Source organism: Vulpes lagopus, chromosome 3 (assembly GCF_018345385.1).
Source record: "Vulpes lagopus strain Blue_001 chromosome 3, ASM1834538v1, whole genome shotgun sequence".
NCBI lineage: Eukaryota > Metazoa > Chordata > Mammalia > Carnivora > Canidae > Vulpes > Vulpes lagopus.
In genome coordinates, this window is record NC_054826.1 from 82,466,589 (window position 1) to 82,754,946 (window position 288,358).

The 288,358-nt window shown below is 41.3% G+C and overlaps 1 protein-coding gene and 2 long non-coding RNA genes across 10 annotated transcripts; 1 reads left to right on the forward strand and 2 right to left on the reverse strand.

Moving 5' to 3' along the window:
* Positions 1-10,336: 10,336 nt before the first annotated feature.
* Positions 10,337-150,994, reverse strand: LOC121486904. 7 transcript variants are annotated; one of them, XR_005986766.1, is made up of 5 exons: positions 150,859-150,994; positions 148,695-148,737; positions 46,398-46,469; positions 28,840-29,128; positions 10,337-10,566 (listed from the first exon to the last, which is right to left on the reverse strand). It is a non-coding gene; the product is annotated as an uncharacterized LOC121486904 (long non-coding RNA). The 7 variants fall into 7 exon arrangements; XR_005986764.1 differs by lacking the exon at positions 10,337-10,566 and adding an exon at positions 24,042-25,266; XR_005986760.1 differs by lacking the exon at positions 10,337-10,566 and having other exon boundaries at positions 28,063-29,128.
* Positions 150,995-151,136: 142 nt separating this feature from the next.
* Positions 151,137-193,814, forward strand: KCNK1 (potassium two pore domain channel subfamily K member 1). Its single transcript, XM_041750092.1, has 3 exons — positions 151,137-151,540; positions 189,525-189,920; positions 192,845-193,814. Exons 1-3 carry the CDS (start codon positions 151,186-151,188, stop codon positions 193,102-193,104), a joined length of 1,011 nt encoding a protein of 336 aa, XP_041606026.1. The 5' UTR covers positions 151,137-151,185; the 3' UTR covers positions 193,105-193,814.
* Positions 193,815-234,192: 40,378 nt separating this feature from the next.
* On the reverse strand, positions 234,193-256,718 carry LOC121487953. 2 transcript variants are annotated; one of them, XR_005986947.1, is made up of 4 exons: positions 256,465-256,718; positions 251,076-251,226; positions 234,810-234,924; positions 234,207-234,255 (listed from the first exon to the last, which is right to left on the reverse strand). It is a non-coding gene; the product is annotated as an uncharacterized LOC121487953 (long non-coding RNA). The 2 variants fall into 2 exon arrangements; XR_005986948.1 differs by lacking the exon at positions 234,810-234,924 and having other exon boundaries at positions 234,193-234,255.
* Positions 256,719-288,358: the final 31,640 nt, after the last annotated feature.

Consider the following 288,358-nt stretch of genomic DNA (forward strand, 5'->3'; position numbering starts at 1 on the left):
ACAAACAATCCAATCATGAAATGGGCAAAAGATATGAACAGAAATTTCACCAAAGAAAACATACACATGGCCAACAAGCACATTAGAAAACGCTCTGCATCACTTGCCATCAGGGAAATGCAAATCAAATCCACAATGAGATACCACCTCACACCAGTGAGAATGGGGAAAATCAACAAGACAGGAAACAACAAATATTAGAGAGGATGTGGAGAAAGGGGTGCCCTCTTGCACTGTTGGTGGGAATGTGAACTGGTGCAGCCACTCTGGAAAACTGTATAGAGGTTCCTCAAAGGGTTAAAAATAGAGCTACCCTGCGACCCAGCAATTGCACTGCTGGGGATTTACCCCAAAGATACAGATGCAGTGAAATGCCGGGACACCTGCACCCCGATGTTTATAGCAGCAATGTCCACAATAGCCAAACTGTGGAAGGAGCCTCGGTGTCCATCAAAAGATGAATGGATAAAGATGTAGTCTATGTATACAATGGAATATTCCTCAGCCATTAGAAACAATGAATACCCACCATTTGCTTCAATGTGGATGGAGCTGGAGGGTGTTATGCTGAGTGAAATAAGTCAATCGGAGAAGGACAAACATTATATGGTCTCATTCATTTGGGGAATATGAAAAATAGTGAAAGGGAATAAACAGAAAAGGAGAGAAAATGAGTGGGAAATATCAGAGAGGGAGACAGAACATGAGAGACTCCTAACTCTGGGAAATGAACAAGGGGTAGTGGAAGGGGAGGTGGGTGGGGGGTTGGGGTGACTGGGTGACGGGCACTGAGGGGGCCACTTGATGGGATGAGCACTGGGTGTTATACTATATGTTGGCAAATCGAACTCCAATAAAAAATTATACAAAAAAAAATCCATCACCATCACAGAGAGGCCTGTCTGATGCTGCTGTTCTGGGATATTGCCCATGTTTAAACAAGAGTGAGTCTGGAGTGTGGGCCAGCTGGCAACACCTCCTAGACCTGGGCCAGAGGACGAGGCTGGCCTCCACTGTCAGGACTACTTTTCTCCTCTTACCACGGTAAAGTAATGTTAAACATTTCCCTCAAAAACATGCAGAGCCCTTGAAGCTTCTTCAGACTTCAACCTGAAGCCATATGCTGAGCTTTTTGTTGCTTGCTTAATGGACTGAGTTGCGTACACTGTGCAGACTCATGGAATTACTGCTTCTAACATTGGAATCTGTATTTCTGGTGCTATCAGTTTGAAACTGCATGGCCGTGATGAATATTTTTCTTTTATAAATGAGCACATTGTGGACAGCTCATCCTTCATCTAGCCTTTGTCTGTATCATAACTCTTGGCGATCTTTGAAGACCAAACTGCATTTAACTAAGGTTCTCAGCCCATTAATGGGAAATGTGGTTTTCTGATATGCAATTTATATTCTCCTTACAGAAGGAATCTTTGAGAGTTAATGCAGCTGTAAGTTTCCTGCTGAACAGCTAAATGTGTACATAAGAGCCTCCAGGTATCTGGGATGTTGTTCTTTTGAAATTTCACTACGTTATATTCTGAATACTTTGATTTGGATAATTGCTAGAATTCTCATTCTTTAGATGAAATATTTAAAATCTTCCCATTGTCATTAATGGATAGAGTTCTCTACATTTTTTTTAATGAGGAAATCATGGTCTTGCACATTTTGTTCAGTTCCCTGGGGGAAAACATGGCAATTGGAAATATATTTCAGAAATTGCTGCTCTGAACAAAATTTCAAAAGTCTGTGTCAGATCCTGTTTCAAATCTGATATGAAAATCATTTTTATTATCATGTCTAATCTATAGGTTCAGCATGTTTCTTTCAATTATTTGGAAGCAAAAGATAAATTTTCTTGAGGGGCTAGAATTTGATAATATGCAATGTAATGGAAAAGAGAAGCTATGTGTGTGACTTATTTTCAATAAATTGTGTATTGTTGGATGCTTTCCAGAACTTTTGTTGAAATCCTATGAATATCCTTATTCCTAGCATATTGCTCAGGTGAAGTTCAAATGGAGATAATTCTCATTTTTTGGTGCCTAGGTAAGTAGAAAGCCACTTTATTCTTTCCTACAGCTTACCATTTCAACCCACTCTGCCAACTCATTTTCCTGCCCTGGATGGGATCCCATGCCAATCGGATGCTTTCACAAGTGTTTCATGTATTAAAATGCCCATCTGAAATTTCTGGTCAATGTACCTGTTGGTCGTTCCCTCGATCAGCACTGTGTCAGTTGGGAGATCCGCATGGCTTCCTCCTCTTGCCCCAGCCCTGCATACTTCTCCCCCACTCCTCTCCTGGCCCCGCAGAACTGGCCAGTGGGGAAAGAGGGAGGGGGATTTTATGTTTGGGACCATTTTTAATTAGTATTGGTTGCCTGGTTGACACAGCAGTGTTTAAAGCTGACCTGCTCATAGTGGGAGGCTCTGGTGGCTTCCTCTGAGATGGCATTGCTGGGGACCTTTGATGGCAGTCAGTTGGCACCAGAGAAGCCTCCATTGACTGACCACCACAGCCTGTCCCTGACTTCCAGCTGTCATACTCCAACTCTCCAGGAGTCCATTTGGAAAGTCTCTTTCGAGATGCCTCTGGAAGGTTCCATGTATAGGTTTCCTATCTAGCCCATGGGAACATGATACTTTGTCCCTTCATACTACATAGGTGTGTCCCTTCCCAGTGTAGCTTTGTGTTCTTGCTCTGTGTCCAGGCCCACTGTTCTGGCGAGGCTCCTCTCCTTTGGGGTTTAGGTGAGATAAGTACTAGTTCTGGTTCCCGCAGTCCCAGATGCCAAAGATGCATGTCAAGCCCTCCAAATGATTCCTTTGAAGCCCTCCTCATTTAAAATGGGGGGCATCACCACCCCAACCTCAACAGAAGACAGGCAACAAAGACAAACAGAACACACTCAACTCTAAGAAGCTTCACTCCCTAAACTCTTCACTTCAACCATCTCCAGGTTTCCACGTATGAAGTCATTCCTTGGCAATTGCTGGACCAATTATCTGCCACTTACCTTGGTTCTCAGCCTTTGGACCCCAGCCAAGCCTGAGACAAAGAGAAACATCCTATTTAACTTTCAGAAATGTATTTTGAAGTCAAGGCATCTTGAGAACCCAGAGATGAGCAGATCTATTAATTCTCTTATACCCCTCAAATGCCCCATTTAAGGATCTGGGGCAACATGGCATGGGAGGAGCATCTAGATTTCATATCTCTTCTACCCCTCACTAGTCATAGTCCAGTTCACATTTCTCCAATTACTCTTTGCCTGGCTTTATGGAACTTCATCCCACACATGGATGTCTTAGTATTTAGCAAAGATTCAAGGGATTCTGTAGCTCTTTTCTTTTTTCTTGCACAGTTCCTGCCTCCTTAGCATCATGCCATTTAACTTCCTGCCATCAGCCTCCACGAACTCCTTTCTTCATCTCTGAAACTCAGCCAGACCACCATGCTGTGCTTGGGATCTACCTTTCTGTTCCACGAGTCTTGGATGTGTCTCCAGGCAAAACCACAAGGACTCACAGACTCTCTTAATTTGTTTCCCTTTTCTCAGCCCAATATAACCTACTGGTCAATGTCTGAAAACAGGAGTTTCATGTTTTAGACAACTTCAAGTGTATGGCAGGGTAAGTTAGGTTCCTGTTATCCCATCATGGTTGGAAGCACAGCAGTGTGTGTGTGTGTGTGTGTGTGTGTGTGTGTGTGTGTGTGATTTTTTTACATAAGTGATTTCCAAATATTTAGCTATTCAAGGTCTGCTCATTCTTTTGTGTTCTCATAATATTTTCCATATTTCAAAGCATCTAATTCTTTCAAGATTCCTATTTTTGAACCTCGCTGTCTTTGACTTCAACTTAATATATTTTAAAGATTTTATTTATTTAAAGAGACACAGAGAAAGAGGCAGAGACATAGGCAGAGGGAGAAGCAGGGGAGTCTGATCAGGACTCAATCCCAGAAACCAGGGATCCTGACCTAAGCCCAAGGCAGACGCTCAACCACTGAGCCACCCAAGTGCCTCGACTTCAACTTAATTTTAATTACTCAAAGCTGAATTAAAGACACTTTAGGCTTATACTTTCGTATTCTACATGTATGGCATCTGTATTATTTTAACATATTCATTATGGGTCACCCTGTTTTTAATCTCTTTTCTTCTTCAGTGCCAAACTTTAAGGCCAGCGATTCTTTATGTGCAACTTAATGTGCAGATAAATCACCAGGGATCTTATTAAAATGCAAATCCAATTCAGTAGGTCTATGGTGGATTCTGGAATTCTGCTTTTTAACTAGCTCCCAGGTGAAGGCAATGCTGCTCTTCTGGGGACCAGATTGTGAGTAGCAAGATTTGGGTCATTCTCTAATTGCCAATGAAATTACTCTTTAAACATATGAGAAATTCACCCAGAATGTCAAACTTCCATTTTCTACTTGGTGAATATGGCAAAGTTTGGAAGAAATAAAATTCAAGATACAAAACTTTTTTAATTTTTAAATTTACTCACAAAAATTGATTTCAGAATCTGTCTTAGCAATTTATCTCACTACCAATTCCCATGTTTATCCTCCATACTTCCCATGTTGTACCACACAAATTTTTTATTTATTCACTGAACAAATATTTATTAAACAATATACATTATTGAGGATAGAATAATAATATCTTTCCAGTCATCATTACTCATTGCACATATGAATGTCAATGAATAAAAGATCTGAAAGGATTTTCAAACAATAGCATCCCAAACAAATACAGCTGACTCTGGAGCAACATGGTTTTGAACTGTGCTGGGTTCACTTACACATGTTTTGTTTTTTTTTTTCAATAAATACAGTGCAGTATTATAAACGCATTTTTTATTCCTTATGATTTTTTAATAGCATTTTCCTTTCTCTAGCTTACTTTATTATAATAATACAGTATGGAATACGTATCACACATAAAATGTGTGTTAATCAACTATTTATGTTATCAGCAAGGCTTCCAGTCAACAACACTAGGCTATTAGTAGTTAAGTCTTGGGGAGTCAAAAGTTATAGCTGGATTTTCCACTACATGGTGGGGGTTTCAGGTCGGTGGTCCTAACCCATGCATTGGGCAAGGGTAAACTGTTTTCTTTAATTTGAAGTGAAAGTGAATTGCCTTGTTAAAGACACTTCATCCTAACTACCATGACATATTACTTGGATTCTTAACCTAGTTAAAAAGACTTTCCACTAAAAAATGTTCTCTATTTAATCTCACTTACCTTTAATTATATAATAATATTCCTATCTAAAAGCACACAATACAGATTTTTATCAGATAGTATGTAGCCATTCTGAAACAATGCTTAAGAGATGCTAGTGATTGGAACAGACCCCATTCACACCAACTGCTCTAAATGACCTTTTCCTTCATATAAAAATGTGTGTGTGTGTGTGTGTGTGTGTGTGTGTGTGTGTGTGTGTGTAAGTACCAGGATAGAAAAATATCAAGAAAAATCAGCTCCTGGATGTTTCCTTTAGTATTTTTCATACTATCAGGTACTGCTTGTGTAAAACTCTTTGGGGATCCATCAGACAATTAAAAAACCAAAAGTTTTCTCTTTTGAAAAAAGTGCTTCCAATTTTATTTTTAAATGTAGCTTCCTAGAAAAGGAAGGTTCTTTATCCAAAGAACCGAAGGCCAAGTAAACTCTTCTCGGCCATTTTTCCAATTAGAAGAATGAAGGAGGGAGGTGTGTTTCCTTCATATGCCATTGTTGGTATAGAAGGGGATAAATGGGAGGTAGGACAGCCCTTATTTTTGGTCTGCTCTTCGTAAAATAATTTATGAATATGCCTTCCTTATTTATCAAATAGAGAAAGCAAAAGTTTCTTGTTGCTCAAAAACCATTCACTACAGTTTGCATCAATAATCCTTTGCTCATACAGAGCAGCCACAGCTCTGTGTTTTTTGGTCCCTAGCAATGAAGAGTGCATATCAAGGTACTAATAACTTCTGAATGCCACCATGTCTACAAAGCTGTCTCTGCCATACATGTCACATTGAATCTTTACACCATAGGGAGGAGTCACAGGGTGACTGGATAACGGCTATCATCTTTAAAATTTTTTTGAAAGCCTGTTTCAGCACACAAATTCAAAAAAGATAATGTTCTGACCAATAAACTTAGACTTTTGACATTCTGGATCACAAGTTGTAAAAACTCTTGAGTGCATGCATTTCAGAAAATAACTCATTTTTATATTGCTACCTTAACTGTTAGTTTTAGGAAACATACAAATGTGTCTGCCTGTATGAAATGTCATGAGGTACCTGTGAGTTGTGTCTCCAGGTAGCAGACAATGAGCTTCCTCTGCCTTCATAAGAGCAGCATCTGATGGCAGCTGGTCAAATCATTATCAGTGTGTCTAGACTAGGATTTTTCCAGTTCATTGAAAGTGATTGCAAGAAGAACCAGAAAAGGTATTAATGAGCTGGGACACCCACCTGTGGGAGGGAGGAATCCAAAACACCTGATGTTTGTTAGAAGACTACCAATCCAAAACACATGGTGTGTAACTGTATAGAATGCTTTCCAGAAATCCTTACTTGATGGGCGCATATTGGCCTTTAAAAAAATTAGAATAGAATAGAATAGAATAGAATAGAATAGAATAGAATAGAATAGAATAGAATAGACCGGGGGCACCTGGGTGGCTCAGTTGGTTAAGCTTCTACCTTTGGCTCAGATCATGATCTCAGGATCCTGGGATCTAGCCCCATGTAAGGCTCCCCACTCAGGGGGGGAGACTGCTACTTCCTCTCTCTCTGCAGCTCCCCTACTAGTGCTCTCTCTCTGACAAATAAATAAGATCTTTAAAAAGAAAGGATGATTTCATGCAGTTAGTATTTTATCATGAAGGCATTTCAGGGTTATATAAATGCATTATGTATCACATCATAAAGTAAAATATATTCTATAGGTTTTGTCAAATAATTTTTTTCAGTACTAGTGTAGAGAATAATGTGTGACATATATGTGGTATAAATAAGGTTAAACTAGTATTAATTATTATTATAACTACATTTATTAAGTCCTTACTACTTATGAGGCACACAGCACAAATAATATGCATATTCTAAACACTTCATATAAATTTTCTCATAATTCTTTCTAAGATTCCACTGGAGGGACACCTGGGTGGCTCAAATTTTCAAGGATTTGAGATCCCATTCTTTATGTCATAGCCATTCCAGAAGACTGGTGACTTCATAAAGAATACTAGGACTTTTAAGCTCTTATATCATAATCGCAAAATGGGATATTTAAACAAAAGTGATACATGAAATCCCAATACAAAGTTTGATAATAAATATCGGTGATCCTGACCATCTCATATCCATTAGGATTAGTATTATAACAAGCAAACAAAAAAGAAAAAAAAAGCCACTACCACCAAAGAAACCCAGAAAATAATAAACATTGGTGAGAATAAGGAGATATTGACACACTCGTGCACTGCTGGTGGGAATGTAGAATGGCACCAATGGAAAACAGAATGGTGGTGACTTAAAAAATTATAAATAGAATTATGATATGATCCATCAATTAATTCCACTTCTAGGTACACACCCAATAGAATTGAAAAAGAATGGAAAGCAAGGACTCAAAAAGATATTTGTACATGCATGTTTATAGCAATATCATTCACAATAGCCAAGAGGTAGAAGTGACCCAAACATGAATTGACAGGTGAAAGGATAAGTTACTCTGCTTTGAAAAGGAATGAAATTCTGACAGATTCCACATGAATCAATCTGGAGGACAGGATGCTAAGTGAAATAAGCCAGTCACAGAAAGACAAAGACTGTATGATTCCATTTACTTGAGGTCCCTAGGTTAGTCAAATTCAATTCCCCCCAGAGGCTGAGGAGTTAGTTTTTAAGGAGTATAGAGTTTCTGTTTGGGGTGATGAGTCTTGAAAATGGATGGGGGTTAATCATTGCACAGTGAATATACTTAAAACCACTAAATTCTATACTTCAAAAAGGTTAAGATGGTAAATTTCACATAACATAGAGATTTACCACCATTAAAAACAAAATAAAGCAAAACTCATACCCTAAAACTTCAACCCTGACTTCTCAGTTCCCAATAAAAATTTTCCTCTTTAAGCATATTAGTATAAGCAAAGTATTCCCTTTATCAAAAGCTTCAGGGCAGCCCCGTAGCTCAGCGGTTTAGTGCCACCTTCAGCCCAGGGCGTGATCCTGGAGACCCGGGATCAAGTCCCACGTGGGGCTCCCTGCGTGGAGCCTGCTTCTCCCTCTGCCTGTGTCTCTGTCTCTGTCCTGTGTCTCTCATGAAGAAATAAATAAAATCTTAAAAAAAAAAGCTTCATAAAGTCCCCAATGGCTAAGACACTTAGGACACAGGGGGCTCTTCCAGAATCAATCATAACAGAAGAAATGAGTTCTGGGACTCTCTCCGCGACATAGCTTTCCCACTGCCAAGTGTGATTACCAACCTTCAGAGTTAGCTCTTTAAACACCAATACTATTTTCCTCCAGCTTTTTTTTTTAAGATTTTATTTATTTATTCATGAGGGACACACAGAGAGAGGCAGAGACATAGGCAGAGGGAGAAGCAGGCTCCTTGCAGGGAGACCAATGTGGGACTTGATCCCAGGACCCCAGGATCACACACTGAGCCGGAGGCAGGCGCTCAACCTCTAAGCCACCCAGGTGTCCCTTCCTCCAGCTTCTTGATTGTTTCCAGAAAAACAAACCTATATACTAAGGTTGAGGTTGTCTCTATTTTTTCCCGACTCAGTGTTGTTTGTGGAAAAGGAAAGCAGCCTGAGCAAGCTTGCCTCTATCCCTTAAGCGGAATCTTAAAAGAAACGGGACTTTTCATTGCACCTTCCTATATAAAGAGATCTGGTGTAATAAATAATGAAGCTGGTAAGTAAATAAAGATTCTGTCAAGTTGTCTACTTCCTATTACATTGGTGTACATACTGTTACAATAATGACTATTCGCTGTGTCTATAACTATTCATACCTTTAATAAATCTGATGACTTGAAATTTCCTGTGGATTGATAAAAAAATTAAAAATGAATTTTAAAAAACACTAAAAAGGAATAAAAAGGAAGCTTGGTGTAGTACTCCTGTCCTTGTTTGCTTTTTAAAATCTGACGTATATTCAGTTCATTTCAAGGATTATAAGAATTCACAAGAATCTTAAGTGTATAATCAATTAAAAATTTTAAAATGCACTAAGTAAGTAAGTAAGTAAGTAATCCTTTGGCATGTTTTTGGAGGGTGGTGGAGAGGGGGAAAGATGTTGTCAAGCTGAACAAATTCTGACAATTTCAGGATTTCCAGAATAATTAACATTCCTTCTATAGAGCTTAGGAGCTAAACCTTGATTACATTTTTAAAAAATACTCAAATTTTACAGAGTTTTAATTTATTAAATTGACCCTAGTGATCCTCATTACCTTTTTGTTGTTGTTTAGACTGTACAGCTGGATGGAGCAGGGAAGTGAGAATCAGGATAATTGCTCTACCACAGATTCTCAACCATGAGTGATTCCTACATCACAAGGCACTAGGAGACCTTCTAGTAGACATTTACCAAAACACCTCAGACATGTTACTGTTTTGATGAGCTGAAAGGACCTCAGGAAGGTGAACAATGATTCCTTTTCTCCTGCATGTCCATTCAGACCTTGAGAAGCATTCAGCTGAATAGCATGGGCCGAGGGGAGGATGTATAATCCAGGGAAAGGGCGGTTAGTTGGACATGCAAACACACATAATAGTAAGTTTAGGAAAAATTGGTACAACAGTGGATGAGAATAAAAGAAGCAAGGTATGAATGAATATTATTTACAAAAAATGGGCAAAGGAACAGCATCACTGGCATTGAGTTAGGAGGGTGGCCAGGAGAGAAGGGAAGGAGGCTATCTCAAATTCCCCACTGAAGATACAGTAAGAGTGGCCCATACCTTCCACCCTTTATAAATGAAATCATTTTCAGTCTCCACTGTACTGGGATAACAAGGCTAAAGGGAAATGAGCCTATGAGCTAGCTCCGGTGAACTGGCCTGGCCTCAACTGGGGGTGTTCACAGACAAAGTAATTATCTCTTGCTTTTGCTTTTTTTTTTTTTTTAAGATTTATTTATTTATTTATTTATTTATTTATTTATTTATTTATTTATGATAGACATAGAGAGAGAGAGGCAGAGATGCAGGAGGAGGGAGAAGCAGGCTCCATGCCGGGAGCCCGATGCGCCACTCGATCCCGGGACTCCAGGATCGCGCCCCCTGGGCCAAAGGCAGGCGCCAAACCGCTGAGCCACCCAGGGATCCCTTATCTCTTGCTTTTATTTCTTCTTCTGTACCTGTCCCCTTCTGTATCTCTACCTATGTGATTCTGTACAGGTGCCTGCAGGCTGACATCATCAGATCCTCCTGGCATACTGACGGCCTCTGGGACTGGGATGGCCAGGTGACCTAATCCAGACCAATGGAAATGAGACTTGCTGGCGTCCCAGGAAGAGAGATGCCTTCTTTTTCCTGTTGGATTTGAAAATAAAGTCAGTGTAGGAGCTGGAACTTCTGAAACTAGCTACTACTCCTATGTACAAGCAGACTGAAGCCTTGTGGAAGGCAGAGCCAAGGAATGAATACAACAGAGGCCTGATTTTTTTTTTCTATACAGATGGAATCCAATCACATCCAGCCATTTGTTTCCTCTGTTTTAAATTTCTGTTATTTTTATTATTTTATATATTTATGATAGTCACACACAGAGAGAGAGAGAGAGAGGCAGAGACACAGGCAGAGGGAGAAGCAGGCTCCATGCACCAGGAGCCCGACGTGGGATTCGATCCCGCGTCTCCAGGATCGCGCCCTGGGCCAAAGGCAGGCGCCAAACCGCTGCACCACCCAGGGATCCCCAGAAGCCTGATTATATCATCCGAGCTCTTGAATCTAGCCATGTCCAAAGTTAGCTCTACTTCCAGCATTTTCAGTCCGTGCAAGCAAATATATTTCCCTTTTACTTAAGCCACACTGAGTGGGTTTTATTCTGGCATATGCCAATAAATCTCCAAGGCTGTATTTGATGAAATGGGATGAACAGAGAACCAAACTGGACAGAGAAAACAGAACATACACAAGAGTATCCGATGCTCATGTTTGTAACTTAGGTCAGATGTCCGAATGTGACAAATTTCAAATTATTCTCTTTGGGGAAAAAAACATTCTCAGACTATCCCATTAGCTATAGCAGGAGTTTAAAAGTGAGTCTAGATTATTCAAAGAACAGTAGACAGTAAGATTAATTGGTAAAGAGATTCTTCAGGTCTGGAGTAAAATGTTCGACCATGTTCCATGTGGATTATTTGATAAGATTTTATGAAGTCATCTTTCTTATGAACTTTCTCACCTGTACAGGCAGGCTTCAGGGTTGCTCCCCTACAATAAAGAACTTTCACACTTCTACAAATTCTTGGGATTAATTTTCTCCATGGGAGCAATAGCCACAGAGACAGAGTTGGGATCTGTGATCTCTGGATCTGCTTCAGGGATGAATTTCAATAGAACGCTCAGGCTTCGGTTTTAAGTTATATTTAATTAAATAAGTAATACATTTAACTTAATTAACTAACATCTGATGAAAATGACCACATAAGACACAGCCTGGAGGAGACTGATACTTTGTTGATTCTCCTTTCCTGTTCGGAGACTGAATACAATTGGGAATTTTAACGGCTCACTTGTTACTGTAGTAGTCATTTTGCAAATGAATGGTAAAGACTTTCATATTTCACTTAAAAGGAATGAATTTAGGGCACTTTCATCCCCTCAAGGTAGCAGAATTACTCATTTTGGAACAGCAGAGATCTTTAGTGTCCTCAGAGCTAGCTCGCCACCCCTGTGCTGCACACATCTGCTTGATGCACAGGCCCTGTTCCTTATGATCTTACCCCTGCAACCCCTTCTATTAGCCAGGTCTTCCCTTCTGTATTCAGTTTCTACCTATTAGATCCATGACAGTTAATTTTTCTCATCAACTTGATAGAGCCTCAGGGTGCCAAGATATTTGATCAAATATTATCCTGGTATTTCTGTGAGGGTAGTTTTATATGTGACCCATAGGCATCAGTAAACTGAATAAAGCAGAAGCCCTGCCCCCAGCCGTCCACCCCTGCTATGTGAGTGGGCCCTGGTCCAACCCGTTGAAGGCCTGAATAGAACCAAAGGCTGACCCTTATCCCAAGTCACAGGGATCCTGCTGCCTGCACACCTGGCTTGGGCTGGAGCAGCGGGTTTCTCTAGTCTTTGGACCCCACTGGACACATGGGCTCTTCCTGGGTCTCCAGCCTACCTGCTCTACACTGGAACTTACCTCATCAGCTCTCCTGAGTCTCAGGCCTTCAGACCCCGACCTGCAATTAACTGCACACCTATCCTCCAGATCTCCATCGTGCCAGCTACAGACTTTGGGACTTATCAGCTTCCATAATCCTGTGAGCAAATTCCCTCCAATAAATCCCTGCCTTCTAATGTTTCTCTCTCTGTATCTATACTTCTATGCATATATCGTCTTAGTTCTGTGTCTCTGAAGAACCCGCATTCAGGGTCCTTCTTGATCGTAAGGGGAAAAAAAGAAGAAAAGAAAATTATTTGAGTGAATCTTGCTGCCTCTTAGAAAAGGAAAATAAATGCATTATTTTATTTGACCCCATGCCACATCTAGCAATCATATTTATTCTCTTCTCTTTTGCTCTGTCTCAGGTGTCAAGGGTCTGTAGCCACACTCCCACTTCTAAATTGCTGGGATTCGGATCCCTTACAAATCTGTCTTCTCCAAGCTCCACAGAAACTGTAGCCTTGAAGGGAATCAATGGCCTCTTGATTACACAGGTCTGTATCCCTTTTCAGAATTTATCCTTTCAGCCTCCTCTATGCTAACACAGCTGATAAAATGTTCCTTTAAAATTACAAAAGTTTCACTTTATACAAGTTGAAATGTTTTGAACAATGCAAAGTAGGAAAAGACCTCACCCATTATCATAATACTCAGAGATATAATCACTGCTGGTATTTTGGATCATATTTTCCCAATAGTTTTCCCATTTTTACACATTATTTTATTTTATTTTTAAAGTTTTCGAAGTTTCTTTTTTTTTAAGATTTTATTTACCCATTCATTAGAGACAGAGAGAGAGAGAGAGAGAGAGAGAGAGAGAGAAGCAATGACACAGGCAGAGGGAGAAGCAGGCTCCATGAAGGGAGCCTGATGCGGGACTCGGACCTGGGTCTCCAGGATCACGACCTGAGCTGAAGGCGGCATTAAACCGCCAGCCACCGGGGCTGCCCACACATTGTTTTAAATCCAAATTGGGACACATAACATATGATTTGATCACCTGGTCTTTCATATTAAATATACTATGGCCATTTTCCCAGTACTAAATACTTTTCTGCAACAACTTTTTTTCATGCCAGCAAGTCTGATCACCACGCATATTCTATACACTGTATTATTACAAGAAAGTAAGCTAGATAAAAGAAAATGCTACTAAGGAAATCATAAAGAAGAGAAAATCCATTTACATGACTATATCATATTTATTTTTCATCTTATTTTATTTTTCCTTTCCTTTCTCTGGTGTTCCTCTGTTTTGATTCTTAAATTTCACTTATGAGTGAGATCATATGGTTTTTGCCTTTCCCTGACTGACTTATTTTGCTTAGCATAATACCCTCTAGATCCAACCACATCATTGCAAATAACAAGATTTCATTCTTTTTCATGCCTGAGTAGTATTCCATTGTGTATATATACCACACCTTCTTTATCCATTCATCTGTCGATGGACATTTGGCTCTTTCCATAGTTTGGCTATTGTGGACATTACTGCTATGAACATTGAGGGGCAGGTGTCCCTTCGAATCACCATGTTTGTATCCTTTGGATAAATACCTAGTAGTGCAATTCCTGGGTTGTAGGGTAGCTCTATTTTTAACTTTTTGAGGAACCTCCATAATATTTTCCAGAGTAGCTGCACCAGTGTGCATTATTTTTTAAGATCCACATTTAAGTGGACTCAAACAGTTCAAACCCACATTGTTCAGAGTCAACTGTCTTTTTTTTTTAATTTACTTTGAAATTTCTAATAATTCATGACCCCTGAATTATTTATAAGTATGTAGGTTAGTTTCCAAATTTTTGGAATTTCTCATCATCTCTCTGTATAGCAAAAGGTCAATAAATCAATTGATGTACTGATCAACAATTAGTCAATAGATACCTAGTTTGATTTCATTGAGGTCAGAGAATACAGTCTGTATAATTTCAATTCCTTTACATTTCTTGAAGCTTCTCTTATGGCTCAGGATGTGAGATACACACACACACACACACACACACACACACACACACACACACTGGTTTATGTGTCAGGGGCACTTGAAAAGAATGTGTATTCTGTTGTTGGTTGGAATGTTCTATAAATGTCAAATAGATCCTGTTCGCTGATGGTTTTGTTGAGTTCTGCTATATTATTGCTGATTTACTGTGTTGTCTTTCTATCGATAACAGAGAGAAGGGCACTGTAGTGTTTAACTATGACTGTAGATGTGTCTGTTTTTCCTTTTGTTTCTATCAGTGTTCCCTTCACATATTTTATAGTTCTGTTACTTGGTGCATCCACTTTTAAGGCTGCTATATCTTCTCAGTGCATTGACCCTTTTATCATTACATAACACCCCCCACAGCGGGGGGGGGGGGAATTTCTTTGCTTGGAAGTCTATTTTATCTGATATTTACAAAGCCACTCTGCTTTGCTTTGATTTATGCTTTCATGATAGATCTTCTTTTTCATCCTTTTACGTTCAACCTGCCTACATCATTATATTTGAAGTAAGTTTCTTCAGTTGGGCACATAGTATCATGGTTTATAATCCTCTGTGCCAATGTGTCTTCAAATGTTGTAAGTAAAATAAAGAGCAGGAAGGTCTATTGTATTTATCATTTGCTTACCATGTTCTTTCTATCTTCTTGATGTTCCTGATGTAGGGCACAGTATTTTCTGTGGTGTTTGGCTGGTTATTGGTTTTTGGTTTGTTTGGGGTTTTTTTGTAGAGAGGGAGTGGGGGGGAGACAGAGGGAGAGAGAGAACCCCAAGCAGATTCCATGCTCAGCACAGAACCCAACTTGGGGCTCGATCTTACAACCTTGAAATCATGACCTAAGAGGAAACCAAGAGTTGGATGCCTAACCAACTGAGCCATGAAGGCCCCCCTTGGCTGGTTATTGTTAAAAATGTTCTGGCTTGCTAGCCTCCATTCCTTCTTTTATCATTTCCTTTCTGCTTTGGGAAGCTCCTTTAGCTCTTGTCCCAGGATAGGTTGACTGGGCACATTCTCTGACTTTTCTTTCATTTGAGAACATTTTGACTTTCCTTTCATTAATAAAAGGATATTTTCACTGGATACAGGTTCTTCTGTGTCAGCACTTGCAAAAGATTGGATCACTTCCTTCTGACTTCCAGATACTCGATGAGAAATTGGCTATTTCTGAGTTGTTTTCCTTCTTAGGTAAGGTGTTGTTTTCTCTGATCACTTTTAAGATTTTGTATCTTTGTTCTCAGAAGTTTCATTACAATATGTCTTGACTTGTATTTGTCTGGGTTCATCCTGTTCCTGTTTGCTCAGCTTCTGGCACCTATAGGCTCGTGTCTTACACTAAATTTGGGAGGTTTTCAGCCATTATTTCCCTGAATATTTTTTCACCCTCTTTCTTCTGTTCCAAATGCCAGTGGCATGGGTGTTAGGTCTTTTGTTATCAAGTACATCCATGCAATTTCATTGTCCAGTAATATTCTGGAACAAAATTTCCTCACATTCAATAGAATATCAAAACCCAAATTTTAACTGAGAACCAAGGTAATATAGTATTTCCTTGCCTCACTTCACAGTAGTTCCTTTCTGTAATTACTGAATTATACTATATATTTTTTGTTATTAGCAAAAGACTGTCAGAGGCCAAATACAGATTGCTAGCAATCTATACTCACTCAACAAACACCAGTGAGCATGTATTGTTGCCCAGGCTCCCACTGGCTCTTGGTGGAATGAGAATGGCCCTTGTTTGTCAATGCTGAGCACAGCCTCACCAGATCATCTGAAAAACCTTTTACTAGATCATTTTAAATAGCCTGAAATCTACTATCAGCATTTTCCCAGATAGATAAAGCATTTACTAGTTGCTAAGATCCACTTATTTGGGAATCACTGGGCTTTTGAAAGCAAAAAACAAATGTAGCAAATGGCCGTGGGCCAGCCTAAGTTTCTGTGTCTTAGAAGCTAAACCCACCAGAGTGAGAAATAACTAAAGAAATGCATTTATCATTCTGGACCAATTAATCCCCTTATCCCAAAGCAACCGTCCAATTTCAGGCCATGCCACTTTTTTTAAGATTTTATTTATTTATGAGAGAGAGAGAGAGAGGCAGAGACAGGCAGAGGGAGAAGCAGGCTCCATGCAGGGAGCCCGATGCAGGATTCAATCCCAGGATCCCAGGATCATGACCTGAGCCAAAGGCAGATGCCCAACCACTGAGCCACCCAGGTGCCCCCAGGCTATGCCACTTAAAATAAAGATCAATTCACTTGCTAAAATCACGCACTACAGTACAGTCGGCTCAATGGTTTAGGGTAGGGCACTGGTTTTCCATATAACATCGCTTTTTGTTTTTTGTTTGTTTGTTTGTTTTTTTTATTTATTTATGATAGTCACAGAGAGAGAGAGAGAGAGGCAGAGACACAGGCTGAGGAAGAAGCAGGCTCCATGCACCGGGAGCCTGATGTGGGATTCGATCCCGGGTCTCCAGGATCGCGCCCTGGGCCAAAGGCAGGCGCCAAACCGTTGCGCCACCCAGGGATCCCTAACATCGCTTTTTGAAACCAGAAAACATGACTCCACTCTGTTTAACGCACCTTCAACAAATCAAAATTCGTAAGATGGATAAAAATCAAGTGTGTGGCTCCTTAGCTTAACAAAAATAAGCCTCAGTTACTTAAAATAGTGAAACGTTTTTTTAAAAAATTACCTTAAAGAGGGGATCCCTGGGTGGCTCAGCGGTTTAGTGCCTGCCTTTGGCCCAGGGCATGATCCTGGAGTCCCGGGATCGAGTCCCGCGTCGGGCTCCCTGCATGGAGCCTGCTTCTCCCTCCTCCTGTGTCTCTGCCTCTCTCTCTCTCTCTCTCATGAATAAATAAATAAATAAAAAGTAAATAAATAAAAAATTACCTTAAAGAGGTTAACCCCTTGGTAGAAAAAGTGCTGGGAGTCAGAGAAGTTACTGTCAAGGAAAAGTCACTCACCAGGAGATAACACAGGTCTGAAATGCTAATACAATGGCCACTATACAAGGACACAATAAAGTGCTCATAGTGATAAAGTAATACCATGAACCCTCCTAAAACAATATTATCCTATATCCCTTTGGTCAAAAACCTGTCAGTGGCTCTCTTCAGGCACAGAATTTGGTGGGGGCTCCTTCACTGCCAGGGGCACCTAATGTTTCGAGACTGTCTCCTGCTGACTTCTCATTCTCCAGCTCTGGGATTTGTGGCTCCCTCTACCTGCAGTGTGGTTTCTCGGCTGTGGTAACTGTGTAGGTTCTTACCTCTGCCTGAACTGCCCTTCTTACCTTTCTTTCCTCCATCCCCTGCCTCTGTCTCTTCCCCTTTCTCCTGCCCAAACATGCCTTGTCCTTCCAGTGAACACATCCCTCGAGATCGAACTTAAGGATTCACTTCTCTACAAAGCTTTACCTTTCTTCTCACATCTGATCCATTATTATAACTGGGATTGAGAGGCTGTCTCTTAGCAGATGCTTAGCAAATGTTGAACAAATATAAAAAGATACACAACCCAATTAACTGAGGTGATTGTACAAACTCTCATACTCTGAATTTAAAATTCTCATAACGAGTTATTTTAATATGAAATGTAATTTAGAGCTTTCAATCAAAAGTAATGAGATAAATGTAATCTAATACTATGTTCTCGGTACTTGTTTAAATTTTCCACACCAAACCCCTTTAAATGTTTTCTGTCGTTGATTGGGGAAGTCAGGATACTGAGACTTTTGTGATTTACTGAAATGCCCTGAACCTATGGCTTTCTCAAAACTAACTAAGGCAGGTATCCCTGGGTGGCTCAGCGGTTTAGCGCCTGCCTTCGGCCCAGGGCGCGATCCTGGAGACCTGGGATTGAGTCCCATGTTGGGCTCCCTGCATGGAGCCTGCTTCTCCCTCTGCCTGTGTCTCTGCCTCTCTCTGTCTCTCTTGAATAAATAAATAAAATCTTTAAAAAGAAAACTAAGGCATACTTTTTTTCTTTATCTTCTTCTTCTTTTTTTTTTTTTTTAACCATTAATTGCTTAAATCTGGACCTGTGTGAGCTTGGAACCTTTCCAGGTATATCAACCATCTGACTGGACTGTGTCCATTTCCAGACTCTTACAGTGATTGAAGAGAATGTAAAATGTGATCACTTTCCAATGGTTTCAAATTGAGCTGAATCAAGAAGGATGATGGTCTTTTCTCGACCTTGGTGCCTGTGGGTAATTCATAATATGCTTGGTTGGTGATGACCCAATGTTCTCTCACCAGAAAAAAAAAAGACAAATGGTATTGATTTTTTAAAAATCACGTAAAACAGAAGATGAGGGAGAAAATGAAGATATACAGGTAGGGATGCTATAGATCTTACTACTCACCTAAATTTATGCTTGGAAAGTGGCTAGGTCAATAGCATGATCCTATACTGGAGCAAATCAGCAAAGCTATCACTTCAGATTTATAGTATTTAAAAGCATCTTGGTTAACTCACACTTCAACCAGATGCAAGTAAAGCTCCCTCTACTATATATGCCTTTGACATTTCCAGAGCACTTTTATGTTACAGACGGTGCCCTGTCACTGTTTTAGTTTGCTAAACTGTAAATGTGGGGAGGTCAGAAATTTGTTCATTCTGGTATCTACAGCAACCAGCATAGTGTTTGGCATATGATAGGTCTTCAGTAAATATTTTGAAATTACTTGGTGTATATGAAATCTCATTGGTTTGTCTCGCTCACTCACTGTGGTATCTCTAACACCTGAATCAAAATCAACAATGTTGGGAATTACAAATAGATTAGAGATGGCCCTCTCTACTTGTCTGTCACTTTGGAAGTGAGCCACAGTACTATGGGCCTAACACAGTGCCTGACTTCCATTACCTACTCACTATGTGTGCTTTTTCTAGTCAGCTTTGCAAAACAAAATGAAGTGTTCAGGTAGAGGAAAAAAAAAAAAATACCTTCCCTCATTAGCATACTACAGACCTTCAGAAGAAATATGGCCATCATCAAGCAAATAGAAGAGTTTTCACCTAATAAACATATGCTTATCAGAGCTTTGAAATGCTTATTGATTTGTGATGTTTCTGATAATAGAGTGGTAGAAAGCCTGAGAAACCACCCATGCCTCCCTCGAATTATCCAAAGGAGAAAATGGAGCCTCACAAGATTTAAGCAACTGGCCATGGAGACAAAGGTGTGTTGGTGGCTGAGCAGAAGAGGAAATTGAGACCCCCCATCCCCTACTCTGGAGCCTTTTCCATTATACTAGATTGCCCTAATAAAAATTTGTACTTATTAGAAGGAAAATACTAGATTTTCCACTTGTCATTTGTAAATAATTGTCATCTAGAGATTCCCCCCACCCCCCAAAAAACAACCCCATTATTTCTAAATTTAAAAAAAGTTGTTTGGTGAGGGAAAGTTGAAGAAGATAGCTGTATGAGCAGCATCTATTGAATTTTATAATTCCTCATGTGTTTACAGACTTTAATATGAACTTGCAGTTGCAGGTTTATTGTTGGAGCTGCAGGAGACTCTGACATGCCGGGTGTCTGCTGGGACTCTAAATCCTTACTTGTCTTTAAAGATCCACAGGAGGGTCAGGGGTGCAAGAATTGTGTGAGAGCACAGAGCTTCATCTACGGTAGGACAGGAATGGTCCTCAAGGATCAGCAGCCGCTGGCAGGGGAAAGCTGGCCCCAAGGCAGAGAAAGCAGCATGTCTGAAATTATGCCTTGTGGAGGCAGAGGCCAGTGATCAACTAGTATAGTTTGCAGAAGGAAATACTGGAGTTGGATTTCCAGTTTACCACTTCCTTGTTTATCTTGGGCAACATTTAACATTGTGAAAGTTGGGGATCCCTGGGTGGCTCAGCGGTTTAGCGTCTGCCTTTGGCCCAGGGCGCGATCCTGGAGTCCCGGGATCGAGTCCTACGTCAGGCTCCTGGCATAGGCCTGCTTCTCCCTCCTCCTGTGTCTCTGTCTCTCTCTATGTCTATCATAAATAAATAAATCTTTAAAAAAATAAAATTGTCAAAGTTTTCATTCCCTAACTTGTAAATGGGTGTGACAGTCACAACGCATATGAAGTATTTATCACAGTCCCTAGCACTTGGTGAGAATAAATTATTGAATGTCCTTAGCTGTAAAATATTCCGTAGGCATAGAAATTTCTAGGGACAAATCTACTCAGTGAAGCCAGGCTCCATTCAGCAGCTACTAATAGAGCTGTGCCTGAGAGAATGCAGAGGAAGGAGTCTTGGACACTCTGACCTCCTACATCCTGATCCCTCAGCCAGCCCTGAGTACACAGCTGGTGACTCAAGACGACCACCAACGCCACACTTTTTTCTTCCACAAAACTCTGCTGTTCATCTCTGTCACCTAGAGGACAGATTCAGCTCCTTGGTTTACCATCCTGGCAGGTCTCTTTCATGCCTGAGTAGAGCTCAATGTGTACCTGATCTTCCAGGAGCCCTCCTTCAGCTCATAGAAATAAGAAGGTATCATTCCTTTGTTCAATTCTGGTTTTTCTGCACCTGCATTTTCCATGCGCCCTCCCTGGCTGGAAAGCATGGCTGTCTTTTAAGCTCAGCTCATTTTACTATAGTTGACATTTCTTCTTTGTTTTTAAGATTTTATTTATTTATTCATGAGACACACACACACACACACACAGAGAGAGAGAGAGAGAGAAAGAGAGAGAGAGTCAGAGGCACAGGCAGAGGGAGAAGCAGGCTCCACGCAGGGAGCCCGATGTGGGACTCGATCCTGGGTCTCCAGGATCAGGCCCTGAGCTGAAGGCGGCGCTACACTGCTGAGCTATCTGCGCTACTCGACATTTCTTCTTTTAAATGGTTGGATTCCACCCACTGCCTGCCAAGCAGAAGTGGGGAAGTGCACATCTCCCCAGGGAGGCAGAAGCTCTTCCAGCAGCTCCCAAGCCTGGAGAACATCACAGAGCCCTGCCTTTCCCTCCCGGGTACCAGTGCCTAACATGGAGTGAAAAGGAGGAAGTAACTTGGTGTCCTACTTCTTAGAACTCTAAACAAAGGAAAGATGACTGAGAGCTAAGTATTCTTGGAAAAGGCATAAATGAGTCATACTTAAATCTGGAGGAGTATTCCGTGAATCCCAAGAATGTCCAGGTACTTCAAGAGGCAAAAGGGAACAAATAGCTAAGTCTTCCCAAGGCTTCAAGGGCAACAGTCTTGGGACCGGCTTTGGTCACAACGTAAATTGTGTGAAGCCTATTTTATGTGTTTTGTTTTGTTTTGTTTTTTCTCTTTCTGACTGGGCATCTTGTCTCAGTGAGCCTGTGAACACACCCTGGGCAGATCTCTGTTCCCAGAGAAAGACAGCTAATAAATGAGTGTATGCAGTCTTTTGATTTCAGACTAAGTCATGCTTAGCTTTATCGTTTTGAAGAGAGATTTGGATTTTAAAAGGTGATTATTAGAGAGAACATGCTTCATGCAAAGGAAAGCGCTCAGGTGGCATTTCTGGCCACAGTGAGGGTGGGCTGTGGTGGGGTGGCCCCTCCAGGAACCCCCTCCTTTCCTCAGGTAGTGGGTGCTCGTTGTCCAGTCTCAGCAGTACAGGTTGCTCTGTTTTTGTAAAGTAGCTAAAGCTTTCTCAGCACTCTGCTCCCTTCACAGTCACAGACAGAGCAGATCAGAGGAACGGAGGTGTTCCCGCCCTTAGGTGGCAAAACCAGGCCACCGCCCTTAGATGTCGCTGTTGGACTCATTTTTAATCTGGTTTCCCTTTAAATGCAAGGTGTCCTGTGCTTCTGGAAGGCAAGGTTTCACTGCAGGGAATGGGGCCTTTTGTCCTCGGAGGCTCGGAGGTCTCTTTTCTCTCAAAGTGCTGCAGAATGTGTGTCTCTCTCTCTTTTTATTTATTCATGAGCGACACAGAGAGAGGCAGAGACGCAGGCAGATGGAGAAGCAGGCTCCATGCAGGAAGCCCAACGTGGGACTCGATCCAGGGACTCCAGGTCACGCCCTGGGCCGAAGGCTGCGCTCAACCCGCTGGGCCACCCGGGCGTCCCTGCAGAACGTTTCTTCGGGGAAGACTTTACAGGAGGCTGGTGTGAGCTGGTGATGGAGGTGGGAATGAGATTTTCTTTCTGTTCCTGCCTCCTTGACTTAGAATGAGCTTGGGGCTGGCTGAATTGCATTCTGCCAAGACATGACTCCTTCCCTTTTCCCCCTGAATAACTCTTAATTGTCCTTTGGTACAGTGCTCAAAGTACGCTGCTGCCCTGGGACCGCTTGGGGACACGATAGGGAGCTTGTGCCAGAATGTAAGTTGGCAGAAGCACTGAGCCCAAGGTTCAGTTGAGTTCTTTCCCTTTCTTAGCAAGGCTTCCTTGCTCAAGGGAGCCTTGTGTTGATTTACCTTCTGACACTCCTTTTCCGGTCACATATTGGCTCTTGGGTAGGTCTGCCTTAGTACAAGACTGATACATCCTCTTCCAGAAACTTCCCATGATTCCTACATGCCCACCTTATCTCCCACCAGGGTCCGAACACCCAGTGAACTCTCCCCTCAATCTTCTGCCTTCCCAAAGTAGTTTACAAGCATCTTTAAATACCCGGGCCTTGACACACATAATATGTGTTTAGGAAATACCTGTTGAAGGAGTAAATGAATTATTATTATTATTATTATATTTCTCTTTCATAGAGTTACCAACTTGGGTAAGAATTTTTAATTACCATTCTAGGTGGCTTTGGTTATTATACCCCCCATCTTCCTATTATGTGAGGTTGTAAGTAGGATTTTAGAGATAGACCAGATTTAATCCTTCAAATAAATTCCCCTTTCCACAAATATCACACAGGAACTGGAACTCGATTCAATCCCGTTCGCTCAGATGTGAGCCACCCATTTATTACCATCATCTGAAGTTGTAAATATGGTAGAGCGTGGTGCTCAGGATGTTTAAATCACACATCCAAGTTCTTGGCTCACTCTCTCCGCCTGTTTCCACTCTGGAATCTTCTCGCAGTCTTGCTTCTGCCTTCTCCCCACTCAGCGATTCTTTGCCAGGATTGTGGGAGTAGAGAAGGTCCAGCAGAAGTCTCAGTCTCTGCTGCAGCTCCCAGGATGCTCCTTCTTTCTTACTGAAGCCCAGGTTTCCTTGAACAAATAACTGGAGTCTCCTGTGTCATGAGACACAGGGACATACCTGCAACTTGCCAGAAGGGGCCATTTAGGTAGCGTGTTTGATTTTCCCCATGCTTTGCCTCTTTTGCTCATCATAAAACTTCCCACCTAGAGCTCCAAGTTTGCGAATAGCAATGTCCTCACTACTGACTGCATCAAAGCCATGTCTTTCTACCAAAAATAAATGCATGAAAGAAATGGAAAACCACCCAAGGGGTTAGGGGATGGAGATAAAGGAAAGCTGGTTCAATCAATCGTCTGAGTTGTCACCTTTTGACACAAATCTGTTTGCTCATTTCTTTCTCCAATTTGTGTATTCATCCCACATTTAGGGCATCTGTGTGTGTGTGTGTGTGTGTGTGTGTGTGTGTGTTTCAAGTAAACATTCCAGGTGCAGCTGTAAACTTTTTAAATAGAGCCTCCCTAACCCTCACCTGGCTGACACCTACACATCTGAGATTGAAATAACCAGAAGAATCCTTGAGACAGGTGCTGGCTGGGTGGTATCTGACTCCACATGACACAACAAGGTCAATTAGCTTAAACTTCTATCTGCTGTTCCTGGGAGGAAGCTTTCTTTTTTTTTTAAATTTTTTTAAAGCTTTTATTTATTTATTTATGATAGTCACAAAGAGAGAGAGAGAGGCAGAGACACAGACAGAGGGAGAAGCAGGCTCCATGCACCGGGAGCCTGACGTGGGATTCGATCCCGGGTCTCCAGGATCGCGCCCTGGGCCAAAGGCAGGCGCCAAACCGCTGCGCCACCCAGGGATCCCCGGAGGAAGCTTTCTTTGGAATCAGCCTTTCCACCAGAAAGATCCCAGATTAAAAGCAAAAATATCACTTGGTTGTCGGCAGCCTGTGAATGGTTGGCAGAGGAGGTTTTCATTAGAAATAATTATACAAATCTGACATTTGCAAAGTGTCTTTAGAATTTATCAAGCACTTTCATTTTCCTCATCTCTCTTGATCCTTCAAAACAACACATGCTTTATTCAGTTTCAAGAAGGAAGAATTTGAGACTCAGATTTTAGGTCTTTTGTCCTAAATTATACAGACCCCATGCCACGTATTCTGATCCCAGTTCTGGCATCTCCCCTGTGTTCGGCCTCCAAAAGCTCCCGTGAGCTAAGAAGGAGTGAATGCTCTATTCATGACAGAGTACTACAACCTGTTTCTCCTATCCCCAGTCAGTCAGGATGGGTTGCAGGAAAGTGGCTTCCTCAGTCTTCAAGGGCAGAGTCTGCGATCCCATGCCCACTGGTGGCCTCTGCTGCGCCGGCTCCTCCCACTGCCTCATCAGCTCTCTGGATGTAGGTCTGAGCACCTGCACTGGGTCAAGTCAAGTCCACAGCTGCACCATCTGTGGAGCCTTCCCCTCCCTCCAACCTCAAAGATAATGCAATGTGACAAAGAGCTACTTCCACTTGTCACTTGCCTCTAGGCCACAAGATGACTTTAATGGTTGGAGTAAGGATGGAGTAGAGGCAGTGGGGACCTAACAATTGGAAGAAACGACATCCCTTTCATTTATAAACGACATCCGTTTGCTGTAATTGCTGACAGAACTCTGTATTAGTGGCTGAAATCTTCTTTGAATTAAACGAATAGATCTTGAAATGTCCATTAACCTTATCAGTTGAAGGTAATTATTTCCCTTGGAGCTGTAAGGCAAGCTGAAAAATATTACGTTTTTACATGAAAAAACTTGGCTGAAAATGTCTACTGAAAATTCGACCTAATCTCACAGAATTTGCTTGCAAAGTTTTCAGGATGAAGGAAACTTAATTATAATTAACATCTGAAAATTGCTTGTCATTGTACTTGCCTGAGCTATGCCGATATGTCTAATGTCTAAAATCTGAACATTTAATATGCATTTACTGAAAATGGACTTAGATAAAATCTTTTGTTTCCTTTTATGCTTAAATCATTCAGACCCCAACCCTAGGAAGATTTCAAAGTTAGTTTTAGGTGGAAGTTAGACCAGCTCCCCCCCCCCCCCCAAGAGGGCAGTGGAGACAAAAATAAGACTCCCCTTCCTGGGCTCTTGGGCCTCAGGACTTGGCAAGGATTCACAGGCTCTGTGTGAAGCAGGGCAGGACTAAGAAACCAAAACAGGTGGAGATGGAAAAGAAAATGGGAGGATAAGAGAGAAAATTAGAGGCCCTGGACCATGAACTGAGCTGTCACTGCAGACAGGAGGTTGCCCATGCCAGCTATAAGCAGTGGGCCTCCCACTGCTGACCACAGGGCACCTGTGAACCCACACCCACCTGCCGCCAAAGCCATGGAGGCCTCACAAGTGTGGGCCTGCAGCCTGTCATACCCCACCAGGGGGCAGTGTGATCAATAATGAAGAGAGGAGAACCAGCTCCAGGTAGAAGTTTCCAGGGCACCTAACCAGGATCCCCTGGGAGTGCCACACAGCAATCAAAAAGAACCAGCAAGGGGCACCTGGGTGGCTCAGTGGGTTAAGGGTCTGCCTTCAGCTCAGGTCATGATCTCAGGGTCCTGGGATAGAGCCCCCGTGTCTGGCTTCCTGCTCAGTGGGGAGTCTGCTTCTTCCTCTCCCTCTGCCTCCCCACTGCTTGTGCTCTTTCACTCTGTGTGCCAAATATATAAAGAAAAAAAAATAACAAGCAAATCTCTCCAGATGTGGAATTTTATTCATGAGAGACAGGTGAGCATATTAATCATGTGTTCATAATAGCCATGTATTATTCAACTTTTTAAATGAAAAATACACATCTAGATGGAGTTCCCCCGATACTCCACACGGTGGCCCTCCATCCCTTGGCAACTTTGCCAAACCCTGCCTTCAGCTTGACAGCTTGGAAATTTAATTTTAAAAAAAAATTAAATTTAAATTCAGTATAGTTAACATACAGCCTATTATAGGTTTCAGAGGTAGAATTTAGGGATTCATCAGTTGCATATTGGAAATTTAATTTTGTCACTTTTTCCCCTAGAAGCAAGACACATATTAACTAAGCTCAAATACTGATATTGAAAAGCCAAAAGCCAATTAGTTCATTTGAAAATTATTATTACAGAACCAGTACATCCACATTTACACAACCAGTGGAATTTCCAAGCATCGAGTGGGAAGCCTGCTGGAGTGGAACTCTGGATGAGGTCAGAACAATGCAAGCTGAGGGAGCCAGGATCCCAGGGCAACCAGCTGAGCTGGCTAAGCATCCCCCTCCTGCTGGGGGAGGCTGTGGCCTGGCTGATGGGACCAAAGCACCTCAGAGCGGCGCCCTATGCAGGAGAGAGACTTGTAACCGAGTGGAATTAGTGAATTAGGTCCTGTTTATTCTGGGATCCAAAGTGAGGGTAAACCCAGGTTACTGGTCTCAAGGGGATAGAGCTGCAGTGGGGGAAAAGAAATTCTTTTTATAACCTTCTTTTGCAACTGTGGTTTCAAATACATAACTGAATTCCTTTCCTGACTTTAGCAGCTACTACCATGTCAATGGCAAAGCTCCGTACACAGTGATGTCTTCCTCCCTCCACCTCTGGTTGACACCCATGCAGCATCTGGTGTCTACCTGTGGCTCAAGAGTACATGTGGCTGAACCAATGATTGCTCACACTTGTCATTTAATTACTGAGAGAGGATAGAGGGGCACTATGTAGCGTCCTGTCTGGGCCTCAGGGTTCATTAGGATATTCTCTTTGAGTCCCAGAAGAAACAATGAAATAAATAAAGGGGAGGAGGTAGGGGAGAAATCTGAGTTACAAAGTATTACCAAGAGAACTGGGAGGCAGGGAGTAGGGTCCACACTCTTTTCTCAACAGAAGAGGCCTCCATGTCCTCATTGACATGAGTCCTGATTTTGCCCATTTACCTAATACACGGATTTAATTAAATTTCATTGACTTGCTTGCTGGTCCAGAGGCTAGGTGACAGCCACAAGTGCATGTCGGTACTCACATTCATGGTCTTGACTCAAGAAAGATAAACATTAATTACGATCGCTAGACCTCATCGAACTACTCAAAGGCTGAGTTCAAAAATGAACTTGCCTCAAGTGGTTGGAAGTATTTTTTAAAGAAGTACATAGAGGATTATATTGCCTTTCACTGCAAAATTCACTTACATTCAACAGCTCCTTTCCCCCATCACTGAAGAAATGCAGAGGAAAACCCTCTCCTTATCCCTTGACTCTGTTCTAAATGTCTTTCTTTGAACTCATCATCCTTTGATTATTTTTTTTGGGGGGGGGTCTTCTCTTTTAAGTGTAACAGAATTTTCAAGATCTATTTGTGTCCCTTTAAACTTCATCCTTACAGAAGAAAAGTGCTGAATAATTTTTTTAAGTCGATTACAGCAGAAAATAAAATAAAATAAAATCTTGAGGGGTGCCTCAGTTGCTCAATGGTTGAGCATCTGCCTTTGGCTCAGGGCGTGATCCTGGAGTTCCGCACGCAGTTCCAGGATCCAGTCTTACATCAGACTCCCCACAGGGAGCCTGCTTCTCCCTCTGCCTATGCCTCTGCCTCTCTCTGTGTCTCTCATGAATAAATGAATAAAATCTTTATTTATTTTTTGAATAAAATCTTTAAAATAAAATCCTGAATGACATAAGGACTCTAGGCTAGGAAATGGCTCATTCTTAATTCTCGGGTGTTTTAAAGCGGGCTCTCTTTGGTAGTGTATGTACCAGAAGTTCCCTTCATCTCAAACTCTTCTTTGTTATGGTAAAGAGCATCACAAGTGCTCACAGAAGGGATATCAGGAAGTCTGTGACTGGCAGAGGAACCCACAGACAAGGGTTAGGTGTAAATGTGGGGCTGGGAGTTGGGGTTCCTACTGAGTAGGACACGGGGAATGGCCATGGAGGAGATGAAGGAGGAGCGTGGGAGGAGAGGACAGTGAGTCAACACAGACCACAAGCAAGTCAAGCAGGTTAGGCCTTGGACTGGTGAGCAGACAAAAGCAACGTTTTTGTTCTCTTGGCCAGCTAGCCTGGGAGGGGGCTGGAGTTGCCTGTGGCTAGAGGCCTGGGGGAGTTTTCAGCTGGGCTCAGCAGTGAGGAAGGTGGGGAATCTAGGCCACTAAGGGTCACAGGGAACCAGAGCCTCAAGGGCCAGACAGCTTGCAGAGCTGTTGGCCTACAACCTGCAGGTCCTGGAAGCACAGAGGAGTCTGGCTGGGGTGTCTGCTTGTGAACATGCTGGTGGTGCGGAGGACAGTGGCTGAGCCCACCCTGGCCCATCAGCAGCCCCAGGTCACATCTTACTGGACTCTTTCCTCCTCTTCTCCAAAGGCCAGAGCTGCCTCCTGATGAAGGAAGGCTTCTCCCGAGGGGCGAAAGTGGACCTCCTTGTGGTGGTGGATTAGGAGCGATCACAAATGCTTTGCCTCTCCCACCATGAACGATGAAACCTTGGAACACACCTCTTCAGTCTGGGTGGACTTGGTGACTCGCTGTGACTGAAAGGACACAGCAGAAGTGATGCTAAGGGTGTCTTTCGCTCTCCACGCCTGTGAAGTTAGTTGTTGCCATCTGCCGGTCCAGCCTGGCCTCCCTGAGGAAGAGAAGCTATATGCAGAGAGAAGCCCATCCCAGCTGAGGGCCCACATGAGCAAAGGGGAGGATCAGTGCCTGCTGTTTTCAGCCACTAAATTCTGGGGTGGTTTGTTACATAGCAGTGGATACCCGATACTCTAAGGATCTGAATAGCCTTTTCAGTTTGTGGCCTGGCTGTTGCCACAAACTCTACTACTTCTCCCACCTTCACGTGTCCTTACTGTCTCCCCAGGGGCACCACCACCACGTTGAGACCCTCATCCTCATGGTCTCCCACACAGAGCCCTGTAGCAGCCTCACAACTCACTTTTCACCTCCAAACCAGGCTACCCCCCTCACCACTCCTGGGGTGAGAAACCCCCCTCAACACCCCCTGTACCCGCTGTTCCTCAGCATACACCCCCCATCCATGGACCCAGCAGCTTTTGCTAAAAGGGCCAGTTTTATGGCTCTTGTTCCAGCACTTGGCACATGGTAAGCGTTCAACACAAACTTGCTGGCCACAGGTTGACTCTCACTGCCAGGCCTGCAGTGATAAGAGGGATCTGCATGGCCTACATTTTTTCCAGAGGCTTTGTTTATAGATTGTCATCTGTTCACGAAATGCAAGGAAACAGAGACATTACCACTTTTTGCTTGCTCTGTTAGCATACTTCATCTGACAGCAGGAATTGCTGTGTGAAAAATAGAGCAAGAAGACATTTTCTTTTCTTTTCTTTCTTTTTTTATTCATGAGAGACTCAGAGAGAGAGATGCAGAGACACAGGCAGAGAGAGAAGCAGGCTCCATGCAGGGAGCCCGATATGGGACTCGATACTGGACTCCAGGATCATGCCCTGGGCCGAAGGCAGGCGCTCAACTGCTGAGCCAACCAGGGATCCCAAGAAGAGATTTTCAACATTAAGTCCCTGGGGCTCTCTTGGGTCAGCAGTGAGCCGCTGGTTATTTGGGTCTGAGGCTTGTCCCTCAGGAGTTAGCTCACTGCCCTTTAGAGCCCCCCTCCCCCTGGCCCAAGCCCCAGGGCCACAAAGTGTGAGGACAATGAGCTACCAGAAGGCCCTGGTGGCCAGAGAGACGGTTGTGTCCACTTAAATGCCAGGTGAAACTTGCAAAGAAAAGTCTGTCTGCAAGCCATGTGAGACCTGGCTTCTCTTGTACAGTAAGTCAGTGGGGCGTGGGGGGCAGATTTCCCATAAGTTTTGCTTCATTGTCTGAATCACATATATCTTTCTGTTGCTTTTTCCCATTCCTTTTCTTCTAATCTCTCTCCTGACCTCTTCTCCTCAATCTCTGGCACTCCTCTGATTCCTCTGCCTGACTTCTGCCATTTCTTACTTTTCTCCTCAGTGTACAATGCCCAGAGAACAGGATTTCATTTAAAAACAACAGCAACAACAAATAATAAAAACCCATGGGCCAAACAGATTAATTGGTAAAAATAAATATTTCTGGTGTTCATTTTTTTATTCCTTGCTAACTTTTATGCTGTTCCTTGAATAATTTATGCTTTTGTTCTTTTGTCCAAACTTTGGAATTTTCTAGGGGCTTGTTGCTAAATTGGGGAAGATTCACCACAGGGTGGTTTTCCTCATTTTGGCATTGTTTTGCTTTCTGATGTTTTTTGGTGTGCCTCTGGTAATATTTTCATGAATTTTTATCTTTGGAGCAAAAATAAATTGGTTGAAAAGGCATGTTTCCAACCACTAGTTCAAGCTCTGATAACTCATGTGGACCTTGGTGACTCTGTGACAACTCAGTGAATTTGTCTGCTTTCAAATTAATTTTGCCGTTTAAAAAATTCTTTTTAACCCTCAACTTTATCTTTTATTCAATGATGTATCAAGCTAAAGGAAGGAACGCTATAAAGTAGTTAGCTGCCTCTGTCCTATGTACATCTCCTCTCTGAAAGCTTCCCTGACATCCTTGAGGTTCGATGGGCTCTCCATTGCCATCACCACATCACCACAAAGGCACTCAAGACACACTATACATTTGCTTATTTCAACGTCCGTGTCCATCTACAGATGCTTTCTTTCTCTCTCTCTTTCTCTCTCTCTTTTATAAAGAGAGAGAGAGCACATCCACATGATTGGGAGGAGGGCCGGAGGGAGAGGGAGAATCCTAAGCAGGCCCCACGCCCAGCATGGAGCCAGACTCAGAGCTCCATCCCACAACCCTGAGATCACAACCTGAGCCAAAATCAAGAGTCAGATGCTTATAGATGGTCTATCTTTAATTTAGAAAATCTTTCTCTGTTCCTCACATATAGTTGGAATTCAATAAATGTCTGTTGAAGAATGAAATGAACATCTGTAAAATTATTCCTCTCTGTGCATAATAATAATATTCCTTGATATACTCACCACATATTCATTTTGGACCAGACACCTTTGCAGGTACATTATCTTCAAAGTGATGCTACTAGAAAATACTGCCCTAGAATTTCCATTTTGTAGATGAGGAAACTGAGTCTCAGAACAAGCAACTTATTCAAAGTCACCCATTTAGCAAGTGGCGGGGTTGGGATTGGAACCCAGGTCTGTATGGATTTAAAATCCTTTTGCTCCTTGATCCTTATGCTCTTTTCTCCTTAGAGATACACAAGAGCCAATCAGAAATACTCTCTGAAACAACTATTTTTGCCCTATTTGTGTTTTCTGAACAGTGGCTTAATGAAAAGAAGGCTGGATTTCATGAAAACTTGGGTTTGTGCCCTGGTTGTGATACTAACCAGCTAAAGAGGGTGATGTTTGGCATGTCACTTTACTTCTTAACGTGCAATTTCTTTTTCTGTGAATTTTGGATAATGATACTGGTTATTTCATCAAGTTTTATGATGATAGATAAAATTAGACAATGTGTATAATGATGCTTTCTAAAAGTATTAAGTAAAATTAAGCTTTGTCTAAATATTTTCCCTCTGTATTTAGCAGAATTTCTTTTAACTGTTTGCCTAGCTTAATAGTAGAAAAGAAACAAAAGAGTTTAGATCTGTGTCTGGTCTAGAATTATTATAAAGAGAAGCAGTTGTTGGTGCAGTACCTGGTAGGTGCTCAAAAAAAAAAAAAAATAAGGTAGCTCAAAGAATTATATCCTTTCTTGATCTGGATTGTAATAAAGGTATATCCAGGAATTTTAATTTCTTGAGTGTATTAGCCAAAATTAGCTCACCCCTTTTGGTATGAGAGCTTGTCCTTTAAGAACTTAAGGAATCCAGGACCCTTGTGAGAGGGGGTGAGCTCCTGCCAGATTTTTGAGTGTCAAAGTCAGGTAGATAGTGGGCAGGGAAGCCCTGAAGTGTGTCCAATGAATGACAGGAAAGTAAAATAAGGTGCCAGATGTAAAACGATCCCAAGGAAAGAGGGAGTCAAGATGCACATTAACCATGTCTTTTACTTTCTGTTTTCCGATGCATTTCCTTGCTGATACTGGAAAGACTGTCCCTCCCAGGGTCAGCCAATTCCTAAAGATAAATAAATCACCTTTCAGATATAAACTAACCAGTCTGAGGCCCATGCACCAACTACTTTCCTTTTTTAGGCTCTCACATTCTGAGCCACTGTCCCCTTGCCCTAATCACCCAGGGCCAGCTACCAGACAGCTAGGAACAGCCTCCATGCCCTACAGCCCTGAAATTATTCAAACCAGCGAGTCCTAAATCTGCTTACCCTGCTGCACCTGTTCCTTCCCACAGAAACCACAGGTAAAGGCTCATGCCCACAGCCCTCTCTTGTCTTCTGCCTCCCGACTGACTCTGGTGCTTCCCTGTGTAACTCCTCCCCATGGCATGGACTCCTCCCACATGGCATGGCCTATCCTCTCCTCCCGGGAACTGCAACAAACACTCTTTTCAATGGCAGCAGTCTCCTGATCCATTGGCCTTACTCTACCTCAAATTTTCTATAATAATATGCTATGTTTTAAAGCATCCTGATGGCCTGGGTTTAAGACCAGGGCTTAAGGGTTGGTTTAGGTGCAGTCTAGCAGGCCAGAGGTATTGAGGATCTACTGGACTCCATCCCTGGGCTTGGCAGTCATGCTTTGGAGAACATTGTGTGTCAGTGTGAATACACCTATGTGTGTAAGTGTGAACTAAGAGAGAGTACCTTGGCTCCCTGTTGTACTATCCCACTGCCCCCACACCCCCAGGACCATCCCATGGATGCCACCATTCCTCCCACTTGAGTTAATCAGAAGACCAACCATATTTCGACCAAACCTCCCTGGGGTTTGGAGCAGGAAGGAGGGAGTCTTAGGAGAAGAGTATCAGGCCTCCTCCTCCTCCTTCTTCTTTTTTAAAAGACTTATTTATTTTAGAAAGAGAACCAGCCTGCGAGAGGGGAAAGGCAGAAAGAGACAGACAAACAGACAGAATTCTCAAGCAGACTCCATGCTGAGTGCAGAGCCTGATGCAGGGCTTGATCCCACAACCCTGAGATCATGACCTGAACCAAACCAAGAGTTGGTTGCCTAACTGACTGAGCCACCCCTGCGCCCCCAGGCATCCTTTTAATAAGGTGCATATGCTTAAGCAATGGATTACTAAGATGCATTGTGACCATAGTTATAGCAGTCACACAGATCCGGGTGTTGTTCCCCGTCACTGCAGGCAGAGTATGGCTGTCATAGCAGTAATCAGAAGCCGGGGCCCCTGGGGAAAGCTGAGGGCTGCGCAGGGTTTGCGGGCCAATTGACAGAGAATGTGCATACCATCACTCCTCCCTACCCAGAGTCCCTCCTCTGTACCTCTCTCTGCCCGGATTTTATAAACATGCAATTTCTCTCTCTAAATAATTGCAGACTCTCTGCTATAAATCCCAGTGGCAGTCACTCCAGATCGTTTATCTTGCTCACAGCGTTCTTCCAATTATGGGAGAAACCTGTTCCCTGCTTCCTTTTTTATTATTGAACTTATTTATCTGTTGGCTGGAGGTGGATAATGGACAATGTTTTAAGAGGAACAATGGATTCAGAGAGAATGTGAACACCGCAGACCTGGCACAGATCTCTGGCCTTCATATGGATGTGTTTAAAGCCACTATGAAGAAGCAGAGTCATCTTGTTAAAAACCAGGTGATGTAAATGGAGCAGGAACCATAACCCATACCTCTGTGGCTCATTTCAGTAATCAAAAGAATGATTAATTAGATTTTGAGATGAAGGACAAGATAAAATGCTTGTTAACCCCTTGATTTGGTGTTTTGCTAATTGTTTCATTTTTGTAAATAGCTCTCAGGCTGTCCATCAAAGCCACAGGCTCTCTTCCTTCCCTACCCTGGGAAGCATAGAAAGTAACAGTGGCATGGGACAGGCATATTGAAGTGGTTTGTTAGAAGGAACTTCAGCTTGATCTGTGTTGCTTAACATGCACATTTATGGTGCCCCTGGGTAGCTCAGTCAGTTAAGTGTCTGCCTTCGGCTCAGGTCATGATCCCGGGGTCCTGGGATTGAGCCCTGCATTGGGCTCCCTGCTCAACAGGAGTCTGCTTCTCCCTCTCCCTCTGCTCCTAACACCCCCGCCCCTGTTCATGTTCTCTCTCTCTCAAATAAATAAATTCTTAAAAAAAACCTTATAACATGTACATTAACTTTTATTTTTTTATTTACTTAGAGGCGGAGAGAGAGAGGGGCAGGCGGAGAGGCAGAGACACAGGAAGAGGGGAAGCAGGCTCCATGCAGGGAGCCCGATGTGGGACTTGATCCTGGGTCTCCAGGATCACACCCGAGGCTGCAGGCGGTGCTAAACCACTGCGCCACCGGGGCTGCCCCTAACATGTACATTTAGACACATATATTAGTTGTACAATCTTAATGTAGGAGGTAGAGAAAAGGCAGCTTTGAAGGGAACAGAGAAGAACTAGATCAGAGAGAGCCAGAGAGCAGGCAATGCTGAGAGTGAACTTCCAGGAGAGGATCCCAACAAGTGCTAAAAGCAAGATAGGAGTAGGCATGTGGTTCTCCCCGAGGTTCTCAGTTTGGACAGTCATGGGTTCACCAGTGACTTTAGCAAGAATTGTCTCCATGGAAGGTTGGAGCAAAGTCACATTGCAGTGAGTGGAGGAGCAAAAAGTGAGTTGAGTGAGTAGAGATAGCAAATATAGACTATGCTTCCTTTCTGGAAGGTTCCCCCTGGTGGGAAGGAATAACATAAAAGGAGTGTCTGGGAAGACATACCATTTTGCAAAGGTGCTAGAAGTCAGATATCCTGTGGAGGAGACTGTGGAGAAGTAGGTGCAGCAAAGAGGGGGTTAATTGGTAGAATAATGTCCTGGATGAAGCCAGCAGGCTGCTCACTGGCTCTGGAGGGGCAAGCTTTCTTGACAAAGAGAGAAGGAAGGGGGTAGGGTAGTAGAAAGATCTTTTTTCTCAGGGTACAGAGTAGAAAGTTGAAAGGATCCTTTTTTCTTTTCTTTTCTTTTTTTTTTGTTTTTTTGTTTTTTTTGTTTTTTTGGTAATGTAAAACAAGGCAAGATTTTCTGCAGAAAGACTGTCCAGTGGTGGGGAGAGTATTTGAATATTTATATCAAGACTCACTATTAAGACTTCCTACTTTATCAATATATACAGGAGTTTGGTGAGCTTCAAAACTTCTTGCTTGTTAATTAGGGTAATTCAAGTTCATTGATGAATTAATGAATGCTCATCCTGTCTTAGGTAGCAGCTAAGTGTCAAGAATACAAAGATGTATAAGATGCTGCTGAAATTTTTTCTGATTATAAAATAAATACATGATCATTAAAGAGTACTTAAAAAAATAGAAAGCTACAGAGAGAAAAAAGTACCCTGATGTTTTTATTCCAATATTTTTAATGCACATACATTTTTTTCTCAAGTGAGGACAACATTATACTTAGAAACTTCTATCCAAATTTTCCCTCCATGTCATTAACTAGTTTAAGAAATTCCATTTTAATTTCTAGATAATTAAGCATCTTATAAATGCACCATAATTTATGTAGTAAGCATGATCTTAACATTAAAGAAATAAATCCCATTTAAATGCAAATTTAGAGACTAATGTTCTAATACTCCATGGAAAATAGGAGTTAGAAATTGGGGTAGAAATAAATAAATAAATCAGCTTGTCAGCCAATAAGTATTAGTCCTACATTACACACTAACATGTCTTCATATTTTTCCTGCTATCTTGGATCTAAAGTAAAAGTAGTTTCTTCCAGTCCATTACAAATCACAATCTTTCTGTTGTCCTGTTGACTGCTGTAGACAAAGCATTTGAAAAGAAAAATGCAGCTTTACTCACAAAGTCCTTGTAGGAACAATACCCATCCATGTGAAGGAGGGATGGCTATAAAATTTATGAGGTCTAGGGCAAAATAAAAATGTAGGATCCTTCAGTCAAAAAACAACAGGGAAGAAGTGCCACTAGATGTAGTAAAATCATATAATCTCATATAACCTCATAAAATATAATCTCATATAATCTCTCTCAAGTCATCCTGGTATGTTTTTATTTGCTATTTAATATCATTCCAAGTAATAAAAATTAATTTTAAGTTATTAGCATGAATTTTACCCTTCATCTTTATGTTGCACACTGCCAGTTTCAAATGCAAATGTAAGCATTTAACTCCTATGCAAAATCACCAAAATTATACAATTCACAATTTGTAGCTTATATATATACATATGTATTTTGTTTTTCCCAGAACAGTGGGGACAATGCATGAAACTCACCGAACTGTTTTCTCTTTCACTTCTTGGGAAGCATACTTTCTACCAACACTCTGCATCACTTACTAATGAATGAATTAGGACAAAAATGAAAAAGGACTATATTTGCCCCCACTCTCCCTTCCCTTCTCTTTCATTTTTGGCATGAGTGGTTGGCTCATACAGGGGTCACTTGGGTCTCTTAGAATGCCATTGTATTCTTTCCATGTTCAAAGTGAGTTGTGTGATTTGAACAGAAAGCATGGCCTCCTGTGGCTTACTTACTGTGTTGAGTATAAACATAACATCCTTCCCTTGTACTCACTTTGAGTCTCTCTGAGCTCCTACACGTCACAGATCCACCAGAATTCTGCGCTTATGGGGGCATCGTGAGGGCTGTATGTGCATAAGGTGATGGAGAATGCAGGCAGACACACACATTTCCTGCTTACACACATGCTCCATTGTCTCAAAGACTTCCCCCACAAATACCAATGGAAATAAAAAGTTAAGAGTTTCTAGATGGTGCCAGACAGCTGAGCCATTAAAGCATGCATGGGTAGCTGTCCAGGCTGCACACCCATAAAGCCAGGCCTGATATTAAGGCATGGACCCTGGCAGGGGTATCTTGGTCATGTTTGTGCTCTGGACTAGAAGCAGATTTCCTGTGAAGCCTATAAATCTTAAGCTTAAGACTCTCCCTTGCCCAGGCTGATAATTCTTGGGAGCTGTTGGGAGCCCTAGAATGTTCTAGGTGCAAAGGAAAAGCCAAGTTGCAATGAGAAAGCACTTCTCTGTAAGAATTTCTGGTAAACCAAAAGAGATCTCAGAAGAAAGAGGACTGAATTCTCCAGGCTCTGTAATGTGTTATGAACTTTATGCATTTTTTAAAAATTCATTTTTGTACTTAATTTTGTAATTGTTTTCTTAGGAGGTGGCCCAAATGACATTAGCTTCAGGTTCCCCCAATACCAAGGTCAATGGCTGTGCTGAACTCAGTAGGGAAGATAACAATTGGCTAATGTGTTTGTTCTCATACTATGAATCACAAAAGCCCTGAGCTTTATTAACCTGACACCTGCTGCGCTTGCCCTCTGGACACAAAACAATATTTGAATCACATCCAAGAAATATCTGCTCTTCTCCACTCAGGGCACTATTCAATTCTACTGGAGATGTACCTTTGTCACCATTGCCTGTCTTCATTCCTGTAATGATCTTATCACTGTTTACCTCAATACACACACTATGTTTTTAAGATTGTTCTCGAATGCTCTAGGGCTATAATTAGCTATTTTCCAGGGAAAGGAGACTTCAGATCCCTTATCTTTAGAAAATCCAAAATCCTTTGCTAGAACAACCTAAGCAATTCAATAAATTTCTGAAAATGCACCTGAAGTGTTGAAAGCAAAAGTATGGCCTTTGCTGGGTAAATAGTGACTTTCATTCCATAGTGAGTCAACCACTTCGGACCTATTGAACTTGAAAAACGAGATCTGGGTGGGGCTTGTCAGGAAACTGACAGGGATGGAAGGTTGGCCACCCAGAGGGCAGGAGTACAGTGGGTGTGGTGAACGTCAAGAACGGTTGGGAAATTTGTTGCGTCAAATATTAGAGATACAGAGAGATAACGCGTTGCGTTTTGATTTTTTTTAGATCTGACTGCTTGCGGTCAGCTGGCCCGGGATCCAGAGACAACATGTAGGCTCTGCTAAGAGTCACAGTGGGAGACGGCTCTAGACATCAGGGCTCCAGCACATCTGTCTTTCAAGGAGAGGCATGAACATGAGGAACAGCATACCTGGAGGGGCATGAGCAGGGGAGAATCTGAGCAGAATGAGCAAGGAAGGGATCTTCCAGCCAGGGCCGTTCTGGGGGCAGAAAGAAGCAGAGACAGGCAGATGTAGCTGAGGGCAAAGGGACCTCAGACACAAGATTGATCGGTCCCTGCAGACACAAGATTCCTGGTTCTCAGCAACCTAGCAGTTGGAAGGGAGCCACAGTGCTCCCAGTCTGGGAGAATGACAATACTCCTAATCTCACCGGGTAGAACACAGATGGCACAGAGGTGGGGATGGCCCGGGGCACTAGGAGGGACACTTGCAGATCCCTCAGAGAGGCCTGTGGAACACAATGGTTGGGGGATGAGCGTGAGCATGGGCAGAACCACATGGAAATCATCAATAGGGTTAAAAATGTGCTGTATAAGTAGTTATTGCACCTGTATTAATAGTATTCGTCACAACGACCCTCGCTTCAAGGTTGGCAGAGTTACTGCCTTGCCCCTAACTTTGAATTTTGCCATATGACCTGCTTTGGCCAATGAGATGTTAGTGAGCGGGGCTCCAACAGAGTTAAAATATGCTTGTGTCTTTGGACTTGGTTCACGTGCTATGGTGACTCACCTTGAGTAGACTGTGTCCCAAGCACCCACCTGCCCTCAGCCCGCAACTGAGAATGGGACATAGGAAGCAGACCCACATGCCTGGTGCTGCCAGTCCAAGAAGTATGAGAGGCATGTGGAGCAAACCTAAACCCCTCGGAGCCCAGAGCCTGCAGTCCAACCAATCCACCGATCTGAAACTGTGAAAGCGTATTATGGTTTTTTCAGAAAGTGAGTTTTGAGACTTTTTTTATGCATCACTTTGGCAATAATTGCTAATACCAAAAATGAGGTGTTGCCATAACAAGAACCTCAAATTTGTGGAATTAGTTTTGTAACAAGTGGCCAAGACCAAGGAAACTATTATAGGAAGCCAAACAAACAGTAACCCACATTCTGGAGTGGGAAAGCATTTGATCAAATTACTTTGTGATAATTTGGAAAATAGGAAATGTCCCTATAGAACTTTTGATCTTGGGTGAGGAGGTTCGCAAGAATATTGAAAGCAGGAACTGGTTGCTACTAGATGCACACGGTAAGGCCCTACCAGAAGAGGAATCGTGTTCAGAAAATAGCTTGCCAGTTGCAAATAGAACTGCAGGAGATTTTAGGTGAGTCTGGAATTGTGGGGCAGATTGTAAAATGAAACAGTTTCTCACAAAATTAAGGCTGGGCCATCATAATAGCGCCTCAGGGCAAAGACCAAATCTAGGGTGCTACTAACGTGACACAGCATTGGAGGAAAAAGCACCTCAAGGGTCTGCCTGAGATGAGGTTCTCTTTGGTAAGACATTTAAAAGGATTAAAGTGACAGCCTGTAGGCCCCTTCAGTGGAACAAATGGAAACACAGAAAGAGTGGGAAAATTGTGCATGTGATTCCACAGAAGTACCCATAATTAAGTCTGGAAAGAGGCATCTCTTGCAAGGCATGATGGGTGTGCCTTTTGCCACACGCAGTTGACTGGAATCCCTTTCACAGAAAACCCACATTTTCAGAGAGCTATGCTGGCAAAAACCCTGCCAAAAGGGTTTTGCCCTTTGCCCCTGGGCAAAAAAGAGACTGAGACTGGTAGAGATATAAAATGACCTCTTATTCCCCAACTTTCGACAGGCAGCGTGCTAACTTTGCGTGTCGACTTGACTGGGTCACGAGGTGTACAGACGGACATTTGGTCAAACATTACTCTGAGTGTCTCTGTGATCCTTTTTCCGGATGAGATTAGCATTGAATCAGTAAGCTCACTAAAGCAGACTTTCCCCATCCCATACCCCCCACCCCACCGCCACCCGTGAGTGGGCCTCTTCCAATCTGTTGAAGCCCTGAATGGAACAAAAAGCTTGATCTTCCACCAGTAAAGGAAACTCTTCCTGCCTGTTGCCTTCAAGCTGGGACATCTAAGACATTAGGGTTTTTCCTGCCTTCACACTTGGACTGAAACATTGGCTCTTCCTGGGTCTCAAGCCTGCCAACATTTGAAATGGAGCCGCACTGTTTGCTGTCCTGGTTCTCCAGCTCGCTGACTGCAGATCTTAGGACTTCTCAGCCTCCATAGTCATGCAGGCCAATTCCTTATAAAAAATCTCTCTGTCTTTATCTACACAGGTATATATATATATATATATATATATAATACATATAATATTTAATCATTACAGATAGTCTAGGAGACAGATACTCTTCCACATGCATGATGCCACCCCATGCCGCGTATGTGTAATGCACACGTACCATCACTTCTGTCTCTCTCGAGTGCTTTAGCTAATACAGGCAGAGGCTGAGAAACAGCTCACTGTCAACCAGGGCAAAGTCTCCAGCGCCCTCTTCAGAGATGGACAAGGTGTTCGATAGAAACAAACAGAAGCTCAGAGGGCAGAACCACGAACCATGGAGTCCCTGCTACAGCTCCGGGCAGCATCAGCCTAGTTGGACCCTAGAATCTCGGGGAGCCGGTGATCTTCTTCCACTCTCTAGCCTTCAAAGGGGCCTGTTGATTGTAGGGATCGTCCTGTCCCATCACAGTATATTGCATGTGTGCAGGTATGTACCTGAACTTGATGAGAATCAGATGCGGCAGCAGATGCTGAGATTGGATGAAATGTTTGTGGTGTGTGTCCATGACACAGGTGAGGGTATTTTGAATGTGAGGGTGTGTGTGAATAACTGGGGCCGATGGCAGTAAATCACACCATTGACCGGAATTCTTCACTCTGTAGTAGTAGTAATGTGGAAATCCACACACTTGCCATTACCCCGACCTCTAGCTGAGTAGATTCACTTCCCTGCACTTCGGGTTTGGATGTGATTCTGTCACTTGCTGTTCCAGTGAGGCATCAGTGGGAAAGATGTGAGCAGAAACTTGAAATGTGCTGTCTTGGTTTGACTTCTACTCTGGCTCTCCAGGGAAGAGTGTTCCCAGAGTGTACTCTTCAGCTGCACCCTCAGCCTGGGCCCCGGGATGCAGGACGTGGAGCAGATCCTATGTCCTGGGTGGCTGCTGCTTGAAGAAGTTTCAGATGCTGAGGGAACAGACCGGAGCCCAGAAAAGCTTGGAACCCCAAGCCAGGGGCTAGCCCAGCCCAACCCCTGCCCAGTGAACACAAGAATGAACTGGGGCTGTTTGAAGCCACTACATTTGGAGGAATTTGTTATGCTGCATTATTGTGACAATAGGTGAATAAAAACAAGTAACATCCAGATATCAGATCAAGGCTTTTGTTGTTGTTGTTGTTTTGTTTTGACTAGTGGCTTTAATTTTGGCTTGGGTAGCATTTTATTTTATTTTACTTTAAGATTTTATTTATTCAGGGATGCCTGAGTGGCTCAGCGGTTAAGCGTCTGCATTTGGCTCAGGGAGTGATCCTGGAGCCCCGGATCGAGTCCCACATCAGGCTCCCTCCAGGGAAACTGTTCCTCCCTCTGCCTATGTCTCTGCCTCTCTCTGTGTGTCTCTCATGAATGAATAAATTTAAAAGAAGATTTTATTTATTCATCCATGAGAGACACACACAGAGAGAGGGAGAGACATATATAGGCAGAGGGAGGAACAGGTTCCCTGGAGGGAGCCTGATCTGGGACGCAATCCCAGGACCCCAGATCACAACCACTGAACCACCCAGCTGCCACTTGGGTGGCGTTATTATAGAGATCTAACACTTTGGAACTGTGGCCCAGAAGATTATACAAGCATCTGGAACGTCTGGGTTTTGGAATTCCTAGAAGCAGACAGCAGTATCAGTCTCAAACCAGAAACACTAGTGAAAGCGCCCCCAACCCCAGACTGAGCTGCCCCTTCCCTGCTCCCCTGATCCTGCACTGGCTCCCCATCCCTGCCCAGCAGCCTCAGTATTTGGTACAGAGGGTGGAACATGGAACCCAGACAAAAGCTGAGAGCAAGGAGCCTGAAGTGCCTCCCACTGTAAGGTGTGGGGTCTGCGAGCTCAGGCTGGCAGGACATTTTTGACATCAGAGCCTTGATTTAGCCAGCCTTTTATCTTCATTTTCCTGCGGATTTTCCTAGCACCTTGTTTTTATTTTCTGGATACAGTATCTTCTTATTAGATCTCTGGCTACTCATTATAATTTGTTTCAGTTTTCTTCTTTTTGCAATCCTGCCTGTCTCGTCCAAGTTACTTTGCATATGCTGATGTTTGAGGTTTTCTCCTTTAGGTGTGAGACTTTCTCCAAATGTTCATGGTCCTTAAGTGTCCATTCCTATTCATGGGCAAGTCACGAGAAGCTGACCGGGAGGCCCAGGTATGTGTGGGGGCTTCTCCACTGGCGGGCTTTCTATGGGAGGACAGGCACGAGCGGGAGCTAGCACTGGGGGCTGAATCACAGTAGGTGGGCACTTTCTCCCCACAAGGGACAACTCGGCACATTCTGGCTGTACTCACTGGGGAGCAGGCTGGGAGGAAGGCATGAGGTTCTCTCGGGGCAGCACGGAGATGCTCACTGAACCTCTCTGTGTTCTGCCTATGGCTTCATCTGCATCCCTCTCTACCGAGCATCAGAGTCCTTGGTGTCTCCAGTATAGTTCTCCTAGAAAGTCAGCTCTCTGGGACACCTGGGTGGCTCAGCGGTTGAGCCTCTGCCTTCGGCTCAGGGCATGATCCCAGAGTCCCGGGATCGAGTCCCACATCGGGCCCTCCTTCTGTTTCTGCTTCTGCTGGGAGCCTGCTTCTCTCTCTGCCTGTGTCTCTGTCTCTTTCTTTGTGTCTCTCATGAATAAATAAATAAAGTCTTAAAAAAAGGGGGGGGGTAAGAAAGTCAGCTCTCATCCCTTGCAGAGAAGAAGGAGGACTCTTTAAGGTGGGGGCTTGGAGATGGCCAACAGCTTGTAAGGTCAAGTCCTTTGTTTCCAGCCTCTTGTCCCCTGCATGGCCCCTCTAGTTGATGAGCACTGTGGGTTCACTTCCTCTCTCTCAGCGGACCTCCCTCTGGAAGGATTGCCATGCCATACTCCACCTCCAATCATCCATGCTTCTTTTGGATTCCAAAGCTGAGTGCAGCTCTTGCCTAGACTTTTGTTACCTCTCCCGTTCTTGTTGCTCTTTGGGGATAATAACCCTAGAAAGTTCTGCACACTTCATTTTAACAGGGTTTTGGTAGAGAAAGGAGAAAAACATTTGTGGCCCATTTGCCATATTGAGCCGAAGTCAGTTTTCAACTTTCCATATATTCTGTGAAATTCCTAGCGCAATGCTATACATAAAAATAGCCACTTAGAATAAACTTGTCCATGAATGCAGGCATGAAAAAGTGAATATATTCCTATAGGTAAACATGCATTTGTGTGTGTGTGTGTGTGTGTGTGTGTGTGTGTGTGGGTAGGGATGTATATTTGTGTGAAGGTGTATCTCTTAAGATTGCCTGGTCTCCCCAGGCCATGCACATTTATGGGAAAATCACAATGACTGCAAACTTTCATCTGTTCAAATAACTCATTCTTTTTCTTTTCTTCTTTTTTTTTTAAAGTTATTTCTATACCCAATGCAGGGGTCAAACTTAACAATCCCGAGATCAAGAGTCACATGCTCTAGCAGCTGAGCCAGCCAAGTGCCCCTAAACTCCCTCATTTTCGAAGTGACGCCTAGTTACCTGTTTTCAGGATTTCAGGGTTACATTTGCTATGCCTCCGGAAACCACACTGCCTCCTGCAGCCTCGAGATGAAGCATGCAGGTTGTTGGTCCTCCCTGTCTGCTGTCCATGAATGCACTTGACAATTTCTCATCACGCCCCTGTGCATGGTGATGTGAAAAAGAAAACAACAGGCCTCAAGTGGGGTCAGTAAACCAAGACTGAATAGTTAATCTAACTGAATAGTTGCAACTCTCCAGGAATGTAACCTTTCACCAGACAACAGGGGATTTCTGGTCAATACTAGGAAATTTACTCATAGACTCCTTTCACTCCCCTTAGAAGGGCAACCCTGCCTAAACAAGGCACTCTGCTAATTAATTCCTTTCCTCTTTTTTTTTTTTAGACAGCTTCTCTCTGCCTTTAAAAGCCTTTCTTAGTTCAGTAGAGCTCCCCTCTACTTGCTAGATGGGATACTGCCCAAATCATGAATCATCTAATAAATCATCTAATAAAGCCAATTAGGTCTTCACATTTACTCATTGAATTTTGTTTTTTAACAGTTTCAGTTAAAAAAGGCCAAGAGAATGAACTCACGAAGCTTGCCAACAGCCAGTCCTTGGGATACTGGACCACTTCTGGATTCTAGGTAGGAAGAAATGCCCTCTTCCCATCTCCCTGCCATTCCTGATGTCATACAGGCCCCAGAGCACCTCTGCTGATGCCTGGCATCTTAAACACACTATATAAGAAAGTAGCTCCCTCCATCTCTGTCTTGCCCAGAATTTCCAAGAATCTTCCATGAAAACAGCTGGCTCACCTTATTGGCTTGTGTCTTCTGATATAGATGCTGAAACTCAGTCCAAAGGGAGAAGGAAACATATGCCATGGGTCTCCTCTCCTCCACTGTCCTTGTTCCTCGTCCCCAGAGACTCCCTTTTACTAATTCTTCCCTCTTCCTGGTTGCAAACAGATGTGGTACTTAGCAGGGCGGGTTGTTCCTACTAGGAGAACTGATCCTGCAGGCCAGCCAGTCACAATGACTTGAAGCGCGTGTGTGTTTATTTGTGTATGCATAAGCACAAATATTTCTTTCTAAATGTATTTATGTTTGGAATTAGGGAGGGTGGGGCTAAAGGGATAAAGACTCACTTTTGTTCTTTTTGAGCTATCCTCTTAGAATGTTGGGTAGTTCGGTAAATATTCCAGATAACTGTTCCATTGCCTAGTTAAAACTTTCCCATAAGGGTAAATAAAGAACATGACATAACCAAAGCAAGTGCATACTACATTATTATGCACTGTTATATTGTTTGGATTGGCCATCTCATGATCCTGCTGTGGGCGTATGGTCTAGCTTCCCTTTAGTGATGACATCGTAGGGTCTAAGTCTTACTAAAGCTTAGATCAGACTGAAAGAGAAATAAGAAAGCAGAAAGTAAGTAGGTATAATTTTCAGTGAACTGAAAGACTCAAGCAAGCAAATATTGATTTCAATGCTTGGTACACAAATGAGTATATTGATCCCACCTTTTTGTTGAAAGTGCCCAGTTTCATTATCTACTCAATTGCAGACTATAATTTAGGAGTGGACAGTCTGATTAAATGAGCCAGTGCAAGTCTAATGACTTAGTTTTAAGATCCCACAGTGTGCTCTACTTTTGAAAAATCTAATATTCTTAAGGCTCCAGAAGGAAAAGGAAACTTCATTGATTCTTTCAATGATGACGTATTATGACATTACCAGCAATCAGAATTCGGCTTCATTAGGGGAAAATTGAAATAAAGATGTCCCTGGGAGGCATTTTGTATTCAAAACTGCTTCGCTTCTTCCTGCTGCTTTCCACAGCCAGGACTCTGGTATACCAGAGAGGGAAATGAGAAAAGTTGCTTGAACTGCCTCAGGTTGCCTTTTGTGATATGTTGTATCAGCTGTAGGGATAAAGTGTCCCTGGTATCAGCTGTAGGGATAAAGTGTCCCTGGAAACAACCATTTAGCAGGAAACTAGTCTATGCTAGGCACGCAAGAAAACTGACTTCAACATTTCAGGTGAGAAAAGTCTATGAAGGAATAAGCAATCAATCATCTGTGTATCTCTTCACTCTTTTTCATGGCTACAAAGGCATCACTTACACATCAGTGGCAATTTCATTTCAGGAGTCAGGGGCATGCAACGGTGGCCTCATTTGGCAGTGGGAGGTGACACTGCAGAGAGAGTAAAAAAATCAGGTTCAGATGCAAGTAAAAGAATTTCAGAAGATCTCCGTGCTAAGGACGACTCCCAGCTAGGCAGTTATCAGGATCCTTGCATGAATCTTTCATGGGCCAAGGCTTTTCCTGCACATACCAGGTGGCTTTCTCTGGGCCAGTACAGGATGCCAGGATCCCAGCCCCCAGGGTGGCAGCTCACTCCCCCTTGCTAGGAGCAGATGAGCAGCATATGGCCTTGTGCTTCTCAAGGACAGAGCATGGGGCTTTTCCCAGCCGTTTGGGAAAATACATTTGGATGAAAAAGAGAAGGTTTTAGAATAAAACCAAAAAGATTAAGCTCTTCTACCCAGGCTATTTGCCTGCCTGGACAGAGCGGGAAACATTGAGCTGAACATTAATGTGGTGACGATTGGCTTGGCAGGAAACTCAAAGCAGATTCTCACTGCATGCCTTAAACCCCAGGGTGCCCAGAAGTAAGAGAACAAAAAAAGATAGTTCTTTTTTTTTTTCTTCCAGATATAAAGTTCTCATTCTCCACGCATACAACAAAAATAATAAACACTTTCAAGTAGGCTACCTCTTCAGCCTTTTAAAATATGACTCCCAAGAAGATGCATTAGTTAAAATGTATTGTTAAGAATAAAAATAATGTAAAGAAGATTAATGATCTTTGGGAAGAGAATAACAGGTGGATAAAGAACATGTATCCAGAATTTAGTACAGCTAAATTTATATAACTGCTCCACACAGCCCAAGCTGATGACAGTGAGCCAAGTCCTTTATTTTTATTTTTAAAAATATTTTATTTATTTATTCATGAGACAGAGAGAGAGAGAGAGAGAGAGAGGCAGAGACACAGGCAGAGGTAGAAGCAGGCTCCATGCAGGGAGCCCAATGTGGGACTTGATCCCAGGACCTGCAGGATCACGCCCTGAGCTGAAGGCAGATGCTCAACCACTGAGCCACTCAGGTGCCCCGAGCCAAGTCCTTTAAAAGAGACCTTGCCATTTGGGTCAATACAGATGGACTTTTGAGAGCTATGTGAAGTAAGTCAGAGCAAGACAAATACCGTTTGATCTCACTTGTATGTGGTATCTAAAAAAACAAAAACAAACAACCTTGCAGATACAGAGAACAGATGGGTGGTTGCCAGAGGTTGGGGGTTGGGGACAAAATGGTGAAAGGAGTCAAATATAGAAACTCCCAGGTATAAAATAAGTGAGTCCTGGGGATGTAATGTACAGCACACTGACTATAGTTTATAATACTGTGTTGCATATCTGAAAGTTGTAAGAGAGAAGATCCTTTTTTCTTTTAAGAGAGATCTTAAAAGTTCTCATGACAAGAAAAAAATTTTCTAAGTATGTGTTGTGATGCATGTTACCCAGACTTATTGTGGTGCTCATTTTGCAATATATACAAATATTGAGTCACCATGTTGTTCACCTGAGATTAATGGTATATGTCAATTTTATCTCTTTTTTAAATATATTTTATTGGTGTCAATTTTATCTCAATAAAAAAATACACATGGTCCGTTATATTGTTTAAACACTTTGAAATAATATTAATATGGTATATTCCATTTGAGTTCAGTGCCAAAGATACAAATGTTTCTCTATCCTGAAAAATAAATGTGCTCATAAAAACAGATAATAGCATCTATATAATCTATTAATTTTCCTCTTGCCATGGTTGTTAGGAAACCCAAAGAAAATGAATAAAGCAAAATCCACTTACTCTTGGCTTCTAATACAAATTATCCTTTTCCACCCCTCACTTACATAATTCTTGAGTTTTTAAAATATTATATCAACAACCAAGCTTTTAAGTGCATTTTATTGTGAATTTACCAAAATCTTATCAACTGAGATAGAACAGACATTATGAATAATATGCTCAGTGAACAACTTTAGAGCATCTCATTTTGAAATTCTGGAAATTGCAAGGACACAATGACAGTAAAAGTAAAAATAATTTTTTTCAAAAAAGAGACCTGGCAACTGAGGTCCTAAGAGGATCATGGATAAAGTGCTATGTCGTTAGGATCAAATGGATTTTAAAGCAATCCAGTAAGAAACATAGCTGTATTTAGAATAAAAAGGTTCTTCAATCTATTCTCACCTGTGTTAGATAGTTAGCAGCCTGAGTGCTGGGACCCCGGGCTAGACCAGGACATGGCCTCTGCATGTATCTGCTAATGCTTGTTGAATACTGACCTGGCCAAAGATCCCGTGTTTGCTCTTCTTGGAATCCATTCAGGCTTAGAGTCCTCCTTTTGTGAGATAGGGTTGGGCCAGGCGTGGAAAGCAGGTGATTAGTGTAGCCTTACTGAATACCTTCTCTGGGGGCTCAGAGATCCATGGTGCCCTGCTGCCCCGCCAGCAAGCCCTCCCCTTTCCCCCCACCCCCACCCCCCACTGTTCTCTGTTCTAATTGTTGGGAAGTTGTCCAGCTTGTAGAATCAAAATTTCACTTCTTTTAGCTTTCTAAAGCAATCCCATGGAGCCAGTCTGTTCCCCTCTCACAACAGCTCATTGGGGCTGACCATGCCTGGATTGTTTTTCATGCGAACTTGTTTCCAATTCATTGACCTTCAAATATACCTTCTCTGACTGAATCATAGTGAGTGAAAGTTTCTCTTAAAAATCTAGCCTTAAAATGGGAAAGATTACACCTAGGGTTTATGAGCCCAGAATATCAATCTATCTTCCTACTTTCTGTCCCTTGGATATATCTTTTTTAAATTTTTGTTCTTTAGCTTGTTGATATAGTGGAATACATTGATTGTCTTTTATTTTATTTTATTTTATTATTTTATTTTATTTTATTTATTTTATTCTTACCTGCTTGTACAAAGTACTAATTTTTTTGTTTATTTTTTAGTATAGCTGACACATAAGGTTACAGTAGTTTCAGGTGTGCAACGCAGTAATTCAAATTCTCTATACATTATTGGCTTCAGTCTTCGTCTTGTGATTATTTGGGCTTTTGACTGTAGCACTTAAACATTGGAAATGTCCAATCAAACACTGATGCATCTAAAAATGTATTAACTTTGTTTTGCCATCTGTCAAAAACAAAAATGGTAAAGGGCACAGGACTAAGAAAGGAGTCTAGAGAAGCTTTGCTAGAGACTTCTGACAGGTGATAAGGTGGCATTAAACAACATCTCTGACGGTTGTTTAACCTCCTGGTTTATCTAAGTGACACAGCTATCCCTGTTTACCTATCAATTTCTTACCCATAGGGATAACCAGGGCTTTTCGCCAAATGGTCTATCAAAATTGAGTCACAATAGCTTTGATCTACCTCTAGTTTACCCTAACCCTAATGGCAAAAAAATACAGGTATTTTAAAACATCTTGTTCATTGAATCCATATTAGAATCCAGGAAACATTTCTTTTCCAATGGGTCACAGCCTGTTTATTTAAACACCTACCCTAAAGTTTTCCCAGAGATTGATGTCAGCCTTAAAAGTCTTTAATCTGGTCATTCTCCACATTTAGACAATGACATTTGTCTATCAGATGCACTAAGTTTCTCTTATAGTTATCTCTCCTTATTTGCACTGTCCTTATCCTAGTCCTGTTTTTCATTATCTTGCATGGAATTTGCCACAAACTTTGTATAAACAAGTTTGTGCATGACATTTTGGCTGTAAATATGTCAGAAAAGTATTTTCTTTAAGCTTGCTTTTGATTTTTGCTACAGAGACACTGCTATCATGCTACTGCACCAAGTATTAAAATCATGCTGAGATTTTTATAATGCCTGGAGGAAATGAAGTAAGATTTTTGGGTAAGAAAGAATTTTTAAAAATCCCAATAGGTTGGGGCACCTGGCTGGCTCAGTCAGTGTAACATGCAATTCTTGATCTCAGGGTGCTTAGTTTGAGCCCTGTGTTGGGTATAGAAATTACTTAAAAATAAAATCTTTTAAAAAACCCCCAGCAGGTTTACTTATGTCTCAGTTATGCTGAAAATAATTAACAGTAAGAACAATCATTATCTTCCATCCCTGCCATATTTTATAACCTCTTTCAGTCATCTAAACATTTTCACATTTTGCATGAACAATAAGACAATTTGATAACAGTGGTATGATCTTCTTTTGCGTTAAAGGCAAAAAAACCAGAATGCCAGAAAATTTCCTCCTGTGAGCAAACACAGTCAAATTTTTGCCCTCTTAGAAATTTGTTTCAATTCAGCTACTTAGCAGCCTTGTTCTTTATTTAGTTTCCAGGATGGTAAACATGCAGTATCCTTGGCTTCTCTTCTAAGTAAAGAGAAATCGATTTACAATACAGAACTGAAAATATATAAAAGTAGGTATTTTTTGGTTCAAAGGACTTGTTTCACTGTCTTCCTTTACTTAAAGCTTTTCTCCTGTTTAAAAATGAGGCACATTTACAATTCTGTTTTTCTCCCCCTTTTCAGAAAGGGTGTTCAAGTAATTCTGTTTCCATATTTTTCTTATTCCCTACATACCGTAAATATGATCTTCATCATATTATTCCTTGTACAAAAATACTTATGTTGACTTTCAATTTACTTTATCTTTTACCTTGGTGGAATACAAGGATAATGCATGGCAAATTCAGGAAGAATGTACTTTATTATTCTCAAAGGTAGACACCTTTTATTGGTTCCTGATTGTATCCATTTTCAACATTGTATTATTGACTGTAAATCCTAGACACGGGGATGCCTGGGTGGCTCAGTGGCTGAGCATCTGCCTTTCGCTCAGGTTGTGATCCCGGGGTCCAGAGATCAAGTCCTGTATCAGGCTCTCTGCACGGAATCTGCATCTCCCTCTGCCTATGTCTCTGCCTCTCTGTGTCTCTCATGAATAAATAAATAAACTCTTCTTTAAAAAATACTAAATAAGGGGGGATCCCTGGGTGGCTCAGCGGTTTAACTCCTGCCTTCGGCCCAGGGCATGATCCTGGAGACCAGGGATGGAGTCCCGCGTCGGGCTCCCGGCATGGAGCCTGCTTCTCCCTCTGCCTGTGTCTCTGCCTCTCTCTCTCTCTATGTCTATCATGAATAAATAAATAAGATCTCTTAAAAAAAAACTTAAAAAAATACTAGATAAGGCCCCCAGGGTAGTGTCTATATGGAAGAATTTGTTATTAATGAGTGAACCTATACTCCGTATTGAAACTATCAATATCAAGCTAAAAAATAAAAAGACCTATAAAGACAGGGTCATGTCAAGGAGACACAGAAGCCAACTGAGGAGCTCCCAATGGCTGAAGCTGGGACAATTTAGTGACAAAAATAAGTAAGGTAAAGGAGTATTGGATTACAACCCAGCATATAAATTAAATATCTGTGAGTGCATTCTAACATAAATAAATGATCTAATAAATTAATAAATGGGGAAAAATGAACACATTTCTTGTACAGAAAAATTTTAGTAGTTCATGTAGGTACTCAGCCTCTTCAAGGAGGTAGAGCAAAAATCCCCACCCCTTCAGTATGAGCACCGCTTCAGTGCATAGTGACATCCTTCCAAAAGGGACAGCATGGAAAAGGGTAAAGAGTAACTTTATGGTGGGAAAACACCCATAACCCCAGTCTAATCATGACAAAACATCATATAAATGCTAATAGAAGGGCATTCTTCAGTACCCCTGACCAACACTCCTTAACATTGTTAGGGTCATCAAAAACAAGGGAAGTCTAAGAAACCACAGCCAAGAGGAGCCTAAGAGAACATGACAGCTAAACATACTGTGATGTCCTGGATGGGATCCTGGAATAGGAGAGAGACATTAGGTAAAAACTAAGGAAATATGAATAAATATGGACTTTAGTTCATAATAATATATCAATATTGGTTTGTTAATTATAAAACTTAAATTTAAAACACTATCAACACTGGGTGGTGTACTATATGTTGGCAAATTTAACTTAAATAAAAATTTAAAAAAGACTTGGATATAAAGGAAACCAGAAAAAAAAAAGAAAAACTGTCAACATCACGCATGTGTGTAACATATCTTAACAGACACAAGTCACCCAGCTCACTTCTCCAAGAAGCTAATACCAACCCCTCACGAGTGAGACTTGCAGACTAGCCTCTGCTTTGGTCTCATATTTATCCCTGTCCATGTGTCCTACGCTCTTCTCAGTCCACTTTCTCTTGGGAAGTCCTCTCCTTGCCTTGAATCTTCAAGTATCCAAAGATGGTTCTAATTGTTGAGTTTTCAGAGATCAGTGTGTATTGGCTTCCATTTGCCACTGTAACAAATTACCACAAACTTTGTGGCTTAAAGCAATGGAAATTTACTGTCTTAAGATTACAGAAGTCAGAAGTTCAAAATGGGTCTCACTGGTCTAAAATGAAGGTGTGCAAACACTGAGGTCCCTCCTGGAGGTACCAGGACAGAATCAATTCTCTTGCCTTTTCCAGCTTCTAGAAGTTGCCTGCATTCCCTGGTTCACAGCCTCCTCTCATCTTAAAGCCAGCAGTGGCCAATCGGGTCTTTCTCATGATGTCATCCTCTTTTTGGCCCTTCTGCCTCCTTCTTCCCCATTGGAGGACCCTGTGTACATTGGGTCCAGCAGGATGCTACAAGGTGATCTCTTCATGTTGACAGTTGATTACCAGCTTAATTCTATCTGCAGCCTTCCTCCTTTGCCCCCTGCCATGTAACATGACATATCCACAGGTTCTGGGGATTAGAACATTGGCCATCTTTGGGGCCGTGGGCGTTATTCTGTCTACTACAATCAATTTCGTTGGAAGGTTTTGTATACTTCCAACATGCTCTAAAGAAACCAGACTTATATTTCTGTGGTCTATTAATATTTTCACTTAAATGGATTTCTTTTCTAAGTACTTTCAGATTTTATTTTTCTCTGCATCTCCCTGCCAGCCTTTCCTACTTACTTTAGTGAGGATCATTTAAACTTTTTTTTTTTTTTTTTGGCAGGCAGGGTTTAAATTCTGCTTGGAGTCTGAGGTGCAAATCATTATGTTTCACTGGGCAGCACCAATGCTTGGAAGACAAGCCTGACAATGCTGAAAGAAAAGTAAATAGAAAATCTGGCTAGCTTGATATCTATTAAAATAATCAAATCTATTATTAAAAATATGTCTGGGCAAGGCCTTTTGCTATGATTACTTGTACAAAAAGGTTGATTGGAAGCAAAATGACTGGAAGCTGATTATGTTTTTGAGGAACTGTATGCCCGAAGAAACCCAAGCTTATCCATTAAAGGCCTGTTAATGATCAACCCCGAGATCTCCTAACCCAAATCTGCACCTGCAGGAAGTAAGTTACTAAACTGTGCAGCCCAGGGGAGAGGAGCCTCCAGTGCCCACCTACGTGACAGACATGGAAAAAGGTGAAGGAAGGTTTTTGGGTGACATTTTACTCCATGAAGAGTAAACCAGAAGCCACAGAGAGCAGTGCCCGAGGGAGTGGGGGCCAAGGAGTGGACTGTGAAGAGACCCCTACCAGCTTATCCAACATGCCTTCTTCCTGAGAGAACCCTAATTTATTCATAGCAGTGGTATCCTTCCAAAGGATTATATTTTCCATCTTCCTTTATAATTAGTGTGCATGGGACCCAGGACTGGCCAATGAGATATAAATAGAAATTGCTGGGTAGATTTTTTTTTGAAGTGAAAGCTCTTTAAAAGAGCTATGGACAGTGAGTTGGGTCCTTTTTTCTGCTGCCCCCACATCCTCTTATCTCCTACATCATGACAGCCCAGCACTCCCCTGAGTTTTGAGAAGGATGCTGAGAATGGAAGACAGCTAAGAAGCCCAAAGCAGGAGGACAGAAGGCTCCTCAATCTCTGAAGCTCAGAGCCCCCACTCCTCCCCTGTACTACCTCCCTCTGGCATCCCCCTGGCCTTCTCGTATGTGGAAGGAATTCCAGCCATCTTGTGTTCTACAGCTTTTCTCCTATTGTCTGCTCTTAGCTTTGGAGTGTGACTGTAAAATGTATACTCACTTTCTTTATGAAAGCCATCAACTTCCTCCAAGCCTGCATGTTATTCATCTTATGGTGAGCAAAGTCAACCTGACAAACCAAGCAGTTTGCTAAAAACTTCTTACCTATAGCAAATTACAAGGCAGTTCACTTTTAAAAGCCCAAATGCTTTCTACGATTCTTTTGGAGATATAACTGTTGCCCCAAATGTGTCTTTCTCTTCTGTATAAAGTCCTCTGTGTAGCACTAGAGGGATGCGTTTGGGTTGCATTATGTTTAGCTCAGAGTTGCCATTCAAAACCTTAGAAAAACTGGGGTGCCTGAGTGGCTCAGTGGGTTAAATGTCTGCCTTCGGCTCAGGTCATGATCTCAGGGTCCTGGGGCCAAGCCCCACTTTGGGATCCCTGCTCAGTGGGGAGTCTGCTTTTCCCTCTCCCTTTGCTGCTCTCTCTGCTTATGTTTTCTGTGAGTGTGTATCAAATATATAAATAAAATATTTTAAAAACTTAGAAAATATCCTGATGATGAAAACCTCCCTGTAGATGACTTTGACTCTTGAACATTCCCTAGATCTTTTTTTTTTTTAAGATTTTATTTATTTATTGAGACAGAGAGAGGCAGAGACACAGGCAGAGGGAGAAGCAGGCTCCTCACGGGGAGCCCGACATGGGACTCGATCCTGGGTCTCCAGGATCACACCCCCGGCTGCAGGCGGCGCTAAACCACTGCACCATCAGGGCTGCCCACATTCCCTATGTCTGTCATGGAGTTTTCTTTTCTTACTTTATTTGGCAGGACTGTGGTTTTAGTTGGAGCCAAACGGGCATTTGGTTCAGGGAGAATGTCTAAATGACATTCTGTGAATGAGGAATGCCTTTGGCTGTGATGAGCAGGAAATCTAACAAGTGAGACTGTTTCTTGTTGGAAGTCTAGAAGCAGGAAGTTCAGGCTCCTGCTGCTGCTCCAGGTTGTCACTGGGGACACAGGTGCCTTCTGGTTGCTGTTGCTCTTCCTAGCGTGTGGCATTTATCCTCCTCATTGTATGATAGACATTCCATCTCTGAGCACCATGTCCAAACTCCAGGCAGAAAAAGATGCGAAAATCAAAGGTCAATGCACTTTCTCCTATCCAGACGTTAATCCAGGAAAGAAAGAAAGCAAGCTCTCTCTATGTCTATCTGTCCTTATATTTCTACCCCAACTGTGCCACATGACCACACCTACCTGGGAGGAGAGCAGGGAAGATAAGTGTTTTTATTTCAGAACATTCACCCCAAAAGAACTGGGTTCTGTTTTCTCTCAGACAGCGAGAAGGCAGAGTAGAAATTGAGTATGTAACCAGAGTACCTGCCCCACAGGATAACTATGTTCTCTTAATCCAACGAGTCTCTGTTGAAGGTATAAAAGTCTCCAGAGGGAAAAGCATGTAAAGACCAGGACAATACAACATTTTCAAGCTAAGTAACATTGCAGTAGGTGAAGTCACTTTTTCCAGCTGTAAACAGTGTTCTTCCTCGTACAGACTGTCCTTTTCTGTGACGCCATCGATCTGAACTGTCAGAGGTACAAATGCGCGAGAAAGTCACAGGGTACTTCAGCAGAGCAAGTGATGAGAACTCTTAGCAATGCCCCCTGCTCGGTGCTAAGAGCAGGGTGAGAAATCAAGGTTGGTGATTTTAAGGAGCCACTTTAAAAAAGAATAAGGTGTTGGGAGCTCACTATAATTCAGAGCCTCAAGGAGGCTGTTAGTGCTGTAGACTAAGGACTTGAATAAAGAATTCTTTCTTGGGACACACCTGTCGTCGTCTCGTCCTGGCCCAAGGAGAATGCTCTACCATTCATTGGTGAGCTCGTGGGCAGTGGATATTTCTGAATAATTATTGGAAACAACTTCTCTTTATTTAACAATCACCTACAGAGGGCCTTCAGTGGTGCTTTAGACAAGATTGTCCAAATGTAGTCTTCAAGCATCTCCCCAGTACAGATGTCTACAGAGGTGAACATTCCTTTACTAATGAGTGAATTGATGACATCTTACTTGTCTTTTTTCTCTTTTTAAAATTCAATGAAAACCTTTTTATTTTAAGAAAATATTGATTAAGTCTACTTAAAAAGTGAGTCGTTTGCAAGATGCCTGAGTGGCTCAGTCAGTTAAGTATTTGACTCTTGATTGCAGCTCAGGTCATGATCTCAGGGTCATGGGATCGAGTCCTGTATCAGCGTCCTTGCTCAGTGCAGAGTCTGCTGGAGGTTCTTTCTGTGCTCCTTTCCCTCTATTCCTCCCCTCCTGCCCCTCCTTCTGCTTATGCTCAATAAATTAAATAAATAAATAAATAAATAAAATCTTTAAAAAAAAGTTAGTCATTTGCCAGTGAAAAGTACTGCTCTCAGACCTGAGAGAGGCTCCCACCCCAGTCCTCCTATTTAAGAGGGTCCCACTCGGTTCTCCTCCAGCTAGACCCCTCACCATGGGTCAAGGAGTCCGTGAAGCCAGTGACTGCCTCCCATGTGGCTACACTCTAAGGTCCCAGGACCCTGGAGTTCCCTGGATCAACAGCCCCAGCCCACTTTCACACCTTCCTGGAACTCTTCTGAGGCCATCTTTCCAAGCACTTGAGGGAAATTTGAAGTACAGCTCCCTATGAGGTCAGAACTTGGAGAAAGAGCTGGACAATGACACCAGGGTACAAAGCCATCTGGCTCTGGACAGAAAAGGTGATAAAAGAGAAGGGAGGTGGGCAGAGCCAGGGGTCAGCTCTCCGGGTGTCCTTGCATTCTAGAACAACATTCCACAAGTCCAAGAATTTTTCATTTGACCCTGGCCTACCAGGTCATTGTGAAGATCTATATGTCAAGGTAGAACATGCTTTACTTAATGGCTTAATAATTTCATTTCTAACTTTCCAGTAATTTAGACAAACAATGTGCATATCTTCATCTTTACTCTCCCTGCAGGGTCCTCTCCTCTCCTCTGGTTAAAGTCACATATTTTGAAAATTTAAATTGTTTTATTAGATTCTTTTGAAAGCAGCATTCTGTTCAATGAAGTAGTATACACAGATCCTCATTTTAAACATTCCTTTGAACAACACTTCTTTATCTGCACGTCTGGAGTAGGGTACCCACATGAATTGTTTTCCAGAATGTGACAAAGCGTAATTTGAAGGTGAAGAAACAAAGTGCATTAAAAACCTTCTTGAAAGGAATGTACAGAAGTTGACATGAAATCCTGTTCTCTGTTCTAACACAACTGTAGCCTTTTAAATTTTGTTTATAAATTATTCCCTTTTCATTTCTTGAAAGAGTGTCAGTGAATACATGATTTTACCCATTTTAAAGATAGAATCGAGCCCCCAAAGAAAGCCCCAAACACTGTTCTACTTCCAACAGCATGGTGACCTGGGTCACAGAGCCAGAATCAGGAAGTGAAGTAGTACGAAACATCTCTAGGCAAACCTGGCTTTCCATGTGCAGCCTGGGGCTTCCCAGAGCTATTCCTCTGCCTGTCGTGGCTTTTGCATTCTGGGGTGATCTAGATTCCATGGCACTCAGGTCTAGGGCTGTTTTAGCAGCATGCGGTGCTGAGACCCGAGTGGAGGTGCATAGCGTTGGGACACCAGTCTTTGCTGAAATGGATCACTTCTCCCTAATTACATTTTGACCAAGTACGTATAAATGAGTTTCATCACCCTGGACATCACTCATGTCTGTCAGTACCGTATTCTCAAAACTGGCATAGCTGCCGTGTGACTAAGCATACCGTCAGGCTCTCCAGATTTGACACCACTCTGGAGGCCATTATGTGAATTCTATTTTGTGCAATATTCATAACATTCCCGTTGCCAGCACTTTTCATCTGGGGCCTTGGCAACTCACCACAGAGACAGAGCCAAAGGGAAGGTGCCTGTGTGAAGAAGGCAGGTGCTCTGTGTGTGTCACTGTATGTGCGTGTTTTAACTGCTTTCCAAAGCCGTTAGGTTATTTACTATCTTGAATTAGTTACACCACCTCCCACCCATTAACTAAATATGTACAGCGCTCATTGAATAAATAATTAAAGTCTTAGGTCTTCATTTCTGTTTCCCACAGACTTTCAATTGTGTACTAGGGTGGAAGCTGTATTTTTCCTAAGAGTTGTAATGAAACAGGCTTTAAGAATCTGCACTGCTTAGCCTGTATATTTGTAGGTCTTAGCCTCCCAATCACCCTGGCCTCCATACTCCGCTTAAGAGGCTCTTCCCGACCATCCAATTTAAATTATCCTTCTCGGGGCACCGGGGTGGCTCAGTGGTGGAGTGTCTGCCTTTGGCTCAGGTCGCGATCCCCAGATCCTGGGATCAAGTTCTGCATCAGGCTTCCTGCAGGGAGCCTGCTTCTCCCTCTGCCTCTGTCTCTGCCTCTCTCTGTGTCTCTAATGAATAAATAAATAAAAATTTTAAAAATAAACTAAAATAAATAAGTTATCCTTCTCATGGAGCACCTGGGTGGCTCAGTCAGCTAAGCATCTGACTTGATTTCAGCTCAAGTCATGATCTTAGGGTTGTGAGCCCTTTGTTGGGTTCAGTGCTGGGTGTGGAGCCTCCTTAGGATCCTCCCACTCCCTCTCCCTCTCCCCCCTTCCCCCACAAACTTGCTCTTTCTCTCTTTCTCCAAAAAAAATTAATAAATAAAAGTAAATTATTTTTTTAATTTCATACTGCCCTGTTCTGTTATCTCCCTGATATTTACCAAAGTAAAAAATTACATGGTATATTTATTTGTGTGTTATTTGCTGTTTTCCCATACCATGAAATTCAAACACTTTAGTTATGAATTTCTGTTGTGAAGAATATGTTTCTCATATGACTTTAAAAAATATAACAGTTTTATTAAGATACAATTCACATATCATATAATTGATCCACTTACAGTATATAATTCAATATTTTTTAGTATTTAGTATTCACAGAGTTGTGCAACCATCACTACAATTAGTTTTTGGACATTTTTCTCACCTCAAAAGAAAGCATGTATTAGCAGTTACTCCTCATTTCTGCCCAACCACTCCGCACCACTCCCCATGCCCAACTCCTGGCGTTCCTAGCCGACCATTCATCTACTTTCTGTCTCCCCAAATTGGCCTGTTCTGGGCATGTCCACAAATAGAATCAAATACTATGTGGCTTTTTGTGACTTAGCGTAGCATTTTCAAGAGTTATCCATATTGGAACAAGTGTCAGTACTTGATTACATTGTGGAGATGTATCACATTTTATTTATACATTCATCAGGTGATGGATAATTGGGATGTTTCTACTTTGGGGCTATTATGGGCAACACTGCTATGAACTGTCATATACCAGTTTTTGTATGGATGTCTGTTTTTATTTCTCTTTACTATATACCTAAGAATGGAATTGCCGGGTTATATGGTAATTCTAGTATGTTTAACCATTTGAGAAACTCCTTTAGAAAGCAGCCATATCCATCTTGTATCTCCACCATCAGTGTGCAAGAGTTACAATTTTCCTCCTCACCAACCTTTTTGATTATAGCATCCTAATGGGTGTGAAATAATAAATATCTCATGATTTTGACTTGCACCTGTCTGATGGTTAATGATGTTGAGTATTCATGCCAGTTATTGCCCATTTGTAGATCTCCTTTGAAGAAACATCTCTCAGATCCTTTGCACATTTTTAAATTGGATTATTTGTCTATTTATTATTGAATTCTGTGAGCTCTTTATATATTTTATATATACATCCCTTATCATATTTTTGATTTGCAAATATTTTCTCCCATTCTGTGAATATTTCTTATTTTCCTGATGATGTTCTTTGAAGCACGAAAATTTTTAATTTTGATGAAGTCAAATTATCTATTTTTTATTTTGTGCCTTGTGCTTTTGGTGTGGTATAAGAAGGCTTTGCTTAATCCAAGATCATAAAGGTTTATTCCTATATTTTCTTCTAAGAGTTTTATGGTTGTAGCTCTTACATTTAGGTCCATGATTCATTTTAAGTTAATTTTTGTGTATAGTATAAGGGTCGTATATCTTTTTTTTAATCAATGAATTCCCAGTGCCTACAATACTACCTAGAGCATGATAGATACTTCATAAATGCTTCCTGAATGAAAGATTCCATGATGAAAAAAATAGTCGACATAAAGAGATCTTAATAGATGTACTTGAAGGAATGCTGTATCAATATGCCCACTTTCTGAAGTATTCAAATAAAGTAATGGATAAGTAATTAAGTTACTTTAAAATGACATAGAATTAAAAAAAAAAAAAGGTATCTCTCTCCAGGAGTCTTGGTTGTGGGCTAAGGAGAAAGGAGACTTCACAAACTTCAGTGCTGTCAGTGGAGCAGTGAGGAAAGACAAAGCTCCTGCAGGTTATAATGTATAAAACGAGTCCTGATAATTTTCGTGTAAATCAGCAAAAATCATTTTTGGTCTAGCAAGTAGATCTTTCTGACCACTTAACTTCTTTCATATTGCCTTTGTATGGAAAGTAATAATGTGTAATAATAAAACAACTTCACTTATGAAACATTTTCACATATGGCCTATAGGTAAGATTTAGAAATAGCTGATTCATTCATGCAATCACTCAGCTACTATTTTTGACCTGGTGTGATTTGAATCCTAAAAGCATATATGTACTTAAAATTGGATTTGGGTCTTAGTTTGCAAACATGAAACAAAATGACTACTTATACTTTAAGGTTTTCAAGTTAAAACCATTTCTTTTGTGAAAGTAATATATAACATTTGGAAAATCCAGAGAAGTATTGAAAATTAAAAATTACCTTTGGTTCCACCCCCCATAAGTTTGCAACTGGAGGAAGTTTCAGGCCTGTTGCTGTGTATTTTTTTTCACATTATTGCAAATCATAGGACTGGCCCTACATTGTAAGTATTTATTTTCATTTTTTCAAAAAAGATTTTATTCATTTATTCATGAGAGACAGAGAGAAAGAGAGGCAGAGACATAGGCAGAGGGAGAAGCAGGCTCCACGCAGGGAGCCTGATGTGGGACTTGATCCCGGGACTCTAGGATCATGCTCTGGGCCAAAGGCAGGTGCTAAACTGCTGAGCCACCCAGGCAGCCTGTAAATATTTATTTTCCAAATATTTTATTATGAAAGTTTCCAAGATACAGAAAAGTTGATGGAATTGTATAATGGTTGCCCATTTACCCTCAGGCTCAGTTCAAAGATATTTTATATGTTTTTAAAAATCTATTTATTTATTTATTTATTTATTTATGATAGTCACACACAGAGTGAGAGAGAGAGGCAGAGATACAGGCAGAGGGAGAAGCAGGCTCCATGCATTGGGAGCCCGACGTGGGATTCGATCCCGGGTCTCCAGGATCGCACCCTGGGCCAAAGGCAGGCGCTAAACCGCTGTGCCACCCAGGGATCCCTAAAAATCTTTTTTCTAAATATATTATTTATGTTTTTTTAACCAGGATCGAAATCAGTTTCAAGTATTACATTTGTTTATTACCTCTTTCAGCCTTCTTTAATCTAGAATGTTTCTGAGCCTTCATTTCTTTCATGACACAAGTTTTTGTTATCTTTATTAAAATATATATTATGTATATATAATTAAATTGATGTATACATTTTGATGAATTTTGACAAATATGTATACTTATACAACCACTACCAGAATCAAGATATAGAACATTTCCATCACCCAAAGATATTCTCTTGTGATAATTCCCAGTCAACTCCCCACCTCAACTCTCCACCCCAGGCGACCACTGATCTTCTTGCTATCTTTTCTACAACTTTCATTAAATGAAATAATCCAGTATGAACTCTTCTACGCCTGAAATTTTTTCCCTTCAGCATTATGTTATTGTTATGATACCAGAAAATTTTCCTCTCACCGCCATGTATTATTCCATTGTGTAGATATATCACAGTTTCCACAATTGTGCATTTATTCACCTACTAATGGACATTTGGGTTGTTTCCTGTTTGGGGCTATGAAGAATAGAATTTCTGTGAACAATTGTGTTTAACTCTTTTTTTTTTAATTTTTTATTTATTATTTATGATAGTCACACAGAGAGAGAGAGGCAGAGACACAGGCACAGGCAGAGGAAGAAGCAGGCTCCATGCACCAGGAGCCCGACGTGGGATTCGATCCCAGGTTTCCAGGATTGCGCCCCGGGCCAAAGGCAGGCGCCAAACCGCCGCGCCACCCAGGGATCCCTATAACTCTTTATAAGGACACAATTTCATCTTTCCTGGGTAAAGCTTGGCCAAAAAGGGAATTTCTGGGGTTTATGGTATGTGTACTTTGAAGAAATTGCCAAATTGCTTTCCCAAGTGGTTGTACGCATTATAGCAGGAATTCCCAGTTGCATTTATGAGAATTCTAGATGCTGCATCCATGCCAACAATTGTTCTCTTCAAGCTTTAAATTGTAATCATTCTAATAGTTGTGTAGTGATATTGCCTTATAATTTTATTTATATTTCCCTGATGACTAATGCTGTTGAATGTATTTTCAGATATTTATTGCTTATTGGTATACACCTTTCTGGGAAGTTCCTTCAAATATTTTGCCTATTTTTAAGTGGATTGTTTGTCTTTTTGTTATTGATTTGTGTGGGGCCTTTATATATTCTGGATCCAAGTTTTTGGTTAGTACCTGCATTAAAAATAATTTCTCCCAGTGTATGGCTTGCTTTTTTCTTAATGATGTTTTTAGAAGAGCAGGTGTCTTAAATTTTAATAACATCCATTTTTGACTTGTTTTCTTTTATTTTTAATGCTTTTTGAACTATTTTAGACATCTTTGTGATGAAGATTTTTCTGCTATGTTTTCTTCTAGAAGTTGTAGAGATTTGTGTTTACATGTAGGGATATGATCCATTTTGCACACAATCTTTGAGGCATTTTTGCTGTGGTAGAATATATATAATATAAAATATTACATCTTCAACACTTTAAGTGTACAATTCAGTGGCATTAATTGTGTTTAAAATGTTGTGTAATCAACACCACTATTTCCAAAATCTTTCATCATCCCAAACAGAAACTCTGTAACCATTAAACTGAAACTCCTCATTCCCCTCCCCCACCCCCTGTAATCACCAGTCTTTCTGTTTCTGTCCTTATGACTTTGCCTATTCCAGGTATTTCATATAAGTAGGATCATGCGATATCTGTCTTTTGTGTGGCTTATTTTACATGGCATAATACTTTCAATGTCAGACAAATTGTGGCAACTACCAAAACTTCATTCCTTTTTATGGAGTAATATCCCTTGTATGTATGTACCACATTTTGTTGATGTATTCATTTGCTGACAAACACTTGATTTGATTCTACATTTGTACTCTTATGAATAAGTCTGCAATGAACATGGATGTACAAGTATCTGTTTTCAGTGCTTTGGGGTCCAAGTGAGATTGCCAGGTCAGGTGGTAATTCTGCTTGACTTTTTGAGGAACTACCAAACTGTTTTCCATAATGGCTGCATCATTTTCTATTCCTGCTAGTGATGTACAATAATTACATTTTCTCCAAATTCTCACTCACACTTGTTATTTTCCACTTTTAAAGAATTATTATTCTAGTAATGAGAGGCATGAAGTAGTATCTCACAGTTTTTATTTGCATTTCCCTAATGACTGAAGATGCTGAGAATCTTTTCATGCACTTATTGGCCATTTGTATATGTTCTCTGGAGAAATGTCTATTCAAATCATTTGCCCATTTTAAAACTGGGTTGTTTATCTTTTTGTTGTTGAGTCGTAATATATGATTTGCAAATTTTTCCTTCCAACCTGTAGAATATTTTCGTTCTCTTGATAAAGTCCTTTAAAAAAGTTTTTAATGAAACCCAATTTATCTATTTTCTTTGATTTCCTCTGTTTTTGCTGTTATATCTAGAATCCAACCCAAAAGCACAAAGAATTGGCTTTATATTTTCCTCTAAGAGTTTTGTGGTTTTAGCCTTTATAGTTTAAGTCATTGATCCATTGTGAGTTAATTCTTTTTTAAAGATTTTATTTTTATTTATTTTTATTTAGACAAGGAGAGAGAGTGCACATGCAGGAATAGCAGCAGGGAACCTGATGCAGGGCTCCATCCCAGGATCCTGGGATCATGACCTGAGCTGAAGGCAGATGCTTAACCAACTGAGCCACCCAGGTAGCCCTTGAGTTAATTTTTGTATATGGTGTGAGGTAAGGGTCCAGCCTCATTCTTATTCATGTGAAAATCAAGTTGTTCCAGTGCCATTTGTTGAAAAGACTGCTCTTTCCTCATTGAATGGATTTGGCACCCTGTCAAACATTAATTGACCATAGATGTATGGGTTTACTTCTGGACTTTCCATTCTATTCCATTGGTCTGTCAGTGACACGTTGTTTTGATTAGTATAGATTTGATATAAGCTTTGGAATCAAGAAGTCTAAGTCCTCTAACTTTGTTCTTCTTTAAGATTCTTTTGGTTTCTCAGGGACCATTGAAATTCCACATTAATTTGAGGTTTGGCTTTTCTCTTCCTTCTAAAAGGACTATTGAAATTTTGCTAGGGAATGAGTTGAACTGTAGGTTCCTTTGGGTGTTATTGATATTTTAACAATAGTAAGCCTTCCTACTTATAAATGTTGGAATGTCTCTCATTTATTTAGATTTTCTTTAATTACCTTCAGCAACGTTTTGGAGTTTTCAGTACATAAGTCTTTCACCTCTTATTTAAATTTATTCCTAGATATATATTCTTTTAGACACTCCCATAAATAGAATTGTTTTCTTAATTTTCTTTTTGGATTGTTCATTGTAGGTGTATAGAAACCTAAGTCATTTTTGAGTGTTAATCTTGTACTTTGTAACTGTGCTGAATTCATTATTGCTTCCAGTAGTTTTCCTTGTGATTATTTGGGGTTGTCTGTATGTAAGAGCATATTACCTGTGAATAGAGATAGTTTTCTGTCTTCCTTTCCAATTTGGGTGTTTTCTTTTTCTTGTCTAATAGCTCCAACTAGAACTTTCAGCACAATGTTGAATAGCAATGATGAGTGAAGGCATCCTTGTCTTATTTCTGATCTGAGAGGGAAAGTTTTCAGTTTTTCACCATTTGGTATGATGTTTCCTTATGATATTTCACCACAGTGCTCTTTATCACATTAAAGAAGTCTTCTTGTGTCCCTAGATTTCCGAAAGTTTTTATCAGAAAAGAATGGTAATTTTTTTCAAAAGTCTTGACTTTGTTAATTGAGATGATCATGTGGTTTCTTACTTTGTAATCAATGCCATATATTACATTGATTGATTTTTCCATTTTTAACCATGATTGCATTCATAGGATAAATCCAACTTGGTCATAGTGCATAATCCTTTTAATATGCTATTGAATTCAACTTCCTGGAATTGTGTTGAGGATTTTTGCATCATGTATTCATTCATAAGGGATATTGGTCTGTAATGCTCTCTTCTTGTGATGTCTTTATCTTGTGATGTTTTGATATTATGGTAATGCTGACCTCATAAAATGAATTGGGAAATGATCCTTCCTCTTCTATTATTTGGAAAGTTTGGAGGGATTGCTATTAGTTCTTTTTCAAATGTTTGGTGGAATTCACCAGTGAAGCCATCTGGTTCTAGTTTTTTCCTTATTGGAAGGTTCTATTACTGATCAGCTCTGTTTACTTGGTATATGTTTGTTGAGATTTTCTATTTTTTCTTGAGTCAGTTTACATAATTTGGGTGATTAGGTCCTTTTCCTTCGTTTAGGTAGTTAGAATGTATTCATGTATTACATATTTCCTCTTATTATTATCATTTTTTCAAAGTCAACATTCATTTAGAATTAATTCCATTTCTCCTCAGAGTAAAATGAAGTTCTCTACATTTTCATTAAAATATTAATGTTTTTCCTGTAAGTAAGGTTTACCAGCTCAATTCATTTACATCCAGAATTTTTATAACGACAGGAATCTCTATCCTTCACTGAATCATCCATTACTCTTTTACATTTTAGAATAATGAGTTTTCAGAAGGAAAATAACAACTAGTAGTTATTTACAGAGCACTGCTACAATTAATTGGCTATTTGGCACCACTATCTTCTTCAGGACAACACGGGGATACTTGTTCTTACTACCAGGATCCATTTTATTGTATTGACTGTGGTGATAGCTGTAAATTGAAACATGTCTCACGGTGTCTGCTCTAATTAAAAGCAATATAAAATGCTATCGAATTCCCTGATCCAAAATATTTGACTCATCAAGAGTTTTCTCACATCAGTTAATGGGTTCATTCACTAAACTCTTTAAATTAAATCCTTTATCAGCATTACATGTGAGCAAAGATACAAAATCCTCATCTGTACAACACATAAAAATTCACAGAAATGCAAAGAGAGTGATTTCCTCTAAGTATTACATAATAGAATTTCTGAAAAACTTCAACTTCCACTTAAGCTAAGGGCAGCCTAGAGAGGGGACATTGCCCACCAAACACTAGGTTCTCTTAATGCTCTCCTGTCGATGGCCTAAGTGTCTGTCAACAACCAGTAAGCTGTAAAATAATGCCAATGATACCATTTCCATTCACAGTTCCATTATTTATACAAATACTTGTTCTGTTTAGGATATTCTAGAACAAGTTATGCAGTAAACTACTTCTCAACTTCAACTGAAAATTTCTCAGGGAGAGGGTGGGAAGTATGTTGGGGATAGTGGGGATAGCTCAATTTGGTCCATCTCTTTTCTAAAAGTTTTAAAACAAACTGTGTGTCTGTGTGAGCACATATACATACAAAGAAACCAAAATGCATACAGTAAGTTGTATAACATTGTTAAGACTTTGACCAGTGGTACTACAAGAAAACTGTCAATCAGAATACGGATAAATAGCCACTCCTAAACCCATGCAGATTGGATGAATGTTAACCATGATGTGTGTGTGTGTGTGTGTGTGTGTGTGTGTACACATGTACTTGTATGTGTGTCGGATGTGAATGTGCCAACTATATGTGGCTTGCTTGAGTAATATGAGAAAGAAATGAAAGAGCAGAGGCTAAGAGGAGAGGGGAAAGAGATGGAAGAAGGTGAGAGACATAGCATTCATCCAAGTTTGGAGCTGTGCAGGTTGCAGGGTGCTGTGTACCATGCTGATTACAGTGACTTACACACTTTTAAAATATCTTTTAGTTTTTTAAAGCTCTCAGCTTTCCAAGTGCTTTATCTTATTTTATCCTCATAATCAAAAATAACAAATACTCTGACTTTATAGCTTCAGTAGAGAACTAGAAAGATGAAATTTGAAAGTTGTCTTTTAATTCTCAAGTTGGAAATGTTTCTCTTTTACATGTGGCTAGGAGAAAAATGTGTTTCCCAGACTCTGGGTTGAGACTCTTGCCCTTGAATCCTGCGAATCTGGCCTCCCAGACAAGGAATCTGAAGTGACCCTGCCACAGTAAATTTGTCTGGACAGTGGAGACTTTGCTTCTTCTGCCAGCCATGGCGAGCTCTGTCCTTGGATTATTCCTCACAGTCTGATTTTCCTGCTCTTCTAGATGTTGGCTCTGTTCCTGACCTTGGTGCCAGCTCAGCTTTTGCCACTCTTCCCAAGGATACAGTCTTAGTGCCTATTTCTAGCTTTATTGTTCCCGTTTCATCCAGCCGTTCAATGAGTCTTGTCTCCCTATATGACTGAAGATGAGCACACGGTTCTCACGTTTAGCATGATCATTCCTTTGTGTGTCTTTTGCCAGTTAAGAAAGCAAAGCTTCATGTGACTCATTTTTCTCAGATCTCTTCAGTCTGTGTAAATGCAGGATTGCATATACAGTGAGAGCCACTACTGATATTGCCTGCACTTCAAAGACCTGCCTCCATTCCCATCTTTTTCATGAGGCCTCAGAGAGTTCTCACTTAGGCTTTCACATGATGTCTGCTCATTTTTTCTCTCTTCATCTGAACTCTGCTCAGTCTCCTTTTGGCAATTTGCCTACAGCCAGTATGGTGCATCAACTATTACCAATTTCATGAGGATGGCCATGTCTGGTCAATGGTGAGGGCACTGCCATGCATGCCAAAGGCGCTGTGCCCTTCCTCCACTTCTACTAAAGCTTTCTATGCCCTTTCTAACCACTTTTGTTACCTCTTGATACTTTCAAAGCTGTTTCAACAGTTGCCAATTCTTAAGGCCCTGATCTCTGCCTCTGCCTTTAGAGTGCTTCTGGATGTATCTCTCTGACGCTGCTGCTAATGTGCCAGGGCACTTGAGGTACTAGAGCTTGGCCATATTCTATAGAGGCCCCATTGAGCCAAATACTTCTGGTATTATAGCAAAATCCCTTTCCTCCACTTTAACCTCTATTAAGCAACTATCTGAACCTTAGACAATGGGAATATATTAGTTCACATGTGACCAGAAAATCTACTATATGGTTTTAGAGTCTTTAGCGACTTGACAATGTTAGAATCAATCTCTCCCCATTCTCTCTCTTCCCCTTTTACCCTCTCCACCACCCCTTCCTTGGTCTTTATTTATCTTTGACCCTTTCAAAACCTTGCATCTCTCTCTCTTAGCCTCATTCCCTTGTAACTATGAAGAGATTGCCTTCAAGGGTGAGTGTGATGAGTTTGATGAGAAACTGCCTCAGAGCAACCCATATTTATACCATTCCAACTTAGCCATCTCAGAGGAGACAAAGCACTTCTCTTGCAACCTACATACACAAAATTTTACCAAAGACAAAATTTGTCCCAGTTTGAGTCAGGTTGGATCAATCACTGCAGCTGGGAGATAAGACACAGAGACTGCAAGCATCATTAAGTCATTATAAAAGATAATGTGGGGCAATTCTGCACAGAGAGAAAACACTGCTAACAGAAGAAGGGAATAAGGAACACTGGACAGGAAAAAAAAGCAGTAAATGCTTAGTTGAAAAACAAATGTCTTACAAAGTTTTGTTGAGAAAACCTAAATTTTTAAAAATTTATTCATTTGAAAGAGAGAGAGTGAGAGAATGATGGGTGGGAAATGTAGAGGGAGAGGAAGAAGAAGAATTACCACCAAGCAGGGAGCCCAATGCGGGCTCAATCCCAGGACCTTGGGATCATGACCTGAGCCAAAGGTAGACACTTAACTGACTGGGCCACCCAGACATCCCAAGAAAAATCTTAATTTTTTTGGCCACACATCTCTGCCTAGAAGAATTCAGAGATGAATCCATGGAGGTAGGTCAGAGCAATGGCTTATAGGCAGACATACTCCACATTTGCCCATGCCCTATCATGACCAGGGCTCTAATACTAGGCATAGCTGTGTGCCAGCATTCTTTCCCTGGATGAGTTCTTTCTTAGCAGACTCTTCAATCTTCCAAGTCATAAACTCTTGGTGGGCTGGTTTATTGACATAAACCCAATGTCAGAACTATAAGCATGCTCAGTGTGTCTAAGTCCTAAAATGAGTAATCCTTAGGACTCTGGAAGGTATGTAATGCCTTGTCTTTTTTTTAAGATTTTATTTTATTTATTTATTCATGAGAGACACACAGAGAGAGAGGCAGGGACACAGGCAGAGGGAGAAGCAGGCTCCATGTAGAGAGCCTGATATGGGATTCAATCCTGGGACCAGGATCACACCCTGAGCGGAAGGCAAAAGCTCAACCACTGAGCCACCCAGGCATCCCTGTCCTGTTTTTTCCGTAATAATAGGAGGGAATTACAACCTCTCCTTCTACCAATGTCTAGGATTCGCACAGCGATTCATTACTTGGAACTTCTGTAAAGTGTCTTAAGGTCTTTAAAATGATAATGATGCAAATAGAAAATATCTAATTAATACATGTTATATGATTTTTTGGCTCAGTTACAGAAATTTATGAATGTTTCCAGTTTTTTGTGCAATGCTACATTTTACAGAAAGGCCACGGACAGAAATTTTGATTCTCTAAATCAAGGCAGTGATATTTCTGGGCTCATTTCAAATAACCCATACCAAAAGCAAGATCACAGATTAGAGGACATTTACACATTGTTTCTACTATTATACCAAGCCCTAAACATATTTTGCTAGAAGAAAAGATTGTATCTAGATTGTTCCCCTTTTTTTTCTAGATCCCACATTATCAAAATTTAAGCAAAAAGAAAAAATGTTCCGAACTGACCTATGGAAATACAATTATAGTGTGCTTTTTATAGCTCAGTAAAGAGAGTAATAGATGTTGAGGATCCAGCTTTTAAGGCCTGACTTTGGTTTCTTTTGTCTATAAGCACAACTCAGGCATGGCAAGTATTGATTCTAAAATGTCTATGTCTGGCTTCAGTGTTTCTTTGATGTCTTGGTTGTACAATCCATTGTCTCCTACATCTCATCATAATAGAACTGTGGAAGAGAATTCTGAATTCTTCCCTCTCTAAATATGCCCTCTCCCCCAACCAAGTTTTCTCTGTCGGTTGTTAAGATATCTCTCAGCTTTGACCCCAAACTTCTAGCAACTATTTTATGATGCTTGAGCTGGGACTCCACCAACCCCCTTCCTGCTCTGGGAGCCTCTTTCCTTTAGGCTCTGCCAGTGAGGGTGCTAAAGGGAGACTTCCACCTGCAGGGGGCTGGGGAAGGGGACCCTTCCTGCTTCTGGTCTGCCATCTCTTCTTGTCCGGGCTTCCTCTTGTCGCTGTGACCCTGACAGTGCTGTTTCACTGAGCCGCTGTTCATTCCAACACCAGCAGTAATTCCAGCCTGAGGTTTTTCCAGATGTCATTGTACCTTGATAGAAAGGCCAGCAGCACCATCCACCTGTCTCCTCCTTCTCAAAGGTCTAGCTCCTCACTCTTCAGGGCTCTTCCTCTAAGCTGAAAGATGATAGCAAAATGCAGCTCCCCTTCCTATCTTACTGTTGGCTCTACAGGCCAGGCTGCTAAGCATCATCATTCCCACCACTTTGCCCAGCCCTGCGAGTGGTACCTGTTTCCCGTGGGCACAACCCCAGTGATACTTTAGTGCTCATTTTGCCTTTTCAGTTATTTAGTACCTAGGGCTTTTTAAAATACTAAAATGTTAATATTAAGTTACCTCTGTTAAAATAACCGGTACAGGGATCCCTGGGTGGCTCAGTGGTTTAGCACCTGCCTTTGGCCCAGGGCATGATCCTGGAGTCCCTGGACCTGAGATCAGGTTCTGCATTGGGCTCCCTGCATGAAGCATGCTTCTCCCTCTGCCTATGTCTCTGCCTCTGTGTGTGTGTGTGTGTGTGTGTGTGTGTGTGTCTCATGAATAAATTAATAAAATCTTTAAAAAAAATAACCGGTACAATTTCTTTCTTCTAAAGGGATAAAAACTGAAATATCTCCTATCTTGCTTAAAGGAATCGCACCCACATGTTGATGGGAACCAAACACTGAAGTCACTAATTTCTCTCTCCCTACATAGCACACAGCAAATCCATTAGCAAATTCTCAACGATCTATCTTCAAAACATATCCTGAATTGGACCACTTCTCCTCACCTCTGTGTCTACCACCTTTATGTAAGATGCTATCATTTTTTGCCTGAATTACTACTAGCCCCCAGCCAATTATCTGAATCTGCCCCTGGCCTCTGTGTATCAGCCCCTGGATGTCTTACCTCAGCCAGACTGATCTCTTGAAACCTAAAATCAGATGATGTCACTCTTCTGTTCTCAACTCTCTGATTGCCCCTGTCTGTGCTTTATTTTTTTTAAAAAAAAGGTTTTATATTTATTTATTCATGAGAGACACACAGAGAGAAGCAGACACAGGCAGAGGGAGAAGCAGGCTCCCTGTGGGGAACCAGATGCGGGACTGGATCCCAGGACCCCGGGATCACAACCTGAGCCAAAGGCAGATGCTCAACCACTGAGCCACCCAGGTGCCCCTGCTTGTGCTTTTAAAAGATCCAGACTCTTTGCCCAGGCCTTTAGGGCCTTTCAGGATCTGTCCCCATACCCTCTCTGACTTCCTGTCTTACCACATCTCTACCTGCTCACTCTACCACAGCCCCTCGGGCCACTCTTTGAACATGCCGAATTCCCCCACCTCAAGACCTGCACTCACTATTCCTTCTTCTCCAAATACTCATCTCCAGAATCTCCGTATGGTTTATTTCTTTGCAAGAGTTGGGACTTGGTGCAATGCCACTTTTTCAGAGGAGCCTCCCCCCTGGCCAGCCTGTCTAAATAGGAAACCTCCTCCCTATCTTCACCCACAGCACATGAAAGCAGAAATATTTCCTGACTTACTCATTGCTCCCAGCATAGAAATAGCTATCACTGATGTGCCAAGGACAGCCTGAACCACTTTAAGTGTATTAGCTGAGTTATTTTTCATAGCAACTCAATTAAGTAGTTATGTTACCATTCCTACCTTAAGATGAGAAAGTGGAGGCAGAGAGGTGAATATCTTTCACAAGGTCACACAGCTTGAAATCAGGAGAGCCAGGATTCAAATACAGAAGCTCTGGTCCTAGAGCCCAAGCTGTTGATGTCTACAGCATTCTACCTCCTATTGCATTAGGAATTCAATAGATATTTTTTAAATTATAAATTAATAGCTAAACCTATAGCTTTTAGAGTTGCTAAGTCCTGGGCTGAATCTTGGTTCATTCACTCACTATATAAGTGAGTTCCTGATTTTTAATCCCACTTCTACCATTTACCTAGAGGTGAGCTGTTGGGTCAATTAATTTTCCTCTCTGAGCTACAATTATTTGTAAAATAGAGTAGGGCAATACACCTCTGACAAATGAATAAACAAACAACAAACAAAAAGTAGAAACAGACCTGGAACTACAGAGAGCAGACTGGTGGTTGCCAGAGGGGAGGAGGTAGAAGAGTGAACAAAATTGATGACGGGGAGTAGAAGGTACCGGCTTCCAGTTGCAGAATGAATAAGTCATGGGAATAAAAGGTACAGCATAGGGAATATAATCAATAGTATTGTTTTTTTTCTGTTTTGTTTTTAGAGAGAGAAGAGTGTGTGAGAAGGGAGAGGGGTAGAAGAAAAGAGAGAGAGAATCCTCAAGTAGACTCCCCTTGAGTGTAGAGCCAGATACAGGGCTCGATCTCACAAACCTGAGATCATGACCTGAGCTGAAATCAAGAGCTGGACACTAAACTGACTGAGTCACCCAAGTGCCCCATCAATATTATTGTAATAATGTTGTATGGTTAGAGATGGTAGCCACACCTGTGGGGAGCATGGCATAACATAGAGACTCGTCAAAGCACTATGTTGTACATCTGAAACTAATGTAACATTATGTATCAATTGTACTTCAATTTTTTTAAAAGAATAATATTTGCTTCAGAGGGCCATTGTGCTGACATGTGTTATTGCAGGGTAAGTGCCTAGTGCAGAGCTAGAGATGGAAGTAAAGACTAGTTACTATTACCTATACATAAACTCCTCAGGAGAATTTTCAGAACTTTAAAGTCTATTATAAAATAACATCAGTCTAATCTATATACATTTATAATTCTGTTCTCTATATAGTTCTTTTGGTTACAAATAACCGAAACTGACTCTAGGTAGTTCAACAGGCAAAAATAGAGGTTACTGGTGTATATCACCAAATTCAGGGAAGAAGTGAAGAACTGAGCCTTGATGGGAAGAGCTACAGCAAGAGATGTTCTAGAGAGCTCTGTTTGTGGACTTTTCTTCTATAGCAGGGCTATTAGCATGACTCAGCTCCAGAGACCACAATTTGTGTGCACCTCTCATAAATTTCTAAGTTTCTAAGAGATAGAACTTGATGGACTCTGTTCAAGTAGAACCAGAGATCCAAAGTTAACATAAGAAGGCACAAGTGCTGCCAATCCACTCATGGGTGTCAGGGACAACTCCTTTAAAAAAAAAAAGATTTTATTTATTTATTCACAAGAGACACAGAGAGGAAGAGACATAGGCAGAAGGAGAAGCAGGCTCCATGCAGGGAGCCCATGTGGGATTCGATTCTGGATCCCAGGATCACGCCCTGAGCGAAAGGCAGATGCTCAACCTCTGAGCCACTCAGGCATCCCATGGGACAACTTCTAATAGGGAGAATTGCTGCAAGCCAAGGAGCCATCCCAGGATTTTTCTCTTGAATTATATGTGTTGGCTACCCACTCCCCCATTTATGTTTACTCACACATATTAAAAGATGGCTTTATCTAACATAATCTCGTTATCACACATAAAATCTCAAGTTTGCACATTACTTCCCTAACCAAAGACAACTCTAAGTCACATTCAGCTACTGCCTTGAGATTCAATAATGTCATTGAGATCCTGTGTTCCTGGGCTAGAATGTCAGTTTGACCTAAGTTCCTCTGCTAGTTCACTGTGATTTTGTCTCAGATCACAATAACCCTGGAAACCATGGGTACATTTAACCACTACCATAAAATGGTAAAGAATAGCTACAGGCTTCCAGTTACAGAATGAATAAGTCATGGGAATAAAAGTATAGTGTAGGGAATATAGTAAATCATAATTTGTTTAATAAAATGGTGGTAGTAGTTATTCATTCCTCAGATACTTCACTAGCAAGCAAAGGTATAGTGGCGGAGGCCATTAGTGTTCATTTCTTGAGTTGGGCAAGAGGTCATAGCAGGTGTTGATGATTTCCTCCTCTTCCATTCAGTTCATGTTGCCATTATTCCTTACCCAGAACCAAGAACAATAACCAAGACAAGGTTCATAGTTGCTTTCCCTCGGACTTACTTCCACTGCAAAGCAAGGATATACATGAAATAAGCAATAGAATAAAAATTCGAGGCTCTCCTTTACCTCTACAGTAATCTCATGGAGGCATACCTGAAATTTGGCAATCTAGATTTTGAATGTAGAGAGAGAGTCAGCCATGTTACATGATAAACCTAGTTTTATACTCAGAATTATATATCAGCAACTGGAAATGATTTTTAGTTTAATATTAAATGATAAACATGAAATATTAATATGATAATAGGTGCACAACACTAGAACTATCTTCCTTTATCTGGTCGGAGGACAAGCCTGGGGGTTTTCCACTAATGTCCATGGCAGGGCTTTCTATAAATAGTTCTAGCCTTAGGCTGTTTGACCTTGGTCAACACCTCACTAGTTCACTTTCTTTGAGCATTAGGTTAACCCAAACCTTCAGTTCTGAGAGACCTGAGACTTTGATGATGCAGCTTGAGTGTCAAGTGGTTTTCCATGACCTGCCATGTAAATGCAAGAATTTCTTCCAGTTTCAACCACCCTTGCCCAGCATGGTAGTAACATCACCAATACTGACTATAGTGACTAATGATCAAAGGAAGCAGGCAGAGTCTGGAGAGACCAGAGCTCACCCACCCCCATACTATTTTTTTTCTAGTTTCCTTAGTCATATTAGTCACTTTTAATGATGCAGTAGTAGTCTTAACTTTCCATTCATCAAAACCTTGAGTATGAGTATTCCTTCTTTAGTACTAATACCCCCAGATCAAGAGAATTCAGTCACATGGGAATTCAGAACAAAAATTTTGAGAGTGAGTCATTAGGCAAAATGGTGAGAGGCTTCACTTCCATTTCGGTGTTTTGTTCTGAGATCTGTATTCTCTGGCAGTTAATAAGATGGCAGCATGTATTTCCGGCTGGTTAGAGCCCAGAGTGCATCTTGCAAGAAGTGCCAAAACATACTGTGGCACTGTTGGTCAATTTGCATTGGCTCTTGAACAACACAGAGGTGAGGGGTGCCAAACCCTCATGCAGTCAAAAAAACCTCTGACTTCTCAAAACTACTTACTAATAGCTTACTCTCGACCAGAGCCTTACTGATAACAACGAGCCTATTAACACATATTTTGTATGTCCTATGTATTCCATACCATATTCTTACAATAAAGAGTGCTAGAGAAAACGTTATTAAGAATATCATAAGGAAGATAAAATGCACTTACAGTATTGTACATTATTTGTTGGGAAAAATCCATGCATATGTAAGTGGACCTGTGCAGTTCAAACCCATGTAATTCAGAGGTCAACTGTGTATAGAGTCATATGATCGCCACCGTGATCCAAATATAGAACATTTTTATCACCTCTAAAAATTCCTTTATTCCCTTGCTTTCCTCTGTTTTTGAAGGCAAGATAACAGATTCAACATTAATCTTGGCCCTCTCGATGATGGAAGGTTTCCAGCATAATTATTTTTCTTGCCACCAGAAAACTGCCTGGTCCCTGGAGCCATGTCAGGAATTCAGGGCAGGTTATTACTGGCAAAGCAGACAAATTAGAAAAAGCAATGGCTACTGACTTGTTAATGGTAGGTCCCCTTTCTGAGGCCAAGCAGGTCTTCTCTTTTAACTACCATTACCTTTTTACCCAGGAGACCATTGCTCAAGTTTGGGGCTGGCTGGGGAAGTGATGCTGATGGCCATACGATGGGTCACTTAGTTCATCTATGTATCAGTAGCAGTCTCTTCGTGGAAGGCCTTCTGCTGAATATTTAAAAGGAACAGGACAGCCTGGGTGGCTCAGCGGTTTGGCGCTGCCTTCGGCCCACGGCATACTCCTGGAGACCCAGGATCGAGTCCCACGTCAGGCTTCCTGTATGGGGCCTGCTTCTCTCTCTGCCTGTGTCTCTTGCCTGTGTGTGTGTGTGTGTGTGTGTGTCTCATGAATAAATAAATTTAAAAATAAATAAATAAATAAATAAATAAATAAATAAATAAATGGAACACAAGTAAGTGTTAGTGAAATAATGAGAAGACACGTTATTGGGCAAATAGTCAAATAGTCTTTGGGAAGCCCTTGATATTGGACTATCTTAAAATTTATCATTTAAAGGGAAAGCTGTTATTCTTTTCCACTCCCAAAAACATACTCTTAATATATAAAACATTTTTTGATGTTTTCTTAATAACCTGAGACCTCTATGGTGTGTCTCTGGGATAATAATGTAGAACACTTTGCAAGTATTATTTCCACTTATAACTATCTTGTGTGTTTCTACTGCTTAAAAATATTTAAGGGTACTTCTGAATCATGAATTCATAATGTATTGGATTTTAAACTGTATATTAAATCATCCATTGTATATAGGAGGCCATATGCATTGTGGGCAAATTCTTAATATTCTTAACTCAGGATTAAGCCAAAAATCATGATTTTCTTTGGCATGATTCTTGTTTTAAAACCACTCAAATGAAATATGAGTAACATAAAAAAAAGCTATACATCCAATGTAGATAATTTGATGAGTTTGATTCATTTAATTTTTTTGTGTCCTTTCTGAATTTATAGTCCTGTGGTTCTTAGAAAAGTTTTTTTTTTCACTTGTGTTCTTATGGCAGTTTCCAACATTGTTTTATTGTTGTGGATTTGGAGATTATGAGATTTTTTTCCACCTCTAATGTACTGGAAGGAGTAGTAGAGTTAGAAAGTTTGTAACCATTAGGATATTGACAGATTTGGGCAAGAATCCTCAATCAATGTTAAAAGTGTTAAAAATACAATAAAATAAAATAAAATTTACCATTTAAGGACAGAGTCAATGTCCCACATGAAGTTGCTGACCTAGGCACCAGCCTGGAACTTGGATAGGCAAAGTAAGAATGGAAATTGGCAGACCTAAAACTATCAGCCACTATGTAAAGCTTTTCCTGGTGCACACTCATTAATCATTCCATGTCTTATCTTGTACACAGGTAGATAACTTGGCATGGTCATCTTATTATGCAAGTGTATCCCAAATTTGAGTGAGGCCTTTTCTCTTGAGTGTGGGGCACATCTTCCTGACTCTTTACACAGGGAGTAATTTTGAATTGCATCCTTGATGTTATGTCCTAGAGGTCCTGAGTTCCATTCTACTCCCCAAGTGACTGTTGTTATTTGAATAGGCAATTAATTTGGTGGGACTTGAAGCCTGAAGCTAAGTCCAGTGTATTCTCAGTTCTGTTCTTTTGTCTCCAGTTGAGGGACTTCAAGCCTGCCCTTTGAATATGTCTTCAGAGGTCAACTAGAGACTTAAGCAAATTATATCTATTTCTGCCCTTTCTGCCCCTTGCTTTCCAGAATTGTCTCCTTACATCCAGTAAATAAGATGTCAGCCTAAAAACCACAGGACATGGGAAGCTAACTGCCATTTTTTCCTTCAAGGAGCAGGCTTCCCTCTAGACTATCCCTACTCTCCCTGCTCTTGTGTGCTCCCCAGAGCATTTGGATAGTCATTCTATGTTCTACTTAGTGCTGATAATGTTCATCGCTGGGAGTAAGAGGTGAGTTGGCCATACAGTCAGTGCCACTGACTACTTCGGTTTTAATCTCATCTTGTCACTTATTACTTGTGTGAACTTGGGCAAGTTTTTTAAATGTATTTCATCTTAGTTTCTTTGTCTATAAAATGGAAAATAATATTATCCATGTTAATACTTTGAGTTCCTGAAAGAATAAATGTGTATAATATATCTAGAGTGTTTGGGAATCTTGCTATTATATATCTGGGAGTGTTATTTTTGTGCCATTTTGAAATTTCTCCCAACACTTTTAGTCATTTCCTCAATGAATAATTATTGTGATTCTTTTGAAATTTCCAGGCAACTTGTCATCTAGGATAGCAGTAGATGAAATTCACTGATAAATTTTCATAAATGTAGTAAATCCCCAAGTCACAAATCACCATTCTCATTTCAGATGATGTTTCTCCAGTCACTCAAGCACTATATTACATTGTATCTTATTTCCAATGTCCCAAATACTGTGATTAATAACTACTTCATGAACAGTTAGAATTGAATTTATAGTTTTTTGCAAGTTGCTCTCAAACATTTATTACAATTCCCTATCATTAAGTTAAAAAATAATGTTAGAGTCGGCCTTTTTACTCTTTATAGTCCCTTGTTGGAAAAAATATTTACTGACTGCCTGCTATTTCCAAGAACAAAAATTAAAAGATGGAATTGTCTACAAAAAACCTTGTGATATTTTTGTTGGTGTTCAAAGCATTTATTTTATAAATTTATCTTATTTAGATCAGGAAAACAAATGCCTATAATAATGTGTAAATGCGATTGTATAACAGTTCATTAGCATTCCCTACAGCATTTAGCAAAAATCTTTGAGGCCAGAAAAATAAATCATGTATTCCCGAAGGTGTGTATAAAAGAATAACCCTTTGTTTCTGTTAGGATTTGGAGCCAAGAAATAAAGAACCTGACAACAAGGGCTTAAACAATTTAGGCATATTTTTCTCATGCAATGACAACCCAGATGTAGGTAGTGTGGGACAGGTGCAGCCTCCCAGGCTTGTCAACATAGACCTAGCTCCTTAGTGAATGGATTCCCCCATTCTGATTTTTATTCTGCTGTTTATAAGACAGATGCTGCTACACTTCCTGAGGTGGTATTTGCATTCCAAGAAAAGAAAGGACAGCAAATGAAAGTACGGGGGTTGTGCCAGCTGAATTGATCCCATTTTATCAGAAAAACAAGGGCTCACAGGACAGCCACCCTCCTGGGCAACTCAACTTAGATTTCATTGGCAAGAAGTGGGTCATAATGCAAGGCAGTCTGGCACAGTGAGTACTGGGGCTGCGTACAGGACCACCCTGAAGAGAACTGGGATTCTGTTAGTGACAATGAAGAGAAAGACGTATGGATATTGAGAAGGTCAGAACTTTCCAGCCAAGGGCAGGTGAAATTATGGGAGCATACGAAGGCTTTCCAAGGAAGCCATAGAGATCATTTTCCAGTTTTTCAACCTCCATTTATACAGTCTGTTCTAAAAGTGAGCTGCCTATACAAGCATCTGAAGTTAAGACATCATACCAGTCATCTCTAACCACCACTGCTTTTATTTTTTTTTAAATTTTATTTATTTATTCGAGACAGAGAGAGAGAGAGAGAGAGAGAGAGAGAGAGGCAGAGACACAGGCAGAGGGAGAAGCAGGCTCCATGCAGGGAGCCGGATGTGGGACTCAGTCCCAGGACTCCAGGATCACGCCCTGAGCCCAAGGCAGGCACTAAACTGCTGAGCCACCCAGGGATCCCCACCACTACTGCTTTTAAAACTGAACTCTTCCAGGGCACCTGGGTGGCTCAGTCAGTTGAGCATCCAATTCTTGATTTTGGCTTAGGTCATGATCTTAAGGATCATGAAATCAAGCCCCGAATGGGGCTCCACACTGAGCATGGCGCCTGCTTGGGGATTCTCTCTCTCCCTCTCCCTTTGCCCTCCCCTCCTCCCCTCTTCATACTCTCTCAATCTCTCAAATAAATGAATAAATAAATTAAACTGACCTCCTCCTACTTTGTAAAAGACTAAATAGATTGATCACTTTGCTACTTTTGGCATTCAAACCCAGAAAAGGAATATTTTTTCTAAGTAGTGATACTGTTTAACAAACTATTTCCATCTACTTATATACGTGTTTTTTAGTATTTACACATAAAACATGAAAGATAGGAATAAAACTGATGGTGAACACTGTCTCACACTAGTAATATATAATATTTACCCATGAAACATGAACAATATGAAAGAAAAGCCCTATCCAGCTCATTAAAAAGACATTGCTCTTTTAAAAATATTTTATTTGTTTATTTATTTGAGAGAGAGTGCATGCATGAGTGGAGGGAGGGGCAGAGAGAAAGGGAGAGAGAATCTCAGGCCAACTCCATGCTGAGCACAGAGCCAAATGGGGGGCTCCATTTTACAACCCTGAGATCATGAACTGAGCTGAAAACAAGAGTAGGATGCTTAACTGACTGAGCCACCAGGTGCCCTTAAAAATTTTTCTAACAAAAATTTATATTTTCCACTTAGTAATTATCAAAATACATAAATAATTGTTTTATTTTGGTTGTTATTATCCTACTAATATTTATAAGTATAATTGAATACAGAAGAAAGTATTTTTAACAGTTGGATCCTGGGGTCAGCAACTTTTAAAAAATACATATATATATTTATGTGTGTTGTAGGATATCAAATTGCTCTGGCATTTAGAATTCAATGGATATGTGATATTTATATTCCTTTGGGTATAATGAAAATAATCATCTTATGCTATTATTTTTTTCTCTAAATCCCATATAACACCATATAAATATATCATGACAAATTTATTATTTATATAAAATATTTTCAAAATATATTTAAAACTCTAAACTAACATACTTTACAATTTTAATTTGATTTGATTTTTCAAATTTAATTTGAAAATTTTTTATGTCATTCTGTTTTTTCCCCCACGAGCATTTAACATACACATTTTTACAAATGGACATTGTAAATACGATAGAAGATACATTTAAATTAACAATTTACACCAGCTAGAGTCTTATGGGTGGCTGTGATTAGAATAGTCCTTTAGGATTCAACCTGAGTCTTAAATTGAATTAGCTGCATGATGTAAACCTCTGAGGAAGAAATTTCTTCCAAGGGTAGAGGAGTCATGGCCTAAAGGCAAATGGCTGCAGGGAAACGCTAGCACCACCTGCTGATCCCTCATAAAGATGAATGTGGGAGACAGAGCAGCTCCAAGCAATCTGGAAATCCTGTATTTTACACATTTAGGCAGGTGAAGACTTTTATTTACATGCTTTATTCTATCCCATACACAGTAATGTGTCAGACACTATAAATAGTAGGGGAAATGCAGAGATAGGTAAATTTCTATTATGGTAGAAATATCCTTTTTTTTTTTTTTTTTAGAATAAAGGTCTACATAACCCTTACATTTAATTAATTTATTTTTAAGATTTTATTTATTTATTTGACAGAGAGAGCATGTGTACAAGCAAGGGGAGGGGCAGAGGGAGAGGGAGAAGCAGGCTCCCTGCTGAGCAGGGAGCCCTTGAGGGTCCTGGGATCATGACCTGAGCAGAAGGTAGACACTTAACCAACTGACTGTGCCACCCAGGCACCCCACAGTAGAAATACTTTACTCATTTTTGCCATGATGTGCAAAGATGAGGTGTGTCTAATAATCTTTAAACTATGGCTACCTTATATATTCTGTGTCATTTGATACTTAAGAAAGGGTCTTCCATAAAAATGATAATGAAAAATGAAAAAAGTGATGGCTTGACCAGAGCAAAGAAAAATCCTGCAATACCCAATGGGAGAGACAATAGCTTCCATGAAGTGCTGCTCATGGGGTCAAGTGCAGCATAACTTTTAGCCATATTGTATCATACTCTGTGCTAAGGACATATTTTAGGAAAGAGAACAAAGCAGCTCTGATAGTTAGTAGCTGGTAGCTGGCCTCCGAGCTGAGCCAGAGTGTTCTCCTGCGGATCATAAACAATTTCACAGACCACGAACATCAGATGAGGTCACTATGTCCAAGACTCCTCCATAATCATGCCTGAGGAAAGATGAAAGCAAGACACAATGCAAGCCACTAAAATGACCAAACTGCTGTCTTTGGGTTCACAGGAGTGACTGTAGCTCCTTTCCCAATTACAGCTTTAGCCTTGGCCCTCCGCCTTCTGGATAAAAAAAATTCAAGCTACCCAGTCATGGAATCATCCCTGCTTTCTGACAGCAACCAGTCCAGAGCAACTGTCCACTTTCTTAGATTTTCTCCAAAACCACTCAGCATGAACTTAAATCCTTAAAAAAAAAAAAAAAGACCCTCCTGAGATGTTACCACCCTCTTCCTGGGATGTCCTGTGGTGTCTCAGAGTTCCCCATGGCATGTATCTCTCCTTAGTTATTATTTATTGCCTCCATTATTACCACTGAGGCAAATAATAAGCCCAGTTCTGGCTAAGGTGTGTACCATGTGGTCTGGCTGGGGGGTGGGTGTGTGGGCGGGAATGAACAATATACAAATTTATTAAATTTTCCCAATGACCCCTTGAGGGGATTACTGCTTTCATCCCCGTTTCACAGACGGTAAAACAGAAAGGTGGAGTATATTGGCCAAAGTGACCCAACCTGAGAATGGCTCAGCTAGAATTTTAATCTTGGTAGTCTGGAACCTGCGTCTATACCCTTTATTGTTGCTAGGTTGCCCCTCAGTGAGAAAGAAAAGGAGGAATTCATAACATGTCAACTGCAGAATGAACAATCTGCAAAAGGAATTAGAGAAGAAAAGTTGATGGAATTTTTCTAAGGAGAGAAAGCCAAGAAAAGCTACTTTGTTGTTGTTGTTGTTGTTGTTTAAGAAAGTCTCTGAATGGGCATTGAAGGTTGCTTTTGGAGCTGGTCCTTCCAGGGTAGTTTTAAGACAGGAGTCAGGAAGACTATGACTCCAACTACAGATCCCTACCTCCCTAGACTGGTATGCCAAGAGAAGGAGAAAAAAATAATAATGTCTTGTTTATGTATAATCCACCTAGTAGGGATATACCTGAGACAAGAATGATAATGGAGAGAAATTTCTACATAGCTACTTTTGATGGCTGCGTGGTAGAGACCTCCTGCTCTACTTCTATTTGGGGTTTTTAGGACTACTGTGGCACCACATGAGATGCCGGTATGTATCTGTTGGGGAGAGGACATGATTTACATCCTTCTCCTCTCCCTTCCTTCAAACCCCAAATTGATTTTACCAACTCTAGAGATCTCAGTGCAATTTTATGAATACCTGTTCCCCATCTGCTCCCACCAGTTAGAGTAAAGGTAGGCTCCATTTATGTTACAATCTTTTGGGTGGATTGAACATTTTGGCATGCCATTATATCAATAAATTTTAATGGAGTCATCATTGTGGGAAAGTTCTAGAAAGAGGATAGTTGAAAATAAGTTTCTGTTGGAGCACCTAGGTGGCTTACAAGGTTAAGTGTCTGCCTTTGGCTCAGGTCATGATCCCAGGGTCCTGGGATGGAGCCCCACATCAGGCTCCCTGATCACCAGGGAGTCTGCTTCTCCCTCTCTATCTGCCCTTCCCCCCACTCTGGCTCTCTCAAATATAAAAATAAAATCTTTTTTAAAAATAAGGTTCTGTTTCCAAGATGGCATAGACAAAGCTTTCCATATTCCTTCCAATAATTACAATGAAAAATTCTGGATATTACATAGAAAAAAGCAGAAGCAGACTTTGAAAGGTGGAGAGAGGCAGACTGGCTAAAAGACTTTGGGGCATGAAGACAACACAGTGATGAGTTCCTTGGGTTTCCTTTGTTTCAAATCTAAGTCTGGGTGCTGAAGAAGCCAACAACATAGAAACATCAACAGGCATAGAGTTTTTTAAAACAGGAGAAGAAAAGAAAAAAGTCCTTTAAAATGCCTGGTCTCTCTGGCCAAAGAGAAAACTCTCAGAAATAACCACTCTACTGCAACATGCCCCACCATCCTCGACCACACACACCTGTACATAAATCCATGGCTTCATCCCACATATGCCAGCAAAAGCTGAGTGAGGTGTCTAGGCTTCCACTCTCCCAAGAATATAACAAATCACTACAAACTCCCATGGGGCTGTGTCAGGGAAGGCAGAGATTTTTGTCCCCACCAAGCAAGAAGAAAGCTGCTCTCCCCACAGCATTAGTAAAAACCATATGAGCAATCTGGACTTCTACTAGTGGACTTACCTGGACCCAACAGAAACAAGAGCTTCTGTTCTTCACCCTCTCAAGTATCAGTAGAATGGAAGATTGGGAATCTGGACTTCTACTGCAATTTCAAAGGGATGAGGCTACATATACCCCAGCCCCTACCTTTGCCACAGTGGTGTGACAGGAAGCTAGCTAAGCCAGAAGATATGAATAAGATGGTCTTCTAATATCCCAAATGTCTATGTTTCAGCTGAAAAATCACCTGTCTTTCCTGAAGCCAAAAAGATCTTAAGCTGAGTTAAAGAGATAACCAACAGATACCAATTCCTAGATGACAGAGTTGCTAAAATTATCTGACAGATTTTAAAGCATCCATCATAAGAATATTTCACAAGCCATTTCAGACATGCTTTTATTTAAAGTATTTTATTTATTTATTTGAGAAAGAGAGAGAGAGAGAAAGAGAGAGCGCATGAGCGGGGGGGGGGGGGGGGGTGGGAGCGGAGGGAGAGGGCAAAGCAAGCTCTCCACTGAGCAGGGAACCCAATGCAGGACTCAATCCCAGGACCCTGGTATCATGAACTGAGCTGAAGGCAGACACTCAACCCACCAAGGTGCCCCAGACATGCTTCAAAAAAATATGAAAAAATAGAAAATTTCAGCAAAGAAACAGGATATGAAGAGCCAAATGGAAACTTTAGAACTAAAAAATACAATAAATAGAATAAAAACTCAGTGAATGGACTCACTCAAAAGCCATTGAATGAAGGAGAGATCACCTTTTCAAGAAACAATTGTGCAAGAATTGCATATCTACAGGCAAAAAGGAAAACAAAGAAAAACATTGTCTCATATCTTTTACAAAAAATGAATTACGGATTTAAATGTAAAACCCAAACTATGAAACTTTTAGGGGAAAAAAAGAAGAATATTCTCAAGACCTAGAGTGGGCAGAGAGTTCAGGCACAGAACTGACACCAAAAACAAGATCCATAAAAGGAAAAACTGGTACATTTGACCTCATCAAAATTTAAATTTTACTCTGAAAACATTTCTTTTATGACAAAAATATTTCATTGCAAGTAATTCTTTGGTTCAGTACAAATAAGAAATATCTGTAAAATGGAATTTTGTAGCAAAGAGTCATTAGAATTTTCTTTCACATCTATGCAAAGATGTGGTGGTCATGGAGTTCTAACCCCTGTATACATGAAGACCTTCCACCCATCAGGGGTCCAGGGTGTTGTGTTTATTTTTGCACTTACAAATCACTTCAAAGTCCTTGTGATAACGTTTGGAAGAGAAAGTCCTTGGGATGACAGTTCGTCCCTGATGAGGGAAAACGGGTTGTCAAGAGACATGGTAATTTATTCTCAGGGCCAAGAAGATCAATTCTCAGCCTGCTAGATTCCCCCATTGATGTTTTCCACATTACTAGGCTAATAACTAATAAAATGTAAATAGAAATATAGAGAATGTGATTCACAGTTCTCAGTGTGTAGTTCTGCTATATGAAATCCAAAGCTCATATTAAATATTTAATATACTTTCCTTAAAAACTACAAAAAAAGGAACCCAATTTAAAGTTCTTGATCAGTCATTTAAAATTAATTTGCTATGTACCATTGTCATAAATGTAAAAGCTTGAATAATAAAGCTTCTATCAGGGGATGCCTGGATGGCTCAAAGGTTGAGCACCTGCTTTCAGCCCAGGACTTGTTCCTGGAGTCCCAGGATCAAGTCCCGCACGGGGCTCCCTGTGAGGAGCCTGCTTCTCCCTCTGCCTATGTCTCCGCCTCCCTCTCTGTGTGTGTCTCTCATGAATAAATAAATAAATATTTTTTAAAAATAAAATAAAGCTTCTATCAGGAAGCATAGAAAAAGATCTTTGCACACCTGCTTTAGGCAAGGACTTCTTATAAAATAAGGAGCCCTAATCATAAAAAACGTTATAAATTGGATTATACAAAATTAAAAAAATATAATTAAGACAATAAAAAGGCAAAACACAAACTCTGAAAATATTCCTAATGCATATACCTAATAAAACACTTTTATTCAAAACATACTTTTTAAATCGCTCTAAACCAGTAATTAAAGGAGCAAAGAGCTCAATTCTTAAAATAGCAGACAAAATCTCTAAAAGACCCTACAGAAAAGAAGCTATATCAATGGCCAATAAATACAAGAAAAAAAAGTGCTTAAAAACTATTGGAGGGGAATTTAAATTAAATTATAATGAACTACCATTTGCATACACCAGGATGGCTAAAATAGAAACAGACTGGTAATACTAAATGTTGGCAAAGTTGTGGAACACGTGAACTCTTATACACTGTTGGTGGGGTGTAAATATTATTGCCCAGCCACCCCAGAGAACTGTTTAGCATAGATAAAGTTAAATATACATCTACTCTATGACAGAGAAATTCCATGCTTAGGTATTTGCCTCAAATAAGTGAAAACTTATACCCTCAAAACAGCTTTATATACAACAGCTCCAAACTGGAAATAACCCAGTGTCTGTCAATAAGAAAACAGCTAAACATATTGTAATATATTCATACTCAGAAATAAAAAATCTCCTACTTATATATGCAACAATATATTTCAAAAATATCATATTGAATGAGAGCAGGCAAATGAAAAGGAGAGGAAGAGGATGTCATAATACTTGATTGATATGATATTCAAGGCAGGTGAGAGTAAGTGATGCTAACATAGTTCTGAAGGTGGGGAAACTTAGCAGAGAGAGGCCCAGGAAACATTCCGGGGTTGATAGACTCATTATCTGGTTTACACAGTGGTTACAAGGTTATACACAAGTGACAGATCTCACCAATCTGCATATCTGTGTGTTTTACTCTATGTAAACTATCCCATGAGTCATAAACTGAGGAAATTAACAAATATGTTGTGAAGAGCAAAGTGCACACAGGTAGTCATGGCCTCTATCTATATGCCAGGCATTGTTGCGTGACTCGAAAGCTAAGGGTTCCTCCATGAAATCCTCATAGCAGTCCTCGGATTTAAATATGGTTACCAGATTACAAATGGCAAAATGCAAATTTATTATGTTGATACCGGTTAACATTTTTTAAAAATAGGAATCCTAAGACTCAAAATATTTCTCAACTTATCCAAGGTACTACAAGTGACAAATAGTGGCATTGGTATTTAAATCTGAGACTGAAGACATCCAAATGGCCAACAGACACACGAAAAAATGCTCAATATCACTCATCATCAGGGAAAACAAATCAAAACCACAATGAGATACCACCTCACACCAGTCATAATGGCTAAAATTAGTAAGTCAGGAAATGATAGATGTTGGTGAGGGTTTGGAGAAAGGGGAACCCTCTTACACTGTTGGTGGGAATGCAAGCTGCAGCAGCCATTCTGGGAAGGCTCCCCAAAAAGTTGAAAATAGGCTACCCTCTGACCCAGCAATGCACTACTGTGTATTTACCCTAAAGATACAAATGTAGTGATCCAGCGGGGCAGCTGTACCCCAATGTTTATAGCAGCAAAGTCCACGATAGTCAAACTATGGAAAGAGCTCATCTGTCCATTGACAGATGAATGGATAAAGAAGATATGGTATATATAGACAATGGACTAGTACTCTACCATCAAAAAGAATGAAATCTTGCCATTTGCAATGACATGCATAGAATTAGAGTGTATTATGCTAAGTGAAATAAGTCAGAGAAAGACAATTATCATATGATCTCACTCATATGTGGAATTTAAGACACAAAACAGAGGATCATAGGGGAAAAGAGGAAAAAATAAAACAAGATAAAATCAGAGAGGGAGACAAACCATAAGAGACTCTTAATCATAGGAAACAAACTGAGGGTTGCTGGGGGAAGGGGTAACTGGGTGATGAATATTAAGGAGGACATGCAATGTAATGAACACTGGATATTACATAAGACTGATGAATCACTGGCCTCTACCTCTGAAACCAATAATACATTATATGTTAATTAATTGAATTTAAATAAAATCTTTAAATGTTAAATTGTATAAAATAAACAAATTAAATTAAAAAAATAAAGTTTTCTGTTCCTCTAAGGGTGTAACAGAAAAAAAAATCAATCAATCTGAGATTTATGTCTATAAAACAGAGTAGTTCTTTCTCTTCCACTCCCATGATTATCCCTCTAGCCATTTCTCGACTTCATTATCACAGTTTGGCCCAGCCAAAATGTTTTCTACACTGCAAATATTTCTACCAGCTCTCAGTTGTCTCTGTCTTCTGTGATATTTTATTTCCTTTTGAATTTGTATTATTAATACTTTGAGAGAGTGGGGGGTGGGGGAGGGCAGGGGAAGAGGGAGGAGAATCCTAAAACAGACTCCCGGCTGAGCGCTGAGTCCAACAGGAGCTCCATCTCTTAACCCTGAGATCATGACCTGAGCCAAAATTATGAGTCAGGCAGTGAACTGACTGAGTCACCCAAGTGCCCCAAATTTTTATTATTAAAAGATAGTTGGCATACAATGTTGTATTAGTTTCAGGTGTATAGTGTATTGATTCAACAATTCTATACATTACTCAGTGTTTACCACGTTAAGTGTAGTCGCCATAAAAGTTATTACAATATTACTGGCTATAAACCCTAATGCTATACACTTCACCTCTGTGACTTATTTTATGACTGAAAGTTCGTACACCTTTTAATCCCCCTCACCTATTTTGCCCATCCTCCCATCCACCTCCCCTCTGGTGACCACCAGTTTGTTCTCTGTGCTACAATATCATTAACTGTATTCCCTATGTTGTACCCTCCATCCCCATGACTTATTCACTCCATAAATGGAAACCTGTGCGTCCCACTCTTCTTCATCCATTTTGTCCATATCCCCACCCCCTTTCCCCCTCTGGCACCTAGTTTGTTCTCTGTATTTATGAGTCCATTTGAGATTGTTTCTTTGTTTCTTTTGTTTTTTTTTTTAAGATTTTATTTATTTATTCATGAGAGAGAGAAAGAGGCAGAGACACAGGCAGAGGGAGAAGCAGGCTCCATGCAAGGAGCCTGATGTGGGATTCGATCCCAGGTCTCCAGGATCAGGCCCTGGGCTGAAGGCGGTGCTAAACTGCTGAGCCACCTGGGCTGCCCCTATTTGTTTGTTTTTTTAGATTCCACATATAAATGAAATTATGTGGTATTTGTCTTTCTCTGTCTGACTTATTTCACTTAGTGTAATACCCTCCAGGTCCATCTATGTTGTTGCAAATGGCATTCTGTGTGTGTGTGTGTGTGTGTGTGTGTGTGTGTGTACCATATCTTCTTTATCCATTCATTCATCGGTGGGCACTTAGATTTTTTTCTGTGATATTTTACAAGATATACTATGCACCCTCCCTTCTTAAAATTCGATGATCAGTTCTCTTATAAGCTCAGCCTCTTGCCCTGGGTTAGGAGTATCATTCCATATGCTGGGTTCTTCTACAGATGAACAGGGCAGGTTCTTTGTTGAAATCCACATTTAAAAAAAATTATTTTTAAGTAATCTATACACCCAAGATGGGCTTGAATGTACTACCCTGGGATCAAGAGTTTGCATGCTCTCCTGACTGAGCCAGCCAGGATTCCCCGAAATCTGCATGTTAAACACCAAAAGGATTGCTACTGTTTCATCTCATTCTCTATGGTGTTTCACCTTTGATGACAAGGCCAGGTTGGATGTTAAGGCTTTTTGGAAGAAGGAAATGTTGCCTTACTGAATGTAAAGCAAAGTGAATGCCATAAAGAGAACCTCCTGATGGGAATGGCCAGCTGGACTCCAACTATTCACCCAAGACTCATTCTCTAAGTCATATTGCTGACACTGCATTCAAGCAATGACAGCACCTTTAACATTGCCCCCATCACTATGCTGAAACCATGATGCCAGGAGAGACCTTTTGTTCCTGTATAATTCCACTCCCTGACCTGAGTGTCTGTTCTTGTTCCAGAACCACGTCTTTATTACTGTCACTTTCTAATGCTTTCATACCTGATGAGAAAGCTGCTGACGCTTGAGTGGATTATATTCTGCATGACTGCCTGATATTTCTACCCGTTGTTAATGAAAAAACATGACCCTTTTCAATTCTTTAATTCAATTAATGCCCTCTATTTTCATGTCACAAAATCAGGTCAGTTAATCAGTTGCCAGCTTGCTGTGCTCAAAAGTTCAGGAATACAGAAAATAGAAAATATAGTTCAAAGAGATGAATGATCTATTGTTTTATATGGCACCCAGATGGGTGTGACACAGGCAAATGCACAGAAAAAAAACATCACATTAGTACAAAATCTGACCAGCACTTTTATAATACTAAGCACAAGGTATGAAGTGGGGGTGGAGATGGCTAGAGAACTGGAGAAGTGGTTCCTTGAAAGACAGCCACTGCCCTGGCCCTCAAACTTCAGAATATCCTGTGCTGGTCCCCCTTGGGTCACCTTTTATCCCATGTGGAGGAAATCTGCAGGACCAAGGACACATGCCCACCTGAAACCCATTGTCTTTCCTTCTGTACCAAGATCTGTATACCTAGAACCACAGAATTCCTTGCCCAATGGCCCTGAGTCTACTTTCATGGCTTGGATGGCTTCTTCCCTGGATCCATTTTCAAGGCCAGACCATCCCAGCAGCATGTATTTGTGGGCATGATAGGTAACCTATGGATGGCTATTGGCAGAGGATTTCAGTGGAGTTAGAAGTTGGGATTGACATGGTCCCTCATGGTATAAGAGACAAGCAAAACTAAAGGGAGAAGAGGATAAGAAACAGGTCAGGGACTTGGGCCTGGGTACCAGCTCTCTGCATACAGACATGTTCTGGTCCAAATGTCAAAGCATTCTCAGTTGAAATCTGGATTTTTAAAGCAGGAGAATAAAACATATTCTGTTTACCTGTCTGATAAGTTGATTTATGACATCTACACATGGTTTATGTGAGCCTTTGTTTTCATTCTTGGCTCTGTTATTTAGAGATAAGCCTACAGAAGAGGGCTCTGTATGGAGCATGGCCCCTGCCTATGGACAGTGGGCATCTCTGGAGGCATTTATCTAGGACAGTGACATAAGTATAGAAAAACGCCCTTCTAACACGTGGAGCTTGGTTGTAAGTGGGCAAGCTGAAAGCAGGCTGAACTGAATAGCCCAATTCAAGGGCTATTGAAAGAGTTTAAGGAAAAGATGACACAAGCTTAAAGTAAGATGGTGACAGGGAATAGAGAAGAAGAAACACAGTAAAGCAGTATTTCTGAGCTTGCAGGGGACAGTCTTGGGGAGCTGATGTGTGTCCTTCACAGAACAGCATTTCAGGCACAGTGGTTCCTGTGTAGAACCATTTGCTCCAACATCCCACCTGGAGTCATCTGCTGTTGCTGCTGTAACAAATTACCACAAATTTAAAGCCTCAAAACAATACAAATGTATTATCCTACAGTTCTGAAGGTTAGAGGTCTGACATGGGTCTCACTAGGCAAAAATCAAGCTGTTGGCAAAACTACATTCCTTTTTGGATGCCATTTAGGAAGATCCATTTATTTGCCTTTTCTAGCTGCTGTAAGTTACCCACATCCGGTGGCCAAAAATCCCTTCCTCCATTGTCAAAGTCAACGATGTGATGGCAGGCTGTGTCAGTTTCGTGGCACATCACTTGGATCTCTCTGCCTCCTTCTTCCAGTTTTAAGGACCATTGTGATTATGTTGGCCCCACCTGGGTAACCTAAGATCCATAGGCCTAATTTAAAGCCAGCTGTTTAGCAAACTTAACTCTCCCTTGTCCTGTAAGATAACAAACTCCAAGATTCTGGGGACTGGGATGTGGACATCCGTGGCTTTGGTTTTCTACCTGCCATATCATCTTAGCGCTTGCTTCCCACCATTGTGGGTCCTGTGGCTGGGATCACTCATCAGGAGCAAATTGGTGAAACTTGCCTAACACAAGACATTTTACCACTTTCTAAAATTGAAAACAAAACACATTTAATTGTGTTTTAAAACTTAGTATGGTATTACCTATGACCCTCAAGTGTTCCAAGTAATCTGGAGCCGTGGAACCCACAGAACCTACTCCCTGTTCACCCCCAGGCCTCGTCTGCCTATGGCTGGGTAGATGACACTCTTTGTAGGTTTCAAAGGAGCCTCTTTTCTCTAAATCCTTTTTCCTAACAGACCATAGTTACAAGGTCCTTTCTGTGGGCTAGAATCCTGCTACTTCAGAGATAACCTGTTAAAATCTAGTCCTCTGTACTTGGTTAACGGATTATCTTACATGCAGTGCAAAGAATGTGGACACTGTCTTTTGACATAAGGGGGACAAGTAAAGAGAAATGTCTATGGTGTGTGGTGGGGTGCTCTGAGGGTTGTGGTGGATGATTCTAGGGTGCACACGGATATATGAGCATAGGAAGAGAGGACAAAGAATGGGAAGCCCTTCAGGCAAAACTGGGTGACAGAGTTCTGGAACTGGCCTTACTGGGAACCAAAGTCTCCTGCTCCCATGTCATTTTTCCTACAGGCTCTTTTTGCCTATCCCCTAGGCATAGGAATGAGGTGCATTGTTTTCATAGTTTTTCTGCTTTCCCTACTTGGGAATTTAGCTCTGGAACTAAGGTAGAATCCTGTGGAGCTGCGGACTGCATGCTCAGAGAAGCAGACATGCACACTGGGAGTGCCCAAAACACAGCCAGCCTTCACACTGTTCTCAGATGCAGCCCCCCAGCCTGACGGCAGAGCTGGGAGTGCTTCACAGGATCCTATGTAATAGTTCACATGGAAGCTTTCCAGACAGACTAGTAACGGGGTACGATGGAGAGAGAGTCTTGGATTTTTCCAATGCTTTCTGTGCATGAATATTTTCAGAGATTGTTTTGCTTCTGGCTCTGTAATGAGGAGGCTGTAGAACATCTGAGATTTACTGAGGAGTTATTAGTATTTATGATACAGTTTATATCAATTCCCTCTTCCACATCTTTCTCCCAAAACTGAGAAATACAATTTTGAAAAATATATTGAATGTGTAAAGGGGATTGCAAATTGAAACTTGCTAGGAACACAGAGAATAAAAGAAACCTCACGTGGCTTCTTTTTATGATGAAAATCACTCACCCAAATTGTGCATGCAAAGTACAATACTTCAGATTACAAGGTAAATAGCTAAATATCAAATTTATTATCTCATATAACAGTGGCGAGAACTATAACAAAAGAAACTTTACTTTTTCAATATATGGTAATTTCACTTAACATTTTAAAATTCCAAATGGATCAACTGGACTTTTTGGCTAAATAACCTATTTTTGTTGAATTACAGTAATTTCGAGGACTATTCTTTCACCTAATATCTCAATTAGTTTTCCATATTAACCTCCAAAGACAGAGCTCACAATGGTTGATGATGTCATAGTTGTCATTGGCCTAGTTACCAGAGTGGAGCTGGGGCTGTGGGAAGGGCATTGCTATGATCAATGCTGCTACGGAAGTGAGACAAATCTTTGCCTCGATTGCAGAAAGGAACACCAAAGAGCTCAGTGTCTATTTCATGTCCTCCAGATTTTATCTTATTCCTTTCACCCTTTTTCCCCTTTGCTTTATTTCATTGCTATTACAAATACACACTATTTGACTTTATTCATGTAAAGTTCTAGAACAAGTGAAACTAAACTATGTTGAAACTAATCATGATAGTAGTTGCCTCTGTGTGTGTGTGCTGATGACTGTGAAGGGTGATGGGAAGATCTTATACCTTGTTTCCATGGTGGTTGCATTTGTCAAAGTCACCAAAATGGACACTTACATATGTATTTAGTTGTGCATAAATCTGTCTAAAAACTGGGTTAATGTAGTGCTTTCTGATAAACGAAATGTAGTGATGGAGCCTACTAACCACATTCTTCCCTTTTCTCCTCCTCTTACCTTCTTCACCTGAACTGAATAGTCTACGATCTCTTGACAACTCTGGCATGCCAAATAGAGGGCAATTTCCAGCAGATACCATAAGTTGCCTAATAAGAATAATGAAGAGGAGCTTGGGATTTGTAGTTGGTCATTGGCTTAAGATTTCTGAAGCAAGAGGAAGGACCCAGGCAATTGTGGCTCTTTGCTGCATTGTCTTGGGTGAGAATCTCACCCTAATGCATGCTCACCCTAATGGTCGGAAGAGTTCGATTCTGTCAAGATTAACTGACTAAGGGACACTCCTTTTGGAGTGTGAGGCTATGTATTCCCAGGGCCTGTCTCACATGTTCTTAAAGAAAAGACACAACAATCACACCTTAGCAGAAGTCGAACCACAGCCAAGATTCTATGAGTCGCTCATTTTATTTTGCCAGGTGGAAGTACTATTTGGGGTCCCAGGCATTTAACTGAATGGTAATCAGGATCAAAAGCTGTTTCCCTACTGTGGCAATTATTACCCTTCTAAGTTCCTGGGGAGGACACAGGAATAATCATATATCTTATCCTCGCCAGAACCAACAAAGAGATATGACCCAATATCAGGTCATGTTTGCCAAGCGTGTTGGCATTGGTGAATGTGCCTTAGATCTGCAGGGAAGTTGACTTCCTAATACTTAGCTGCAGAACTGAATATTAACTTTCCATCCAGTGCTGGCCACCACTGCCCTCCACCACAGAGGCAAGGCTTCTGTGGCCTAGCTTCCCTCAGGATTGATAAAAAGTAGGAGTGTTCTCTAAAGTCAGGTTCTTATCCAAGGGGGAAAGAAGAGGAGGATGAAAATAATGCCCAGTTTTCTCAAAGTCCCAGTGGATAAGCCCCTTCTTTTCCCTGGGTGAGGACAGGAGTGTTATGTTAATGGAGATATATGTATATTGATTGGGCCTTTGATTTTCTGTAGTTCTGATGCTTTGACACCTGGGCCTTGCTAACACTGGACAGACCAGTCCTCCCAGAGTTAGACAATTCTCACAGGTAGCAAACTAGCCCCCCACCCCACCTCTCAAATACAAACCAACCAACTCCTCGAGCCCATCCCTCCACTTCCTCTATGGGGCTCTCACTCTGGACTATGTCTCCCGGTCCTAATCACCCAGGGCCAGGTATCTGACAACTGGGGACAGCCTCTCTGCCCCAGAGCCCTGAAATTATTCAAACTAGCCAATCCTGAGCCTGCTTTTATCCTGCCTCTTCTGTTCCTTCCCAAAGAGACCATATTCAAGGCTCTTGCTCACAGTGTCCCTCTCCCTCTGCTTTGTGACTAACCCTGAGGCTTCCCCCTTGGCCCCCCATGGTCTGGTGTGCCCCCAACTCTTGGGAACTGTAACAAAGTATCATTTTAATGGCAATGTCTCCCAACTGCTGGACTGACCTCCCAAACTGCTGGACTGACTTACCTCAATAATAATAATACCTGTATTTGAAAATAAGTTCTGTCCACATGAAGGTAGGGAGGAAGCACCCCTCAGAGTAACATCACTATGGGCCCCTGGTTGTCCATGCTAGGATTCGTTTTACTGCTGGAAGCTGTTCCTGTCTTCCTGCTCCAAATTCTGTTCCAGTTAATAAACCTGGTTCCATCGCCTTGGTGGAAGTGGGAAGCAGAGTCATGGGACGTTTGAGGCTCTGGCATCAGAGTAGACTTGGGTCTCATCCCAGCACACCCTATCACTGTGCACTGTGGCGACCAACTCACCTCCACTCTTCCTGACTCTCCTCTTGGGTCAAAATGGGTGATGGGAGTACTTCCTCCATGGGGTTGTTCTGGCACAGAAATGCTCAGTGAGTTTGGTCCTCCCAAAACAAGTTCGTCCCATGTAAGGAAAACAGTATCCGACAGAATTAGTTGGACCCTTCTAGCAACTGCTTCCTTGTTTCTGCTTCTATCTGTCCCCCTCCCCTCATAACTCCTTGGTCACTTTGGCTTCCCTGTGTGTTTGTCTTTCTGGGGACGGTGGCTTTGAGCACCTCACCTCTGGTCTTGGCATCACCCAGCAGCAGTCTGTGCCTGGCTGTTGGACCACAGACTCAGACCTGGCTACTGCTTGTTTATTTTCAGGACCGACCTTATATGCCTGCGGGTCTTATTTCTGCTCTTGTCTGCTCAGCAAACTATTAGTCCATTTCTAAGGAAGAGGTGCTGCTGACATCAGAGGCTCTGTGTCGTGAGGGCATGGGGGATTAGTAAGTCTTCAGGGCCTTGTTGGGTCCCCATAGTCAAAGATCCATGAACATGGTAAGAATTTGTGGCTGTCATTAAGCTCATATATATAGCATTTGTTGTATCTAAGTCATCCACTTAGATTAAACTTTTAAAATAAGGAGTAATTCTGGAGAGAATTGTTTAAGAAGGGATAAAAAGGGGAGTTAGTCATTTCTTGTAATGGAGCATGATATTATCATGTGGCTGTGATGTTAATAGGTGCCTAATGCTGTGTAATCCAGTGCATTCTTGTGCCTGGGAGGCTGAAATCTGTACTCGCTTTGTAATTTTAGGCAAATGAGGTAATGACATTTATTGATCTATTGACCTGTTCTCTCCAAATATGAAGCAATAAGAAGAAAGCGAAAATGGAATATATTGTCCTAGAGAACAAATAAGAGAAAGATGGGCTGTCTTATTTTTCTCACTTAAGTTGAAAATGATGCCATATTTTTCTAATCCAGATCATATGTGAATCAATATTGCTGACAATGAATCACCAGAAAATCACCCATGGTTCTTAGTGATAATCACACATCACACATGGGTTTAGGAACTGCAGACTGTACATATTTCCTACATGACATAGAACAATGAGGATTTTGGTTTTACACAACAGTTTATTTTCTCTTTATCTCCACTCCTTACCCAGGGACACCCAGGGACCTGGGGGCTGATGTAAGCACAGTGGACATTTCCTGTAGATTGTCTGCTTCACAGCCAGTCCTCCTGAGAAATCTTCCCTGTAAAAGACTTCAGAAATGCTGAATTATATATACTGTGTTCACTGCATTTTGTTATTTGATTGATATGGGCAATCATCCACATGAGTGAAGTTTTGTTCTTTTTTGTGGATTGTTGATTTAAGCTTTTAAAAACAAGATTAAAACTGAATGCGATCACATTGTTTAACAAAGAAGTCAAGTAACCATAGAGAGCATGGCAAGTGGAAGGGTCCGTCTGTATTTGACTTGGCCAGCTCCCACTCCTGTCCAGTTTGAGGTACTGCAGAGCGTGATTTGAGAACATAGTGAATGGTCCCCCCACCCACTCCCAAATATCTTCCCCTGGCCTTGCCATACTGAACAGAACTATTTGCTGAGCTGGAAAGGTAGCACACAAAGAGGCGATAATTTATTAACAACATGGCATAAAATGTTTCATCCATGTACCTTTTGCTTCAGTCTGTTTCTCCAGTCTAGAATGACTTCCACATCTTATTTATCTATCCTTCAAATTTTAATTCAAACCTTTCCAGACACTCCCTCTTCCCACCATGAAGATTAATCCTGTCTGCTTCCTTGAAAGATGTCTGATATCTTAGTGAGCATGAACTGTGTCTCTGTTGCCCCTACTGTGCCCATTATGGCACAGTCTTTCAAACACACTACAAGCTCAGCCACGTTCTTGAACTGGATTTAATTAAGACAAAGACAAAGACAGCACCCTCTAGGGTGCTGGCTACCAGGACAGAGTACTCCTGCAATGCAGCAATTAGCAAAGTCAACAATAAATTGCCTATAGAGAAATCATTGAGAAATAAAGGTTATATTATGCAGAATAGACTCAGAAGGAAACAAAGATAAAATACAATGTGTTGGGGGCTAGTGCATTGTTCGCTATGTGAAGTGTTCGTGTTGGGTTATTTAGAGATGCATTTTCTATACCAGCTGCCACCCAAATGGCTCCCACCTCCTTCAGTTTAGCTTGGCCTCTAAGGAGAAAACAATGACAAAATCTTAATTTCCAGCCTCCCCACTTTCTGCATCCACACAGAAGCTGATCATCTCCTACATTCCCAATTCTCTTTTCCAGGCAACTGTGGAACCAGCAAAACAAGATCTTTCTTCAAAGAAATCACAGTGTGATTGGTGATTAACTTATAGCTTTTTTCTCTGTTGACAACAACCAAAGAGCTAATTAACTGTCCATTACTTCAGAATTTTTAAAAGATTTTATTTATTTATTTGAGAGAGAAATAGCATTCTATTTCTCTCATGGGCAAGAGCAGGGGGAGGGGCAGAGGGAATCGTTCACCCGAAGGCTCAAGAAGATTGAGTGATTTTTCAGTCTACAAAAGGAGTAGGACTCCAATCTAGGTCTAACTTCACATGACATAACTGTGCCATTTTGAGTGCTGATCATTTACAATGGAGAAAGATAAGCCCACAGTCCCCTCTGCTACTCAGATCTATAACTGTATCCCATTGCAGCCTATAGCTACTTTTCCCTCCACCATCCTGTGAACTTCCCATTTGCTTCCCTTTCTCATGCTGTAAGTAGAATTAGCTCTGGGAGGATAGGCAGGTGAAAGAGAAAGTAGGAAAAGAAGGAGGACTGTGAGTAGTCCCACCAATGCCCTCCTTCTCACGAGTAGAAAACATGTCCTGCAGATTGCTTGCCTTCCTACATTTTTTCTTTTTCTATCCATACTCATGACTAATTCTCCACACAAGCTCCCCATTAATTCATGTGTTAAGCCACGGAGCAGACACCAAGGTGCATTTTTGATTGATGGCATTTTGTTGAGTCAGATTGTCACATGCTATAATTACTATGAAGATCTTTGTGTGATTTACAGCTGCCTGTGGAAGAAAAACAAAAATCTCAATAGCATTGTTTTCCCATTCATCATTGCTCTGATGCTAGCAAATCAATTCAAGTACAATCTGCTATCAAAATGAGAAAAAATTTTAAAAATGAGAAAAATCTCTTCGGACATGTAAGTTTCATATTAATCATGTTAGAACTGGACATTTTTCCTTGCTACATAAGGGTTTACTAAGGGCTTTAACTCAAAAGGTTTCTAATTTCCTCTAAATTTATTTAGAGTTTACATGTGTGGGATTTTATTCTTAGTTAATGGATACAGAAAGACAAAGTGAAGAAGAAAATAATCTAAGTGATTGTTTTTCCAGTAAAAGCCATCCCCTCAAGTCAGAAGGAAACCTCTTTAAAATTGAGTGGGAATACTTCTGAGGCTTCTGCTTGCAGATGCTTTCTCCCTCACTACTGTCTACTGTAGGAATGTCTTATAGGGAGGCTTCCCCTAGGTGTTGCTGCTGTTGTCATAGACAACTTTACCATGTATTATGTGTTGAATTGTGTCCCCCGCCCCAGTTCATATGTTGAAGTCCTAACTGCCAACACCAGAATATGACATTATTGGACTTAGGGTTTTTCTCTTATTTGGAGATCAGTAATCACTTTCAAGTGTGGTCATTAGCGTGGGCTCTCATTCAAGGCTGCTTTGGGGAAATATGGACACAGAGCCTCATGGGAGAAACCCCTTGTGAATGTGAAGATTTACAAGCCAAGAAGAGAAGCCTGGAACAGATCCTATCCTCACAACCCTCAGAAGAAAACAGCCTTGCCAATACCTTGATTTTTGACTTCTGGCCTTCAGAATGCAACACAATAAATGTCTATTGTTGAAGCCCCCATTTTGTGGGACTTTGTTATGGCACCTGAGCAATAAATACACTGTGTACTTTAATACCATATCACTGTGAGTAATTAACAATGACCGAACTGAAGCTCAGATAATGGGATGAACAGATTCACAGAGTAAGTACCATTCCTCCATTCATAATGTTAATGTCAAAAAGAGTCCTTACTGGTCTAACAGCACCTTCTGCAGAAGAAAAGAAATAGCCTCATATTAAGCATATTTATCACCAATGAGATCATTATAATTGTATTAACTAGCATTTCTTCAAGTACGTATGGGTATCAGGCATTGTTCTAAACTCTATGCATATTACCTAATTTAATCCTTACCATAATCCTATGAGGGAATTATATGATCACCTCCATTTTATAGCTGAGAAAATTGAAGCACAAAAAGGCAGAGAATTTGCCCAATTTCACACAAATATGACAGAGCCAAGTTTGTCCATGTGCTTATAAAGAAGTTAGAGGAGGCAAAGAAATGACACACATTGGGGAGTTGTTGTCTGAGCTGAGCTGAAAGCCCATGTCTTCTGCTTGGATGTCACTTTATTTCCACATCATCACATCAGATAACCATAATCCTCACAGATACAATCTTCACAATGAAGAAGTTAAATATGTGTCTGATAATTGGTAATAGATTTGGGGTTTGGGGAGTGTGATATTACATATACTTTATACCATATACCAAAGTGAATTCTTAATGACTTAGAGTGTTTAACCTAAAAACTTAAAACCATAAAGGACAAAGGAAAAATGAAGAACATGTATTTGTTCTCAGGATAGGAAGGATTTTATGAGAGTAAAAGCATAGAAAGAAACCATAAGAAAAAAAAAACAGATTGGTAGATCCAAATATAGCACATCTGCCCATCAATAAACACATAAAACACAAAGAAATAAACACAATGCAAAATCCTTTTGGAATATATATCATGACTGTTGGGGGGGGAATTAAAATAAAATTTCTGGTCCATCCTGAGAAATACTCTCCACACACGTACAAAATAAAGATAACAGTTTTATTACTGAATTCACATCAGAACAGACTGCCACACACATCCCAGAGAATATACTAATGAGATTATGAAGACAGAAAGAACACCATCTTGTCTATAAGCTAGCAGGAAACCCTTTATTCACAGGTTCTCAGGATTTATGGTCATGGGTTCTCTTTGAAGGAAGACCTTATGACACCATTTGTTAAATATTCACCTGGTAATTGGAGTAGATAGCTGTTCCTTTATCTGAAGGAAAAGGAAACTTCTCCTTGTATTCCTCTGACAAGCAGGAGGTTTAGAGGCCAGTAGCCAGGTTAACTTCCCCAAGTGATGAAGTTAGAGGCACACTCTTCCTTGATGTTTGCATTTCAAAAAGAGGGCTCTAAGCCCTTAAGAGAAACATTCCTGAGTGGTGAGGCTGGCAAGAGGCTTATTTAGCCTCTAAAAAGATTTGCATACATAGCAAAAGAACAGGGGGAGGAAGTTGTTTCAGTTTTTGTTTTTTACCTTTACATAAACCCAATGATAGCATCCATCTATAGAGAGCTCTTAAAATCAACCAGAAAAAGATAAGCATACCAATAGAAAAATAGGCAGATGATTTCAAGAGATGATTCATGAAAGAAGAAATTTATTTTTAAAAAGATTTCTTTATTTATTTATGAGAGACACAGAGAGAGGCAGAGGGAGAAGCAGGCTCCTCGCGGGGGGACCTGCTGATGTGGGACTCCATTCCAGGATCTTGACCAGAGCCAAAGGCAGATGTTCAACCGCTGAGCCACCCAAGTGTCCCGAAGAAGATTTTTTTTTTTTAAAGATTTTATTCATTTATTCATGAGAGACACAGAGAGAGGGAGGCAGAGACACAGGCAGAGGGAGAAGCAGGCTCCATGCAGGGAGCCTGACGCGGGACTCGATCCGGGCCTCCAGGATAACGCCCTGGACTGAAGGTGGCACTAAACTGCTGAGCCACCAGGGCTGCCCCGAAAGAAGAAATGTAAATGGCCTTTAAGTATCTGAAGATGGATTCCTGTTATTAATTACCAAAGAAATGAAAATGATAATGAGATTTCATATTTGACAAAAATCTGGCAATTTGACAAAAATTAGGGGAAAATAGTAATACTTGTGACCTAAGTGTAAGGAAATAGGGTGCCTTTATAGTGCTCCTGGAAGGGGCATACATCAGCACAACTGTTCTGGGATACAGTTTAGCGGTGGGTATCAAATGCCTTACAAATGTCCAGAATCTGTTTTCAGGCTCATCCAATAAAAAAAAAAAAAAAAAAAAAAGAATTAGAGATGGACATAAAGATTTATATATGAATGTATTGAAAAATGAGAGAAATTTTAATAACAGAATTAGTACACTCTCAGTATAGCAATAATACTGTGTATCTATGAAAATCTAATTTTCATAAAACATTTAATGACAGGAAAACATTCACGATGCAAGGTTGGTTGAAAAGAGAGTGAAGAGGAGAAAAATACTTGAATCTATTAATAAGGGCTATCTCAAAGTAATGGGAGTGATTGTCCTATTATTTTCTTCCTCTTATGTTTTCTTCTGATAAATACGTATTTCTAATTGGAAAATAACCCACATTTTTAGAAAGGATTGTTTATACAGTTACAGTAATACAAAAGGATTGCGCTAGCGAACATCTACTGTTCACTCTGAGCTTCTGTAAAATGCAGGATCAGATAGATGTCTTGGCAACACTTTTATGCCATGACCTCCCCACCGAGCTGGGAAGGACAACGCCAGACTGCGGTGACCTCTCTTCTTTTATATTCTTGGAGTATTGCTGTGCAAACTATCCACCTTGTCCCAATACTACCTAGTGGTAAAATAAAAATCACGGCTGAAGAGAATTTAAAGATGATTTGGCTCAGTCCCAGAATGCCGCAGCTGGGAAAAGAGAGCCCGGAGAGATTGATGAAGTCAGCATTCATTCCTCTATTCGGCTTTTTTTAGGATGCTAGGGAACAGTGAGGCACTTAGGTTATTTCAAGGTAGCAATCCATGGGGCAGCTCAAGGGAAGGATGATGGCAAGTAAGAAACACAGTGGACACAGGATATACTTAGGTCACTTACAAGGCAATTTGGTGACCAGCTTATCTTGAAGTGTCTTCAGTGGCCAACAGCCTCCACTCAGAACTTTACTACTTGATATCCCAGTGACTCAGCCAATCTACCATTTCTAGTCATTTTTCTCTACTATTCCTCATGATTTCTACTTATCTTTTCTGTTGCTCTTTGCTTTCCCTTTTCTAGGTATCATTCAGAATCTGTCCACATTATTAATGGTATGTTCTTTATTTTTTATTTTATTTTTTAAAATTTTATTATTTATTTATTTATTTATTTATTTATTTATTTATTTACAGAAGGTGCAAGAGTGGGGGTGGGGCAGAGAGAAACAGTGAGACCGAATCCTCAAGCAGACTGCATTGAGCACCGAGCCTACTGTAGGGCTGGATCTCACGACACAGATCATGACCTGACCTGAAACCAAGAGTCAGATGCTAACTGACTGACTCACCCAGGGGGCCCCAGGTTATGTTCTTTCTATAGAACATTAGACTCTTCACCCACTGTAAAAAAGATCTGATTGATTCAGGAAGTTACCAGACCTGGCAAAACCACTTTTTCAGGACAGTCAGGCATTTGGTATACTGAATGTTAACCAACGCACAGGAAATTCCTCAGAAAGGAGCTGAGGCCCACAAGCACTGAAGTTCTCCAAAGAGGGCAATACAAGGTGTAGATTCCTTGTTTGACTTTTCCAACACTAGATCCAACCTTTTTCCAGTGTACATTCCCAGGGGTGCTCCAAACAAGCCATTGTCCCATTCAATCGTATTCCTTTTCTCTCCCATTACGTTGTTTCAGGAATGCAAAGCTGAGAGGGGTGAACACATCTTCTCATTTACCTATAAGAGCAACATGTTTGCAAAGTTTGATGACTCAAGTATTACTGGAGTGGTGGTGAATTGGCTTGGCTGGGCTAAGGTACACAGATATTTTGGTTTATATGTTGCCTTGAAGATATTTTTTTTTCAGATAAGATTAACATTTAAATCAGTAGACTCTTTACCATAGTAGGGGTAAAGCCTCAGCCAATCAGTGGGACGACTTCAGAGAGACAGACTGAGGTCCTTCAAAGGATTCTGATGGCAGATTCCTTGGGACTCTAGTTGCAGCAGCTACTCTTCCCTAAGTAGATGCCATCCCGCCTTCCAGGATGTGACCTGCCAGTCTGCATAATCATGTAAGCCAATTCCTATGAGCCAATTCCCTACAAGAAGTCTCTCTCTCTCTCTCTACATATATATATTTATACATATAATTAATGTATGATATATAATATATAATATACAATTATATATTTACATAATATGCATTTATATATAATTCATATATATACATATAATATGTATATCTGCATTAATTATATATATTCTATGTTTCTGGAGAACCTTCACTACCACAATTGATAACAAATTAGGTGGGACTCAGTCAAAAATAACTTTTTGACCCCATAATTATGAATCAAAGAATAGCTTTCCCCGAAATTATTCCACTTGTTATGGTAGTATCAGAACCAGATCTCCTGACCCCCAGCTCAGAGTTCTTTCTCATGCATCATAATCAAATCAATCAGTAATTCCATTTATAGACCATCTCTGTGCCATCCATTATTGAACTGTGAGCTAAGATTATCATCTGAGCAGGTCACTATCTTCAGGGTCTTAAAAATCTGGAGTAAAAAAAAAAAATCTGTTTGGAGTGACAAGGCAGACACAAGTGAAATAATTAGAGAAGGATAAAATCAAATTCTGGAAGCAAGAGCTATGCTTTCCAACTCAGGATATATTAATCATATGTGGCTATTAAATTCATTAAAATTACATAAAATTAAAAGTTCTGTTCCTTAGTTTCATTAATCACATTTTAAGTGCTCAATAGTCACATGTGGCTAGGGACCACCATATTGGGCAGCACAGATAAAGAATATTTTCATTACCTCAGGTAGCTCTATTGGACTGCCTTTGGCTGGAAGCTGGGAATCCAATGTGAATTCAGAGACAAAGGAAACCAAACCATATTAAAAGTGTCTGAGGCAGGGATGTCTGGGTGGCTCACCTGCCTTCAGCTGAAGTCATGATCCCAGGGTCCTAGGATTGAGCCCTGCTTTGAGTTCCCTGCTCATCAGGGAGTCTGCTTCTCCCTCTCCCTTTGCCTACTGTTCCCCCGCTTGTGTGTACTCTCTCTGTCAAGTAAATAAAATCTTTTTAAAAATAAAATAAAATAGAAGTGTCTGAGGTATAAGCCTCCATGCTCCTTAAATTTCTACAGAAGCTCTACATCACTTTCTGAATTTAGTGTAAAACCCTCATCAAGGTAAAAGAATCCCTTAAAAATCTCATCCCCTGCCAAGGAGACTCCATAGCCATACCACCTTCTCCTGGATAGACCACTCTCAGGGCTATGTGCCTTTCTTCATAAAGGCACAGAGAGATAGTTAAATGTGATGGGTAGAAAATAAATATTTGTCTCCTATCTTTCCCCAACTCCTGCAAAGTTGACAGCAAAGGAGTTTTTAAAACATAAATGACTGAATGAATAAATTAAAGGCATACATAGATAACAGGAAAAGGTTAGTTAGCTGAAACCTCAACCTATAGAGGTAGCATATGGAAGTCAACAGGAAGCAAGCTGGTGGCAGATCTAGAACCTTGGAAAAGTCCAGCACATAAGCACTAGGTAGGCACAGAGGCATGAGTGCCTGCTGGCTGTGAGAACTGGGAGATATGACTTATGCCTTTGGAAGGAACATTCCCCAAATGCCTATCTCCCATCTGAAGAATAATATCTCCCTCATATCAAATAGCTTATGAACAAACCAAGACATTTTTGGAAGAGGTGTGACTATTCATCATTAATGCAGAAACAACAGCACGATCCTCTGACAATGTCCTGAACATTGTGTTGGCACCAGAATCATAAAAGAAATATAAAATGCAGTTCTCCCTCTCAAAGAACTTTCAACCAAGAACAACTAACATGTAATGACACAGCATTCAACCAATTATACCAATCATTTATGAACTCCATCCATTGGGGATGCAAACCCTGTGAATTTTGGAGGCATTCAGAAACAAACAAAAAACCCTGGAACTGAAGTGGCTGGGAAAGTTTGGGGAAAAAAGTGTGATCAAACTTTGAAGACAGTAAGATTTGGACAAAACAGTCACTTCTATTAATTATTTCTAAGAAATCAGAATTCTTTCTTTTTTTAAAAGATTTTATTTATTTATTCATTCATTCATTCATTCATTCATTCATTCATTCATTCATTCATTCGAGACACACAGAGAGAGGCAGAGACACAGGCAGAGGGAGAAGCTGGCTCCATGCAGGGAGCCTGATATTGGACTCTATCCCGGGACTCTGGGATCATGCTCTGAGCCAAAGGCAGATGCTTAACTGCTGAACCACCCAGGTGTCCTCAAATCAGAATTCTTTAGCAAAGCTCAACAGGTGTTTACTTGCTTGCTCAAGTGGTCAAATTGAGCAGTCTATGTTCTATGACACTCCACGAGGACTGAATTTTTTAAAGATTAAAAGCCTGCTTCAAATCTGGCACTCCATTTAGGGAATTTTACAAATCAATACAATCTTAACATTTTGTGACGTTTTCTTTATTGCTAAGAATTATTTTGCTTTGAATTTCCTCTTTTCTAAGCAATCCACATAGTTAGCTATGTGGTAGCTCAGCCAGGGCAAGATGAGGAATAGAAATGGAACTATTTGCACTCAAAGGGGCACCAAGAGGTGCGTCAGCACAGAAAAGGAAAACAACTTCTAACCACTTAAGACCAATTACCTTACCTGTGAATTCAATTTCAGGAAAAATACTCTAATACCAAATGATCTTATGTCATGGCAAAATACATCTGAAAATTTTTCTTTATAATTTTTTGTCTGCTTGGGGCTGTTTTTTATTGTTACTTTTAATTGTAGTAAAAAAAATACTGTATTTACCAATTTAGCATCTTAACCATTTCTAGGTGTCAGTAGTGCTAAGTATATTCACATTGTAATACAACAGATTGCCAATACCTTTTCATTTTGCAAAACTGAAACTCTATACCCAATAAAACAATAGCTTCCCATTCCTCCTTTCCCCAACTCCTCCAGCAACCCACCACTGTACTTTCAGTTTCTATGAATTTGATTACTCTAGATGCCTCACAGAAATGGAATCATCAAGTATTTGTATGAGTGTAAGGTGATAATCTCATGGTGGTTTCCATTTGCATCTTTAAAGAGTAATGGTGTTGAGCATCTTTTCATATGTTTATTGGCTATCTGCTTATCAACTTTGGAGAAAGGACTAAGGTCCTTTGTCCATTTTAAAAATTGGGACATTGTTTTTTGTTGTTATTGAATTATAGCTCTTTATATATTGTGGATGTTAATTCCCTTATTAGGTACATGATTTGCAAATATTTTCTCCAATTCCAAGGATTGCCTTTTCACTTTGTTAACTGTATCCTTTAAGGTATAGAAGCTTTTCAATGTGATATACTCATATTTACGTATCTTTGCTTCTTTTGCTTGTGTTTTGGGTGTCAAGTCCCAGAAATTCAGGTCAAATCTAATGTCATGAAAATTTCCCCTATGTTTTCTTCTAGGACTTCTACATTTTATGTCTTATGGTTAAGTTTCTAATCTAGTTTGAGTTAATTTATATCTGGTGTAAGGATCCAACTTTATTCTTTTGCCTGTGGATTTCCAATTTTCCCAGCACCATTTGTAGAAGAAACTATCCTTTCCTCATGGAGTGGTCTTGGCACCTTTGTTTAAGTTCATTTGACCCTGAACATGAGAATTTGGTTTTTTTCATGTGCCTAACCTGCTGAAAATTATTTTTTGAGATTGCCTAACGCCTGGGTACTTAGAATTCTTTTTTTAATTATTTAAAGTGGTTCAATGGATGCCATTTTCTTTGGCAGTTTTCTTTCTTTTCTTTAAGCTTGTAGAAATATAAAAGCTATATCAGGATGATTTACGCCATTTAAAAGTTCATTGAGATAGAAATGTAATTCTCTTTAATCAGACTCAATACAAATTTAAATTTCCATAGATGGCAAATCATGAGTGATCATTTGTCTTACTGAATTAATTACATAAATTCCTTTTAAATACCAAAGGTATAGCCATGAAGAAAACATTGTTGAAGTTACACTACATTCTAGGGACATTTAATCTTACTTCAATGTAAAGCAGTGACAACATGTCTTTTTTCTTCAAATAGTGAGGGCATATTTGGCTTATGTTTCTGCAAACAAAGAACCTGTCATTTAAAAATGTTTCAAACTAATAAGCATTTGAAACAAAGAAAATGGCAGAACCTCAAATGATCAGTGATCCTACATTGGTTAGGATTATATTTGACTACACAAGATAGTACAAAGTAATTGTGGCTTAAACAAGATGAAGTTTACTTTTCTTTTACATAAAAGAGGTCCAGAAATAGGTATTCTAGAGGAGGGCCTGGGTGGCTCAGTCAGTTAAGCATCCGACTTTGGCTCTGGGGAGTCTGCTTGTGGCTCTCCTTCTGCCCTTCTGCTACTAGTGCTCTGCCTCTCTCAAATAAATTTAAAAAAAAATCTTAAAAAAAAAAAAAAAAGAAATAGATATCCTAGACATGACATTGTACCTGCACAGGGGTGGGAATGCAGACTTCTTTTGGTGTTTGCTATATACCTTCCAGCAAGCAGCAAAGAAAGGGGAAGACAACCCCTTCCCCCCATACTGTTGTTCCTTACATCCTTTTGTCCAGAGTTTAGTCACCTGACCCTGTGTAGTTAAACAGTGGTGCATGTCAGTAGTTAGAAAAGGTTTCAACAAAATGATAAATACTTCATATTTTACTACACAAATGCTGACTAGTCTAGGTAAATTATTAAAATCTCTTCCAAACAGTCTTTTTTGAAGTTGGGTCACTTTTCCCTTCACTGCTAGTACAAGGAATTCTATCCTCTTATACCTGCTGAGTACAGGAATTTCTTTTCCTGCTGATCACAAGGCAATTCTTAGACTAATTCTTAAATTGAACTTGTATACTTAATGGACTTATGAAAAGTTTATTTTATTTATCTTTTAAAGATTTTATTTATTTATTCATGACAGACACACAGAGAGAGGCAGAGACACAGGCAGAGGGAGAAGCAGGCTCCACACAAGGAGCCGGATGCAGGACTCAGTCCCAGGACTGGGATCATGACCGAAGGCAAACGAAGGCAGACACTCAACTGCTGAGCCACCCAAGCGTCCCAAAAAATTTATTTTAAAATCTATGGAAGGAAATTAAGGAAGAAAGGGAAGACAAACATTAGAGGATAATCAATCATCTCTTTTAAATCCCTCAACTAGGGATCCCTGGGTGGCGCAGCGGTTTGGCGCCTGCCTTTGGCCCAGGGCGCGATCCTGGAGACCCGGGATCGAATCCCACATCGGGCTCCCGGTGCATGGAGCCTGCTTCTCCCTCTGCCTGTGTCTCTGCCTCTCTCTCTCTCTCTCTGTGACTATCATAAATAAATAAAAATTAAAAAAAAATAAATCCCTCAACTAGCCTGTCTCTTGCTAAAGTTAAAACAAGGACACTAATAATAAAGTCCCTTCTTGTGATGCATCTAATGCACATCCTCAATGATACAACAAAGGATTTTCAAAATAACACAAATCTCAGCATGTTCTCCTACTTAAAACTTGTCAATGACTCCCCAACACTCTCTGGGATAAAGGATTGTGTTATATGACAGCCAAGGCCACCTTCTCTACATCGCCCACCCTTTCTACTGCCCTGACCTCATGACCACTGTCATGCGCTCACATTCATCCTTAGTCTACTCCTGGCCTTCCATCTGTCCCTTGTCCAGACCTGTCCGTACACCCACCCCTTCCTCCAGTGCTGTAGAACTATTTGCAGTGACTCTGTGGATCAAAAATACTCTGTGGGTTTTTTGTTTTTTGTTTTTTAGATTTTATTTTTTTTTTTCTGGGGGGAGAGGGAGAGAATAAGCGAGTGGCAGCACAATTGCAGAGAGAGGGAGAAGCAGGCTCTTCACTGAGCATGGAGCCTGATGTGGGACTCTATCTCAGGATCATGGGACTATGACCTAGGATCATTAACTGAGCCACCCAGCTGCCCCAAAACACCATGCTTTTACCCCTGGACCTTGACATATGTTGGCGCCTCTGCCCTATCCATTGGCTGAGTAACCACTACCTCATTTTGTTATTGAGCTCACTGGGATGCTTGAGGAAATCACACCACTTACTTGTATGGGAGGGAAATGGTATCTTCCCCCATATGCTGACCCAGAAGAACTAAATCTCAAATAGGATTTCCTGGATCTGGCAAAACATACTGTGGCCTCTTTGCCATTCTGGTAAATTCCTCAGGTCAAGCAGGCATAAGACCAAAGACTGTGCTTTAGAATATTGTGAACCATTACCTGAGCAGGGGCAGGATGGAGTGAGGGAGGTGGGAAATGAGGATCATATGAAAGGTGAGGAGTGGCTGAGTGCTTTATAATACTTCACTTGCAATTCCAAAGTCAAAAAATGATCTGAAAACAAAGTTTTTCACAATTCATTTGGCAACAAAATCTAACTCAAAATAGCATGAGGCTACTTTAAACTTCATTCCATTTAATGCAAATATTCATGCATGGTATGGAAGAAATGTTAATGTATTTGATTTCTGGGTTCTGCCTCCGGCCTTGTTGGGATATTATACAATATAAAACCCAAAAAATAGTAAGCTAATTTATAGCCTCAAGGACTTTAGCTAAGGGATTGTGGGACTGTGTTACATTTTTCCACAGTTAATACCATCCTAGCCCCTAGTATCATGTCAATATTTGAGACAAGTACATGTATACCTTTCAAAGGAAGCAGAAGGAAGGGAACTGACCCAGAGGGAATATAAAATAAGAAACTTGACAGGAGGATTCATATCCAACCCTATGTGACCTGATGTCAGTGTCCCCCTGGGTATACCTTTGTCCTTCTCCCTCAGAGTGGGTTTACTACCCAGAGCAACATGTTGAGAGGTGAACCTTATTTCCTGGGTGTTTCAGTCCCTAGGGATCAGTCATCAGCTCCAACTCAATCATCAGCTCCAGCTCATTAAGCCTTTGGCTTACAGCAGAATGTGCTCAGGAATAAGCAGGTAGACATGTGGGTTGGCAACTCCTATAAAGCTTTGCTTGTCTTCTGAGACATGGTCCACATCTTCAAGAAGAAAAAATCCAACAACACACACTTCTAGATACTTACTTGGCTAGAGACTTAATTCAGGTATTGCATGTTTCATTAATAGTGCTCCATTAGGGGATCCCTGGGTGGCCCAGGGATCCCTGGGTGGCTCAGCGTTTTGGCGCCTGCCTTTGGCCGGGGGCATGATCCTGGAGACCCAGGATCGAGTCCCACGTCGGGCTCCATGCATGGAGCCTGCTTCTCCCTCTGCTGGTGTCTCTGCCTCTTTCTGTGTGTGTGTGTGTCTCTCTCTCTCATGAATAAATAAATAAAATTTAAAAAATAGTGTTCCATTAAATTCATGGAATAAATTGATTGATAACTATCAAAGGTAACATTTGTGCATTTAAGAAATCAATATGATTTCTGTACAGGACCTAAAGGCAAAAAATAATTTTTTATAGGTTTAACCATGTTTGCAGAAGTGTAGTGTATATTTTCTTGAACCTGGCAACACTTGACCAAGGCAAAGCTGATTAACACATTATTAAGCTATCATAGAAGAACAATTATGAGATTAAATTGGAGTTGTAATTCTATTTCTTCTGGTTTCTATGACTTCCAGATTTAATAACTGTTCCGAAGAAAATGAGATATTTCAGATAATAAATGATGATCAGTCAAAGATTTGCTAATATTTGACAATACTTACTCCAATTTATTAAGAGTATTACTTAAAAAGCCAGAGAACACTTTCAATTTTGTATAGTACTAGCATAGTGCCTGAAAAATGAGATGTTTGCTCCGAGGTAGCCTTGATCTTTTGGAGAAATGAGTTCATTCCTTCAATACACTTTGCTGAATCTTTAGTATGTGTCAGGCACAGTGTTAGGCATTGGAAATATAAAGATAAATGAGACAATGGCACCTCCAAGGTGGTGAGGCTGGATGGATTTGAGAATGCTGAAAACAAGACTAGAACAAGAAACCTTTAAGACTTGATATAACGTCTCAAACTGTTTTTGTTTCCTGTCACAGGTAAAGATTGTCTTACTTCTGTTCTCTTAGTATCCAGCAGAATAGAGTTGGGCTCATTAACTGAAATGGAAAACTGCAAAGAAATTAATAAATCCATCATTAAGTGAACTAGAAGGTAAGTCCCTAAGGACAGGGAGCCTTTCTCTTTTTATCCTTTCTAACTCATTACCTCACTTCTGATCTTTACCCTCACCCCAGGGAGCTCTCAAAAAAGTACTGAGTGAGTGAATGGAATGAGTTTGGGTTGTTCTGTTATTCTTCCTGGAGCTAGGTCACTGAAGCCTGTTTAGCATGACCATATTTTCCCCTTTTGCAGGTTGCTGGGTTCCCATGGTGACTACAACCAATCACTCCCTTCCAGTTATACATTTTTCTTCTAGTTGCACTATAACTGCTTTGGTGTTCCATTTGTGGGAGAAGAGCTGGGAATATGACAGTTGACAGGTCACCCCTCAAACCCAGTACCATTTCAAAACCAAAAAATAACATCCTAAATGGAATCTTCATGTCTTTATAATGAGTCTTACACAGTAATTTTCATTGTCAATGCTGCATCTATAGCTGCAAGTATACAGCAATATACTGAAGTCCAAAGGCGCCTGGGTGGCTCAGTCGGTTGAGAGCCCAACTCTGGATTTTGGCTCAGGTCATGATCTCAGGGTTGTGACATCAAGCCCCATGACAGGCTCCATGCTGGGCATGGAGTTGGCTTGGGAATCTCTCTCCCTCCCTCTCTGTCTGTACCCCACCCTGCTCATGCTCCCTCTCTCAAAAAAGAAAGAAAGAAAGAAAGAAAGAAAGAAAGAAAGAAAGAAAGAAAGAAAGAAGGAAACTGAAGTCTAGAAAGTAATACAAAGTATACTATTGACATACGAAGAAAATCTCCCCTACGGCACCTCTGATCATTAGATTGATTTCAAAAACCCAGAAGGAGAGCAACTTGATGATAGTATGAGAGGAACAGAATTTGGTCATAAAAGAGAGCCAGCACAGTATGCGTTCTGTTTGAATTGCAGCCTGTAGGAAATCTGGATGGGATGACGAACTTTTAATATAAGTGCATCCAAATTTGAAAATCTCAGAATGAAAAGCAATTTCCTCTGTAGTCAAATGTGGCCATGTTTAAAGCAGATTGCTCATTTTCCACAGTTAAGAATCAGGAAAAATAATTTCAAGGCAGAATAACAATTTCAAAGTTTAATTTCCTGGTTATAACATCAGGCTAAATGTGCTTTTAATATTACCTTTTTGAGGGGCTCCCAATTTCTCAGCTTCACTATAGAAAGCAATTTCTCACAGATTTCAGAGATAATAATCAAAGAAATGTAAAAGGATGGAAGAAAACAGTAAGGGGAAGGGGGGCAAGGGGACATGGAGGTAAGGTCAGGAGAAGGAATAAAAGAATGAGGGATGAAAACATGTGTAGGTTACATCTCTCAGTTTAATGCTTTCCATGAATAGTGTACTTGGATTATATTTGCTGTTCTGCTCTTTCAACCCAACCAGGAATCAACTTAAGTTATAAGATGTAAATAGCCTGCCAGACCTTCCCATGGCCCCTCTGCCCTGCCCAGGAGCATAGAGCTACATGGTAAATAGTTCAGTTCCCTGGGGCACAGATTTCCAAATTGTTCCATTACGTGTTAACAGATTCCAGAAATGATCATAAATAATAGCTAAAAACTTATATAACTCCTATTGTGTGCAGATGCTTCCCTAAGTGCTTTACCTTGTGTCAGTTAATCTCCAAAACAACCCTAAGAGATAGTTATACCATTATTGCCCCCATAAAAAAAAGAAGGCACAGAGCAAGTAAGCTGAAAAGTTGGTTAAGTAGAACTGGAGTCTTGCTCCGGTATTCTGGCTGTGAACCACTATGCTGTGCTGCCCCTCAAGAAGGCTTGTCCCCTGGACATCCCTAGGTTCCAGAATATAAATATAATGAAGAAACATAATAGAAATCATTAAGTTCTAAAAATTACAATAGGTAGTGGGAAATGTGGTTTACAATCATTTAAAATTTCCCATAGTGAGTTGCCTTTGTGCAGTTTTTTTGCTCTGACCCCGGGTCTCTCCTTGACTGTGAAGGAAGTGTGGGGGCCGTGCCAGAACATAAATATTTGGGGAGCAAGGCGGTAGAAAACATTCTGAGATCTAATCAGAATTATGTTCTCTGAAGGATCCTATTTTCTTCAGGATCCCCAGAGTATTTATATCTTGACTATTCTAAGTAAATACAGCTAAATATAACTTGTAGTATTCACAGAACATAACAGTTTTCAAAGCAGAGAAACACAATCTTCAGCAATTTGGCGAAGGAGCTCATTGGGATGCTAAACATCTAGAGTTGATAATGAGCTTAGACCTGGGTTTTATTATTCATGACCAAATAACCAGTGTATCAGGGACTTACTACGTGTAAAGCACTACTAGAAACTAGAGAGCACAAAGATCAGACCTCAAGGACTTCATATCCAAATACACAGGGAGAGTAAAATATTTTATCAAATTTTGTACACCTTGTGAACATATATTCCTTTTTTGAAAAATTAAACTCAGACTTTGGTTTTATGTTAATATTTGGCAACTCGATTGGAATTTAGTAGGGATTGGTGAGTCAACCACTACTACAACTGAGATTTCTGCATGTCCTTTGGATTCCCATAAATATACAAAACTCATTATAGTAGGTGAACTGATTCCAACTATCCTCTTTGATCTTTCTCTCCAAGGTTCTACAGATTTATTGTTTACATCCTGCAGTGTAGCACTCAACGAGGTGTCATATTGTATTACTTGTTTGCTCATTTTTCTCCCACAAAATAAATGTTACATATCTTGATTTGATTGCAGAGACTATTTATTCTACTTCTGCAATGTTCATAAAAACATGGCTGCTGGGTTTCAGTCTCAGAAGGTGGAAAGGTCCACACATCAAAGAGTATTTTCTTTTTTTGTTTTTTAAGCTTTTATTTATTTATCATGAGAGACACAGAGACAGAGGCAGAGACAGAGGCAGAGGGAGAAGCAGGTTCCCTGCGGGGAGCCCGATGGCAACTCGATCCCAGGACCCCAGGATCACATCCTGAACCAAATGCAGATGCTCAACCACTGAGACACCCAGGTGCTCTCCAAAAAAGTATTTTCAAACTGCTTGAGTCTTTTACCTCTTTTGATTAAATGTGATGAAAGAAACAGTTTCTTAACACTTTCTCTTCTCTTTCCCTGCTCACATCCACTGCCATCCCGCATTGCTGTTGCTTCAGTCTCTTATGTAAAACCAAAACAAAAACAAAAACAAAAACAAAAAAACCCCAAAAGTGCTCATTGCTAACAATTCTCTTACATCTATCAAAAAACTCTCCTTGTCTTCCTTTTTTCCCCTTTCTCTTTGAATTGAAGTATAATACACATCCCATGAAATTCATACTTTAAAAAAAGAGCACAATTCAGGTACTAAAACATTCACAGAGTTGTACAGCTACCACCATTTCCTCTTTCCAGAATGTTTTCACCGCTCCAAAAAGCAATCCTGTACCTATTAGCAGCCACTCCCATTCCCCTTCCTCCAGCCCCTGGCAACCACTAGTCTACTTTCTGCTTCCATGACTTTGCCTGTTCAGGACATTTCATGTAAATGGAACTGTATAGTAGGGAGTCTTTTACATCTCGTTTCTTTCATTCAGCGCATTTTCAACATTGGGCTATAGTGCAGCATACACACTGTCTCATTCCTTTGTATGACAGAATAATATTCCCTCATACAGGTATACCACATCTGTTTACTCATTCACCAACTGATGGGCATTTGGTTTGTTCCTGCATTTTTTAAAATAAATTTATTTTAAAAATAAAATTATTAAATGATGATATCAGTTATCTGTTGCTGCGTGGTAAATTGCCCTCAAATTTAAGCATCCCAAAATAACAAATATTCATTATTTCACAGAGTTTCTGAGGTTCAGACATTTGGGAGCAGCTTGGTGATGCGGTTCTGGTTCAGGGTCTCTCATGAGGGTTTAGTCAGGTCTTGGCCAGAGTGATGGTCATCTGAGGAGTTCATCATTAATAGCCACTGCCAAGCTCACTCATGCGGTTGGCAAGACTCAGTTCCTTGCTGGCAGTTGGACAGAAACTTCAGTTCCATACCACAGAGGCCTACCACAGTCCACCTCTGATCCTTAAAGATGCACACCTGTCCCATATGCCAAATATGTTCACCCCATACCATCATCCCCCAACATAGCAGCCCATTCAAGCATTAACCTAAAGCCCAAAATCTTATCTACATTATCTAAATTAGACACAGGTGAGACTCTGGTTATGATCCATTCTGGGCAAACTTCCTCTCCATTTTTTAGATCTGTGAAACTAGAAAGTGTTCTGTTTTCCCCAAAGGTAAGATGGCATAGGCATGGATACCATGGATAATAGTTATTGACATTCCTGTTAAAATAGGGCGAAGGTAAGGGGAGGAAGGAAAAATGGGATCCTCAGTCCCAAGCAATTTCAAAATCCAGCTGGGAAAACATTAGGTTTCAGTCCTGGCAATAATACTTTATGGTTCACAGCTCTGCCCTCTGGGCTCAGGTTTTACTCTCTGGGCTTTCAGCCCTGCCCTCTGAGTTTTGTTTTTGTTTTTAAATAAGGTAGCATGTATTAGAATCTGGGTAGTTTTACCAGCCTGTTTCCTGTCTGTAGAATTTTAAGAGTCCAATAGCCTTCTTTCATTTCACTTCGTATCCCTTTCGGTCCAAGGCAGCAGTGTTTCTGGTGGTATAAAAATTTCAAAAACCTGTGGGTCTCCCGCATAGGTCACAGAGAGCCACTCCATTAGACAAGAGACTAATCCATCCATCTTTTCTAGATGATACCACTTCTATATTTGGCTTCTGCTGAAAAGGCTGAGGAGATCCTTGAGTCACATACCCAATCCCTTCAAAGAATTCTGTGTGACTTATTACTGAGACCTTTTGTTCCTTCCAGGCACTAGCAAAATGTTGTCCTCCGACTCCCTTGGCTTCCATTCCAGAGCATGATTTCCTCCAAGTCTCCAAATTCTAGCATTTTTTTGCAATCTGGAACAACTTTGAATTTCCCAAATCATCAGGTGTTAGAAGGTGGAGGAAGAACAGTAAAGTATCCTCCAGACTGAGAAGGCACTTGGAGACGGCAAAACAGTGCAAGCCACTCTGTATCATTTAGAGAGTTTTATTCAGGGTCACTTACTGATGGGGATGGGCAGGTAAGATCAGGTGGACAGTAATCCAGGCAATAGGCAGCTCTTCTCTGCTCCCATCTGGACCTTCATCCACAGGTTTTATGGAGCGAGGGGCACTGTGGTGAGGTCAAAATGGAGCTACCCATGTTTCAGTCATTTCTACTACTTATCTAAAGTGGCACCACCTGTATGTCAGGTTAGGGAGGCTCAGAACAAGCCTTTCTGAATTCCATTCAGGGCATACATTAACCTCCAAAAGGCCTGGAACATGAAGCCCCAAGGAAGGTCATTGTGTGTGAACAAGATAGCGGTTCAAAGATGGAGTCAGTGTTGTCAGCACACCTGTAGTCAGACACTGATTTAGTTTTGCTTAATAGTTCGTCCCTCAGCTGATCTCCTTCCTCTCACATTTTCCTGTGAGAAGCAAGCAGAGACCAGGCTGTGCCTTCCATACTTTCCTTGGAAAGTTGCTCCATTAATATCCAAGCTCATCACTTACAAGTTCTCCTTCCACATAACTTTAGGTCACACCTCAGCTTAGCATTCTACCACTGTCTGGCAAGGTTCCCTTTTCTTACCATTTCTAAAAATATGTTCTTCATTTATTTCTGCCCTCAGCAGCAGCACCATTAACATCTATATGTCTACCAGCAGTCTATTTATGAGGATTTACACACTCTATAAGATATTCTAGGATTTCTCTGTGATGCTCCTTACTTCTTTCTGCGTGCCCACCAGCAGAGTCATTTACATCCATATTTCTACTAACAATCTATTCAGGGCAGTCCAGGCTTTTTCTGCCACGGTCCTCAATTCTTCCAGGCTCTACCCACTGCCCCATGCCCCAGCCCCTTCCATATTCTTAGGTGTTTTTTACAGCAGCACTCCAATAATGGTAACATCATATTGCATTTGTTTCCTATTGCTGCTCTAACAAATTATCATAAATATTTAAGCTTATTTGCTTATAACAACAGAGTATCTTACAGTTCCCAGCCTCAGAAGTCCAAAATGGGTCTTTAAAATCAAGGTGTCAGCAGAGACACGTGTTTTCTGGAGGTTTAAGGAGGCAATTCATTCAGGTGCCTTCTCTGGAATCCAGAATGTGTTGGCTCATGGCCTCCTCCTCCATCTTCAAAGCCAGCAACATAGCTTCTCTCTGATCCTGCTTCCATCCTCATATCTCTTTCTCTAACCACAGCCAGGAAACCTTCTCTAATTTTAAGGACCCATGTGATTATATTGATCTCACCTGGATAATCCAGCATACCCTCTCCACCTCAAAGTCCTTCATCACCTCTACAAAGTCCCTTCAGCCATATAAGATACTATAGTCATAGGTTCCAGGGATTAGGACATAGACATCATTACAGGGGTATTATTCTGCCTATTGTAACATGTTTCATTAAATTTATTGCTAGGCATTTAGTGGCCTTTGATACTACTGGAAATGTTTTTATAATTTCAGTCTTCAAATGTTTCTAGTAAGTAGAAATTCAGTTGATGTTTGCATATTAACCTTGTATATAATGACCTTCCTGAATTCATTTACTACTTAATGTGAACCATGGGTTCTTTTGTATAATCTGTATACATAATGACATTATCTATGAATAATAATACTTTTAAAGTTCATGTTGTTTACAGTTTAGTATACATTTTTTTCTCTTAATGCACTAACTAGGAACTTTAGCATGATGTTAAATAGCAGTGATTAATGGTGGATACCCATGTTTCTCAACTCATGGGAAAAGCATTCAATGCTTGCTATTACTTATGTTGTTAGTGATGGGTATTTTTTTTTAAAGATTTTTATTTATTTATTCATGAGACACACACACACAAACACACACACACACACACAGAGAGAGAGAGAGAGAGAGAGAGAGGGGCACAGACATAGGCAGAGGGAGAAGCAGGCTCCGTGCAGGGAGCCCAACATGGGACTCAATCCCAAGTCTCCAGGATCACACCCTGGGCTGAAGGCGGCGCTAAACCGCTGAGCCACCAGGGCTGCCCAGTGATGGGCATTTTTTTTTTTTTAAAGATTTTATTTATCTATTTGACAGAGAGAGAGAGTGAGAGAGCACAAGCAGGGGAAAAGGCAGAAGGAGAGGGAGAAGCAGGCTCCTCACTGAGCAGGGAGCCCCATGCAGGGCTCAGACTCAGGACTCGGAGATCATGACCTGAGTCAAAGGCAGACACTTAACCAACAGAGCCACCCAGGTACCCCAGTGATGGGTGTTTTGTGGATAAGCTCCCCTGGAACACCTTTCTGGCTATTTCCTGCTATTCCTAATTGCTCTGAGATTTCATCATAAGATGGTATTGGATTTTATGAAATAGCTTTCTGCATTTATTGAAATGAGCATATGAATTTTTCCTTTATCTTATTAATATGCTCAACACACCGATTGATTTCCTATATTATATTTTTTTTTTGATTTCCTATATTATAAATTCATAGAATAAACCTATCTCAGTCATGAGAAATTATTCTTTTTATGCAATGCTGGATTTGATTTGTTGTCATTTTGCATCTGTGTTCCTGAGGAACACTGGCATAATAATTTTTCTTTATTGTAATATCCTTATCTGGTTTTGTGTCAGAGTTATACTGACCATATAACGGGAGTTGGAAAGTGTTCCTTTGTTCTCAATTCCCACCTAGGGAGGCTGAGAATACCACGTCATTATAATCACAGCCTGGCAGGCTCAGGGCTGGCCTCCAGGCTTGGTGAAGCTTAGCCCATATCAGGTTCACTCCATCCACTTGCGATAAAATGCAAAAAGAGAGAGATAAATTGAGGAAAGAACTCTTTAACAAAAAAGGAAGAAAGACTAGGAGACTTTTCAAAATTCTTGGCCTCTCCAGATGGCACCAGATGCTATGGCGGCTGCCAAAAGCGTGTCACAGTGAAAAGGTTGAGTGTGTGACTAACAGAACAACTTCTGCTAAACCATGGGAAGGTCAAGAAAGGCCCTTTCAAGGCACAAAAGGCCCTTTCAAGAGATCAAGGGTGTGCCTCACAGATCCTCTCAAAGCAGAGGTCCTCTAGGAAGCTTGCGGGGCTCTCAGCCATCTGAGCAGAAGCTAAAGACAGAGCAGAGCTTATCTTAACAACATCTGTGGGCGTGGATTTTGTCTAATGGAGTAAATCCCCATGAAATCAATGCAAAGTCTACAAAGTTTTTGACAGAAATTGTTTCAGCAAAAATAGTGTCCAAAAATTTGGTTTTTGGTGCAAAAAGGGACAGAGAGAATATAATGAAAGGAAGGATGTTGGACCCCCAAAAATCCTACTGGTAGGAAATAGGCTGATAATATTATTCAACAATACATAGCAACTTACTACATTTCATGAGTAAGGATGACTCAGAGGGAGGAGCCATGAACCCAGAAAGAGGAGCCAAAAGCCCAGAGGGTGGAGCCATGAGGCCAAGGGGTGGGGCCAGTCAAGCCAAAGTGCTGCAAAGGATCATTCCTGGGCTTGGAGACCTAATCAAGAAAAACTCAACTTTTGCCCTTCTCTATTTCAGAGCTCAATGGTGTAGGGCCTCCGTATTACCTTCCATTCACTTGGGCTGAAATGTCTATACCCGTTATCCTATGCTGGTCCCACAATTGTATTTTCAGTGTATTGGGGTCACTTGCCTCTAGTTCCCACAGGCCCACAGATGGATTGCACCAGGGATCTCATCCACCCTGAATTAGATGATTTGAATGAGTTTTTGGGCTTTGAGCAAGTGCTTTAGCAGGATAAGACCCTAGGGAATCTTGGGAGACCATGGATGTTATTTTGCATGTGGGAGGGACTTGAATCAAAGTGTGAGCAGGGGAGGGAATTGAGAAGGGACATCCAAGAAAGTGGTAATGGTTCTAATTGTTAATTAAGTTTGGGTGCTGAATGTATCAGTTTCCATTCTACTGTTTTGCCTTATACCTTACACATAATACAAACATTTTCTCATGCAAAGTTTAATAAAACAACTTACTTTTAAAATTGGAAAAATTTAAGACTTTCAGCTTAGCAACAGTCTCTAGACAGTGGAAGCTTCCAGGTAGCTACAAAAATACAGTCTTTTCTTTCTCCATAGTAGACTGATAGCTGGGCCTGTGGAAATCTCCATCCCCTGTGCCTGTGGGAGTGCATTTATCACTATGAGTTCTCCAATGACAAAAGAGTAGAAGTGAAGAGTGCCACTTTCAGGTCTGGACCTGAAAACATTGCATATGCACTTTTCTCACTCCCTCCACTTTTTCTTGTGCTGGGATACAGGAAAGAGAGAGAGTTTTATTTCAAAGAATTGGCTCGCAGAATTGGGGAGGCTGGCAACTCCCAAATCTATAAGGCAGGTGACAGGCTGGAGACTCTGGAAAGAGTTTATGTAGCACTTTGAGTCTGAAGTCTCTCTGCTGGTAGATTTCCAATTTCTCCAGGGTTCTCCAGGGTTCTCCAGTCTTTTATCTTGTAAGACTTCAACTGATTGGAAGAGGCCCACCACATTATGAAGATGAAGAATAATCTATTTTACACAGTCTACTGATTTATTTATTTATTTTTTAAGATTTATTTGAGAGAGAGAGAGTGAGCACACAAGTGGGAAGGAGGCAGAGGGGGAGGATCTTCAAGGAGACTTCAAGCTGAGTGTGGAACCCAATGTGGGGCTGTTCCACAACCCATGCGATCATGATCTAAGCTAAAACCAGGAATTGGATGTTTAACCGTCTAACCAGGCGAAACCCTCAACTCAAGTCTACTGATTTAAATGTTAATATTATCTTAAAAATATATTCACAAAAAATAAAATAAAATAAAATAAAATAAAATAAAATAAAATAAATATATTCACAGAAGCATTTAGACTACTGCTTAACCAAATAATCTGGGTAAAATGGCCTACTCAAGTAAAATTAAACATTTCTCCAAAGTAATTAAGAGATTCTCCTGTTTTCCTTTATAAGCTTTATGATTATGGTTTTTATATTTAGACATAAGGTTTATCTCAATTCAATTTTTGTGTATGGTGAGAGATCAGTTGAGGTTCATTTTTTAAAAAATGGACATCTAGATATTTCAGTATCATTTATTAAAGATATTTATCCTTTTCCATTGTATTATTTTGGCTCCTTTGTTATAAAGCTATTGACTATACAAGTCAGTCTTTATCAGTTCTCTGGCAATTCTTTATCAGTTCTTTGAACTAGTTGAAATATTATGTGTTTTGTTTTTAATATTTTATTTATTTATTTGAGAGAGAAAGGGAGTGTGTACATGAGCAGGGGAGAGTAGCAGAGGGAGAGGGAGAAGCAGACTCCCCACTGAGCATGGAGCCTGATGTAGGACCAGAGCCTGTGTCCTGGGACCCGAGATCATGACCTGAGCTAAGGCAGATGCTTCACTGACTGAGCTACCCAGGCACCTTGAAATATTTTTATACTTAATGTGTTCTGTGCCTTTGTGTGTGTGTATGTGTGTGTGCATGTGTGTGTGTGTGTGCATGTGTATCTTGAAGTATAGGTGACACATAATATTACATTAGTTTCAGGTATACAGAGTAGTGATTCACAACTCTATACTTTAAGCCATGCTCACCACAAGTGCGGCTACCATGTCTCACTACTATGACAATATCATTGATTATATTCCCTATGTTGTATCTTTCATCCAAGTGACTTATTCACTCCATAACTGAAAACCTGTATCTCCTACTCCCTTCACCCATTTTACCTGTCCCCCACTCTCCCTCCCCTTTGGCAACCATCAGTTTGTTGTCTGTATTGATGGGTCTATTTGTGCTTTTTGTTTATTTAGTCATTGGTTTGTTTTTTTAGATTCCATGTATAAGTGAAGTCATATGATATTTGTCTTTGATTTATTTTGCATAGCATACTACCCTCTAGATCCATCCATGTTGCCACATGTGGCAAGATCTCATCCTTTTATGGCTAAGTAATATTCCATTCTTTATCCATTTATCTATCAATGGACACTTAGGTTGCTTCCATATCTTGGCTGTGCAGGAGCTTTTTATTTCAGTGTAGTCTGAATTTTTTATTTCTGCTTTTTTAATTTTCCTTCCTTGAGGAATCAAATCTGGAAAAATTTCACTTAGTGCCAATGTCTGAGCAATTACTGCCTATGTTTTCTTTTAGAACTTTTATGGTTTCAGGTTTCACATTTAGGTCTTTAGTCCATTTTGAGTTTATTTTTGTGTATGCTGTAAATATGCTTTATGGTTCAGATGCTCGTTCTACAAGGAACTACAGGGAAGAGGGACAGAATCTAGGCTGAAAGTGGAAATTGAACAGATATTAACATGCTTCTTAGCTATGACTATCTTTTTAATGTAAATGTATATAGTATTCAAAAAACATGTAATTGAATTGAAAAGGACAGCAAGAGGACAGTAAGAAAAAATGGACTAAGTTCAATAAAGTGCCTGGTTGAAATCCAATCAGTTTGGTAATGATCTAATGATCATTTCATGCTTATTCACAGTTTATATATTGGATTTCCATAGCAGAACTTTTTAATACAATGCTCACGAGTTGTCTAAACCCAATTCCTAAATGACATTCGTTTCAAAATCTCTGTCCACTTGACAAATTCAGACAGGAATTTATAGATAATAGTGGTATAATTATTATTGCAGAATTAATTAAAATTTTATTTAGGCCAGATGCACTTTAGTGAAGTAGGTTGCAGTTGGTTGGAACAGAATATTTAGGAAAAGCAATAATCTCTCTGTCAGTATAATTGAAGGACACACACACATACACATATATATGTATGTGTACAGGTAATATCCTATACAATTTATATAGAAAGACTTCTTATCCCTCTATAGATAATAACTAACTTACTAAACAAATAAATAAAATGTATAACCTTGCTTTTATAAAAGTACTATAAGTTCTTTTAGCCATATTTCTGTTCTTTGTAAATATTTCTAATGCGTGTGGGAAAAATGATGTCACTCTTACAATGCATTCTATTTAAATTTCTCATGACAGATGTAATCTCTGCCAATTGGTTGGTTTGAAAGCATGTCTCAGTTGAATGTCTGTATTAGATCAGATTTTGCTTCAGATCTCCCATCCTTATTTCCTACCTTACCAGTGAACCTCTTCTAGAGAAAATCCCTAATCCATTGTTAATGTCAAAATCTGCTAGAAATCTTGAATGTTAATTATTCAGAGATGAAGGAGAATGGATAAATATAACAAACACTATATAAACTATAGACGTGCACTGAGGTGATGATGATTGGCCAAATATTCATATTTTTGTATAAATTATCTCTGTAAACTTTGTAGAGAAATGTAGATGTGAGGATGATTGCCATTATCTATTGAGCAATTAAAAATAATATGCTGAACTTGTTATACTGAACTAAAAGCAAAATGTTTTCCAGGATTCACTGCTTTTAACTTATTTTCCTGGAAAATCTCTTGTAAGTAAAGCCAATACACTCAACAACATGAATTTTAAGTATTTTCAATGGTGCTTTGATTAGAAAATGCCCAGTTTGGTAAAGCTGGCATAAAAAAAAAAGAGGCAAATCTCACTCACAGTTTAGAATAAAATTCAATGCAGTTGATTAGTAAAGTGGGAAAGTAATTCCTTGCTTCTGATGAAGGGGACCAACTTCCTACACAAAATGTTTTGCAACTGTAATTTCACAAATGAGAAATTTACACTTAAAAACTCAGTATCAAGGTCCCTGGATGCCTCAGTAGGTTAAATGTGTGCCTTTGGCTCAGGTCATGATCCTGGGATCCTGGGATGAAGCCCTGTGTCAGGCTCCCTGCTCAGCTGGGAGCCTACTTCTCCTCTGCCCCTCCCCCCTGCTCATGCTGGCTCTCTCTCAAATAAATAAATAAAATCTTTAAAACAAACAAGCAAAACCCCAAATCAAAGTTTCCATGGCAATATTTCCTTAGTCTCCTGGGGCATACACATGTGAAGTCACTTTTAATGACATAGTCTAGCTGACCATGGGTCATATTTTTATATATTTTGAAATGCTATGACCTATTTCCCAAACTGAGTATAATATACACCTGGGGGGGGGGGGAAGATTACTTTATTCTTATTCACTTTTGACTCTAAAAAAAGCAATGAAAGGAGAGTACATAACTTAATGTTTATTTATCACTTAAATCAATGGGTGCTTAATTCATAAAGAGTAATAATGTATTAATTAATTATAGCTGGATTAAGAATTTCTTGGGGAGGGACTTTAGGGGCCTTAGGTCTTTTGTGGCAGGTTCCAGTCTCTTCCCTCTTGCAAATGACTCGAAGAATAAGATTTGGGCCTGAAGGATCAAGAGTGGCAGTGCAGATTTGGTTTGAGTTACCTGTTTCAAGGAAAGAAGAAAAGACTGACCAAGAAGATAAATAGAAGCTTTTATTTTTTAAGCTCCCACAGAGAAGTGTGTGTCAGGCACAGGGTCGATTCTAATTATCTTGTATTTTAGGTAAATATTTTTTTGAGCCATATGAAATTTCTTGTATTCGACCATCATTTTACTGACAAACAGCAATGTTATATGATTCAACTGAATTTTTTAAAAGATTTATTTATTTGGGCAGCCCCAGTGGCTCAGCGGTTTAGCGCCTACCTTGGCCCAGGGCGTGATCCTGGAGATCTGGGATCGAGTCCCACATCGGGCTCCCTGCATGGAACCTGCTTCTCCCTCTGCCTGCATCTCTGCCTCTCTCTCTTTCTGTGTGTGTCTCTCATGAATAAATAAATATAATCTTTAAAACAAAAATTTATTTATTTATTTATCTATCTATTTATTTATTTGAGAGAGAGAGAGAGAGAGAGGGAGACAGAGAGAGGGAGATGGGGGGAGGGGTTCAAAGGGAGAGAATCTCAAACAGACCTCCCACTGAGTGTGGAGCCTGACACAGGGCTCAATCTCATGAGCCTGAGACCATGACTGGACCCAAAAGCAAGAGTCAGAAGCTCAAGCAACTGAAAGCCATCCAGGTGCCCCTCTACTGAATCTTTTAAAGTATATAAAAAAATACTTACTAGAAAGCCCAGGTAAAAATGTGGGGTCATTACAAGTCTATAATAATTTATAGGCCAAATCCCTAACCTTTATCTGTTTCACTTAAAGGGATGGACACTTTGGACATTTTTTACCTCTTATTCTGACCAAATCTATTTTGATAAGATTGAAAACCACTACAAACACCTCCCATTCCCTAATCTCCAAACACACAAGTGCACATTCAGGGAGGTTTCTGCCATTTAAAAATCTGGATTGAAAAGGCAGTCTTTTAAAACTATGAAAATCTTAAGGCCACAGACTTAGGTCTATCAACTTATTTTTGAGTGCCTACTCTACTGTTGTCTTAAACACCAAACATGCTCCTTGTTTCAAATGCAGCCACCTCTATGAATCATTCTCATTAGTGATTATCTGTCACTTGCATCTGCATTTATGTGGTTTTCAGCAAAGAATAAATATATTTCTCAGTGATTTAAAAGTCCTTGAAAGATGACAAAGTAATAGTGACAGGAAGCTATTATTACCAAGCTCTTAGGTTTCATTTTTAAATATATCACCAAGTACATCATAATTATTTTGTAGGCATGTTTCAGAGCAGCCTTATAAGTATGCTCTGTGACTTTGCATTCAAAGGACAGACCCCTCAAAAACACTGAAGAAACATTGAACTAAGATGCCCTTTAAAAAGGAGTTTACAAATTCTTAATTTACTCATCTGGAGAAAGTGGATAGTAATGGCTTGCCTGCTTCCATAGTTACTGTAAGGAAGTTACTCCAATGAATGATTTCTGTGGAAATGATCTACAAAATTTAAAACACCAGTAAAAGTTGGGGGGGGGGAAGCAATTTGGAAAAAAAGTAAAGAGTATTTAAAAGAAAAAAACAGTGCTCTGAAATAGGTTAATAGCCATTCTAGAATGAAAACATCTAGCATGCAACCTACATTCAGGGATCAGTAACAAAGGTGGGGGAAGGCTGGTGTTTGATTTACCGTGACAATATTTCTTAGGTTGAAGGTGACCATGCTCTTGCATCCAGGGAGCAGTGAGGAGGTGAGCAGAAGCAGAAGGCATTGCTCAGTGGCCAGGGTGATACAGTTTTGAGCTTCAGCTGCACCTGCACCTGCACCTGCTCTGGACTATAGTGTGCTTTGAAACCTTGAGACCAGTTAATTCTGCTCCACCGCATTTCTCCATCTTTTTTGGCCACCTTGCAAAATGTAGGCTCTTTTGTATAGTCCATCCTCTTTTGTGCTCTCATCTGCACTTTGTTCTGCACTTCTCCTCTACCTGTCATTTCCACAGCTCTTTTCTGTGCAAAGTTTCTCATTTACCATTTATGACCTTTACCAAAGCCATGTCACCTACTTCTTTATTCCAATCACAGAATACCTTCTGCCTTCTTAAAATCTGGTCGTCCTGGTATATACCTGGCAGCCCTTGGTGGATGCCATTCATTTTACCACATGTCGGGGCTGGAGAAGCGATCAGCATGCTTCTCAAGTTCCTAAATCAATTTCCAATCCATCTCTCTCCTCAGTAAAAGGGTCCTCAGTTGGGAGTCAGCACTAAAAGCAGCACTTCTTCCTTTGGCCACCATCTTTGTTAGCCACCAACTTTTTTTAAAAAAAAGATTTTATTTATTTATTCAGGAGAGACAGAGAGAGAGAGAGAGAGAGAGAGAGAGAGAGAGAGAAAGAGAGAGAGAGAGAGAGAGAGAGGCAGAGACATAGAGGGAGAAGCAGGCTCTGTGCAGGGAGGCTGATGCAGGACTCGATCTCCAGACCCAGGGATCACGCCCCAAGCTGAAGGCAAACACTCAACTGCTGAGCCACCCAGGTGTCCCAGCCACTAACTTTCCATGCATTCTTAAAACCCTGGAGATTTCCGCTCTTGGCATGTAGTTTCTTTCTCTACCCTGGTCCTGGCACTGTCTTGCATGTCTTCAATGTCAAAATACATAATCCTCAACTCATAGCTCATCCAGTGACTTTCTTCCCTCCACTTTGGCAATGGCTAAATCCTAGAAATTGTCATCACCCAGAACTCACTCCACACTTCTGAAATAAATCTGTATTGTGGCTACAACTTGCTCTGTTTTTATTCCTTCACTGCCATATTCTAACCATTCTTGGTCTCCCACCTCATGGAGACCACTAGTTGCTTAATACTTTGTTTTCCTTCTGAGTTCTTAGCTTCTAACTCCTTTCCTTCTCTATGCTACTGTGTAGATACCACCACCCATCATTGTAACTCATCTCCTTGTAAGGAAACCCTGTCCTCTTGTTCCCTCACCCTTCCAGACCCCTAGCAAAACTCTAGTCTATTTTATGCCAAAAACCTGAAGACAGCTCCAGAAAATCCAAACTGAACAGATGACAGCCATTACAAGCCTACAGTCTCCAGCCTCAATGGTATTCTCAGTATGTCTCAACGTGCTCCTCTGCTCCTTCTATCCATTTGCTCTCCTATTTTTCTTTCCTCACATCCCATGCACATCATTGTTTTAATCACACTTAGCAGATTATCTCACCTCCTACTTCCCAGATAAAATAGAAGTCACATAAACTCATTCCACTTCTCACCTGCTTTCTGTAGAAGACAGCACGTGTTTTGTTGCCTGAAATTCCTTCTTATCCTTCTCATGAAAGTGTCTTGTCAGAGATCTTCAGCTAAGGGGAAGGGACCAAGACAAGGCAACAATCACAATACCAAATGAATGATTTCCCATGGTGCTAGAGGAGTTCAGGTCAGAAGTTTCAGACCCTTCAGGAAGCCTTTTTGGAGGGGATAGGCCTTAAACTGGGGGATTACAGAGACAACAATCATTTCAGGCAGAGAGATGGATCTGCACCAAAAGAGAAGGAGTAGAAATGTACATGATGCTTCTGAAGATAAAGAAATTATCTCTAAGAAGAGCTGGGCCAGGGGAAGAAAGATGCCCCAAAGGGGAAGACAAAGCAAGCCAACAGACCCCCTGAGAAATCCTCCCACACCCTGAGCCCCATTTCTCCCTTCCCTACCCTTGGCTCCCTCCTGGTTCCTCCATTTATTCATCTCACAAATATTTATTTCACATCTACTCCATGACAGGCACCATAAAAGATTCTACAGCCTCCACATGAGCAAAACAGATGCAGTGCCTGCCCCTGTGGAATTTTACAATAAGTGGAAAGATTTATAGAGCACTTATTCTGTGTCCCACGCTGTGGGTGAAAGCATTTTACATGCAATGTCTTGTTTATCTTCCCAGCCCTGAGTGGTTGGTACATTTATTAATCTAATTTTTACATTAAAATAAGAAACCAAGGCTTAGATAGGTTCTATAACTCTACAAAGTTTGCATTAGCAGTAAGGGGTAGAAATGATATTTGAATCTAGGTCACCTGACAGAAGTCCAAACTCTCGTTCCTCACACCAGTGTGTTGTGATCTCTGATCACCCTACAATCTATGTGTTTGTTGAGGACAACATTTTTAAGGACCCAGAATATTGCCTTATTTCTGAAACAGAGTAGATATTTAATACATCTTTTTCCTTTCACTTTTAAAAACCATTACCATCGTATAATTTATATATAATAATATCCATATATTTAAGCACACAGGTGATAACTTTTGCAAGCATATACACCTGTCTAATCACCATTCCAGGCAACATTACAAATATTTTCCTCTCCCCAGAAAGTTCCTCTTGCCCCTTTGCAGTCAATATCTCCCCTACTGCAGGCAACCACCAATCTGATCGCTTTCTACCCTAGATTGCTTTCATATTTACAAAACCATATAGTACATATTATTTCATGCCTGACTTCTTCACACAGCATACTGTCATTAGATTCATGCATGTTGTCATTTTATCAGGAGTTCATTCCTTCATTACTGGGGACAACTCCATTGTATAAATTCATATAATTTAGACAAATTGTATTATAAATAAAGCTAATGTTTGAAAACAAGCCTTTTGGTGACTTTTTCCTTCTTTGTTTTTAAGAACTCTTCCTCATTTATTTATTTATTTAGTTTTGTTGAGGTATAATTGACAAATAAAATTGTAAGATTTAAAGTGCACAGAGTGATGATTTGATAAATGTATACATTGTAAAAGTTAATGAAAACATCCCCCATCTGACAGATTTAGTTTTGTTGTTTCTGTTTTGTTTTGTTTTGTTTTTTTTTTTTGGGGGGGGGGTGTTTTTTGTTGGGAATACCAAGGTCTCCTCTGTTAGCCAATTTCAATTATACAATACAGTGTTTTCAACTATGGTCAATGACTGTGTTCATCTTTCTGGAATAGAACTGCTGGGTCACAGGATAATTTGCATGATTTACTTTATGAGAAAGTACTAAAATGTTTCCCAAACTAATTGCAGCATTTCCTACTCCCACCAAAAATGCTATGAGACTCCTAGTTATTCTACATCTTTGACAACACTTTTCACTCTTTTTTTCAACTCTTTTCACTTTGCATTTTGAAATAATTTTAGGCTTACATAAAAAGTGCAAAATAGTACAGAGTCCCTCTATGTTCCTCACTCTACTTACCCTAATGTTACTAGCTTGTATAGCCACATGATTAAAAATAGAGAAGTAAACATTGGTATAATACCATTAGCTAAATTATAGACTCTGTGAGAGGAGCTTGGGAAGATGGTGAAATAGGAAAACCCTGAGCTCAGCCCATCCTACATTTCAACTGGATAACATCCACATCCAAGTCAATAAACCCGAGAGTGATCCAAGGACTGGACGAACAAATGCTACAACTCAATATAGAGGTGGAGGGAGGCCAGTGCAAATTTGGCCAAAATTGCCACCTTGCTCCCAAGTTCCCCAGCAGGCACACTCTCCTCTCCCAAAGCTGTCTTGCCTGGCTCACACTAATGCCAGAGAGCAAGCACAGCCCACAGCAGGTAAAAAGTCTGTGCAGATGGCTGCACTGAAAGGAAAAGTGACTCAGACATAACAGCAGGGAATGAGAAACACACACAGGATACTCTCCTGAAGTGCCAGGTTCTGGGAGCAGGGGACATGGCACTGCAGGGCACTTCAGGACTGCTTCTTCATAAAATCACTACTTTAAAGAGAAGACACAGGTGGCTTTCTTAACGCAGAGAAACAGACAGAGAGGCAGAAAACATGATGAGACAGAGAAATTTATCCCAAATGAAAGAACAAGTCAAGGCCATAGCCAGAGGTTTACATGAAACAGATAGAAGGAATAAGCCTGATAGAGAATCTAAAAGCAGTGATCATAAAGATATTCACTGGACTTGAGAAAAAAGGTGAGAGATATGAATGAGACCCTTAACACAGAAATAAGGAATAACAGCAGAGATAAAGGGCTCAATAAATGAAATGAGAAACACACTTGATAGAATGAACAACAAACACACTTGATGGAATGAAGGAAGAAGCAGAGGAATGAATTAGTGACCTAGAAGAAAGAGTAATGGAAGGTAATGAAGCTGAACAAAAGACAGAGGGAAAAAATTATGCAAAACAAAAACATATTTAGGGAACTCAGTGACTCCATCAAACATAATAATATTCATATTATAGGGATCCCAGAAGAAGAAGAAAGAGGGGCAGAAAATTTATTTCAAGAAATAATAACTGAAAACTTCTGTAATCTGGGGAAGGAAATGAAGACCAGGTCCAAGAGGCACAGAAAAACCCCCAAAAGAATCAACAAAAGCAGATCAACACCAAGACACATTGTAATTAAGTTTGCAAAATATTGTGATAAAGAAAAACTTTTAAAGTCAGTGAGATAAAAGATGTCATTAACTTATAAGAAAAAAACATAAGGCTAGCAGGAGATTTTTCAATAAAACTTTATAAGCCAGAAGGGAGTAGCAGGATATATTCAAAGTACTAAATGAGAAAAATCTCCAGCCAAGGATACTCTATCCTGCAAGGCTATCGTTCAGAATAGAAAGAGAGATAGTTTCCCAGACAAACAAAAACTAAAAGAGTTCATGACCAGTAAACCAGTCCTGCAAGAAATATTGAAAGTGAATCTTTGAGTGGAAAGGAGAGACCAAAAGTGACTGTATAGAGGTAGGAAACACAAAAGTAGTAAAAATGAATTTTTCTGTAAAAAAATCAGTAAAGGAGGGGTGCCGAAGTGGCTTAGTCAGTTAAGCATCTGCCTTCAGCTCAGGTCATGACCTTGGGGTCTTGGAATCCAGTCCTGCATAGACTCCCTGTTCAGCAGGAAGTCTACTTATCCCTCTCCTCCTGCCCCTCCCCCCACTCATTCTCCTCTCTCTCTCTCTCTCTCCCCCTTACTTTCTCTCTCTCTCAAATGAATAAATAAAATCTTTAAAAACAAATAACTAAAGATTGAAAGTAAAAGGATAGAGAAACATCTATTATGAACTTGGGTGTCAAAAGAAAGCTGGAGTAGCAATACTTATATTGGACAAAATAGACTTTAAAACAAAGACTGTAGGGTGCCTGGATGGCACAGTTGGTTAAACATCCAGCTCTTGATTCCAGCACAGGTCATGATCTCAGAGTCATGGATTGAGCCCCACGTTAGCCTCCACACTTAGCACAGAGTTTGCTTAAAAATTCTCTCTCTCTCCTTCTGCCTCTTTCTGCTTCTCTTTCTCTCAAATAAAGACATATAATAATCTTTATTATAAAGATTATAATAAAAGACAAAGAAGTATGTAATAATAAAGGAGACAATCCAACAGGGAGGTCTAATAATTATTTTTATGCACCCAGCACATGTACACCCAAATACATTAAACAGTTAATAACATGGGCAGCCCAGGTGGTTCAGCAGTTTAGCACCGCCTCAGTCAGGGCGTGATCCTGGAGACCTGGGATCGAGGTCCACGTCGGGCTCCCTTCAAGGAGCCTGCTTCTCCCTCTGCCTGTGTCTCTGTCTCTGTCTCTGTCTCTCTCTCTCTGTGTGTGTGTGTCTCTCATGGGTAAATAAATAAAATCTTATAAAAAACATAGTTAATAACAAACATAAAGGAACTAATCAATAATAATAATATGATAATCATAGGGGACCATAACACCCTATTTACATCAATAAACAGATCACCTAAACAGAAAACCAACAAGGAAACAATGGCTTTCAATGACACACTGAATCAGATGGATTTAACAAAGATAATCAGAATATTCCATCCTAAAACAGCAGAATGCACATTCTTTTCAAGTGCATATGGAACATCCTCCAGAATAAATTACATATTAGCACAGAAAACAAACCTCCACAAATTCAAGAAGATTGAAGTCATAACATGTATCTTTTCTGACCACAACGCTATACAACTAGAAGTCAGTCATAAGAAAAAATCTGGAAAGAGCACAAACATCGGTGTTTTAAAAACTTGCTACTAACTAAACAATAAATGGGTCAACCAAGAAATCAAAAAAGAAATAAAAAATTATGTAGAAACAAATGAAAATGAAAACACAGTGCTCCAAAGCCTCTGGGATGCTGCAAAAGCAGTTCTGAAAGGGAAGTTTGTCACATACAGGCTGACCTCAAAAAGCAAGAAAAATCTCAAATTAATGACCTAACTTTATACCTAAAGGAGCTAAAAAAAAGAACAAATTAAACCTAAAACCACAGAAGGAAGGAAACAATAAAGATTAGAGCAGGAATAAATGATATAGAAACTAAAAAACAATAGTACAGATCAATGAAACCAGGAGCTGGTTCTTTAAAAAGATCAATGTGATTGATTAACCTCTAGCCAGACTTATCAAGAAAAAAAGAGAAAGGACTCAATAAACAAAATCACAAATGAGAGAAATAATAACACCACAGAAATACAAACAGTCATAAAAGAATATTATGAAAAAATACATGCCAACAAGTTGGATGACCTAGAAGAGATGGATAAATTCCTAGAAACATTTAAACTACCAAAACGGAAGCAGGAAGAAATAGAAAATTTGAACAGACTGGTAACAAGCAAAGAATTTGAGTCAGAAATCAAAATATTCCCAACAAACAAAAATTGAGAATCACATGGCTTCAAAGGTGAATTCTACCAAACATTTAAAGAAGCATTAATGCCTAATCTTCTCAAACTATCCCAAAATATAGAAAAGGAAGGAAAACTTGCAAATTAATTCTATAAGGCCAGCCTTACCCTGATACCAAAACCAGATAAAGATACCACTAAAAAAGAGAACTATAGGCCAATATTCCTGCTGAACATAGATACAAAAATTCTTAACAAGATACTAGCAAACCAAATTCAACAACACATTAAAAATATCATTCACCATGATCAAATGGGATTCATTCATGGGTTGCACATGTGGCTCAGTATTCACATATCAATCAATGTGACAGCATAACCTCAAGAAGAGAAAGAATAAGAACCATATGATCATTTCAATAGGTGCATAAAAAGCATTTGACAAAGGACAAAATTCATTCATGATAAAAGCCCTCAATGAAATAGCTTTAGAGGGAACATAACTCAAAATAATAAAGGTCGTCTATGAAAAACCTATAGCTAACATCATGCTTAATGGAGAAAAACTAAGAGCTTTTCCTGTAACATCAGGAACAAGACAAGGATGTCCACTCTCACCACTTTTATTCAACACAGTACTGGAAATCCTAGCCATAGCAATCAGACAACAACAACAACAACAACAACAAAAAGGAATCCAAATCCATAAGGAAGAATTAAAACATTCACTATTTGCAGATGACATGTTATAGGTAGAAAACCCAAAAAACTTCACCCCAAACCTGTTAGAATTGATAAAATAATTCAGTAATGCTGCAGCATACAAAATCAATGTACAGAAATCCACTGTATTTGTATACACCAATAATGAAGAAGCAGAAAGGGAAATTAAGAAAATAATTCCATTTATAATTGCACCTAAAATAATTGCACCTAAAATAATGAGATATCACTAACCAAAGAGGTAAAAGAGGTATATTCTGAAAACCTATAAAACACTGATGAAGGCAGCCCGGGTGGCTCAGCAGTTTAGAGCCGCCTTCGGCCCAGGGTGTGATCCTGGAGACCCAGGATTGAGTCCCACATCGGGCTCCCTGCATGGAGCCTGCTTCTCCTTCTGCCTATGCCTTTCTCTCTCTCTCTCTCTCTCATTAATAAATAAATAAAAATCTTTAAAAAAATAAAACACTAATGAAAGAATTGAAGATGACACAAAGAAATGGAAGGACACTCCATGCTCATGGATTGGAAGAATAAATACTGTTAAAATGTCTATACTACCAAAAGCAATCTACACATTGAATGCAATCCCTATCAAAATACCAACAGCATTGTTCACAGAAAGAGAACAAATAATCCTAAAATTTGTATGGAACTGCTAATAGCCACAGCAACCTTGAAAAAGAAAAACAAAGCTGTTGGTACCACAATTCTGGACTGCAAGTTACATTACAGAGCTGTAGTAATCAAAACTGTATGGTTACTGGCACAAAAATAGACACTCAGATCAACAGAACAGAATAGAAAATCCAGAAGTAAACCCACAATTATATGGTCAATTAACCTTCGACAAAGCAGGAACGAATATCCAATGGGAAAAAGTTTCTTCAACAAATGGTGCTGAAAAACTGGACTGCAATATGCAGAAGAATGAAATTGGACCACTTTCTTGCACCATGCACAAAAATAAATTCAAAATGGAAGACCTAATGTGAGACCTGAAACCATACAAACTGTAGAAGATAACATGGGTAACTTTTTTGACATCAGCCTTAGCAGCTTTTTTCTAGATGTCTCCTGAGGCAAGAGAAACAAAAGCAAAAATAAACTATTGGGACTATAGCAAAATAAGAAGCTTCTGCACCGCAAAGGAAACAAGCAACAAAACTAAAAGGCAACCTAAAGAATGGGAGAAGATAATTGCAAATGACATATCTGATAAAAGGCTGGCATCCAAAATATATAAAGAACTTATAAAACTCAACACTCAAAAACCAAATAATCCAATTTAAAATTGGGTAGAATCCATGAACTGGTGTGTCTCCAAAGAAGACATCCAGATGGCCAACAGACATGTGAAAGGATGCTCAACATCACTGATCATCCGGGAAATGCAAATCACAACCACAATGAGATATCCCATCATACCTGTCAGAATGCATAAAATCAACAACTCAAGAAACAACAAGTGTGGCGAGGATGTGCAGAAAAGGAACACTCATGAATTATTGGTGGGAATGCAAACTGTTGCAGCCACTCTGGAAAATAATATGAAGGTTCCTCAAAAATATTAAAAATAGTATTGCCTTATGATCCAGCAACTACACTACTAGGTATTTGCCCAAATAACAGAAGAACACTAGTTGAAAGATTTTATTTATTTTAGAGACAGGAGAGAGAGAGAGATCATAAGTGGGGAAAGCAGTGGAGGGGGAGGGGAAGGGAAAGGAAGAGAATCTCAAGCAGACTCCACGCTGAGTGTAGAGCACGATGTGGGGCTCAATCTTATGATGCTGAGATCATGACCTGAGCCAGAATCAAGAGTCAGATAGGAACACTAAGGGATGCATGCACCCTTATGCTTATAGCGTCATTATTTACGATGGAAGAAGTCCAAGTGTCCACTGATGAATGGATAAAGAAGAGGTGGTGTATATACACAATGGAATATTAGTTAGCCATAAAAAGGATAAGATCTTGCCATTTGTGACATCATGGATGGCCCTAGAACATATTATGCTGACAGAAAAAGACAAATACCATAACATTTTACTTATGTGTAGAATTTCAAAAACAAAACATGAATAAACAAATCCATAAATACAGGGAACAAGCTGAGGGGAGGGCAGAGAGAGAGGGAGGAGGGCGGAGAGAGAGGAGAGACGATGGATAAAATGGGTGAAGGAGAGTGGGAGACACAGGCTTCCAGTAAGGAGTGAATAAGTCACCAGGATGAAAGATATGACAAGGAATATAGTGAACAATATTGTAATAGCATTGCATGTTGATATATATATATACACACAGACACACATGTATAATATAGAGTTGTTGCATCACTATGTTGCACACCTGAAACTAATGTAACATGGTGTGTAGGGATGCCTGGGTGGCTCAGTGGCTGAGCATCCACCTTTGGCTCAGGTCATGATCCCAGAGTCCTGGGATCAAATCCCTCATTGAGCTCCCTGTGGGGAGCCTGCTTCTTCCTCTGCTTCTCTCTGTCTCTCACGAATAAATAATTTTTTTTTTAAAGCATGGTGTGTCAACTATACTTCAGTTTTAAAAAAGGGATAATAGGGCAGCCCGGGTGGCTCAGCGGTTTAGCGCCGCCTTCAGCCCAGGGCCTGATCCTGGAGTCCCGGGATCGAGTCCCACATAGGGCTCCAAGCGTGGAGCCTGCTTCTCCCTCTGCCTGTGTCTCTGACTCTCTTTCTCTCTGACTCTCGTGAATAAATAAATAAAATCTTTTTTTTTTTTTTTAAAAAAAAAGGGATAATAGAATAATAAAGAATAAAAGAGAGGGGCACCTGGGTGGCTCAGTCAGTTGAGCATCTGACTCTGGATCTCAGCTTGGGCCTTGGTCTTGGGGTTGTGGTTCAGGACCTGTGTTGGTTAAAAAAGAAAAAGAATAAAAGAGAAAGATCAGGTAGGAAAGAGAGAAGAAAGAAAAAATATTGAAAAAGAATTAAATAGGATATGTGAATGAAAGAAACAATAAGAAAAAAATCCATGTGTACAGCCACACAGGCTGTACACATAATTTTAAAATGAGGTTTTGTGAATGTACACCTTGTGTATATGTATGCATGACATATTGTGTATATGTAATAGGCTGTATACATATATATAAAATTATGTTGTATTATACATATGAATTAGAAGTAACAAGAAATAAAAACCTACAAACTCACCAACTTACAGAAATATAAATATTTTATATCATAACATTTCTGGTAAAGACTTGAATCTCTTACATTTTGCAAGTAGAGGCATTTTTACAGATTTCTGCAATTATAGATACAAGGATGGGATAAAATGACAGAAAAGGGAAAGCCACTGTGTTCAGCAAACTTGCCTTATTCACAGTTGTTTCAGGTAGGAGTTGTTTGACCTCAGGCAAGTTACTTAATTTCCCTAAACCTCAGTTTCGTCAACCTTATGGGGATGACTGCTCCTCCTTACGGACTTGTTGGAGCTCAAACGAAATAAAATAAAAATCATTTAGATTCCACATAAGCCTTCAAGTCTTGGTTTCTGCTCAGGTCGTGATCTCAGGGTGGTGAGATAGAGCCTGCATTGGGCTTCACACTCAGCGAGGAGTCGGCCCTGAGGCTTTCCCCTCCTTTCTCTCCTATTCCCCATGATCTCTCTTTCTCTCTTGCACTCTCAAATAAATAAATAAATCTTAAAAAAAAAGAAATCATTTAGTCCAATGCCTATCTCTATATACATAACAGGTATCATTATTATTACAATTTGTTTATTTTATTTTTTTTAAAGATTTATTTATTTATTTATTTATTTACTTATTTATTTATTTATGATAGAGAGAGAGAGAAAGAGAGAGAGAGGCAGAGACACAGGCAGAGGGAGAAGCAGGCTCCATGCAGGGAGCCCGATGCGGGACTCGATCCCGGAACTACAGGATCACACCCTGAGCCAAAGGCAGGCGCAAAACCGCTGAGCCACTCAGGGATCCCCCAATTTGTTTATTTTAATCCTGCTATTTTCTTGCTGGGCAGTGAAGCAGGGATGAGGTCTCAGCCAGGAGGCCCTATATTCCCTTCCGACTTGATAGAATGTACCATATATTAAAGTTTATGAGTTCTGGGTAAGTCTAAAAGAAATTACACTTCTTATTTCCTGGGGATTTATGTCTGCGGCGAGCTGAATACATCTGGGTACCATTCAGATCTACATGCCCTGAAAAGTCTCTGTGTTAAAAAGGTTTGCAGAGGCAGGGAAGATAAGATACAAAGGACTTCTCGGCTCCTCAACAGTGAAATAATGACAGAGGAGTGAGGTAGCAAACTTGTCCTTAGTAATAACCAGCACCTCAAACCACTTCTTGGTTTACGAAATACTTTCAAGTTACCTTAGGTAAGCCTTGCAGACCAATACCATCCCCTTCACACATAAGATTCCCAACCCCAGGAGCTCACATTAACGCTGTCTGTTTTCATCTGAGGGAACAGACTCACAGGGTCACACACTTCTTCTTCTTCTTCTTCTTCTTCTTCTTCTTTTTTTTTTTTATTCATGAGAGACATAAGGAGAGAGAGAGGCAGAGACACAGGCAGAGGGAGAAGCAGGCTCCGTGCAGGAGCCCAACGCGGGACTGGATCCCTGGTCTCCAGGATCACGTCCTGGGCTGAAGGCGGCGCTAAACCGCCGAGCCACCAGGGCTGCTGGGTCACACAACTTAAGTACGTTGTGGAGCTGCTTGGGACCTGGGTCAGCCTTCTCTGCCTGGTCTCACGGGGCCCCATCGAGGTGTCAGCAGGACAGTATCCCTTGCTGGAGGCTCTTAGGAAGAATGTGGGCAGAACCCAGTTCCTGGTTGATTGACATACCCATTTCCTGACTGGCTGTCAGGTGGGAGTTGCTCTCAGCTTCTAGAAGCATCCACAGTTCCTAACTGGTGAATCTTTCCCATGCTTCAAATCCCCCTCACCTCTCCTTTGCCTCATCAACCTCTCTCTAACAAAGTCTCTGACCTTCCTCTTCTGATATTCAGGGCTCCAGTGATTCCACTGGGCCCTACTGGATATTCCAGGTTAATTTCCTTGTTTTAATGTCACCTGATTAGTAACCTTAATTCCATCTGCAAAGTCCCTTTGCAGCAGTACCTAGATTAGTGTTTGATTGAATAGCCTGGGGAACCAAAACTCTCAGGGGCTGTCCTTAGAGTCCTGATGCAGCACTGTAGGTGGCCACAGGTCAGTAAGGGGGTGGCCTCCAAGACAGCAGGTTTGCTTGAAAAGCAAGGACAGGGCAAGCATACAACATACTAGAGCAAAACTCCAAATTCTTATAAGGACAAGAATGTACCACAGCAGTCCTACTAATTTCACATTCTGTGAAAATAGCCCAGTCACCACACGGAAGAAACACAAAGCCCTTTTATTTGGGGTGTCTTAGTGGATTCGAGTCTCAAGAGAGAGTCAGCTCTGGGCTATGGTTTCACCAAAGACCAATGAGGCTGACCAGGAGGTGAGCTTTGGCCAAGGGGCTGGTCTGGGCACTGCATAGCTCTGATGTTAGCTCTTGATATGATCTATCTGCTGAGCCTGCAACACACACACATGTGCCAGAAACTCTCTTCCTATTACTTTGACATCCGATGATTCCATTTATGTCCTCTCTTCCCAAATAAAATAGATGCTGATAGCACTTTATATTGAAAAGAGTAGACAAATTTTTGTATTCTATGGAGAACAAAACCACACGTTTGATCATTCCAAAAAAAATAAATAAATAAAAGCAGTGGCAGATCCATATACCTTTTATTTCTACTCTGTTTATTTGCTTATATTTGCCTTCAAGTAAATGCTTATTGTACGGTCAATCTGTGGCTTGCTAATTCTTGTCTCAAATATTTTCTTTTCTTCTTTTTTAAATATACGTGTTTATCTAACACGTGGTATTTGAAGTCCTAGTTCAAGAATGACTTTTCTCAGGAAGACACTTTTGGTAGCTCAACACAGTTCACAATGTGTCTTTCATCTTCTGAATACGTGGGGCTCTTAGCACACAGCTCAGCTGTGAAAATTCATTGCGACCATGCCTTACTTTTCCATAGTGCCCAATCATATATTTATAGGTTAATTATTTTCCTTGATTCTCATTGTAGGTATAGATAGGTGATGAGTTATTATCAGTCCTCTTTGTTCTTTTTTTGTTTGTTTGTTAAGCCCATGAAGAAAAAGAAGCCAAGGGACGATAAATGACTTATTCAAGATGCATAGCTGGTTGGAGGTAGAAGCAGAGTCTCCTAAAACCTAGGCTAACACCCTTCTCTTTACCTGTGCATCTTTGTAGCACTTGGGGACAATTTCTCAGCCTGTTCCTCTTGTTCTATCTCTCCTTCCACAGGTCTCTAAGGACTGTGGCTTTTGGCTTATGCTATCTCTTACATCTATTCCTGCCATCTTCCTGGGAAATATTTGACATCTGTGTGGGTGTCCCATCCAGCAACCAATATCTGTATGTTTTTGACCTTCTTTATGCCAATAATCTCCTACCTCTACTAAACTTCAGTCACTCTCTTCCATTGTAAAGCCAAAACTGTCACTCTCTAGAATGTTCCATAGATGAATGTTAATTTGGATAACCCACCATTCTGACGTCCATCTCCCCCAGAATTTGCCGAGATCTAAACTTGTATAGACAACTGCCTAGTGGGACATGTTCCCTTGCATACCTGAGGAGTAACTTGGACTCAACTTGTCCTAAACTGAAATCATGAACCTCTCTTGCAAACCTTATCCTTCTCTCAACTTCAGTTAATGGTGCCACCACCATTTCTGCCCACAAGCCAGAAACCTGATGCCCTTGTTCCACCTACACCCATGTATCCACTCAGTCCAACCCCAAATCCTGGAGACTTCTCAAGTCTTTATGCCTATCTGCTCACATTCATTCATTCATTCATTCATTTTCATTTCCATGAACTTCCACTATGTGCCAGATTCTGTTCTAGGTGCTGAGGCTACAGAACAGGCAGTGATCTCTGCCCTTACTGCATTTACCCATGGAGGTAAATTGCCATCATTCACTTTCTGGAACATTCCTTCCCAATCCAGTGGTTCCATGGAATCAACTCCTGCTATACTCTGGCCCATTCTTTACATTGCAAAGTGGATATTTTGAAATGCAAATTCTTATGCTGAAAACCCTTCCTTGGAGTCCATGAAAAAGACCTATATTCCTAATCTGCCCTGCAAGGTCCTGTGTGATCTGGGCCCACCACCTTTATAGCCTCTTTTCCCCCTAGTTCCAAACTCTCCCTCAGTCCCACTTCTTTCTTTTAGTTAATCCCAATCATCTTTCAGTTCAGCCTAAATAGCAGGGTTCAGGGAAGCCTTTCTGATTCCCATATTCAGACAGACTTCCCTGTTACCTGCCTTATATTCCCTGCATGTATACCTGCCATATAGTTCCTCTCTCTTCATATTTAGTTAATGTTTGACTCTCTCATTTGAATATTTCTTTAAGACAAGAAACATTTTGTTCACTATTACATTCTCTGAGCCTAGCACAAGTCTTGTTTTTCAATCTCTATTTGTTAAATGAAGCAATAAATAAGTGAATGAACCATCCAACACTTGCTTTTCTCTCTTTCTTCGTCAACTTCTATGCTATGGATCACAGTCATACCTACTTCCTCTGGGACCATTCTTTTTTTTTTAATAATAAATTTATTTTTATTGGTGTTCAATTTGCCAACATACAGAATAACACCCAGTGCTCATCCCGTCAAGTGCCCCCCTCAGTGCCCATCACCCATTCACCCCCACCCCCCGCCCTCCTACCCTTCCACCACCCCTAGTTCATTTCCCAGAGTTAGGAGTCTTCATGCTCTGTCTCCCTTTCTGATATTTCCTACCCATTTCTTCTCCTTTCCCTTCTATTCCCTTTCACTATTATTTATATTCCCCAAATGAATGAGACCATATAATGTTTGTCCTTCTCTAATTGACTTATTTCACTCAGCATAATACCCTCCAGTTCCATCCACATTGAAGCAAATGGTGGGTATTTGTCATTTCTAATGGCTGAGTAATATTCCATTGTATACATAAACCACATCTTTATCCATTCATCTTTTGATGGACACTGAGGCTCCTTCCACAGTTTGGCTATTGTGGACATTGCTGCTAGAAACATCGGGGTGCAGGTGTCCCGGCGTTTCATTGCATCTGAATCTTTGGGGTAAATCCCCAGCAGTGCAATTGCTGGGTCGTAGGGCAGGTCTATTTTTAACTCTTTGAGGAACCTCCACACAGTTTTCCAGAGTGGCTGCACCGGTTCACATTTCTGGGACCATTCTTTACCAAGTGTCTCTTCTTTCTTCTCCTGCTTTATACCCCACTTTTCTACTGGCTCCTTCCCAGCAGTACACAATCATGCTCAAGTCTCTAGTTGTCTTAAGCACACAACATGTCCACACAACAACCGTCCCCAGCCCCATTCCATATCCCCATTAATCACTCCCTTTCCATCCCTCAGTCTAGCTGGAGCTAATGTTCTGGGCTTATGGTCTTCACTTCTCACCTCACTCTTCTTAACAGCAGCTAGTATCTGCCAGGCCCTCTAGAACTACACTGGATGGGGTTTCCCACAGCTCCTTGATGGTCACATTTCACCCTTCACCTGTATATCCCCTTGTAGCCTCCAACCTCTAGAGTATTTTCCTGGTTAATCTCTCTCCTCCTTGGCTTACAGATTACCACTCCCCCCTGGTTTTCTTCCTGCTCTACTTCCCACATCCTTTCTTGATTGTTTTCCAATGTCTTTTGGTCAAAGTTTCTCTCATCTTAAAATAATAGATAATATTCTATATGTTCCTCTAACTCTGTTCTTTCTCGTCCCTTTACATCGCCAAGCATTTTGGGGGCACTGTCTTATCTGGCTACTTTTGCTTACACATTCTCTACTTACTGCTCAATTTACACAATCTCCCTCTGCCTCTCTCTTTTCACTGAAGTCTTGCTCCTCTGTCTTCTCCTTTCTTATTTTTCACACAGGCAGTTTTCTTCTCTTGTACCTGATCCCTTTCAGCCCCAGCACCCACTGCTGCCTGAGAAACCCTACCGGGTTCTCAGATAATTGCAATGAATCTGGTTGGTAGACAGACAATCATTGGTTTGACCAGCTTTGGTTCAAGCTCTATGCGTAGTCCAATCAGTCATGTTAGGGGTAGGGTCATGGCCATAGTCCTGCTCCTAGGATCTGTAAGTGTGTTGTGTTGTGTCGTATTTCAAAGGTGATGTGCAGGGCAAATATTCAAAGATGAACTAGTGGGACATGTTTTTTATTCAATGAATTGAATTGAAGTTCAATTCAATGTATATCGAAAACCCTAGAATCCAATAGAACAAAATTACCCCCCAAATAAATCACTTCCCTGTCTGGGGCCCCTCAAGCAGTTCCTTGTGCTAAGAATAGCTTCCTCGCATTGAAAGCAATGACAAATACTTAGTACATAAGCACAGGGTGGTTGACCACGGTTCTAAAAACATTTCTCACTAAACAAATTTTTCATGCCTGGGAAAAATGTAATCATTGTGATTATTTATTAATCAAACAATCAAAAGTATTTATGGTACATTCATCATATGAAAAAATTGTACCAAGTGCTATCAAGGATACAAAGAACTAAGAGATGCAGGGATTTTTCCTGAGAGTCTACACTGTCATAGGGAGACAAAGCATCTATGGTTGATACTTGAACAATGCTGGGGTTGGGGGCACCAATCTCCCATGCAGCTGCAAATCTGCAAATAACTTCTGACTCTCCCAAAATTTAACCACCAATAGCTTACTACTGACCAGAAGTCTTACTGATAACATAGTCAGTTAACATACATTTTATATGTCCTATGTGTCATACACTGTATTCTTATAGTAAAGCTACAGAAAATATTAAGAAAATCATAAGGAAAATATATTTACAGTACTGCATTGTATAGAAAAAAAACATACATAAGTTGACCTAGGAAGTGCAAACCCATGTTGTTCAAGGGTCAACTGCACTCATAAAAATAATGACACTGGAAGGGGTATGTTAGGGACCTGGACACGCAAACAGATAATGTATGTAGATGAATTCAGAGGGAAGAGAGATAGGGTTTTGTGCATTTAGTTTTTTTTTTAAAGATTTATTTATTTGAGAGAGAGAAAGAGAGAGAGAGAGAGAGAGAGAGAGAGAGAGAGAGAGAGAGAGAATGAGCAGGGGGGAGGAGCAGACAGAGAGGGAAAGAAAATCCCAAGCCAACTCTGCACTGAGCCGATGATGTTCTGCTCCACCTCATGACCTGAGCTGCAACCATGAGTCAGACACTTAAGGAACTACACTACCAGGCACCCCTAGTTTGGTAGTTTAAAAAGGTGGCCTAAATGGTAGATCTGGATGAGGTCTTGCAATACAGGAAGGTTTAAGTGGAAGTGGCATGTGATACGGGAGGAATTAAACGATACTAGGATGGAGAGGAGGTACTAATAAAGCAAACTCCGAAGTTTACAGACTTCATTTGGAGTCCTGGACCTAAAGTTTGGGGGAGTTTGGTGGAGGAATCTCAGTCTTTTTCTGTCTGAGTAGGTAGGTTCTTGAAAAGGTAAACCACTGACCTCAAGGATAAAGCCACTCTGCTGGAAAGCTTCCTGGAAGACACTTGGTGCCCCACGTGCACACACAATAGCTTATGAAGTGCATTGTGCCAAGCCATCAAAGAGCTTGCTGGCCAGGGGCTGTCACTTAGGGGGAGCACTGATGAGAGCCAACATCCAGGCTGGACCACTCCAGGAGGAAAAAAAAAATTGCCCAACACTTCTTCCTCTCTCTTTTCCAGTATTAGGGCCATAACCTCCCACACCATAGCCATCTGAAATCATGGAATAACCAAGACTGGGGGAGCCCATTTCAGATTGCTGAGACACATGACCTGGTTTTGGAGAGCGATGAAGTGCTGAGTTAACTGTGAGGTGACCACAGCTCAGATGAGCAGGAGCTCAGAGGCAGGGGACAGCGGGGGAGGTATGTGTGCTGCTGGGGGTCCTTTCCAACACGCATGGCAGGGTAGAGCAGTGGACGTCATCAGAATACTCTCTACAGTGGCTCTTCTTTTAACTAAAAAAAAATTTTTTTTTTTTTAAGTTTCAGCATCTCCCCCTTCTATTCAATCTCTTGCTTCCATCTTTCTCCCCTTTCCTTCCTTATTTCTGGCACCCATAAATAAGAAGTGAGCAGGGATCGATTATGTTTTAGCACTCACAGGTAACGTGTGATCGGAGGCCTGCTTAAGAGACAGAGCTGAGAGCAGGGAAATTAGGAACATTGTTCAGGCCAGGGTGCACAGTGTGTCACAGGCGTGCGTAGGCAGGAGGACCTGAAGGGGGGTCATCTGCTGCTTGCTATTCCACCACCAGACCCACCCACAGGCTGAACCTGATCTGCGTTTCTCACATGGTGGACACCTCCCACCACAGTAAGCGGACGTGGCAACACCCTTTGTCAAAGACAACAGAGAAGCCAGGGGGCTGAGCACCGCCAGGAGTTAGCGGCTCAAGGCTGGAGCAGGTTGGGATTCCTGGCTAGGAATCCACAATTTTCGGAGGCACCTCAGGGTAACTTTGTGTTTTACTTGTTCCACACCTGTCCTCCCCATACACCTGACCTTGTAGATGCTACAACTGCAAGATCTCAGATTTGTTAAGAACCTTAATAGGCTAAATGCTCTCCATTGTATCTTTCTAATTTGCGATTGTTTGCCTTCTGCTTGAACCTCATGGCTGGAGCTCATTGTTTCTAGAGGCAGCTCATTCCGTTGGCAGTCAAGTCATAATGAGAACGTTCTCTCTTACAGGAATTTCTAAGTCCTATACCTTGTATCTTTCATCCGTTAGTCCTAGCTTTGCCCTTGGAAGACACACAAAATAAATTTGCCTATTTTTTCTCTGCATGTAGCCATCACATCATCCTAAATTTTCTTTCTTCAGGGCAAATGCCTGGAATACTCCTGCCATTTCTCCAAGCTGAGTTTCCAGACCCATCATCAGCCAGGAATATCTCATGGGGATATGGGCCATGTCACTGAGATTCCTTGTACTGAGCACCCTCACCCCCACAGACTGTCCAACACTCTCCAGAAGTTAAAGATGTCAACTTCAAAGACCCACATTAGGGATACAGCTTGTTGGCTGGTGGGATAGCTTCAGCTCACTCTTAAGGACTGCATTCCTACTGCCAACCCAAATGCCAACATTTTTAAAAATTATGATAAAATATACATAACACAAAATTTACTATCATGGCTATTTTTAAGTGTGCAGTTCAGTTGCACCAAAAGCACATTCATATTATTTTGTACAACCACCGCCATCCGTCTCCAGTATTTTTTATCTTGCAAAATTGAAACTTTGTCCATCCCTATTAGACACTAACTCCCCACTTCCCTTTCTTCTCAGCCCCTGGCAACCACAATTCATTCAAACTTGAGTTTGACTACTCTAAATATCTTATGTAAGTGGAATCATACAGGTTTTACCCTTTGCAATTGGCTTATTTTGCTTAAGACAATATCCTCAAGTTCATATTATAGCATGTGTCAGAATTGCATTATTTTTTAAGGCTGAAAAATACTCCATTGTATTTTTGTAAGGTGTAAGATTTTTGTAAGATGCAAACTTCCATCATTGTAAGTTTATACTACATTTTGCTTATCCATTCAGCTATTGGTGGACACTTGGGTGCTTCCTCCCCTTGACTATTGTCAATAATGCTGTGAACATGGGTACACAAATGCCTCTTAGAGTTCCTGCTTTCAACTCTTTGGGGGTATAAAGCCAGAAAAGGAATTACAAATGCTAATATTTTGTCCTTGCTGCTGATTGGCTGTGTTTGTGAATTTCACTTTTAGAAAGTGAACGACTTACCTATAGAGCTACAATCTCTACAAATTGTTCTCATCATCTCAACCTGTTGAGAGAATTAAGCCTAGTCACATAAACTGTGCGTCATTGATGTCTTATTATCATACAGTACAATAGTGATCATTTACATCATTATCTCTCTGTCTGATTAACTTGCAAGGCTCTGTGCCAGTGCAAGATTTGTTTTTCACAAAGCTTGGTCACTTGTCTCCAAATTATGTCAATTAACGTGAACACCAATGCAGAAAACAGCCCCACTGCCTCTCGCACCCAGTGCATCCCCTCCCATCCCACCCTTGCTCCCCTCTTGTGAATCTCCACCCTTTCCTCTGAGTGTTCTTCCATATTCCTTTTTTTTTTTTTTCTGAGAAATACATGGGATGATCTCTGTCATGCTGAGGCAGGTATAGGGTGGCAGAGATGTGAGTTCCAGTTTGCATGGTCACAAGAGGGAAGTAGCCAGCCCACAGAAGTCCTAGACCTGACATTGCTGAGATTGCTAACTTCCCTGAAGACAGGTGAATGACATGTCCAGAGCAGTGGGCTGAGAAGAGGAAGGGAGGCAGCCAACCTCTATTCTCAAGATTCAGGTCAACTATGAGAGCCGAAACCACAGAAATACGTGTGCTCTTTAGCCCACCCACCTCCAGGTTCCACTCAACAGATCTCACCTTGCTGGGCAACACCTACGTCTGGTCCCTACCAGACCACTCCTATCATATTTCCAATTTCTACCATAGTCTGATGGTAACATATGATTTAAAAGTATTTGGGATCCCTGGCCTAGTTGTAATATGGACCTAGGGCAGAGGTCTAAGTCAGAGAAGTGAAATTCGGGAGACAATGACAAATTCATCTGAAGAAACCTTGTAATGATGATTTGTAAAGTTCAGCATAATCTAGATGCATGCTGCTCTGGCTATCTGTCAGTGTACAAGCAGCTATCTGAAAACCTGATGGTTGAAAATAGCAACTGTGTTATTATATCTCATGAGTCAGGTCAGGCTCAGCTGGGAGAATCTCAAATATGTAAAATATTTGTATTTTGTATTGTTAAATAGAACTATATCTGCCTAATCTGCATAGGAAAAAAAACATTTCTGCAGAAAATTTTAAAACTATAAAAATGTACTAGAAATAAAAGTCACCTATGTACTCCACTATCACTCAAAGACAACTGTTGGGAGCCAGTTTATGTATTTGAGATTCTAGACATAAGACTGTGTATTTTCAATAAGTAAGATCAAGTATACTTCAAAAGTCTTCAAATACATCTTTAATAGCTACATGATATCCACGCTGTAGAGATAACATAATTTATCTAACCATTCCCCTACTTGGAGCATTTTGATTGTTCCTGACTCTTATCTCATAAAACATGCACGCATGTGTGCCGCCTGTATATAATATACATGTACTAGTCATGAATAGCCTTGTCTGTAAATCTTTGCCTGATGATTTTTTCTTAGGACACATCACGGAGCCAGAGTACAGAAACACCTCAAGGTTCTGGAAATGTACTGCCAAATTGCCTTTCCAAAAGGGTGCACTGGTTTTTACTCTCACCCACAGTCAAGTGGTGACACTGACGCTGTCATCTTAAAAAGAACACTCGGGAAAGCTCAGTTTCTCCTGTTAACTTTGCTTCCCTCTTCATTTTAAAAAGCGAGAGTTCAGAAATGTGACTTTTCTCAAACTCTCCTTTGCTCTCAGATTCTTGAGCGGGAGGAGGCTTCTATGACCCAAGGCACCTTCCAACCCCGAGGTTTTGGTATTTTCACCATCATCATTGGCACCAGATGGCTCGAGCCTTGGGCCAATAAGGCAGACGAAGGAAAGCATCCTCGCGCTCGCTATTTTGCCCTACAGGCTGTGGAGATTAAGGAGAAATAGGTGGGACCTGGGTGGGCGGCAGGTGTAGCGGGCACCGGAGGCTTGGGCAGGCAGCGCACCGCACACGGGCCGTCACTAGCCGCCCGCCGCCCGCCGCCCGCCGCCCGCCGCCCGCCGCCCGCCGGGCTGGGCTGCAGCTCCCGGGAGGGCAGCGCGTGTCTGCGGCGGCGGGAGGGGGTCCGGGCCCCCGCGCGCCGCCCACCCGCGGGCCCCGCGCCCAGCCCCGGCGCTCCCGCCGAGCTTGCCACGCGGTCTCGGCCGACTCCCGGGTTACCTGAGCCGGCGACCACGTCAGCGCCACATCACCGGGGCCGTTTCTATTGCGGGGAAACAGGAAAAGAAGAAAGGAAAACCTCCCCCGGGCGAGCCAATCGCAGGCAGACGGCGCCGCTGGCGAGCGTCGAGGGCGCGCGTGGGGGCGGGGCCGGGGCGGGGCGGGGGCCGGGCTGTGGGCGTGGCCGGGGCGGGGCCGAGGGCGGCGGGGCGGGGCCGGGGCGGGGCCGGGGCGGGGCCGGGGCGGGGCCGGGGCGGGGCCGAGGGCCGCGCTCGGGCCGGTCTGCGGCGTGGGCCTGGGCTGTGGCGGCGGCGGCGGCGGGGGAAGATGCTGCAGTCCCTGGCCGGCAGCTCGTGCGTGCGCCTGGTGGAGCGGCACCGCTCGGCCTGGTGCTTCGGCTTCCTGGTGCTCGGCTACCTGCTCTACCTGGTCTTCGGCGCCGTGGTCTTCTCGTCGGTGGAGCTGCCCTACGAGGACCTGCTGCGCCAGGAGCTGCGCAAGCTGAAGCGGCGCTTCCTGGAGGAGCACGAGTGCCTGTCGGAGCAGCAGCTCGAGCAGTTCCTGGGCCGCGTGCTGGAGGCCAGCAACTACGGCGTGTCGGTGCTCAGCAACGCCTCGGGCAACTGGAACTGGGACTTCACCTCCGCGCTCTTCTTCGCCAGCACCGTGCTGTCCACCACAGGTAGAGGCCCGCCGAGGGCCACCGCGGCCGCCCGCCCCGGCCCCGCCCCCTCCGCCCCCCGCCCCCCGCCCCCCGCCCGGGCCCCTCGGCGCCCCCAGCGCCCCCCGCCCCCCCGCCCCCCCGGGGCGCGCTCAGCCCGCGGAGCCGGAAGCCGGCGGGTGGCCTCGGAGCGCGCCTTGGGTGTTGCCGCCGGTAACTCCCGGGAAGTGGTCCCTAAAGGCTCCGGCCTGGGTGGCCGCTCGGGCTCCACGGGCCGCGTCCCGGTTCCGCGGTACCCAGCGCCGACTGTCCGGGCGGCATCTGGAGCATCGCGGCCGCCCCGCATCGCGGCTGGGGGATGCGGGAAACTCGGTTGCCTCAAGCGCGCCCACCTTCCTCCCTGGCCCCCCGCAGGGCCGAGGCCGCGCCGAGGGGTCACCTTCCCGAGGGTGCCCTCCCTTTTGGTGATGCACAGGTTTCTCGGCTCTTTGCTGTTTTGGGGGCGGTGGTAGGGGCAGCCGAGTGACATCACTGCTCTCCGCAGGTGACCTCTGTCCGAGCAGACCGGCGGATCTGGTTTCTTTTCAGAATAGGAGGAAGGCTGAGGGAAGGGAGCATCCGATCGCCTCTGATCTGGCAAAATGGGGGCACCCTGATTCAGCAGTTTTTTCAACTTCAGGTGTGCAAGGCCACCCCTAAACTTCGCAGGGACACTTGACCGCACTACTCAGCCCGCAGGAAGCTCCCGGACGGGAGGAGCGTCCTCGGGCGACAGCGCAGGCCGGCGAGTGCCCCAGGGCGCCCTTACTCTGCCGGATCAGATGAATGAAGGCTGAATCTCCCCAGCGGCGAAGTGGGGCACTCACCCTGGTTGGAGAGATTTGTAAGTTGATACTTGAACCCTGGAAAGTATCTCAAAGAACGTTCAGCGAAGTCCCCTTTTTATCCAGAAGATCAAATCTTTGAACAATCCATCTTGGCTTGAACAAGGTCACACACTTACTAGTTACCAGGGTAGTCCTGGAATTTGGGCCGGGTGTGATCCCTGCCGGGAAGACCGTACCCGCCCCACCCCCACCTCCCTAGCAGGTGAATCAACTTTGTGTGACAACAGTTCTTTCTTCACTCCACCCCCTCTGCACCTCCCAGGGTTGTTTGCACTCCCTTTGGGCTAAACCCAGTGGATTGTTTTGGTTGTAAGTGGTACTGAGTAATAGTCCACTTTCAGTATAGATCCTGTGAAAACAATGATTTAGAAGTCTGGGGTGCGTTACTAAATCGGAGTAAACAGAATATGAGCTTGCGTTATGATATTTTAGAAACTATGTTAAAGTTAGCGCTAAACAAACAGGACTTGCCATCTTTTCAATTCTGCCGACATCAGTCTTTAGTTTTATTTTGACAAGTGCTACTTCCATTGTCTTTAGGGAGCTGGGATCCGGGGATCATTTAGAAGTCACCATGCTTTTCCTTTGAAGTACATTTGTCCTAAATTGAGAATCATTCATCCTCTGCGGAACTGAGTGTTTTCACCCAGCTACAGAAGCTCCACAATTGGGTCACAATGTTTAGGAAACCTTGTGAAGAGTAATTATCACTTTAGTGTTTTCGTAGTGGTATTTTCAAGGCAACAGGATAAGAATATTGTGAGGAAAAGAATGTGTTTGCTTTTGCTGGGTGGGATTTTCCATGACTGACACTGCTCTGCCGAATCTTGTGATAGGCAGCCGATTAAATCTCAAAAATAGGAGTTTATATCATGACTAAAGAGTTACTTCCCAGGTTCTCTCTCCTACCTTTTTTTAAGTTAGGAAAACTGCAGTTGCGGTTAAAAAAGAAAGAAGTGGGATTAGATGTCTTATTATTGGTATTCAGATTACATTTAGTTCCTAAGAAAGTCTGTATTCATGTAAGACAAGAGTTCATTTAGGAAATCGGTACAAGGGGCACTTAAGGATAAACTAGATAAAAAATGTGCCGCTTGGTTTGTACAGTTAGCAAATCAGTGAATTCTTGTCATTGATAGAATGGACTTTACCAGTTCAATTAGAGTTCCAGTAAGCTTCAGAATTCTCTAGATCAAAGATGCTCTTCTACTGGTTTTGTGTGGACCCACGATCTAATATATTGGGATGTTCCCTGTGGTATCAACGCACTGGTGTTGTGGCAGGGGGTCAGACAATTTGTCAATCAAGCTAGTCTGCTTCAATACTAGAAACATAGTTTCTGGGAAAATATCAGACAACTTGAAGTGGAATTGTGGTTCATGCTTCTCCTTCAGGGAGATGCAAGACATGCTGTGGTTTGGTTGAATTCTTCTAGCACTGTGGATGGCAAATCACTGATCTAGTTGTTACCCTGGCTTGTCCAGAGCGGTAGCGGTGGGCGTTACAGAGTTGCTGTTCTTGGTAGAAATCATGGTGATACAGTGAATGTGCTCATGGACGAATATTCTCATCTCGGAAAGGACAAGCTCCCATTTCTGTGAGGAACCAGGCAAAGTCTTCATGGTCTCTTTGGAAGGAGACTTAGGTCAGTGATTCAGGGATGTTGTCTTCAATCTCTGCTCTGCCAAGGACTCTGAATTATTTCGAACAACCGACCATCTCTTTACTTCTCTTGGATTAAAAAAAAATAAAAAGGTACAGGAACACCTACCTGGGGACTGTATGGGAATGGAAGGGAAGAGTGCAGTACACTTTTACCTTTTCAGAGGGAAGGGCTGTATAAAAATAAAAGGCATTATAGACTGAGGTATTTCCCACATAACTTTTATACTGTGATTTTTTTTCAAAGATTAAGGAATGTCTAGGTGAGACTAAGGAAGTAAGAAATAATTAAGAAAATTGTCATGTCTGTTTACTGTAAGTTTGTTTCTTTATTCAACCCCCTAACACACTAATGTTTGGTAAAAATACAGTTTCGTGGGCGGTTGACTATAAGGCTGCCATTTCCTTTTGCTGCATTGTAAATGCAGGTCCGAAAAATGGCTTGAGTCCGGTTGCTGTCAGCTGCAAGCCTGTTGCCTTGCATCAGGACACCGCCTGATCCCTTTTTACGCAGAGAGATTTTAAACCTTATTTGAAATGCTCAGAGGGGCACTTGGGTGGCTTCATTGGTTAAGTGTCCAACCGTTGATCTCAGCTCAGGTCTGGATCTCAAGGTTGTGAGTTCAAGCCCCACATTGGACTCTACTCTGGGTATAGAACCAAATCAGTGAATGAATGAATGAATGAATGCTCAGAAAAGGAACTTGATTTGGTTTGTTTTACAGTGGCCTTTGATCTAGTCAGGCAGGGAGCTGCTACAGCATTGGCTGTTTACAGGAAGACAAGTTGGGAGAAGGAAATGGGGGTGCCAGATTGAACTTTAGTTTTCAAACTGTAGGAGAAATGGGTTATTGTTAACAACAAATCCATATTGAGCTTTTGCAAGCTAATAACGGTGGGCAAATGATGGCTTCTGGGCCAAATCTAACTCACCACCTGTTTTTGTGCAGCCCAAGCCAAGAACAGTATTCCTATTTTCAGATGGCTGAAAAGAAATCAAAAGAAAAGTAATATTTGTGGACACATGAGAGTTTCACAAAAACCAAATTTTAGTGTCCATAGAAAGTTTGTGTTGGTGGACACAGCCATTTGATCTTGTGTCACGTATGGCTGCTTCCCCACTACCAAGGCAAAGTTGAGTATTTGTGATCGAACCCATGCGTGTCCACAAAACCTAAACGTTTACTGCTTGGCCTTTTGCAGAAAATAATTTGCCAAACCCTGCTCTAGAATGAGACTTAGAAGGAACTCTTAAGTTTCTCTGAGGAGGGCTAAGGGCTGTGCTTCCTTTTGGAAAACTTTCTAGAAGTCCAGTCAGCATCTCAGTCTATCTGGTGCTGTTTTTTCAGTGGTATGCAGTATTTAAATTAGTTGCTACCACCCCAGCCACTTCCAAAGCAAATGATTGTTTATCAAAGAATGTCACTAGTTTCTGGTCAAATTTGTGACACTGCCTTTTTTTTTTTTTTTTTTTTTAATGCTGACAAAGCCACACCTCACATTAGAATTACCCCATCTCACATGTGTGGTAAATGCTGTATTATATCTGAAACAGAAATGCCAACGAGGAAAGAAATTCCTCCAGAAACAGACAAGCAGACTATCAGCTGGAAGAGATCTGAAATCCCACCGCGTGCTGAAGGTTGCACTCTTTATTCACAGGAGAGCCTTTGGTCTTGACTTTGAGCCTTTATGTTTGATTCTAACAAATTCAATAATCTGGGTTAGAAGCCTCTAGCAAATTGAAGAAGGAAAGGCACAGCTATGGGCAAGCCTAAGTGAAAGGTCATGAAAAGAGAAATAGTTTAAAAATCAGAAAAATAAAGTGGTATTTTTACAGGGAAACTTTTATTGAACTCGCTATGTATACCATCTCAAGTGTCATTATCCTCACTCTAGAGGCTAAAACTAAAATTTTGGTTGAGTGACCTTACCTAGGTCACAAAACTAGAAGTGTGGCCTTGATTTGAATCCAGACATGTCTGGGTTAAGAGCTTGAAATCTGCATAGGGTTGAGGCAGGGGAAGTGGATATGGGCTGAATGTGGCTCCAGGGTTCATGTGATGAAGTCCTAACCCCTATACTTTTAAATCGGACTATTTATTTGGAGACAGGACCTTTAAAGAAGTGATAAAGTTTTAAATGAGGACACAATGAGAAGGTACCATGTGCAAGTCAAGGAAAGAGGCCTCAGAAGACAGCACCTTGATCCTGAACTTCCAGCCTCCAGCTGTTATTCGAGTCACCCAGTCTGTGCTACTTTTTTATGCAGCCCTAGCGAACTAACACAGAAGTACTGTTTTGTGTGGTTTGTGTGTGTGTGTGTGTGTGTGTGTGTGTTTTAGTTGCACTGACAGAACAAACAAAAAAAACAAACAGGAGCACAAGAAACAGGACTTTTACATGTTGGCCATTGCAACCTACAACTTCATATGCATGAATAAGACGTCATTATTTTAGAGCACAGTAGAGTAATAGATATCCTAAAGAATCAGGAATAATACTTTAATATGCCTCCATTTAAGAAGATGGAGAAATGTGTAATGGATCCTAGAAACATTTCCACCCAGTAATGGAAAAGGAGTATGTACTTGTGCTCACTGTGTAAACCCATCCCTGTCTATAAAACATCCATTCTTTAGCATTTTGAAGGGTTTTTTTTTTTTCAGACCTATAAATTTGCTGTTATCTATGCCTATTTTATGACCCTTGGAACATACTGTTGAGATTATAAATGACAATAACTTGAAAGAAATTACGTGTTTGCTTTTATGACTTAACTGTAAATCTTGTCAAGAATATCATTTTCTGTTGTACCAGTAACCTAGTGGAAAGTCTGGTGCCTTTCAGGACAAGTTGTTTTATGGCACCACTCCTTGGACTGCTGTTGGCAGGGAGAGCATCTGCCGTCTGTAGCACAGAAGAGGACTCTAAGCTTAGAGCGTGTGAAATTGCTGGTGCTTGATTGTTTTGACCCATACAGCAATTTCATGTGGTTCAACTTACTATGAGTCCATTTCAGGGACAGAGAGACTGTCTATATCATACCCCCTCTTTGGCATGGAATTGACTGTGCTAGATTTCATTCTCAAGAGACATCATTTGACCCCAACTGTAGCCAAATCCATGGACTACTGAAGTGTTTAACTTCTATGCTGACTCTGCCATGATCACCGTATCTGTTACCAGTGGGAGATAAGGGTTGTCTCTATCAAAAAGCAGGCAACTGTGGGGGTGTCCTCTAGACTTCCATGATGCTTCTGTCTCCCACACCCAGTTTGTGCTCTGACTTCTTTATTCATTCATTCTACGTGGACTCCTTGTCCTCAGAGGTGGTGGCAGTTCTCTGTGGGTACAGGACTATGCCCCTGACCCAAGATCAAAGTGAAGGACAAGGTGAAGGGGGATTTGGAGCCAGAAGAGGTACAGCTGAAAGGACTATGATCCTGTCCCTGGGCATGAATCAGACCAGCAGTCTTGCATTTTGTGGTTGTATCCATGTTTCTATTCCTTAATCTGTAAAACAGAATCAGTTCTTATATCAGAAAGATTAATTGGGCTGTGTTTGACATCAGCAGTGTTTCCTCACTGGCTATCCATTGGGTCCCCTGGCTATCCATTGGGTCCCCTGGCTAAGGTTGACTTGCTTTGTGAAGTGAAAGCCAGCATTCTGAATCCTGCTTAGATTCACATATCGGTACCTGGTGATGAGCTTTAGGCGGAAAGCTCCTCAGTAACTCAGTGACCCAGGTAATGCGAAGTCAACATGAGCATGGTTGGTGGGTGCAGAGCAGAGCAAGCAAAAACATGCAATAAAAACTAGTTCTTATTTCTCTGCTGGTGGTCAGTGGATTGCATGTCAGAAATAAGAAGTGAAGCTTAGATTTGTCAAATTGGTGTGTTTTACACCTGAAAGTCATGTAATGTGTGTCAACTGTATTTCAACTAGAAGGAAATAATAATAGGTTGGTTGAAGCCTATTATGATGTTTGTCCCTTGTTACTGCTGCAGTGGTACAGGGACCCAAGTTAAGCTGTTTACTCAAAGTGACACCTTAGCCCCCTCCCCACTCAGCATTATGGAAGCCTCTTGATGTTTATTCAGGCTCTGGTCAGAGTCTGCAACACAGTCTGAAGGAGACCTTCCATCCATGGTGCAGGGAGGACGTGAGGAGGAGAGGTTGGAGAGGTGCCCGTATCCTGGGGAAAGAGTGCTGCCCTGGCCAGATGACCTGGGTACCTATGGGCCTGGGCCTCTGCTCCTGTCTTCCCACACCCATGTGCCCTTTGTTCCTGCCCTTTCTCTTCTGCCTGCTGGTTCCCAGGACATGTTGTGTACCACTTTCTATTGGAATATTCCATTCTTCTGTTGCAGCACTTACCACCTTGGGCGGAAATGACGTGTTTTCATGTGTGTCTCCCCAAAAAAGAGGTCTGGAGAATGAGCACTGTCTCAGCCTCATGTTGCATTCCTGGCGCTCAGTAGGTCCTCCCTGAGTGCAAAGGAAGGCACATTTCTTCCCATGTCTGAGTCTATCTCCTCCTCTGTAAAAGGAGGAGATTTCTGAAGATGTTACCCATTTTCAAGAGGCCTGAGATATAATTTCATTGTCTTAAGGAAATAGGCCCATGTTACTTAAATGAGTTCTGTAGTCATTTACTTACAGACAATTCTGAGTGTCTCACATACACTCAGTATACTGTGGAAGGCCCTAAGTGACCCAAAGAGAGGAGAGAGGCTTGCATTCTCGAGCAAGTATTTATTGAGCACTTAGGCTCACCAGGTACTGTTCCAGGCACTTAGGGATCTTGCCTTCCTGGATGTCTACCTGATAGGAGGAAGGAGATACTGTGAAATAAGATGATTAAGTGGGAGATAACCCAAAATATACATGGGTCTCTGTCTGGTGGTTCCTGGCACAGAGCTCCTAAAACCTTTCTAAGTTCCTGAGTCTTGTTCTACCAGCAACTCTGCCTGTGGTCTGGGATGGTGGCTAGTCACCAGATGAGAAGCTTGGAACTTTGAGCCCTACCCTCATCATCCAGAGAGGGGACAGGGGCTGGAAAGGCAGTTAACTATCTGTTACATCATCGTGATGAAGCCTCCGTAGATATCCCAATAGCACAGGATCCCAATGGCACGGGGCTCAGGGAGCTTCGAGGTTGGTGAACACATCCATACTCCAACTCCACAGGGACAGAAGCTCGTGCTCTGAGGACCCTCCCAGCCTCACCATCTGTTACATCCTTTCCTGATGAACAGTGAGCTAGCAGACAGACTGTTTTCCTGAGCTCTGTGAGCTGCTGTAGGAAATTAGTTGATCCTGAGGCAGGGATCTTGGGAACTCGGATTTATGGCTACGAAGTTGGAAGTACAGCTGATGGCCTGGCCTGGTGTCTGCAGCAGGGGAGTCTTGTGGGATTGAGCCCTTCCCCTGAGGGATCTGACACCATCTCCAAGTAGGTAGTGTCAGAACGGGGTTGCATTGCAGGACACCAGCTGCTGTTGCAGAAAAGTGCTTGTTTGAGGAGAAAAACCTCTGCATGTTTGGGGACTGGAAGTGTCAGAAGTGTTGTGTTTTGTGTAAGGAGTGAAAGAGACCCAGGAAGAGCACAGGAGGTACACAGAGCTGAGGAAAAGGCACAGCACTTGGGGCAGGATGGATGGCTAAGGAGATCTGCCCGCAGCAGGGGGAGCCATGGAAGTGAAAGTGTGTGTCAGTGTGGACTTGGGCATGGGGTGGGGGCTAGGACTGTGGTCTTTGCTAAGCAAGTCACAAAAGGCCTTACTGACAAAATGGCTTTGGCGTCAGGCTCCAGAGGAGGTGGGAGTGCATCATCCAGCTATCTGGGAGGTGGGGGGGAGCTGTTCTAGAATCAAGTCCCCACATTGGAGATGCTGCTAGAAGGCCACTGGCTGGTGCTGAGTAAGACAGCACATGATGAGGGCAAGGAGGAGGGAAGGGGGCAGGTGGAGTGGGATGTCTGAGGCCACTGTAAAGCTTTGGGCTTTTCTGAAGTAGAGTGAAGTAGAGAGCCCTGGGAGAGTTTGAGCAGAAAGGTAGTGTGATCCGGCTGACTGGTCTACCAGGTTCACTCAGGCTGCTGTTGCAGGGCAAGGGTGGAAGCCCACAGCCCAAATTGGGACGTTTTCGAGAACCCGGATGAGGCTGTGGGTGGCTTCTAGAGCGGGTGGTGGAAGTAGGTGGTGAGAGGTGGTTAGATTTCTGATACAAATGGATGGTGGACCCAACAGGAGTTGCTGATGGATTGGATGTGAGGTGTTGGAAAAACATAATCAAGAATGACTCCAGCTTTTTTGATCTGAGCCCCACCTGGAGACAGAGAAGGCAGGGGAAGTGTCGGGTTTTGGGTGGAGCGTCTGGAGCTTAGTGATGGGCCTGTCAGACTTGAGGTTCTACTGAGTGTTCGGGGTCCACACGAGGCTGCACTGCACTCACCCTGTGTGGCATTACCAGGGCCCGTCTTGCCCTGTAACAGCGTGCTGTGATTTCAAGTTACATCCCATGCATCATTATATGACTGCAGAGATGAAGAAAGCTTTTGAGGGGTGATATCTGAACTTGGCCTTGAAAGAGAAATAGTGTGGCCATAGATAGAGAAGGAAAAGGTGTTCCGGGGGAGCATATGAATCCTCTGGGCTAAGCTACCATTTAATAAATACATTTAACAGTAGTTTAAAATACTTCAACTTCTAGGCTAAGAAAGAGTATCTAAACTGTAATATTGTTTTCTATATTAATATTATGTGAGTCTGTATAGAAAACTGGGGGGTGAGGAAGAAGGATTTGCTTTTTTTTTTTTAATTTAACAATAGGGGGGCACCTGGGTGGCTCAGTCGGCTAAACACCTGCCTTCAGCTCAGGTCATGATCTCGGGGTCCTGGGACCGAGCCCCAAGTCGGACTCCCTGCTTGGCTAAGAGTCTGCTTCTCCCTCTGCCCCTAGCCCTGCTCCTGGTCTCTCTCCCTCTGTCTCTCAAATAAAAATAAATAAAATCTTTGAAAAAAATTTGACAACAGGATATTTAGTATTTGACATAAATGGTCAATTTAGAAGTTATGTTGCATGTATAGTCCAAAGAACAATAGTAGATAAACATCTTCAGTGCATTTTTTAGAAGCAGCTAACATTAAATAAATTGCCAAGGAATCAACGTGGGTCTTTTCTGCTTTTAGGAAGTAAATAAGAAAAATAAATTCTTTCTCTCCCATGAGGGATCCATCTAACCACTTTAAAAGGTTGATAGATCAGCTTCAAATAAATGCATTTACAGGTTGTAACATATGGTGAAATTATCATGTGACTCTCCAAACCACCGGAGTAATTTTCATTTCTCCTGCTTGTTTTTAAGTTACCCTTTGAAATGGTAATAAGAATTACTATTTGAAATGATCCCATTTGAATAACATGGCTCCCAGCTAATCATTGATGATCTGAGGTGTGCCTTTCTGTTTCCAAATACCGTATTTTTGATGTCGCCGGAGCTTGTGATCAACAGGAGGGAAAGCCGAATGTTTGAAACCAGAACTGAAAGGTTAAAACACTCTTGTAGCTAAAATTCTTTAAATGTTTGAACGCTGGTTACCAAGGCATTCAATTATTTAAACACTGTGGTTAGGGGGATTAAGTTAATTCAAGGCTCTGGGGAGGCTGCCCTGCCTCTGCCTCCCTGTCACAGGGCCTCACCTAGTTCTCGGCTCGGCAAGGAGAGACCCATGTCAGGACCTACCTGCCACCCAGGCCCTGGGACACGAGCCCCGCCCACGGGCAGCCTGCACAGATGCACCGATCGGCAGGAGGGTGCGGATGCCTCCCACGCGTTCACACCCCCACACAGCAGGGAGGAGCGCTGCTGTGTGGACAAGCAATCTGTCATCCGCTAGGCTGGGCCCATGATGTGCTTCCCCGCCTCTGCAACCCTGCAATGCATCTTAGGTTTAAAAATTGAACCAACAAAGGTGGAAAGAAAGAGAGCAAAACTAAAATTACCAAAACAACAATGACAACAACAACAACAAAAAACTCTGCTATTGGTAGTTTCTGGACCGGGAGCTAAATCCACATTTATTCTTCGAGCATCTCTGGCTGAACACCTGTTATTTGTGAAGGTAATCAGAAGGAGGCTGAAAAGACATACTTGCACCTGAACCTGCTCATCCAGGTTGCCTCCTTCATGTCACTCCTGGCTTCATCGTGTGTGTTGATGTGTGCTGGTCATCATCTCTTGCCTGGCAAGGCTGTGTCCCCTTACCCAGGGTTAGCGGGGCAGTATATGTCTGGGAAGTTGCTTCTGCCCGCTGGCTTCCCCTCCTCAGTGTCCCAGCACCCCCACCCCCCACCCATAACTGGGCACAGGGATGGATTTTTCCCTCAGGAGCCAGGGAGTGCAGTTGTCAAGTACAACTGCCATGATATCAGACTGAATTAATAATTAATATTCAAAAGTACAGCCTGATTGAGGGAAAAGTGAGAAAAACCGTGAATTCTTTTTGGGAGGAACGTTTACTTTCCAATATACTGAGCAACCCTACATAGATCACTGAGAAATGTTTGTTAGGGAACTTTAAGAAATTAGGCCCAAGGGGTGAGTGAAGGGTGGTGGACATAAGAGGTTCAATAACATTGATCTATAGACTTCGGTGGGGGGTTCTGGGTTCTCTTCTGGCAAGTCATTAGCAACAAAAATTCACTGATAAGGTCGCCAGAGCGACCTTGAGTTGTTACATCTCAATTCAATGAAAGGACTAAGAAAGATTCTCCTCCAGCTCTGAGCTTCTATGGCCCTAGTCTCTGGAAGGTTGACTGAGTGAGTACTTGTCTATCCTGTCCCCAAAGTGCGGGGACATATAAGAAATGCTTAAGCCCTGACCTTGAGAAGTCTGTGGTCCAGCAGGAGAGACTGAAGTATAAAACTGTGGAGAGCTGCTTGCTGAATTGAGTGGGGCCCTGAATCCAGCCGTAGGATTTTGAGGGGGTGACCAGCATGGGCTGACATGTGGAGGTGACTAGAGGTGAACAAACAGCATGGGCACACAGTTTGGGTGGCGAGAAGGAAGGAGGACAGTTGAGGCAAGGGACATAATGCTCAGCATGGACAGAGTGGGAGTCTAGCCTGACCACAGAGTGTGAGGATCCCAGCCTCACCAGGTCCAGAACTGCTTGGCCAGGGGCAGACAAGAGGCTTAGAGGTGGGGGCTGAGGGTGGTGTCAACTGTGGGAAGCAGAGGTTGCACTTAACTCCATGGGCAATAGGGAGCCATGGATGTTCCTGAAGGGCACCATGACACATGGTCTGGCTTGCAGCCTGACTAAAAACAGGAAAAGCTGGAGTCTGGCAACATGGCTCTGAGGCTTTGGCTGTCACTCAGACACAAGGTGCCTTGTGCCAAACTCCCAAAAGGGCCACTAGCATGAGAAGACAGAGTTGCAGGGATGAGGTGGGGAGAGCCATGGGAAGACCTCACACTGAGTGCCTAGGTGGACATAAGTGGGACCTCCTCAGCCCTGGGGCACCGTGGGATAAGGGAGGTTATCCTGGGTCCTTGAGGATACCAAGAGTTTCATAGCCTGAACGCCAAACCCCACCCCAAGGCCTTGCTGAGAAGCCAAGTTGGTGCCATAAACAGGAATGTGAGGTCTTTCCGGATGTGTATGTGGCAGGGAGCAAGCTACAGTTCTGTGCTCCTTCACCTGCTCACATGCACAGTTAGCTAGACCCAGACTTCGAGTGTGCTTCTAGGGGACATGGGGAGCTGGGCCCCCCACCCCAGATTCTCACAGATTCAGCCATAAGATGATGAAGAAGCTCTTGAGGCTGTGGCTGTAAATGGTTTTTGTAATTAGGATCTCAGTTACAAATGGGCATTTTTAAATAGTTTGAGAAAGTTCTAAGTAGAATAGCCATTCCCTATATCATGTTATTTTTCTTTTTGTAAAAATTTTATTTATTCATGAGGGACACACAGAGAGAGAGGCAGAGACACAGGCAGAGGGAGAAGCAGACTCCCTGTAGGGATCTCAACGCAGGACTAGATCTCAGGACCCCGGGATCACGACCTGAGCCAAAGGCAGACGCTAAACTGCTGAGCTCAGGCGTCCCTGGGTCAGACACGCCCCCATTCCCCCAGTGCTCCTCGGTCATGTGCACCCTCAGAGCAATTAAGAGCCCCATAGAAGACTGATATGTAGCTGCTTGCAGCAAGTGCGCTTTGGTATTTCCAAAAGACTTACTTGAAACAGAGCAGATGGACTATTATTCCTATAGTAATGTTACCTTTACTTCCATTCTAACATGCTTTCTTGAAAAGTATGAGACCTGGCCCTGAGAATCATGTATCCACAGTCTGATTAGTAATCAGTGATTCTAATAAGCATGATGGTTATTGATTATCAGATTGCTTCCCATTGCCACCAAATGGTGGGGTTTTGACAACATCGGGGCATACCCACGAGAGTGAGCCCCTCGCCAGATAGCTAGTGTTTGTGTAGCTGTTGGGCGGTGGGGGGAAGGCTGAGAACCAGGGCTCTCGGGCACACAGTTCAATTAGATCTGCCTGATTTTATTTCCTCTTAATGATAGGACTTCAAGCTCCACAGTTATCAGCTTAGAAGCTAAAATAAAATAAGTCTGGCTGTGCCCTACACCTTGAGAAGGTACTTGAGCTCAGCATTGAATTTAATTGATTGTTTGCAGGGTGGTTTTGAAAGCCGTTCTGTACGAGTATGATAAAGTCACCCACCATCATCTGGCTGCTCTGTGTGTTTTAAGAGGTGGCACGTATTGGGGTATATGTGAGACTATTTATTTGTTTTCAGGTGTTTCCAGCCCCTATCATTTCCTTATCTGTGAAATGAAGCTGGGCTAGAATCTGTGTGTTCCTAAAGAAACATCTTTGATGTTCTTATACATTGGGCTTATTCCTGTGCTCGTTCTCATTAGGTGCCTGGAGGGTCCACCTTCTCCCCAGCAGGTTGTCCCCAATTTCCCATTAAATGTAGAGGTAGAGAGAGTTGTGCATTCCAGAAACTTTGGCAACTGAAACTGTCTTCTGGTTTGGCCCCCTTTTCTTTGGCTGGAGGAACGGTGGCTCTGGTCCCTGGTCCTAAAAGCCAACGGTGACTTCCAGCAGCACCAACCAGGCAGTGTCTGCCCAAGACGTCGTGACAGAAAGTAGTGCCCCCTCGGACTCTGCGTCTGCGTGTATGCTGTGGGTTTGTTCCAGAAGGAAAACACTGCTTTGCGTTCTGCTCAGTGCGAAAATGGCATTTGGCTGAAGAGCTTCTTGTCATGGGGTTGCTTTGTGCTCTGCCCTCTCAGTTCAGTTCAGGGAGTGTCCTCTTTATTCCCCCAAGGCTGCTGCCCAAGGGAATGATTCCTTCCATGACATGTTCTGTACAGACTCACTTCTACATGGACAGGGTTGCCCTGTTTTCTCTCTTTTTTCTCCCTAAAAATATCTTTAATATGAAGCTAATACATTTGGACATGCAGACAACCACATTGCCTGGTGATCTCACAGAGAATGTTTCATTAGTCATTTTGACCAGGTAGGATGGTAAGACCAGTGAATAGACAAGACCCCTCAAGGATGCATTTTTTTTCCATAATCTTACCAGTACTAAATTTTTATCCTTTTTTTTTTTTTTTTTTTTTTTGAGATCAGTGCAGATGCTCTGCTGGCTCTCCTGGCAGTGGGGCTGTTCCATGCTTGCTGCTGGGGCTTCACAAGAGGTCTGGCCCGTGATTCCAGTAATTGCTACCGCTAGCTGACGGTGTGCTGTGGGCCAACCGCCACACATGCTTCTTTGTCCACTTAATTGGGGTCCTCTGTTGTCCATGTACTGATCTCAAGGTCACAGTCCCTCTTTTCTGATTACACTAGGTCTATGCCCCTTCCCAGAAGGGTCCCCGGGTGCACTCCTGGCCCACATCTCTGCCTGATTTGCCTCCAGCTTTTCTTCCTCCTCAGGTTCCCTTGCAATTCAGCTCTCAGAACGTAGTTTGGGGGAGCTTCTCATCTCTAAAACAGCCCTTTCCTCTAAAGACAGGAGCCAGGAGACTGTACTTTCTATTCTCAGAAATGTTAAGAAACCTGGCTTCCCAGGATCTAGCATCCACCTGCCCTGCAGCAGAGTTTCCTTATTGGCTCCTGCAGGGGCAAGGGTAGCCATAGTTAACTTTGGTTTGATTCCATGTGTCATTTCAGTGAAAATTATACTGATTACTAATGAGCAAATTGTTGTATTTTTTTAAATTAATTTATTTTTTTGAGAGAGACAGAGAACACAAGGGGGGAGTGGGAGAGGGAGAAGCAGACTCCCTGCTGAGCAGGGAGCCCAACATAGGGCTCAATTCGAGGATCCTGAGATCATGGCCCTCATTGAAGGCAGACACCTAAGCCACCCAGGCTCCCTAATGAGTGATTGGTATGACAATAGCAGCGCCATCTGCTTGAGAAACAGGGCTGGAGAGGACAATGGACAATATTGGCTCATTTTGTAACCCTTAGAAATCTACCCTATATTAGACGGACTTGTCACTTGCATTGTTCTGGCAAGTGTGAAAACAGTGAAAGTATATTAAAAAGAAAATTGACCTTTAAGAAGAAAACTTCATTAGTGTATGTATTTTAGGACTCTTCCCCAGGGTATTTCCCTATAGGTCAGTACGTTAAAAAAGCCAGATTAACTTAATTATACTTGGAAAACATGGCTAGCCCATTTATGTTTGCCTTTCTGAGGAATTCAGGAAATATTCTTGAATCTAAATATTTGTCTTTATCGTGTTCCTTAAACTGCCAGTTTTGTAAGACAGATTTGGAGTCCTATTTGGTCTTCCTTAAGAGAAGAATAAAATGTGGTGTCAATTTGTCCAAAATCTTCAATAATACCCTGTAAAATAGTAAATTTACTTAGTGTTTGGAGACCATCTGAAAAGGAGATGAGTTTTGATAGTTTCAGTGTCTGAAATTCCATGTTTTTTTTTTTTTTAGGGGAATTTTTTGTTTGTGAGGTTTGGGGCAATGCTTAGAAAGGAGGGGAATAAAAAGCACATGATTTAATCGTTAGTGGTAGGCGCCAAGGGAAAACCATCGTGGCTTCTAGGAAGGGTTGGTGGGGTGGGGTGTTAGAATACTCATTTGTCCACAGCAAAACAGTAGTCCCATTTATTCACTTACGGAGTATTTTCTGGGTAAAAGAAATTGTGACAACAGATGTTTGGCAGTGACAATGAATAATACAAAGAGGAGACAAGAAGAAATACACACTCCATAAGAATATTTACATTTTGATACCACTTTTAAATTTTTCTTTTTTTTTTTTCCTCATTGGGTCTCTTTTTTTTTTACATTTTTAAAAAATTTAAATTCAATTTGCCAACATATAGTATAACACTCAGTGCTCATCTCATCAAGTATCCTCCTCAGTGCCTGTCACCCAGTTACCCCAACCCCCTACCCACCTCCCCTTGTGCAACCCTTTGTTTGTTTCCCAGAGTTAGGAGTCTCTTATGGTTTGTCTCCCTCTCTAATTTTTCCCACTCAGTTCCCCTCCTTTCCCTTATAATCCCTTTCACTATTTTTTATAATCTCCATATAAGTGAAACCATATGATGATGGTCCTTCTCCAGTTGAATTACTTCACTCAGCATAATATCCTCCAGTTTCATCCAAGTCCAAGCAAATGGTGGGTATTTGTCCTTTCTGATGGCTGAGGAATATTCCATTGTATACACAGACCACATCTTCTTTATCCATTCATCTGTCGGACATTGAGGCTCCTTCCTCAGTTTGACTCTTGTGGACATTGCTGCTGTGCATATCGGGGTGCAGGTGTCCCGGCATTTCACTGCATCTGTATCTTTGGGGTAAATCCCCAGCAGTGCAATTGCTGGGTCATAGGGTAGCTCTATTTTTAACTGAGGAACCTCCACACAGTTTTCCAGAGTGGCTGCACCAGTTCACATTCCCACCAACAGTGCAAGAGGGTTCCTCTTTCTCCACATCCTTTGCAACATCTGTTGTTTCCTGTCTTGTTAATTTTCGCCATTCTCACGGTGTGAGGTGGTATCTCATTGTGGTTTTGATTTGTATTTCCCTGATGGTCAGTGATGTGGAGCATTTTCTCTTGTGCTTTTTGGCCATGTGAATGTCTTCTTTGGAGAAATTTCTGTTCATGTCTTCTGCCCATTTCATGATCAGATTTTTTGTTTCTTGAGTGTTGAGTTTGATAAGTTCTTTACAGATCTTAGATACTAGCCCTTTATCTGATATGTCATTTGCAAATATCTTCTCCCACTCTGTAGGTTGTCTTTTAGTTTTGTTGACTGTTTCTTTTGCTGTGCAGAAGCCACTTTTAAATTTTTCAAACTGCCCTCACTAACATTGCTTTCTTTGGCTATTGGAATATTCACATATGGATAGCAGAGCAGACCTTAATCAACTCAGTTTTACAGATGTGAAATTGAGGCCAGAGAATTTAGGTGTCTTGTTTAACCAGAAGCAGTTAGGAAGTAGCAGTATGGGAACTCAAGTCCAAATGCTCTGACAATCCTGGGAGGACTTTGAGAGACTCTGATGGATTTTGAGAGTTGATGAGTTTGGTGGCAGGGTATTAAGTAGAAGCAGGGCTCATGGGGTTGTTATATCCACTGCTGCCTGACATATGGTGACCTGCACTCTGAAGTGTCTTGAGTCCCCCTTTGGCAAAAGGATCACCAGAAATCTCTACTGGGGCTGATGATCCTGTACTTATACTTCCTTCAAATCAATTAATCTGATGATCCTGTACTTATACTTCCTTCAAATCAATTAATCTGAAGGATTAATAAAAGCTGAAGGAAAATCATGATCATCATCTGGGAGTAGACAGATGCGTGATTATGTTTTTTAGTTTGCCAGTGTGTCCCACTCAGGCATCTGAATATGAAGTGGTTATTTCATCCAGATGTGGATAAGAAACAATTATTTCCTTCCAATGTTAAGTTGATATTATTATTACCCTCATTGCTACTCAAGGCTTCTACCCCTTAGCCCAACTCGAAAAGAAGAAGGTTTAAGTGTAGGTAATCCTCTGGTCTAACCTGTCCGTTGTATAGGCCAATGCTTTAAGATTGAATTATCATCCTAAAAAAAGAAAGATGGAATTATCTTGAGGTGGGGGGAGGGATAAATAGGCAAAACACAGAGAATTTTTAGGACAGGGAAGTTTCTCTGTATGTAATGATGGATGCATGCAATTGTACATTTGCCCAGACCCATACATGGTACAGCACCAAGAGTGAGCCCTAATAGAAACTATAGACTCTGTGTGACAATGATACATCACGGTAGGTCCATCAATTATAACAGATGGACCAGAGTGGAGGGGGATGTTGATGAAGGGGGAGGCTATGGATGGGGGAGGGGGGCAGGAGGTATATTGGAACTCTCTGTACCTTCTGCGCAGTTTTGCTGTGAACCTAAAACTGCTCTAAAAAAATCTTTTTCAAAACTGAAATTCTCATAGTAGCTGACAGGTAAATACCCATTTTTTTCTTCTTTTGCAGGAACCATTTTAATATTGTTAATAGAAATTACTAGCCTTTGAATGGAAAAAAAAATATTTTCCATAGAAATGTTTTACATGTATACCTGCAGAGTTCCCCTGCGTACCCCTGAGAGTATGTTCACCCTAGTATACTCAATAACTAATGACATCTAACCAAAACAAAAGCCACATTTAGTGTTCATTCAAGCCACAAATATCTTTTGAGTTCTCACTGTGAGCTGGCCTCTGCTAAGCTTAAAATATGGGAATAAACAGAGCAAATATACTCCTTGCCCAAAGGGAACCTGGCTTCAACCATCACATTTTTGTTGCTTTTCATACTTGTAAATTATTGAATAAAGTGGAGAGTTTAAGCCAGTAGTACATTGCAGCTTTGTATATTTTATTTGAAATTTTGATACTTCTTTCCATGTGATCTGTTTAATAATATGTTAATGAGGCACCAAACCCAGTAATTTGGGTTTTTGTTAAAGATTAAACTATGGATTTGATTCTGCCAAGTGGAATTCATTTACTCTCTCATTCACTCATGCATTCTTTAATACTTGCATAAAAAGTCTTTTGGGCACTGATTTTGTGCCAGGCATATTTTTAGGTGCTTAAGGAATGTCGGGGGTACAGTGTAGGTCAGACTTCCCGTTGTGGAATATATGTTCTAAAAGGGAAGAATGACAATATTACCAATATAAGTAAATAAAATACATGCTTAGGAAAAATAAAATAAGGGAAGGGTGAGATAGGTTTGAATTGAGGGGATCATTGATGTTTTACATAAGGAGGCTTATGCAGGCTTCTGTGAGTTATTCAGCTTTTGAATAAAGACCTAAAGTCAGTGAGTAAGCCAGCAAAATGGATAGTTGAGGAAAGACCATCCCAGGCAGCAGGGACAGCATATGCAAAGGCCCGGAGTCAGAAGCATGCCTGTCATGGAGCTTGGAGGCCAGTATGACTGGAGCTGGGTAAACAGCAAGGTAGAGTAGCAAACGAAATTCAAGGGATGTGTTGTGGGGTCATATCATGTAAGACCATAATGGCCATAATGAAGACTTTGAGTCTCATTGTGAGGGAGAGACTGAGCACCACTGGAGGATTTGAAGTGGAAGAGTAACACAACCTGACTTGTTTCCTAGGGTCATTGTGCTGCTCTTTGGACAACAGAGTATAGGAGGCTGGACAGATCAGGGAGACCCGTTGGTAGGCCACTAGAGTGGTCATCAGAGAGATTTTCATGGGTTAGACCATAAGAGTAGAGTGGGGGGTGGGAAGAATTGGTCAGATTCTAGACATTCTTCAATGATGGAGCCAGTAGCATTTGCTGAGGGATTAGACATAGGTGAAAGTGATGGAACAAGAAGAGAGAGCATCACCATAGGGTTTTTGGTATGAGCCACAGCAAGAAAAAAGTGCCATAGACTGAGAGGAGACAAACCCAGAGAAACAGGTTGGAGGTAGTGGGGGAGACCCAGGAGCTCAACTGGGAACATGGTAAGATTAGATGCCTGGGGGTGCCCAGCCAAGTGGAGAACTGAGGACATTGTTGGATGTGTGGATCTAGGCCATGCAACCTCACAGATCAGAAAGAGGAGGGATCAAATAAGAAGCCAGAGAGGTGATCGGTGATGTCATGGGAAAGCCAGGTGACTGCCATGGCCTGGAGGCTGATCAACCAATGATGGAGACATTGTTAGTAGGCATGAGTGGTGGTATCAGATGCTACCGATGGGTCAGTAGGTGAAGGTGGAGATTGCCATGGGATTTAGCAATGGCAAGGTCCTGGATTGGTGGGGGTAAAAGCTCAATCTGAGTTAGACTCAAAAGAAAATGAAAGTGTCCTTAGGTGGGTGAGTAAATAAGCTGTGGTCTAATGAATGGAGTATTATTCATTGCTAAAAAGAAATGTGCTATGAAGCCATGAAAAGACTTGGAGAAATCTTAAATGCATATTGCTAAGTGAAAGAAGGCAAGGTGAAAAGGCAGCGTACTGTATGTTTCCAACTATAACATCCTGGAAAAAGCAAAACTGATGGGGACAGTACAAAGATCTGCAGTTGCCAGGGGTTGGGGCGGGGGTGCTGTGAATGAGCCTCAGAGGAGTTTTAGGGCAGTAAAACTGGTCCTTATGACACTCTGCGGGTGTATAGCATGTCATTATACATTTGTCTAAATCCATAGAATGCACCAGGAATAGACTGTGGACATTCTGGGAGATAATAATGTGTCAGCGTGGGTTCGTCCACTGTCACAAATGTACTCCTCTGGTGGGGAGTGCTCCTAACGGGGGAGGCTGTGCGTGAGTGGGCAAGAAGTGTACGGAAACTCTCTGTACCTTCTGCTCAATTCTGCTGTGAAACTAAAACTGCTCTAAAAAGTAGTCTATTAAAAAAAAGGGAGAGAGACAGAGGTGACGAACTGGAGGCGGAGGTTGATCCTGGTTTCTAAGAGTCCTGCTGTGCAGAGGAACAGAAAGATGGGTGTTAGCTGGCGGGGAAGTGGTGGATCAGAGAAGGATCAGTGTGTTTCTGTAAGATAGAGTTAACAACGTTTATGGAAAGCGTGCCGACTCGCTGGCCCGTGTCCTGGGGTGAGTGAGTGGGTCCGGGACCTCATGCTGGGGTGGGGGGCAGAGCTGGCTTCCTAAACCCAAGAGACAGGCAAGGGGGGCGGTCATTGTCACGGGTGCAGAGATGGGCCAGTGCATTCTTACGCGAGCTCTATTTTGTTGGCTTCTGTTTTCTCAGTAAGAGGAAAATGTTAGGAGAAGTGGAAACAAAAGGACTTTGAAAAATTCACCCATCCACTTCACCAATTTTTCTGCCCATCTCTCGATTTTTCACCATAATTCCTCTCAAGCTAGCCTCTAAGCTCTTTCAAATCAAAATTTCCATTTGGCGGTGGGTGTTCATCTTTTCTTAGACACAGAATTACCACGCTTTCAGTAGGATCTTCCTGACTGTGGCGTGTTTCCCAGGGCCTGGCCAGTGATGAGGTTTTCATCCGTATGAAACCTCTACCACAGGAATTCTGTTTTTTGGTACACCGGAATGGTTAGAATGTAGTGTCCTTTTGGGAGCCTCTGGATTAAAAGTAAATTCAGTTCAGATGTTTGAGGTGCAAGAAATTCATTTTACATTTTAAGTGGTTCTATTTATTGGGCTGATTAGACTTAACATTTAAGGCCTCTAAGAGCAGAGATTCTTAGCAGCTATGGGGGAGAGGAGAGATATGTAGTGTGAATACTGAGGATTATATTTTATATTTACTGTGCAAATTACAGAAATTAATGCTTGATGGAATGTTCAGGGCTGTGGAGAAACAAAACACATAAAGGGTTATCCGCCCTCCCCTGCTGGACAAGCCAGACTCTCTCCCATGATGGGTTTACTTTTCTTTGTGTTGTTTAGCCGAAGGGAGCATTGATTTTAAAAGTTAGTAAAATACCAGTTTGGCTATCCACCCGTGTTAGCTTACATGTTGTCAGTAGTAAAACAAAGCCTTTGGAGTGTTGGATTGAAATGGTTTAAAGTGAGGGGGACCCCACGTGCCTCCACTTCCCCTGACTGCAGTGTGCCTGCCCTGAACAGGGAGCTCACGACAGCTGTTTCCTGATGTCACACAAAGCTGTAGGAAGAGAAGAAAAAGTGATTCTTTTCTCTCTCTGGGGTGTGTGTGTATGTGTGTGTTTCATGATCAATTTAAAAAAAAAAAAAGGAAAGAAAGAAAAGAAGTGACCAGCTCTAGGAATGATGGTTTAGCACGCATGAGAGTGTTTCCCTTTCCGTAGATGGGACCAAAGCACTGCAGAATAAACTGTCTTGTGCAGCAACTTCGTGAAGATTCTGGAGGCTGCCAGCCTTTGAGGAGGGTCTTCTGACGGCCCTTCTGGCTGGGCTGCCCGATGGCACAGGTGCGGGGCTGTGGGGACCCAGCTGGTGCAGCGCGGGAAGTGATGCATATACCAGCTCTGCAGCCATGGGCGCGATGACTAAGTTGAACCAGGCTCAGTCGCGTTTTATGCCAGAAAGTAATATTTTTAGAAAGAGAGGAATTCACGTGACTCCTCCAAGCAACTTGTGCTTCCTACATTTGGCTCGAAGGGGGGAGTGTGTGTGTCCACAGAAGTGACAGATTAGGTTTTTCCTGCTACCCCAGGGTAACTGGCCATAACAAATGAGACCACTCACTGTTTGGGAGGGTAAACCATAAGCCCGATGACAATTAGTTGCCTCTGATCAAAAGTCTTCAGAGGTCTTGTCCCCACAGCTTTGCACCTACATGTGTATTTGTGCATGGCTCTTGGCTCCACAATTGGGCTCAGATCCTGATGTACCAAGAGAAGAAATGAATATATAGGATTTGGGTTTTTCATTCATGTGACCCTGAATCTGGACCAGATCGAAAACAGGGCTAGCACTGGCCTCATGTTGTACATATCGGCCTCTTTCTTTCTTATTTAGAACGTTTTTTACCACAAAGTTAACCCCTAATAATACACCGTTTTGCATTTTTTAAGATGCTGTTTCCATATCTTTATTTTTCATTAAGATAAGAGGAGCATGGCTACGCTCCTGTGTCTGTGAAGACACAGCATCTAAATCATCTAAAAACCTTTCACGCGTTATGGGTGTGTCCTAGAGACCTGAACATACACAAACTATTCCTAGTTTTTGGGCTTAGACCGAGAGGGATTTATCTTCCAGCTTTATTGCCTAGTGGCATCTCTCCACAGGAGATACCCTCCTTTTCACCACCAAACTTCTGCTCACTTATCTGCCAAGAATCTTTAAAGTTAGAAGAATCTAACGTCTGGCAAAGCATTGAACATTCTCTGTGTGTTTGGGTCAAATACCATCCTCCCCTCAAGCCAGCCATTTTTTAAAAAGCAACAGGCAGTCAATCATCCCATGAATTTGACATTGTGGTTTGTTCACGTTTGCTTGGTTTTAGTTTTGGTTTTCATTTTGTACTCCTGAATTTTATCCTGAAAACTCCTTTCTGCAATGCAATCCTGAATGCTGATTCCTTTTTACACAAGTGCCAGATTGGAATTCACCTGATAGAGATCCTTAGTGGGGCTCTTCCTGCCTCATTCTTGCTTTATGCTCTTGCTAACCTCGTGTTTTGGGGATAAACGGAAAAGAGAGTTTACAAATTAAGCATTTGTTGAGGGGTACTGCCATTACTCAGTATTCTCATTTTTCCAGTGAGGATCTGCAAAGGGGACTTTGCAAATGTATCCAAAGAGAGGCCTGAGATGAGAATTTTCTTTCCCAAACAGAAAGACTGTAATCCCCCAAGTATGTGGGAAGCAATAGGGAGAGAAAGCCCTATAATACTTGTTTGAGGCAGTAACATTTAAATAAATTGGAAACTAGTCCTTTGATAACTTTTTTGCACCATGGGTAGATTTGAAAAGGCATGCAAACACTTAAAAGAAATAGCAATTGCACAATATTGGTATCTATGTAGGCTTAATTCAGACTGGTTTATTGTGGGCTGGCCAGTTAAGGAATAGAGTAATTGGCATTCTTGTTGCTAAGCTCTTAGGGACTTTTGGGAAGCCCAACCTTGCTTTTGACCTGGTGATTAGCTTGAATTCAGTAGACTCATTATATTGCTAATTTCATCTCCATTGAAAGATAAAACAGACATGAAAGTAATTAATTATAGTTAGATGTTAATGGTAAAATGAGTTGACCTCAAAAGTTATTTTCTGATCATGTGAGCTAATTTCCCCATGATGGAAATGTGGTTACATTTTACATATGTATTTTTAATCTCTTAATTTACAGGAGGTACCCCTGTAAATTGCTCCAGAGGTGGCTTTGTGGAAAAATGTTGAGAATAAAGGCCAGGTCTGTCTCATGTCTGCCCATAATAGCCTTTTAGGGCCGCTTTCCTCCTGAGGGATGCTCGTCACCTGCAAGGCTGGGTTCCAGAGTTTAGAGAAATAAGCTAAGAGCCCCAGCCAAGGGTCAAGCATATCTTAAACATGTAAACTGATCATTGTAATACAAGTAACTATACCAAAGAAAATTGCTTTCAGCTGTGAAAAAAAAAGTTCCAGTTTGTAGTGGCTTAAATTAATGAGGAGGAGGTGCAGTTTTTCTCTGGTGATAAGGTCTGGCAGTGAGCAGTTGCTGGCATTGGTCTAGCTGCTCCACCTGCCTGGTCCCTTCCCCCCACGTGGCTTGGACCCTCAGGCCAGAGTCACAGGTCCAGACATGCTGTCTGGAATAAAGGCAGGAAGCAGCGAAGCTTTCCCGATCCAGCTCCCATTCATATCTGCTTAAGCAGAGCTGGGTCAGGCAGCCAGCTCCTCTCTTCTAGGGTGGCAGGGACAGGAAATGTGTGGCTCTGCCGGCCTCCGGGTCCTGCATGTCAATTGCTGGGGGAGCCCATGCAGGGACCAATGCCTGAGGGACTTGGGGACAGGTCAGAGAGAGGTGAGGGACAGCAGGTGCAAAATTGTGTAAGTGTTGGGGGCGTCCTGAGAATGTCTCTGGATTCCCTCTGATCCAGCAGTGAGGCTGGACACGTGGGTATGAAGCATTCACCTGAGGGATCTGAATCCCTTTTGTGGTGAGAATTGGCAGTGTGGGGGAGGGGCAGAGTAGGAGAAAAGCAAGCAGAGGTTCTACATACAGGGGACTGATGATCACGGCCTCATCTAAGACATCACAGAATAAATTAGGGATGTTTTTCCAAAATCAGTGGCCCTTGGTGTCCACTCAAATGCTAGGGGTGAGGCCGTGAGAGCTGGGGATTGCTCCAAGGCTGGTGGGTGGACAGTGGAGTTGCTCTCTAACCTGGAGAATGCAGCTGGGGGCGGGGAGAGCCAGTCTGTCTGTATGCTGGCTTAAAGGTAGCTGTGTCCATGGCTAGGTGGGTGGGAATGGAGGGCTGGGTTTGAGGAGAGAGGTGCAGACTCGGAATATGTATGGATTAGGGACTTTGGAGGGGGGGCAGGGGTACGTGTAAGTATTAGTTGAAATTAAATGGCTTGGATGGGAGTTCTGGGTGAGAGAATGGCCCACTCTGCACACTCATTGGAATTTGTGTCTTTTTATTTTTTTAAGATTTTTAAAAAATTTATTCATGAGAGACACAGAGGCAGAGACATAGGCAGAGGGAGAAGCAGACTCCCTGTGGGGAGCCCAACGTGGGCCTCAATCATAGGACCCCAGGATCATGACCTGAGCCGAAGGCAGATGCTCAACCACTGGCATCCCTGGAATTTGTGTCTATATGAAGTCAGTTTTACTTTTCCTTCCATCGGGCACCATTTCCTCTGCTGAGCTCCTATTTTTAGTACCGCACTTTTCCCAGAGTAAGTTTCTTTTAAACACTGTACTTTCCTCCCTTGTTCTGCTTTGCTTTCCTTGTCTTCTCCTCAGACAGTGATGCCATTTGAGGGGTAAATGGAGACGTGGATTTCTTAAAAGGGTGTAGGCTGCCCACTGGGCCTCAGATCTTGCGGGTGGGCAGGAGTAGCTAAAGTCACCTCACCCAAAAAAATAAAAAAATAAAAATAAAGTCACCTCACCCCTGCACCCCCTTTGCATGGGTATGAGGTGGCTGAGTCTATATATGGGTACTGCTTCTAGCATCATCTCCAGACAGGGCATTGTTTAAAATCACCTGACACCTCCCCCCCCCCCCACCACCACCAATTATGCTCAGTGTAGAATATTTAGAGTGTGCAGGGAAAGTACAAGGCAAAATCACATGTGATGCCACAGAACTAAAAGAGCTGTTGCATTTTACTTTTCTTTACAATAAAACTGTCACCCATCTCAGGGGGCTCTATTGTGCTCCTCAAGCAGGTACCCTCCTGATTCACAGTCAACAAATATGTAGGAAGTGCACCTTACTGGCAAAGCAGCTCTTCCAGGCACTTAGGCAAACGAGACGAACAAGACCCTGGTCTCCATCGTGGTTGGGGAGGCAGTCAGCACATACCTGAGTAAGATGATGTTTGGTGCCACGGGAAACTACAACAGGATAATGGGTTTCAGTGACCGAGGGATGGAGTTACTTTAGAGAGGGTGACCTGGGAGCCTTCTCTTGACTTAGTGATGCTGAGTCTGAGACCAGAATGAAGAGGAGGTACCAGCCCTGGAAGACCAAGGGAACAGCATGTGCAAAGGCTCTAGGGTTAGGACTCGGACTTTATGAAGAGTAGACACAAGGCTGGTATATCCATAGGGTGGTGTGTGAGGGAAATAGCAGTGGGAAAATTTGGTCACAGAATTAGTCAGGATCCCAGCTGCTTCACTGGCAAACGTAAATGGTCTTGTCAAAGCCCTTGCCTGGGTGCAGTTTCAACATTGGTTGAAATTTAGGGCTAAAACGACCCTATGGCAGACACAGCTGCTTGGTGGAGGGCCAGGTGAGCGTCATGAGGCCCCTTGGGAGGAGGGTGTCCGTGCCCAGGTGGATGGGAGAGTTTCTGCCCTGCACAGCACCCCTCATCCTCCCTACTTCGCCCCCCCACCAGTGATCCCATTCAGGGCCGATAAACACAAGTGCCCCAATGCCAAATGGGGAGGGCCACTTTGCCTTTTTGGTGTTGGTTATCGGTTCTCCATTTCGCCCTGGCACCATGCTCTCAAGGAATCCTTGTGCACCGTGGTAGCTTCATAGGGTAATGGAAGTCCAGCTCAGCATATGTGTGGGGAGCTGTGTTGTTGCTGATTGCAGTTCCTACAGCCTTTAGGAAATAGCATTTTCTGGAGCACTGCATATCGATGGCAGGTTGCTAAGCCCAGGAGGTGCTTCCTGGGATGCACCCCTCCAGCCTGGCAGGTCGACCTGGGCTCCTCTAGGAATTCTGTCCCACATACAGGAGCAGGTGGCTCATTTGCTTTAAACCCCTGGAAAAGCTGTGAGGAAACCCGAGACTGTCTCCAGTGCTTGTGGGTACAGTACAAGGCCCATGGCTCAGGAGTATGTGCCGTTAAAGAACAACCTGAGGTTTCAGCTCCTCTAGCTAAGGAGATTATAGGATTGTTATGGGTTTGAATGGCATTAAATTAAGAAATCAGATTTGGCTGTGCCAGACCTAAGTGCCACACCTCTGAGCTCTGGTTTACCTTCTTTCTATTTCTAGTACTGTCTGTAAGTAAGAATTAGGATTTTAAGGAGTAAAGAAAGTCCTGAACTTCCTCAGAGGTTGTCTAGATGAAAAGTTGCTCTTACGTCCACATTTCAAAGCCTCAACTTTTTTTTTTATTATAGGTGATTACGAAATATATACAAAATTAGAGAACTATATAATGAGTACTCCACATACCCACAGGCCAGCTGTCCACACCCAGTTTTGCCATCCTGTATCATCCGTCCCACATACCTCCCCCTCCTTTTTATTTTTTCCTGGTGTATTGGGAAATTTCTACAAGGTGGTGCTGGGGTGACATGGCCCCCAGGTCTCAGCGGCTTACAGTAACAAGGGTCCGTGTCCTTGGTGGGTACAGGCGGCCCTGCCCCCCACATTCCTTACTCTGGGGCCAAGGCAGAAAGGTGAGCCTCTTCCTGTGGAAATCTGTGAAGAGAAAATGGGGATTTTGAGTTGCTGCCCAGGCATTTGATAGTAGGACCACCCTGCTTGTACCCAGAGTCTGGACATTTAAGTAAGAACCTGAGCTGAGAACTCCTACCCCATGTTCCCACTTTGCTTTTCCTGGGGCACCATTTAAAGTAACCACTTAGAGGAACACCTGGGTGGCTCTTGATTTCAACTCAGGTCATGATGTCAGGGTTGTGAGATCAAGCCCTGCATCAGTCTCTATGCTGGGCATGGAGCCTGCTTGAGAGTCTCTCTCCCTCTGCCCCACCCCTCACTCCCCAAATAAATACATAAACACATAAATAAAAAGATAAAGTAACCACTTTGAGTCAAGCCCATGAACAAAATGAAAAGTTAGGGACCTCTTCCCCAACCACCTTATAAGTAGTAGGTGTTTGATACCCTGCTCTCTATCACTTGCTCCCTCAAGAGCTAGGATGGAGGACTGTCCTTCCTCTGGCTTAGTCCCCCTGTCTGTTTCTGGGATCTATAAGTAATAAATCTGTGACTTTTCTGTAAATGTATGGAAACTGCTCCTTTCAATCAAAACCACCCTGTGGTTTTTCACTTTCCCAAGTAGGAGCTTGGATGCTGGGGGAGCCACCTGCTGACCCTGAATGGGTGGCTTATGCCACCTCAGTCAGTAAATCATAATCTGTATATTCTTTTTTTTTAAAGATTTTATTTATTTATTCATGAGAGACACACAGAGAGAGGCAGAGACATGGAGAAGCAGGCTCCATGCAGGAAGCCTGATTCGGGACTCGATCCCGGAACCGGGATCACGCCCTCAGCCAAAGGCAGATGCTCAACCGCTGAGCCACCCAGGCATCCCTAATCTGTGTATTCTTTATTTAACACACCAACTACAGGCCTCCAAGCACAAAGACCCCACTCATGCTTGTTTCTGAAGGAGATCCTTACCCCTTGGGGTAAGGGTTGGGCCATTACTCAGAGCAGCAAGATCCCCTAGAAGGAAAGGTCTGTCACTTGTCAGACACTTAGAATGAAGAGTTGTTTTTTAGCACCTAGAGAATACAATTAGCACTCTTGTTGATGAATCTGCACTGCGGGGACAGAGGGTAGCAGGTGAAGTTCCTAATTAGGAATAGTGGAGCAAAAGTTATCATTTGAAAGTAATTAGACATCTCCGTTCCTAAGTCTGTCTCAGCAAGTACCTAAATAGCTAGACCAGGGAGTCCATTAATTAGCATAAGGAATAATAGGGGTGTTTTTCATGGGTAAGATTGGTGGTGAAGTTATGTAGATTGACTAGAGATGTTGTTCATCTACTCTTACATGAAGTGGGTATAAAATCTTTGTGCACCCAGCCAACAGGGATCCCTCATAATGGTATTTAAGGCGTAGGACTCCGTCCTGTTCTGTGCTCTGCCACTCAAGGAAGGACCTGAGGATTTTGTCACCTGATTTGATCAGAAGGTAGTTGAATCTAGCTTCAAGAATAGTGTTGTTCAAGAAAAGTGACTCTGGCAAACTACTTGTTCAAGGACCTAAGAGAGTTCGAAGTGCCCTGAGTTTACAACTATTTTGTTCCTCTTTTTGTTGTAATGTGGCACACCTGGTAGAGGAGTTTTGTAGAAGGGACCTGCAGTTTCCACTACCTTTGGTCATTGGAATCTACTGGTATCTCCTCATGAAAAGGTGACTGTGGTGAATGGCCACCATACTGGGTCAGTTTACAATGGAAGGAATGAGAACCTGAGAGGGAGTCTGGATGTTTCTATGGGGTGGGGGGGTCATTACTAGCCTCCCAAATTGCAGAGCAGCCACAAAGTTTCTATGCCAGATTGTTTCCTGAGTGGCTGTGGTAGGTCTTCAGTCATTATCAGGGACTGCTTCAAGCATCAGTGTGGAAGAAGAGGTTTTGAAGGATGTTAGGAGAATTTTTTTAAAAAGATTTTATTTACTTATTTATGAGAGACACAGAGAGAGGCAGAGACATAGACAGAAGGAGAAGCAGGCTCTATGCAGGGAGCCCAATATGGGACTCGTTCCCAGGACTCTGGGATCACACCCTGAGCCAAAGGCAGACTGATGCTCAACCACTGAGCCACCCAGGTGTCCCTGTTAGGAGAATTCAAATGTGTACAGAGAACAGAGATGAGAGTACAGACAACTTCTAACTAGTGTGCCTAGGAACATTCTGGCCCCGTCTGAAAAAGCGTACATATTGTCGAGATGATTCCATTAGTTATTTATTTTCAGCATCAAAAGAGGAGTTTACCTTCGTTGGACTTTGTACATACAGGCACCTGTTCTAATTGCTTTATGTGGATAATTTTATGTAATCCTCATAACCCCTCCATGAGGGTAGGATGTATTACTCATATTTGACAAATGAGGAAATGAAGTCATAAAGTTTCTGAGGGCCTCACAGCTAGTAAGAAGCAGAGCCAGGATTCAGTTTTAGAAATCCGATTCCTCAGCCTGTTCCTCTAAGCCCCACTTAGCTTACAAGCGTAGTATTGCAAAGGGCTTTTTTTGTTTGCATCTTCCTCTCCATGTTCTCAGAGTTCAAGAGCCTTAAAGACTTTACAGTCTGATGGAAAGGAAAAAGAAAATGTTTACTTTATTTCAGGAACCTGGGATGCCTGGGTGGCTCAGTGGTTGAATGTATGCCTTCAACTCAGGCCTTGATCCCAGGGTCCTGGGATTGAGTCCTGCATCAGGTTCCCTGCATGGAGCCTGCTTCTCCCTCTGCCTATGTGTCTGCCTCTCTCTGTCTCTCATGAATAAATAAAATCTATTTCAGGAACCTCTCCCTTTAAAGGTGTAGAGATTTTCCCATTCCACCCAGAGCATCTAGAATCCTTGGGACATCACTGTTTTGAGACTCTATAATGGGAGCAGTGGAAATGTGGTTTGATTCAGCAGATGTCTAGGTACCCCTCCCTTTACACCATGTGAGAGTTTGGGACCACTTTGGCTTCTTCTAGTCTGGAGTTAAGCTTTGGGCCAGGCAAGATCCATATTGACTATGTGCAGGGGTAGGAAGTAGAAACTTAGCATCAAGTAAATGGTGTATCTTCTCTCTCCTTGTCATGCAGCATCTTTTCTATTACCTTTTGAGTCCATCTTCCACTGGGCAAGGTGCCCAACTGTTCCCAAGGGAAAAGAAATTGAAATCCTGAGTTGTCTGCACAGCATCCATGCTGAGGGAGAAATGCCTACAGCATGAATTTTAAAACCCTGTTCTAAAAGTGCATCACTGGGAAGCCTTTCCAATATAGTAACTTTTAAACCTCATGGTAGTCATGGCTGCAGGATCATTATGTCAAACCCAAAGGCAAACCTGAGGGAAGTGGCAGGTAGAGGAAATATTTGCTTTAGTTAATAGATCAGGAAGCCTCATCTAAAAATTGAAGCTTTAGGAAAAACTAGACCCATTGTTCTGTTCTTTTCTTCAGCCTCACTTTGTTGTCCTGCTGCCAAAATTCCTAAGAAATGGTCAGGAATGAGTGAGAAGAAAATAAAAATGAATAAAAAACACAGGAATATGTGAGTCTTCAGCTGTGCCATTTTCTGCAGTGCTCAAACTTTGAGTCAGTTTTAACTATTTTTTTTAAAGATTTTATTTATTTATTCATGAGACACAGAAGAGAGAGGCAGAGACACAGGCAGAGGGAGAAGCAGGTTCCATGCAGGGAGCCCGATATAGGACTCAATCCCAGGACCCCGGGATCATGACCCGAGCCAGAGGCAGACACTTAACCACTGAGCCACCCCGGTGCCCACTCTTCCTTCAAGTGTGCCAGCAGTGGAAGGATGATGGGTCTGTGTGTGACAGGCAGGCAGGTGGGAGCATGGGCATGAGCAGGTATGCTGAGCCGTCTACTAGGGGTGCAGAGGGGATGCCGTGCCGTCAAGGGCATGCATGTCAAGCAGTAGCTGGTAATGGGAATGCCGGGGCACATCCATGGCAGTGCCTTCTCTGCAACAAGTGATCATGCCTGTCAGAGATTATGTGGGTTGCATTCACTGTGAGGATGTATAAGCCCCGACTCCTCTTCTCCTGGAATTGGGGTCAGGTAGATCAGAGAGGATTTCACTTAGGTGAGATCAAAAGTGGAAAGAAATCTTCGAAGGAACCCCAAGGCAAAGGCAATAGTGAATCAGAAAACTAGAATTCTCAAGTCCAGTGGAGGATGAGGATAGGGAAGAGTGAGTGCTCTGCCCCGGTAGCCTGGCTCTGGCCTGGGGCCACTGGGGAGTTTCTGCAAGCCCAGGCGTGGGGTAGCCAAGCCCTGAGGTCATTGTGCTGGATCTCATCTGTTTCAGAGGATTCCTTTCTTTGGAAATATCCAGGATTTCTCCAGTTATTTCCCATGGAATTGGGTAATTGCCCACAGCTCCCTTTCTATTTTTCCCTTATTTCTCCTCACCACAGCCCTAGGGCCAGATTGAAAAGATTGGGGAACACATGGTTCAGATCTGCCTCCCTCACATGCTTGCTGTTAGAACTTTGGTAAACTAATTACATCGTCTCCTTTTTTTGTAAAAGAGGGACTGGCATGCTTATCTCAGAGGTTTGGTATGAAGAAGAAAGGAGATGGTGCTTATGCACACCTGGCACACTGCCTGGGGCATTACACACCAAGCACCTTCCTTTTCTCTCTGGAACACTCTTCCCAGGTCTGCAGGAAAGACCAGAGTTAACAAGTAACAAGTGTGGGGAGAATGTAAAGGTTCTAGGAGTCCAGAGTATAGAAGGGACCACATTCTGTGACTTTTTTGAAATGCTGTCCAGCACGTCTCCTGTGCCTATACCCAGTTCACTGGATTCTTCCTGGTGTGGTTATATGCCTGTCCAGACTGGGCTCCTGCTTTGCTCTCCTGTATCACATCTTTTTTATTTTGATGCTTTGACCTCTTGCAGCCTTGCTGATGTTGAAGGAACTACCCTTCCCAGGGTTAGCCAGTCCTAGATAATGAAGGGCTTACCTGTGAGCACACCTTTCATATACAACCCAGCCAATCCGGAGCCCACACCCCCAAGCACTGCTTTCTCGGACTCTCAGCCTCTGCCCTGCTGCTGCCCTGGTGACCCCCAAGGCCAGATGCTAGATGACGAGGGACAACTGCTGTGCCCCCAAAATCCACTGAAACTTTTCAACCCAGTCTGTGTACCCGGCTTTGCCTGTTCCTTCCTGTGGAAACCACAAGAAACGTGACTGCTCAGAATTCTGGGAAAGCTGTACTAAAAATATGACAGAATTTGGTTATAACCTCGTATCGGGTAGTGGGTCATGTGCAACCTTTTCCTGCCTCCAGTAACCTAATAAAGACCTTAAATAACAGTGCTCAGTAGATGGTACAATGGAAAAAGCTGGAGTTTGGGAAGGTAGAGATGATTACTTATCTTTTTCCATAGGGAAAAAATGCCCTTGACCAACTATTCCCTGTGCTGTACTACTGTAACCTATAGTATCTTCCTGTGCATGTTACCAGATTATCACTGAAAGACGTGACTGGCCCTGTTAGTACCTTGACAGAGTTAGGCTTGCACAGGAGGACAAGGCAGATCGGAAAGCCAGGCTGTCACCCTGGTGCTTGCTTGCCTGCTCATCAGGAACGGCAGAAGGGAGGATAGTTTGAAAAAGTTATTCAGCACGCTCCCTTCTCTCCTAATTTCAGTTTCATGAAGCAGGGCTTCACAGGTGATCTTGGCTTGCAAGAATCACTAGAGGTTAGTGTGAGAGAAGACATTGCAGGGATATATGTCTTTTAAAAAAGACGGAGGGGGAGCCTGGGTAGCAAGTCAATTAAGCATCTGACTCTTGGTTTGGTTCAGCTTGTGATCCTAAGGTGGTGAGATCGAGCCCTGCATCAGGCTCCACACTCAGCATGGAGTCTGCTTGGGTCTGTCTGTCTGTCTCTCTCTCTCCCTCCCTCCCTCTCTCCCTCTCTCCCTCCCTCTTCCCCTCCTGCTCATGTTGTCTCTTTCTCTTTCTAAAATAAATAAGTAAATCTTTAAAAACAACTTAAAAAGATGGAAAAAGAGTTCTAAAAATATGAAAAAATAAAAAAGAATCATAATCTGAAATCTAGAGCTAAAAAGTGGTTATTCAAAAAATCTTAAAACAAAATGGGAAAACAGTGCTAGGGAAGACGCACCATGAGCAAGAGGAGGCTTCTTTTTTGGTTGTTTTGAGCTCACCTTCATCCTTTCCAGAACCAGAGTGATGGATGTGTGGCAGGCGCTCCTTGCCAAAGTTAACACTTCTGATTGTTCTTTTACAGTACTGCTGTTTTGGGGTGAAACTCTCATTGCAAAAAGTACAAGGTGCTCCCATGTATGACATCCAGGCCATTTGCTGGGATCTCCTAGTTTTTAAATGCAGGGTGTTAATATGGGCCATCTGTCAGAATGGCCACTTACAGTTTTTGCCAATATTTCTATTCAGCCTCTTTAGACTCCCCTTGAGTCTTTGCTCCATTGTAAATAACTTCTATAATAAGCAAAATAAAAGAAGCGGTACATTCCCCGTCCTCTAGTTGATCCAGATGGAGGGGATGAACAGAGTTTATCCCGTGTGTGAGTCTTTGAAAAGTATTGCTGTAAAACAAGGAGCTATGAAGACTTGTTGCAGGGTGTCTATAGAAGCTGATCACACACTGAAGCTGTGAAAAAAATTTATTCCAAGCAAATGATAAGATTCAAGTAGCAAAGTCAATGTGACCAGAAGCCTATTCATTGCCAATCAGTGAATTTCTGGCCCTCCCAGATTTGAAGTCACAACCCCAGCATTCTTGCTTTCTGTGGATTGGATAGCACCATGGATGGGAGCCCTGGAATGCTTCATAGCAGAGGACATGATTTTCCCATCAGGGGCTCATGGCCTAATGGGAAAGAGATAACGAATAAGCAAAAGCTCAGGATTGCAGATTAAGGTCTGTTTTATTTTATTTTATTTCTAAAGATTTTATTTATTTATTCATAAAAGACACAGAGAGAGAGAGAGAGAGAGGCAGAGACACAGACAGAGGGAGAAGCAGGCTCCATGCAGGGAGCCTGACATGGGCCTTGATCCTGGGTCTCCAGGATCATGCCCTGGGCCGAATGGTGCTAAACCACTGAGCCACCCAGGCTGCCCAAAAGTCTGTTTTATAGGAGAGGAAACACTGTAATTTATTTCAGTATCTCTACCGGTGTTGATTTCAGAGATTGAGATTCTTTTATAGATGGTTTTTAAGCAGGCATCAAGCTAACTTAATTCAAAGTGTATACGCTGTACTCTATCATACTAAATAATGTAAATAAATGACCATTTATTTATTATATGTGCAAAGTCACAATAAGAGGACACAATAAGCAGTAGGCTACCCCTCTCTCAAAAACATCTGATACATGGGAGGAAGTTGCCTGTGGGTGACTTGTTCTAATGATCTGAAGAGGAGCCCACAAAGGTTCCCTGTCTGGGACTTCAAGAGGGCTTAAATACCAGAAAAACAAGAAGGCCCAGATCCACCATGGCATAGCCCCAGACTAGATGTTAGCTAGCACAGCGTCAGGACTGTTGCTGTTAGAACCAACTGGGAAGCAGTATTTCTTATTTCCGAGGACACTATCCTTAGTACAACCCCCCACCCTATTATACCTATGCTCTTACAATGTCCCAAAATTGTATGAATAGCCTTAGAAAAATGAATGAACACCAAATATGTAAGAAATGAAAGAACACCAAATATGTAAGGCTTATTACTATTTTGCTACATTCTTCATGTTTTGTAATGGATTTTAATATAAGATTTTAAAATATGAGCTTTTCTTGGTGATTTATCTAGGGGTTCAGTTGACTGAACTTGAGTAAATTATTCACCACTTCATTAAAATTCAATATCACTGAAAGTTTCCATCTGATGCATTAAGGGCTATCTGCAAAAGAATTGCTGTGCACTCTGCATAGAGGGTAGTATTCCCAATAAGGCCCGCACCGAAAGTACGGTCAATACCAAAGGAATGTAAATTTAACACTTTACTTTACATTAGCAGAAATTATTTAATGTAACATCAGGAGAAGAAACAGGCTTTCAGTGAGTAATCTACACGTTGGTGATTTTAAATCTCTTAGTGGGAACATATTACTGGCATAAAAATGCATTACTGCAGGGGGAGGTTTAGAGTCTTGTAATGATTATTTTCATTGCTCAGAGATAACATTTTAGTCAATGGAAAGTCAGTTTACATTCTAATGGAAAGAGCTGTTGTCATTTGATAGTAGAAGTTAATCCTAAAATATTTTAAAATTAGATGGTTATTTACTTTTTTTCCTACTAGAACCGAAATCGTGTGATTTATTGGAACAGATGGTACAGAAGAGGTGGGCCACAGGAAATTGGTGTGTTCTACTTTTAGAAAAGATAATTTATAAAAATACTACCAAACAGCATAATAAAGTGATAGACTTACAGACTTTTGCGGAGTCCATCTGATTCCTCCCATCCTACATCTTCTCTCCAAAATTCCTGCCATGGTGGAAGCCACCCTTGGCACCTCCACCTGAGCTCTGTGGTCTCCTCAGACTTTCACACAGGCACAGAACCAAAACTGTGGTCGTTTTCCAGTGGCTTTTTTATGGTTAAGTGAAATGTCCTTTCCAGAGATCTCTGGCCACAAGAACATCTCTCCTGAGGCCTCGCTTCTCCTCTGGCTGGGATTGGCCCCGATCTCCTGTGAGGTGGCTGCTTTACTCAGGCTTCACCAGCAACAGTGGACTCTCTCCTGCTTCCTTCTGTGGCGGGAACATCATTCACCATCCCCATCATTCCTGCTCTCCAGATGCTCTGACTTGCCCACTTCCCCCTTAGCCATGCCCAGAGCCCAACATGGCACACCAAGAGCAGCAGGGGTGTGCGAGGGCCCCATGGATTTAGGCACTTGATGCTCAGAACAACTGTTCGTAACTCTTGAGAATCCAAGATTCCGGAATCTTGCACGTGTGGATGTACATGCTGCAAACAATTTCTGTAAATTTCTGGGACTCCCCATACCTCGTTCATGACCCAAGTGCCCCTGGGCTGGCTGATCGCCACCTGACTGTTGTGTTGATGCTGTGTGTGGGGATCACAAGGAAGCTTTCATTGACCACCTGGCCCTGGGCGCTTCCCCAGTAACTGCCATCAAGCTGAGAATCTGGGGGCCTGGAGCAGAAGGATTGTCAGAGTTGTTTATTTTTCAGGAAGATATGTAGGAGAAATCGGGTTTTGAAATCATCATCACATATGTGAGACTTCTTCGGGATCTAGTTTCACCAAAAAAAAAAAAAAAAAAAAGGCATTTTGTTGGCTTTTTCCTGAACTGACTTGTTCAAACGTGTTAAGCCTTTGAGGATGAAGTGAAGTCCTCATGAAATTTTAAAAACAGTACGTGGACGTGAAGTTTTAAAAACAGTATGTGGAGCCTCTGCCGGCTGGCTTCCCTCTTACCAGCATTTGTTGGATAGTCTGTTGAATGGCTTAATTGGAGAAGGACTCAAACCTCATGGAAAGTCAGATAAACATATGTTTTGACCATGGCCCTAATGTCTTTTTTTTTAATGTACGGCATCTTAGAGCCTTTGGAAATAATAAGGGGGGAAGAGTTATGGTTTCTCAATATGCCATTTAGCCAGGTAGCCAAGCACAATATTTTTAAAAGAAATGCTCACTCCTGAGACTTGGTATGCCTTAACCTTCATGTTCTTTTGCCATGTCTGTATCTTCCTGGAGTCTCCTTCGCCTGCCCAGTTCAGCCATCCCTCTTAGAACATGCTATGAGTAGTTTGTTTTGTTTGTTTTGTCTGGGTACTAACGAGGATCCCCAGGGTGGGGGGAGTGGGGGTGGGGTACATCAGCCTAGGGAAGTAGGTGCCCTCTGATGGGTTTGCCCTGCTGGTCTCAGACAATGGGTGCCAGCCCCTTGGCACCCAGAGCTTCTATTTCAGCCTGACAGTGAATTCAAACCAGGCCTGGGTGTGGTGGGAAGAGCTAGTTAGATTTCATCAAGGGCAATGACATCCTCTGTTGAATTATTGCAGTAAATACTCTTAAAAAATTGTTTATTTGAGACAGAGAGAGAGCGTGCGCACGCACAAACCAGTGGGGAGGGGCAAAGGGAGAGGGAGAAGCAGACTCCCCCCTGAGCACAGAGCCCAAAGTGGGGCTCCATCCCAGGACCCTGAGATCACGATCTGAGCTGAAGGCAGATGTTTAACCGGCTGAGCCACCCAGGTACTTGCAGTAAATATTCTGATCGAGCCTTTAAAGTATCAGACCCGAGGTATGACTGCCCTCCTCTTACTCTTCACCTCCTCCATGCAGGTTATGGCCACACCGTGCCCTTGTCAGATGGAGGTAAGGCCTTCTGCATCATCTACTCGGTCATCGGGATTCCATTCACCCTCCTATTCCTGACAGCAGTGGTCCAGCGTGTCACCATCCACGTCACCCGCAGGCCTGTCCTCTACTTCCACGTGCGCTGGGGCTTCTCCAAACAGATGGTGGCCATCGTCCATGCCGTTCTCCTTGGGTTTGTCACTGTGTCCTGCTTCTTCTTCATCCCAGCCGCTGTGTTCTCCATCCTGGAGGATGACTGGAACTTCCTCGAGTCATTTTATTTTTGTTTTATTTCCCTGAGCACCATTGGCCTAGGGGATTACGTTCCTGGAGAAGGCTACAATCAAAAATTCAGAGAGCTCTATAAGATTGGGATCACATGTGAGTATCCAGACCCCACCCCCTTGGCCTGCTTTACTGTTCACACCCCACCTTACCTACCAATGAATAGTTATTCATTAAAGCCCTGATCGCCTTTTCATTGATAAATTTTCAAGCTCTTTATGCAAAAATCTTATTTTTTCAGGCACCTTAAAACTGCTGATCAATTTCTTACTAATAACAAATAACATAACTGATCAATTTCTTACTAATAACATAGGAAGCATTATAAATTACAGTGTAAAAATGTACCACATAGAATATTACTGAATCACCAACTTTTAATTTTAAAAAAGTTGCTGTTTTTATTAAATATTTTAAGTTCCAGAAAACTAGGGCTAGAATTTAGCCTGTTGCTATCAATTATGTTCTTTAATATACCAGGAAAATCTTAAAAGAGTTGCTGATCTCATTGGTCCATCTGGTTCTTTTTCAAAGAAGTTAGAATATATGTGAACCATTTTCAGAGTTTTGTATGTGAAGTTAGGCATTCAGATTCAGATGGCCAGTGGTTTATAATTTTTAAAATTTTTTTAAAATTCAAAAGGATGTGGGGGAACTTAGAAATCTGTTTTCAAGAGACTCTTAGTTTTGGTGTGCCCTTTCTTTCTTTTGTATCATAATAAGTATACAGTATTCATTTCTGTCATCTCAAGAATTATTCAAAACTCGGCTCATGCCATGTCTCCTCACAGATCATAATAGATACTCAGGCAGTCAGATGCGTGTCCTAGCCCTGTCTTGTAGTTTTAACCTGACAACATGATTAGTTGAATTGTGTATATGTTAACATTTTCATTAAACCTGGGGCTTACCGAGGTCAGAGACTTCAGTCGTAAACCCCAATGCTTTGAACAGTGCCTCACAACCATACACATTCCATAAATGTTGACCAAAGAGTTACAAGCAAGAGTTCATATTTCCTTCAGTTACCATAATTATTTTTAATGTCCACATAATATTTCAGCAGTGGCTATATTGTAATCGAACAACGCCTCTACTGACTGTTTAGATTGCTTCCAAGCTGGGAGCGTTATAACAACACTATAGTAAATCTTTGTATATGTTTATACTTTTTCTACTTGGATATCTTTCCAGAAGTAGGATTGCTGGCCAAAGTGAATATACCTTTCTTGTGACACACAAAACATACTGACCTGGTGCTTTCCAAATGGCATTACAAGCTTAAATGATCTGAGCATAATGGTTTCAGCCTTCATGGGGTAGCGTGGGCCAGTAGAATTAGGGGCATTCTGTTGCAAATTTGGTAGCTCCAATAAACATTATCTTAAAATGTTTTTTCATCTGTTAGGTAAACTATTACCTCCTATTTTTAATTTAGTTTTTTTAGAACTTAGAGAAGTTGAACGTTTCTGTGATTGTGTTTGCTAGCTCTACTTCCCTCTTGTGTTCACTGTCTTCTCAAATTCTGCCCAACTGTTGAACTCCCTCAATTTTTTCAATAATGCTAAAGCCTTGAAGATGATCTTAGCACTTGTTACAATGTGAACCAGGTTTTCTTAGGTGGCCATGTACCATACACGCTGAGCGGAGCAAATATTTCAAAGGTATATTAAGTTGTGCATAGGATAAAATCCCACAGCTTTTGCCTGAAACCCCATGGGTATTTTTGTCAGCACTCAAGGGCTTGACTAAACACTGGATGAAGGAAAAGAGGGGGAATTGTCAACTAGTCCAACAATGTCATTGCTATTTCTTTTTTTTTTTTTTATGGATTGATTGATTTTAGAGTGAGAGAGAGCACACAGACATGCACACAGCAGGGAGGGGCAGAGGGAGAGGGAGAGAGAGAGAAAGAATCCCAAGTAGACTCCCCACTGAGCACAGAGCTGACATGGAGCTGGATCCCACCACCCTGAGATCATGACCTGAGCTGAAATCAAGAGTTGGTCGCTTGACCAACTGAGGCACCCAGGCACCCCTGTCATTGCTCTTTCTACGGTATACCATGTTATCATCAAAACTTAATAGCCAAATTCTACAGATGCTAGAATGGTGTTTCTCTGCATTCTTGAGATAATCAGCCCCCTCGTTCCTATTATGCTACTCATTCTAGCTGGTTCATTTATTTCCTGAAAATCCTCTGCAAACATCTTACCACTGGGCCATGAAATTGGGATTTTGTTATTTTTCATTTTCATTTTCACTTCCCTGTTCCCTTCCATGATGAATTTTTATTTCCCGGGAACTGATTTTAAATGTGTTGGAACTGCCTTAAAATCACCACTGTCCCATCACCAAATTCAGGGAATAAGCATGTGACCTGAATCAACAGGTTATCTTTTATTTTGGTGTAAGAAGCTGATAGAGTTAATCAGTGAGTGGTCCACATGCCCCCAAAATGACTGTCCCATCATGGGCGCTCAGTGTGCAGTTATATCCAGGTCAAGGGCGAATCCCTACACAAAGGCCTGATCCATGTTGGCATTAATTCTTAGAGGGGTTTTCATCTAAACTATAATTTCTACTGCTGTCCTTCTTACTCCCTGGTGGAAATACTGACAAAAGTATCGAGTCCTTAATAAGGTGGCAAGCTCTGTGCTGAGCCTTCAATCAAAAACTCTAGGGACGTGTCACTGGGTTTTTGGGAGCCATTGATGATGAAGCAGAGGTGAAGAGCCCTCTCCCTGCAGGTCTCCCTTTGGGGCAGGTGAGTGCAGGATGGCATTCTCTTTAATGATGCCATATCAGCCCCAGCTTATTGTTTTCTCAGAAATTACTCCCTGATTCTGAATAATCAAAGTTTGTAGAAAGTTAAGTCATTCTTCATTTTTCTCTGGGTAATCCCTCTTGGAGCCACGGACCTCAGAACATCCCTAGAAATTCAAAAAGTGGCACACTCTTGTGTTGCTGCTTGAGTCATCCATGACTTGATCCCACTGACATGCTTTTCTCTCACTCAGGTTACCTGCTACTTGGCCTCATTGCCATGTTGGTAGTTCTAGAAACCTTCTGTGAACTCCACGAGCTCAAAAAATTCAGAAAAATGTTCTATGTGAAGAAGGACAAGGATGAAGACCGAGTACACATCATAGAACACGACCAGTTGTCCTTCTCATCCATCGCAGACCAGGCAGGGGGCCCCAAGGAGGATCGGAAGCAGAACGAGCCTTTCGTGAGCCTGCAGTCTTCTGCCCACCCTGATGGCTCGGCGGGCAACTGATGGCTTTGTGGCATTGTCCCCAGAGCACCAGGGTCGGGGCCAGGAGAAAAAGCCTTTGTCTTATTTATTTGAATGAGCATTGTAGAAGCCAAGATGATCTTTTAACAGATATCTACTGTTTGAAATATTTACAAACACACACACACACACACACACACACACACACACACCAAAGTCATGAAACAAAGGAAGCTTTTACTCTGGAGGACTGTCTCCTGAGGAAATAGGATATGTACCTATAATTGTACCTATAATTCATATGTGACAAAATTACCTAGACTTTACAAAGAGGTGAAGAATACTTGAAGAAGTGTGCTGCTGTGGATAGAAGCAGATTTTATACTTTTGATTGGGGACTTTGGGATTTAAATCATTTTAGCTGATGGCTAAATAGTAACATTTATATTTGAGAACAAAAAAAGAGAGAAGCAGAGAGATGTGTTTTATAAATAAGTTTATGTGTACCAGTTTGCATGTGCCCATCCCAAATCATTATTTTTGTAGAATCTAACTTAAACCTACTATTTATAATGAATAGGCAACCATTAACTGTGTACATACAAGTATAAATATGTTTATATCTTGTACATATGGTTTAGTCACCAGATCCCAGCATACTTCTTAACCCAAGATTGTAGATATTTTTTCCTTTTGATTTCTCTTTGTACTAAAGAATCGAGAGTTGCTACAATAAAATAAGAGAAACAATACATTTAGGAGTGAGTTACTATAGTATTCTGCTACAATAAATGTTTCTATCCCTTGTAATAGTATGATATCAAGTGTCTAAAATATTTGTAAGTATTTCTCTGGAAGAGAACAGCTAATGACTAATATGATTTGTAAAAGAAGTTATTTTGTTTTGAAAGTGCGCTGTGATTTGTAGTCACCTGGTACTAAAGCCCAGAACACGAATAGAGAAGCCCCAAATGAACAGATTCTGTTAAATTAATCAGAGAGCTTTTAAATTTACAAGATGAAATCAATAAAAATCATAGCTGGTTGCAATCCTATGCTTTAATATATCAAGAAAAGCTTTCCTCCATGTGGATAATATATATATATATATATATATATATATATATACTCCTTTATAGGAGCCACTAAGGCAACATTTAACTGGTATACACAGGACACTATTAAGAACTTCAGAAGAGAAAATGAAAAAGACCCTGTGTGATAGCTGATCCTCAGTGACCTGCTAACCGAGTCTCCTCTCCCCTAGGTAGTTGCCCGGGAGGTGCTGCTTGAGTTGTTGATGGGAATCCATGCCCTGATGAGCTGATGAGCCAACCAAGCAGAGTGTCCTCGCCTTAGGGGGCTTGCTCAGAAACATCTCCATGACGTGCCACCCTGGGCCCACACCATTACTAGGTCTTTCCTGCTGCCTGCTGACCTTCCATAAGCAGGGCCCTTCCTTATTGTAGGAGATCTCATCTGGCCTCAGAATAACAAAACCATAAGAAGGTTCCATTCTGGAGCCTCCATGCCACTCCAGAGCTCCTGTGATGCCATCAGTAGACAATCCCCTCTCCACCTTCCAGTGTTCGATTCCTCTAGATCTGGGTGATGCTGCCCTGTAAGGACATTTCTTCTACATCCCATGCTGTGTCTTCACGGTGGAGGCTGCTCTTAGGCTGGGGGTTGGTGGTTGGTTAAGGAGTGGAATAGAGACTCCTCAGCCAATAGGGGCATGCATCAAGGACACGACTGGGTTTGGAAAGTTCACAGATGGTACAGGGGGCTTGCAGGATACAAGCCACAGGAATGGTGGCTTTTACAAAGAGACAGTGTCTTTATATTCCTTGCAGGAAAAGAGAACTGAGGTGCCACCATTCTTGACTAAGAGGGGAGTGCAAAATACAGAGAAGGAGAAATAGCAGAAAGGGAAAATTCTGAATTATGATGTTATTGAGTCACAGAACTAGTTAATTTTCAAAGCATAATTTTATGATTCTGCAGAGAAGGCACTAACTTAGTGCCCTTCAAATTGCTTTTGTTGTTTTGAATGTGAAGGGGGAGGTGCAAAATTGGGAGCAAGTGTTGCCTCCTGTGCTCTGTTGGATGCATATTGTAAGGCAGAGTATCTTCCTGTGCTTGCTTTTGGTCCTTGGCCAATGAGCAGATGCCCACCTGTGGTCCTGAAGGAGGAGCCTGCTGTCAATCAGAGAACAGACAGTGGACCCGCTGGGGCGCAAGGAGCAGCAGGCAGTGAGCAGTGGGCAGCAGGGAGGTGACCTTGGAACTTTCTGGTTGAAGGGGAGCATGGGTGAAGGTGAAGGTGGGAGTGAATACTAGCAAAGAGGATTTGGAGTCAAATATAAGCTCAGTGATCTAACTCTTTGGCAGGAGTGTTCTAGATTGAGTTCTTAAGAATCCTAGGAAATACCCTCAGGACAGAGAAGCAGCAGAAACCCGTGTCTTTCAAGGAGAGTACTCCTGTGTATGAATTTCAGGTTACATAAGCAAAACAACAGGACACACTCAGGCCAGCACAATTGTGAAAGTATGAATACTGGATTGCGAAAATGGATTTTCCACATTGGTAAAACTTTGCCAGCCGCCTGTGTGTGGTTTGTGGATCCTAGTGCCCTCTGCCACCCTCTTTGAGAACCATTTGCTAACTGCTAGTAGGTGCACTGAGAGGAGTTGCCAGGGCTGTTGAAAGCCTGACATGAAAGGCAGACTCAGAAGAAAAGAACTGCCTTCTATAGCCCTCCCAGTGGGAGCAAACAGCCCCCAGGACAGCGTTGTTTTTTTTTTAAAGTTATTTCAATGTTGTGATTTTCATAACAATGTTAAACTACATTTAATATACTCTAAGGAAATAGAGTAAGTGGGATGTATTTCCATACAAAATGATTAAAATTCAGGGTTATTTTAAAGATTTTATTTATTTGTTTTTTTTTTAATTTTTATTTATTTATGATAGTCACACACAGAGAGAGAGAGAGAGAGGCAGAGACACAGGCAGAGGGAGAAGCAGGCTCCATGCACCGGGAGCCCGACGTGGGACTCGATCCCGGGTCTCCAGGATCGCGCCCTGGGCCAAAGGCAGGCGCCAAACTGCTGCGCCACCCAGATTTTATTTATTTGACAGAGTACGGATGAGCAAGGGGATAGAGGAGCAGAAGGAGAGGGAGAAGCAGACTCCCCATTGAGCAGGGAACCCAATGCTGGGCTCAATCCTGGGACCCTGGGATCATGACCTGAGCCAAAGGCAGATTTTTAACCTACTGAGCCATCCAGGTCCCCCTAAATGAGTTTATTTTTAAGTAAACGCTACACCTGATGTGGGGCTTGAACTCACAGCCCTGAGGTCAGTAGTCACATACTCCACTAAGCCAGCCAGTTGCCCCATTAAGAGGCTTGCTTTTTAAATATAACTTCCATTGTCTGAAAAATTCTCTTAGGCTAAATATCTTCTTTTTCAAGATGAGGTAGTAAGCTCATGAGTGTATAGCTTTGCTGTCATTTATCTGACTACCAGAGTCTTCTGTAAGTAAATCAGACATTTATTTTAATTGGAGAAATTGAGTCTTGAGGGTTTTTCATTTTTGTCCTTTAGTATATAAGTTGTGACCATTTTATATATATATATATATGTATGTATGTATGTATATATATATGTGTGTATATATATATATATATCCATGCATATAAGTCAGCAATTCTTTCTAAGCAGTGGCTAGACACCCAGAGCCCATTGGCAGTGAGATATTTAACTTACCAACGAGTCCGTAGGTGCTCAGAAACATTAGCATAATTTACCTGAAACTCCTGCATTACTTTATTCTTGCTCTGTATAAATGTTATTGCTTTAAATTGCTGCATTAGGGATGCCTGGGTGGCTCTGTTGATTAAATATCTGCCTTGGATTCAGGTCATGATCTCCAGGTCCTGGGATCGAGCCCCATGTTGGGCTCCCTGCTCAGTGGGGAGTCTGCTTCTCCCTCTCTATCTGCCCCTGCTCATGTTCTCCTCCTCACTCTGGCTCACACACTCTCTCTCAAATAAATAAAATCTTAAAAAAAAAAATAAATTGCTGCATTAATGTGACAGGAGTGCCCTTTTTTTATAAGCTAACTTGTATAATGAAAGCCTTCCTCTGCTCTTGTTACCAACTTGCTACACCACGTGATTGTCGAAGTTTAGGACAATATGACCTTAACATTGGGACTAAGCGTCTTGCCACCCATTTGGCAGTGACCAAGCCAGATTTTAAAGGTCACTGCATCATTTAGGGCACACGAACTAGCGGAATTCTATGACAAAATAAAATAGTAGACTTTTTTTTTTTTAGAGTGAGAGAGAGCACACAGACATGCACACAGCAGGGAGGGGCAGAGGAGAGGGAGAGAGAGAGAAAGAATCCCAAGTAGACTCCCCACTGAGCACAGAGCTGACATGGAGCTGGATCCCACCACCCTGAGATCATGACCTGAGCTGAAATCAAGAGTTGGTCGCTTGACCAACTGAGGCACCCAGGCACCCCTGTCATTGCTCTTTCTACGGCTATACCATGTTATCATCAAAACTTAATAGCCAAATTCTACAGATGCTAGAATGGTGTTTCTCTGCATTCTTGAGATAATCAGCCCCCTCGTTCCTATTATGCTACTCATTCTAGCTGGTTCATTTATTTCCTGAAAATCCTCTGCAAACATCTTACCACTGGGCCATGAAATTGGGATTTTGTTATTTTTCATTTTCATTTTCACTTCCCTGTTCCCTTCCATGATGAATTTTTATTTCCCGGGAACTGATTTTAAATGTGTTGGAACTGCCTTAAAATCACCACTGTCCCATCACCAAATTCAGGGAATAAGCATGTGACCTGAATCAACAGGTTATCTTTTATTTTGGTGTAAGAAGCTGATAGAGTTAATCAGTGAGTGGTCCACATGCCCCCAAAATGACTGTCCCATCATGGGCGCTCAGTGTGCAGTTATATCCAGGTCAAGGGCGAATCCCTACACAAAGGCCTGATCCATGTTGGCATTAATTCTTAGAGGGGTTTTCATCTAAACTATAATTTCTACTGCTGTCCTTCTTACTCCCTGGTGGAAATACTGACAAAAGTATCGAGTCCTTAATAAGGTGGCAAGCTCTGTGCTGAGCCTTCAATCAAAAACTCTAGGGACGTGTCACTGGGTTTTTGGGAGCCATTGATGATGAAGCAGAGGTGAAGAGCCCTCTCCCTGCAGGTCTCCCTTTGGGGCAGGTGAGTGCAGGATGGCATTCTCTTTAATGATGCCATATCAGCCCCAGCTTATTGTTTTCTCAGAAATTACTCCCTGATTCTGAATAATCAAAGTTTGTAGAAAGTTAAGTCATTCTTCATTTTTCTCTGGGTAATCCCTCTTGGAGCCACGGACCTCAGAACATCCCTAGAAATTCAAAAAGTGGCACACTCTTGTGTTGCTGCTTGAGTCATCCATGACTTGATCCCACTGACATGCTTTTCTCTCACTCAGGTTACCTGCTACTTGGCCTCATTGCCATGTTGGTAGTTCTAGAAACCTTCTGTGAACTCCACGAGCTCAAAAAATTCAGAAAAATGTTCTATGTGAAGAAGGACAAGGATGAAGACCGAGTACACATCATAGAACACGACCAGTTGTCCTTCTCATCCATCGCAGACCAGGCAGGGGGCCCCAAGGAGGATCGGAAGCAGAACGAGCCTTTCGTGAGCCTGCAGTCTTCTGCCCACCCTGATGGCTCGGCGGGCAACTGATGGCTTTGTGGCATTGTCCCCAGAGCACCAGGGTCGGGGCCAGGAGAAAAAGCCTTTGTCTTATTTATTTGAATGAGCATTGTAGAAGCCAAGATGATCTTTTAACAGATATCTACTGTTTGAAATATTTACAAACACACACACACACACACACACACACACACACACACACACACACACACCAAAGTCATGAAACAAAGGAAGCTTTTACTCTGGAGGACTGTCTCCTGAGGAAATAGGATATGTACCTATAATTGTACCTATAATTCATATGTGACAAAATTACCTAGACTTTACAAAGAGGTGAAGAATACTTGAAGAAGTGTGCTGCTGTGGATAGAAGCAGATTTTATACTTTTGATTGGGGACTTTGGGATTTAAATCATTTTAGCTGATGGCTAAATAGTAACATTTATATTTGAGAACAAAAAAAGAGAGAAGCAGAGAGATGTGTTTTATAAATAAGTTTATGTGTACCAGTTTGCATGTGCCCATCCCAAATCATTATTTTTGTAGAATCTAACTTAAACCTACTATTTATAATGAATAGGCAACCATTAACTGTGTACATACAAGTATAAATATGTTTATATCTTGTACATATGGTTTAGTCACCAGATCCCAGCATACTTCTTAACCCAAGATTGTAGATATTTTTTCCTTTTGATTTCTCTTTGTACTAAAGAATCGAGAGTTGCTACAATAAAATAAGAGAAACAATACATTTAGGAGTGAGTTACTATAGTATTCTGCTACAATAAATGTTTCTATCCCTTGTAATAGTATGATATCAAGTGTCTAAAATATTTGTAAGTATTTCTCTGGAAGAGAACAGCTAATGACTAATATGATTTGTAAAAGAAGTTATTTTGTTTTGAAAGTGCGCTGTGATTTGTAGTCACCTGGTACTAAAGCCCAGAACACGAATAGAGAAGCCCCAAATGAACAGATTCTGTTAAATTAATCAGAGAGCTTTTAAATTTACAAGATGAAATCAATAAAAATCATAGCTGGTTGCAATCCTATGCTTTAATATATCAAGAAAAGCTTTCCTCCATGTGGATAATATATATATATATATATATATATATATATATACTCCTTTATAGGAGCCACTAAGGCAACATTTAACTGGTATACACAGGACACTATTAAGAACTTCAGAAGAGAAAATGAAAAAGACCCTGTGTGATAGCTGATCCTCAGTGACCTGCTAACCGAGTCTCCTCTCCCCTAGGTAGTTGCCCGGGAGGTGCTGCTTGAGTTGTTGATGGGAATCCATGCCCTGATGAGCTGATGAGCCAACCAAGCAGAGTGTCCTCGCCTTAGGGGGCTTGCTCAGAAACATCTCCATGACGTGCCACCCTGGGCCCACACCATTACTAGGTCTTTCCTGCTGCCTGCTGACCTTCCATAAGCAGGGCCCTTCCTTATTGTAGGAGATCTCATCTGGCCTCAGAATAACAAAACCATAAGAAGGTTCCATTCTGGAGCCTCCATGCCACTCCAGAGCTCCTGTGATGCCATCAGTAGACAATCCCCTCTCCACCTTCCAGTGTTCGATTCCTCTAGATCTGGGTGATGCTGCCCTGTAAGGACATTTCTTCTACATCCCATGCTGTGTCTTCACGGTGGAGGCTGCTCTTAGGCTGGGGGTTGGTGGTTGGTTAAGGAGTGGAATAGAGACTCCTCAGCCAATAGGGGCATGCATCAAGGACACGACTGGGTTTGGAAAGTTCACAGATGGTACAGGGGGCTTGCAGGATACAAGCCACAGGAATGGTGGCTTTTACAAAGAGACAGTGTCTTTATATTCCTTGCAGGAAAAGAGAACTGAGGTGCCACCATTCTTGACTAAGAGGGGAGTGCAAAATACAGAGAAGGAGAAATAGCAGAAAGGGAAAATTCTGAATTATGATGTTATTGAGTCACAGAACTAGTTAATTTTCAAAGCATAATTTTATGATTCTGCAGAGAAGGCACTAACTTAGTGCCCTTCAAATTGCTTTTGTTGTTTTGAATGTGAAGGGGGAGGTGCAAAATTGGGAGCAAGTGTTGCCTCCTGTGCTCTGTTGGATGCATATTGTAAGGCAGAGTATCTTCCTGTGCTTGCTTTTGGTCCTTGGCCAATGAGCAGATGCCCACCTGTGGTCCTGAAGGAGGAGCCTGCTGTCAATCAGAGAACAGACAGTGGACCCGCTGGGGCGCAAGGAGCAGCAGGCAGTGAGCAGTGGGCAGCAGGGAGGTGACCTTGGAACTTTCTGGTTGAAGGGGAGCATGGGTGAAGGTGAAGGTGGGAGTGAATACTAGCAAAGAGGATTTGGAGTCAAATATAAGCTCAGTGATCTAACTCTTTGGCAGGAGTGTTCTAGATTGAGTTCTTAAGAATCCTAGGAAATACCCTCAGGACAGAGAAGCAGCAGAAACCCGTGTCTTTCAAGGAGAGTACTCCTGTGTATGAATTTCAGGTTACATAAGCAAAACAACAGGACACACTCAGGCCAGCACAATTGTGAAAGTATGAATACTGGATTGCGAAAATGGATTTTCCACATTGGTAAAACTTTGCCAGCCGCCTGTGTGTGGTTTGTGGATCCTAGTGCCCTCTGCCACCCTCTTTGAGAACCATTTGCTAACTGCTAGTAGGTGCACTGAGAGGAGTTGCCAGGGCTGTTGAAAGCCTGACATGAAAGGCAGACTCAGAAGAAAAGAACTGCCTTCTATAGCCCTCCCAGTGGGAGCAAACAGCCCCCAGGACAGCGTTGTTTTTTTTTTAAAGTTATTTCAATGTTGTGATTTTCATAACAATGTTAAACTACATTTAATATACTCTAAGGAAATAGAGTAAGTGGGATGTATTTCCATACAAAATGATTAAAATTCAGGGTTATTTTAAAGATTTTATTTATTTGTTTTTTTTTTAATTTTTATTTATTTATGATAGTCACACACAGAGAGAGAGAGAGAGAGGCAGAGACACAGGCAGAGGGAGAAGCAGGCTCCATGCACCGGGAGCCCGACGTGGGACTCGATCCCGGGTCTCCAGGATCGCGCCCTGGGCCAAAGGCAGGCGCCAAACTGCTGCGCCACCCAGATTTTATTTATTTGACAGAGTACGGATGAGCAAGGGGATAGAGGAGCAGAAGGAGAGGGAGAAGCAGACTCCCCATTGAGCAGGGAACCCAATGCTGGGCTCAATCCTGGGACCCTGGGATCATGACCTGAGCCAAAGGCAGATTTTTAACCTACTGAGCCATCCAGGTCCCCCTAAATGAGTTTATTTTTAAGTAAACGCTACACCTGATGTGGGGCTTGAACTCACAGCCCTGAGGTCAGTAGTCACATACTCCACTAAGCCAGCCAGTTGCCCCATTAAGAGGCTTGCTTTTTAAATATAACTTCCATTGTCTGAAAAATTCTCTTAGGCTAAATATCTTCTTTTTCAAGATGAGGTAGTAAGCTCATGAGTGTATAGCTTTGCTGTCATTTATCTGACTACCAGAGTCTTCTGTAAGTAAATCAGACATTTATTTTAATTGGAGAAATTGAGTCTTGAGGGTTTTTCATTTTTGTCCTTTAGTATATAAGTTGTGACCATTTTATATATATATATATATGTATGTATGTATGTATATATATATGTGTGTATATATATATATATATCCATGCATATAAGTCAGCAATTCTTTCTAAGCAGTGGCTAGACACCCAGAGCCCATTGGCAGTGAGATATTTAACTTACCAACGAGTCCGTAGGTGCTCAGAAACATTAGCATAATTTACCTGAAACTCCTGCATTACTTTATTCTTGCTCTGTATAAATGTTATTGCTTTAAATTGCTGCATTAGGGATGCCTGGGTGGCTCTGTTGATTAAATATCTGCCTTGGATTCAGGTCATGATCTCCAGGTCCTGGGATCGAGCCCCATGTTGGGCTCCCTGCTCAGTGGGGAGTCTGCTTCTCCCTCTCTATCTGCCCCTGCTCATGTTCTCCTCCTCACTCTGGCTCACACACTCTCTCTCAAATAAATAAAATCTTAAAAAAAAAAATAAATTGCTGCATTAATGTGACAGGAGTGCCCTTTTTTTATAAGCTAACTTGTATAATGAAAGCCTTCCTCTGCTCTTGTTACCAACTTGCTACACCACGTGATTGTCGAAGTTTAGGACAATATGACCTTAACATTGGGACTAAGCGTCTTGCCACCCATTTGGCAGTGACCAAGCCAGATTTTAAAGGTCACTGCATCATTTAGGGCACACGAACTAGCGGAATTCTATGACAAAATAAAATAGTAGACTTTTTTTTTTTTCAATCATGGTCTTATTTTCTGGGATGCTACCCCTGAGTTTTGGGAGCTGAGAAAAAAATCAGGCTGCCTCAGGCACCCTATCTTGGGGCAGAGAGCAGCAGAGCCCAGGGCCATGCCAGGTGCAGACTTCACGTGTCAGTGTTAGTGATGTGCTCCAAGGAAGGGGCAGTGGCTGGAGGACAGGCCTCATACATCAGTCTGCAGGAACCTGGCTATTGCCACCAAGAATGTATTTTAGATCATTGTGGAGGGGCTTTACGAGAAGAACCAAATGGGGGCACCTGGATGGTTCAGTCAGTTAAGTGTCTGCCTTGAACTCAGGTCATGTTCCTGGGGTCCTGGGATGGAGCCTTCCCCTGTGTGAGCCCCGCTGCTCAGCGGGGAGCCTGCTTCTCTCTCCTGCTCTGCTCCTCCCCACCTACTCCTTCAGCCCCTCCCTCTCCTCTCCTCCCCATTGCTCATTGTCTTTCAAATAAATAAAATCTTAAAAAAAAAAAAAAAAAAAGAAAAGAAATCACCCTGCATTTGAAGTTGTTTCTGGCTGATGTGTGAATCTCAAGTCTTCATGGCTTATCTAAGGCAGAAAGAAAAGAGGCATTTTATGCACATTAGGCAGAGTATCAGGTCAAGTGTGAAAAGCTTTGTACCCAGGTCATAAAATGGTAAAATCATGGGCGCTTACTTACCTGCGTGTGAGAATCCATGTCGGTAAATCCCACGTGGAGCATCAGACTTGCAGAAAAGAGGTGCATGTGAATTCCATCCCCGCGACACCTGCCTGTGAGCTAAGAAAGAAAGAAAGATGCTATACCCGGGAGTAGAGAAAGAATGAAGAGTTTGCAGCATGAGTTATACACTCTTTTTACAAAAAAGAAAAAAAAATCAATGTAAGCTACCAAAATCACTTGAAAGCATAGACTTGTTTTTAAAAAATATATTATAAGCAGTAGCTAAAAATCAGTATAATGACAAAGCTATAAATAACTAAATATAACAGTGAATCATTACCCTTATAGGTTAATAGATGGGCTGAGTGTGGTGAAAAATTCAAGGTAGCTTGACATCATTTGCACACTTAAGTTTTGGACTCTCCCTACCAGTTTTTTGCACCGTGCCTCACATCCTCAAACCGCCCCCCCCAACCCCCTCCAGATCACCCATGGGGCCCCAGTCCATGTGAAGAGGTAAAGGTGTGTGAAGGGGTCACAGGAGCTCCCCTCTGATCTGGTTCTAAAAGGAACTGGTTCTTGGGGAACAGGTGAACCTAAGGGCTGTCTGCAGGTGTTACAGCTCAAGGATTACAGGAGAGTGTTTCCAGGGGCTGAAGGAGATGATGAATGCAAAGCAAGGAGCCAGCATCTGGTGCTTAGTAGGGAACACTTTCATGCCTGTTAGCTGCTACCATTAAAACCAATTTTAGGGGCACCTGGGTGGCTCAATCGGTTAAGTGTCTGACTCTTGGTTTCAGCTCAGGTCATGATCTTGGCCCCTTGTGGGGCTCCATGCTTAGGGGAGAGTCTGCATGAGGATTCTTTCCCTCTGCCCCTTCCCCCTCTCACATGCACTCTCTATATCTCTAAAATAAATCTTTAAACAAAAACAATTTTAGGCATTTCCCTGAAGGACAAGTTGATTCCTAGTGCTGTGTAAGTGACATATGGTGCAGGTTCTCAAGGAACTCACCTGTTTTCTATGTGGAGAATAAACAATACACTAATTAGCAACATGGGGTCATGAAATTCTAATACTCCGTGGTGTCTTGCAGATGGAAAATGATCATGAACTCAAAGGAGGAAGAGGTATCTGGCATTGGGGTGGGTGGTGTCAAAAATACAGAAATAGGGAAAATTGAAACCAGATAAGTAAAATCATGTTTAGTAAGAGCTTATTGTGTATATAATAGCAGTTCACAAACTGGGAACCTTGAAACCCAGAACCAATATGAAGTGCAGAATGGCTTAGAAAGTGAAGAGGAGGGAGAGTTTTAGACTTGACAATGGTCACCAACGGCAGGGATTGGTTAAAAGTGGTTATCTCATACCAATTAAGCAAGTTAAGACTTAAGTTTCTTTTGTGATTATTGGAGGCATTTACAGGAAATAACCTAAGTTTCACCCACATTCTTGAAATAAGCAAGTGTTAGTTTGACGTATATGGTTTAAGTGTTCAGATGACACCTAGGTGGCTCAGTTGGTTAAGCCTTCGTTCAGACTCTTGGTTTCGGCTCAGGTCATGATCTCAGGGTCATGAGATCGAGCCCTGTATGAGGCTCAGCACTGGGCGTGGAGCCTGTTTGGAATTCTCCCTCTGCCCCTCCTCTGAGCTCTCACATGTGAGTGCCCACATATGTGCATGCATGCTCACTCTCAATAAATGAATGAATAAATAAATGAATGTTCTGGTCTGCTCAGGGAGTTTTCAAGCCTGGCCTCCATTCTGTATTTCACTTTAATAGTAGGAAAGGTTTTGTGGGGCCACTGGATCTTAGAAACACAGGGTAGTGGCATTTAGGAGAGCAGCATAAGCCAAAGTGACGAGCACAGCTGGGTGGCTATAGAATAGGGACTTGTGATACGAATTATAAGGCACCAGTCCTGCTCCTAGGCCCACTTGAGCCATTCTCTGGTCGTGGGGTGATGGGCAAACTATGGCTGACCTCAGCTCATCTCTCAGGTGGGGAGAATTGTATCTTCTTTGGGTATGTAAGGGTCCCAGCAATTTCTTGAAAAGCTCTTAGCACAGCACCCTGGCATATCATCTGTCATAACAAAATATAGGTGCCAGAATTACTTTTTTTTTTCAAAATTACTTTTTTAAAGATTTTATTTATTTGAGAGAGAGAAAGAGCACAAGAGCACAAGCTGGGGGGGGGGGTTAGAAGGAGAGTAAGCAGACTCCCCACTGAGCAGGGAGCCCGTTGTGGGGTTCGATCCCAGGACCCTAGGATCATAACCTGAGCTGAGGCAGATGCTTAACCCACTGAGCCACCCAGGTGCCCCAAGAGCCAGAATTATTTATTTATTTATTTATTTATTTATTTATTTATTTATTTTGCCAGAATTATTTAATAACCATTCTGAGCCTCAAAATGTTTCTACATCCAGCTTGCTTCTTATATAACAGTAATATTGGTAACTAAGTAGGTGAAGGAATAGTGAGAAATACAGTAGGAAGAGTGTTTTGAAAACTTAGTCAAAGTACCGGAGTGTTCTGAGAATTGGAACATAGATACCAAAGGCAGAAGAAGGTTAGCCCAGGCTAGGAGTGGGAAGGACAGCTGGGTCCCTGTCACAGTCATGAGACATGTGCTGGTAAACGTGGACTAGAAGAGAAACAAAGGAGGAAAGAAAGAAGTGGTGAGGGAACACTCCCACAGAGCTTCAAGGGGTATCACCATGATTTCCTACTCATAAAAATTATAATGAAGAAGAGACAAAAGCTTCTAATCTAAACCTAAAGTAGTAGTACTCAAAAAAAAAAGTTGAAACCACAATGAGATATCACCCCACACCAGTCAGAGTGGCTGTTATCAAAAGACAAGAAATAACTAGTGTTGGTGAGGACATGGAGGAAAGGGAACCCTTGTATACTATTGGTGGGAGTGTAAATTGGTGCAGCCACTGTGGAGGACAGCATGGAGGCTCTTCATAAAGTTTTTAAAAATTTTTAAAAGAATTATCATATGATCCTCAGCTCTCAGACTGGGTATCTGAAGAAAATGAAAACACCAATTTGAAAAGATATATGCACCCCTGTGTTCACTGTAGCATTATTTACAATAGCCAAGACATGGAAACAATATATATGGAATATTACTCAGCCATGAAAAAGAATGAAATATTGCCATTTACAACAACATGGATGGACCTAGAGTGTGTATGCTCAGTGAAATAAGGCAGTGGGAGACAAATCTCAAGATGATTTTGCTTATATGTGGAATCTAAAAAAACAAAACAGTCAAACCAAACAAAACTTAGACTCATAGATACAGAAGATGGATTGGTGATTGCCAGAGGGGAAGTGGTTTGGAGGTAGGCGAGAGTCAAGAAATGCAAATCTCCACTTATAACGAAGTCACAGGGATGACTTACTAATAATAATAAGTATGGAGAATATAGTCAATAACAATTGCATTCACTTTGTATGGTGACAGACATTAACTAGACTTCTTGTAATGAGCATTTCACAATGGATATGGATCTCCAACCACGTTGTACACCTAAAACTAATAAGATCTTGCATGTCAATTGTAATAAAAACAACTAATAAGAATAAAAGTACAGGTTGAGAAGAGATGAGTTTGGTTGGTGATAATGTTGGGTTTGGTGTAATGCAGACCTTCACAGAGATTAAATGAGATGATGTGTGCAAAAAACCCAGTATGGTGCCTGACATTTGGAAGGAAGGTATCAAGACACAGAATGTGGGCAAAGTGTCGACTGCTAGAAAATTCCAAATGTGCTAAAGGAAATGACATTGGATTTAGCTACAAGGTGGACATGGCAGTTTTATGAAAGCAGAAGTGGGATAAAGAGACCGGGAAAGGCTCTCAGCATAGATACCCAGAATGGAGGGGGGGTGGGGTGACCTTAATGCGTATAACACAGTGGGTCTGATAAATATTTTATTTTTTTAAAGATTTTTTAAATTTACTTATTCATGAGAGACACACAGGGAGAGGCAGAGACACAGGCAGAGGGAGAAGCAGGCTCCATGTAGGGAGCCTGATGTGGGACTTGATCCTGGGACCAGAATCATGCCCTGAGCCAAAGGCAGACACTCAACCATTGAGCCATCCAGGCATCCCAATATCTTATGTTTTAAAAGATTTTATTTATTTGAGAAAGGAAAAATGAGCTGGGAAGAAGGGCAGAGGAAGACGGAGAAGCAGACTCCCTGCTCAGCAATAAGGGGCTCGATCTCAAGACCTGGTATCAAGATCTGAGCCAAAGGCAGATGGTTAACCAATGAAGTCACTCAGGCACTCCAAACATTTTAAATAGTATACATGAATAGTCGGAAACAAAGGACATATTCCTACCTGTACCTTCTGAAATACTTAGCCATAATCTAAATGTGTTTTTGTATCCTGCATAGAATTCCAGTTGTACACACATGTGACATCTAATGCCAACTTATTTTATTCTTATGTGGCTCGAGCCTTAAATTTAGGAAGCTAATTTGGTAGAATGATGGATAATTACAGAATTGCATCTACAGCTGTTTTATAGTAATATATTACACATTTTATTTTTATTCCATTCCATGTAACTAGTGAAAGTTCTTTGTCAAAGATACCAATTCCAAAACTATTTCTCTGTCCATGAGACCCCATGGACTAAGTGCTAGTCCTGTGACCACCTGGGTTAACCCAGATTTAGAAGTTGCCACCAGGTCCTGAGGTAAGCGCTGATTCTTCAGTGGGGGGTGAGATGAGACCTGATCCCAGTGAAGAAGATCATTTTCATATCAGTTACCATGAGGGAAAGAGTTTCCCACATAATTCTGAAACAACATTATCTTGTGCCTATTTAGACATGGCAGTTTATGACTTCCTGTGTCCAGGTAATAGCAAACAAGCTATCAACTAGGAATTGGTTTTTAACTGGCCCTGCTCCACAATGATGATCAATGCTCACAACAGTTACACTGGAACTATGTAGAAGATTTTAGTGCCTTCAAAGAAAGATGAAATCATATCCAGTAGAGTAGTTTTGCATGAATCTCACTGCACACTGATGCTTTGATAGTGACTAGTCCTAGTTATCCCATTAAATTTACACACCATTTCCCAACTGTATCTTCATAAAATAATAGTACAAATATGTTCTGTGGTGAACATTCCTTAAAGTGGGTCAGTATTGTGTGAACTGCAACGTTACTGATTTTTTTTTCCTTTTAGTGGGTATCTGTAGATGAACATCCCTGAAAGGAAGACAGTGTATTTTCATCTGCAGATGTGCCAAGACATCAGGAGATTTTTTTCTTGCTCCTCTCAAAATTGTAGGTCTAGATGTTGGGTGATGCCGGACTGGCTACTCATCTCTTTAGCATTTTAACACATTCCTCCTTAGATGGTCTCCCCATTCATCAGACATGTCACCAGTCAAAATTGATTAAATTCCCAATAGATATGTTCATAAAGAGTGGGAATTGGACTTAAAATTTAGTGTGAAAAGGAAGTGTACCAATGGAGCCAGATATCCTAGTTGGCAAGAAACCCAAGACCTTTGAGCTTCAGATTTTATCCTAGAAGCCTGCATTGGAAATGATTACAGAGATCAGATAGCCTAACAGGGGACTGAATGTAGAGAGCCCAATGCTGTTCTTTTGAATTTTTTCCAAGAAAATTCCCAAACTGTTCTATGTCTCTTAAGTTCTCTAAGTGGATCAGTTTGAACCAGGTGACACGGACCACACCATCCTCTCCATGGTGTTGGCCTGATTATTCTTTCCTTTATCCAGGCCAGCCCGTGATTCCCACTGAGCCTATAGTTTCAAAAGGACACAGTCATTCCTTTGTGAAGCAGCACCTTACATGAGACAACATATCACACCATCCCCTAGTTTTCAAGTGATTGGAGAGAGTGGAAAGAGAATGAGAGATGGTCAAGTGGCAACAGGATGAGGTAGACCAGAGTGTCCTGAGATTAGGAATCTAGACGGACCTGCTGGGTTACAGGAATGGCCAATGCCTTAGAAATGTAGGTCAGAAACCAGAGGCTCGATGTAGAAAAGGGATAGTAAGACTTAATTCTTAGAAGCAGAAAATGTAAACCAAAGTCAAGGTCTATCTCCTCATTTAAGAGCAAGAAGGGTAGTCCCTGCCAGACTATCTGGAAGGTAAACCATAAGTTACAGTGAACTCCATTCAGGGTTAGTAGGAGTATTTAGGAATGGTAGGGGTAGGGTGACCAGTTGCTCCAGTTTTCCTGGGACTGATGGTTTTCCTGAGATATAGGGCTTTCACTGCTAAAACCAGGACAGTCTTGGGCAAACCTGGAAGGTTGATCGCATAGATTGGATTCATTTGTCCTTTAACAAACATCTACCAGATCCCGAACTGTGCCCAGTGCTACACTAAACACTTGCACAACAAAACTGACGCTATTCTCAAGAAGCTTGCACCAGGGGGCCCAGAGAGGCATTGGCCAAACAACACAAGTACTGTAGTGGATGCTATCATGGGCTTCCCAGAACCCCTTCTGGGACCGAGGCACTACCTCCCCAGTGCCCTGCCTGCACTGTTGCTGGCTAATGGTTCACTGCTGAGTCTTTTACTTGTCCTCTGCTGAAAAAAGCTGCCTTGTTCAGGATGACATCTCCTCCATGGAGTCTATCCAATGACAGCCAATGCCAGGTTCAAAGGCCCAGCCCTGTGGCTCCACTGTGGACCAATTCTCAGGGCCATCCTCAATGCAGCACACCCCGTTTGAGTACCCACCAACATACCACTCATGCTGGGACTTTAAGGGGTCAGAGCCAGTCTCCCAGGGAAGCCATCCTGGGACCAACAACTAAAGTAGCACCTGTGCAGGGATCCAGAGCAGAGGTAGAGTGCTCCAGGAGGCTGTTAGATTTGATCTAGTCAGTGTTCGAAAATGAGTAGAAGTTTAGTAGGTGAATAAGGAGGGAGGATGGTCCAGCCATGGAAGGGACAATAAAGGTCATCATGGGGCATAAGTGTGGCCACAGCAGAGAAAGCAGCAGTGGGAGTGGGGAGGTGGGGGGGTCTGATGGGAGCTAAAGCTGGAGGGGCAGACCCATGGGGAAGTAGTGTCGGTGGCCTACGAGCAGTAAGACATCACCGAAGGGGTCTAGGCTGACGAGTAACAGGATCCTGTCCAAGTACAGGAGATCAGATTCACTTAGATGAGAGCTGGTGGCAGGCAAGAATGGCAGATGCGAGATGCTGCCCTCATTCTAGCTTGGTCTTGCTGCCCAGGTCAGCAGCAGGCCCAGGTTGGAATGTGGCCGAACCCACATGCAGGGGATCCAAGAGCTTCAGCTGAGCCAGCCAGGGCCTGAAACCAAAGAACCAGCTCAAACAGTTATGGGAAGGTAGGAGGTTTATATTATTATACCAGTGTACCCAAATTATGTAAGTTTTGTGTTTCAGGGAAAAAAAAAGGCAGTGGAGAGAGGCTTTTATTAGGGGTATCTTCTATTTATTCTGGACATAAATTTAAACCTCCAGTTGCTCTTTACTTGCCTCCTTTCTCCTGCTTTGCTATTCCCCTCTGTTTCTGTAATGTAAGTACCTGACTGAGCTATTTCACTGGGGAAGCATCCATGTCTAAAGACACCCGTCTTGAATAAATACATTGCCAGCTAGCTGTATGGACATAGCTACTAGCAAAACAACCAGGGAAGGAATGGGACCATCCCACCCATGGAGTTCCCTCTTTCAGGAAGCTCTGGGCAATAGTTGGCTAACCTCTTGAGTGACCCTGCTGCTCCCTCCCGGGCCTTAACTCCCACTCTTATGCTTTAAATGAACCAATAAAGAGTGAACCAGTTTTTCACTCATTTGTGGAATCTAAAAAACAAAAAGAAATGAGTGAACAAACAGAAAGGAGAAAAAGACCTGTAACTACTGGTGATTCAGCTTTTGTTGTCAGAGGGGGTGGGGTGGAGGGATGGGCAAAATGGGTGAAGGGGAGTGGGAGATAGAAGCTTCTAGTTATGGAATGAGTAAGTCACCAGGATGAAAGGTATAACATAGGGAATATAGTCAATGATGTTGTAATGGTGCCGTGTGGTGACAGATGGTGGCTACACAGTAAGCACAGTGTAACATAAAAACTTGTCAAATCACTATGATGTACACTTGAAACTCATATAACATTGTGTGTCAACTATATTCCAATACATTTTTTTAAAAGAATGAACCCACTTAACCCAAATAGCCTACCCTCAGACCCTAATAATGGCAGAGTTCTTTCTCTCTTTCTCCTGGTGACCTTGCTGTGTGGCCCTCCGGTGTGCCCTGTACCTTCCAGCCTCAACATTGACCCCTAGTCTGTGGAGGCTTGCTACCCAGGCAAGGGTCCAAGGCATTCCTTCCTTGTCAGTGGCATCACTATTAATAGGCTGAGACCAACACAGTGACTTCATTTATTTGACTCATCTTCAATTTATGAACTTTTTGTGCCAATAACTACTGTATGATAAAAGCACACTGGGAACCAGACATGGTCACCATGAGAGGCCCCATCAGTCATGATAAGAAACCATTTTGTCTTTTCACCTGCCAACCCATATGGGGTCATCATAGAGCTCGAGAGAGGCCCTTGATGGTTTTCCCACAGCCTCATTGCTCCAAGCTTCCCAAACCCCCTTCCTCTCCAGGACAGCACTCAGGCCCCAGCCTGAGTGTATTATCACCACTGGTTCTGGTAAATATTGAATAAAAAAGGGAGTTACTGGGAGCTGAGTGCACCTAGGGCAGATTAAAGGCCTGTTAAATAACTGGAGCTTGAAAACTAACACAGTGTGAGAGACCTTGCCTCTAGAGTCAACCATTTTGCCGGCTCACAGAGTTGTTTGGAACATTCCCCCAACACTGTTTCTAAAAATGCACTAAGATTGCCTAACCAAGGAAGCAGAAAGCCCTGCTGGAAGGGCTACACCCGTAGCTTTTAAGTCATGTCTGAAATTGAACATCCTGGTAAGAGTCATTTTCATGAACATAAGTGGATTTAGCTTTCTATTTATAAAGGGAAAGATCTAGGAGGTTTTACCCTTCGAGATCTGGAAAGATCTTAATCCTTGCAGAGAAGTGTGTGTGGTTGGTATATATAGGTAAAGATGCAAGTACAAGAAGAAATGAAGGAGGAAGAAAGGGTGGGATTACAAATAAAGTAGGATTATTTTGGGGGGCCCATACACAGTCAAGAGGTAATTGTACTCATTCTAATATTGCATTTTTTCTATGATTGTTTTCCAGGCATTATCTCAAAGCAACCCACAAGTATTATTAGCCTTCTAGATATAAAATATTTATAATTAGGAAGAACAAAGGTAAAGATATGTGTTGTGAGAAGCACAATTAATGACATCAGGAAACAGAGTCAAGTTTTCTGATTGATATCCTCCATATAGAACTGGACTTGCTCCTGGCTGATGAAAAGCCAAACAAGAATTCTTTGTTTATTGCCAAATCACAACTGAAAGTCAAGTCAGATCGTGTTACATAGTAGAACGTAATGTTCATTGTATGAAAACATGAAAAATGACTTAAGATCTAAGTCTTTTTATAAGTGGTAAGCACTTCACATGCACTGTATTATAATTAATGCCTATGGTATTTCCATGAGATAGCTCATTGTCACTATATTCATGGTAGAAGATGTTCCAAAAAATACAAGATAATTTTATCCATAGAAGTAGATATTTGTGTGACACGTCTAGAGTAAGTGATGTTCTACCTAAAGGCTTCTTTCTTTCAGTGTTGATGATGAATGGGAATTTACCTTAGATCTTTAGATCTGATCATTAGATCTTCCAACTCAACTACTTCCTGGAAAATTAATGAAAGAACTGTCACCTTCTCATCAAGTGAAGCATTATTCAATTTTCTGAACAACTCTCTGACCTCTGTATCATTCATACTTCTCTTTACAATAAGTTTCTTGCCAAGAGAAAGCAATAGAAAGATCATTGAATACCACTAGAGCATGTTTATTTACCTATTGAAATGTAAGCCCTGGGGTGCCAGTTAAGCAACTGACTATTGGGTTCGGATCAGGCCATGATCTCAAGGTTGTCAGATTGAGACCCATGTTAGTCTCCATGCTCACTGCAGAGTCTGCTTGGGTTTCTCTCTCCCTCTTCCCCTCCCCCTCTCTAAATAAATAAACACATCTTTAAAAATAAATAAGTGTAAGCCTTCCTTCAATAAAGCAAAGTATAGATATGGGGTTTTTTGGGGGGGGGAGAACTCAAAGCTCAAAATATGTTACCAGGTCTAAAGATTTGTAGCTGCAATGGAGCAGAGTGTGCTGGCTTCCCAGAAGTCTGCATGATCCCAATAACATGTCACGGAGAGGAGTGTTCCCCTCATCACCACCCTCTGCCTCCCCCTCCAGAATGCAGAGACACTCTTCTGTGAGGCATTCAAAGAATTGTCACCATTCTTTGTTTCAGAAGGGAGCTCCAGTGTGGCAGAAAGGAAGGCTGAGGTTTCTACCTGTCAGCTCTTAAAACCACACCATTTCCACTCTAGGCCAAGATTTGGAATGGCTGTGGCATCTGCTGGAGGGTGTTTGATAAGGTGAGCCTATAACCTCTCCTCCTCATTTTTCTGGGAACCTGAAGGCCCTAGAAGCTGTGAGCTCACTTTGTTGACTAATGGAGGAGACTCTAAACACTGCCTGGTCACTGTGCAGCCCAGAGATGCAGGGTTGAGGCTGTCACACCCCCTTTCTTTAACTCAGTGTCTAACTTGAGCTAAAGGGGGAAATCTCATCAATAAATTATTATCAAAATCTAGAGAGGCCTTTTAGGAATAATGTATAGGCAATATGTGGGCAAGACATATGCTTGTATTATAGATATAAGCAAGCCAAATGGGTAAGCATAGGGGGGATGCTAAGTGCATTTGGAGTCCTTTGAAATGCTGGGGTGACCCCTCAAAACTTCTGCCCACAGTCCCTCAGTGCTGTCCTCTGCTTAAATAGATCATTGACGATAGATTTGGTTTATTTCCTTTTTTTTAAATTAAGATTTATTTATTCTTTGAAAGAGAGGGAGCGTGGGGGTAAGGGGCAGAGGGAACGGGAGAGACAATCTGTTACTCCATGCTGAGCACAGAGCCCAATGCAGGGCTCCATCTCACAACCTGCAAATCACGACTTGCACCAAAACCAAGAATTAGATGCTTGACTGACTGCACCACCCTGGTGCCCCACAAATTTGATTTCTTAAACATAGATGAAATTCACTTAGCAGCTTCCCTCCTCAAAATCTTCAACATGACTTTCTTTTCTCAAGTTTAGACTGTTTCACAACCTACTGAGAAGGTCTGATGCTTTCACAGTTACAACGATGATATAATTTAAAATGAGGCAGTCTTAAGACAAGGTGACTTTGTAGGCTTTGCCACAGGCTCTGTGGGGGTCTGAAGCTTTAGTCTAACCATTAAAGTTTCATTTTCCTCATCCCCAGCTTTGCCTTCCCTTATCTTTTTTTAACTAAAATATATTTACAAAAAAATAAAAAATAAAAAATAAAATAAAATAAAATAAAATATATTTACATATATAATATTGTATAAGTTTAAGAGGCACAACATGTTGATTTGTTGTATTCATATATTACAATATAATTGCCATCATAGAATTAGCTAGCACCTTTATCACATCACATAATTATCATGTCTTTTTTTGTGGTGGGAATAATTAAGATCTAGTGTCTTAGCAAGTAAAAGTAAACCTAGAATTCTGTGTCCAGGAAGATATGGTGCTCCTGGGTGGCTCAGTCAGTTAAGTGTCTGCCTTTGGCTCAGGTCATGATCCCAGAGTCCTGGGATCGAACTGTCTGTCAGACTCCCTGCTGAGTGGGAAGTCTGCTTTTCCCTCTCCCTCTGCCCCTACCCCCTGCTCATGCTTTCTCTCTTTCTCTCTCAAATAAATAAGTGAAAACTAAAAAGAAAAAAAAAGAATTCTGCATCCAAGAAGACAGAATAGAGATATTTTTCCTTAATTTTCTCATTAATTACAACTTTGGACATTATATGCAGAATAAACACAAGAAAATTCTGAATAGTGGAGCCAGGAAGACACAACAAGCAAACATCACAGGAGAAAAAAAATGTCCCATGACATCCAGGCCAGCAAAGGCATATTAGGAAGCCTAGACTTCAAACCTCACCAGGCTATAGCGAGGCACTCCATTGCTGTCACCCAGGTAGTGCAAGAAGAGGCCAAGCAAGGGCTAGGACTGCATATCAGGCAGTAATGAGCCTCCTCTCCTACTCACTTCCCTCCACTCCAACAGTATCAGTAGAGCCTGACTTTGACCTGACAGATGCCTCTCCCCCTACTGCTCGTTCAGAGTCAGAGGAGGCCTAGTAGAAGGGCTTTAATCACCACCCATGGTAAGAGACCAGCCACACAATGGTATCAATGGAGACCACGTGGAAAGCCAAAACTTCCACCCCTATCTAGAAGTAACATTGAACCCCTTTCCTCTCAGGAGTCAGTGAAGCTAAATGGCAAACCTGGGCTTTTACCTCCTCCTGTTGGTAATGAGGCAGTGACCTTCACCTTCTGCCTAAGCTGTATAAGAGAATGCTATTAAAATAGAAGGTTTAAATAAGAGTCACATTATATAATAAAAAAATGTTCAGGTTTCAATTGAAAAACACTCAAACCAAGAACTCAGAAGATCTCAAACTGAATGAAAAAACACTCAGCAGATGCCAATGACAACATGACACAGATGTTAGAATTTCTGACAAAGATGTTACAGCAGCCGTCATAAAACACAATTATAAACACACTTAAAACAAGTGAAAAAAAAAGAAAGTCTCAGCCAAGAGAACTTCCTCTACTTGATAGAAAGTATATACAGACAAAACAAAACAAAACAAAAAACACCTACAGTTAACAATATGCTTAATGATAAAAAACTGAATACTTCCCTCCTAAGACTGGGAACAATGCCAGGATGTTTGCTATCACCATTTTTTTTCAAGATTTTATTTATTTATTCACGAGAGACACACACAGAGAGAGGCAGAGACAAAGGCAGAGCACAAAGCAGGCTCCCCACAAGGAGCCTGATGTGGGGACTCAATCCCAGACCCCAGGATCACGCCCTAAGCTGAAGGCAGACAACCACTGGGCCGCCCAAGTGTCCCAACTATCACCATTTTTATTCATCATAATTCTGGACACTGTAACAGTATTCAGTGCACCAAGGCAAGAAAAGGAAATAAAACACATAAATATTTAAAATAAAGAAATATAACCATCTCTATTTGAAGATGATGTGATGGTCTATATAGAAAATCCCAAAGAAAAAAAAATTGGGCGCACCTGTGGCTCAGTGGTTTAGGGCCTGCCTTCAGCCCAGGGTGTGATCCTGGAGTCCCAGGATCGAGTCCCACATCAGGCTTCCTGCATGGAACCTGCTTCTCCCTCTGCCTGTGTCTCTACCTCTCTCTCTCTCTGTCTCTCATGAATAAATAAAAAAAATCTTAAAAAAATAAATAAAATCCCAAAGAATCTACAAATACTTTCTAGAACTCACTAATAAAAGAAGGAAGTTGGACCCTTGCCCTAACACCATATACTAAAATTATCTCAAAATGGATCAAAACCTACGTAAAAGAGCTAAAACTATAAAACTCTTAGAAGAAAACATAGAGGAAAAGCTTCATGACATTGGACTCGGCAATTATTTCTTGGATATGACACCAAAAACGTAGGCAACAAAAGAAAAAAATAGATAAATCAGACTTCTTCAAATTAAAGGCTTCTGTGCATCAAAAGACATGATCAAGAGAGTGAAAAGGCAACACAGAGAATGGAGAAAATACCTGCATATGGCATATCTGATAAGAGATTAATATCCAAAAAAAAAAGAGATTAATATCCAAAATGTACAAAGAACTACAACTCAACAACAAAAAGCAAACAACCCAATTTTTAAAAATGGGTAAAGGACTTGACTAGATATTTCTCCAAGAAGATATAAAATGAACATAAGTACATGCAAAGATGATAACTAAGCATTAGGAAGATGCAAGAAAAATGACAATAAGATGCCACTTCACACCTATTAGGATCAATTATTTAAAAAGAAAAAAACAGGAAACAACAGAGTTGGTGAGGATGTGGGAAAACTGCAGCCCTTGTTAATTGCAGGTGGGAATGTAAAACGGCACAGTATGATAGTTCCTCAAAAAAATATGCATGGAATTACCATATGATCTAGTGATTCTACTTTTATACCAAAAGAATTGAAAGCAAGGTCTCAAAGAGATACTTCTACACCCATGTTCATAGCAGCATTGTTCACAATAGCCAAAAGTGAAAACAATCCTAATGTCTATTGATGGATGAATAGATAAACAAAACATGGTATAAACATATAATAAAATATTATCCCATCTTCGAAAGGAAGGAAATTCTTCATTCCAGTAAGATGACAGTTTTAGTTTTATCTGTGTCTATACAGTATCTATTCTACTTTAAGAACATTGAATTTAAGGGGTGCCTGAGTGGCTCAGTTGGTTGAGTGTCTGACTCTTGATTTCAGCTCAGGTTATGATCTCTGGTTCACAAGGTGGAGACCCATGTTGGACTCCACACTAGTCCAGAGTCTGCTTAAGATTCTGTCTCTCTCTGTCTACCCCTCCCCCTGCTCATGTATGCTCATGCATGCATGTGTGCTCTCTCTCCCTAAGATAATAAATAAATAATATCTTTAAAAAAAAGAAAAGAAAATTGAATTAAAAAAATTAAGCAATGGGTTGTTTGCCTCCAAAATACTAGGCAATGAGATAGATCAATCTGAGGACAGAATTAAAATGTCTGTGTGTTTTGGTATTATAGAGGACTTGTCTTTGTATAATAAAATAACAAAGACATTTAGATTGGTTAAAGAAGGACATATACTCATACTACAACATGGATGACACTTGAAGGCATGAAGTCTGAAGTGAAATACTTCAGACACAAAAGGACAAATAGTATATGATTCCACTTATATGATGTACCTGGAATAACCAAATTTATAGAGTTAGTGACTGTCTGTATCTGGGGAGGAGGCAGGAATGGGGAGTTATATTTAACTGCTACAGAGTTTCAATTTGGTGTGATGAAAAAGTTCTAGAGATAGTGGTGATGGTGAATGTACTTACTGCCACTGAACTATACACATAAATATAGCTTAAGTGGTAAATTTTATTTTTTTTAAGATTTCATTTATTTATTTGAGAGAGAGAGCACGAGTTGTGGGGAGGAACACATAGAGAAGGAGAATCAGACTCCCCACTGAGCAGGGAGCCCAGACGTGGGGCTAGATCCCAGGATCTTGAGATCATGACATGTGCCAAAGGCAGACACTCAACCAATTGAGCCACCCACGTGCCCTGGTAAGTTTTGTGTTATGCATATTTTATCACACTGAAAAAAAAAAACCCCTCTAGAACAATGAGTGCAGTAAAGTCACAGTGTAAAAGATAAACATACAAAAAAACAATTATATTTCTATATATCAACAATGAACACAAACAAAAATTTAAAATACAATTCCATTTATAATCAACTCAAAATAAAAATGAAATATTTAGATATAAATCTAACAAAATATGTAGAGAACTTGTATTTTGAAAACTGCAAAAGCTAATGAAAGATATTAAAGATGATATAACTAGATGGAGAGATATGTCATGTTCATGGATTGGGAGATTAACATAGTAAAGGTATCAGCTTTCCTCAAACTGATACCCAAGTTTAGTACAAATTTTTATCAAACTCCAGAATAATATTTTGCAGATATAGACAAAATTATTCTAAAATTTATATGGAGGGGCATCTGGGTGACTCAGTCAGTTAAGAGTTGGACTCTTGGTTTCAGCTCAGGTCATGTTCTCAGGGTGGTGGGATAGTGTCCTGCATTGGGTTCTACACGAGTGTGGAATCTGCTTGCCCCTCCCTACCCCCTCCCGCTGCTTCCCCCACTTGCTTGAACATGCTTTTTTACTGTCTCTCTCTTTCTAAAATCAATAAATCAATAAAATCTTTAAAAATATATAAAATAAAATGGAAATGGAAATGAAAAGGAACTTGAAGAGCTAAGCAATTTTGAAAAATAATGAAATGGGAAGAGTCAGTTTACCAGATTCTTTAAGATTTATTACGTAGCCAGTCAAATTGGGTGGTACTGATAGGATAGACACATCAATCAATGAAACAGAGTAGAGAATCTAAGAATACACCTACACTAATATGACAAGCTAACTTTTGTCAAAGGTATAGAAACAATTTAGTTGAGGAAATACAGGTTTTTCAACAAATACGAACAGGGTGATTGGTATTCAGAGGCCAAAAGAACTATCTTGAGGTAAGTTTCATTAAGTATACAGTTATACAAAGGCTAACTCAAAATAGACCATGGGCTTAAGGATAAAACACAAAACTATGAGACACTTATAAAAAAAAGAAGAAAATACTCAGAGTCTAGAGCTAGGCAAAAAGTTTTTAAACTTGACATCCAAAGCATGATCCATAAGAGGAAAATTTGATACATTGGATTTCATCAAAATTAAAATTTTGCCCTATAAAAGGGTCTGCTATGAGGAGTCCCTTTCTTCATATAAAATGCATTCTTATTTTCTTATTTTTTAAAAAGATTTTATTTATTTATATGAGAAACAGAGAGCGAGAGAGAGCACAAGAGGGAGCAGCAGAGAGAGAGGGGGAAGCAGACCCTCCACTGAGCAGGGAGCCTGACCTGGGGCTGGATCCCAGGACCCCAAGATCATGGCCTGAGCCAATGGCAACCACTTAATGACTGAGCCCCCCAAGCACCTCCATAAAAAAACTTAGTTTTTAAATGTGGAAACACCATATAAATAAAACAAGTAAATAGAACAAGAGCTACAGATGTTTGGGTATTGAAATGGCAGAATTCAAAGAAAGAGATCCTTTCTTTACTATACATCCCAGCTTCCCTAGAGCTCCCTGGGGATCATTACAGAAACTAGGGCTCTAGGAAAACCAGGTAGAGAATCATGCTGTAGGGAAGGAGCAAAGTAAATAAAAGGTATGAAGGCAGGGTTGTACAGACACAGTAGAAATGGAAATATTTGGAAAATAGGTGTGATCATAGAAGATTAATACAATGTATTCAAGCATCAAGGCACACCAGTTCTTTAGTGCTGGGAAATAACTCTCCATGAACATTTTCATATTTATCCATAGTCAGAGACTTCTGAGCAAAATTACTGGCCACGTGGGTTAAAAGATGATTGAATGACCAACATGCCTCGGAAGTTAGAGATTGTGTACTGCTCTGGAGAATTTAAAGTTTTATCTCCCATGGAGTCATTTGCTTACATTCAAGTGGATAATAAAAAAGTAGGAACATCCCCCCTCCCTTTCCAGAGAATATTTGCTTACATTCCAGAGCAAAGGTCTCTCTCTCTTATTTTCTCTCTCAATCTCGCCCTGCCTACCTACCGTCACCCATCCTGTCAGAAGAGGAAAGGAAGAGAAGATGCGTCAGCCGCCTTCGTAAGCTCAGAGTTTCTTAGTTTCAAGGTTCCTCTCTTATAGCTCATGCAGGGGCATCAGGCCTTCGTCATGTCAACCCATGAGAAATCAGGCCATGGGAACTGGTAACACTAGGATGACTCTATGAGCAACTATCTGATGTGTTTCCTGTCTTGATACATAAATACATAGACATATAAAAACTACATAAATACATAGAGATGTAAAAACTTGACAGGTTCTCTTGCAAAGAAGATCTCACTTTCTGAGAGTATTTTTATATTCTCTTTCAAAGTTGAGGGTTAATAATAAAATGTTTACTGGGTTGCACATTCTCACTTTCCATGCACTGATTGAACACTCACTACCTCATGCAGATCTTTTTCTACCATCCTCTTATTTCTTTGGAGCACTACTACACTAATTTGTGATTCATCCACTGAACAGATTGGAACCTATAGAGTCCTATTGTTGCTACAAAACCATCTTCATCTTGCTGGTGTTCCTATAGAAGCTGCTTCACATTAGGCATCCCAAGAGAACCATACTCTGTAATTTCTTCTTCCATTTATTCCTTTTAGATGCCTAGGGGAAATACAAACATGCTGTGGAGGGGGAAAGAACATGGCCCTCGAACCCTTCAACTGTATGTCTTATCAACAAAGTCCCAGATGCCACGCTTAGCCCAGGACATAGTGCACAGTGAGGCCTAACCATATTACTACTGAAATGGCCTGTGCGTGAATGAATGGGTCTTAGACTATGTTCAAGCCTAACTTCAATTTATTGCCACTTCGGTTTCCATTTCCTCCCTCTTTTATATGCTGTCATTGTTGGCACTAACTCAGGTCCTGTTTCTCCTGACTGCCATCAGCTGGTGTTCTAATAACCTAATGCTGTTCCAGTGCCAGCTTTCACCTTCATGTCTCTGCTGATGCCAGTTATAGCTCTGTCCCTGCTGTTTCCAATTTTCTCTTCCTCCCTCCCCTTATCCGCCCCACCACCTGCTATGCACCCACGTGACATTCATCTCTAGATTCTTCCGTTGTCATTTCATTTTTTTAAAAGTTCTTTTTTTTAAATTTATTTATGATAGTCACACACACACACACACACACAGAGAGAGAGAGAGAGAGAGAGAGAGAGAGAGAGAGAGGCAGAGACATAGGCAGAGGGAGAAGCAGGCTCCATGCACGGGGAGCCCGACGTGGGATTCGATCCCGGGTCTCCAGGATCGCGCCCTGGGCCAAAGGCAGGCGCTAAACCGCTGCGCCACCCAGGGATCCTTCTGTTGTCATTTCAAAACGGATCCCTTGAGTAATGCTGTTCAATCTCAACATTTTATCCTAATCCCTTCCCCTACGTGGTTTGGCTACATCTCCCATTATAGTTTTCTCTTTCTCCCAGATGGATTTTTATATTTTGCTATTAAATGATTTTGTCAGGCCATTGAACAGGAGCCATGTCTAATGCTGCCTCATTTCTTGTATCTGGCAAAAGTGGCCTGAATATATGCCCAAGATAGGCAAGTTACATGGGGAACAGAAACTTCTTAATGTTGTGTTCACACATAAGAACCGTGGAAATGAGGATAGTGAACTAACATTTATTTTAGTAACAAATAAGTCTTGAGCTTACATTCAGGAGGACACTTACCATGTACCAGGACCCACTTAGATAATTTACATATGTTAACTGATTCCCAGATGGCATTGAGAATGTTAGTTTAACTGAGTCTTCCTTCTTCCTTCTGTGATAGGTGGTTACTGTCTGCCTCATAAGGTAAATATTAGGAGAGGACAATAATAATTACTGGGCACCTACTACGTGCCTGGTGCCTGGCATCTTTAATGGGTTCTTTGTAAGCTCTTGTCTCAATTTCAAGGTTGAAAAACTCAATTATCAGAACAATAGAATACCTTGCCTAAAGTCACATAGCTCCTAAGTGGGAGACATTAGCTCAAAGCAGCTCCTGCCTGATTCCTTATGCTAACTCAAAAATGGTTCTGGTGGAAGTTGCTGTTTATTGAATATATTTATGTGAAAAGTAATGACAGTACCAAGATAGATTAAAACTGCAGAAATGAAGTTCCTGCCATAAATAACTTCATGATCTCATGGGGGAGATAAGTTTCATCGCAATTGTTACCATTAAAGCAATTTATTAGGCTATGGAAAGGTAGAATAGAGTCCAGATGAATTGACGTAAGACACGTGGAGGTTTGCTTTCTTTCCTGGGCCTGATATATACTGGTTTTGAGATACCCCGGGACATTGCCAGTTATCAGCCGAAAGGCAATTAGGCATATGGTCTCAGAAAGGAGATCCAGGCAAATCTGAGGCTGTGTCAGCTGGAGCTCTGGAATGGATGGATTTGCTCTGGACTAGTCCATACAGCAGTAGGGAAAGAAGCTGATCCAGACGGGAGAACCCAAGAGCACCAACATTTAAGGCAGTGGTCCTTAAACTTGACTGTGCATAAAGCCTATGGCAATACTTCCTGAACTTTCTCACCTCTTGGCATCCACAGAAATGATTCCATTGGTAAGACACCTGGGATAAACAAATGGAGCTGTTCATGCAGGAGGACAACCAGCCAGGACCTGTGGCCTTTGTCACCAGCCACTAGAAAGCTGCGGGCAGGCACTATCTGTATCTTATTTAATTCATTTGTGGCAGGCTGTTTGGGAAGTTCTGACCTAAAAAATGTATGCTAACAATTCAGATTCTCAGGCCATGTCCCTAAATCTGCTTTAGTAAGTCTAGGATTCTAGATTTTTTCATTAGTACCCACAAAGATTCTGATCCAGGTAAGCTAAAGATCTTCCTTTAAGAAACACAATTCTAGGGACACCTGGGTGGCTAAGTCAGTTAAGTGGCCAACTCTTGATTTTGTCTCAGGTCATAACCTTGGGTTGTGGAATCGAGCCCGACATTGGGCTCTGTGTTCTGTGCTCAGCACAGAGTAAGCTTGAGATTCTCTCTCCCTCTGCCCCTTCCTGATCTCTCTAAAATAACTAAATAAAACTTAAAAAAAGAAACACAATTCTAAGGGTCCTATGGCAGAAGAATGTTCAATTCTCTGAAAAGCAGTGTTCAGAACAACAACTACAAAAACAGAACAGGGATGTGGTTTCATGAAAGCCAAGCAAATGGTGTTCCAGAACAGAAACAGAGGCTAACAGTCATGAATACCAAGAAGTCAGGAAAAATGCAAACTGAAAAGTATATATCCAGTTACCAGAAAAAGTTAGTGACTGTGACTTTGTGGAACTCAGAGGGGCAGCGAGCAGAACGCAGGAGGTAGAGCAATGGAGACAGTGGGTCATAAAGCAAACCTTGTCTGGTTCAAACAAGAGCTTACCTGGAGAAAAGTATGGGATCGAGAAAAGATTTTTTGTTGTTTCTAAAGATGGAAGACTGGAACATATAAAGGTGAAGATGTTATAATTTATGAGAAGGATGGGATAATGTGCTCTTTAGAAGTCTCCTAGAGGGTAAGAGATGGAGGAGGGTCAAAGGGCTTAATCCAGACAACAGCTATAATCATTTTAGGAGAGTTCTTCAAGGCTGCATATCCCAAATGCATAAACATCAGAATTACTAGGGAACTTAGAAAAAATCAAATGTCTCCCCTTCTTCCCACTCCTGGAGGATCTAATTTAATAAATATGGAGATTTCAACATAATAAAAAGGCAGTAACAGATATTATTTTAAAACCCTCCAAGGAAGTCTGATAATTATCCAAGCTTTAAAACTATTGGCTGAATGTTCATTAACTGATGAAAAAGCACTTTCTCTCAGTCTTTCCCAGGAAATTAACACTGTAACACTTCCTTGGGGTGAAAACAATATATTCTGAGTACATGGAAGTAGAGAGCAAGATCAGTTAACCTCTGTTCAAACCATGTTCAAAGAGCAAGACTGATCAATTTCTAAAACATGGTAGAATGTTCATTACCTTGGGGCACCAATGACCTTGAGCATGGTTGCATTTTGTAGTTTGTAGTGGTGGGAGCAAACAAGATGAGAATAATCTATTTAAGAATGTATAGCACAGGGAAGGACTTATCCTGGATTTCACTGTAGAAACACAAAACGGGTTGGGCAGTGGCATAATGGCAATAGGAGATTAAGAACCAAGGACTCCAACATCTGAGGCAAAAGAACAGGCTGCTATTGCAGAGGCCTGGTTCAGATTCCAGCCTTTCCAGTATCTGCATGTGTTGTCAGGAGCCAGACATCAGTTTTCTGATCTATATAATTTTAGGGAGTAGTTTCAGTCGCTGACTGCCTTTTGGGAAGGTCATGGCATTAAAATGATATATGAGATGCCATGGCATTTGTTATAAACAGCCATATAGACACAATGATTGTGCTGGCCAATGGCCTCAATGAAAAATTTATTGCTTTGAATAGTTTGTCTGAGAAACTGGACTGTAAATCTTGAAGGAACTTGGATTTCTAGATGACATGCCAATTGCATCTACCTCCTATCAGAAGGAAAGTAGTGTAGAAGCATTTTCTGGCAGTTTACCAGTTTACTGATTATGGTGGCATGCTATGCAGCTGACATAAAAATACATATTAAAAAAGCGACGTCTACCTTACTCAATTTCAAGCTAACAATTTCATGGATCCCTGGTTTCCTGATAGACATGGAACAAAAGCTTCCTTATAAGCCTTAGGTTTTAAATGAGTATTAAATCTCCTTTTAACCTGCCTTGTCTTAATTGCCACTTAAAAATTATAAGATCAGTCTAAAATGTACGTCTTGGCAAGTTCAAAGTCTCTCCTATCTCAGCAGAGGCTAACAGCATCATGCCTTTATGCTTAAGCCAAAAGCCCAAGATTTGTCCTTTTACCTCCTGAAACCTCATACCTTTGTCTCCTTCAATTCACTAGCTACAAACATATCAGATCATTTTCAGTTGCTCAAGCAAGCCAAACCTTTTTTCATTTCTAAGCTTTTGCTTTGGTGTATCACACTGATGTGAAGACATAAATTTTAACACATTTTAATATGTCTGAAATCAAAATGTGTTTTGGAATCAATCATGATTTGCAATGATAACATGGCTTTTTTTTTTTTCCTTCTTAGAGGTATAATAATGAGGTCTTAAATCCAACAGGAAGGGAAAAAGACCAAACCAAAACCAGGAGTGCCCTCTTCACCGCCCTATCCCCAATCTTTGTATGGCTGGCTTGGTCCTGGCCTCCTTGTTCCAGCTCCAGCCAATGGGCCACCTGCTCAGGTAGATGCTCTGGCACCATTTCCCTCAAGGTTTCCTCTCACTCCCATCTCATCATACTGTTTGTTTCTTTTAATTGATTTTTTGCAATTTTTAAAAAAATCTAGTTATTTACTTGTTTGTTGTCTGTCTTTCCTACAGTATGTAAGCTTCACAAAGCAAGGGTTTTGGCTTGTTCTCTGCTTCATCCCTGGATCTGGTGGGCGATTAATGAGTGTTTCTCGAAAGAATCCCAAAGCAAGGGCATCTCTTCTATAGGAGACTATGTGGCCCATTCCCACTATCTCAGTATCTGAGATGAGCAAATCCTTCCTCTTCCCCATTGGACCCTATCCCTCCACCACAAGCAATTGCTGTTTAAAATCTCCACCATCAAAACAGTAGCAGAACTTTTGGTTTAGTAGACAGTATCATGAATAGAATTCCTACAGGGAAAGACATTTGGCAGAAAATGTACTATCTGAAATAATTCTATCCTTAAATCCATCACTGGGTGAAGGGGTAAGGGAGTCTTAATTCTGAGGTTTGGATAGCAATGGGTTCTCACTCATCTCCTCCTCTAACTTTGTGATCTGCAAACCTGAGGGTGGCTGGTTTTATAATCAGATGTAAGAAAGATATCCACAGTGTACAAATTACTCTAAGACAGTTCTGTTTCTTGGAGGTTGATGGATGGAGAACCAAGTGGGTGCTTGAGGATTGAGATTCAGTTGCCAGGAGTTGTGTCTCCCTGCCCCCCTCACCTCCTGACCCCAGCTAAACACATCCAGAATTTCTGACATTGCAGGGACTGGCCGCAATACAAAGTCATGTCTGGAAACTGGAAAGTGGGACCAGCATTCAATGAGCGGACCAGGGCTAGAGGCAGAAGATCAGAAAGGCGAGGACTCTTCCTTGCTGTCTCTACTGAGGTAGAGAAGCCAAGACAAGTGGAAATTACGCTTCTTTATAAACCAGCAAGCTGCCACTGTTTCTTTGCTTTCTTATGCACCAAAAAGGTGAAGATAAGATGGTACAAGTACTCTTCCTTCAAGATGCTTAAGAGGGGCGCCTGGGATGCTCAGCGGGTTAAACATCTGTCTTCAGCTTAGGTCCTGACCTCAGTGTCCTGGAATCAATCCCCTAGTAAAAAGCTCCCTGCTTTAGCAGGGAGTCTGCTTCTCCCTCTTCCTCTCCCCTCTCTCCACTCATTCTCTCTCTCTCTCTCTCAAATAAATAAAATCTTTTTAAAAATGCATAAGAAATCTTCCTCAAAAGAAAAGTCCGTTTCTAGATTCCTCAGAGTGCATGCTCCGTGGAGACAGGATTACATTCCTAGCATTCCCTGATGCTTTTACAGGTTAGTATGAAGTTGACCCTCAGCCTTCTGCATGCATCTGTTCATGGTGAGCCTCACTTGGAGCATTCCAGGCCCCCCAAACAGCCTCAACTTGGAGCATTCCAGGCCCCCCAAACAGGCTATAGTGGCTGCTCCAGGTACAGGGCCACATGCCTCAGGGGCCGCTGATGTGCTGGTTCCATTGCATCTCTGGATGGCCTGTTTTTCCCTGAGTCACTCTTGAGTCCTAAGCAATGTGAACATATGCCACATTGGAAACAAAAATGAGAGTCTTGTGACAGGTAAGGACAAGCAGATGGTACCCAGCTTGATGAGCAACCTGGGAAGATAGGGAGTCTGGCATGTTACACTCTGAGGCTTGCTTGCCATCCATTGGTACCCCGACCCAGCAGGGTCTGGAGGTGAGAAGTGCTGATTCTCACGCCTCTGGGTCCCTTGCTTCAGACCTTCCAGCTCTCAGAGGTCTTCCTGACAACCACATGCCAGCCCTGCTCTATCTGGGTGGAGGGAAACAGCTCAGGTCCGGGATTATTTTGTTTGTAGGTGATGACATTTTCTCCCACCCCACGAGGTATTCTGATTCAGTCCCCCACTCTCCTGTTTTGTTTTGACATTTAAACCTGCTGCTAAACCCAACTGAGCCCCAGAATGGAAAACTAACGCAGTCACCTTCATCCAAAACTTTCCCTAAGGATTAGCAGTGATGTGACAGCTACTCTTTAAGCCCTGGCTCCTGAAGCTGGGCTTTTTCTATAAAATTGAATGAAGGACACATTCCTTGAAGCTGAATCCCAGTGCTGCTTATGGAAAGAAGTCAGAATTCCCCAAGGCTGGGAGGAGGTACTGGCTCACTGGCTCCCATGCAACTTTTCCCTTTGCCCCTGGCTCTACTTGTACGCATCCCAAACTGACTCTCCTACGGGTTCGCTGTGGCTCCATATTCCTTAGAAGGGGCCATCACTACCGTAGGCCCCCTGATAGATCTTTCAGGTACATCAAATATAAAAACCTTCTGTACCAGGCTCCTTTGTCATGGCTCTCCCAGAACCCCAGCAGCCAGAGAGCAGATGGTTGTAAAGCACTCCTATGGCAATGCTCCCAGGGGCAAGGGGGCTCTCGGGACACAGGCCCACAGGAATGGGTCCTGGTGCATTAATGCATCATACACTTCCGGTTTAGATTAAGTCATATCTGAATGAGTCATTTCTCTGCAAAATCACCACTCCCCTGTGTCAGCAAGGCAGGCAGCCAGAGAGGTTGGGCATGGGCACATGGTGCTATCTGGGAAAGTGCTGTTTGTTTAGTGACGAAGGGAGCCTATTTATAAGAACCAGTCCCCCAGCTCCGCTGGCCTGGCTATGTCACTGAAGCGCCTGCACATCCCTGTGGCCCATGGCCATCAGATGTCCTGCTAAGTGCACTGCCCTTGGGACAACCACTTGGCAGCAGTGGGTCAAGGTCACCTGCACCAACAATAGATATCCTGTGTAATTGGGAAAAGGGAGCACTAACCCCAAGCAAATGAATCTGCCTACTTCACCTTGTTTGTTTTCCATTTTAAGATAGTCTCTGAGGTCAGGAGATGGAAGATGTTGGTGGACTGTAAAGAGGAAGTCTTGCACCTGATGGAGTGGTAGAGATGATGAGAGGCAGAGAGCTGCAAGGTCAGACAGAGACAGTGCAGGCAGCTCACAGACCTCCTGCCATGAGAGAGAAAAGAGCAGGGCTGATGTCGAGGGACTGGTCACAGGCTGGCACACCTGCCTTGTGGATGGCAGATCTCACATCCTCACAGGTGTGCCCACCTGGCATCCTGCTGAGCGGGGAGCCCCACATCCACAGGCAGGACAGCTGCCCCTCTGGCAGTTGTCCCTTCTTCAGCCCAGGTAACGACCCCCTGAGCTGTCCTTGGAACCGTCCACAGTTGCCAGCTACTCTGGCCCCTGCACCCTAGATGCAGCAGAGCATCCTTAACTAGACTTCTGTTTGAGCCCAGCCTCTCACCTCCACCTGTCTCCAAGCTGACCACCAGCTGACCTTTCTAAATGCACATTTTAAGATGTCACTTGTGGGCATCTGGGTGGTTCAGTGGTTGAGCATCTGCCTCTGGCTCAGGTCAAGATCCCAGGGTCCTGGGATTAAGTCCTACATCAGGTTCCCTGCATGGAGCCTGCTGCTCCCTCTGCCTATGTCTCTGCCTCTCTCTGTCTCTCATGAATAAACAAAATGTTAAAAAACAAAAAACAAAAAAAAGTCACTCTGGCTTAGAAAACCCCTGGGGTTCGGCAGTGCCTGTCTGATGAAATTTCCCCTCTACCCCCACACCATCCTCCTTCCCTGCTCTGGCACAGGCGGCTTTGAGGGCTCCATCACCCTGGCCTTATCTGCACTGATTTTCTCCAGGACCCTCCACTGCCCACTCCCCCCATGACCGCTGCCACCTCGTGCAGCCATGTGACAGACAGGCCTGTCCTCCCTGTGGAGCTCTCGCCCCGGGATGCAGAGGCCACTGCCACCGGGGACACAATCTGGGTCTGTGCTCAGGCAGACTGGGAGCCCAACAGATGCCCAAAGAGCCAAAAAAGATGCTCAATCATCTTTTTTTTTTTTTCTCCTGGACCCACAGGAAACCTTTCCATGTGCCTCTGTCGTGGAAGGCTTTGCTTGAATAACAAATCCAGTCTCCCTCCTGAGCACCGAGTTCCTGAAAATTATTTCCCCACTGTCCAGAGAAGGGAAAAAAATCCTTTCAGGGATTTTCACATTAAATACAACACGAGGTGACTGCTTTCCTCAGTCCTAAAGAAATTACTTTCTGCTTCTTCGTAACAAATCACTGGAACTTCTCCAATAATGATGTATCAATGTAATAATACTATTTTTGGAAACAGTGGTTTGCTTGAACAATAGCACTCTGGCTCAAACCTGGCTCCAATGGAAAATTCTTCCTTAAAACTGATTACATAAGTACAGAAAAACTGTTTGATAAGGAATTGTAACATAATTTTAAATAAAAAATATGAAAATGGGTTTCAACCAAGCTGCTAAATAGGGAAACTTTCCTTATTATGATTTTTTCTTTACAATTTTCAAAATTTTACATTTCAAGTTTCAATTTAATTTTAGTTTTAATAATACATTTAGATTTTTTCCCCCAAAAAACCCCAAATGTGTTTTATTTGGGGTTCTGTGCTTCCCAGTTTTATCATGTTTCAGAATTAAGACTTTAAACATAATACACTAAAGCTGAAAACCCCAAAATAGATGTGCCTTGATACTATAACACTGGCATCTCAAAGTTCATCAGGGATCTAGAAATTTCTTAGGACCTATGATCTGAAAAAGCAAATACATTTACATGAAGCTTCAAGGGGCACCTGGATGGATCAACTGGTTAAGCATTTGCCTTTGGCTCAGGTCATGACCTCAGGGTCCTGAGATGGAGCTGCCAGTTGTATGCCCTGCTCAGTGAAGGGTCTGCTTCTCCCTCCCCCCTGACCCTCCCCCCTTGTACTCTTTTACACTCTCTCTCTCAATTAAATAAAATCTTTAACAAAAAATAAATGAAGCCTTAAAAAACTGTACTTTCCTTATGAACATTAATAATTTCCTGCACAAGACATGAATTTGGAGCATACTTCAGCAGAAGAACATAGTCATGCCACTGTGACCCTGGGAGTCCTGTGTCATTTAGAGCCAACAGTCCTGGCACAGGTTTTCTGATCTGTCCCAAGATTGCAACCAATGTGGTGCAGTATTGCAGCTACCAATTAGAACTACCAGTGGCCAACTTAGCAGTTCCTTGTCCTGAGGGTCTTTCCAGAAATTCTATAAGCATCTGGTTCCCTGTATTAAACCCCTTTTGATGAAAACACCTGGAGTGGTTTCTGGTATCTCATTCAGACTAATACAAAACCAATCCTTCCCATGATATGATAAAGCAGATGTTATGTCTGCCATTTTAGAGATGAGGAATTTGAGGTATCCTGGTGATTCATTTCAGAGTTATTCCTGCTTTTCCTACCCTCCCTCCTCATGAAAAAATACTTATGGATGTGAGAGAAATTGTGTACTTTTCATGCTTATGTGAGAAGCATGAAAAGCACTTAATCAGAAGTAAGACAATATGTGAGAAGCTTATTAAATAAATTGAGGAAATCAATCTCGGACTTAAAAAAAGACTGGCATCAGAACATCAAACTACTCGACAGAAGATGAATTTGAGGCACTCTAAGGCTGGGCTCAAAGCAGTTAAAACAGCAGGAGTAGAGTGTGTATTTAAATAGTACCAATCTTCCTGAGAATCTGTCTCTTTTATTATCCTTCATATATTTATAATCATATAAGAGAATCCTACCTGGCAAAGCCATGCTACAGGAATTGTTGGTGCTACGAGATGAGGCAGAGGGATTATGTAGACTATGAGTCATGAGAATACATCTCACAGATCTCCAACCATGGAGGGGGAGGGGGCTTAACTAATCAAAGCTTCCAGCTGCTTCTGTCCTGAAATCTACAACTAACTGCATTTGCCCCGAAGCCCCCGATTCAGCCAGTAAATGGAGCCACAAGAACAGTCAAGCAGACCCATTCCCAGGAGCCAAGACACCCCAAGCATCTGATTGGCTTGAGGACCCCCATGGCTCACTGAACCTTCCTCAGATGGCACTAGGCACTGCCACCCAATCTTCCCCTCCTCTCTGTTTCACTCTGTCAGATTTGCATTGTTGTCAAACAGCCTTCCTAGACTCCCAGAGCTCCTCTCTATTTCCTCTCATGGGTGCGGCTCTAATAAAGTCCTTAATGTTTAATACCATCTTGGCATTGACTTCTCCCAGCACCTGGATTAATGCATTTACTAAATTAAAAAAAAAAATCTCATTCTCTGCAGTTGAGCCCAGGGAATTAAGACCCACTCACTTCTAAAATGAACTGTTTTTGGTGGCCCATATGTGTGGGAGGCACCGTAACATGCCTTCCTGAGCATTCACTCTGTGCCAGGCACTGGGAGAAGAGATATTCTGACACTTGTATGAGGTCATCACCAAGGTTGCAACTTAGATACACAAAATCTCTATAAAAGGTTGGTCGTCCTACTGAACCTTACCCACCAAGTAGTAATAAAGCTTTCTAACTTTATTTTAAAATTTAGGCTGATCTGATAATTCATAGAATTCCATTCTACAACTCTCACCTGACCACACATGCGCGCGTGCACACACTGCTGACCAAAGTCTGGAGAGAAGAAAATCAAGTCACCTATGCCTGAATGTCAACTCTGTCCCCAAGATGTAGTGGCACACATTTTCTGTCTCTTGTATCCTGTCTCAGACCTCAGATGTTCCACTAAGCCTTCATGGAGAGCAGTGAGCCCTGGCTTCAGAATATAGGTAGGCAGCCAGGTGCTGGACATGCATCTTGTCAGTGTGGGCAGAGGTAGTGTGTTTAAAAACTTCCCAATTCCTCCAACGGCTTCCAGGCTCTGCAGCTTCCTCTTGTGGTGGGGGGTATTCTTCACAGAAGCTCTGCTAGACTCTACTCTTCTGCCAGTGATTGAGCGTAAACTCTTCCTGCACAAGGCAGCAAGAGTGGATTCTGTCCTCTGCTGCTGAGCACTGACCAGAGCAACCCCATACTGAAGCTGAAATTGCTTAGTTATCCGTCTCATTTAACTCGAGTTCCTTCAAGATCACACAGTGTTTTCATTTCTGCAACCCCAGCAATGATTACCGTACTTGGGACCCAGTAGGAACAGGAAAGCGCTCTTCCTATGGTTGACATAGCATGAAGATATGGAGCAGAGTCAACTAGCAACTTTGTATCAGAGCCTGAGACGTAGCCTTTGATTCTTCATTCAGCCCAGGATCCCTGGGTTTCCAGTTCCTGGCTGTGCTTCTGCACTTTATTATCCACCATCTGTATTCTGTCTTGGAATCTTGGAGGTTAAAAAATCCAACAAACTGTGTTATTCACTCAATATGTAACTTGTTTATCATACTTCCTTAGATTTGTGAGTTAATGTAGCTTATAGTTACTATATTTCTTTATGGGTATTCATTTTATCTTTAAAGTGTGTTCAGTTCTTCAAGAAAAATAGATTTTTAATTTATTTTTTAAAGATTATTTATTTATTCATGAGAGACACACAGAGATAGGCAGAGACACAGACAGAGAGAGAAGCAGACTCCATGCAGGAAGCCCAATGCAGGACTCGATCCCCGGACCCTTGGGATCACACCCTGAGCAGAAGGCAGACTCTCAACTGCTGAGCCACTCAGGTACCTGAAAAACAGATTTTTTCAACAGTTGTAACAAATGTTAATCTTTTCCCCCCAAGAAACGTCTTAAACTCAGATTAACAAACATGGTAAAAATTTTCATCTGATGTAGATTTTAAAGAAATAATCTGATATCTTCTCTGAATTGTTATTATCAAATGAAATTGTCCTCCAATGTTCTTAGAGGGAGAGAGTTGTGTTTGGGACCTCTAAAGATTTTCTTTCTTTTTTTTTTTTTTAAGATTTATTTATTTATTAATGAGAGAAACAGACTGAGAGAGAGAGGCAGAGACATGGGTGGAGAAAGAAGCAAGCTCCTCACAGGGAGCCCCATGTGGGACTTGATCCCAGATCCCAGGATCATGATCTGAGCCAAACGCAGGTGCTCAACCACTGAGTCATCCAGGCGTCCCTAAAGATTTTCTCCTTATTGATGACAGGTACAAAGGTCAGTCTTCTATATGGCAGTTGGGTATAAGGTTTTAAAATATGTAATATTGAAGAACATTTATTTGTCCTAAAGGCCTATAACGATAATCCTGTAACTTTAAAACTAACCTTAAATTGCCAGCTTGTAATCAAGACAAAATTCTCTGCCCAGAAGGCAATATTAAACCACCTTTCATTCTGTGATCCCAGACTTCTCTGTTGCATTGTGATTCAATCCATGTTACTATGATAATGGATTTAAAGATTTTAGAAGAGAGAAAAACAGGAGAAAGCGTTATAAAATGATTAATAACTTCTTGGTCTCCCTGACTACACAAGTCGTAGTGCTAATCCCCTGACTACACGAATACTTGTTGTAGAAAATGATCTTATTGACACCTGCATAATTTCCAGGGAGGTAGACTGGCCTCCTGTGTTTCTATAGAGGGCCAACACTAGTGCTAGGTGTCAGGTTATACATGGTGCATGTTTCACACTTGGTCAAGGAATGCTTACTTCTTCTCCCTCTATCCCTCCCTTCATCCTCTCCCATCTTCCTTGTCTTCCCTGAGTTCTTCCTTTTTCTTACCCTCCCACTTTTTACTACAAAATATGATTTTATTAAACCCCTTTGAAGTCCTCAACTTAAGTTAAATGCTGTCCTCATAAATTTGCCTACCATCTGCCACTGATCACAGAAAACTTTATGAAAAAGCATATTAGTGTCTATGCTAAAAACTAAACGTATAGAAAGGTATACTCTGAAAATCCCAAGTCCTTCTCCATGCTCTCAGCTCTCTCAAGATCACTTACCAAAAGCACCATTATTAACCTTTGTATATATGTATTTATATATAGGTATATATAGGTATATATATACATATGCAAAGGTTAGATATATATATTTGTGTTATATAAGGATAGATTTCATTTGTGTATTTATATATTATATACATATATTATATAGAGAGAGATGTGGATTTATATATATGTATATGTATGTATACATGAAATTTATGTATTTTATGTATATAAATTTTATGTATATGTATATACATGTATATTTTAAAATTTATATTAGTATATGGGATTGGTGTTTTTACCTGAAACTTTATTTTAGATTTCTTTGCATTATTCATAATTGCTACCTAGTATCATTGGGGGAACATATACCCTAGTACCCTTTTTTTCATAGAGTTATTTCCTGTTTATAAAATCACTTATGTCCATTACTGAAAATTTGGAAAATACACGCTAGAGTAATGAAGGAAATGAAATCCATCTTCCATGATGTGCTTTGGGACTACCTGGCAGGGCTGCCCATGAAAAGCTGTCTCCAAGGAGACCAACTGTCCAGCCATGGAGAGAGAATTCTTATTGAGAGCTCTTCTCAAGGGCTCAGATGGGCCTCTGAAATGACACTGTTCCTCTGAAATCAGTACAGACTATATAAGTGATGAACGTCAAAATATTTTTTTAAAAGGCTTATCAGGGGCAATTATTCTTTTGACTTAATCAGTAATTAATCTCCTTTGGTGTACAGGAGGTGTTAGCCTTGAAGAGGGAAGTATATGGAGGAGGGATCATGAGTTGATCAAAGAAATTCAGTGTGCTATGAAATGAATGTGTCTGGTCTTTTTCCCTGGTTGCTGACACAGCTTCAGAAACTCTTCAATTTTCTGAGTCATAGGAGTATCCTTATTACTCTCATGACCTGACTGGAGATGGGCCCCAGAGAGGATCATGATACAGTCCAATCACCCGGAAGATCAAGCAGGTCATTAGAAGGTTGGAAGTCCTCCAGGAGATTGAGCTCAATCTCATGATCAATGATTTCACCAATCTTGCCTATGTAATGAAATCCTAATAAAAACTCCACACACTGAGGCTCTGCGCTCACATCCCTTCCAAAGAATGGGCCCTAAAATCAAGTGTACATAAGCTTTGCCTTATTCATGGAATGCGTAATATGGGTGTTTTACTAAATTTCTGCAATGACACAATCTTTGTGTGACTAACTACACAAAATTATACTTCCTGTTAGTGTTGCTAAGGGAACCAGCAGAGCTGGTTTCTAATCCTCTGCTATTAACAAGGCTTGGGATCTGTGGAGTTATTTAATTTGCCTATGTCTTCTTTTTCGCATTCAAAATAAAGGGAGTTGACACAGTGAAAGGGAAGAACCAGAAGTGGGAAAAGTGCTTTGAAATGTTCCCAAGCACTATGATCTTCATCTTCAGTATTCAGATTACTCTAGTATTGACTCATTGCAGTGTATCGCAGGTCTCTAGGATTTGTATTTATGTTGATTTCTTTCTAAGTTTACACATAGCTAAGGTAAGTGAGTGCTTCCTTACTCTTTGCTAATTTGCTCTGGAATTCCTTTTTAAATTTTATCTTATTCAATGTTCGAAACACAGCTGTGAGTTAGTACTCTGATGTTTCTCATTTTATGGATGAGGAAAATGAGGAAGTTTAGCAAGGAGAGAATGAAGCTACTCATGGCTATCTAATTAGTAAGTAATGGGAACCAGCGCAATCTGCCTTCAGAACAGTTGACCTTGGCCACCATCCTCCCCACTTCCTAAAATAGACTGCATCACACCAGATCCCCATTCCTATAACATAGTCAAGGAAGAAATGGAAAACAGGCTGTCAATCATTCTGCTCTTACATTCTTTGCTTTCCATATTTGTCTCCAGTAATAATATTTTTTTTTCAATAAGGTCATTACTCTGCTTTGCTCAAGCATTTGGATGCATGTCCTCTTTCTAAATTCTTCTGCCTTGGTTACTCTGTTATTTTCATGCAGTGGACTGTGTTGAATAGAAATTCTATCACCTGCTTAGTAAGTAATTCATATGCTAGCAGCAAAATACAATCTATAAATCCTATAACTATGCTATCTTAGAAATTGCCCTTGATTTGTGAAGGATATTACATGGGCTGAAATTGTTTGACATAAATATTTTTTAGCTCGTATGCCAATGTGCTTTCAACTGTAATAGACCAATTTCGAGAAAGCCTTATATTTTCTATATGCTGGCTGACCACACAGCATGCTGGGGAGAGGAACCATAGTGTGCTATTGAGGAGATAGCAGGAGATCCACATTCATATACATAATGTTTACATTATCCCACAATGGTATCATTTGCAATAATAGAATCCTTTCTTTCTCTTGGTCCCTGGACCTTCCCACCCCAATTATCTGATATGGGAAAACAGTAAAAAGTTGCTAAGCTTATGAAGACAAGAAGTTTACAGTTTCCTGTATCAGCTCAGAAAATTCAAGTTTCTCTATAAAGAGACCCACAAATGCCAGAAGTTTGCAACAGTAGAATTTAATTTTCACTGATGTGACAGTCCCATGTGTCTGGATTGGGTGACTTTTGGTACAGTGACTAAAGATGGAGCTCATTCTATTTTCTGGCTCCATGCTCTCCCAGGGCCTTAGTGTCCTTCATTTCTAGCTGATACAGAGCGCTAGCATTCTAAAGAATATCAAATTTTGTTTCAATGTCAATAGGAGCTGAATCAAGCAGATGACCTGGACAGAAAAGAATGAAGGCAAGGGATGTTGGTTATATGATATGAATATTCAGTGTCATCAGGCTCTGGTGGCCTGGTGTGTCCATCTTCACAGCAGGGCTATCTGCAGGAAGGTGAATCTCCATACAAACAGTAATGGATGAACACTGCCAACTCTGAGACTCTTTTTCTTGAGCTTCCAATGTGAACCAGCTCCTTCTGACTCATCCCTTTCTTTTTTTTTAGATTATTTACTTATTTGAGAGAGAGAGAGAGAGGGAGAGCAGAAGCACAGCGGGGAACAGCAGGCAGAGGCAGAGGGAGAAGCAGACTCCCCGCTGTGCAAGGAGCTCAACATGGGGCTGGATCCCAGGACCCCGACATCATGACCTGAGCTGAAGGCAGATGCTAACTGACTAAGCACCCAGGCATCCCTGACACATCCATTCTTTCCTAAGAAGGCCCACCCTACCTGGGAAGATTCAGGATAGAATTGTTGGCATCAGTTGAGAGCAAATGCTTGCACCATGCCTGCCCTTCCCTCCATTGTAACTACCCCTGCAGTGTGCTCACTCCGAGTACCTACATGGATACAGGTCACCCTCTTGGCCTAATGAGCTTCATACTAAAAGAATTCTGAAGAATGCAGAGGAGATAGAAACATCAGCCACCTTCGATGGCATTTACGTTGTGTTAGGAAATGCTGTAAATGTTATGGATTCACAATATTTATAAATGTGTCTCATGAGCCTATTTAGCTCTGGGTCATTAAGATTCCCATCTCCAGGACCACACCCTGAGCCTCCATGATTATGTCAGGATGTGTGTGTTCCCATCAGTCAGGCTCTGGTCAGTGACCTCTTTTCCAGGAACCTATATATTCCTACTGAGATCCAGAGGATCCACTGTTGTACACTCACTCCCACCCCCACCAAGTGACTACATGAGACATTCACTGATTATTAGCTGTCATCATGAATGATGATTTATTATAACATTTAGTAAGATATTCTATGCAAAAAAAAAAAACCCACCATTCTATAAATGCTACTAATAGGAAATTAGGCAGTTTTGTGGGAAATGATTGGGTTAAAGATAGTCATTTTCCATAAAGTGAGAGCATGGCACTTATAAAATTATGGAAAAAATATATATTGGTCTCTGCCTCTGGTTCCTGGCATAGAGCTCATCATAAGTGATGAGAGCACTATGAGCATCTTTGATTCCAATCTTTGGTCTTTGACTAAGGGTCCTGACAGAGTTCCTAAATCCCTCAGGATTTCGTGGGGGCAGAAGTATCTTGGTTCTAACAAGGTGACTCTGGATGGGCTCTGGGATTGGGCTGGTCACCAAGAAAGACCAAGCCATGATGAGAAGCTTGGAATTTTCAACTCCCACATTCTTCATCCTCCAGAGAGGGGAGAGGGACTGGAAATGGAGTTGATGATCTGTTATGCCTATGTGAGGAAGCCACCATCAAAATCCCAAGAGTATGAAGTTTGGAGAGCTTCTGGTAAGTGACCACTTGGGGGTGTGGGGAGAATGTGTGCTCAGAGAGAGCATGGAGGCCTTGCATCCTCTCCCCCACATACCTTGCCCTCTGCATCTCTTCCTTCTGGACATTCATCTCTAGCCTTTGTCACATCCTTTTGTAATAAACTGGTAAACATTAAGTAAATAGTTTTCCTCAGTTGTGTGAGCTGCTCTAGCAAAGTAATTGAACCTGGGGAGGTGGTGTTGGGAACCTCAAATATACAGCTGTTTGGTCAGAAACATAGATGACAAACTACACTTGCAATCTTTGTCTGACAAAGGAGGAAAGAGGGCAGTCTTGTGGAACTAGCCCTTCACTGTGAGATGTGACACCATCCCTAGCTACACAGAATTGTATCTATTGAATTAAAGTGTGGGACTCCCAGCTGGTGTCACAGATTGCTTGGTGTGGCAGGCAGAAGTGCTCTGAGTGTAGTGGCCATGTGGGTGTACAGGACATGCCAGAGGAGAAGTAGGCTTTCCCTAAACAGCACTGAGCACAATTTAGGATGACCTAAGAGAATAGATGGCATCCTGGATTGTGTATTTTAAGAAAAAAAAAAAGAAAAGAAAAGACCAGCTGTCCCATCAGTTTTAGCTCAGACTCAGCATCTCCTCAGTACCTGAAATCTTCTGGTCTGCTGGGCTCAGGCCCAGCTGCTCAAACTGTGAAAGTGTAAGGGTTGGGTAGAGTGGATAACCATCAGCCAATCTAACTAGCCCACCAGAGAGAAGGGTTTGAGGTCACAGGCAGAACCATGTTGAAGACCAAAGTTCGGGGCACGTGGGTGGCTCAGTGGTTGAGCTTCTGCCTTTGGTTCAGGTCATGACCCCCGGGTCCTGGGACTGAATTCCACATTAGGCTCCGCGCAGGGGGCCTGCTTCTCCCTCTGTCTATGTCTCTGCCTCTCTCTGTGGGTGTCTCATGAATAAAAAAATAAAATATTTTTAAAAAATAAAAATAAAAAATAAACATACCTTCCCCAGTAATGTTGTTTTTAGAGAGTAGGTTACAATGACAGCAAATATTCAACCAAAGTTTGCCAAAGGTATCAACATTTTTTATCAAGCAGTCATAGAAACATCAGACCTTTCCTATAAGTTCAGCAAAGGCCTACTCTGTTTCCAAGCACTCTTTAGGCATCTTGTGCTAATTGTTCTGAGGCAGAAGCAGCAACATTCTGAAGGTAGGATCGGCCAACTTTATGCTCATATCAGGTGCAAGCATCCTTCATGAAGTGGAGAGCACTGACCAGCAGGAATTCAGATTTCCATCCCTATTCTGAACATAGTAGGCTAGAGGGCCTGCCTACTTTTTATAGTTGTTCTTCATGTATAGGCAGGACCTGGAGAAACTTTTTAGACCACCAAATGTTTTCAGCACCACCTATTTATCAGTAGAGAAATTATTCCTGATATCCTTTCTTCCAATTATCAAATCCTTTGAATATGATTTTTTTTTTTTTTTTGAGACAGAAAGAGAAGAGAGAAAGTGTATGCACTGGTGGCTGGGAGGGGCAGAGGGAGAGAGAGAATCTCAAGCAGGATCTATGCTCTCTGCAGAGCCCAGTGCAGGGCTCAATCTCATGACCCTAAGTTCATGACCTGAGCTGAAATCAAGAGTTGGAAACATAATCAACTGAGCCACCCATGCACCTCTTGAATATGATTTCTACAGCTATCCTGGAAATACCTAAGCATGCACCTATAGTCACCATCAATTGTGATCAGATTGTGGGCTTTCTCAAGGCAGGTGTTTTAATTTGTTTCATGCATTGGTCTATCCCCAGTTCCTAGAATAGTGTCTAAGTGATCTTATGCAATCCACATTTGATATTTGAATGAATGAGTGAATGTTAATTATGGTTAGAGTGCTTTGCATGCTAACTAAGTTAAATCTTCACATCCAGATGAAAGCTAATTTGCATACACACATCACATATTTATGCTAAAGAATTTTAAAGTAGTTACCACAGTGACAATATAGCAGCAGCACTGTTCAGGAACGGCCTCAACATAAATGGGTAGTGATATGATAGTAGAGATGAGAGGAAAAGCTCCCTGACTCTGCACAGGTATTAGAATTTTATTTATATGCTTTATATCTAGATTATCACTCACTGCTTCTCAGACATGGAGACATTTTTATAATACTGTGTTTAATACCTGTACGTAGTTTCTGCAGGAACCCTTGAGCGATTCTAAGAATGGATCTTCCCCAATCCAATCCCTATTTCTGACTAATCTCTTAAACCTTCAATTATCTGGGATGCCTGGGTAGCTCAGCAGTTGAGCGTATGTCTTCAGCTCAGGGTGTGATCCTGGGGTCTGGGATCGAGTCCTGCGTCAGGATCCCTGTGAGGAGCCCGCTTCTCCTTCTGTCTATGGCTCTGCCTCTTTCTCTCTCTGTATCTCTCATGAAAGAATAAAATCTTAAAAAAAAAAACACCTTCAATTATCCACGTGTGTTCATATTCAGCAAAAAGTTGATAACCATTACTTCTGATATTGTTAGTTCTTCAAAAGTTTAACTTACAACTATTTTTAACACAAATGCACTGTATTCCTTGTATCCTGTGTTTGGGCAAAAGCTCTTCAAAATCATCTGAAAAAAAGGTGTGCTTATCACATGCATTTTGGTTGATTGACACTTCTCCACCTACGCTTGCTCGTAATTATTTTGAGAATCTGTCAAAAAGAGCATTTCTCTTCCACATGCTTAATCTCTCTGTTTGCAACTGAAAAGCTGATTCCACTATTCCATGTATTCCAGAACCATCTATCTCATTTTATTTTAACAAGATGTATGCTAATTAAGCAGGAACAGGGCCAGACTGAAAATGCACAGCAGCTTAACCAAAGTGTTGCCAGAGAGAGGCTCCCCCAAGGGAACAGCACCATACATCCCAAGTAAAAAGATGGGCTCCATCATAGTGAGCACCTGACAATCCTGTTCTGATGTCTCCAACCCTAGATCTCTCCATCTCTCACCAGAAGCCCCCAATGGGTAAAATGTGTTAGATATGTGCCGACATAATGGTGAGTATTGCTTTTGTTCATCCATCTGTCTATTCATAAGACAAGCACTTTTGAGCACCCATTTTGAGCACTGCTATGAACCAGCCACTCTGAATCAAAAATAAATAAAACCCAGTTATAGACCCTAAAAAACACAAGGTGTAGTATGGAGGAAGCACATATACAGTGTGTGGTGACAGAGGTATCCATAGGGAATTATGAGACCAGTGAGGTGAGCCACAAAACCAGCTTGAGGAGGCAGGGAAAGATGCCCAGAGGCAATAAAAGTGGTACTTTCTGAAGTTATAATGTTTTTTATTTCACGGAGATGACACTAATGAGGGGACCGTCAGGCAACAGGAGAGGTAAGTTGAGTAAATATTTCAGAGAGATGGGGAATTGGGTATGACTCTTATATCACAATATTTGAGTGGTGTGTCTTCAGCACAGAAATAATTCTTTTGAACTCATATAGATCCACAAGAATTGTAGATTATCTGCTAAAGGAATAGAAATTTCTCAGCATGAGGTGTTTTTTTTTTTTTAATCTCAAAGCTGAGCTGGGTCCACAGCATTACTGAGCTCTTCCCTTCCCAGCTTGGTAACCAGCAGGCATTTTATTTGTTCCTTTCTGTCTGGCTTGCTGGGACCAGACAGCAGTCTGCTATTGCAATTGTTCTTTTCCAGAGAAGCCCGTGACAACATGCCCTCTGATGGAGAACCAAGGGTGATAATGGCAAACACACCCCAGGTCAGCCCGTGAGCAGCACAGACTGGGGAAGACCATGGTCATGGCATCTTTCAACACCATAGTGCTGCCCCTGAGCTGGGTGCACACCAGGATTTACACATTGGCACTACTTGTAGAGAGATTCACTCCTTAAAGTTTGTGTTGTTTTTATTGTTTTCTAGGGAAAAAAGTAGTTGTGGTAGGGTTACCATTTTAATCCTAAATTGTGTGTTCCTCTGAGGACGCAGGCATGTCAGATAGATCTAAGAGGCTGGTGACCAGGCATCTGGGTGGCTGAGTCAGTTAAGCATCCAACTCCCAATTGTGGCTCAGGTCATGGTCTCAGGATTGTGAGATGGAGTCCTGCATCAGGCTCTGCATTGACTATACAGCTTGCTTAAGATTCTCTCCCTCCGGGGGCATCTGCGTGGCTCAGTGGTTGAGCCTCTGCCTTTGGCTCAGGTTGTAATCCCGGGGTCCTGTGATTGAGTCCCACATTGGGCTCCCCGAAGGGAGCTTGATTCTCTCTCTCTGTGTGTGTCTCTGCCTATGTCTCTGCCTCTCTCTGTGTGTCTCTTATAAATAAATAAAATCTTCAAAAAATTAAAGATTCCCTCTGCCTTCACCTTCCTAAACAAATTAATTAATTAATGGCTGGTGATGGGGGCTCCAAAGGGCTTTATTTACGTGATGCATAAAGAAATTGCTTGAGAAAATGAATTACTTTAAGATGCTTGAGGGCAACGGTGTTGGAGTTTATGATGGAAGCATGAGAGTGAAGGATGATTTTGTAAATAGTATAATCTTTGATAAGAAGAATCTCAGGACAAGACAGCTACCAAAATAAAATGTGTGACTTGGAAACAACAAAAACAAACAACCCCATTAAAAGAATGGGCGCAGGAATCGAGCAGACATTTCTCTGAAGATACACAGATGGCCAAAAAACCCACGAAAAGATGCTCAATGTCACTCAACACTAGGAAGATACAAATCAAAACCACCATGAGATAGCACCTCACACCCATCACAATGCCTACTACTGAAAAGGCAGAAAAGAAGTATTGGCAAGGATAGGAACTTTTGTGTACTGTTGGACTGTAAAATGGTGCAGCTGCTATAGAACACAGTAGGGTGGTCCCTCAAAAAATTAAACATAGAATTACCATATGATCCAACAATTTCATTTCTGGATATGTACTCAAAGAATTGAAAGCTGGATCTCAGAAAGATATTTGAGCACTCAGGTTCATAGTATTATTCACAATAGCCACAAGATGGAAATAGCTCAGATGTCCATCAATGATGAATGGATAAACCGATTGTATACATACAAGCAAAGGAATATTATTCAGCCTTAAGAAGAAGAAAATTCTGACACAGGCTACAACATGGATGAACCTAGAAGACAGGACAATAAGTGAAATAAGCTAGACACAAGAGGACAAGTACTGTATTACATGTTATGAGGTACCTAGGATAAGCACATTTATGGAGACAGGAGGTAGAAGGGTGGCTGCCAAGGGCTGGATGGAGTGGGAGAATGCAGTTACTGTTTGATCAGGACAGTGTTGCATTTTCCAAATGTTTCAGGTGGTACATTTTATGTTATGTGTATTTATGTGAGTAAAGATTAAAAATAAAATTTTTGAAAGGTGGGGGAAGAGAAAGAAAACATAGTTAATGCATATATGTAGTGAATGAAACATGAAGTGTCCACAGTGATTGGGGAGACATGGGCAGGACACACCACACTGATTTGGATCCCAGTAAGGAACCAGCAGACCCTAGATCACGTGGCTATTAGGTGAGTATATCAGGTATGCAGAAAACTTTGTTTTCATAAAATCAAGTACATTTGCCTTCTAGGACTGTCACCTCCCACATGGCTGCCCCAACCCCAACCCAGGAGGGAAATTCAGTCTCAGTGATTACTGCTGCTTCACCCATGCTTATCCTCCACCCATGCCTATCCTCGGGGCCTGCACGTTTACCTAGCCTTGTCATTTCTCTGGCCACCCCCCGGGCCACACTGAAGAGATTGCAAAAGGCTCTGCCACTGCCCAGCCAGGCTCCAAGAGGCAGAGTTTCTGGCAAAAGTGGGAGTCCCATAACTGAATCTGATTTCTCCTGGGGATTATTCCTTCTCCCCAGAGGCCTTGTCCCCTTGTAGACACATTGCCAGAGGACCTGGAAAATATCCCCATTGATCAAGGAGCCTGTAGATCTCCCTATTCCTTGTTATTTTGCTTTTTTTTTTTTTTTTTTTTAAATTTTTTTTGTTATTTTGCTTTTCAGAAGCATTTTGGATCAGGCTGCTCTTGCTTTCCAAAGCGCTCGAGTCTCTGAGGTAAGAAATTCCAAAGCCTGGTTGCTTACTTGGTAAGGGGAGAATGGGGCAGGTGTGGGGAAAACAGTTGGGCTTCCCAGAGAGTCAAGATTTCATGTCACAGGAGGAAGGGGTGATAATTCAGTTCTTAAGCAATGTTGAGGACCCCTCCCCTTTTTTCCTAGGATCTTCCCACAAGGGGAAGCTCAGTCTACTTCAGAGATATGGCAGGATAAATTGCCTTATCAACAGGACTACTTCGAATCTACCACTGATGGTTCATTCAATATGGTTAGGATACCTCCTGTGTTTCAGGATATAGACTTACTTCTAAGCAAATAACCTTATAAAACGGAAATTCCTTGTGCTAAAGGACCACTTCCCCAAGCCTTCCCCAGAGATACCATCACTAGAGGATAAGAACAGTCTCCTCCATTAGTGAACAGGAATGGCTCCAGTACCGCCCAGCTGCTGGCTGTGCCTTTATTGGTGACTGTTTTTAGATATTCAGTATCTTGCCAAAGAAAATCTGAACCTCAAGAGTACCTATCCCTGTGCCTTTTGAATCGTCAGCACTAAAGAAGTATTTGATGAGTGAAGTGAATGAATGTCCTTAGGGTTCATGCATTTGTAATTCTATTCAGGCTCCTTATCCTACCTTTCCAGACAGTTTCCCAGATCGAAAAGAGCCTCTCTGCCTGGAGGGATCATTAACTCTCTCCTTTGATCTGATTTTCCCTCCAGAATGCACAGTGCTAAGGACAAAATCAACCAGCCCCCGGCTTGAATGTGACATGGATCCTTTCCGCACTGGCAGACTGTGTTCCCGCTTGGCTCATCTGCAGAGTAAGAGGGTACCTCCCAAGGGCCCCTGTGATCCAGTCATTGGGATTCTGATGCTACAAGGAAGCATTTTGGATATGCTTAGGAAATCTCAAAATTTTGGACATTTGGTCCACAGTCAGAAACCTGGCAAGTACCTGTCCCCATCCCTTCTAGACAGTCATGAGGCCCCTACACATCTAGATACCCCTAAGCTGCATCTTCTAGTTTGCCTGCCACCAGCACCTTGATGTTCTCTAGGAGTAAGGAACTGGCTAATAGCAAGTTATGGTTCCATGGTTCAGTACATGAGACAGTCTGTTCTGTTCACACAGAGGAACGATTTGCCATGCATGCCTAGGACACAGGTGTTCCTCAGAATCTGGTAGTGCCTACCCTGGGGGAGGCCAGGGCACTTCTGCACAGTGGCCCCGTCTGCTGGTCATGGGGCACTGCTCAAAATGCCATTTCCCCATGTGCTTGTCTCTGTCTATATGACTCTACACAACTAACATCTTTAAATCCCTCTGAGTTCCTTGAACTCATAGCAACCACTGTGAATCAACCATCTACTATGTGCTGGGCAATTCCTGAACCCTTTCCATGTTCTTAATTCACTTAATCTTTAGAACAACTCTAGGAATGAGTGTTATAATATTGTCTCTTCTATTACATAGAGCTAAGTAACTTGCCCCTTATCTCCCCAATGATGGGCATGGGGTTGAATGAGGCCTCTAGATACCAGAGCTCAGGCGCAATGAAGCCCTGCCTTTCCTACCTGTGTTTCTTTGTAAGTTACAATGTATTTAGTCCCGTGAGGCAAGTGGAGGAGCATGTAGCACACATTTTTAACCTTTTTTTTTTTTAAGGAGTTATTTATTTATTTATGAGAGAGAGAGAGAGAGAGAGGCAGAGACACAGGAGGAGGTAGAAGCAGGCTCCATGCACCAGGAGCCCGACGTGGGACTCGATCCTGGAACTCCAGGATCACGCCCTGGGCCAAAGGCAGGCGCCAAACCGCTGAGCCACCCAGGGATCCCCTAACCTTTTTTTTTTTTTAAAAAAGATTTTATTTATTTATTTGACAGAGAGAAAAAGAGAGAGAGAGAGAGAGAGAGAGAGAGTGCACAAGCAGGGGAAAGGGCAGAGGGAGAAGCGAACTCCCTGCTGAGCAGGGAGCCCAATGTGGGGCTCCATCCCAGCACCCTGGCATCGTGACCTGAGCCGAAGGTAGATGCTTAACCAACTCAGGCACCCAGGCACCCCCATTTTTTATGTTTATGATCAGCAAGCTTTGTCTACCATGGTAAAGATGCTTGAACACTGTGCAGTTCCTAATCAGGTTTTTCCCTTTATCCTCATACCCAGCTCAACCCCTTGGCTTCTACAGCCACTGGTTTTCCCCAGCTTTTAGGGGTGAGCCATGAGATAGGCTACAAGACAAAAACTTAAACTGAAGAGAAGTAACTGTCTATTTCCAGTTTTTGCCACTCCCTAAAGGGACCGCGAGGAGTGATATGTAATGGTCCAGAGCAGCTCTGCCCAGAAAATCTGCTTTCCAGCTTACAGGGAACTGGGTATCATTAGGAATGAACTGCCCTTTCTTTACAATGACCCATCATTTTGTGACAGCATCCCTATTTTGTGTGGTTGTTTCTCTTCCCATAGTGACACCCTCTTCCCTTGAGATGCCTTGATACTCATAGTGACACCATGACATGGGCTCCCAGGTTCACTTTGTCCATAAAGCCAGGTTAGCCACTCCAGCCTACTTTCAGGGTTATATGGTGGCCTGCAGGGTACTTATGTGTAGAGGCAACATGTACATAATTAGCTGTGGTCATTCTCCATGCATATGTTACTAATGATCTGTTTTGATTCCAAACAGGTCCTTGAATCCTCATGTAGTCCAGAAAAGATGATCCTTTGCCCTTGGCAGTGACTGGCAGGTCTTTTCAGACACTTGGAGCAGCCAAGATTGCATTTTTAAAAGTGCCACTCTATATTTAGCATGCCAAACTATCTAAGGCTCATTCTCCCTTTGTATTAGCACCACCTAAAAAAAGCTCACCTTCACATGCAAGGTCATACAGATCAGACACACATTGATTTTGCTGCCCACGGGACCCAGAATAACTCTGCTATGGGAAATGCCATTCAGGGGGACCAACTGAAAAAAAATGGATGCCATCCCATTCAATTCTGACAAAGCACGGAGCAAAAGAGAATTTTAGCAAGGTTAGTGCAGAGAGGTCCTGGCTTCCCCCGGGGAAGAGGATTCCAAGTAGATGTCAGGCCAGAAACAAGTCTCAGGATCAGCCTGGCAAAGTGCCCTGGAGCTCCCATTGCAACTTTTCTATTTCCTCTTGTAATCTCTTATTTGTCTTTTATGACTGTCCTCTTCTTATGTTCTCCTTTCTGTCCTCTTTCTCTTCCTCTCTTCCTCCCTCTTTCCCTCCTTCCATTCCTTCATTCCCTTCCTCCATACCGTTCTCATTTATCAAGCTTTACAGTACTTTGTGGACCAGTATTATTACCAAAGTTTATTAGACCAGACATTACTGTGCCCACTGCAAGAGCAGACACAAACAAGGTAATATGGCCCAGTAACAGGGTGCCACAGAGGGAGGAAGGGCACTCAGCTGGCCTCAGAGGTGCCAGGGAAGGCTGTGCTGTGAGGGAGACACCAATATGAGTGACTCCTCACTCCAAAGGATAAAACTGGTCCAGTCTTTTTTTTTTCCTATCTTTTTAAGATTTTATTTTTATTTATTTTAAAGAGAGCAAGCTAGTGGGGGGGGGGGGGAGCTGAGTGGGAGGGAGAGAGAGAATCTCCAGCAGGCTTCACACTGAGCATGGAGCCCAATATGGGGCATGATCTCACAACCCCAACACCATGACTGGAGCTGAAACCAAGAGTTGGATGCTTCACCAAGTGAGCCACCCAGGCACCTCAAAACTGGCCTAGTCTTACATCATCAGATGCAGAGGGGGAACACCTCCCTTACTTCTCCTTCTAAACCCACAAGGTAAGTAAGAAAGCAATGTTAGAGACACTCATCCTGCCGAGCCCTGTCTCCAGCTTACTTCCAGCTTCCCTTCCACTCCTCACGTTCTGGCCTGTGGTTGGAGAACTTGCCCCTCTCCTTAGAGGTTAAGAGAAAGTCTAGAACTCAAAAATCACAGAATGAAAAATAGTCACACTCCATTATATGAGAAAAATATTTTAAAATCTATTACCTTCATTTTCAAAGAACGAGAGCTCTGAGGGCTAATGGTGTGCCTCAGGGCTACAATAAGCAAAAACCTGTTTAAAGGGTGAATAGAGATCTCTAGTACTAAATAAGCTTTTTTTTTTTTTTTTAATACAGTGAGGCTTTTAAATAAGAGAGTTTGCCCTTGGCTGCTGTCATGAAAGTTAGAAGATGTCTCAGGGTGTCTGTACACTTAGATCTAGTGTTGATAAGAACCTGGGACCAGAGTCTCCCACATCTTGTGATTCTGCTAGAGAATTACTATGTGGATTATCACACACATAGACAAGAACTTTATTTTCTGAAAACAAAGTGTACTTAGGTCTGAAGGCCCCCCTTAATTCTGCTTGTTCAAGGAGATCTTTCAGGTTAGATCTCCAGGGTTTTCAGTTCATCCAGGCTTTAAACTCTATCAAACTCAAGTTCAGATTCTCTGCGATTTCTGTTCTGCCCCAGTCTCCCAGGATGGTGTCTACATGAAGGGGCGCCGGTTTGCGTGCGTTCACCTGGGTCCTACTGGCCCCACTGCCTAGACTTCAATGCTTGATCTTTGCAAGGGGGTCTCTATTCCTACTGTGTGTGCCACGGACCTCTCCAGTCCCACCTGGCCTCAGTGAGATGCCAGCACCTGCTGCTCAGGTCCCTGTCACTGCCATATCTGGCAACATCTTCTTACCAGCCCCAGGTGCCTTCTAATGCCTAGCCCCTCTCCTGACCTGTGATCCCCACTGGGCATGCAGGAATATCTGCATCTCCCTTATGGCAGGGCACAGGGTCTAGGGTGCATGCCATATCAAGCCTTTTCTCTCCACAACCCACCCTGCTGCCACTGTCTGAACCCATGGTAAAATTGGGGTTCTCTTCCGAGGTGGTTCTCTTCCAAGACTTCTGAATAAGAAATAGGGGGCACTTGCTCCTTACCCATTTTCTGCCACCTCCACTCCATTCACACACCTACCAAAACAGACATGAGGGTGGGTCAGGCACTGGGTCTTGAATCTCTTCTACATCCTTTCCAGGCCAGGAAGGGTTTGCATGTCTTCCTTTGAGCAAGGGAAGTTAACGTATTTTATCCTCATCTTCATTACCTATGATTCAGTTTATAAACCTAGACTCCAAGAAATCTGGCCTCACTAGATTTGCAGATCCCATTTTCACCTAGAAAAGTTTAGCTTTACCTGTTTGCAACTGTTGTCTCTGAAAAGGGCTTCAACGGCATTTTTCGAAGGCACAAAGTGACCCTTCATTCCTTTGTTCTTGTTTGGATCTTGTCCTTCCCCCTGAAGCAGAGGAGGCTGTCTCAGTCTCAATGTGTGGACAGCCTCAGGGCTGCAAAAGTGCCAAGAATGGAAAATGCTCTCAGATCATATATCAAAATATCTGTCAACTGCCTGCAAGCTCTCTATGTGCTCCCCCTCTATGGCTGGGTGACCCCTTCCTCTTGTCCCTTGACACCTGCTCCATGGCTTCCCAGCCACAGGCAGCCCTCCATTCAAGGGAGAAATGGCTGTGGTGGCAAATGTCCATTCCTGTACTTAACAGTATTTCCTCCATCAGAAGAGGGAAGGGAGTGTCAAGGAATGTCATTCTGCCACTGTCACAGTTTTTATCTAGATCAAAATTATATCTGCCTCCCATATGTGAAGGCAACGTTCAAAAGAACAGGTTTGATAGAAAGCTTGTTTGATTTAACTAACCAATGGGTGGGCCAACAGGAAGAGAAATAGGGATATATATACTCACTTGAGAAAAGAATGCATAAATGAGATCGCTAAACTAGATACAAGTTAAAAAAAAAAAAAACAACTCTGGTGGTAACTTCTCTAACAGGTAATCAACATCTATCTTATCTTTTCCTAACAGGCTATTAACATAACTCTTAACTTTCCCTGAACTGAAGTAAGCAGTAAGTGTCTCTGTCAGCTGGGAATTGATACACAAACATATCTTGACAATACAATGAAATGCCACTGGACTATTAGATGATGGCCAATTCACAAACAGGAAAATCCCAGTTTCTTCAAAGTGGCTTAATCTAGCATGGTATGAAGCAAAGAGTTTTTCTTTTTTGTAAGTTTAGTTAACATATATTATCTATCTATTTATCTATCTTTATCTCTATATTTTCCTTCTCACATATATAAAGGTTGAATCCCTTAAACATAATGAATCTTACTGTTGAAAAGAAGCAAGTTACAAGCAGACAGATGTCACCCTTCTGAACCTGCACATCTCAAAATATCTCTTTTGATGGGTTCACTTTGAAAGAACCCTGTGATGGTCAGGTGCTGATTTGTAAGTCAGCTCTTTTTCTTCTGGAAAATTCTCCTTCTTTTGCTCCAAGCACATTGATTTAGTGGGAAGGAAGAGAAGAGGGCTAAGAGTGCATGACCCACTCCAGGGCAGAGTCCTGTTCCAAGGTTTTCCAAACTAGAGCCGGAGAAAGAAATTTAGTGTCTCTCTGGGGATGAAGCTAGGAATCTTCACTACTTTTCACTACTTTTATCTGTGTAACCTTGGGTGAGTTGCTTAACCTTTCTATCCTTCAGTTTGCCGGTCTATAAGGATAATAATAGTATTTACCTGATAGAGTTGTTGTGAAGTTTAATTAGTTAGTACATCTAAAATGTTTAGAAATGTGCCTGGCATATAACAAGCCTACGATAAATTTTGTGGGAAGTGAGAGTTGCCAACATCTGTGTTCCTTGACTATTGGAGAAAGACAGCTCTAATAACAGCTATAGGTAGAGAGAACAGCAGAAGAAAGGAAGGTAGAAATAGTCCACAGGGGCTCCTAAGTGCCTGGATTTGCTGTTCCCTGAGGCCAGGCTCATGACTGTCTTTGGTGAGGCTATACTGGACCTCCCATAAATTTCTGCTTTTGCTAAGGTTTGCTTTTTTCTTTTACTTTGAGTCTACTTTTAACTTCCAACCCTTTTAAATATGTCAGTATTTCTGGTCGGTTTCTCATAGGCAGCATATAGTTGAATCTTTTTTTTTTTTTTTTTTTAGCCTGTAGCCATAATGCTACGACTACCTAATTGTTCTTTTATACTATTTGTTCTATGAGCTTGTGTACATACTCCTTCATTTGATCAGAAGACCAAGGCTCAGAATATTAACTGTTTGCCGAAGAATTTGAGCTTATCTTAGTGCAGCTAAGACTAGAACCCCAGGGCTAGAAATGCCATTTGCTTTTGTGTTTTCCCAGGATATAGTCCTTCTTAAAGAAAGGGTGCCAGGACCTTGGAAAGCAAAAGTTATTAGGTAGAAACCAATGGCAAAGATTCCAAGAGGAGTTTACTTCCATCAGGAAGAAAGGTGCCACTCATTTAGTCTCTCTAGTTCTGTCCCACACTTGGGAGAATAATCCTGACCCTTCCCTTGCTGGCTTCTACGTGCTAACTTTTGTATCACTGGGCCCAACATACATGTTAAGCAAAGATCAAGTCATATTCATTGTGGAGCGTGTGGAGAGTTTTTGGTGCTGCTTATGTTTCTGCACCATATCCACCACTGCCCCTGCCTTTCTGATCTCAGATGTGCCCACCAGGGATTCCACCAAAGGAGAAATTATAAGAAGTTCTCCAAGACTGTTCAAGAAGCTAGGTATAGTTGGAATTGTCCTTGACCTGCAAATTAAAACCATTCCAGGAAGATTCTGGCATTTCTAACTCTTGCCCCCTGGCTAACACTTCTGTAAGAATGATAATATTTTCATTTATTTTCCCCACTCATGTTAACTGAGTACCTGCTATACACCATGCATATTCCAGGCACCAAGGTACAGGAGTGAACAGGAGAGATATGGTACCTGCCCTCACTGACTAGGTTCATGCCCTATTTAAATAAATATTTAATGAACTACAGTTCACTCAGAAGTGTATTGAGTATGTGGTGCCAAGCACTGGTTTAAACTGTGGGAATACAACAGTGAGCAAACAGTCCCCTCCTGTCACAGAGTGACAGTGGTGATAAGCCAGCAGGACCAGGAACAACACAGCACTTCTCTGCCCCCTGCCACCCCTGTGTTCGTCTCCTGCCCACATCACCCAAGCACTTGGAAGACCACCTCTAAGAGTTGAAATGAAAAAAACCCCTTTCCAGGGTTTACATGGTCACTAAGGATTTTTAGTAGGTGAAGGGGGAGGACTCTGAGAGCATTTAGTCCAATTCTTTCATGTTACATTTGTAGAATCTGAGATTCAAATGGGTTGTAACTTGGCCCTAAATCATTACTGCATGGTGCAGCCAACACGAGGATTTAGGTTGCCTGATTTCTATCCTTGAATTCATTCTACTTGGTCCATTGTTTGTGTGCAAACAGCTGATGATCACTGTATTTGTCATAAATGATCAATGACTGACCTTTAAAATAACAATGGACTTTTTTTTATATGGAAAAGTGTTTTTGACCAAAAATTAATGAGGTGTAAAAAAGGTGGAAGTTTGTAGAAACACTGTTATCTCTAGAGAATATTAATAATCAAAACTTACAACTTGAAAATCATCATGATTGGGACGCCTGGGTGGCTCAGTGGTTGAGTGTTTGCCTTTGGCTCAGGTTGTGATCCTGGAGTCCGCGGATCGAGTCCCGGAGGGAGCCTGCTTCTCCCTCTGCCTATGTCTCTGCCTCTCTTTCTCTCTTTCTGTGTCTCTCATGCATAAATAAATAAAATCTTAAAAAAAGAAAAAGAAAATCATCATGATTTAGACTGTCTTTTGTAGTTGTTAGTTGGTTGCAGAAAGTTTAGAGAGGATATATTTTCCGGAATTAGGTCATTGCCAGTAAAAGATCAAGCCTAGTATTAAAAATTTGCAACCTAATATTCTTGGGTTTGGAAGGATGTTATTATTTGTATATTTATCCACTCATTTAAAGAATTATTTTCCAACTTGTCATTGAATTCAGAATTGGTACAGAAATCCCTGGAGCATCCTTACAGCCACCTAGAATTACAACAGCAGCAAGAATCTAGCATCATAAAGGCTAACTCATAACATGTAGATGAAAGAAAATGGGCTAAGAGGGGCACCTAGGTGGCTCAGGGGTTGAGAGTCTGCCTTTGGCTCAGGTTGTGATCCCGGAGTCCTGGGATCAAGTCCCACATCAGGCTCCCTGCAGGGGAGGTTTCTCCCTCTGCCTATGTCTCTGTCTCTTTCTGTGTGTCTCTCATGAATAAATAAAATATTTTTTTAAAAGGGGGCTAATAGAAGATAAGAGATTGGTATATGTTTCAGGCTTCATCTCTGGTTTTTCTGACATCAGGGAAACCATTCCCAGCAGAGATTTGCCTTTCTGGGGAGATAGATAATAAACACAGCAAATGGGAGTGATTGTGGAGCTGAGCTGCTGAATGACAGTGTCTGCTGATGCACTGTGGTAGAAGTGTAGTGTGTGAATGCTCAGGAGACACTGTCCTCTTCTCTGTATCTCAAAACATCTGTCCACTTCGGGGGGTTGGCACCCTATTCTTCTCAAGCCATTGACTCCATTTATGTTGCAGGACAGAGAACAAGGCACAAGTAACAGATTTTAGTAATTTAACTCTTTTACATACAATGTTTAGGAGTCTAATTGAAATATAATAAGATGCACCCATCTTGTACCAGTGAATTTTGCCACATGTATACATCCGCATAGCCACTATGCTGTGAAGACTAAAACATTTCCAGAAACTTTCCTCTCCAGTCTTTGCATTCAATTCACTCACTCGAGTCGGTTTCTGTTCTAATGATATAGCTTAGTTTTGCCTGATCTAATATTTTTTATAAATTGAATCAAAGATGGACTTTTTTTTTTTTTTTTGGCCTGGTTTCTTACATGTGGCAGGACGTTTTTGAGATTCAGCTACGTTGTGGTAGCGGTGAATTATTTTTCACTGCTGAGTAGAATTCCACCTGAGGCCTATTCACTTGATGTTCACTGAGGTGTTCTCTAATATGGGGCGATGATGAATAAAGCCCGCTACGACCATTCTTCCTTCTACAAGTCTTCTCAGAGATGTGTCTCTTTTCTTGAAGAAATATACAAGAGCGGAATTTCTGGGACACGGGGTAGATATGTAACTTTTTTTGCTAACTGCCAAAATTCCCAAGTGGTTGTGTTAGTCCATGCCCCGGCCAGCCATGTATGAGGGTTCCATTTGCTCTCTCTGCAGCCTGTCGACTTCTGCTGTCAAGGCCGAGTTTCTGTTTGGGCCTCCCGCCCTTCTGGTGGCCGGGTCGTACCACCTCGACGTCTGCAAGGCAGCTAATAATCCTGAGCCTCTTTCCTTATGCTTATAAACATATGCACGTTCTTTTGCGTTTAAGTTTTTGCTCAATTTGTACTGGGTTGTTTCTTTTAAAAAAAAAAAAGATATTTTAATATGGTGAAGTCCACTTGTCCTTTTTTTTTATGGTTCCTGTTTTTGATGGCCTAAGAAATCTTTATCCTAGGGTCGCACGAAGGCCCTGTTTTAGTGGTTTTCCCCCGCCTCCGGGCCCGCATCCCCAGCCCTGACTGCGCCGCCGCCAGGGACGCCCCAGAGCCCGCGCTGGCTGTGCCGCCCGCCGCGGCCCTACCTGGTCCGAGCCTCTCCCCGTCACGGGGCCCACCACGTGCTGCCGACCGGGCCGCTGCCCGCAGTCACTCGCGGGTCGCCGTGGGCCCGGGAGGCCAGGCTGAGGCGTGAGGCGCCGCACCTGCCCGGCCCCTCGAGCCTGTGCACGCGCCCAGCGCCCCCCTCGCGCCGGGGGCCCCACGTGGTCCACGCAGCGCGCGGGCAGGTCGGGCGCGTGCGCCTCAGGTGTGACGTGCGCAGCGGCTCTCCGCCGAGGGGCGGCCGCTGACGGGGCCCGGAAGCCGGGCAGTCTCTGGGCCCCGCCCCGGGCGCCTTCCCCACGACCGGCCGAGGAGCGGGCGCACCGAGGCTGCGTCCCCCGGAAGCCCCGCGCCTGCTTCTGCGCTGCCGCTCCAGCTGCCCTTTCTGCCCGCGGCGTCGGGCACCCGGCTGCTTCGCCCAGGCCGCCAGCGGGGCCGCCTCCAGGTGTGACGCGTAGCCCGGGGTCGCTGGCGCTCGGGGCCGTCTGGGGTGGCGCCTGCGCACAGGGCGGCGGCGGCCGAGGGCGTGCGGGCTCCTGGAAGGTTCTGGGCCCCGCCGCGGCGCGGGCGTGGAGGCAGCCAGCCTGCGTCTCCCTCGCAGACACCTCTCCTTCCTTTGTTGCTTCGCTGTGTTTTCTTTTAGGGACTTTATGGCTTTATGCTTACGTATAGGTCCTACCCCAAATTAATAATTTTGCATTAGTGTAAAATAGGAGTCAAGGTTCGTATTTTTTTGGTGTTTATTCATTATTTCAGCTCCATTCGTTGAAAAGACTTTTGTTTTTTTCATGAATTGCTTTGGTTTCTTTTGGAAAATTATTATTTTTAAAATAAATTTATTTTTTATTGGTGTTCGATTTACCAACATACAGAAAAACACCCAGTGCTCATCCCGTCAAGTGCCCCCCTGAGTGCCCGCCCCCCATTCACCCCCACCCCCCGCCCTCCTCCCCTTCCACCACCCCTAGTTCATTTCCCAGAGTTAGGAGTCTCTCATTTTCTGTCTCCCTTCCTGATATTTCCCAACATTTCTTCTCCCTTCCCTTATATTCCCTTTCACTGTTATTTATATTCCCCAAATGAATGAGAACATACACTGTTTGTCCTTCTCCGATTGACTTACTTCACTCAGCATAATACCCTCCAGTTCCATCCACGTTGAAGCAAATGGTGGGTATTTGTCGTTTCTAATGGCTGAGGAATATTCCATTGTATACATAGACCACATCTTCTTTATCCATTCATCTGTCGATGGACACCGAGGCTCCTTCCACAGTTTGGCTCTTGTGGACGTTGCTGCTATAAAATACAGCATCCATTCCTGATCAAAACTCTTCAGAGTGTAGGGATAGAGGGAACATTCCTCAACATCTTAAAAGCCATCTACGAAAAGCAAAAATGAACTATTGGGACTTCATCAAGATAAGAAGCTTTTGCACAGCAAAGGATACAGTCAACAAAACTAAAAGACAACCTACAGAATGGGAGAGGATATTTGCAAATGACGTATCAGATAAAGGGCTAGTTTCCAAGATCTATAAAGAACTTCTTAAACTCAACACCAAAGAAACAAACAATCCAGTCATGAAATGGGCAAAAGACATGAAGAGAAATCTCACAGAGGAAGACATGGACATGGCCAACAAGCACATGAGAAAATGCTCTGTATCACTTGCCATCAGGGAAATACAAATCCAAACCACAATGAGATACCACCTCACACCAGTGAGAATGGGGAAAATTAACAAGGCAGGAAACCACAAATGTTGGAGAGGATGCGGAGAAAAGGGAACCCTCTTACACTGTTGGTGGAAATGTGAACTGGTGCAGCCACTCTGGAAAACTGTGTGGAGGGTCCTCAGAGTTAAAAATAGACCTGCCCTACGACCCAGCAATTGCACTGTTGGGGATTTACCCCCAAAGATTCAGATGCAATGAAACGCCAGAAAATTATTTTTGAATATGTGACTCTATTTCTGAACTTTGCTTTTACACCAGTACCATTCTGACTCAAATATGTAGATTTTAATGAGTCTTGGGATCAGAGTTCGTTTTCAAGATTGGTTTAGGTGATCTAGGACCTTGGCATCTCCATACAAACTTTAGAATGAGCTTGCCAATACCTACAGAGAAGCTGCTGGGATTAAGTTTTTGTTGAACCTGTAGATTTGGGAAAAGGGACATATTAAAAATATTGTCTTCCAATCCCTGAATATGCTATATATGCCCATTTCTTCAGAACCTAAAAAAAAAAAAAATTCTTTCTGCAGTTCTTTGTGGTTTTACTATATAGATCTTACACTTCTTTTGTTAAAGTTATTCCTAGGTGAAATTCTTTATAAACGTATAAATTGTATTATTTTAAAATTTTATTGTAATTACTTATACCCATTACGTAGAGATACAATAGACTTTTTGTAGGTTGACCTCATATTATGCAATGTATGATGCAAGGTTCACTTATTTCTATTGATTGGTTTGTAGACTCCTTATGTACATCATCATGTCATTGGTGAATAATCATAGCTTTATTCTGTTTTCTAATCTTAATACTTTTCATTTATTTTCCTTGCCTTATTGTGTTAAGATATCCAGTACAATTTGAAGAGGAGTGTACTCCAGTATATTTGCCCTGTTCCTGATCTTCTGAGGAGAGGGTTTTGAAGGGTAGCAGAATATGCCACTTTGATATATGAGTCTTTTGAGCTGTAGACACTTGAAAAACAGCACATGCAGGGAGGTGCTTTTTTCTGAACTCCTTTTATATGCCTAAAGACAAGTCCTCTAAAGGGAACACAGGTGACATAAATGCCTTCCTTGGAGAGTTTTTTCATCCAGGAAAGATGGAGTCTTGTAAGAGTAGAGGAGACTAGAGGTCAACACCACCCCCAAACTGTCATACCTACTGTCTGTTCTTCTGTAGGCCCATCCATCTTTCCTAAAAATCATTTACATCCCCTTAATAAGCCTATATCCCTCCTCCTTTTTGCTTATTAAGATGGTATATAAATCTAAATTCTGAGACAGAGAGCTGCTCATTTTTCCTTAAGTATCTCCCATGTATACTAACTTCTTAATAAACTTCTGTTGTTTTTCTCTTGTGTCTTTTATTACAGGTGTCTCAGACAAGAACTCAGAACAACAGAGGGAAAATTATTTTCCTCCCTTACACCATTTTGTGTGTTGTAGAGTGTTGTAGAGTCAGGTCCTTTACAAGAATGAAGAGTCCTATCCCTGTTTGCTAAGGAATTTCATTATTCTCTACGAGAATGTATTTTTTCCCAAATGACTTTTCCTGTACCTGTTGAGATTATCCTATGATTTTTCCTTTATTCTCATATTTGGTATGTTAATGTGCCAAGTTACATTGATTTTTAAATTTTTAAATGTTTGTTTAATCTTGCATCCTTCAAATAAATCCCATGTGGTGGTGATGTATTATCTTTTAAAAATACTTCTGTATTTTTGTGGTGAGAACCTACTTCTAAATGCAGCATGGCCTCAGCTTAGGAGGGATGCCTGGGTGGCTCAGCGGTTGAGCTTCTGCTTTGGCTCAGGGCGTGATCCGGGAGTTCCTGGGATCGAGTCCTGCATGGGGCTCCCTGCATCCAGCCTGCTTCTCCCTCGGCCTGTATGTCTGCCTCCCTCTCTCTGTGTCTCTCATGAATAAAGAAATAAAATATTTTTTAAAAAATATATTTTTTTTTGCTAATATTTTGTTGAGAATGTTTGCCTCTTGTCATGTCTTCGTCAAGTTTTGGTATCAGGGTTATACTGACTTTAAAAAATGAATTGGAAACTTTTCTTTCCTCTTCAATTTATGACTTTGTGTAACTCTGGTTTTAATTCACCAGTGAAACCATTTGGTTCTGAAGTTTTCCTTGTGGAAAGATTTGTTTATTTGATTAATTGATTTTGATTACACATTTAATTTCCTTACTAGATGTAAGACTATTCTGGTTTCTGTCTCTTCTGAGTCAGTCTTTGTGAGTTATGTTGTTTGAGGAATTTGTCCAATTCAACTAAAGTGTCTAATTTTTTGACATGAAGTTTTTCATTATATCTTCTGTTATCCTTTTAAGGCTGATGGGTTCACAGCTCCTCTTCATTCCTGATATTGGTAATTTATGTCTACCTTGTTTTTTTCTTAATCATTCTAACTAAAGGTTTTTAATGTTATTGATCTTTTCTCTTTTGTTAGTTCTATTTTCTGTTTCATTGATTTTTGCTCTTATCTTTAATGATGTGCTTTCTTCAACCAACTTTGAGTTTCTTCTATTCTCTCTTTTTTAAAACTTCTTAAGATGAAAACTTAGATTGTTAAATTTTACCATTTTTAAAAAATATGGACATTCATGCTCTAATTTTCATTTCAAGCACTGTTTTAATTGTATCCCCCACATTTTGATATATTTTCATTTTTATTTATTTCAAACTGTTTTCTAATTTCTTGTGTGATTTATTCTTTGACTTATGTGGGTTATTTAGGAATATCTTGCTTAATTTTTTTAATATCCTGCCATTTTCTGGATATCTTATTAGTATTAGTTTCTAATTTAATACTGTCATGAGGAGAGAACATAATTTTTTATCCTTTCAAATTTATTAAGATTTGTTTTAGAACCCAGCATGTAGTCTGTCTTGGGGAATGTTTCAAGTGGATCTGAAAAGATTTTCCAGTTGTTAGGTATAACATTCCGTTAAATATCAATTAGATCAGGGTGGTTGTTACTGCTATTAAAATCTGTTATATTATTACTGGTATTTCTGTCTAAGTGTCCTATTAATTATTGAGATGGAAAAGGTTTTAAAATATCTAATTGAGGGGACCCTGGGTGGCTCAGTTGGTAAAGGGTCTGACTTTTGATTTCAGCTCAGGTAGTGAGATCAAGCCCTGCATTGGGCTCTGTACTAAGTGGGGAATCTGCTTGATATGCTCTCTCTCTCTCTCTCTCTCTCTCCTTCTACCCCTGTTCCCATTCATGTGCATTCTGTCTCTCGAAGAAATAAATAGAAAAAATTTAAAAAGCTATCCAATTGCAATTGTGTAATTGTTTCTTTCTCCCTTTAGATCTGCCAATTTCTGCTTTATACCTTTCATATTAGAAATATGTGCACAGAGAGTTTTTGTACGTTCTTAATGAATTCAACCTTTATTATTATTAAAGACCTCTCATTGTCTTGAATCTTATAATGTTTGGTTTTAATATAGTTATATCAGCTTTTTTATGCATTGTTTGCATGGAATATTTTAAAAGTTTTACTTCTGGGGGTGGCTAGGTGGCTCAGTCAGTTGAACATCTGACTCTTGGTTTCAGCTCAGGTCATGATCTGAGGGTCAGAAGATCAAGCCCCACATTGGGCTCCCTGCTCAGCAGGCAGTCTGCTTCAGATTGTTTCCCTCTCCTTTTGCCCTTCCCACTCATGTTCTCTCTTTCTCTCTAAAATAAATGGATAAATCTTTTAAAAGTTCATTTTTTTCTTGTGATTTCTTCTTTGACCCATGGGCTTTTTTTTAAAAAGATTTTATTTAAATAAATAAAATGAATAAATATCTATGAGAGGCACAGAGAGAGAGGCAGAGACATAAGAAGAGGGAGGAGAGGCAGGCTCCATGCAGAGAGCCAGATGCAGGACTCAGTCCAGGGACTCCGGGATCACGTCCTGAGCCAAAGGCAGATGCTCAACTCCTGAGCCACCCAGGTGTCCCAACCCATAGGCTTTGTAAAAAGGTGTCAATTTCCAAATATTTGGAGATATTTTGGTTATCTTTATGTTACTGATTTCTAACGTAATTCTATTGTAGTTAAAGAACATAGTCTGTATAATTTCAGTCCTTTGAAATTGCTAGGACTTGTTTCATAGCCCTGCCTATTTTCTCTCTTAGTGATAGATTCGTAGAGGCTCTTGGTCTTGTGTAGGCTCTTGGGTTTAGATTTTGTTAAAGCAGGTATCTTTCTTGTTTTTAGTGGTAGGGTAAGGAAAACGACTCCTGAGATATGATCCTTATTCCTAATGCATGGCCCTTCTGGTGTCCAGTGAAAGCAATGTGGGTTTCCCATGCCTCTCAAGTAGAGCTAGACCCAAACCCAAACTCAGTCTTAGTATGGGGCATTACTGAAATCTCTATGCAGCCATCTCAGCCTTTCAGGGTAAATTCTTTGATTTACCCCACACATGTTCAGTTCAGGTATAGCCAAGGACTGGGGCTCTCCTTACTATCATTTTTTCTGTTCCAGGATTTAACCTCTAACTTCCATCTCCTGCCCCCTCAGACCAATACAACTAGGTCTTTCTACTTGAGTTCTGTTAAAGATTATGCAGACCTGGAAGTGTCTTCAGGGGAAAAGCTATCTAAATGTGCATTTCAAGTGGTTCTCTTCTTTGATTGCATGTTCTCCATTGTCAGCTTGCTTTCTTTGCTCATCAGTGCCTTCAAGTATTGTCTTCAGTTTTTTATCCAGCATTTGTAATTGTTGTTTACTGGAGGATAGTCAAGTATGTTTTTATTAGAAGTCTGAACCTGTGATTTAGTTTAAAACACAAATGGAGTATGGATACTGCATTTGGAATCTTGATCTAGACCATCTGGGTTTGCATCCTGGCCCTGTCACATTACCTATGGCACCTTGGCCAGTATTGCTGCACTCTAACATTCTTACCTGTAAAATGGAGGTGATAATAGTCACAAGGTTGTTGTGAGAATAAAGTGAGTTAATTCACATAAAACTCTTAGAACAGTATCTGACTCTGATGCTTAATAGTTATTAGCCATATCTTTTTGGAGGCTCCCTGCTTTTCTGTTATGAACAGAAAACATTGTATCTTTAGCTACTTCTCTTTGACTTAATTCCAGAATGTGATTCCAGTTAATTAAGGTCATATTAAATTCTACAACTTGGCCGGTTGTCATTCCAGTGTATTGAACTTGAAGTAAATTATATTTTATATATACTTTTCATGCCAGCAGAGCTCTTATTAATGATGTGGGTAGTTCAGTGATTTCTTTTATAGACTGAAAACTTAAGATTTAGTTTCCAATTGAAAGTATATTTAATGTGCTTTTCTCTTCAAAATATGTATTAAAAGATCTTCAAAGCTGACAGTTTATAAACAGCATGCCAAAAATAAAGGAATGATCATATTTTTGCTGCCTCATTTACTTTTAAAATAGAATAAAGGTTAACATTTTTGAACTCTATTATCTCAATGCCATGTTGGGATTTTTTATTTTTATCTCCAAACAAGCATTTTTTTTTCTTTTGGACCAAACTTAAGTAGCAATGAGTCACCACACTAATGGAAGCAAGCTCTAAATCCAGTTGGATAAGGCAACAAAATACGCTAATGTGGTAGCATGTAAGCAATAGTTGGATACGTCGTTCCAAAATATGGTTGAAGGAGTTCAGGATGTGCCACCCCAAAATATGCTGCTTTGGTATATTGATTATTTTGAACTGTAGGCACTTGAAAAACAGCAAATGCAGAGAAAAGCTTACCTGCTAAAGACAAATCCTCCTCAAGGAAGTAAATTGTCATAGATCCTCCTTGAGGAGTTTTATCAACCAGGAGAGATTGCTTCCTCTCACATGTGAGGGGACTAGAGGTCAACACCACATGCAAACTGTGTCCCAAACTATCATACCTCCCATCTGTTCTTCCGAGGGCCCACTCATCTTTCCTAAAAAATAATTTACTCTTCTTTAAGAAGAATTTATTTATTTTTACTTGAGTATAGTTGACACACAATGTTACATTAGCTTCAGGTGTACAACATAGTGATATGATAAGTTGATATGTTATGCAGTGCTCAGGGCAAGTGTATCTACCATGTGTCACCTAAAGGAGTTACTCATTTTCTCCTGAGTATCTCCTATGTAGACATGAAGTATATGTGTCAATGAATTTCAGTTTGTTTGTTTTTTTCCTTGTTAGTCTATTATTACAGAGGTCTCAGCCAAGAACTGAGAAGGGTAGAAGGAAAGTTATTTTTCTTCTCTTACACATATAAATTATGTCTAGCTAGAAATCAATATGAAGTGCCTTGTACTTGACTATTTAAACTGCAAAACTCATGGGAGGGATTGTCTTTTTACTTTGCACATTGGAGGAAGATATCAAGAAGGTTGTAGAGATCTGGTGATAATCTGACAACCCACCATAACTGGCTATGGCAGGCATGAAATTGTATGTGTGGAAGGATGCTAAGTGAAGATGCTTCTCTAATGTATCCTCTGACAAATTGGGAACTCACCTTCCCTAGGAGCCAGTGTGGTCAGATGGAGAAAGCCCCAGACTGGACATTAGGAGGGAGTCCCTTTGCTATATCATATAATATTCAATATATATATTAGGACATTCAAACTGACCTGTAATGACTTCAAGATCGATAATAGAAATTAATGGATGCAAAATAACTTCTCATAAGACCTTTGTGAGGGAAAAATGAAACAGTAGACACAGCAGGTACTGGGATGAAATATAAAGCCCAGTGCAAACATAAGACAATGTAGTTACTCATAACTATAAAGCAGTAGTTTCTACTTCAGGAACTGGTCTCATTTCACATCTTCATCACTGTCTTCGGTTACAAACTTGTGCCATAGTCATGTCCTAATATCTGGAAAAAAGTTAATTTTCCTAAGTCACAAAAAATTTAGTCATAGAATCAAATATACCATGAGATTTCTCTTTCTAATGTGTAATATGTAATCCTTTCACTCCACTAATTTTGGTGGTGATTTGTAATGTAGAAATAACTACTTGGTACAAAAACTGGTATCCAGAAATGAAGTGCTGCCATAATAAAAATCTAAAATAAGAAGCATTGGCTTGAAGACTGTTAGACTAGTGGTCACTCTTTTTAAAAAAAATTATAAAGATTTTATTTATGAGAGAGAGGAAGCACTAGCAGGGGGAGAGGGAGAAGCGGTTCCCCACTGAGCCGGCAGCCCAATGCGGGGCAGGTCACCAATCATCTTATAACTCTGAGTACTTAAAATAAGCCAGGCCATGGAAATTGAGGAAATAAGTAGCTGACTCTCCATCTCTACTTTCCCTCCACAAAATCTTCTTCTGAACTTATTATGATCACATATAACCCATCCTTCCAGAAATCAGCAGCTGGAAGGATGAATAAGAAAGGAAAGGTCTCTGGAGTCACAAAATTTAAAAACCAGCATAGCAATGGGATTTAATTAGATTGTTTTCCTAACATGTAATATAAAGGTGCAGGGTGGCTAGATCAAACCTGGATGAAAGCTGTCGTGAGAGGAGGTAGAGACTGACCAGCCAGAAAGCAACAGTACTGCATGGACGATGAAGTAAGGAGGAGAGTATGGTGGGCACCAGGGAGCGAGAGATCCAAAATGGAACATGTGCATGTGCCAGACTCAGGCATTTTTCAGATCCCATCTGCTCTTTCTGTCCTCTGTGTCCTGGCTTGTTCTGGCTGGAGTGGTGAGGTGACCATATGGGGAGGAATAGACCATTGTTGGAGAGCTGGCTGTGTGCTGTTGTTTTAACGGGAAGCCAGACAGGAGACCAGCAGAAGTCCTGAGCCTAGCCATTCTTTGTGCAGCTCTGCACTGACAACTGATAGGCAGAACCTGTGTTTATAGGGGTTGACTGTGAGATGAGGTCATCAAAAATAAATTTTTCTCTAATAGAAAGTATTATCTCTGTCTTCTTTGTTATCGTGGAAATCACTTTCTAGGCTACTTGTTTGTTTTTCCTTGAGGTTTTCCTAAAAAATTTTAGATTCCTCTTTGCAATCTTGGAAAAAGGTATGACTCAACAGTTTGGAAAATGTGAGCCCAATTGTCTGTGGAATCTGTCCCTGTGATAAATCCAGAAACAATTACAAAAAGGTAGGCCTGAAGGATTGACAGTTTATATGTCCATTTGCCCCAAAGGCTTTCAAGCTAGGAAACGAGTTAAGATCTTTCACTAACATAGCATCAGCTAAGGTACAAGAATGTCAGATTCCAGTCAGATGTTTCATGTTTGTGGCTTCTGGGCACTGTTTTTGCAACAGTCTCTGTTATGACCTCTCTTTACTTACCCAAATGAAATTGGCCATTTCCAAGAAAGTCAGGTCCCAAGCTGGCTCAGAGCTTTAAGAAGGAACATGCATTGTCATACCAGGCAAAACTCAGCAAAATGGGGCATCCTCCTGGTCTGTTTTTCATTGACTGCATTTTCAATTACTTCCATTTTGCATCTAGTCCAAGTGGAGAGGAAATTAAAATAAATATAAATCACACTATTGTAGTTTTAGGAATTAGAAGAAATAGCAAGCGTCTCATTATAGCTCTATGTCTGTAAAAAGAGCAAATTCTCTCAAAGCACAGACATTGTGATGTCTTTGATTCTGTAAAATAAGTAATTGATAATAGCCTAGAGAAAAATTTGAGAATGAAGCTCAGCTCTGATTGTGCTTGCTAGAGGCTTAATGTGACAGCACAAAAGCTATAAAGTGGATTTAAAATCCTAAGACGTGAAAAATATGTTCAGTGTTATTATTTTAAATATACTTCCGTTGACAAATTCCTATTTGCATCATATGCAAATCCACAAACCTGTCAAATCCCAAATTTGTAGAATGCATTTGTATTCTCATTCTAATGATGCCTTGTTTCTGAAGGTTTGGAAACATGAAATGTTTGTTGCAGCCTAATAATTTGCTCCTAACAGTGGGAATAAATACAAGTTCTTTTGGGCATACACCTAGGAGTGGGATTCCTGGGTCATAAGGTTCTTTGTTTCAGAATGTCCTCATTTTGAGGAATTGCCAACATTTCTCACAACAGCTGCACCATTTTACATTTCCAACAGCAATGTGTAGGAGGGTTCCAATTTCTCCACATCCGTGCCAACATTGTCGTCTGTCGTTTGATTATAGCCATCCTAATGGGAATGAAATGAAGTCTAATTGTGCTTTTGCTTTGTAGTTTCTTCATGACTAATGGTATTGAGCATTTTAGGGCTTATTGACTAGTTGTATACATTCTTTGGAGAAATGTCTGTTACAATCCTCTACCCAATTTTAATTGGGTTATTTATCTTTTTGTTACTGAGTTTTCTCAATTTTTCACATATTCTCACTATAATTCTCTTATCAGATACATGGTTTGAAGATATTTTCTACCACTGTATAGGTTGTACTTTCATTTTCTTTGTATCATTTGCAGCACAAAGCTTTACATTTTTATAAAGTCTAATTTTGTCAGATTTTTTTGTTACTTCTGCTTTTGGTTATTTGTGCTTTTGCCTAAGGCAAGATCATAAAGATTTACTCCTATATTTCCTGTAGGAGTTTTATAGTTTTAGCTCCTTACATTTACATTTACATTTAACTTTACATTGATATCTGTAATCCATTTTTCTGTGTATGCCATGAGAAAAGGGTTCAACTTCATTTTTGTTTTTCATGTAGGTACCTACTTGTCCCAGAACCATTTGTTTAAGAGGCTATTCTTTCCCCCATTCAATTGTCTTGGCACCCTTATTGAAAATCAGTTGACCATAAATGCAAGGGTATATTTTGGGATTCTCAATTCTATTACAGTGGTTCTGTATGTCTGTCTAGCCTTAAGTCACACCTTGTAGTCTTGGTAACTGTAGCTTTATAGTAAGTTTCAAAATCAGAAAGTTTGAGCCCACCAACTTTGTTATTTTTAAAGACAGTTTCAACTTTTTTGTGTCCTTTAAATTTCTATATGAATTTTAGGAACAATTTGTCAGTTTCTTCAAAAAGGGCAGCTGAGCTTTTAATAACTTCAAATTGCTTTCAATCTGTGTATAAATTTGGGAAGTACTACCATCTTAATAATATTAAGTCTTCTGATCCAAACATGAGATGCTTTCTGTTTATTTAACTCGTCTTCATTTTCTTTTAACATTTTGTAGTTTTCAATTACAAGTTTTACACTTACTTAAACTTATATTTTTTTCTTTTTGGTGTGATTATAAATGCAGTTGTTTTATTAATTTCATTTTCAGGTTGTTCATTGCAAGTGTATAGAAATAAAATTGAGGGGACACCTGGGTGGCTCATTTGGTTAAGTGTCTGCCTTCAGCTTAGGTCTTGATCCCAGCCTTGTGTTGGGCTCCCTGCTTCTCCTTCTGCCTCTTCTTCCCTGCTCCCCACTCATTCTCTCTATCTCAAATACATAAATAAAATCTTTTTTAAAAAAGGAAAAAAAATTAATTTTATATGTTTATCTTATCTCCTGCCATCTTTCTGAACTTATTTCTCAGGATTTTCTAGGTAATAGCCTGTCATCTCCAAATTGAGATAGTTTTAATTCTTTCTTTCCAATTTGGTACCTTTTAATTTCTTTCTTTTTTTTCTTTTCTTTCTTTTCTTTTTTTTTTTTTACTTAATTGACCTATGAAGAACCTCCAGTACAATATTGCATGGCAGTGGTGGAAGCAAACATCCTTATCTTTTTCCTGATATCAGGGAGAAAACATTTAGTATTCTGTGGTCTTGTAGATGCTCTTTATTAGGCTAAGAAAATTTCCTTCTATTCCCACTTTGCTCTGTGTTTCTATAGTGTAAGGGCAAAGCCTCATGAAGAAATGTTCTTGCTGTTTGCATGCCTTCCTCTTTCTGCCTATAACTTGGATTCAATGCTGGAGTTACAGCAGCTATATTTTAACAATGACCACAAAGGCTGAAAGCTAATTTTTTAATTTTATTATTTAAAATAGGTGGAGCCCAAATACTTTATGGCATTTTTGAGCAGTTGCACTTGCCTTAGATGATCCATCTCTGAACTTCAAGCCATGATAGAAAATCAACTGGAATCTGAAACTCTTGGTAAGATTGGTTTAAACCCTTAGTAAACCCTTGGTAGGGTTGCTTTTATTCTTTATTTTTTTATTTTTTAATTTACTTAATTTTTTCCATCATGATAAATGTATTCTTTAATATCCATCCTCTATTTCCCCATCCCCCACCCACCTCCTGTTTGTTCTCCATAGTTATGAGTCTGTTTCTTGATTTGTCTCTTTATCCTTTGCTCATTTTTTCTGTTTCTTAAGTTCTGCATATGAGTGAGATCACAGGGTATTTGCCTTTCTCTGACTGACTTATTTTGCTTAGCATTATACTCTTGTTGCAAGTGGCAAGATTTCATGTTTTTTTTATGGCTGAATAACATTCCATTTTATATATATATATATATATATATATATATATATATATATATATATAATCACTTTATACATTCATCTATTGATGGCCACTTGGGCTTCTTCCATAGATTGTCTATTGTGAATAATGCTACAATAAACATACAGGTGGATGCATCCCTTTGAATTAGTGTTTTCATTTTCTTTGGGTAAATACCCAATAGTGGAATTACTGAGTCATGGTATTTATATTTTAAATTATTTGAGGAACTTCTACAGTGTTTTCCATAGTGGCTGTATAGTCCCAAAACAAGAGTTCCTTTTACTCCACACCCTTACCAACACATGTTATTCCTTGTCTTTTTGATTCTAGTCATTCTGACAGGTGTGAGGTGATTGTGTTTTTTTTTAATGATTGTTTTTTTTAATGATATAATTTATTTATTCATAAGAGACACAGAGAGAGAGCAGAGACACAGGCAGAGGGAGAAGCAGGGACTCCATCCCAGGACCCAAGATCATGACCTGAGCCAAAGGCAGACACTCAACCACTGAGTCACTCAGGCATCCCTGATTGTGGTTTTGATTTGCATTTCCCTGATTAGTGGTGTTGAGCATCTTTTATGTGTCTGTTGGCCATCTATATGTCTTCGGATGTCTATTCAGGTCATCTGCCCTTTTTTAATCAGATTACTTGGGGTTTTTGTGTGTGTGTTAAGTTGTGTAAATTCTTTATATATTTTGGATATTAACCCCTTATAGGATTTGTCATTGGCAAAAATACCTTCTTCCCTTTAGTAGGTTGCCTCCCTGTTTTTTGTTGATGGTTTGCTTTGCTGTACAGAAGTTTTTATTTTGATGTAGTCCCAATAGTTTATTTCTTCTTTTGTTTCCCTTGCCTCAAGAGATATATTTAGAAAAATGTTGCTGTAGCCAGTGTCAGAGAAATCACTGCCTGTGCTCTCTTATACGATTTTTATGGTTTTAGGTCTCACATTTAGGCATTTTATCCATTTTGAGTTTATTTTTGTGTATTATGTAAGAAAGTGGTCTAGTTTAATTCTTTTGTAGTTAGTTGTTCAAATGTCACCTTCTCTTGATAGAAAGGTTAATGCTTCTTGGGAAGAACTGGTGGAGGCTAACTTAAACTTTTTATGTGTTTTGCATCTTTACAGTGGAATAGAAGCAGTAGTGACTGTGATTACTATGAATTTGTTTTTATGAATTGAGGTTTTGCTTGTCAAGCCATAATTTATCCACTCTTTTCCACAGTCCTGCATTCAAGGCCCTCCCCAGGGCACCTCATTAAATCTTTGTCATTGCACTGACACATGAACCTATGTTCTAGCCAACAAAAACTCTCTACTCCTTTCCCAAGTGCCCAGCCATTGCACATGATACCTTCACTTTCCAAATTCATGTCTATCTCTCTGTCAGGTTGTTAGACCATGAAATATTTAACCATTAGCCTGAAACACCTAGCAGAGTACATTGTACATAACATTTGTTTAATAAACACCTGTTAAACGAAAGAATAAGTGAATGAGAGAGAGATTTCTAACTCTTCATTTATTGTCATTCTATTTTTCACATATATATTCATATAAATAATGTTTTTAAATTAAAGAAAACCTGATCTAGTTTGTTCACTCACACATAGTATATATAATAAGTTAAGTGTAAATTGAATAATTTCATTCTTGAAATCCCTTTTATATTCATACATCTGTTAAAGGAAGTCTACAATCCAGTTAAAACACAATTTTTGGTTTTGATATAAAGAAGGAAGCACTTTGCATGGCAAAGTATCCTCAAGATACAAGGTTTCTTTTTTTAAATATTGTGCAGACAAGCATTAAATGGACAACCTAAAGTTTCAATGTAAGAAGGTAGAAAAAGAAGAGCAATGTAAACACAAAGGATGTACAAGGAAAACAGTAATGAAGAGCAAAATTCAACACAATAGAACACAATCAACAAAGTCAAAAGATGGTTCTTTAAAAAGATCAGCAAAATTGATCAACTCCAAAATAGATTGATTTAAGAAAAAAAAAAAGAGAGAATGCAAATCACCAATATCAGGAATGAAAGAGAAGCTGTCAATTTAAATCTTGCAGACATTAAAATAAGTTAAAGGAATATTAAACACAGTTTTAAATCAACAATGTGATGAATTAGGTGGACAAATTCTTCAGAAACTAAAATTTACCAAGATGAAAGAGAAAATTTAGATAGTAAATTTAAAGAAAGAAAAATTGAATTATCAAAAATCTTTCCACAAAAACTGTAAGTCAGGAGTTTCTCACTACTAAATTCTATCAAATGTTTAAGGAGAAAATGACATCAATCTTACAAAACCTCTTTTAGCAAATAGAGGAACATTTTCCAACCCATTTTATGAGACTAGCATACCAGTACCACATATCAATAGTTAACAAAGACATCATAAAGAATAATAGAAAAGAAAAATAAAATTACAGACTAGTATCACTCAGGAACAGAGAAGGGAAATTGCCTCAAAAAAAAAAAATACCAAATCAAATCAGAACATAAAAAGAATAATACATCATCACCACGTAAGGTTTGCCACAGTTATAGAATGTGGGTTTGATGCTCAAAAATTAATCAATATAATTCATCCTATTAATAGAATAAAGGAGGAAAATCATATCATTTTAATGGATACAGTAAAAAATGATGAGCAAAATACAGCATCCTTTCATGACACAAGTGCTCCATAAACTGAGAATGCAGGAGACCTTCCTTATTCTATTAAAGATCATCTATAAAAGTGCATAGCTGGGGCACCTGGGTGGTTCAGTTGGTTGAGCTTCTGACTCTTGGGTTCAGCTCAGGTCATGATCTCAGTGTTAGACTCTATGCTCAGCATGGAGTTTGCTAGAGGTTATGTTCCTCCCACGGCCCCTTTGCTCCTCCCCCCATTTACACACTCTCTGTAAAATAAACAAATAAAATCTTTAAAAATGTACAGCTAACATCATACTTAAGGGATGTCAACCTAGATGAATAGGTAAACTGAGGCAGTCTTGAATGACTAGGAATTGAGTTTATTCAAGAATAGCAGAGGAGGGTCAGCCCAGTGGGTAGAGTGTAGAGTGTGCAGCTTTTGATCTCAGAGTCATGAGTTCAAGCCCTACGTTGGGTGTGGAGCCTACTTAAAAAAATAAAAAATAAGAGAATGCCAGAGGAATTGCAATTTGGGAAGTGCATGCTGTAACAAGTTGTAGGCAGTTCTGTTGATGGGGCAGGTTATATTTATGGGCAAGGGGAAGTCCAGCCAGAGTCCCAGGGGTAAATTCATTGGCTTGAGGATGAGGAGAGATTCTTTGTGGATGTTCGTTGGTCAGGAGATAAAGGTATTCTGTAAATCAGGCATTTTAGGAAAATTAATCTCAATTCTTAAGTTCTTTTCTTCTGAGGGCATGTGTATGAGATTCTCCATTTGAAGGTCCACTTTAGATTGAAATCTTTCACATGGTAAAACAGTGAACCTTCCCCCTAAGACTGGAGACAAAGCAAGAATGTTCGCTGTGACTCCTCCCATTCAGTGTTGTGTTATGGGTTCTAGCTGGTGTGATAATGTAAGAAAAAATAAATAAAAGACATGAGAGTCAGGAAGAAGTAAAAGAAGTGAGGAAGAGTCAAGCCTCTATTTGCCTATGGCATCATTGTTTATACAAAAGGATAAGAAATTTACAAAACAAATAGTAGAACCAATAAATGAATTTAACAAGGTTTCAGGACACAAGGTTAAATGTATTTTTATATGCCGATAGCAAAAAACCTAAGAAATAAAATTGAAAAATTATCTTCAAAAGAATTAAAAATTAAATTACTAAGAATACATTGAATAAAAGATGTGCACTGAAGACTGTGAAGCATTGTTGAGAGAAATGAAAGAGGAACTAAGCTAATGGGAAAATGCAGCATATTTATGAATTAGAGGACTTAATACTGTTTATATAATGGAGGTCAGTTATTCTCAGCAACACAGACCTCATACATTGTTGTTGGGAGTGTAAAATGATACAAACCCTTTGCAGTTTTATAAATCTTAATATATTTCAAATTCTATCTTATGTTTTATCTAAGCGAAGTGAAAATATATGTCCACAAAAAGGCTTGTACAAGAATATTCAGAACAGCTTTATTTGTAATAGCCCCAAACTGGAAACAGCTTCAATGTCTATCAACAGCAGAATTGTTATAAATTCATACTATGGAATGCTACTCAGCTGTGAAATGGAACAGGCTACTGATTGACACAAAAATATGGGTGAACGTCAGAAGCTTGCTGAGTGAAAGAGTACTTCTTGTATGACTCTGTTTATATGATGTTCTCTGATAGGCAAAACTATTGTATGGGAAGAAAAAAATTAGAACTTTGAGGGAGTGGGGTTGGAGAGTTACTGGGAAGGCATAGAGGAATCTTTCTGCAGTGAAGTTAATGTGCTGTATCTTTATAAGGGTTCAAGGTTCCAGTGAGAAAAGATTTGTGCATTTTATTTATATCAATTTACCTCAAAAGAAAAAATATGTAAGCAGATATGGAATTCTAATTAATGATATGCATGCTGGAGCGTTTTGAGGAGGAATGTCTGATGTCTTCAACTTACTTTGAAATGCATAAAAATAAGATGGATTGATGTTTGGATAGAGTGATGGAGAGATGGATAGATCTGTAGTAAGTCAAGGGTTGAATATAGGTGGTGGGTCTTCAATATAAAGTTATTTCAACTTTCCTGTATGATTGAAAATTTCTATAATAAAATTGATAATGCTGGGATGGTAAAAACTACGTGGGTATTTAGATTCCACAGGATATAAAAGATAATGTAATAATTATTTCTTAAAATGACAATATGCATAATACTCCAGAAATTATAATCTTTTTAACCATGTACACTTAAAATTTTGTTGTCAATCTCACAACATGCTAGGTGATGGATTTTTTTTTATTTATTCATGAGAGACACACAGAGAGAGGCAAAGACATAGACAGAAGGAGAAGCAGGTTCCCTGCGGGGAGCTCGACATGGGACTCCATCCCAGGACCCTGGGATCATGACCGGAGCCAAAGGCAGACACTCAACTGCCAAGCCACCCAGGTGCCCCAAGGTGATGGATTTTAAACATATTTCAGGGGCACATAGGCAAAATAATTGTGAAGACAGGTACACAAATACCCGCCTGTGGCTAGTTGTGTACATTCACCATCATGTCTGAACCCATTCCCTCTCTGCAAAATTTCATACCTAGGCTATCAACCCTCCTGCCCAATTTCTATTACCTCAGGGATACATGCTATAATATAGCAGTTAATGCATTCAGTGTATGAACTCATGCTGCGCTGGTGGCTCTTCTAGGTAACATGCATGTTCTGCTATGATGCTGTAAAGAAAATGTGTTATCCAAACCAGTGACTCCTAAGAGTGGAAAGCTAAAGGGTCTTGGAAACCAGTTGGGGAGATTCTCAGGGCCAGGTAGAGCCCAGAGAAGGCTGGTTACATCAGTGTGTAGTAGAAATGTGCATGAACATTTCATTGTCACAATCATTAGGGACTCAGGTAGGTATCAGCATTTAGATGTAGGTCAGGAATGCTAAGAATCCTTCAATGCATGGGAGGGTCATGCTCACTGAAGAGTCTTCCCACACATCCTACATGATTGTCAGTGAAAATCTGATCTATGTTTATGTAAGTGCATTTTATTTGTAAAATTTCCTTTGGTGTATAAACCCGAAGTATTTTGGGGGAGGGTTTAAATTTTTTTAAGAATTCTGCTGTAACATTCAGGAGTGATTTCTGGTTTCAGAAAATTCTGTTGCTTCCATCATTGTCCTCTTGCCATGTGATTTGCTAGTGTAATACACACCTACACACTATGTATGTAGCTGCTGCATTCCTGGTGACTCAGCAGAGACATGCAAATATCCAGAGGCTGCACCACATCCTCTAGCGTGCTCATACCTGAGCATTTACAAGTGGAAAGATAGACCATTTTATTACAAGTGACTTTCCTTCTAGTTTAACTTATATTGCAATTATAATGGTTTCCTTTATTGAAATTCTATGTGTAGGTGGTAATATTATTTATAGATTTCATTTCCAAATAATAAGGAGAATGTGACAACTTATTTGTTGGAAGAAGGGAACACTGGTCCAATAGGATTGAGAGAGTCTGGCCTGTAATGCCCCTGGAATGTGGCATACCACACCTCGTGACCCTCAAGATCATCGCTTCACCAGTTCATGTACTCAGAGTAACAACTATATGGTGGCTGATGGTTCTTGAAGGATTTCTTTGACGCCCCCGCAGGACTGTGGATCAGTGTGGTTGGCATTTTTGTATCCCTGCCCCCTCCTATATTCATATGTTGACACCTAACCTCCAGTGGGATCCTGTTAGGAGGTGGGGCCTTTGGGAGGTGGTTAAGTCCTGAGAGTGGAGCCCCTGTAATGGGATTATAGAGAAGACAGGAGACCCTGCTTCCTCTCTGTCTGTGAGGATACAGCAAGATGGCCACGTGCACATGAGGAAGCAGGGTCTCAGCAGACAGGGATCTGCTGGTACCTTGATCCTGAACTTCCAGGCTCCGGGACTGTGAGAAATAAATTGACGTCTAAACCATCCAGTCCATGATGATCTGTTATAGCAGCCTGAACAGACTAAATGGGCTTAAATCCTGTGATGCCTTTTTGGCAGCCTCTGCAGGTGCTTGTAATCTGAAAGAAAGCCAGATAAGTGCTTTTCAGCACCAGTAAGGCCCTGAGAGCTGGAGCCCAAGATGGTAACACTGCATGAAGTACTGCAACAATATGCCAGCCCCCAGGCACAGGCACGCAATTCCCAGACAACCCAGTGAGGCCCACTGAGAGGGAAACAAACATGCAAATACAGAGCAGTAGTAAACACAAACACATCTGCTTGTGGAACTTGTGACAAAGGCAGCCAGGCAGCAGGCTGTCGTCTGCGTGTGTGTACAGAGAACGCAGAGTGAGGAAATGAGGAAAATGTTTGATCTTATTATGCTAACCACTTGGCCCCCCGCCAAGCTCCACACCATAAAAGAAAACCAGGTCACTCCTCCCTGGCAGCTGTGACCCAGGGTTGAGACTGAAGTGAATGAATCTGGGGACCTCATGAGAATCGTGGTGCCATCTAGGGGTGGAGGCTGAGTAGTCCCTGGGAGCCTGGAAGCCCTTTGTTCAAGTTGCCCAGGATCTTACGCTGCAGTATTTTGCTTTGCAAGCACTATTATTAGGTTTTGCTCACATGAACTATTAGCTCTAATAGTATTGCATGTTTCACTGTTTCCTAGTTTGTTTGTTTGTTTTTTTTTATTAACGCTATTTGGATAGGTAGTACTCATGCATGGCATTAGATGCAGAAAGTAAAAAAAGATATCAGAAGACCCCCTTAGCTCTCTGGTCCTCTAGCTGTGTGTGATTCTCCTATCCAACAGTGTTTTATGTATTTTTTCAGAGTTTTGCACAACTGTATAACTATTTTTACACAAATCATTGCAGACTATATATATACTGTTCTTCACCTGTTTCCCTCTTCCCCTCCTCCATTTAAGAAGATTCATTTGGGGAATATAAATAATAGTGAAAGGGAATATAAAGGAAGGGAAAAGAAATGTTGGGAAATATCAGGAAGGGAGACAGAACATAAAGACTCCTAACTCTGGGAAACGAACTAGGGGTGGTGGAAGGGGAGGAGGGCGGGTGTTGGAGGGGAATGGGTGACGGGCACTGAGGCGGACACTTGACGGGATGAGCAGTGGGTGTTTTTCTGTATGTGGGTAAATTGAACACCAATAAAAATTAATTAAAAAAAAAAGATATTTCAGAGGAGTCTTAATATTAAAAAAAAAAAACTAGAAAACAGTGAAACATGCAGTACTATTAGAGCTAATTGTTCATGTGAGCAAAACTCCTAACTCTGGGAAACGAACTAGGGGTGGTGGAAGGGGAGGAGGGCGGGGGGGATGATGGGGGTGTATGGGTGACGGGCACTGAGGGGGACACTTGACGGGATGAGCACTGGGTGTTATTCTGTATGTTGGCAAATTGAACACCAATAAAAAATAAATTTATTATTAAAAAATAATAAAATAAAAAAGAAGATATTTCAGAGATGACTCTGTGTCAGAGTATATGGAATTGATTTGCTCTTTTTAATGATTACATGGAATTTTACTGAGTCATCAAACTGTGATTTATTCAACCCATCCAATTTGGATGACTAAACAACCTAAATAGGTTATACCAAGTATTTTTGTATCATAAACAATGCTGTGAATTATATTCACATCTTCTCTGTGTGCGTGTCATTTTGCACACGTGTACGAGTATGTCTGAGCACACATTCTGGGGAATGGAAGTGCTAGGTTACAGGGCATGTGTCTTTGCAATTTTGAATGCTTTGGCCAAAGGTTCCTTCAAGGGAAGTGGTAACAGTTTGCATTGCCAGGGGCAGTGTATGTGAGTTCCTGTTTTCCCAGTCCCTACCAGCATAGTGCATTATCAGACATTCTTTCTTTCTTTTTTTTTTTTAATTAAAAAAAATTTATTATCAGACATTCTTATCTTTGCTAACATGATCAGTGAAAAATACTATCTCCATAGGTTAAATTTCATGTATAAGATACCATTACAAGCACCTGTCTCTCCTAATCCACATCATCACCCTGTTAGATACATGTAATTTTATTAATTTTGAACATCTTACTGATGAGAAAACCAAGGCTAGACAACCTGAATGATTTGTAGAAGGTCACATAGCTAGAGTTAGAACACAAACCCAGAGCTTCTGCACCCAAATGCAGCTCTTCCCACAAGGCCAAAGTTGCTTCTGGATAAAGTAGCTATGGCCCAGGAAGCAGGGGATTTTGGTTTGTTAAAAAAGAAAACCACAGGTCCAGAATGGCGTCATTTAGGCCAAGTGAACAAACCAAGACTTAATACCTAACCTAATTGTAGCTTCAACCTCCCCCAGAAATGTGGTCTTAAGCCACCAGCTGTAAATCTTCTGATGGGCACCAAAGAGGGAATATGTCACTTGGCCCCCTGCTACCCCACCAGAGATAATCTGCATGGTAAGACCTGAGCCCTTCCCTCTTGCTTTTCTTTTGCTAATAGCTCCTTGCCTCACCCTTCTTCCTATAAAAACCTTCCATTTTGTACACGCCTCCGAGTTTCCCTCTACATGCTAGATGGATGCTGCTTGATTCAGGAATCACTTAATAAAGCCAATTAGATCTTCACATTTACTAATTTGAATTTTTGTTATTTAACAGGTTCTTGCTTGAAGAAAAGCCTAGATGCCCCAGTGGAGACACAGGCTATAAAAGCGAGAAATTGGTTTCTGGAAACAGTCTTCTGAGACCTAGGAACTACAAGCTCTACCCACAGCCCCAGGACACTCAGACCCCAGCCTCCATTTACCTGAGTCAGAGGGCTACACAGATAGCACTCAGAGAACATTGAATACTTCCTGGGGAGCCAGCTCTCCTCAGGAGAGGATCCCCCTCTCAGAAAGTGGAGATTGAAAAAGATTGTACGTTTTCCAGAAGTGAGGGTGCAGTAGGAACCTGGAGACCTCTGAGGAAACAGATCTGCCTCTACAACTTCTTGTTGGAGACTTAATTGCCACTCTGCACCTGTTGAGACCTCTGGAAACTCCTGTGGTAAGAAGATATGATGGCTGATAAAGAATTGCCAGTGCTAAGGAGCTGGGGTCAAGTGTTGGCTGGTCTTAGTCCAGTTTCCGCCACATGATCCCTGAGACAAGGGGCTTAAGTGCAAGTAGTTGTCTTGAGAGATACAGAGAAGACCAGGAGGGGAGTGGGGAAGTGACCTAGGGATGGGAAGATGGCCCCTAAGGGGGAGTTATTAAACCAACTCCATCTGCATGGATGTGGGGGACTCTCCATCCCTTGGAGGGGGACCTCTGGGAAGCCGTATGAAAAACACACCTCAGAATTATCCCAACTCATGGGTGAGGAAGCTTGAGAATATATATATACCAGTTCTCAAGAGTCGCTGGTCAAGGTCTATTCTCAGGGAGGTGAATTCCCTAATGCTTTGGGCTCACGGTGCAGAAGGGCAGTATGACTGCCTACATTCCAGTAAAGGGCCTAGACATGCCAATCATGGCAGTTACCGACTGGCAGGAGTGTATGGAAATGGCCGTGTGAGGGACAAGGGTGGGGCATATACAGGGCTGCAATGGCTGTGCTCTGTACTCTGTCTGCACCCCTGTCCTGATCAGGGTTGAGCTGAATCTCTGTTAGCACAGTTTTCCCCACCCCTCATCTCTACTCCAGACTTAATTGTTCCTGTGAATACCACTGTTGAATGTTCACCCTCAGAAGCTCATGAATCATTTGCGAATTTGATGAAAGTTAAACTTGTGGCCCACACAACATTTTGAATACAATTGCAAAGGTTTCCCCAGAAGATCATCTCTGGATCCCTGGTAGGTCCTTTGGAACCTGAGATCTAGATCTACCTTCCATCTGAGTGTGGCACCCGGCCAGTCTAGTGGCCATGCAGACCCTTGTTCTCTTTCCTCCTTGTCAGACACTCCTGATTACCTTGTCCTTAAACTGATGACAGTTGGATTGAATTGCAAGGTGATTGTTTTGAAAGGTTTTTATTTTTTCAGTTTCACAATACAATTCTCGATTTCCACAGTTTCATTAGGGGAAATTAAGAGCATTTATGCAAAAGTTCAGCCAGGAAATACATGACAGCTTGTAATCAGATGTAGTCCTAGCAAAGACTTGAAGTTAATTAGTGTTCTCCTGTTTTGAATTTTTGTAATGTGCATTTGGGCATCTTTTTTTTTTTTTAATCATCTGTGCTCTAATTATGCGTTACTTGTGTTGATTTAGGTTTTTCTTTAGTGCCCATGTCACTACTATTATTAATCAAGGCATGTGAACTACTGATCTTCTAAGAATTTATTTACTGGAATAATATGCTAATGCTGTAGTGCTACTGTGCATGAATAATTACTGGATTGCCGGAATTCCCTTAGCGTGCATGCTGTACCTCAATTTCTCCATCTGTATGTATGTATGTATGTATGTATGTATTTATTTATTTATTTGACAGAGAGAGAGCACAAATAGGCAGAGCAGCAGGCAGAGGGAGAGGAAGAAGCAGGTTCTCAGAGGAGAGCCTGATGCAGGGCTCAATCCCAGGACTCCGGGATCATGACCTGAGCCACAGGCAGACGCTCAACCACTGAGCCACCTAGGAACCCCTCTCCATTTGTAATTCTGGATGAATACTCGGACTTAACTCTCAGGAGATTTAATTAAATCACTTTTTAATTTTCAGGCTGCGCTTTCTGGCCAAATCAAAGAAAGTCTGATTTGGAGGAAAGAACTAATTATTGTAATGTAAAGCCTTAATCATTTCCCATGTTCCACATCTCTCCTGAAACTTGCCTCTTCATTTTTTTTTCCCATGGAGCCCACTGGGAACTTGCAGGGAAGGCAGGGACTAGCTGGATTCTGTCTGAAAAAACAGTGAAGATAGAAGCAAATTCTGTTCAGATTTCAACCTGGGGCATGGGTCAGGGATGCAGACTGTACACTGATTTTATCATTTAGTAGGCTAGCCTTTGAAGGGGATAGTGGATAGTGTAAAGCTGGGGAGGAGGGTGAGCAGGTATTGGAGTAGCAAGAATAAAAAAAGCCTGGCCACATGCAACCCAGACTAGATCATTGTTCACACTTCCCACTCCTGGGGACTGAGAGATGGGAAAAAATAATCAAGCATTTATCTCATCGGAGGATTTGTTTTTGGAATACAGAACCCTAGATTATCCTATAAGTTATATTCATTTTAATTCTGTATCCTTTTTGGTACTACACAGAAGACTTCAGTTTTTTCACATCATTAAGGAATTAAGTAATAATACCTGAACATGGCAAATGATTCTCAAGACTGTGTGGAAGAGAAGATGCCTAAGAAGAGTAAAGACAATTTTGAAAAAGATACCCTGTGATAAAACTTGTCCAGTAAGATGTCACAATAGAGTATAAAGCTAAAGTAATTAATGAAATGTGCCATTGGAATAGGAATAAAATAATGGATAATGGAACAAAGTAAATGGTAACACGTGGTTCCCTGCATGTTGAAATGTTTTTCCTTATGTTTAAAATGAAAATTTTCAGCTTTACAATATGCAAAAAAAAAATCCATTCTGTACAGTAAAGTTCTAATTTTATGGAAAAAATCATAGAGAGTCCTCTTATGGTTTTTAGGTAAGAAATTATTTTTAAATTAAAAAATAAGGATCCAAAATACCTACAAAATTCATATAAGTCAGGAGAAGGACAAACAATTTAGGAATATATTGGAACAAAGTTAAGAATCAAACATTTCACAAAAGAGGGTACCTAAATAACTCAAAAAATATTTGAAATCTATGCCCAAACTTACTAACAATTCAAACAATGTCATTAATTTTGACATTAATGCTATTAACAAAGTAATGGCTGTTAAACTTATGCTTCTACTCAGCAAATTGGATAAAATGAAGAGAATGTTCATGGACCATGGACAAGTCCTGTGATCCTTGAGACAAAAGAAATACAGTGATCCAGTCACACATCCACCCTGTCTTTCCACTCTGTGTCTGGAATGGTGGCTCCAGGAACTAGAGTGTGAATGTAAGAGTAATTGGTAGAGAAAACAGAGATAAAATTTCAGTGGACTTGGAAGTTCTGACTGCTAATTTCAACAAATGTATTATCTCTGTATCTGTTTCAATTTTTTTCCCGTTATTAGTCACATTTTATGGCTTCATTGCTAGTAATTTTTTTATTGTAGGCTGTTATGAATACTGCATTGTTGAGAACTGGATTTTATTGTCTTCCTATAGTGTTGAGGTTTCTGGCAGGCAGTCAATTTGCACATTGGTGTGATCCTACAGAAGTCTGTTCTTGGGCTTTGTTAGGTAAGTTCTAGAGTAGCCCTTACTGTAGGTCTGGGCATAACCATTTACTAGGTCTCAACAGAATACCCAGAGTGTTCAGCAAGCTCTCTCTACTGAGACTGTTTTGGATTCTAGTATCTCCTTGGATTTAGGACCTCAAAAACCTCTATCCAACTCACATCTCCTTACTCGCTGTTTTCTTCCAAGCTTTGCCCTGTGTTTATATGGAATAATAAGCCCAAAGATGCAAGGAAATTATATACAGATTCCTGTAGTTCTTTCTGCATATAATTCCTTCTTTTTGGAACCCTGACTTGCAAGTTCCAGCCACCTTAGCACCACTGAGTTTTGAGTTCAGGGAAGACAGGCAGGAGAACTGAACTATGTCCACAGAAAAAATGTTCAAATTTGGCAAATGTAAGTATTGAATGCACGAGTGTTGGTTGTGAATATCCTCTTTTGTTTCTCCATTTAAATTCTCTAAAGATTTGATTTCTTGATTAACAATATATTTTCATGGCTCATAGTTCAAATGATGCAATGTCATATGGTAAAAATTTTATCTTCCAACCCTATTCCCTGGCCACACGTTTGTTTCCCTGAAGGCAACTGGTTTTACGAGTTTCTTACCTATTGTTCCAGAATTATTCTGTTGCATGTTCAAGCAAGCTATATGTTTATCTCATCTTATTATTTACACAATGCATAGGACCTTATATGTTACTTTGTGTAATTTTTTCACCGTAAATTATCTTGGGGTTTATTACATATTTGTACATAAAGAACTGCCTTATTTTTTATTAGCTGCATAATATTCCATTTAATAATGACAATAATGTATTTAACCTAATTATGAACTTTTAGATTAGTTCCAATATTTTTCTATCCCAGAAAAAGGTATAATGAAAAACTTTATACAAACTCATTTCATCTGCTATATGTGTGTATATTTGCAGGATAAGTTTATTTTTTATTTTTAATTGAAATACAGCATTATGTTAGTTTTAGGGGTACAACATTATTACTTGACAATTATTTATGTTATGAAATGATCACCATAAGTTCAGTGACTGTCACCCTACAACATCTTACAATATTATGGACCGTGTTCCCTATGCTGAACTATTCTTCTCTGTGACTTACTTGTTTTAGAACTGCAACTTTGTTCCTCTTACTCTCCTTAATCTGTTTTGCCTATCCCCCTACACACCTCCCCTCTGGCAACCACCAGTTCTCTGTATTTTTGAATCTGTTTCCATTTGTTTTGTTTTTTAGATTACACATAAATCACATGGTATTTACATTTCTCTCTCTGACTTATTTCACTTAGCATAATACCCTCCAGGTCCACTCATGTTGTCACAAATGCCAAGATTTCATTCTTTTATATGGTTAGTATTCCATTGTATATATATGCACCATGTTTTCTTTATCCATTCTCTATTGTTGGACACATAGGCTGCTTCCAAATCTTGACTATTGTAAATAATACTGAAAAAATATATAGCGGTGTATACATCTTTTCTAATTAGTATTTTCATTTTCTTTGAGAATGAAATGATTACTGAGTGAATGAAATGAATAAATGATTACAAATCATATGATAGCTCTATTTTTAATTTTAATTTTCATGGTGTTTTCCCTAGTGTGAAGGCACCAATTTACATTCCCATCAACAGTGCATGAGTGTTCCCTTTTCTCCACATCCTTGCAAACACTTGTTTCTCTTTTTGATTCTAGCCTCTCTGACAGGTATGAGGTGATACTTCATTGTGGTCTTGGTTTGCATTTCCCTGATGGTTTCTTTCCATCTTTCCATATCTTTTGGTCATCTGTTCTTTTTATAGAAGGATGTCTATTTAGGTCCTCTGCCCATTTTTGTTTTGTTGATGTTGAGTTGTATAAGTTTTATTTATATTTTGGATATTAACTCCTTATCAGATATATCATTTGCAAATATTTTCTATTCAGTTGGTTGCCTTTTCTTTTTTTTAAGTTTCCTTGCTGTGCAAAGCTTCTTAGTTTGATGTAGTCCCAGTTATTTACTTTTTATTTTTTTCTTTTGTCTAAGGAGACAGATCCAGAAAAATATTACTAAGGCCTGTGTCCAAGAGTTTACTGCCCATGTTTTCTTCTAAGGAGTTTAATGGTTTCAGAACTCACGGTAGGTCTTTAATCCATTTTGAATTTATTAGAGTATGTGGTGTAAGAAAGTGGTCCTGTTTCCTTCTTTTGCATGTGGCTGTCCAATTTTCCCAACACTATTTTTGAAGAGACTGTCCTTTTTCCATTGTATATTCTTACCTCCTTTGTCATTAATTAATCTATACCATACATTTCTAATTATAGAATTGCTTCACTTAAAAGTATGAATTTTGAATTTATAATTCATAATTCATAATATCTATGGATCTGTGAAGTTGCCCTCCTTAAACATACCCATTTATATTCTCATTAGCAATACATGAAAATGCCAGCTTTCCTTTGAAAGGTAATAGCTACAATGGACAAGATTTGGTCACTTACTTTAATATATGACATATTTTATCATTTATAAAATCAAAAGAATGGAAACCTGCATTTTCAAAAATAGAAAATGCTTTAAAGAAATTATAATATATCCCTCTGACAGTATGTCATACAGTGATTAAAAATCAAGCTGCTAAGAAATATATCTGATAATGAGAGAATACCCATAAGGAAAGCTAAACACAAAAATTGGATACAAAACTGAAAGGAGATCTCAATTTTGCAGTGTTACACCAAAATATTTTTTAAGGAAATTCACTGAAATATTAACACCATTTTATTAGTTATCTGTTTTCCTGAATGGTTGAATTATATAGATCATCTTAATTTTTGCTTTACATATTTCTAAATATTCTAGACTTTTTTCACAAACATACTATTTTGTATGAAGGAAAAGCTGAACGATTACATTAAAAGGATGAGTTTTGTTTTGTTTTGTTTTGTTTTTTTAAAGGTTTTATTTATTTGTTTGAGAGAGAGAAAGAGCATGAGGGGGAGAAGGAGAAGCAGACTCCCCACTGAGCGGGGAGCCTAACTCGGGGCTTAATCCCAGGACTGGAGATGAGGACCTGAGCCAAAGGCGGACGCTTAACTGACTGAACCACCCAGGTGCCCCTAAAAGGATTATTTAACAAGAACTGCCAATTCCAGTTTGATATCTGTGACTTTTAAGTCATGGCTATTTTTACTTATCTGTCTTCAAAGCTAGTTTATCTGTAAGATTTTCTAAATACAGTTGAATTATGTTACCTCTGGAAAAGTGATTATGGTACTTGTACAATGCAAGGCAATAGCCCTGCTTGATGTAAGTGATGGAAATAAGTTCTGCAATTATATATAAGTACTCTTAAAAAGCTTTCCTAAAACCCAGACTGTTTAATTCTTTTACTCATTGAACCCAAAACAGTTTTGATTCTCACTGTGTCTATAATTGCACAGACCCACCAAGAATCTGATTTATTGTCTAAGACACATAAAGTGAAAGCATTCTGAAAATCTGTTTTTATTTAAATTTTCTGCATTTATTTCCCAAAACTGTTGCAGTATATGTCTTTTTAATGAATTTATATTCAAAAGAAAAAAAGGCAAAGTTACATTGTTTTGCTTATTATGTCCTTTTGAGATAGAAAATGTGCTTTATGGACAATTAGTTAATTCTCTAAGTTTTGCTATAACTGGATGTGGGCTAGTGTTTTTGACTTAAAGAAAGGAAAGAATCATAAAAAAGGAAGGTGACATAAAATAATGGCTAAGTTCAGTAGTAATTTGTCCTTATTAATATTTTAAAGCAAAATTTCTTTTAAAAAATTCTTCCTTTAAAAGTTCACCTTATGTTCCCAACAAATAGAACTTTTACTTCCAGATTATTAACCATCTTCAATGTTTAACTAATCATAAAAGCACAGTGTTTTGCCCAAGCACTGTTTTTCTAAATAGCAAGCACTTAAGTTAACCTTCTGTAAGTACCCATGACCAAAATTCACGCCTCCTTTTTTTCTGATTGCTCTGGGCCTGTTGCTTCTTTCCTCTTCATCTCTGTTGTGCCTTATGGGGTAGCAGCCTTAACTCAGAAGCAGCTGTCAGCTGTAGATGAGAATAAAATATAGCAACCATGTCTGGAAAGACACTCACAGCCTTGAGTTTTTTGACATCTGTTGGCATTGGTGGAAGCCTGGATGGTTTATAAACTGTTGACACCTGTTGAGGCACATTTCTGTGTGTGCATGGTTAGATGACACAAGCCATTGTCAAAAGAGAAGAGCCATAAATCATTTCACCTGGGTCTGAAGAGACCACTGTTGCTCTTAACAGGATGTAACACCTGCAGTGAGCCATTTTAGCCAAACACAACTTATTGCTTGCAGAAGTTAGCCAACTTCTGCAAGCAATACTGTGATTGGTCCCATGGAATGTTCAATATTTTTCATTCTGCTCTCCTTCCCTCTGGTAATGTAAGAACTTCAGGAGTTAGAGTAATATGCTTTTAAGGATATGGAATAGATAGTGATCACATTTCTAGAACTGAAATCTGGCTTTCAGATATAAAAAAAAGGAATCATCTTGTAGAATATATAATACATTATGGTATCCTCAGTTATGCAATTAGTAATATCAATGAAACTTTCTTTAAGAACAGAATGACTCAAGAGAAAATGTACAATTATTGTTAATAGTCCCTGAAAGTATGCCTCTCAGAATGTGCTGAGCATTTAGAAGAAAGTTTTGGTTCTTTTTAATTTTCTTTCTTCCTTCCTTCCTTTCTTTCTTTCTTTCTTTCTTTCTTCCTTCCTTTCTTTCTTTCTTTCTTTCTTTCTTCCTTTCTTTCTTTCTTTCTTTCTTTCTTCCTTCCTTTCTTTCTTTCTTTCTTTCTTTCTTTCTTTCTTTCTTTCTTTCTTTTTTTAGATTTTATTTATTTATTTTAGAGAGAGTATGCACATGCAAATGTGCACGTGAGAGCTAGGGGAGGGGTGGAGGGAGAGGAGAGAACCTACCAACAGACTTCCCGCTGAGCCCAGAGCCAGATGCAGGGCTCAGTCTCACTACACCTGAGATCATGATCAGTGCTGAAATCAAGAGTTGGATGCTTAACTGAATTAGCTACCTGGGTACCCTGGTTCCTTTTAATTTTCAAAAGAACAGAACCACCTTTCATTGCATAAGAGGAGTCTCAACAATATTATTCAACAAGAAAAATTTTTATTTATTTATTTATTTTTTTATAATAAATTTATTTTTTATTTGTGTTCAATTTACCAACATACAGAATAACACCCAGTGCTCATCCCGTCAAGTGCCCCCCTCAGTGCCCGTCACCCATTCACCCCCACCCCCCACCCTCCTCCCCTTCCACGACCCCTAGTTCGTTTCCCAGAGTTAGGAGTCTTTATGTTATGTCTCCCTTTCTGATATTTCCCACACATTTCTTCTCCCTTCCCTTCTATTCTCTTTCACTATTATTTATATTCCCCAAACGAATGAGAACATATAATGTTTGTCCTCCGATTGACTTACTTCACTCAGCATAATAGCCTCCAGTTCCATCCACGTGGAAGCAAATGGTGGGTATTCGTCATTTCTAATGGCTGAGTAATATCCCATTGTATACATAAACCACATCTTCTTTATCCATTCATCTATCGATGGACACCGACGCTCCTTCCACAGTTTGGTATTGTGGACATTGCTGCTATAAACATCAGGGTGCAGGTGTCTCGGCGTTTCATT

What these genes read in the sequence shown, in the direction of transcription:
- KCNK1 (XM_041750092.1), top strand. Translation starts at nt 151,186, where the DNA reads ATGCTGCAGTCCCTGGCCGGCAGCTCGTGCGTGCGCCTGGTGGAGCGG. An exon ending in CACCGTGCTGTCCACCACAG is followed by an intron (nt 151,541 to 189,524) that starts GTAGAGGCCCGC and finishes TCCTCCATGCAG; the next exon opens with GTTATGGCCACACCGTGCCC. An exon ending in CTATAAGATTGGGATCACAT is followed by an intron (nt 189,921 to 192,844) that starts GTGAGTATCCAG and finishes TCTCTCACTCAG; the next exon opens with GTTACCTGCTACTTGGCCTC.